Genomic DNA, 217,500 nt, shown 5'->3' with positions numbered 1-217,500 from the left:
CTAAGAGATTTCAGCCGGATTAAGGAAAATACCCAAGTAGAGTTGGTGGGTTGGCCGGAGTCATATCAGTGCTTCTACCCAGTGAATCTCAGAGGAACTCTGTTGAAAGATTTTTATTTATCAGAAGTGATGTGCAACCCAGTTCTCTTATTGCTGATTATACTGAGTAGCATTACTGTATTAGCAGTTGTAATGGGATTGACATGTCATTTTTTGGATTTGCCTTGGTATTTGAGGATGATTTATCAATGGACGCAGGTGAAACGAAGGGTGATGAAGACTGACCTCCAGCAATTACATGAAAATTGTGTCTATCATGCTTTTGTGTCCTATAGTGAGCAGGATTCTGGGTGGGTTAAAGAACACCTATTGCCAAACCTGGAAGAGAGAGAAAACCCATTTCGGATCTGTCTCCATGAAAGACATTTTATTCCCGGCAAAGGCATTATTCAAAATATAATCAGTTGTATAGAGAAGAGTTACAAGTCAATATTTATTTTATCACCCAACTTTGTTCAGAGCGAATGGTGTCATTATGAACTTTATTTTGCCCAGCACCGGGTACTAAGTGAACAGTCTAACAACTTGATATTGATTGTTTTAGAACCAATCCCTCAATACATGATTCCATCCAAATATTATAAACTAAAATCACTTATGGCAAAGATGACATACTTAGAATGGCCTGTGGACAAAAGCAAACAGAGACTATTCTGGGCCAATTTACAGGCAGCAATAGGAACAAAAATAACTGCTGAAACTGAGCAAACGTTACTGTAAATATATTGAGCAATTGTATTCCAAGCAACATCTTAAGAATTTTAATTGTCCTCTATTATTAGTTCACTTCATGAAATAATATATTATGTTGTAGAATTATATTGTTGGAGATAATCCAGAGATTATTGATATAAGTACTGCAGAAAAACACTTTCTGCATTACTTGGACTGCATCCATGAATGGACTTCAGACTGAGAGCAAATAAAAATAAAATAAGTGAGCAATGCAAGAATGTAGGATAAAGTGCATGGAAGGGATGTACAAAGGGGAGGGGCAGGGTGTGGGCCGTGAAGGTAGAGTTACCTAGTAGGTAAATTAGGCAACAAAGATTCCATTCACCATCAGCAAAGCAAAGGAATTGAAAAAAACGTTTTAAGGAAAGGAAAGACATGAAGCATACTGGTTAAGCAACATTAATTTATCCCTGAGATAACAAAAGTCGCAATCATTCAGGGCAGGAGATAAACTCCGGAAAACTTGTGGCGGCTATTTGCCAGTATTGGCATGTCCGAGACTTAGAGTGGAAGGACCAGTGTCCAGACCCAGGATGTCTTAGCATATATCAATAATCATGCTGTGGCAAGACATGGAACGGTAATTACTGGGAAATGATAGATAAACATCTGTCGTTCTGCATCATTGCTAGAACATCGTCTACGCACGCAGGTATGACTGTAGTTTAATAACCGATAAATTCTTCCGGACTACAGCTTTAGTTATCCTATATTTTTAGTTTTGAAACTATTGTAGTCTATTTATAAGCATTCACATTTTACATTTGCTAGTTGCTTCCCTGATATAAACCCACACAAGTATTATTTTTGAGATACTTAGAATCATATTTCTTGGCTCATGATCATTTACAATATGGTAGCGCGAGTTCATTAGGAATCACAACTGGATTATTATTTTGTTTTCTGAACCAAACTCTTTAGTTGTGTTAGGTAGCATGTGGAGCAGCATCTATTTCAGATTTATGATGTCATGCTCCAGTGAAGGTTGGGCAGTTTTCCTGGAACTTGGGTTCGACTTTACGATAACCACACAAATGCCACTGCAGCAAGCCCTGCTGATAGGAATTTACCTTGAATTTGAAAATGAAAGCCAAGCCATGCCTGAATCTACGGACGAGGTCAAATTACAATTAAAAAACGATGCAATAATCTTTCTTCCCTAGTTGCTGGGAAGAGCATGATCATTATTTGAATGGATTTGGTGAAAGATTAATTGCTGCAGAGAACCTAATATCCCATCCAATGCTTTTTTTAAATAGTGCACTGTCCGCAAAACATTTCACTGGAATCGCAATTTGACATTAAGAAGGGCCCAACAAAATGTTAATTCCTCAACAAAAAAATAGTTGATTATTTTCAGAAGGTAATTTAGAAGTGCAGCCGAAAGCAATGATGTCTGTCATCACTAACATAACTTGGACAACCAGTCTACGGTTCTATTCCAAAGCACTAATTAATTACTTACTACCTTGGGAACAATGAAGGTCTTATTAGTGCTTTGGTTGGGAAGAGCAGAAAACGGACTTGGTTGGGATTGTGGATGACTTTCCTCCACTCTGTTTTTGGGGGTCTGAAGTGACTGATGAAGTCAATGTGGGAACCGGAGACATTTCCATTGTTGGGGCTTCAGATGGAGGGGTCGTTTATGAGGTGGTGTACTCCAGGAAGGATGTGAAGGCTTTGGAGAGGGTGCCAAAAAGGTTTACCAGAATGCTGCTGGTATTATAGTATTAACTAAAAGGAGAAGTTGGTCAAACTTGGATTGTTTTCTCTGGAGCATTGAAGAGTGACAGAAGTATATAAAATTATGAGAGGCATAGATGGGATAGACAGTCAAAATCTTTATCTGAGGGTGGAGATGTCAAAGACTGGAGGGCATAGCTTTAAGGTCAGAAGAGGAAGGTTTAAATGGGATGTACTGGACAAGTTTTATATATATAGTACAACCCAGCTGTGGTGGGTACCTGGAATGCACAGCAGGGGCGGTGGTGGAAGCAGATACGATAATGATGTTTAAAAGGTTTTGAGATAGACACCTGGATATGTAAAGAATGGGGGATTTGGATCATGTGTAAGCAGATCATGTGTTAACAGCTGCAGTTCGCCTGCAGTCCGTTTGTCTTTACTTTTTTTGTTATTTTTTTTGTCTTGTTTTAGTTAAATTTTAGTTTATTAGGTTGTGTATATGTGTGTGGGGGGGAGGGGGTGAAACATGTTTTTTGTCTCTCCCTTCGGGGAAATGCAACTTTTTCTTGTCGTATCCCCCTTCTCTGCCTCCGTCTGCGCTGAGGCCTAATGGCGGAGCTGGCGGCCTCCAACCTGCGACCGACCTCGAGGCTCCGAAGGCAGAGCCAGCCAGGACTTACCAACGCGAGGCTGGCCATCTTCGGGGCCGAGGCAGCGGTGGCCCGACTCGCTGATGCGGCGTTCCAGCTTTGGACAGCGGCCCGGAGCTGAGACTGCGGGACTCTGAGCTGATGCAGCGGCCCGGAGCTGGGGCTGCGGGGCTCGGAGCTGGGGCAGCGGGACTCGGAGCTGTTGCAGCGGGACTCGGAGCTGATGCAACGGCCCGGAGCTGAGGCTTCGGGACTCGGAGCTGTTGCAGCAGGACTCGGAGCTGATGCAGCGGGGCTCGGAGCTGAGGCTGCGGGACTCGGAGCTGAGGCTGTGGCGGGCCGACTCGGAGCGGAGACAGCGTTCCGGCTTTCGGCAGCGGCAACATCACCACGGAGGTCCGCTGGACTGGAGAGCGGCATCTTCGGCCTGGATCGATCGCCTCAGCGCAGAGGGAGAACAAGGAGGGAAGAGACAGAGACTAAGACTTTTGCCTCCATCACAGTGAGGAGGTGCTTGGTGAACTCACTGTGGTGGATGTTAATTTGTGTTTATTGTATGTTTTGTTATTTATTGTTACTGTGTATGACTGCAGGCAACATAATTTCGTTCAGACCGAAAGGTCTGAATGACAATAAAGGAATCAAATTCAAAATAACTTAATTTGGCATAGTGTTGGACACAGCCATTGTGGGCCAAAGGTCTTGTTCCTGCGTTGTACTTTTATATGTTCTATGTTTTAAACATTGACGATGTTCATTTAAATTTATGTTTGGTTTCCTACCATTGGAAGTCACTTTTATGATTTGCTTTTTAAATTAGAGTCGCTGTTGTGGATTTATTTTGACTAAAGTTTACTCTAGCAACTGTGAAAAGCAAAGGTGCTTATTTCAAAATGAAAGAACAGATTTGTTTTGAAGATCAGCAAGTTACAGGATATGATGGGAATCACTTTGCACAGATGTAAGGCAACTTGTTTTTATTGTTATATATTGAAAGAGTAAATTAAAATTTTAAATAAAAGCAATGTTCCCTTGTCTAAATCAATTCATTCCTTTACAAAACTCTCATGTTGATGATGGTCAACTCGGATAATGTGTGCTGTGGGACCTCTTTCTGTCTTTTCAATGATTGTCAATGATTTTCTGTACAATTCTATGATTGTTCTTTGAACTTGATGACACCATGTTTGACGTGATGACACTTTTTGAAACTACCAGCCATAGTCATTGACTCTAATCAGATAACATGTGTAGGAAGGAACCGCAGATGCAGGTTTAAAGCTGGAGTAACACAGCGGGCCAGACAGCATCTTTGGATAAAAGGAATAGGTGACATTTCGGGTCGAGGCCCTTCTTCAGACTGATAACGGGAAAGGGAAACAAGAGATATAGACAGTGATATGGAGAGATAGAGAACAAAAGAATGAAAGATATGCAAAAAAGTAATGATAAAGAAGACAGGTCATTGTTAGCTGTGACCTAGGTGAAAACGTTACATACAATGAGACTCAACAAGATGACTTTTGTTGAAAAGGAGAAGACCAATGTAGTTCAGTTCAGTTTAGTTTATTGGGTACAGTGAAAAGCTTTTCTTGCATGCTATCCCGTCAGCAGAAAGACAAAACATGATTACAATCGAATCATTTACAATGTATAGATACATGATAAGGGAATAACGTTTGGTGCTGCTAAAGCCAGCAAAATCCGATCAAGGATAGTTCAAGGGTCACCAATAAGGTAGATAATAGTTCAGCACTGTTCTCTGTGGAAGGATGATTCAGTTGTCTGATAACAGCTGGGAAGAAATTGTCCCAGCATCTGGAGGTGTGCGTTTTCACATTTCTATACCCATTGCCTGAAGTGGAGAAGAGGAAGTGGCTGTGGTGCGACTCGTCCTTGATTATGCTGCTGACCTTGCCGAGGCAGCGTGAGGTATAAATGGAGTTAATAGAAGTTAATAGGCTGCATCCACAATTCGCAGCAATTTCTTGTGGTCTTGGATGGAACTGTTCCCAAACCAAGCTGTGATACATCCTGATTAAATGCTTTCTGTGGTGCATCTCATGTTGGTGAGAGTTGTAGGGGACACACTAAACTTCCTAAGCCTTCTAAGCCTTCTAAGAGCGTGCAAACTCAACACAGATATCATCTGACCTCAGGATTGAACCCGGGTCTCTGAAGCTACGAGGCAGTGGCTCTACCAGCTGTGAATTAATAAAGTTGAATAGACCATAGATAATAGGTGCAGGAGTAGGCCATTCGGCCCTTTGAGCCAGCACCGCCAATCAATGTGATCATGGCTGATCATCCCCAATCAGAACCCAATTCCTGCCTTCTCCCCATATCCCCCTGATCTTTGAGCCCTATCTGGATCCCTCTTGAAAGTATCCAGAGAACCGGTCTCCACCGCCCTCTGAGGCAGTGAATTCCACAGACTCCCAACTCTCTGTGTGAAAAAGTGTTTCCTCATCTCCGTTCTAAATGGCTTACCCCTTATTCTTAAACAGTGGCCCCTAGTTCTGGACTCCCCCAACATCGGGAACATGTTTCCTGCCTCTAGCGTGTCCAAACCCTTAATAATCTTATATGTTTCCATAAGATCCCCTCTCATCCCCTCTCAGTATACAAGCCCAGCCGCCCTCATATTCTCTCAGCATATGAAGTGTCAGTAAAATCAAGAAATAAGTATGCACCTTTCTATCAAATCATAGTCAAGTAGATTCATTCAGATGAATGTGATTGCTTTACATATGTTGGATATCACTGACATTAAGCTAAGTTTGCTCAGGATAATTGTGCAACATCCACAAACTCAATACTGAGTCCAGCAGTGGAGCAGACTGTCAGATTCACTGAGATCCAACCTCTAGGTTTGAAATGCACAGGGCAAAGTCAGCACCTACTTGCCCCATACATTAAGGTACAATACCTACTGGCCCAATATTTATGCAACGTTAATGAATTTTAATTGAATTTAGTTGAGTTTAGTTTAGATATAAAACATGGAAACAGGCCCATCCATTCACCAAGGCCACGCCGACCATTGATCACCCGTTCATACTAGTTCTATGTTATCCCATCATCCACTCCATACACATTAGGTAGGGAGTAAATTGGAGACCCCAGAGGAAGCCCACATGGTCACAGGGAGAACATGCTAACTCCACGCAGAGAGCACCAGAAGTCAGGATTGAGCGTAGATTTCTGGTGCTGTGAGTCAACAGCTCTACCTGCAGTGCCACTGTGCTGCCCTAAATTCCTAAAGGATGAAAGAAAGGCCTGGATGGATTTTCTACAAGTTTTAAAAACCACAAAACTTTTGGGAAAAAAAGTAAAAGGAAGTTTCATGTTCTTTCATTCTGCAAAAGTATTTCATAAATTGTAAGTGTATTGACAGAACTATTTCTGGTGGAAAATAAACCATGAAATCAGATCTTTTTTGCTGAAAGTCTTTTTCAATTTTCCAGCCCACAAATTTGGTGCTGCTGAATGTAAAATTGTTTTGATTTACACATATACCTTATAGGACATAATAACCTGATACATTTCTTTAGATTAGTAGATATGTTCCCAAGTGAAATAAATAAATCATGTACTGATAGAGTTAAACAAAATTATGAAGGGTTTAGGTAGGATAGGTGAAAGGAAATCTTTCCCCATGGCAGGTATATGCAGAACTGAAGCATAGGTTTAGGGTACAGGGCAATAAAATTAGAAATGATGTGAGGAAAATCTTTGTACTCAGTTGGTGGTTGGAATCTAGTAAGCACGATGTGAGTGAGACAGGGCCAGATTTAGATGAAGAGAGGCCCTAAGCTGTTCCACTTGTGAGGCCCCTCCCAATCCCCCACCCCCACGACTAGAGAAAGATGGTCCACCAGATTGCACCGATTTGCAGCCGAGTGTGGCGAATGAGATAAGGGGCTGGGAAGCTGTGCTTTATTTATTTATTTATTTATTGCCAGTGCTGGTGTCGAGTTATTGGCTTAAAACACTATTATTCTGAATTGGAGGGCAAGGAAAATTACTGAAGGGTTGATTAGAGACTACAGTGCGTTGTGACAGCATATGTAAGAAAGGCCTATTACAGTGTCAAAAATATTATACACTTTGCAGCGTATGATCAACCTCGGTGATACCAAGCTTCGCACAACACCTCCACTCAGTTCGCAATAACCAACCTGATCTCCCGGTGGCTCAACACTTCAACTCCCCTTCCCATTCCTAATCCGACCGTTCTGTCCTGGGGCTCCTCCATGGCCAGAGTGAGGCCCATCGCATATTGGAGGAGCAGCATCTCATAATTGCTTTGGTAGTTTACACCCCAGCGGTATGAACATTGGCTTCTCCAATTTCAGGTAGTCCTTGCTTTCTCCCTCCTTCCCCTCCCATTCCCAGCTCTCCCACAGCCTACTGTCTCCGCCTCTTCCTTACTTTTTCGTGTGTGTCCCCCCGCCCGACATCAATCTGAAACATCGTCTATTCCTTCGCTCCATAAATGCTGCCTTATCCGCTGATTTTCTCCAGATTTTTTGTCTACAAATGGGATCCCACCATTGGCCACAACTTCCCATCTCCTCTCCTGTTGGCTTTCCGCAGAGACCGCTCACTCCGTAACTCCCTGGTCAATTTGTCCCTTCCCACCCAAACCACCCCCTCTCCTGGCACTTTCCCTTGCAACCGCAGGAAATGCTACACTTGTCGCTTTACCTCTCCCCTTGACTCCATTCAAGGACCCAAGCAGTCTTTCCAGGTGCGGCAGAGGTTCACCTGCACCACCTCAACCTCATCTATTGCATCCACTGCTCTAGCTGTCAGCTGCTCTACATCAGTGAGACCAAGCGTAGGCTTGGCGATCGCTTCGCCCAACACCTCCACTTGGTCTGCAATAACCAACCAGATCTCCCAGTGGCTCAGCATTTCAATTCCCCCTCCCATTCCGAATCCGACCTTTCTGTCCTGGGCCTCTTCTGTGGCCCGAGTGAGGCTCACCGTAAATTGGAGGAGCAGCACCTCATATTTCACTTGGGCAGTTTCACACCTCAGCAGTATGAACATTCACTTCTTCAATTTCAGGTAATCCCTGCTTTCTTCTCCCCTTCCAGCTCTCCCTCAGCCCACTGTCTCCGCCTCTTCCTTTCTTCTTACCATCCCCCCCACCCTCACATCAGTCTGAAGAAGGGTCTCGACCCGAAACGTCGCCTATTTCCTTCGCTCCATAGATGCTGCCTCACCCGCTGAGTTTCTCCAGCATTTTGTCTACCCAGTCACACACGTTCTGTTATCCCACTTTCCTCACCCACTCCCTACACATTAGGGGCAATTTTACAGACAAGTTAACCTACAAAGCCAATGCATCTTTGGGATGTGGGAGGAAACCCACACGCTTGCAGGGAGAATGTGCAAATTCAACACAGACAGTGCCCGAGGACAGGATCGAACACAGATCTCTGGCGTGTGAGGCAGCAAGTCTACCAGCTGTGCCACTATATTTTGTTTTCCAACACACAAAAAATTATACGTTGATAACTTTGGTTACTAAAAAAATGAAAATATCAATTTTCAGTTTTAAATCTCCAAGTGACGCTATGTCCCCCTTTGCAGCTACTGTACATTTTAATTCATTTCAAGACTATGGGACAGTACATTGGCCATAAAGTTGCTGCCTAAAAGTGCCAGAGACCCGGAATTGATCCTGAATGTGGGTGCTGTCTGTAGGGACTTTGCTCCTTTTCCCTTTGATCGCATGGGTTTTCTCCGGGTGCTCTTGTTTCCTTCCACATTCCAAGGGTGTGCAGGAACCTATTTCAGACCCAACCCAAAACGTAATATTTTCCTTTTGTCCAGAGATACTGTCTGACCTGTTGAGTTACCCCAGTTTTTTTGTGTCTATCTTCAGTTTAAGCCAGCATCTGCAATTCCTTCCCACACACACGATACTATACGATAGAACTTTATTAATCCCAGGAGGGAAATTGTGTGTTGTGTGTTGGGAGTTGAACGGCAGGTGGTCCTGCCTTGGCCGGAGGCCGCCCAGATTTCGAGGCACTAGGCTTCGGCCTATGAAGCCTAGTGGTAAATCCGGCTCTGTGAGGCCCCCCTAGATCTCGAGGCCCTAAGCTTAAGCTTGTCAAGTTTATACGTAAATCCGGCCCTGGAGTGAGAGGTGCAAGCAAGTACTCCTAGAACATTTAAGAAATATCTGCACGAGTACTGGAATATCCAATGTATAGAAAGCAATAAAGCAAGTGCAGGATATTTGATGGGGACAAAGGGTCAAAGGGCCTGTTTTATGCTGCCTCACTCTATGATTTTACTTTTTTCTGTACTCTACAGTTTCCTGCCGTGGCAAAGGTCGCAGATAACTAAGAATAATTGGGTAGCATCAGAGGACATTTTAAGTTCCCTAATATTACTGGGTCACCCATAATATGAAACGATTGGACAGGATGGAATTTGAAAACTTCCTTAATCAATATATTGCTGCCCCTTTGAAAGAGGCCACAACACTGAAACTCCTCTTGGAGAATGAGGTAGGACAAGTGACTTAATTGTCAATCATGGAGCACTTTAACCCATAATTAGAGTCACAGTCATACAGCAAGGAAACATGCTCTTCGGCCCAACTTGCCCATGACAACCAAAGTGCCCCATCTATGCCAGTCTCACCTACCTGCATTTGGCTCATATCCCTTCAAACCTTTTCTATCCATGTTCCTGCCCAAATGCTTTTACAGTAACTACCTCCTCTGGGAGCCCCTGTCACCTTAAACCTATGTCCACTGGTTCTTGATGCCCCTACTCTGGGTAAAAGCATTCATCTTATCTATTCCCCTCATGATCTTATAACCCCCATAAGATCACCCTTCAGCCTCCTGCGCTGCCAGTTTTCAATTATAGTTCTACAGTATTAGTTTTTAAATAGCTGTGGAGAAAGATAGGACTGGTCCATAAGTGATGGTCCTGAACTGGAGCCAGGAAGGTTTGTGAGGCATTGTCTGGGAACTTGCAGAGGTTGACTGGATGAGTGTTGGTAGTGAGGGGATGTCTGGCAAGTGGGAGGCCTTTAAATTGAGATATGGAGAGTACAGGGGCAGCAAGTTCCTATTAGGGTGAAGGGCAATTTGCAAGATTAGGAAACTGGTTGATGAGAGATATTGAATTGAATTTCCTTTATTGTCATTCAAACAAGTTTGAATGGAATTTCATACCATGCAGTCATGACAGAAAAAAGCAATGAACACAATTTAACACAAACATCCATCACAGAGAATCTCCAGGCACCTCCTCACTGTGATGGAAGCCAAAATGTTTTATCTCTTCCTTGCTTGTTCTCCCGCTGCGTTGAGGCGATCGAGGCTCTTGATGTTGAGGCCCCCGCCGGGTGACTGTAAATCCCGCGGCCGATTTTAAGCTTCGCGCGCGGGCCGATTCAAACTCCGCGATTCGGGGCGACAAAACTGCTGTTGCGGGAGCTCCCGAAAATCGGTCACCAACCAGGGACCTGCGAGCTCCCGATGTTACCGCCCACAGGGCTCGAGACCGAAGCCTCCGAAGCTCCGAAGTCGGGTCACAGCCACAGCCTCCGAAGTCAGGCAGCCTCCGAAGTCAGATGGTGGGTCCACAGGCTCTGCGACCGGAGCCCCCAAGGTCGATTCATGTTGGAGGCCGCCAGCTCCACGATATTAGGTCTCAGACAGAGATGAAGATACGACAAGGAAAAGGTCACATCCCCATTGAAGGAAGAGATTTTTAAAAAGTTTCCCCCACCCCCCTCATACACACAACTAAAAATAGACTAAAACATACATCTAACAAGACAAAAAGAAAACAAAAAATGGAAAGACAGAAGGATTGCAGGCGAGCCACAGCTGCTTGAGCAGCGCCGCCACATCCGGATTGAGGCTCTGGTCAGGAGCCACATGTCAGGTGCAAGCAGGCAGGGGGGGGATGTTGTGGGGGCGGGAGGGGGGGTTGTTGGGGTGGGGGGGGGGTGGGTAATGGGGGGGATTGTTGTGCGGGTAGGGGGGAGTTATGGATGGGGGTTTGTGGGGGTGGGGGGGGGAGTTGTGGGGGTGGGGGTTAGTTGTGGGGGCGGGGGGAGTTGTGGGGGAGAGGATTGTGTGGGTGGGGGGGAGGGGGAAAGTGAGCTCGGATAAAAGACAGGAGAAGAGCCATGGGAGAGAGGGGGGCATCATGGGGGAGGGGGGAGAGGAGCCAGCGAGGGGGACCAGAGTGGCTGGAATTGGCAGTGCGATGGGGACTCACAGCGGGCGCTGGTCATTGGTCGTTCTCCTCCGCCGGGATCAGAGTCTCCGCTTTCCGTTTGGCGACATCGGCGACGTCTCCGACGCTGGGCTGGGCTGGGTCTCCGACGCTGGGCTTCTTGGGGCTGAGTCGCTTCGGATCCCTCTGAAAATTGTTGCCGATTGGAAACCTCCGCCAGCCATCCTCAGCTCCAATAAAGACGCGATGGCGCAGGAAGGGGCGGACTATCCCGGTGTAGATTGGTTATTTCCTACTGACCAATTGTAGTGCAGGTTAGTAGTTGCTCCGCCTAAAATGCGATTTATATTACCAAGACTAGACTAAGTGGGACCTGTTAGGCCCCATGTTCACACGGGAGGGCTGGTCCCCCAACGCAATATTCCACCGCCAGTGGTGGGGGGGGGGGGGGGGGGAGCTTTCTGGAGCGCTAGTATGGGTGTTGTGGGCTGAAGGGACTGGTCTCCAGGGTGCCAGGCCACTAAATTCAAATCCATTTTCCTACCATTTCAAGCAGGGTGCAAGGCCACCAAATTCAAGTGCAGTTTCATACCACTTCAGGCAGGGTGCAAGGCCAGCGAATTCAAGTGCAGTTTCCGACCACTTCATGCAGGGTGCAAGGCCACCGAATTTAAGTGCAGTTTCATACCACTTCAAGCAGGGTGCAAGGCCACCAAATTCAACTGCAGTTTCATACCACTTCAAGCAGGATCCAAGTCCACCAAACTCAAGTACAGTTTTAAACCACTTCAAGCAGGGTGCAAGGCCACCAAATTCAAGTGCAGTTTCATACCACTTCAAGCAGGGTGCAAGGCCACCAAATTCAAATGCAGTTCCATACCATTTCATGCAGGGTGCTAGGCCACCACATTCAAATGCAGTTTCATACCACTTCAAGCAGGGTGCAAGGCCACCAAATCCAAGTGCAGTTTCATACCACTTTCAGCAGGGTGCAAGGCCACCAAATTCAAGTGCAGTTTCATACGAGGACTTAAATCTTGACCGCCGGTCTGCGGCCTACAACAACTTAAAGCCGCGGTCTCCGGTGAGGAAGAGCCGATCCCGGACTGGCTCTGGACTCTGGTCCTGACCACGGGGGGGAAATGGAGGAGGACTGGCCAAATTTTGTGCCTTCTACCACAGTGATGAATGCTGTGGTGGATGTTACAGTTTTATTGTGGTTGTGTGTTCTTTATTATTGTATTGCTGCAGACAACCCAAATTTCCACCAGCCTGGCTGTGTGTCAATAAATTATATCTATCTATCTATCTATCTATACCACTTCAAGCAGGGTGCACGGCCACCAAATTCAAGTGCAGTTTCATATCATTTCAAGCAGGGTGAAATCACCATAAAACAACCATAAAACCATACAAAACACTACACTCACAGTTCAGCAGACATTCAGTGTGTTCAGTTGATTCACAGCTCAGACAGAGTTGTGACCTCTCCCTCCCCCATCATGCAGAGACTGAGCCACATCCACAATTCCGGGTTTTATAATCCCTCCCCCCTCCCACTGGAAAAGGTGTGGCCTTCATGGCATGATTGACAGGAGAGAGATTCTTAACATTTTTTAAACACTAATTCAACCCAAAACCCCACCCAACCATTTGCCGTGCTTTTACTTCAACCCAAAACCCCACCCAACCATTTGCAGTGCTTTTACTTCAATCCAAAACCCCACCCAACCATTTGCAGTGCTTTTACTTCAACCCAAAACCCCACCCAACCATTTGCAGTGCTTTTACTTCAACCCAAACCCCATTTTCATTTTCAAACAATATTAAGGGCACTCAAGGTCAGTAAAACCACATTCACAGTTTAGTAGACATGTGTTCAGTGTTATTCACTGCTCAGACTGAGAGACGTGGCCCTCTCACTTCCCCCATCTTGCAGAGACTGACTGAGGCATAATACTTCCGGGTTTTATAATCCCTCCCCCCTCCTACCAGCAGGGGCAGCAGAGAGAATGTCAACATTTTTAAAACATTAATAACATTCACATCGTTCATCGCAACTATCCTCCAGATGTACGTGCTTCTGTGATACTAAACCTGGCTGGTCTTGAGGCAATGAAACGTGCGGACTGTTTTACATTTGAGCCTGCCGTTTTAGACGTATACGGTCAGATCCAAGTGCCTGCAGAAATGATTGATGACCCTGCTGTACTACTTGCAAAGTTTAGACAGTTAGGTGACCTCCCCTCAAACTCTATTATTGATGGCAACAAGTTTTTTGCTCGTAAGCAACAAGTTGGCAAGTCAGTAGAGTGCTTTATCGGCGACTTAAAACACATGGCTGTGGACTGTCATTTTCGAGATTTATGCGATGAACTGATCCGCGACACACTCGTTGGAGGTATGCTCAGTGACAAGGTGAGAGACGAATTACTTCGTAAGACTGAACTAAATCAAGCTGAACACGCATGTCGGATTGCTGAGATAACGGCTTCTCACACTGTGATCTCTGGACAGCCATCCCAGTATAGTGTTAACCTTACAGGCACCTCCTGTCATAACAAGCATCTGCAGCATTCCCCTGCCTGGCAGCAGAGAAGGTCTGCTGCTCGAAGCCCCAATTGTAACTATTCTCATGCTCTGGCTCGGGAGTTCTGTATTCCTTATGGTAAAATTTGCAATTTCTGCAATGGGCACAGAGCATGTTTTACTGGCCTGGTATGACCAAGTACATACGTGACAAAACTGAAGTCTGCGCCATCTGCAAAAGCCTTACGCCACACCAGCAGAAGCAGCCCTTACTGCCGCACCCGGTTCCTCCTCTACCGTGGTCCACGGTAGCCACCGACATGTTCGAATGGCATGGGAAACACTATCAGGTACTTATTCGGCCTGGTTTGACATTGATCTACTCCAAACCATCACATCTGAAGCAGTTATCCAGAAGTTGCAACGCCATTTCTCCGTGCACGGTTCCCCTGCACGCCTTCTATCCGATAACGGCAGTCAGTTCACCAGCTAGCTTTTCAAAAACTTTGCACAACGATGGGACTTTCAACGTATCACCAGCAGCCCTGAGTTTCCGCAGTCTAACGGACTCGCCGAACGGGCCGTCCGAAGCGTAAAACAACTAATGGAGCGTTCTTACCTTGCTAAATCTGACGTCTACCTGGACCTGCTCAATTTAAGGAACATTGCCAGGGATCCCACACTGGGTTCCCCAGCCCAACGACTGATGTTTCGTCAAACCCGTGCTGCCCTGCCTGTACCCTATCAGCTTCTGCAGCCACGGGTCCGTTCTCCGCCCACAGTCCAGAAACAACTACAATTCAATGCACAAAAACGTTTTTTCGACAAGTCCAGTAATCCACTTAAACCTTTCTCCAGTGAACAGGTTGTTCGCCTCCAGACCAACAAGGGCTATGGTCATCTGGGTCACATCCACAGCCTTGCCAAAGAGCCACGCTCCTACCTGGTTAGCGCGGACGGGGCCATTTACAGACGCAACCGTCAACATCTCCTTCCTGTGAAGGAAGCGCGTCCTGCGACTCCGCATCCAGAGGTCTCGGGTTTTGTCTACCCTCCCACTACCGGGCCGGCTGCTCCACTACCAAAGACTGTGTCCCCCGTGGCCTCTCCACGGCGTTCAGCGCCCAGCTCGCCTACTTCACCACCTCCACCCGGCGGGTCTCCAGTGCTGTCCCCGGTCACATCCCCTGTCCCCCCCCCAGTCACTTCACCGGTGAAAGGAAGAGATGCAGATTCGTACCGCACACGTGCCGGACGGGTCAGCAGGCCACCCATTAGATACGGTGATTTTGTGTAACCATTCATACTTTCCCATATGCGTTATTAATGTTTCAGCTGTTGCATTGTTTAGCCACCATGTTTCCACGTATCTGCTTTATTTTGTTTCTACAAGGAAAGATGTAGATTGGTTATTTCCTACTAACCAATTGTAGTGCTTGTTAGTAGCTGCTCCGCCTAATATGCGATTTATATCACCAAGATCTTGCTTACGTAATTCAGTCTGAGTAGCTGCTAGTTACTGTAATGTCCTGCAGACCAATGCTGTAAGTGGACTTTAATAAATATGCGTTGTATCTTGACGTGCGTACGACTCGACTTATTACACCCCGGGAGTAACAGGGGAAGAGACTAATCCGTGCGGTGCTGACTGGCAGGAGAAGAGATCAATCTGCGCACGCGAGGTATTTAAGATTTTTAAACCTCGCTGACTTTTAGCACATTCAACCGATCGGAACGAAACTTGGTGCAATCACAGCACAGGAGGACGGTGAGTGAACTGGCGAAAAATCGTAGCGCTATCGCGAACCGTTTTTGTGCAAATAGAAAGACTGCGCAAACCGGAACAAGATCAGAGTTTTAGTTATGTATAGGTAGATAGATAGAAGATAGCTAGAGAGATAGAAGATAGATAGATGTATAGATAGAAGATAGATAGATAGATAGATAGATAGATAGATAGATAGATAGATAGATAGATAGATAGATAGATAGATAGATAGATAGATAGATAGATAGATAGATAGATAGATAGATAGATAGATAGATAGATAGATAGATAGCTATAGATATAGATAGATAGATTTCTCATTAGTTTTTACTGAGCAGAAGATCATGGAAGCTAAGGAATTGAGGTGAAAGAGTTATGTTGTCCTGGACCATATTCAAGTAAGCAAAGAGGAGGCATTGGCAGTCTTAAAACAAATTAAGGTGGATAAATCCCCAGGGCCTGACCAACTTCATTCATGGACTTTGCCGGAAGCTCGGGAAGAAATTGTGGAGGTCTTTGCAGAGTTATTTGCTTCATCTGTAGCCACAGCTGAAGTTTCGGAATACTGGAGGGTGGCTAATTCCGTACTGTTATTTACGAAGTTCAGCAAGGGAAGCCAGGGAACTATAGGCCACTGTGTTTGACATCAGTGGTGGGTAAGTGTGTTCCTATGCTGCATTGTTCTGTGTTCTATTTAAGAGGTTTTTGGATAAGCAAGTGGATGTGCAGGGAAGAGAGGGATATGGATGAAATAGAAATGTAGAAACATAGAAATTAGGTGCAGGAGTAGGCCATTCGGCCCTTCGAGCCTGCACCGCCATTCAATATGATCATGGCTGATCATCCAACTCAGTATCCCGTACCTGCCTTCTCTCCATACCCTCTGATCCCCTTAGCCACAAGGGCCACATCTAACTCCCTCTTAAATATAGCCAATGAACTGGCCTCGACTACCCTCTGTGGCAGGGAGTTCCAGAGATTCACCACTCTCTGTGTGAAAAAAGTTCTTCTCATCTCGGTTTTAAAGGATTTCCCCCTTATCCTTAAGCTGTGACCCCTTGTCCTGGACTTCCCCAACATCGGGAGCAATCTTCCTGCATCTAGCCTGTCCAACCCCTTAAGAATTTTGTAAGTTTCTATAAGATCCCCTCTCAATCTCCTAAATTCTAGAGAGTATAAACCAAGTCTATCCAGTCTTTCTTCATAAGTCAGTCCTGACATCCCAGGAATCAGTCTGGTGAACCTTCTCTGCACTCCCTCTATGGCAATAATGTCCTTCCTCAGATTTGGAGACCAAAACTGTACGCAATACTCCAGATGTGGTCTCACCAAGACCCTGTACAACTGCAGTAGAACCTCCCTGCTCCTGTACTCAAATCCTTTTGCTATGAAAGCTAACATACCATTCGCTTTCTTCACTGCCTGCTGCACCTGCATGCCCACTTTCAATGACTGGTGTACCATGACACCCAGGTCTCGCTGCATCTCCCCTTTTCCTAGTCGGCCACCATTTAGATAATAGTCTGCTTTCCTGTTTTTGCCACCAAAATGGAGAACCTCACATTTATCCACATTATACTGCATCTGCCAAACATTTGCCCACTCACCCAGCCTATCCAAGTCACCTTGCAGTCTCCTAGCATCCTCCTCACAGCTAACACTGCCCCCCAGCTTAGTGTCATCCGCAAACTTGGAGATATTGCCTTCAATTCCCTCATCCAGATCATTAATATATATTGTAAATAGCTGGGGTCCCAGCACTGAGCCTTGCGGTACCCCACTAGTCACTGCCTGCCATTGTGAAAAGGACCCGTTTACTCCTACTCTTTGCTTCCTGTTTGCCAGCCAGTTCTCTATCCACATCAATACTGAACCCCCAATGCCGTGTGCTTTAAGTTTGTAAACTAATCTCTTATGTGGGACCTTGTCGAAAGCCTTCTGGAAGTCCAGATACACCACATCCACTGGTTCTCCCCTATCCACGCTACTAGTTACATCCTCGAAAAATTCTATAAGATTCGTCAGACATGATTTACCTTTTGTAAATCCATGCTGACTTTGTCCAATGATTTCACCACTTTCCAAATGTGCTGCTATCCCATCTTTAATAACTGACTCTAGCAGTTTCCCCACTACCGATGTTAGACTAACTGGTCTGTAATTCCCCGTTTTCTCTCTCCCTCCCTTCTTTAAAAGTGGGGTTACGTTTGCTACCCGCCAATCCTCAGGAACTACTCCAGAATCGAAAGAGTTTTGAAAGATTATTACTAATGCATCCACTATTTCTGGAGCTACTTCCTTAAGTACTCTGGGATGCAGCCTACCTGGCCCTGGGGATTTATCGGCCTTTAATCCATTTAATTTACCCAACACCACTTCCCGGCTAACCTGGATTTCACTCAATTCCTCCAACTCCTTTGACCCGCGGTCCCCTGCTATTTCCGGCAGATTATTTATGTCTTCCTTAGTGAAGACGGAACCAAAGTAGTTATTCAATTGGTCCGCCATATCCTTGTTCCCCATGATCAACTCACCTGTTTCTGACTGCAAGGGACCTACATTTGTTTTAACTAATCTCTTTCTTTTCACATATCTATAAAAACTTTTGCAGTCAGTTTTTATGTTCCCTGCCAGTTTTCTTTCATAATCTATTTTTCCTTTCCTAATTAAGCCCTTTGTCCTCCTCTGCTGGTCTCTGAATTTCTCCCAGTCCTCCGGTATGCTGCTTTTTCTGGATAATTTGTACGCATCATCCTTCGCTTTGATACTATCCCTGATTTCCCTTGTTATACACGGATGCATTACCTTCCCTGATTTATTCTTTTTCCAAACTGGGATGAACAATTTTTGTAGTTCATCCATGCAGTCTTTAAATGTCTTCCATTGCATATCCACCGTCAACCCTTTTAGAATTAATTGCCAGTCAATCTTGGCCAATTCACGTCTCATACCCTCAAAGTTACCTTTCTTTAAGTTCAGAACCATTGTTTCTGAATTAACAATGTCACTCTCCATCCTAATGAAGAACTCAACCATATTATGGTCACTCTTGCCCAAGGGGGCACGTACAACAAGACTGCTAACTAACCCTTCCTCATTACTCAATACCCAGTCTAAAATAGCCTGCTCTCCCGTTGGTTCCTCTACATGTTGATTTAGATAACTATCCCGCATACATTCCAAAAAATCCTCTTCCTCAGCACCCCTGCCAATTTGATTCACCCAATCTATATGTAGATTGAAGTCACCCATTATAACGGTTTTGCCTTTGTCGCACGCATTTCTAATTTCCTGTTTGATACCATCTCCAACTTCACTACTACTGTTAGGTGGCCTGTACACAACACCCACCAGCGTTTTCTGCCCCTTAGTGTTTCGCAGCTCTACCCATACCGATTCCACATCCTGCAAACTAATGTCCTTCCTTTCCATTGCGTTAATCTCCTCTCTAATCAGCAACGCTACCCCACCTCCTTTTCCTTTCTCCTTTTCCTTAAATGACGTGGTTTAACTTGAGTTTACAGATTAAGATCTTCCAGTATTTGGACTGATAAGGACTGATTTGAGATGGTCGACACCGATTTGTGCTTGGGGATCATGTCTCATATCTGAGTTTGTTGAAGATTTATGCACAAGGATTGATGAGAGCAGGGCAGTAGATATTGTCTATATGGACTTTAGCAAGGCCTTTGATAAGGTCCCCCTTGGTAGGCTAGTCTGGAAGGTTAGATCACATGGGATCCAGGCAGAGCTCGTTAATTGGACACATAATTGACTTAATGTAGGAGATGGCGGTTTATGATGGCTGGTTGAATATTTGGACTGGATGCCCATGACTTGTGGTGCACCTCAGAGATCGGTGCTGGGCCCATTGTTAATTAGATTAGATTAGATTTTAGATTAGCTTTTATTTGTTGTCATTTGAACCCAGAAGTTCAAACGAAATTTAGTTTCTGCAGTCATACAAACAAGAAGAAGAACTAAGCCACAACACAATTTACACAAACATCCATCACAGCGAATCTCCTCCTCACTGTGATGGAAGGCAAAGTCTTATCTCTCCCCTGCACTCCCCATTCTCCTCCCGATGTCAAAGTGAAAGCCCCTGGCGGGCGATGGTAAATAAGTCCCGCGGTCATTAAAGCCACGCCGGGCGATGCAAGGCCGCGCTCCGGTTCTTGATGTTGGAGCCCCAGGCGGGTGCTAGCAAGTCCCGCGGCAATTTGAAGCCACGCCGGACGATGTAAGGCCCCGCTCCAGGTCATTCTCAACCCCGCAAATCGGGCGGGAGAAGTCGCCGTTGCGGAAGCTCCATAAAGCGGTCTTCCAGCTGGGACCCGCGGGCTCCCGGTGTCACCGTCCACCGGGCCGGCGGCTGGAGCCTCCAAATCTCCGGGGTCGGGCCGCAGCAGCACGCCACCACAGCTCCTCCCGCTCCGAACTCGGCCAGCTCCGCGATGGTGGGTAAGTCCGCAGGCTCCGCGACTGGAGCCCCAGGTTGTTCCGGTTGGAGGCCGCTCCACGGTGCTAGGCCCCAACGACAACGGAGAACCGACAGAGAAACGGTCGGGTTCTCCATACAGGGAAAATATTTTAAAAGTCCCCCACCCCCCCCCCCCCCCCCTCGCATACCCAGTTAAAAAAAAACACAAATAAAAAAAGACAGACGGACTGCAGAGGCCGCTGCGACGTGGCTCGCGCCGCCCGGACACCTAAACACCTCTATTAAGTTAAATGATTTGGATAAGAATGTACAAGGCCTGGTTAGTAAGTTTGCAGATGACACTAACATTGGAGGTACAGGTACCACAGACATTGTAAAAGGTTGTCAAAAATTACAGTGGGATGTTGATCGGCTAGGTAAGTGGACCAAAGAATGGAATATGACATCCAATTCAGGTATGTGCAAGGTGTAGCATTTTGGGACATCAAAGCAGAGTAGGATTTTCCAGGTGGATTTTGTAAAACACAGGGATCTAGATACGTGCATAGTTCCCAGAAAGTGGCATGATAGGCAGATAATAATAATAATAATAAATTTTATTTAATGGGCGCCTTTCAGACATCTCAAGGACACCTTACATAGTAATCGGAATAACATATAATCGGAATAATGTAATAAAGACATCACAGAGACACAAATTAAAAACAGAATTCAATCCAAAAACAGAAAATCAAAAACACAGTGTGAAGAGAGAGCAGCGGCAGCCAAAGCGCACCAGCGTCCACTCTCTCTTCACGGCAGCCATCTTGGACACAGACCTACAGGACTACAATTAGACAAAAAAATCATCCCCCCACAGTGGATAGCACTGTGGAGGAAGGCACAATGTCCAGTCCCCACCTCATGTTCACCCCAAAGTCAGGCCTATTGAGGCCACCGCAATTGCCTCTACGGAGGCCCGATGTCCCTGGCCGTTCTCACCGGGTGGTCTTGCCCCGGCGTCGGGAGAGTCCTTTCGGCGGCTGGGCCACCTGGAACGGCCGCTTCCTGGTTGGAGCCCGCGGCTGCCGAAGCCGACAAGGCCGCGCCGGTTTGGAGCTCCCAGGCTCCCGATGAAAAAGTCGGCGCCGTCTCTCCGCACCGCCGCCTCGCCGCACTGCCACCTCGCCGCACCGCCGCCTCTCCGCACCGCCGCCTCCGCCTCGCCGCCTCTCCGCACTCCGCTCCGCAGACCCGCAGCCCGGAGATGTTGCTCTCGGCGGTCCAGCGCGTCGCTCCAGCGCGGCGACCCAGGCAAGGCGTCGCCCGCTCCACTCCGCTCCACTCCAGCGCTCCAACACTGTGCCGCCACCGAGGCCGAGGTGCTGGGCTGTCCCCGCCAGGAGACGGCGCTCCAAGCCCGCTGGTAGGCCACGAGGACGGGTCGACGGGCAGCCCAGAGAAAAGGCTGCCACACCGACCAGGTAGGGACCTAGAAATAAAGTGTACACCTACCCCCCACATTAAAAATACCATATCCCCTACAAACAAAAAACAGGACTCACTAAAAACTATAAAAAAACGGATTTAAAACGGACGGCTGCTGGCTAGCAGCCGTTCACCAAGATGGCTCCTCCTCCTGATAGGTTGGTGAAGTCGGCATTTGGCATGCTGCATTCGTCAGTCAGGACATTGAACACAGGAATTGTATTCTATAACAGTTGTATTAGATGTTGGTGAGGCTGCACTTGGAGTAATGTATTCAGTTTTGGTTACTCTGTTATAGGAACGATGTCATTAAGAAAGAATGTCATGTCAAAAGAATGCAAAGAAGATTTACAGGATATTGCCAGGACTCGTGGACCTGAGCTATAAGGAGAGGTTGTCAGGTCTAGTCCTTGGGAGACAAGTGGACTGAGACACAACCTTATGGAGATGTACAAAATCATGATGGGCATAGATAAGGTGAATGCATTAGTATTTTTCTCAGCGAAGGGCCATCCACAGTGTACAAGATAAATTCCAGTAATTAAAGATAGTCTGAGGGTTTCCAATAAGTTAGATGGTAAGTCACGACCGTTCTCTAGTTGGTGATAGGATGGTTCAGTTGCCTAGGCTAAGTTGAATTTTATCATTGATTCGTGCCTTCTGAGAGGGGGTGGGGGTGAGAGCCTGACATATGGGAGGTGGCTGTCCACATTTTCCAGGGTGTTGCCATGAACCTTTATCATTGGGGGCTGATGGTGCAGAGGGAGCATGTTGGCATCTAGAGCAACAGTAGCCACTAGAGGGCAATAACACTACATCAGAACAACAGATCTTTGCAGTTTATTCTCCTATTTTTTCAAATTTTAGTGGCATTTTCACTTTACAACAACAAAATACCATGTAAGTAAATATATAATCCTGGATATCATCACATGAGAGAAGGCGTGTGTAGGCATGAAGGTAGAAGAAAAATTCAGAGGAAAGAGTCACGCAGCTTTTGTTCAATTTGTATGGACAACATCTAGGTCAGTCGAACATTAAAAATCATTGATATCAACAGGTTAGAAATATGAAATGACAGATAAAGGCTAAGGATCGTATGATGAGAACATGTAAATAAGGAAGTAATGAGAAAGAATATTCAGACGAGGAGTTGCTGTTGGTGATATCAGTAGACAGGAACCATACTTGTTTATTGGCATTCCTTGATCAAATCTACGAGACCTGGACCAACTAATACATTTGATACCGATACCTAATAAAATATTACAGAATGAAATGTTTATATAATTCAAAACCTATATATACACTTGCAATCATTAAAAACATTAAAATAATTCTAAAATATGGTTCTTACATTTTGCACCCTAATCTGTAGGCTGAGAAAACCCTTTGAAATCGAGAGGATCTCCAACCTACAAATCATGTTGTTGGATTATAGAACATGGAAAAGTACGGCAAAGGAACAGGCTCTACATGTACAGTATATGCCAAATATTGTACCAAGACCCTCAGCTGCCTGCACATAATCCATATCCCTCCATTCCCAGGTTGGAGTTATATTTTCTCACGCTGGGCTTTGCAGCTGAGCTCCATGCAGAGTCCAAGCACAGAACATTGCGACAGATGTGGGCCCATCTGTTATTTAGCAAGTCTCAGAGGAATATGAGTCCTGTGTTGGTTTGGGGTTTGTGTTTGGAACTGCTAGCTGTTGCCTGGAGGATTGGCTCCATTACACTGGGTGTGTCTGGGTGTGGTGATTTTTATTTACTACAGTACTGGAGTGTAGGTTGTTAAAATGTGGTTTATAAAAAAAAGAAAACTTTATGCTTGGAAGCAACGTTTCAGCAGTTAATAAATTCTATTAGGCTGTCTTTTTCATAAACATTAGGAAGGCCCTTTATTAAAAAATTCAAACATATTTTTGGACTGATTGCAACCTGTTTTATTGCTAGACAGATATAATGTGTCTGAAATACTCTCTACTTATACTGGCCTCGATATTGCCAGATGTACTCTGAGTTGTTAATGTCTGTTGAAGCATTCCCAGATATTTGGTGACATGACCTCCTTCCCGCTAACTCATTCTATTGACCAACCTGTTTATCCCCCATTTGGCTACAAAGACAAAATTATTCCTTGCAACTTGTAGTAAATACAGCACAAAAAACATGTTCTCCCATTTATATTTTCATATGTCCTTAAAATATGGGAGGCATTTTGGACCATCAGCATAATACCAGCTCACAGACCAATCTCATTCTCACTAATTTTCCTTGTGACCCATTCTCCCCACATTCCCATCAGCTGCTCCCAGCTTCTAACATTCACCTACACAATGGGATCAATGTACAGTGGCCAATTAGCCTATCAACCCAAGTGGTTTTGGGATGTGGGAGGAAACTGGAACACCCAGAGGAAACCCACACAGTCACACTTGAATGTGCAAACTCCACACAGACAGCTCCGGAGGTCAGCCCTGAACACAGATCGCAGGAGCTGTAAGACAGTAGCATTGTTAGCTCCAACGCTGTGCCACCTCTAAAAATCACATGCTGGCCTTTGAACTTATGTTTCTAGTTGTTCATCCAAACTTACTGGTCCAATAACCTAACTTCTCCACCATCACAATAATACCTCAGGTAGGCATTCCCAGTCCAATCCAGCCAGCTGTCATACTTCCTTATGCCCCTGTCCCACTTAGGAAACCTGAACGGAAACTTCTGGAGACTTTGCGCCCCACCGTGAGGTTCCCGGAGGTTTTTGTCAGTCTCCCTAATGGTCGAAAGTGGTTTCCGCTTCTTCTATGTTCCGGCGATTATTTCAAAAAATTCAAAACCGGCCCCAACTAAAAATAGGTTGCCGTTTTAAAAATCGGTAATTTTTTAGTCGAAGCCGGTTGCGATGCTAGTTGAAGGTGGTTGCCGGAGGTTGCAGGTAGTGGAAGGTCTTACCTTTAATAATCGCCGGAACATAGAAGAAGCGGAAACCACTTTCAACCATTAGGGAGACTGATAAAAACCTCCGGGAACCGCACGGAAACCTCCAGAGGTCTCCAGAGGTTTCCGTTCAGGTTTCCCAAGTCTGACAGGGGCATTAGCTGACTGAGTAGATAACTCCATGGATCAGGCAGCCTATGGAAAGCCTCTGGCGAATATAAATAGGTGACATTTTGGGTTTGGACCCATGGAGAACATCACCTATCCATATTTTCCAGAGATGCTGCCTGACCTTTTGAGCTATTCTAGCACTTGCTGTCTGTTTTTGAACACCGGTATTTGCAGTTCCTTGTGTCTCTAACTTTATAATCTTCTATTTCACCCACCCACTCCCTCAGATGTTTCCCCAACTTTCACACATCTATATTACGTCTCTCTGCGTTTGTGAGTTTCATATCCTGAAGAATCAAATACACAGGACAAGATGTTAAGAAGTCCCTTGTGCCAATAGGTGGGGAGCATTTCACGACATTCGTTGATTGTTGAGAGTGGTAGACGCTCAACATCGGTGGGGGGGCGGGGGGGGGGGGGGAGTGGATACGTATATCTTGGCCTGGGTAACCTTCAGGACAGTTGGGCACAGGACACATCATCAGTAGTGTACCCTTGCATCACTGGGTGTTTCGGCCTTTTAACACTATACACCCTCCACAAGGGCGGCCCGCTGCAGGATGATCAGCCCTCACCGTGTCCCGTGTCAAACCGTCCCAAAGATTCACCCTGAAATACTTGGGGCCCAGCATGGGTCTTTCAGCTTGAGCCAAATCCACCGGCTGCTTCTTTCAGCCGCCTCTGAGAGTGATCTTATGGTCTTCCGCAGAGCCTGACCGTGGATTCTAAGCTCCTTCAGCAGTCTGATGGTAGATGACGCAACAAATCCTCTGCATCCCACTTCAACTGGATAGACTTTGGTGTTCCAGCCACGCTGCGTTGCCTCTGCTGCAAGCTCTGCGTAACGCAGCTTCTTACGCTCATAGGCCTCCTCAACAGAGTTCTCCCATGGAACTGTGAGCTCTATGATGTAAGCAGTCTTCTGTGAAGGGGACCAGAACACCAAGTCTGGCCTCAGGTTGGTGGAAGCAATTTCAGGTGGAAAAACTAGTTGTCGGCCGATGTCCGCCAGCATCCTCCAGTCGTGGGCCCTGCATAGGTTTCCTTCTTCTGATCTGGTGGAAGGATGTTTAGATGTTTTCTGTCCTTCTCGGACAAAGGTTGTTCCCCTTAGGGGGGGGGGGGGGGGGGTTGCTTGCTCTCGGAGGCAAGGAGTTGGTCGCACACCGCCTGTTCTCAAGGGCTGATGCCAGGCTTTTTAGTACCTGATTATGCCGCCACGTGTATCTCCCTTGCGTGAGGCTGGTCTTGCAGCCTACCATGATGTGTTTGAGGGTCGCTGGAGTTGGGCAGAGGGCACAGGTTGGATCCTCGCCGTACCACTGATGGAGGTTCTTTGGTGATGGAAGCACGTCATAAGTCGCTCTGATGATGAAGCTGATCTTGCTTGCTTCCATTTCCCATAGTTCTTTCCAGCTGATCTTCCTCCGCTCCACACCTTCCCACTGCATCCATTGCCCCTGTTTGGCAAGAGAGACCGCCTTTGCACTTCTTGCGGCCTCCTCTTGTCGCCGCACCTCCTCGACCACCAATGTCCTCCGCTCTGATGTTGTGGCCTTTCGCCAAGTTGGTTTACTTGTCGTAAGGCCAAAGCCTCCTCTTCCCTGCTGGACTTGCCCCACGATGTATTTGTGTCTCAGGGCTGATGAAGCTTGCTGTACTGCATCAGATGGTGTCCACTTCCGGCCAGTTACTAGGGGCGGCGCAACAGCACTGATGGTCTTGTCTCTAGAGTCCCTCAGTGTCATCTGAAGTCTTACTTTAGAACACTTGTATTCCTCTGTTAGACTAGTGAGAGGTAGTTCCAGGACCCCTTTGCCATATAGGCCGATGTTAGTTAGACATCGTGGGACCCCGAGCCATTTCTTCGCGTGTGAAGTTATGGTTCGCTCCATCTTCTCCACAGTTGTTATTGGGGCTTCATAAATGGTCAGTGGCCACATTGTCCGAGGAAGGAGTCCAAACTGTAGGCACCAGAGCTTCAGTTTCCCAGGCAGTAGGGTCTGATTGATGTTCTCCAGGCCATTGACAATTTCTTGCCTTAGTTGTTGCACCTGCTCTTTGTCCTTGAGACTTGCGTTGTACCATCTGCCCAGGCTTTTAACTGGCTGGTCAGACACTGTTGGTATTGGGTCGTCACCGATACAGAACCTTGTGTCTCTAAGCACCCCCTTGACTATGGAGATGCTTCGAGATTTACTTGGTTTGATCTTCATTCGGGCCCACTTGATGTTCTCCTGCAGCTTTCCAAGTAGCCGCTTGGTGCATGCTGCAGTAGTGGTTAGTGTTGTCATGTCGTCCATGTATGCCCTGATGGGTGGCAGACGAAGCCCAGCCCTGGTTCGTTCACCGCCCACCACCCATTTTGAGGCCCTGATGATGACTTCCATGGCCATTGTAAAGGCCAAGGGTGAGACTGTGCAGCCTGCCATGATGCCTACTTCCAAGCGCTGCCATGTTGTACTGAAGTCAGCTGTTGTGAAGCACAGCTGCAGGTCTTGGAAATAGCTCTTGACCAGTGTGGTGATGAGCTCTGGTACATGGAAAAAGGCAAAAGATTCCCAAAGGAGTTCATGGGGAACTGAACCAAATGCATTGGCCAGATCGAGGAAGATCACATGTAGGTCTCTCTTCTCCTTCTTAGCTGCTTGGATCTGGTGCCAGATCATGCTTGTATGCTCCAAGCAGCCCGAAAATCCTGGAATTCCTGCTTTCTGTACAGATGTATCAATGTACTTGTTTGTTACCAGATAGGTGGACAGCCTTTGTGATACAATGCTGAAAAAGATTTTTCCCTCGACGTTGAGGAGACATATTGGCCGGAATTGGCTGATGTCTGACGCATCCTTTTCTTTAGGTATTAGCACGCCGCCGGCCCTTCGCCACGCCTTAGGTATTGTTTGCTTCTTCCACACCACCCTCATGAGCTTCCATAGAAAGCGTAACACATCCGGTGCGTTCTTGTAGAGCTTGTATGGTACTCCGTTTGGCCCCGGAGCTGATGCTGCTCTTGCTCGCCGGACAGTGTTCACTACCTCTTTCCATCTTGGAGGGCTGGTGTCCAGTTTGAATTCAGGTGGTTGAATAGGCGGGATGTCATGTGGGATGACTAACTGCTCATGCCTTTTCGTGTCTTGGTGGGCCTTTTCCAGGTGTTCCTCCAATTCCCGTTTTGATGTTTTCAAAGTTCCACTTTTTTCCTTTGCGAAGAGGTCTTTGATGAACTTGAAAGGGTCTTTGTAGAACCGTGTTCTTGTGTGTTCTTTCTTCTTGCGAAGTTTCCTCAAGTTCTCTGCTTTTCGCAAGGTTGCCAATCGGCTCTTGATGTCCTCTTGGAGTAGCATGAGACCTTCTCTCTCTGCCTCAGTTGCTTTTTTCCATTGCTTTTTCAACTGTCTCCTCTCTCTGATTAGCCTCTCGATCTCCTGCTGCCTCCTGGACTTGATTGGTGTTGGTAATTTCTTTCCACCTCTCCCTTTACTCACCCCAAACCGTTCTTCTCCATAGCTGTAGATTGTGTTGCCCATCCTTTCAAGCTTTTCCACTGCTGTGCCCGCTTGTTGCTCCAAGATATGTATAAGGTCACTGTTGACCGTCTCCCACTCTTTCTTTTCAACAGCTTTGGGCCATTTCACTCCAGGTTTGTGCCCTTTGATCTTTCCCTCCAATGGAGGTCTTTGTCGTTGTTGCGTGGGCTCCTCCACCGGCATTTCTGTGCTTGTATCACCCTCTTCAGTGACATGGGTGCTGATGCTCTGCGAACTTTGGTTTGAGTCCTGTCGCTGTGCTTCACTCGACTGATTTGACTGGTTGCTTCGTAAGAAGTACTGGTCAATGCGAGGCCCATGTCTCTGCTCTCTCGAGCACTTTTTCCTCCCTTGGTGGATCTTCAAGCCCTTCACTGATGTAATTTTCTCCCAACCACAAATGCACACCTGAAGTTTGTGTCCCGCAGCTGTTGTGGATGTCTCATGTGCCATGCTCTCCTTGTCCGTAGTCGTTTCCGTTCCTGGGTCTGTAACCGTGTTATCAATCGGTGTTATCCTCACCCTGTTGTGGGCAAAGAATTGCCAACTGCATTTCTAATTTGATTTCTGGCTGATATCCTATACCTTTTGCTCTTCTCCTAGTGGAAGCAAATGTCCCAAGAAAGCAAACATCCATGCCAAGGATTTTCAGTGCATCCAAACAGGCTGACAGAAGGGACACAGCAGCAGTGCACCTTGCCTGCAACTGATGTTGTGCTTTGGGGATCAGGTACAGAATCAACTGGACTTGCAGCAGTGGGGGAAGAGCATGATGAAGCTGGGTCTATGTATGAAAGGGAGGAAAGGTTAGAACTGATGCATGTGATGTTGTCATATGGGGGAGTGGGTAGGGAATCAGGACTGGTAGATTTAATAGTCAAGATTGATGGTCAGGAGCATGTGGCAGAGCTAGGCATTGGACTCAGGTAATGGCGGGGTTAGAGGTGTCAGGAATGAAAATGGAAAAGTGGATGCTGTGCAGCAAGGCCTGAAGGATGGAAAGAAGGAATTCACAACTGGCTGGCCTACCAGTCCAGCGCAATGCAGGCTTGGAAATATCCACTGACCAGTGTTGTTGGGCCAATGCCCCAAGGGCCATCACATGGAAAACACCATCACACTGTATGACCCCACATGGGAAATGCATTGAGGCACAAGGGTGACAAGACTGAAGATGCCTTGTCACATGACCAGATTGGGATGAACTTGCCCGGAAATGGTCATTATTGTCCGTCGCAAAGGGAGAAAAATTATTCTTCAGTTGGGTAGTATTGTAAGGAACTTCTAAAAACCTGCTTCAATAATGTCACTGCAATTTATTTTAAAAAATAATTTATTGCTTAATATGTGGGCGATGCAGGCAAGGGCATTATTTATTGACCACTTCTCATTTCTCTTGAAAAGATGGAAGTGGTCTGCCTTCTTGAACCACTGCAAACTCTGGTAAAGGGCCGTTCTACATTGTTTTCCCATGATTTCCAGTCAAGACAAGTTTATTGTCGTGTGCACAAGTATGCAAGTTACAGATGCCACAATAATCTTGCTTCCAACAGCATCAGAAGCACATAGCTTCTCAGATAGCAACAGAAATATACATAGGTAATACATAAATCACACATAAATATAACAAGTCAGTAAAAAGAAAAAATGTTGTGTAAATAACAAGGCATTAGTGTGAAATACAATAAGAAAACAAGTCCAAGAGGCAATCTGTAATGTTTTGTTGCTGAAGTCGAATAAGGTTGTGCAGGATCGTTCAAGAACCTGATGGTTGTAGGAAAGTACAGTAACTGTTTCTGAACCTGATAGTGTGGGACTTCAGGTTTCTGTAAGCTTCTGCCCCATAGTAACAGCAAAAAGAGGGCATGCCCAGTTGGATGCTCTTGATGGTGGGGGAGGACTGTGCTAGTGATTGACTGGGCTGAATCCACCATGCTCTGCAGCCTCTTGCATTACGGTGTGTTGAAATTGCCATATCAGTTTTGCCTGAATAGTCGGTGACATCTCCCATTCTTCAAGCGTCTAAGAAAGTAGAGGGGCCGGTGAGACTTCTTCTTATTGATTTTAACTCAGAGATGAAGAGGAGCAACAACATATTTGCACATCAGAATGTAGTGTGAATAGGGTGGGAAGGGTGTGATTGCACTGATGAGTGTGAAGAACAGATCTACCGGGAAATTGCCTAAATTGGAGCATTTCAGTTATAATGAGAGACTGGGTTTGTTTCTCTTGGAGCAGAAGTCGTTAAGGAATAACCTGATTAAGGTACATAAAATTACGTGGGGATTAGATCGGATATCCCCCTATATATCTTCTTTTCGCAAAGAGGGTGTTTGGAGCCTAGGACAAGTTTGAAGAGGTCGTGGAGTCATTCACTTTGACATCATTTAATTGGCATCTACACTAATACTTGAATCGCCAAGGCATAGAAGGCTACAGATTAAGTACCATAGGCACATGGGCATAGTGGGCCAAAGTTCCTGTTTCTGTGCTGCATGACTCTCCATTGAGGTGATGGTGTTTCTAGGCAACTGCTACCCTCCTATCAGTTGGTAAAGCATCTGGATTTGGGAAATGGTTACTTGAGTCATTAATTATATGTGAACTATTTATTAGATTAGATTAGATTAGATTAGATCCTTTATTTGTCATTCAGACCTTTCGGTCTGAACGAAATGTCGTTGCCTGCAGCCATACATATAATAATAAACAACAAAACACACAATAAACACAAATTAACATCCACCACAGTGAGTTCACCAGGCACCTCACTTGAGGCAAAAGTCTTAAAGTTTTCTGTCACTTCCCTCCTCATTCTCCCTCTGCGCTGAGGCGATATGTTGTTACCCCACCGGGCGATGGAAGTCAGTCCTGCGGCTCAACCGAGCTCCGCGAACAGGCCGATTCGAGCTCCGCGGCCCGGGGTGGTCGAAGCTGCCGCCCTCCAGTCCAGCGGACGCAGCTGTTGCCGTTTACATTTCTTTTGCTCAGCATTCTTGTTAAAAAAAATGTTTCTGTTATATTTCTCCCATTGCATTGTTTTTTTGCAGCCCTGGCACAGAGTTTTATCCAGTAAAAGAACAGGGAGGTGACGGATTAATTTATACCTGGAAATTGTGCAAGTTTGGTCAGTGGTAATGTACTTGCTAATCCTATACTCTGCTGAAAGACCTGACTGAGGTCACAAAATGAATAGAATGAGATCTTGTCATAATTTGAGCTTCATTATAGGAGGAAGTAGGTCTGTTTTTTGTTCTTGTCCTATAAACGCCATGAATCATAATGTAATTAATGATAGATCTTCTGTAGATTTACACCTTGGGGGGTAGGGCGTTCTGTACTAGTTAATCTTGTTGAATATTACTGACCATAAAATCCGTCTTTCATCAATGTTCATGCAATTATCTATCTCTTTCCCATTCTTTAAAGTGGTAATTTTCTCAATTTACAAACTACACAGAAATGATCAAACACATTTTCGGCCCGAAACGTCGCCTATTTCCTTCGCTCCATAGATGCTGCTGCACCCGCTGAGTTCCTCCAGCAATTTTGTGTACCATGAATACCTTATAGTTGCATCTAGGTCTCACAGTCAAGGAGCAATGTTAGGTTACAAAGAAACGGTGCTGGGTGAACTCAACGGGTCAGGCAACATCCGAGTAGGGAATGGACGGACGATGTTTCGAGTTGGGGCCCTTCTTCCCACTGATTGGAATAGGTGGGAGAAGGTGGAAAAGAGCGATGTGGCGGGGAGGGGCCTGGCAATTGATAGGTGGATACAGGTGAAGCGAGGTGGGGGGGGGGGGGGGTGCGGGGGGATGATTGGTAGATGTGTGGAATAAATGACAAAGGCAAGAGGTGAAAGGATGTCAGATTAGGAAAGAAGAGCAATAATGAAAGGTAAAGCTAGAGGAAGGGACACTGGTGGAAGGGTACAGGGAGAGGAGAAAGAGGAGGGTTAAAAGAGAAATAGAGTCATAGTCAAGCAGCACAAAACTGGCCCAACGTCCATGCCGACAAAGATGCCCCATCTAAACTAGCCCCATTTGCCCACGTTTGGCCCATATCCCTCTAAACCTTTTCTATCCATGTACCTGTCCAAGTCTCGTTTAAGTACCTGCCTCATCTGCCTCCTCTGGCAGCTTCTTCCATATACACCCCACCATGTGAGTGAAAAAGTTGTACCTCAGGTTTATATTAAATCTTGTCTCTTGCCTTAAACCTATGTCCACTGCCTTTGATTCCCCTACCACGGGTAAAAGACATTCATTCTATCTATTCCCCTCATGATTTTATGCATCTCTGTAAAATAACCCCTCAGCCTTATGCGCTCCAAGGAATAAAGCCCGAGCCTGCCCAACCTTTCCCTATTGCTCAGCTCAAGTCCTGGCAACGTCCTCGTAAATCTTCTCTGCACTCTGTCCAACTTAATGCCATCCTTCCTACAGCAGGAAGACCAAGACTGAACACAATACTCCAGATGCGGCTTCATCAATATCTTGTACATCTGTAACACAACATCCCAACTTCAATTCTTAACATCCTGATTAATACAGTATACCAAATGCCCTCTTTACCACCCTATCTATCCCTGACACCATTTTTAGGGAATGATGTACCTGCACTCCTGGGGCCCTCTGCACCACAACACATCTTGGGGCCCTACCATTCAATGTGAAGGTCATGCCCTGGTTTGTCCTCCCAAAATGCAATGCCTCGCACTTGTGGAACTCTGCTCCTAATTGTTAGGAGCAGATGCATTAAACTCCATTAGCCATTTCTTAGCCCAAAGGTAGATACAAAATGCTGGAGTAACTGACAGTCAGCATCTCTGGAGAGAAGGAATGGGTTATGTTTTGGGTCGAGACCCTTCTTCAGACCGTTCTTCTGAAGACGGGTCTCGACCCGAAACATCGCCCATTCCTCTCCAGAGTTACTCCAGCATTTTCTGTCTACTGTTTTTTTGTTTTTTTTGTGTTTTTTGTTTGTTTATTTTATTAGAAGTTAATACAGTACAAAACAGTACAGTGGAACCTAATTTTAGGTGCCAACTATGTCATACCGTAACCCATTCTATGTACAACCTCTAGTTTTATGTTTTGAGAAGGAAGTAAGCAAGACAAGAAAAAGAAAACAATAGAAAGGGGAAAAAGTGGAAAAATAGATGGTAGAGAATAGAAAAATGTGAAGTGTGTATATAAAAAATAGAAAAAGTGGAAAGTAGAAATAGGAGAGAAGGCCCCTTAAAAGAGAAATTTTCAAATCTTTATTCGGAGATGTAGATCTATCCACGTCATGAACTGAAATCAGCAATCCTTATGGTACCGCTGCATCACATGATTCCAAAAGGAGACCAACTCCTTAAGAATTGGCCATATTTATCTATTAGTCGGAGTCTCATTTCTTCAAGGCGTGCTATGTCCATCATATTCCTAATCCACATTTTAACAGTTGGTATGGTTGTATTTTTCCAAAATTTAAGTATCAATTTCTTTCCAATTATTAAGCCATAATTAAAAAAAACGTTTTGGTCTTTATTTAAATTGATATCTTCTACTATTATTCCAAATATAATCCATTCCGTTTTAGGTTCTATTGTGGACTTGAAAAGCTTTGTAAATATATCAAATATATCGCTCCAAAATTTATTCAACTTTGTACATCCTACAAATGAATGCGTTATATTAGCGTTTTGAAACAAACATTTATCGCATCTGGGAGAGACGTTTGGATAAAATTTATTCAACCTCGTTTTTGAATAATATAGTCTATGTAATAATTTGAATTGAATTAAATTATGTCTTGCATTAATAGAACGATTATGTGTGTTCATCAGATACTTTTCCCATCTATCCTTCGAGATCTTTATCATTAGCTCATGTTCCCAATCTTCTCTTAGTGCTTCTGTTGAGGGTAATTCTCTATTTAATATATTATTATAAAAGTATGATATTAGTTTTTGTGAATCAGCCTTAATATTCATTGCTTCTTCTAAAGGGTCTAAAAATATAGTTTGAAATCTATGTATATATTTCTTCATAAAGTCACATATCTGTATATATTTAAAATATTGATTACCCTTCAGTTTAAATTTTAATTTAAAATGTTGAAATGATAACAGTTTGCCCAATTCATACATATCCCCTACTTTCCTAATCCCCAGTCTATCCCATTGTTGATATGTTTTATCGATGAGAGATGGTTTGAATGCGGGGTTGTTCAATAGTGGGGTTAGTACTGATAGATTATTTAATTTCAAGGATACTTTTATTTGTTTCCAAATTCTTATTGTATTGTGAATAATTGGGTTCTTCTTATATATTATACTATTCAATTTTATCGGTGAGGGCAAGATCGTTCCTATATCGTGCGGATAGCACTCCTCTTTCTCCATTCTTATCCACTCCAACTGCTGAGTGGAACTATCCAACCAGTACATTATGTTCTTAATATGCACTGCCCAGTAGTAATACATAAAGTTAGGTAATGATAAACTCCCAACTTCTTTAGGTTTACACAAATGCTTTTGTTGAATTCTGTGTGCTCTGTAATTCCATATAAAATTAGTGATAGTAGAATCTAGTTTTTTGAAAAAGTATTTTGGAATATATATTGGGATCGCTTGAAACAAATATATTAATTGTGGTAAGAAAGTCATTTTTATAGCGTTAATTCTACCTATCAATGAGAGCGGGAGCGTTTTCCAAAATGTAATCATATCATTCAGTTTATTTAATAGTGGCATAAAATTGGCACTAAATAATGATTTGTGTCTTCTCGTAATTTGAATACCCAGATACTTGAATTTTTCTGTTGCAATTTTGAAGGGGAATTTTAGTAAGTGTCTCGAATCCTGTGGTTTTAAAGACATAATTTCGCTTTTATTCCAATTAATTCTATATCCTGAAAAAGAGCCGAATTCCTCAATTAGTGTTAATAAGGTGAGTATACTCGTTTGTGTATTAGTAATATATAAAAGGATATCATCAGCGTATAATGAAATTTTATTCTTTGAGTCCTTAGTGTTATATCCGTGAATATTCGGGTGATTTCTAATCCTTTCGGCCAGCGGTTGTATCATAAGGGCAAATAGCAATGGTGATAAGGCACAACCTTGCCTATTACCCCTTGATAAGTAAAATTTTGGAGATAGCATATTGTTAGTTAATATTCTTGCCGTAGGTCTATCGTAAAGTAGTTTAACCCATCTAATAAAATTCTCTCCCGTGTTACATTTTTGGAGTACCTTGTACCGTGTCTACTGTTAAACCAGCATCTGCAGTTCTTTCCTACACCTTTCTTAGCCCATTTGCCCAGCTCATCAAGATCTTGCTGAGGTTATTTTTGATAACAATCTTTAGTGTCTACGAAACCACCTACTTTACTGTCATCTGCAAACTTACAAATCATCCTTGTACAGTCTTGTCCAAATCATTGGATTTGAATGCATCAATGCGCCCAGCACTGATCCCTGAGATATACCTTCTATGAAGTCAATTCTGTATCCAATTAACTAGCTAGATCCCATGCGATCTAACTTTCCAGGCAGTGTACCATGCGGAACATTATCAAAGGTCTTGCTAAAGTCCATATACACAACGTCGATAGCCTTGCCCTCATCAATCATTTTGGTTACTTCTTCAAAAACTCAACCTAATCTGTAAGATACAACCTCCCATGTACAAAACCATGCGGACAGTCCCTAATCAGCCCCTCTCTATCCAAATGTCTATCTTTTCCTGCAGAATCCTGTACAGTAACGTACCTACCGCAGATGTGAGGCTCACTGATCTAGTTCCCAGGCCTTTCCTCGCAGCCCTTCTTAAATGGAGATTCAATATTGGCCATCCTCGAGTCATCTGGCACCTCACCCATGTCTAACGTGGGACTGGGGGATGGGGGATGTGAGTATGAAGAAGGGGAAAGGCGCAGGGTGATTGGCCTGACGGGAGGTGGCGGGAGAAATACTTGCACAGCTGGATGGATGGGGCAGGGGAAAGAGAAGGGGCATGGGTGCATATTACATGAAATTGGAGAATTCAATGTACATAGTATTGGGTTGTAAGCTATCCAAGTAGAACATATGCTGCTGTTTCTCCAGTTTGTTTGTGGCCTCACAATGGCAATGGAGGAGGCCAGGGTCACAAAGGTTGGTATGGAAATGAGAAGGGGAGTTAAAGTGCTTGGCAACCAGAAGCTCCAGCAGGCTTTGGTCGACAGAGATCAAGTTTGTCAAAACGGTCGCCAAGTCTAAACTTGGTCTTGCCAATGTTAAGGAGGCCACATTGGGAGCACTGAAAGCAATAAACAAGGTTGGATGAGGTGCACATGAACCCCTGCCTCATCTGGAAGTGCTGCTGTGTCCTTGGATGGAAGTGAGATAGGAGGTGTAAGGACAGGTGTTACATCTCCTGTGGCTGCAGAGGAAAGGGCCTGGAGAGGCGGCCGTTTGAGTGGGAAGGTTTGAGCAAACCAAGGGATTGTGGTCTTTCTGGAAAATAGAAAGGAGTGGGGATGGGAGATGTGACTGGTGGTGCCATCACTTTAAAGGTGGCGTAGAATAATCTGCTGGATGCGGAGGATGGTGGAGTGAAAGGTGAGAACCAGGGAAACTATCCTTGTTTCATCTGGGGAAAGGGGAGTGAGAGCAGAACTGTGGGACATGGAGGTACACAGATGAGGGCTTCATCCACAACATCCGCCCTACTGGGCAAGATTCCAGCATCTGCAGTTTCTTGATGTCTCAGTATTACTCATTTTCTGCCCACAGTTTACTGTTTACTCATTTTTAAGCAGAGGCTCTCCAGAAATTTACTTCACATAGGTGCTGCCCCTTATTGCTGCTTCGCCCAAATGTCTAGTTTCAATTTCCACCTCCATGCAGCTTTTCCATTTCTTCCCCTCATTATACTTGTCCAACATGAAGCAGGTAGGATTGCTGGCCACTCACAATGCTATCCCATGCACTTTAACTGCAGACATTAATACATCAGTTTTAGTAAAGCTGGTTTATTGACTAAATTGACTGAAAGATTGACTGGAAATAGACCCTTTGACCCACCGAGTGCACGGCAACAATCGATCACCCGTTCACACCAGTTCTATGTTAACCCGCTTTCTCATCCCCACCACACACACTCGGAGCAATTTTACTGGGGCCGATTAACCTACAAACATGCACGCCTTTGGGATGTGGGAGGAAATCGGAGCATGCGGAGGAAATCCACACCGTCACAGGGAGAACATGCAAACTCCACACGAACAGCATCCGAGGTCAGGATCGAACCCAGGTCTCTGGTACTATGAGGAAACAGCTCTACCAGCTGCACCACTGTGCTGGAAGTGTTAACCTCAATCACTTTCAGCCATGCCAAATATTTGTCACTGGTCAGGCTTTGAATTTGCATTGCAGGGCTCAGTGCCAAAGTGAATCATGTGCATCCAGTTACATATATTAAAATACCCAATAAAAAATTCTAGCCACTCAAAGGATATAATGGAAATTGAGGCAGCCTGTGACTCATTATTCTACGAACTGTTTACCTACGCAACCAAATTCAGTTTATCCCTTCCTGGCACGTCTGCCAAGTTAAAAGTTAATCCTCAATTTTCTTAACTGGTCTTTTTATTGTTTTACTCTCTGCGGCACGGTGATGAAAGTGGCAGAGTTGCTGCCTCCCAGCACTGGAGAGCCGGGTTTGACCCTGACTATGGGTGCTGTCTGTATGGAGTTTGTACCTTCCCCCCGTGATCTGCGTGGGTTTTCTCCGATGTTCTTATTCATGTTCAAATTCGTTCCGACTACTTATAGAGCAATCGGTGCAGTCTCACTCTCACTCTCTTTCTCTAGTGTTCAAATTAAAGTTCAAATTAATGTTGCTTATATTGTATACGGTACCTATCCAACTAACCTTTGATAGCAATGACTGACTCCCTTTCCATCTCCTTGCAGAGACAGCAAGCTTCCGATCATAACTGATCACTGCATTACAAGGTTATACCTCACCCTATCCTTTGTCCAGTGGTTTTGGGAACACATATTTATTTTTCTCACATTTGGTTTTTCTCCTCCTGTGTGTCTGGCAAATTTCCTTTTGCTGAAAGATATATTGGTGCAGTTTTGAAGACAATTAGGAGCAGAGTTCCACAATGCTTTGCCTAGACCCCACTTGCACATTTTAACTGTGAGAGAATATCTTCACAAGATCAGTGTCAGAGATCCAAACCACAGGGCTCATCCACATTGGATATTATTATGTGCAACTACTGAGGCTCTGCCTTGGGCCTTGACTGTTGCTTTCCCCTCACTTTTATTTGTCAGTAATCAATTTTTGATCTGTCTGAACAACAGTCTTGACCTGAAACATCACCTATCCATGTTCTCCAGGGATGACGCCTAACCCGCTGGGTTACTCCAGCACTTAGTGTCATTTTTTGGATACCAGCATCTGCAGTTCCTTGTTTCTTTATCAATCTTTTGCGTACTGCTTCCGATGGTTATTTGTATATTTTTAAAGGTTTTAAAGGTATATTTTTAAAGGTTTGTGATGCTCCACTGTAATTATCCCAACTCTATAATTTGTCACTCAAGCCAAGCTGACTACAGTTGCCTCTACTTCTGAGCATCTGCCTGTAATTTTATGTCTGTGTGGGACAGCAGGTGGACAGAGCCACAAAATGTGGATGAGTCACAATGTGTCTGGCTCAATATGTAAGACATGAGTCTGGATGTGGCCTAGGTACTGAAGTAACACAATTACATAGATTTCCTCAACATATATGCCACAAAAATACTTATGCTTCCTTATTTACAATTGCACAGTGTTTCCCATCCCAGTGGGAGTGAGATAGGAGATCCGCGCTGAACTAGCACTATCCGACACACTAGAGACAATTTACCATTTTTACCGAAGCCAATTAACCTACAAATTTGTACTACTTTGGAGTGTGGGAGGATACCCGTGTATCTGAAGAAAACCCACGTGGCCACAGGGGGAATGTGCCAACTCCATACAGACAGCATCTGTAATCAGGATTGAACCCGTGTCTCCGGCGCAATAAGGAGGCAACTCTCCTGCTGCACCACCGTGCCACCCACAAATGGAAGGCTGCACTGTGTATTATGCTGCTAGTGAGGGCTAGAATGCACTTGGACAAAGTTCAGTGGTGCCAAATTTCCCCCAAATCCCAGTGTGTTTTGGACTGGCTGCCTATGGAACTAGGTTAACTTGCCGCAAAGGTGTGTGTATTTAGTTTTTGGCCCACTGACCAGCGATCCCCGGACTTTAATACAACCCTACACAAAATAGGGACAATTTGACATTTACACCAAGCCACTTAACTTATAAACCTGTATGTCTTTGGAGTGTGGGAGGAAACCAAAGATCTTGGAGAAAACCCATGCAGGTCAAGGGGAGTATGTACAAACTCCGTACAGACAAGCATCCGTAGTCAGGATTGAACCTGGGTCTCTAGCGCTGTAAGGCAGTAGTTCTATCCCTACGCCACTGTGCAACCCATATTGATTGTTGTGGAATATTTATTGCTCTTTGCTAAGAATCTCGTCTTTTATTATATTATCTCTGCTCTGATTTGTTCTTACAAACTTTCATATGATGAGAGTCCAGGACTTGGTGCGTGATTCGGTGGAACATTACAAAACATGCTGATAGTATTAAACAAAAGTATGGGTTTCTTTGTGTATATAGAGTTTTATTGACAGATGTACAATACATATATATTGAATACAGAATAAGAAGACTGTACAGTACAAATTTGTGTTCACAGTTTGATATGACAAAATGTCATTACTAAACTCCCATGGGACAATCAGAAATGTTGAAGAAATAGTAAAAATATCTTTAAAATTTCACATCTTTAATTATACTGACTGCAGACACTATTAAATGATTTAAATAAAGTTAACAAGACTTAATATAAACCCCGAATTACTCTTGAAATATAATCCTGTGTTGTTCTATATTTTCCAGCACAAGTACTAGCAATAATCTGCTGGAGTATTCAAAAGCAGGCTTGCAGCGATGCTGAGCAGATGAAATAATCTCTGTCATGTAACAGTGGAATGCTATAAACCTACAGGCAAAAGTACACAATGGTGGGGACAGCAGAGAATTATTTTCACAAATGGGATAATATAACATAATTATTTTCAGTGAAATTTCTACAATTTTCTCAAGAATTAAAAATAAAATTTCGAGCAGATGCTGGAGATCTGAGATAAAAAATGAAAATACTGGAAGCACTCAGCAGGTCATGCGGCATCTCCAGAAAGAGGAACAGAATTAAAGGAACCACAAGAGACTGCGAATGCTGAAATCTGGAGCAGAAAAAAACAGAATCTGGTGCAAAAAACAGCTGCTGGAGGAACTCTGCAGATCAGACAGTAGCTGTGGAGCGCATGGGGTAGTTGATGTTTTGGGTCATGACCCTGCATGAAGAGTGGGTGAACAAAGTTAATGTTTCAGGTCAAAGGCCCTTTGCCAGATGCTAAGTGTTTCCAGCATTTTCAGTATTAATTCAACATACATTTTTGAAAATTAAAAGGCTTTTTAATCAGTTAGTTTTTGTTTCTCCCTGATGCAGTGGTCCCATCAGAACACATCTGGTACTGCTCAGAAAATCTGGAAAGGCTGGAGAGGTTTGGGGGGTTTGAGGGGAAGAGGGCAACTGGACCGGGTTGTATCATTGCTGCAATGCCAAATTGATTCTCTTTTTCCTACCATTCTAATGCCTCGTGAGATGGATGGTTTGTTAGTAGGTTTGGAATTGATCATTCAAACTTGTGAATGACTTTGGTAATAATTCATTTTCAACAGCATCCTTTTGAACAGTGTGAAAAAAGTCACTTTTACAGATGGGAGCATATGAATTTGTTTCAGCAAAAAATATTTTTTTCCCCCATGGCATTCCCCATATCCCCAAAAAACTTGTCAAATGTATAAATTAGTGGAGCCATTAATTAATTAATTAAGGCATTAATTTACTTTCTAGTCAACTAAACAGAATACTGCATTGATTTATGTGCATTAAAACCAATGTAGGTGTGCATATGTTAATAGCTTTACATATTAATATATTTCCAAAGAATGGATATTTTTAAGGGAGAGATAGATTCTTGATTAGGATGCATGTCAGGGGTTATGGGGAGAAGGCAGGAGAATGGGGTTGAGAGGGAAAGATTTATGAGCCATGATTGAATGGTGCAGTAGACTTGGTGGATTGAATGGCCTAATTCTTCTCCTATCACTTATGAATTTATAAACTTATAAATATATGTTTTTAAAGAATGGGATTGAGATCTGCATACACTTCCTAATAAATATCATTCCCATGAACAGCATGACTGATCACCTCAGGCATGTTTACCAGGATTGCTCGAAAGCACTTTTTATAATAGTTATTGTATGTGCTATTATGAAAATTTAAAGAAAATCCAATTTTATTAACAGCATGACCTTTTATTTCATCTATTCAGCATCTTTTATTTTATTAAGTGTCAAAATAAGCTTCTCTAGCTATTATCCCCAAACCAACATTCTAAACCAAAATGTATGTTACCCTAAAAAAATAATTCACATTTCAGGTATCTAAGCTGAGAAGAATAGATTCAAAATGTGCATGCCATCCAAATCCCCCTTCCCACCTCTGTATATGACACAGCACATAGAGGGGCGTTTCATGGTCTTTTTAAACTATTGCTGCTTTGTTTATCTTTTAAAGCAGAGAGGCATTACTCTTACAGCTGCCTCTTAAAAATAATTATCCCCGCATTTATTATTCATGATGTGAACATTACCTGATTGCACCCATTTTCAAGTGCATTTTAATTTAAATTCTGCGACAGATCACCCACTCTGCAAAGAGGAAATAAGTCGCTCTTTGATATGAAAGACAGAAGAGGCAGGCCAGCTGCCATGAATTGCTGTGTTTGCATATTTCTATGTGCAGCAACATTTTACCAGTTTGTACATGAAACTACTGGTATCTACCGCTCTTGCTCTATTGCACAGAATGTAACATCACGTGCCCCTGATGCCAAGCATCACCCCTAGTTCAAGTCTGGACAGGTATTCCTATTAGCAATGTTCTACACACAAACTGTTGCTTTGAAGAATTGGGTCGATTCACCTTTGCTCACTTGCACGGATCCAGATTCTAATCCTCTGGCGCCATTGAGTTTTGTTCCTCCTAGATCTAACTTGCTTGGCGGTGAAATTCTTATCTATGTAGAAAACTTACTTCAGAGGCTATCATGATAAATTATAAACCCAAGTTTTCAACCAAAGTGAATTGAAAGAGAATGCTAATCTACCTCCAATTGTGTCCCTGTAAAGCTTGGTCTACTGTTGGGCTGCAGTTTACAGATCTAGATAACTTGATCCCCACTCTCCCTGAGTTTGCTTAATAAGTAGGTACTCTTCACTTGCAGTTATTGGATAGTGGTGGCCCATGTAACCATTGATGACTTTAGAGCCATATCCTTCCCTGACAGCCGTGCATGCAAATGCTTTGCAGTAGCAAGACATTGGATCTTAGTTATAAATGGAAATTCCTATTGCTTTCATTCTTCCCCAGGCACTGATCGTAGAACTCCAGTGTTACCAGGGATGTCAGGGATGGAATTAACTAATTCACTACAAATTGGGGACTGACTTTATTACCATCTTACTTTTCGTGGCTCAAACTGGTCAGTGTTTTTAACAACATTGTTGATCAGTAAAAATAAATGCTGTATCTCAAATTGCTAGAATATAATTTATGGAATATAATAAAGTTAGTTGCATTAAAGTGATTATTGATTTAATTTAAAATTCAAATAGGTTCAGTGGTCACAATATTATGGCAAATATTTTCCCAAAACAAAAAGGTAGATTGAAAACTATTGTGATGGTGATTATTTATAGTCAGTCCGAAAATATGGAGAAATAATTGGAGGATGTATATTTTCAACACTGTGATTTATGTCTGAACATGTTGGTAGTACGTGATTTGCAAACATATTTTTCCATTTGATTGAATTTTAATTAATGATAGTCCAATTGCTTCTTAGTCCATCATGTTGCATTACTGTTCATTTAAAAGCATGAATGAAAACTGCCATAAAAAACTACTGGAAAAGTGTGTTGTGAATTAATTTGAAAAATAATTTCAAATCGGTTACATTTTATTTCTGTAAATATGGAACTAACAAGAAAACTTGGATTTTGATGTGCTACTTTTTCAAATCTTTTTCGTGGCAATAACAGTAATGTTACACAAACCAGCATTGACACCTACCCAGTGGTATACACAAACAAATGTTCTGCCATTTAAACTCAGAGTGTTCAACATGTTGAATGGCTACAATGAGTGCTTACACAATCTTAACAAATGCAAGCAATGAACCAACAGTGGAAATATTGAAGCAAGAGTCAACATGAAAGATGTTCTTTGAGCAGCTTAATATTATTATCCCCAGAATAATTTTAAAGTAAGATATTACGAATGTGGCCTGAAATGCCCTATTTGGCAGATTATATTTTCTTACACTAATTTCCCCAATTTTTAATTCCCACTGATTGCACCTAGTTCTTCCACAATGTTCTGGGATTGAACTTATTGGAACACAATTACTCCATTTGGTTCATGCATCATGAAACCAACACTGCATCCTCCTGGTCAAAGAAATATGTCAAGAATATCCATATAATTACAAATGTGTTGTTTGAATAATTGATGATAGGAACTGAAATATTTGAAACAAATTCCTTTTTCACTCAGTAGATCAAAACTACTTGTAGTTGAATTATGTTTATCTATTGTCCACAAAGGGAGATCAAGAATGTTAAATTTAATTCATGATTGCCAGGCTTATTAAATGTTGTGTAAGTCTTTTTTTTTAATTACCTGTGGTTATAAGGAAGAAAAAATTGGCAAATTAGTGCATAACTATCTGTTTGGCAAAAATGTTATATTCTAAATTTACTGACAATTTTGCGTGTTGCAAGTAAATATTGAACACTTAGATTTTTCTTTCTTATTAAAACCATTTGATCTCAACACCCCTGACATGTGTCCTTGCCCACTTTCTTATGTTGATTAACATGACCTAAAAGTAAGAATATCTCAACTGGTCAATGATGAAATGATAGGCAATGCAGTGCAGGACAAAGACTATGTCACCAAACCACATGCTCATAAACTCAGGGGTGCCATATTTTCATTTCTTCTTTTTCCTTTACCGGGCTTGAAAGTGTGAAACTTCAACTCAGGTGAATGGAAACACTGCTTTTTGATTGATGAAATTGCTGGAAGTTACAAGTCCTGTCGGCTTTTGAGTGTGAACCAATATGAAGAAAAGCCATTGTTGGTGAATCTTGGGTGCTTAACTTCATTAGTTCACATGCATTGACTTTGAAATACAAATGTAACTACTGAAGCTAGCAGTAGGGAGTTGATCTTCAATGGAAAATACTGAAGAACTGTCACAGGACAGTTGGAAAGTTGCCGATGAGAGTGATGGTGTGCAGGATTCCTCCAGTCTCGTCTTGAAGCCTTTCCTTCTTTCACAGTTGTTCGGAATGATTTTCCTGACATCCTCCACCCTTACAACAAAAATATTACAATCCTATGTATAAACCAGTCTGCACAATAAGACACAGTTTTGATATTGTTTTGACAAAAAAAAATCAATTTTAGATGAGGTGTAGTTTCAGTGAAGTAAGAGGCGAAGAACAGCAGTCTACAGCGAAGAGGGAATATCTCTGGCAAAAATTCTGGCAATTTCAATGAACAAATGAGACAACGAAGTGGGGAATGCTGTGCACTAATGTAAAGGCACCCTTGTTGTGAACCACGGCTCCTGCACTTAACAAACAAGTTTTGTTTGTGTTTCTGGTACTGAAAAGTGTTCATCTGTTGAACGATTCGGCCCAGCTGAATCTTGGTTAAGAAAACTACGTGAATAGTTTGCATCTGGTCTGGATTACATTGTGAGCAATGACACACTCAGACCAGCATGTGACGCTTTCTGTGCAGGGCAAGGTGGTCCGAGCGAGAGAAGCTACGGTCACAGTCCGGGCACTGGAAGGGTTTGATGCCGGTGTGTTTCCGGTAATGCCTGGTCAACTCATCCGAACGGGCAAACTTCCACGTGCAACCTTCCCAAGTACACTTGTATGGCTTCTCACCTTCGGGAACAAGGAAAAATGTAAGTTCAGACATAACACAGACTTTGTAGTCATTGCAGTACTTAAACAGTGCACATAGCCTTAAAGTGAGAGGGTTTAAAGGTGATGTGTGGGCCAAGTTTTATATATGTGAATGTGTATGTTATGTATGTGTAGTGAATGCCTGGAACTCGTTGTTGGGGGTGGTGGTGGAGGCAGATATGATAGTAGTATTTAAGTGACTTTTGGATATGCAGAGAATGGAAGGATACGGATTATGTGCAGGGAGATAAGAGTTGATCTTGGCATTATGTTTGGCACCTGACATTATGGGCCAAAGGCCCGTTCCTTTGATATTCTGTTCAATGTTCTATATTCAATAATGGAGGAAAACCCAGATTTACAAAAAAAGCAAATGTAACTCATGATAGATTTTAACCTTGGATTAATTTGGTTTAAAGATTATTTACTATGTCAACTGTTGATTCATTACGCAAAGCCCCGTGAAGTCAGTAAAGTTTTAACCATTAGAAATACCCCTTGAAATTCTGGGTTATATAAACAAGAATGAATGGTACATACTTATAGCCTGCCTGCAGGTGCTTCATGAATTAAGTGATAGTATATCGATTTGTTAAGATTTATTACATAATATATCCTTCCACTGGGGTGTATGAATGTAGCATTTGATATTCTGTTCATTGAAATGAAATTGATCTATACTATTGTCAGTATATTGCAGGAAAAACAAGAACGGCCATATTAAATATAGATATGAAAACATATTAGTGTTAAACAAAGGTTTGAAGAAAATTGCACGTGTTCACTGCTGTTGTACAGAGCCCTAGTGAGACCACACCTGGAGTATTGTGTGCAGTTTTGGTCTCCAAATTTGAGGAAGGACATTCTTGCTATTGAGGGATTGCAGCATAGGTTCACCAGGTTAATTCCCAGGATGGCGGGATTGTCATATGTTGATAGAATGAAGCGGCTGGGCTTGTATTCTATGGAATTTAGAAGGATGAGGGGGATCTTATTGAAACATATAAGATTATTAAGGGTTTAGACACGTTAGAGGCAGAAAACATGTTCCCGATGTTGGGGGAGTCCAGAAACAGGGGCCACAGTTTAAGAATAAGGGGTAAGCCATTTCGAACGGAGATGAGGAAAGACTATTTCACACAGAGAGTTGTGAGTCTGCGGAATTCTCTGCCTCAGAGGGCAGTGAAGGCCGATTTTCTGGATGCTTTCAAGAGAGAGTTAGATCGAGCTCTTAAAGATAGCAGAGTCAAAGGATATGGGGTGAAGGCAGGAACGGGGTACTGATTGTGGATGATCAGCCATGATCACATTGAATGACGGTGCTGGCTCGAAGGGGCCAAATTGCCCACTCCTGCACCTATTGTCTATTGTTCAACAGAATATGCATTACTTTAAATCTAATAAATACAGGAAGAGCAGCAAAATAGTAAAACTGCAGAATCTAATTGTTTGAACTGACGGGCAAAGTTGATGCACAAATCACAATCACAAACTAAACAGAGAAACAATTAAATCAAGTTCAAACAATGTTTAGCATTGCCTCTTCAGGACGTTCCGCAGAAACTAGTAAAACCCTGTCAGAAATTCAAGGTTGCATTCTTCAACTGTTTATCTATCAAGGGGACAACTTGATTAAAGTGATCAGGACCTGAAGGGTTTTTGTATATTTAAAATGTGGGCTTGTTTTTGAAACAACTTGACGCAATGCACACCAATATCTCAGTTACGATAGTCATCCTTCTTACCTGTGTGTGTGCGCCTATGTGCCTTGAGGTGTGAACTCTTTGTGTACACTTTGTTGCATCCTTCAAAGTCACATCTGTGTATGCGACGCTTCCTCTGGGTATCAGGCGATTCAATAGGATGTGGTCTTCCAGCTGTATGAACGATAACTGAAGGAGTATGACTCCTGAAAGAAGGGAGGTAATACATCAGAGCTCAACTAACCACCATCAATAGATGATACATATATTGACAAGACCAATAATCCATCTGCATTTTGAGCTCACAAAACAAAAAACAACACATTTTACACAGACTCAGCATTGAACATACACTTTGCATAAATGTACTCAACTGTAATTGTTCCTCGTAAAGATAGTTTAAAAGCCAGAGTGGTCAGTTATTTATTCAGTTAGGAATGTTTGGTTTAGAGATACAGCATGGAAACAGGCTCTTTGGACCACAAGTCCACGCTGACCATCGATCGCCCGATCATATTAGTTCTATGTTATTCCACTTTCTCGTCCGCTCCCTACACACGGGGGTCAATTTATAGAGGCCAACTAACTTACAAACAGGAAGCAAGGGCATCTGGAGGAAACCCACACGGTCACAGTGAGAACATGCAAATTCCACACAGGCAGCACCCGAGGTCAGGATTGAACCTGGGTCTCTGGGCAGATGGCTCTACCATCTGCCCAACTGTGCCACATTTTTTGTGAATGTGTCCTGTTCACAGAAAACAAGCCCATGAATCTCTGAATTCCCAGGTGTTTGACATTAATCCACTTCTTTATGGAGGATCACGAATGAACATCCTCAGCATTTTATGTTAATTCACAATTCATTCACAAGAGATTATGGAAATAAATTGTGTTCATACATTAATGGTACATATTGGCCAAGCAGGCAAAACCAACAGTATTGCTCAAAGAATCATTTTCCCTCCATGGATAGGAGCACCTTCTGCCAAAGTTTGTTCCTTTGTACATCACCTGATTAAAAGTTTATATTGGTGGACAAAAATCATGAAGAACAGATGTCACTGACGTACAAGCTGCTTCTGATACCAAAATGCAAAGAATATTAATTTTTGCCAAGGAATATTATGTTTATTTGAACCACCAGGGGCGCCGGGGAGATGGCAGCCCTGCCGGCAGTCTGTTTGTCTTTTCACTCTTTTTGTTAATTTTTAGTTTGTTAAATGTTTTTGTTTTAAAGTTCTTCGGTTGGTTTTATGTGGGGGAGGGGGGAGGGGATCGGGAGAAACTTTTTTTCAAGTTCCTACCTTGTCGAAGATGTGATTAATTTTCGGATCACATTCTCCGGGCTCTGCGGCCTACCATCACTGGAGCTGGAAGCCTCCTCAGACTGTCGTGAGCCCCACCGTGAGCAGATCCCGTAACATCGGAGCAGATCCCGTGCCTGGGATCGCTCCCCCATGGCCACCGCGGAACCAACACCAAGGGCTCGCAGTCTTGGGTGAGGCTCGTCGGGAGCTCCAGCGTCGCGGAAGGTTCGACCAGCCCCAACGCGAGGTTCGATCGCCCGGCGCAGGGGAGCTGACATCCCCCCCGATGCGGGAGCTTGATCGCCTCGACGCGGAGGGCCCGAAATGCCGCCGGTTATGGGAGTCAAGATCGTCCCGTCAATGGGTGCTCGAGGCCCACGACGGAGGAAGAACTAAGGAAAGGACTTGAACTTTATTTCGCCTTCCATCACAGTGAGGAATGTGTAGGAGTCACTGTGGTGGATGTTCATGTTAAAATGTGTTTTTGAGTGTTGTTACTTTTAATTGTATGACTGACCTGGCCAATGAAATTCCTCATATGTTGCAAAACATACTTGGCGAATAAAGTGTGATTCTGATTCTGATTTGAATCCATCGTTCAAAACTTTTTTGAATTATATTCAGATAACTTATTTTTATGATCTCTTGGCACCAAAGACTAGATGAACCAATGCCCAAGTGGAATGTAAACAAAAGCTTGTTTATTTAGAGCAATGAGCACCTGTAAAAGGTAATTAAATGAAACACAAAATGGAATCAGGCCCTTCCACCCATGCCGACCTTTGATAACCTGTTAACACAAGTTCTAGGTTATCTCAATTTTGCATCCATCCACTCTCTACACATATGGGGCGATTTACAGAGGCCTATTATCCTACAACTGCACATCCTTAGGATGTGGGAGGAAACCCATGCGGTCACAGGGAGAAAGTGCAAACTCCACGCGGACAGCACACAAGGTCAGGATCGAACCTGGGACACTGGCACTGTGGGGCATCAGCTCCACCGGTTGTACCACCATGCTACCAACATTAGATCAATTGAGCTGGGCATTCCACATTAGTTGGGAGCATCCAAATTGATATAATTTCTATCTCAAAATGAGTGGGAAGTCATGTGTAAAATGACTGTAAATGTTTTGAGCATGTGACTCAGAATCATGTTCATAAGTGATAGGAGCACATTTAGGCCCTTCGGCCCTTCAAGTCGACCGCCATTCAATCATTCTCATCTATCTTTCCCTCCTAACCCCATTCTCCTGCTTTCTCCCCACACCCCTGACACCCATACTAATTAAGAATCTATCTATCTCTGCCTTAAAAATATCCATTGACTTGGTCTCCACAGCCATCTGAGGCAATGAATTCCATGATGAATCCATCAAATATTATGGCCACTAATAGTAAGATTAAACGAGAACTTACCAGTTCGAAGTTTGATCGTTATTTTATGAGGAGTACATTGAGGGAATACGTGAAGAACCCCGCCAGGACGCATGCGTGTCATTCTTCAAAGCAGCGGTGTGAAATCACAGATAACTGTAATGACTGAACATAGTAAGATTAGAGAAGAAAATACCAGTTGAGTATATGATCAAGGGTGAGAGCGGAGGGCACGTATTCCCTCAACGTACTCCTCATAAAATAACGATCAAACTTCGAACTGGTAAGTTCTCGTTTAATCTTACTATTTTACTTCGGAGTCACGTGAGTGACTACGTGAAGATTTCAAAGCTCTGGGATTTCATGCCGTGGAAACGAGTCCATGCATCACATCTGCCTTAATTGACTGTGGGAGGAATTGTGTTAACATGTTTAGACATGAATCCAACATTGAAATCCATGATAAATTGTTAACAACAAATTATAGCCCCTATTTATGGGGTGAAATTATATTACAGAACTTAAAATTGGCTCTGCAAAGTTCCAGTTTAACTACTGGTTTGTGGTAGAATAGTTGGAACATTTTCCCCTGATCCATCCTGCTGTCTCGAGGATTTGGTTCATTGGTACATCCAACTCCATAGCTGCCGATGTAGCTGCAGCCCTGGTGGAATAAGATTTGAATATGTTAGTATCCACCCCAGCTGTTGTTAAAACCTGTTTCAGCCATCTGGAAATAGTTTGAACCGACACTTTTTTGTGGGTTGTTTGTGGCTGATTAGTAGTGCCATCTCATAGCCTCAGATGTTTTTGGTGTTCTCCATATATAACAATAATTTGTCTTATTATACAGAGACGATATCTGTAGGGTAATCCCTAAATTCTATTTTGAGGCCTGATGATCTGTTCTGTTTGAATAATTCGTAATATGAAACGTTATATTCCTGTTGAAGAAGTCATATAGTCCAGCCTTAACTTATGTACGACTGTACCCTTAGTGCCGTGACCAAAGCCATCAGCATGACTGTTTTGTGCGTCAGTCTTTGCAGGGACAGAGCTGTTGCTGGAGACCAATTCCTTAGCAACGTTAAGGCAATACTCATATCCCATTTTAGAGAGTACCTGGTTCTTGGGGGATTGATATTAAAAATTCCCCTCATAAGTTTGGTTACCAGGGGTGAGTCCCAACAGAATGGCGGTGCGACTCTCGTCAGCAGCGGCCTCTGCAGTCCGTCTGCGTTTTTATTATTTTATGTCTATGTTTTTATGTAGTTTTTGTTATTTTTGTTGGGGTATGTGTGTGGGGGGGTGGGGGTGGTGTGGGGGGGGTTGGGGGTAACTTTTAAATCTCTCCCTGCACGGGAGACCCGACCTTTTCTTTGTCGGGTCTCCGTTGTCGTTGGGGCTGCAACGAGGAGCGGCCTCCAACAGGAAGACCAGGGGCTGTGGTGCCGACTACTCACCTCACCGTCGCGGAGCTGGCCGAGTCCAGAGCGGGTGGAGCTGTGGTGGACGCTGCTGCGACCCGACCCCCGGAGATTCGGTGGCTGCAACTGCGGGTTTGGCGGGCGGCGGCACCGGGAGCCCGCAGGTCCCTGGAGGGAGTCCGCTTTTCGGGGCTTCCGCAGCGGCGACTTCTCCCGCCCGAGTTGCGGGGTTGAAGAGCTCCTGGATCGGGGCCTTACAGCACCGCCCCGCGCGGCTTGGAATGGCGGCGGGTCTCTGCGAGCGCACGCCGGGGGCTCTAACATCAAGACCCGGTGTGCGACCTTGCATCACCCAGCGTGGCTTTAATGGCCACGGGACAATCGCCATCGCCCGCCGGGGGCTTTGACTTTGACTTTGACTCTGACATCGGGGGGGAGAGTGCAGTGGAGAGAGAAGTTTTTTTGGCCTTCCATCACAGCAATGTGATGGATGTTTATGTAAATTATGTTGTGTCTTGGGTCTATTTGTTTGTAATGTATGGCTGCAGAAACGGCATTTCGTTTGGACCTCAAGGGGTCCAAATGACAATAAATTGAATTGTATTGTATTGTATTGTAATTGTATTGTATTGATCCTCGCCATAGATATGTTGAAAGGGCACTTCTGGCGCAGTTAATGGCACTGTAACTAAGCCCCTCATCATAATGGAGGCCTGCCAGGAATTCCAGAACAGACGTTATGTTCATCGAACTGTAGGTGATGTTGTTTCTGTGACAATATATCTCCCATTTCCTGATGTATACCAGATATAGTTTTTTGGTGGACTGTCTGTGGCCCGCTGAGATAATGTTCAATGTTCGGTCCGCCAGTCCCAGTTGCAGTAGAGGTTTCTTTAGACTCTACAAATTGATAGGTCTGTTGTTTTTGACATGGATGGGTTCCCCTGTTACGGGATGAACCAATAATCTGGTTGTTTCAGGATGGTGATACATGGTTAAAACCCATGTCGAGTATCACAGGGAACCATGGTTAAGTAGGCCAATCGGCACTACCAATTAACAGACGCTGAGTCTTGTTGTATTTTTCGTAATACCCGACTGATGATGCAGAAAAGGAGGGAATGCATAGATAAACAATTGCCCCCTCAATGCAGTGAAAAGCATCTGTCCCTGCTGTCCCAGGGTCTGGTTCCCAAGAAACACCGTTTGGTAACTGGTGATTAAGTCTTATTTTATTGAATTTGCGTGACCTGATGTCTGTCACTGAATTTTGGGTTTTGTCACTCTGTAGTCTAACATGCTGGTGATTTATCCCAGAGCAGTACGACTTTAGGCCATAGAACGCACCCCACATTTCCAGGTAGTTTATGCCCAGTGTCTGTGATAATGATGCCTCCTGTGCCTTTCATCTACCTCCACAGATGGAGATGGAAATTGGTAGTACCCCAACCAAGCGCACTGGCATAAGTTTGTAGCACCACTAAGGGTTTGCTGATAACGATAGGGTTGGAACAATGCCGAATGTTATCCCTCCACCATTTTAATTCCATAAGCTTTGATTGGTGGCTTATTGGTCTGTCGAAATGACCAGTATTAACTTTGAGTGTTTGTATTTTTGCCCTTTGTAGATTTTTGGTAATACAAAGGTCCAAATTGTGTGGCTGGAAAGGCAGACATTATATGCCAATTACCCTTGCTACCAATCTGATAGATGGTTCACTGATGTCAGTGGGGTTGTTGCAGGCCTCAGTTAAGACTGTAGCCTTGTCCTTTGGTAAAGTCACCGACATGTGAGCTGTCAATAGTGAATCCCAAATAATTCATTATGTTGGTAGGCGTTAGTTTAGATTTAACTGGATGGATGATAACCCCAGTTTTCACCCAATTGTATGGTGGCTGTTACAGCTAGTTTGGCCAACTCCAAAGTTATGCCCACAATTAGTATGATCATATGATTATGTATTTGGTAGAGCTCTATACTGCCAGAGCTGCCCCATCCAGTTGAATTTTTTAAAATAATGTTTGTAATCAGTCCGTGTAGGCACTGAATAGTAAGCATCTTTTAGGTTGATGCTAGCCATGGAGTAGCCTTTGGAAATCAGTTCTTTAGCAGTTACCAGTTCCCATTTTGTACTGAATATATAGTACAATGTATTCAATTTGGTCAATTCGATGATGATGCGACTGTCGCCATCTATTTTGTTTTTGATAAAGATATAAGACACAAATTCCAGCCAATCGTGTTGGGTTTACCCATTACCCCTTTTGCACAATTCAATGGTATATCCCTGGATACTGCTTAGGATATAAGTGTCTGTAGTTGATATACACCATGTATCCAAAAGAGTGTAATCTCCCACCAATGTGTGTATTATCCACTCTTCCTATAATTTGTAAGGGACCAGACCCACCTACCTCCATTGTTACCAGTGGAAGTTTGCTTCTTCTGTGTGGTCTTCGTGGAGGTTGAGGCGCCGGTGTCTGGGTTTGGGGTTTGCGCATCTTCCAGGAAGGCCGGTCTGGGCTATGGTCTAAAAGACCGCTGTCCTGTATGCCCGGCCTCTGAGCATTCACCAGCTTCTCTTGTTCTGCTGGTGGGTGCATAAGGGTGCTGTCTTTGGCTGTAGGAGATCCTTAATGTTGTCGCCTTTATGAGCCCCAGGGCTTTCCTAAGTCCTGCTCCGACATGTTTCCAGATGCTATTTCCACGACTGGAACATTCAGGGATACGTAGTTTCCTGGTCCCAAGTATTTTTGCAGTGGTGTCCATCGTGGTCTGGCTGTATGTATTTGGACACCATGACCAGTAGATTTTGCCTTCCTGCACCTTCTGCACACTTGTAGTTTTGTTCGTCATAACCCCTCTTCAGGGTCAGCCCAGAATTGACCCCTCAGTACTCCCCTCTGACGAGGGAGATGCACTGTGCAGCCCTACGTAAGGTGCTGCTGTGGGTGTTTTTTATATCCCCACGGTGACTAGACTCCATCTCCCGGAGTCTGTCATGTTGGAGCTCTGCTCCATAAGCCGCTCCAACCAGCTCCAGCGCTCAAAGTCGCTGGCCGCTCGCGGCTGCTCAAAGTCGGACTCATCAGTCAACGACTCTTTTGGTTTTCTTCTTGCCTTCCCGCCCAGACGCAGTGTTTAATCTGGCCGGTGCGGGGGCTAAGTCGAGCACAGCTGTTCCCTTACGGGTGATTCCTGTGCCGCCGGCCGCTGCTGGCGTCCGCAACTCCGCGGTCTTCCCCCCGCCAGCTTTGTCGCAGCTCTGGTCGACTTCTTTGCCTTGTGCATATTTCCCCCACCTGTAGAACAGTATGGGAACAATAAAGACCGCAGTATCACTTACCTGCAGGTCCAGGCTTAAAACTTGCCGTTATGGGGGAACGTCCTTCCACCCCTCCTCCTGCCGTTTTGACTTGTCAAAGCCAACGGCTCCGTTCTGTATAGTCTCCCGCCCAGCCATGGTGTTTAATCTGGCCGGTGCGGGAGCGAAGTCGGGCACAGCTGTTCCTTTATGGGTGATTCCTGTGCCGCCTGCGGTTGTTTGCACAGCTCTCCGTGTTTCCCCACCTGTGAAACAGTATGGGGAGAATAAAGACCGCAGTTTCACTTACCTGCAGGTCCAGGTTTAAACTGTCGCTACGGGGGAACGTCGTTCCACTCCGCCTCCTGCCGTTTCGACTTGTCAAAGTCGACGGCCCCATTCTGAATAGTCTCCTGCCCGGCCGTGGTGTTCTGGCCGGCGCGGGACCAAAAGTCGGCACAGCTGACCCCACTTACGGGGCTTGTGCCTTCAGCTGCTGCTGGCTCCCGCAACTTCGCGGTCCTCCCCAGCCAGCTTCACTCGCAGCACTTGTGGACACTATTTTGTCCAGCTTCCCCCCGTGTAAAAACAGCGCGGGGACAAAAAACTACCGCAGAGTAAGTCACTTACCTGCAGGTCGCGGTTTCAAACTTACCGCTGCGGGGGAGCGCTCCACCCCGCCTGCCGTTTCGCAAGCGTGAAAGCGATATGACACGCATGCGTCCTGGCGGGGTTCTTCACGTAGTCACTCACGTGACTCCGAAGTAAAATTGTGTCTCCTGGGGCATTTTGGTGAATTGTGCTTTTTTAAAACCAATGTCAGGTAGCACCAGTTCCCCTTTCACGAGAGACCCAGTTTCAGTCAGAAGGGAGCAAGAAGTGAGGAACATGTGCGTCCGAAGCTGGAAAAGATTACACACGTTTGTGTGAGTTCTGCTGGAAGTTCCCGATCCAATTTAACAAAAGTCCCAGTTTCACCTAGAAATGATTGCTAATGTAATTCATTCCTGGTAAAGTTGATTTTGAATGGCAATGCTGAATAAAAACTAGTATAATTTTTCAGAAATTGTACATTTCACATTAGACTGCTAATTATATATTGCACGTATAACTGCATTTCAGTTTATAATTGTATGACTGATTGTGTGAGGTTGAGAAAGCTATAATTATAATCATAGCTTATTTCTGTTGCTCTCAATCTTCTACAGGTTTCAATTATTTATTACCAAGTTCTTTTTCTTATTATATTGAATGTTGCAGTATCAACAGCAAAATGATTGTTTTTACTTTTAATTCTCGCGAATGAAATCAGCAAACAAGAGCATCATCATTGAGGACTCTTGTTTATTACCTTTGAGTTTTGTACATGTCTTAAAGTGATTGGAAATTAAATGACAGCAATTTCCTTTAACACATAACACAGCACAGTGGCCTGGATATCTGGGCAAATTAGCCTTCTACCAATAAGTTAAAAATATTCTGCCATTACACTGAAGTTTTCAAGGCAAGCAAGTTTAAACAAGATGTGGATTTTTACGAAGTCATCCATGGGCATCAGTTATTCTCTTAAATATTCTCAGGGGTCCTGACTGGGTAGATGTGGAGAGGGTTCTTCATCTCGTGGCAGAAATAGGCTCAATGTTTTAAACAACAGGTTGGATATAATTCGACCGCCATTCAATCATTCTATCATTTACAAGGTTAATTCCCGGGATGGCGGGACTGTCATATGCTGAGAGAATGGAGCAGCTGGGCTTGTACACTCTGGAGTTTAGAAGGATGAGAGGGCATCTCATTGAAACATATAAGATTGTTAAGGGCTTGGACACGCTAGAGGCAGGAAACATGTTCCCGATGTAGGGGGAGTCCAGAACCGGGGCCACAGTTTAAGAATAAGGAGTAAGCCATTTAGAATGGAGACGAGGAAACACTTTTTCTCACAGAGAGTGGTGAGTCTGTGGAATTCTTTGCCTCAGAGGGCGGTGGAGGCAGGTTCTCTGGATGCTTTCAATAGAGAGCTAGATAGGGTTCTTAAAAATAGGGGATATGGGGAGAAGACAGGAACGGGGTACTGATTGGGGATGATCAGCCATGATCACATTGAATGGCGGTGCTGGCTCGAAGGGCCAAATGCTGCACCTATTGTCTATTGTCTATTGAAGGTTACTCAGACAAGTAGAACCCATGCAATGAACTTATATCGTTCTGGATTATAATGTATAAAAATTGAATGCTGACAATTTCTCAGATAGAACACGAAATGCTAGAAATACTCAGTGAGCTGGGAAACATTTACGAAGTGAGAACTTGAATTAATATTTTGATGAAGAAACAAGTAACAGTGGGTCAGGCAGCATATCTGGAGGGAATGGACAGGCAAGATTTTGTATCGGGACCTTCAGACTGAACCTGCTAGACTGAACCTGCTTATTTACTTCTGCTCTTTGTGCTTTAATTAACAGTTTGATGATGGTTCTGCTGAAAAGTCATTGACCTGAAAGGTTAACTGTTGCTCTTTTCACAGATGCTGCCTGGTCTGCTGAATACTTCCAGCATGTCTGTTTTTATTTCAGACTTGCCACAATTGCAGATTTTTATTTGGTTTTGCATTGACATATTTTCATATAGTTTCATCAAAGATGCTGTGTAATGATCTAATTATTGTAAGTGTCAACTGGACAAGCGCTCCGAGCGCCGGCCTACAACATCCTGAAGCCGCGGTCTCCGGTAGGAAAGTGCCGATTCGGGCACTCCAAGCCGCGGAGTGGGTTTGACCTTCCTGACGTCGAAGTTTCGATCATCCTGACGAGGGGGCCTGTACATATGGCCGTCTGTAACGGCTTATGGCCCCGACCATGGATGAACAAAGGAGGAGGACTGGCTGAACTTTGTTGCCTTCCACCACAGTGAAGAATGCTGTGGTGGATGTTTATGTTGAATTCTATTGTGCTTTGGGTGTTGTTTTTTTAAGTGTATTGCTGCATGGCAAATTCATTTCACTGTACCTTTGTTGGTGCATGTGACGAATAAATTTGACTTTGATAGCGAAGTGAAAAGTTTATACCCACGACATCAGTCTCTTATCCCCAAAACTGTTTTCACAACTGTTGACAAATGAGGGGTTGCTGCAATTATGCTCAATGTTACACCCTAACGGTTATAGCAAGATTAAAGGACCAGCTTGAATCTAAAGATAATTTTAATAATTATTTTACTACATCAAAAACTTAAAATTAAACCTGATTCAAATTTTTTTTTTTGAATGAAATAAATATAGCAGGTCCATGTTAAATTTATTTTCAGCAGTATTTTACTAAAATAAATACCTCCAGGGACCAATGTTAACACTGCGGGACAATATTTCTGGCACATTCCTCTTTCAAGACTTCCACTCTGTAGAACTGATCTCCCTCCGTATAAATATATGTCCATCATGTTTGGATATTGGCAGGGCAATGGGCTTTTTTTTCTGATTCTACAAACTGCTCCTCCATTTCCTTTGCAGTCTGTAAAAAGTTCAGACCTCTGGATTTTTACTGTTGGAGCCACTTCTTCAATGTGCTATTAAATATTTCCTGTTGTTTTGATACAGCCCATAGGGTGTTGCTTCTCTCAAACATTGATGTCAACACCTAAAAGTAGATTTAACTGTGAGCCCCACCCACAGGATGTCCGTTGTGGAGTCACCGCCTCAGAAGTAGATTTCCAAAGGCTCTTTTGTTTGTCCAGCCTCTGAAGCATAAAGTGTTTCAATAGAAGTTGATTTGTAATTCGTTTACCTGCTGAAAAGGTTGGTGTGAGATTTGGGGGATGTGCTTTATATCAAAAATGACCATGCTGCTAAAATTGGCTTGGAAAGAAATCACATTTTTAAATATGACCTCTGGCAGAACTAATTATCAGCATCTTTTTACCATTGATCAACCCATTAAGCAGCTGATTATTCTGACCTTTGTTTAGACTAATCCTGTTTTAATATATTGATGTTCAAAGAAGATCATCATTGACTAGTTTGTTGATGGAGGGCTTGGATTTTAGTCTGCACTGTTCCCTTAAAAATAGCCAGATAAGTACCAAACTGCAGTTTGACATTTTTTATTCTTGCTTTGTCAAATCCCACTCTGGTCTTTCTCCCATGACTCTGTAAACTCTTTCTTTACAATAACTCTTTGAGATCTGTGTTCCTTCAAGTCAGCAGACTAAAGGGCCTGTCCCACGAGCATGCGACTGCATGCGGCAAGCGCGACCAAACCGGAAGCGGGGGCCACGCGGAGGTCGAGTGATCCCCGTACAGGGCCGATCCCACCAGCATGCGACGAACGCGACCAAATCAGAAGCGGGGACCGCGCGAGTGACGTGAAGTTCGAGCGAAGTCCGCGGGAAGTTTGTGCGTGGCGTACGGCGTCAAGACGCTGCGTACGGCGTCAAGAGGCTGCGTATGCCCGTCGATGCGGTGCGTACAGCGTCGAGGCGGCTGCGGGCCGGTAGGCCGTTGCCGCACGGAATTTTTGAACACTGTCAGTTTTCCGGAGCCCCTCGCGATGTCGGGACCAGCTCCGCACAACTCCATACGGCTCCGGTGATCGAAGTGGGACCGGCCTCGTGAGGCCGTACTGCTCAAGCGACCACGTTAGGTCGCGCTTGCCGCATGCATGCGCATGCTTGTGGGACAGGCCATTTACTTGTCTCCAATGTCTCAATGAATCATTCCTTCATTGCTGGCTGTGTCTTCAAAGAATGATGGTACACCTAAAATATCCAAGACGCCTTATATTCAAAAAAGTCCATAAAATATGAGCAACGTTGGTACGGTATTTTAATTGTCTATCACAAGTTTAAAAAAGTGCTGGAGTAACTCAGCAGGTCAGGCAGCATCTTGAGATGTCCCTGCACCTCCTTCCTCACCAGGGTTCAGGGTCCTCAGCTGCCCTTCCAGGTGAGAGAGAGAGAGAGAGGGAGAGAGAGAGGTTCATGTGTACCTCCTTTAACCTCATCTACTGCATCTGGTTTTCCCGATATGGACTCCTTTACATTGGAACAAGTGTAGACTCGGCAACCGTTTCGCCGTACATTTGCACTCAGTCAGCCAAGGCCTGCACACTCTTTGCTAACAGGTTGCTAACCATTTTAACTCCCCTTCCCATTCCCTGATATTTCTCTCCTGGGCCTCCTCCATTGCCAGAGTGAGGTCACTGCAACATGGAGAAACAGCACCTCATATTCCTCTTGGGTAGCTAACAACCTAATGGGATAACCAACCTACAAACCCCTATCTCCCCTCCCCTTCCCCACACTATTTTATCTGTGCCCCACACGGACTCGCACCTATTGTTTCTCTTCATCTTCCCCTTCTACCTATATTCTTTCTTCTGGCTTCACAAGCACTCCTCTATCCTTATCTCATATTTGTTATCTTTTCAGCTCTGGCCTTTGTCCAACCATCTGCCTACTAACCCCCCTCACCTATGTCCATCTATCACTCAGTCTGAAGAAGGGTTTCGGCCCGAAACGTTGCCTATTTCCTTCGCTCCATAGATGCTGCTGCACCCACTGAGTTTCTCCAGCATCTTTGTCTACCTTCCATCTATCACTCGTCAGACTTAGTCCTACTCCCCCTCTCTTCCAGCAGTCTGAAGAATGGTCCCGATCTAAAACGCCACCTATCCATGTTCTCCAGAGATGCTGCCTCACCTGCTGCGTTACTCCAGCACTTTGTGTCTTTATTTGTAAACCAGCATCTGCAATTCCCTGTTTCTCCATCTCAAGAACATAGATAGGAGATGTTTCGGGTCAGGACCCTTTTTCAACCTGATTGTACTAGACGTTAGAGATACATCATGGAAACAGGCCCCACAGAGTCCACGTCAACCTGTGATCACCCCGTAAACTAGCACTATCATGGGGGGAAATGTACAATTTTACCGAAGCCAATTAACTGTACTACTTTGGAGAGTGGGAGGAAACTGGAGCACCCGGAGAAAACCCACGTGGTCACAGGAATAATATACAAACTCCATACAGACAGCACCCGTAGTCAGGATCGAACCTGGGTCTCTGGCACTGCAAGGCAGCAACAATGTCACTCTGCTGTCCTCATAGAGGGACAGATAGCTGGAAAAGAAGTGGGGATGGGCCAAAGCCTGGCAAGTGATAGGTGGTTATTAGTGAGGGAGGTCTGATTGGCAGATGGGTGGACAAAGGCTGGAGATGAAAAGGAGACAAAAGGCTGTCAGTTATGGAGAGGAGTGAAATGTAAAACTGATTGTAGTGGGGGAGAAAGTCACAAGAGTCTACAGCATTGCGAGGGACTAAAGCTATAAGTTTAATAGAGTCTGAAAAAGGGTCTCAACACTGAAACATCACCCATTCCTTCTCTTCAGAGATGCTGCCTGTCCCGCTGAGTTACTCCATCTTTTTGCGTCAATCTTAAGTTTAATAGACAGGCAGCAGTCATAGTTCACTTCAGTTAAGGACATTATTGAACTATAGGGTTTTCAGAATTGCTGAGCACATTTCATCCAAATATAGATTACCAGTCTTATCAAATCAAAGTTAGTAACTTGCTAACCTAGGATTCATACCCAGGATTTTTGGCTTGTAAGTCCAGTATCAAGTTATCTCTTTGGACAACATTATGTGTGTGTTGGGAGATATCTTCCACCATAAACATTTCTGAATATGTTTTAAAGGTTATTTAACATCTGAACAAAGTGTAAACATTGGACAATGTTAGTGGATGTAATCATATTTAAAATTCCAATGCAGCTAATATTACCTTGTAACATACCTTTAAGAAACTTATGTGCATTGTTGGGATGAATACAGACATACTTTGTTAAATTCCCATGATACACAATGAGTTGGTGTCCAGTAATATTCATAATGTGCTCAGGGTGGAAGCTTGTTTGCACTGAATTTCCTAATCGAACTCAAGGCAGTGGCTGGGAAATACAATTAACTAATATCATGATTCTGGGCTGGATGGGTGGCCTTGCAATTGTTATTTAGTGAATGCCCACATGTTAATAATGCCCAAGTGTCAAGCTCAGTGAAAACACCCACAACTACATCCTTTATAACACATACCAGTCTCATGAATGAAAACTGACCACTCAGCAATAGAGGAGAACACATTAGTTAAAATGTAGATTAAAATGTCATTAATATCTTTGAAAAAAAGAGGATGGCAGATGCCAACAGAAAATAACATATTTTAGTATGTTTTTAATTTTCTACTGAATTGAAGGTTGTGAGCTACTATCTATTACTCCACAGAATAGAGTGGTGGAACAATTCTCAATATTTATCCACACGACAAAAGGCCAGTGGCAAATGCAAAGCACAAACATAGCAGTCACATAGTCTGTGATTTGTCATTAAATCCTGGCACACCACATTAAATAGTGAAACCATAATCCGATCTCCCATAGCCGTCAGAATTCACAAAGAAGTGTCTCATTCACGCGTTTACAGTTACAGGGTCGAGGTTTCAATGACTTGATATTCTCTCTCTGCAGCAGACCCCCTCAGGGTTAAGGATAGCTTCACTTCTATTGCCTACTGACGGGGCTGATGTGGGATCCACATCAGAATTGGACAGAGACAGGGCAGGAGGAACCTGGTGGGCTGACGGTGCGGTTAGTGCCAGGAAGATTTGTTCCTTCCACTTTTTTCTATTGTGTTTCTGTTTGCTTCTGACAAAACTGCACAGCATCCGTTGCCAGCAAACTCTTGGTAGAAAACATTCATAATCCGACAAATGCAGAAAATAGTACGTAATCAAAATAGGTGGATGTGCTTTTATAATTTGAGGTATAATTTGGAGTATCTTTTGATCTTTCAAAAGTCCCCTGAATGTCAAAGTGAGAAAAGACTGCAAACAGGTACATTATTGTGGTAAATAAAATCATTTCAACAGCTCCCTTAATTTGGACCCATCAAAAATAAACAATAAGAAAAGCAGTTCTGAAACTGCTGGTGGGAAGTAACATAGGAAATCTCATGGTGTCTGTCTGAAATTTCACTTCCTATAACTAGGGTATAGTTTTAGCCTTTTTCAAATTTTGACTGGCCTATGGATCTCAGCATAGTGTTTATAAAGCAGATCTAGTGCTCTAAATGCCTAATTCACAGTAGAGAAACTTGACCAGGCCAATTTTCTTTTAGAGATACAGCATAGAAACAGATCCTTTGGCTCACTGAGTGCATGTCGAATATTGGTCACCTGTTTACACCAGTTCTATGTTATCTAACTTTCATATCCACTCCCTACACATTAGGGACAATTTTGCAGCGTTCAATTAAACTACAAACCTGGTTTGTTCATTTGGAATGTGGGAGGAAACCGGAGCACCAGGCTGAAACCTATGTGGTCACAGTGAGAACATGCAAACCCCACACAGACTGCACCCAAGATCAGGATCAAACCCGGTTCTCTGGCACTGTGAGGCAGCAGCTCCAAAAGCTGCGATACTGTGCTGTCCTAATTTTAACATCTGAATATGCATTTAAAACAGATTAGAATCAGCATGGAAACAGGCCCTTCGACTCAACTTGCCCATGCTGATCTACAGCTTTACAGCGCCAGAGACCTGGGTTCGATCCTAACCATGGGTGCTTGTCTGTACGTAGTTTGTACATTCTCCACGTGACCTGTGTGGGTTTTCTCCAAGATCTTCGATTTCCTCTCACACTCCAAAAACGTACAGGTTTGTAGGTTAATTGGCTTGGTGTAAATGTAAATTGTCCCTAGTGTGTGTGGGGTAGTGTTAATGTGCAGGTATCGCTGGTCGGTGCGGACTCAGTGAGCCGAAGGGACTGTTTCCGCGCTGTATCTTTAAACTAAACTAAACGCCTGTGGCCTTTCATATCTCTGCAAACCGTTCCAGTTTATGTACCTGTGACATGTGTAAGTGCCCTATAAATGTCATAATTGTTCCCATCGCTACCACATGCCCTGGCAGCTTGTTCCTTGTTCGCAACACCCTCGGTATGAAAAGGTTGCCCCTCAGGACCCTTTTAAATTTTCACCCTCTTTAAATGATGCCCTCTAGTTTTAGTTCCCACTACACTGGGGAAAATACTGTGGTTGTTAACCTGTTTAAGAAGGAACTGCAGATGCTGGAAAATCGAAGGTAGACAAAAATGCTGGAGAAACTCAGCGGGTGAGGCAGCATCTATGGAGCGAAGGAACGTTTCGGGTTGAGACCCTTCTTCAGACAGGTTAGACCCTTCTTCAGGTTCTTATGGTTGTTAACCTTATCTATGCCCCTCATGATCTTATAAACCTCTGAGTCAACTCTCAGCCTCCTATGCACCAGGAGAAAAAAAAATATTCCTATCCATTCTCTCAAAGCTCAAACTCACCAAACCTTGGTAATATCCCTGTAAATCCTTTTTGCATCCTTTCCAATTTAATGATATCCTTCCTGTATCAGGACGACCAGTACTGTACATAACACTATATTAGGAGTATTGCGTGCAGTTCTGGTCATCCCATTACAGAAAGGATGTGGATGCTTTGGAAAGGATGCAGTAGAAGTTTACCAGAATGATGCCTGAATTAGGTGGTCGGACAGACTTGGATTGTTTTCTCCGGAATGCTCGAGGTTGCAGGGAGACTTGATTGAAGAATATTAAATTATGAGAGAGGTAAATTGGGTGGACCGTCAGAATCTTTTTCTCAGGATGGAAATATCAAATACTTAATACTCAAATACAAAAGGCATCAGAGGTTATGGGGAGAAGGAAGGAGAATAGGGTTAGGAGGGAGCGATAGATCAGCCATGATTGAATGGCAGAGTAGACTTGAAGGGCCGAATGGCCTAATTCTACTCCTGACTTCACGACTGAAGGGCATAGCTTTAAGGTGAGAATGACTAAGTTTAAAGAAGATGTGCGGGGCAACTTTATTTTTACATGGAGGGTGTTGAGTGCCTGGAACGTGTTGCCGACAGTGGTGGTTGAGGCAGATACCATAGTGGCATTTAAAGGTGCGTGCATGCAGATAAGAGTTGGTCTTGGCATCATGTCCAGCACACACATTGTGGGCCAAAGGGCCTATTCATAAGTTGTACTGTTCTATGCTCTATGTGGCCTTAACAATGTCTTGTACAGGTGTAACGTGCGATTCCAATGCTTGTACCCAAATGCCTTAAATAATGAGCCAAGCATGTCAAATGCCTTCTACACCACACTGTCAACCTGCATGGTCACCTTCCTGGAACTATGTGTCTGCACCCCTGAGTCATTCTCTTCCACAACCCTCCCCAGGGCCCAACCATTTACTGTGCAAGTCCAGCCATGGCTTGGCCCACCAAAATATATCATCACTTTTATCTGAATTAAACTTCATCTCGGCCCATTGGCCCAGTTGATCTTGATCCGTTTGAATATTTAGATAACTTTTTTCACTGTCCACTATACCATAGCTTTTAATGTCATCCTCAAATGTACTATCTTGCCACTATATTCAATTACAAATCTTTAAAGTAAATAACCAGCAGTGGACTCAACACCAATCCCTGTGATAAATCACTTGTAATACACCTCCAGTCTGAAAAATAATCTTTTACCACCACCCTCTAATTTCCATCTATTTTATATGCAGTTGGCTAGCCTGCCTTGAATCCCATATGATCGAACCGTCTAGATGAAATGATCCTTGTCAAAGGCCTTGCTACAATTCATATTGACAACATCTAGCACTGCCTGTAAATAATCTTCTTGGTCACCTCTTCAAAAAAATCAATCAAATAGGTGAGATACGATTTCTTACACACAAAACCATGCTGACAATTCCTAATCTGAACTTGCCTTTCCAATGCATGTTGATCCTATCTCAGAATCCTTTCAAATAGTTTCCCAACCTCTGACTTAAGGCTCACCAATCGATAAGTTTCCAGGCTTTCCCTGCAGTTTTTCTAATATATAGTCACAATGTTAGCCATCTCCAGTCTTCCAGCATCTTCCAGGACAATCGATGATACAGAAATATCTCTTCAAAATATCACTGTCCCTAACTTACTTAGCAAAGCATGTCTTTCCCCATGGTGAATACAGGCGTGAAATACTCATTTAACTCCTGATCCATCTCCTGTGACTCCATACATAGACAACCCGGTTGATGTTTAAGTGGCCCTCTTCTCTCTCAATTTATTCTTTTTCCGTTAATATACTTGTAGAATCTCGATGGATTCACTTGTAACGTATCTCCCAAAGTTAACACGCCACCTTTTTATTTCCTGAATTGGTGATACGGGTGAGTCATAGTGAATAGAGTGATAGTATGGAAACAGGCTCTTCGGCGCAACTCGCACCACACCGGCCAACCATGTCGCAGCTTGCACTTGGTCCATATCCCTCCAAACCTGTCCTATCCATGTACCTGTCTAACTGTTTCTTAAACAATGGGATAGTCCCAGCCTCAACTACCTCCTCTGGCAGCTTATTCCATACACCCACCACCCTTTGTGTGAAAAAGTTACCCCTCGGATTCCTATTAAATCTTTTCCACTTCACCTTAAACCTATGTCCTCTGTTCCCCTACTCCGGGTAAAAGACTCTGTGCATCAACCCAATCTATTCCTCTCATGATTTTGTACACCTCTATAAGATCTCCTTTCATACTCCTGTGCTCCATGGAATAGAGACCCATCCTACTCAATCTCTCCCTGTTGTACGGGGGACTGGTTTAGAGGTGACACCGGGGGCGCGGCCCAGTTCGGATGATGACTGCACAAAGACAATAAAGTTCAAGTAAGCAAGACTGCTTTAATCGTCCATTATGTATAGTCCAGATAGAGACAGAACATAATGAAACATGGTCACACTCTCTAGTCCTGGCAACATCCTCGTAAATCTTTTCTGAACCCTTTCAAGCTTGACAATATCTTTCCTATAACATGGTGCCCAGGACTGAACTCAATATTCTAAATGCGGTCTCATCAACGTCTTATACAACTGCAACATGACCTCCCAACTTCTATACTAAATTCTCTGACTGACGAAGGCCAAAGTACCAAAAGCCTTTTTGACCACCTTATCTACCTGTGATTCGACCTTCAAGGAACCATGCACCTGTACTGCTAGATCTTTCTGCTTTACAACACTACCCAGAGGCCTACCATTTACTGTGTAGGTCCTGCCCTTGTTCGACGTCCCAAAATGCAACACCTCACACTTCTCTGTATTAAATTCCATCAACCATTCCTCCGCCCACCTGGCCAATCGATCCAGATCACAACCATCTTCACTATCTGCAAAACCACTAACTTTTGTATCATCAGCAAACTTGCTAATCTTGCCCTGTATGTTCTCATCCAAATCATTGATGTAGATGACAAACAGTAATGGGCCCAGCACCAAAACTTGAGGCACACCACTAGTCACAGCATCCAGTCTAAGAAGCAACCTTCCACTATTATCCTCTGCTTCCTTCCATGGAGCCAATTTGCTATTCATTCAGCTATCTCTCCTTGGATCCCATGCGATCCAACCTTCCAGAGCAGCCTTCCATGCGGAACCTTGTTGAACATCCATGTACCCAACAGCACTGCCCTCATCAATCTTTTTGGTCTCGTCTTCAAAAAAATCAATCAGATTTGTGAGACACGAACTCCCACGTACAAAACCATGCTGACTATCCCTAATCAGCGCTTGTCCATCGAAATGCCTGTATATCCTATCCCTCAGCTTACTCTCCAGTAACTTACCAACTACAGATGTTAAGCTCACTGGCCTATAGTTCCCAGCATTTTCCCTGCAGCCCATCTTGAAAAGAGGCACAACATTTGCCACCCTCCAGTCTTCCGGCACCTCTCCTGTATTTAAGGACGACTCGTAAATTTCAACCAGGGTTCCTGCAATTTCCTCTCTAGTTTCCCGCAATGTCCTCGGATATATATCAGGCCCTGGAAATTTGTCTCCCTTCAAACACGACAGTACCTTCAGTACTTCATCGACGGTAACCCTGATTGCTCTCAAGACATTTCCAGTGACTGCTCCAATTTCCTCCGTCCTACTGTCTTTCTCCTTGGTAAATACAGAGGAGAAATACTCATTTAGTACCTTGTAGCTCCACACAGAGGTGACCGCTTTGATTCCTGAGAGGTCCCAATCTCTCTCTCTGATTACCCTTTTCCCTCTTATGTGTATACATAAAAGCTTTTGGGGTCCTTAATGCTACCCACCAGAGCTATCTCCTGGCCCCATTTTACCCTTCTGATTTCCTTTTTTAGTTTACTCCTTAGTTCCCGAAACTCCTCCAGGGATGTACTTGATCCCAGCTGCCCATACCTGTCCCATGCATCCTTCTTGTTTTTGACTAACGTCTCAATTTCCCTCATCAGCCAAGCTTCCTTACATTTGTCTGCTTTGCCCTTCACTCTACGGGGACGTACATATCCTGAGCTTTCTTCAGTACACTTTTAAAACCATCCCACTTGGCCGATGTTCCTTTCCCCTCTAATATCCTGCTCCAGTCAACTTGAGCGAGACCATCTCTCATACCCTCAACGTTGGCCTTACCCCAGTTGAGCATTTCAACATGTAGACCCTCTCCGTCCCTATCCATAACTATCTTAAACGTAATCGAAGTGTGGTCACTGGTCCCAAAAGGCTCCTCCACACACACTTCATTAACTTGCCCTTCCCAATTTACCAATACTAGATCCAGCATTGCCCTCTCACGTGTGGGGGCCTCCACATACTGCTTAAGAAAACTCTCCTGAACACTTTTGATGAATTTAGTTTGAATGCTGCATTGTGTAGTCACAAATGTAGCAGAAAAGATAAGGGAAGAATACCAGTGGTGCTTTGCAGACATCTTTAAGCCCCTCGCCACCCGACTCCAATTTGAGCTTCCAACTTGCATTAAGAAGACTACTCTCATACCAGTACAGAATAAAACATCATCGTATGGGTTAACAACAACCATCATCTGGCTCTGACATCCACCATCATGATATGCTTTGAGAGGTTGGACATGGCACACATCAACTCCAGTCTCCCAGCCAACCTTGGTCCACTGCAGTTTGCCTACCTCCGGAACAGCTCCATGTCAGACGTCATCTCCCTGGCCCCACATTCATCTCTGGAATATCTGGAAAACAAGAACACCTATGTCAGACTCCTATTTATTGAGTATTGCTCCTACTTTCCCACCATAATTCCAACCAAATGCATTTCTAAACACGTGGACCTAGGACTCGTCACCTCCTTCTGCAACTGGGTCCTTGATTTCTTGACACAGTTTCTGAAATCAGTAGGGTAGGTGACAAAACATCCTCCACGATATTTCTCAACAGTTTTAGCCCATAACGCTGTGTTCTCTGCCCATTACCGTACTCCCTGTACACTCACGACTGTTCGGCCAGATTTTGAAGATTTGAAGGTGACGTGAGAAATGCTCAACTGGGGTAAGGCCAACGTTGAGGGTAGTGGGCCAGATCTCAAATAATGATTAGATTGAGTACAGGAAAGAGGTAGAGAGCTGAGTAACTTGGTATCAAGACAGCAGCCTCTCCCCCATGATAATCTTTGATCCAAAATGCCTTGTGCATTTATGTAAAAGATGTCTGTCTGTTTCCCGGACTTTGGAACTTTTGAGAAATTTTGTTGCCCTTTGCCGGAAAGGGAAACCTAGCTGCAGACATACCTTCATGCATGAACGATGTACATTAGGTACATCCACGTCAGGTGGCTCAGTGAGGTGATACTTTCCCTGGGAATAACATAATCAGGAGTCGCGGGGAGGGGAGTTCCCCCTTGGACAGCTTCTGCTTCCCCTCCCAAAAATTGCCCATGCAGTTCAATTGCTGGTGTTTTTTTTGCATTTTAATGCAGCTTAAAAATTGGCAAAGCAGAAGTGCAGACTTACTCGTGCGATGCAACCGGCTGCATGGGACTGAGGACCGAAGAAGACACCTCGTTGATGCAGTTATCCAACAGGTCGTACTCCTGCTTGCACTTTATCACCTTCATCACCATGTGACTTTGATCATCGGAGGTACAAAGCGGAACTAAGCGACAGAAAAAACGAACCTCGTCAAAAACTTGATTACAGCCTACGAAAATCATATTAAATCATCATTTGGCATCAGGTAACATTTCACCTAATCCCACTTAGTCTACTGTTATTTTAGTTTCTACTTTTTTATAGTGCAATGTCCAAAAACCTTAAAGATCTTTAGATCATTAAGAAAAAAATGAAATCCAAATAACAACACATATTTTTCAATTTCACCGATTTTATATGTGTGGCTCATAAATTTTGATATATAAACTAGATGTAGTTCAGTGCTACACGGCCGAGGCAAACTCCATGCTGAGGTGAGGATACAACCCACGTCACTGGGGATGTGAGGTAGCAGCATGACTGAACCTCTGATCAGAGAGTGACAGTACAAGAACTACAACTGTTCCCAGAGTCTCTGAGAAAAGAGGTCTCATGCTCATACATTTAGGCATGTATACTCGCGAGCATTTCCACACATTGGATGAAGCTGGGCTTGAGATAGATCGCTGCCACTCACTGTCAAAGCCGACAGACAAAATGTTGACTGTCACAGGCAATGCATGGGATTGAATTCCAGCAAGGAGTTAACACTGTCAGTCCACCATCGACTCCATCTACACTTCGTGCTGCCTCGGTAAACCAGTCAACATAATCAAGAACTTGGTCCATCTTGGTAATTCCTTCTTCTCCCCGCTCCAATCAGGCAAAAGTACAGAAGCTTGAAAGCACGTACCAGATGACTCAGGGGCAGCCCCCCCCCCCCCCCCCTCTGCTATCAGGCTTCTGGAAGTCCTTCCATAAGCTAAGGTACTGTCTGATTTATCTCTATCCCGTTGTGGACATTGGATTTTGACTCTGGAACCGCCCGATGTATCTTCCCCCTTGCTCTATTTATTGTACTTCAGTTTGACTTGACTTATTTATGGTACTATCTGATCTGAATGGATAGAATGCAAATCAAAGCTTTTCACTGTACCCAGGTACATGTGACAATAATAAATCTAAACGTAAATCTAAAGAAGGAATGGGGACAAGAAAAGATCAAAGGGAAAATAAATCTGTGTACACAACGTACAGGAATGCCAAATGTACAAGAAAGATCTCCCTGGCTTTTAATACCAGGCAGCTGGAATAAGCAGTTTGAGATAAGATGATGCAAGGTAACTGTTGAAAATATTTAATCAGCCACACCCCCACCCTGGTGATATTTATCTTCAAAAACAACTTTAACAGAGGCATAACAAACATTGAAAGAAACGTGACAGTGCACCACATTTGTGGTCCAATGCCCTACGTAAATAAGCAACAGGATGTGGGCTTGCACATCAGGTTCCTGATAATTTGGATTTAGTTGGTGGAAAAAAAACATGGAAATTAAATGCTGCTTTTGTGAAAACTAACCATGAGGCTAGTTGACCAAAACAGTGGAGGAACTTAACGGGTCAGGCAGCATCTGAGGAGGGAAATGGACAGGAAATGTCTCGGCTCAAGACCCTTCTTCAGACTGACTCCAATCAGAAACATTGCCTATCCATTCCCTCTCCAGATGCTGCCTGACCTGCTGAGATCAACCAGCACATTGTGTTTTTCTCAAGATTCTTGCTCAAGATCCTTTGGAAGAATGAAGAGGGATCTTATAAAAACATATAACATTCTTAAGGGATTAGACAGGGTAGATGCAGGCAAAATGTTCCCGATGTTGGTGGAGTACAGGACCAGAGGCCACAGTTTAAGAATAAGGGGTAGGCCATATAGGACTGAGATGAGGAAAAACTTTTCTCCCAGAGAATCTGTGGAATTCTCTGCCACTGAAAGCAGTGGAGGCCAATTCACTGGATGTTTTCAAGAGAGTTAGATCTAGCTCTGAGGGCTAAGGGAATCAAGGGATATGGGGAGATGGATATGGATGATCAGCCATGATCATATTGAATGACAGTCCTGGCTCGAAGGGCTGAATGGCCTACTCCTGCACTTATTTTCTATGTTTCAACCCAGCATCTGTAGTCTCTTGTGTCTCCATGAAGCTGGCGGATGGTTTAAGACCTAGCAGGTTCACTAACGGAATGTTGCAACTTGTGCCCTTGCAAGCGATGCTTATTTACCTCCTCTGGACTGGTTACAAAACTGCGGATGCTGCTGCCGGGGGAGATTTCGGGGACCAGAGATTGCACATTGCAAAGGAAGACCTATTGAAGGAACATGAATTAGAAAATGAGAAACCACACAAACAAAGCGAAGCACATATCAGATTTTTTGTATCAATGTCGATGGGTTGAATTTTGTGCAAAATGCTGGCAGCTGCATTTGGAAGCATTTCCCTGCACATGTCAGAACGTTCAGGGCTCCAGTGCTGATGTGCGAGAATGTGGAGGCGTCAAACTTGCTGCCAAGGACTGGGCTCCAGTGCTGGTCTCAACATTGTTGCAATTCTTCACCACTTAGAATGCAATTTTGCTTTGAGAATGGTTGCAAGGCACTGGCAATGTTTAAAAAAAACATTTTTCGTGTTGTTTTGCACATTTAAATTTAAATGTTTCCATCTTTTCTAAATACCAATAACTTAAGACATTTTTTGATTATATTTTACATAGTTTAGGAATGTTTCCGGATGTCAGGGTTTCCCAGTAAATCAGGTCAGATCACATGATTTATCCGGTGGTCAAAGTTCATTCCGATTATGTGTGTGCTCGCCCTGCCACTCATCCTATCCTCCTCCGGGTGATGGGACTTACTGAATTCCTGCCTGATAGTTATTCTTCAACAAACCCCAACAAATCAAATTCACTGGCCAATTGGTGTATTGAAGGATTTTGGTGTATGCAAATGTCCTGCTCTTCTTGCTTACAGACAGTGATCTAACTGGTTACGAAGGGGGGCTCGGGGGCAGAAATGCTTTGGACTATCCTAACAAAAATGAAAGATTAATTCTAAATAAACATGTTGACATCAACTTTAAAGTTGCAATGTTATCAGCACCGCACATACCAACACTGGGACAGAACAATGGGCACTTGGCCAGTATAACATCAGTCGAATAACATACAGTGCCCTCCATAATGTTTGGGACAAAGGCCCATCATTTATTTATTTGCCTCTGTACTCCACAATTTGAGATTTGTAATATAAATAAATCACATGTGGTTAAAGTGCACATTGTCTGATTTTATTAAAGGCTATTCTTACATATTTTGGTTTCATCATGTAGAAACTACAGCTGTGTTCAAATACATAGTCCCCCTATTTCAGGGCACCATAACATTTGGGACACATGGCTTCACAGGTGTTTATAATTGCTCAGGTGTGTTTAAATGCTGCCTTAATGTAGGTATAAGAGGGCTCTCAGTACATAATCTTTCCTCCAGTCTTTCCATCACTTTGGAAACTTTTATTACTGTTTATTAACATGAGAACCAAAGTTGTGCCAATGAAAGTCAAAGAAGCCATTATGAGACTGAGAAACAAGAATAAAACTGTTAGAGACATCAGCCAAACCTTAGGCTTACCAAAATCAACTGTTTGGAACATCATTAAGAAGAAAGAGAGCACTGGTGAGCTTACTAATCGCAAAGGGACTGGCAGGCCAAGGAAGACCTCCACAGCTGATGACAGAAGAATTCTTGCTATAATAAAGAAAAATCCCCAAACACCTTCTCTGACAGATCAGAAACACTCTTCAGGAGTCAGGTGTGGATTTGTCAATGACCACTGTCCACAGAAGACTTCATGAACAGAAATACAGAGGCTACACTGCACGATGCAAACCACTGGTTAGCCACAAAAATAGGATGGCCAGGTTAGTTTGTCAAGAAGTACTTAAAAGAACAACCACAGTTCTGGAAAAAAGGTCTAGTGGTCAGAAGATTAACTTATATCAGAGTGATGGTAAGAGCAAAGTATGGAGGTGAGAAGGAACTGCCCAAGATCCAAAGCATGCCACCTCATCTGTGAAACACAGTGGTGGGGGTGTTATGGCCTGGACATGTATGGCTGCTGAAGGCACTGGCTCACTTATCTTCATTGATGATACAACTGCTGATGGTAGTAGCCTCGCGAATTCTGAAGTGTATAGACACATCCCATCTGCTCAAGTTCAAACAAATGACTCAAAACGCATTGGCCAGCGGTTCATTCTACAGCAAGATAATGATCCCAAACATACTGCTAAAGCAACAAAGGAGTTTTTCAAAGCTAAAAAATGGTCAATTCCTGAGTGGCCAAGTCAATCACCTGATCTGAACCCAATTGAGCATTCCTTTTATATGGTGAAGAGAAAACTGAAGGGGACTAGCCCCCAAAACAAGCATAAGCTAAAGAGCATCACCGGAGAAGACACCCAGCAACTGGTGATGTCCATGAATCGCAGACTTCAAGCAGTCATTGCATGCAAAGGATCTGCAACAAAATACTAAACATGACTACTTTCATTTACATGACATTGCTGTGTCCCAAACATTATGGTGCCCTGAAATGGGGGAACTATGTATAAACACTACTGTAATTTCTACATGGTGAAACAAAAATGTATAAAAGTGCCCTTTATTAGAATCTGACAATGTGCACTTTAACCACATGTGATTTTTTTTCTATTACAAATCTCAATTTGTGGAGTACAGAGGCAAATAAATAAATGATGTGTCTTTGTCCCAAACATTATGGATGACACTGTAGTTCTATGCATTGGCATTAAGTGCACTCACCTGGCTGATTATTCCTCATGTCATCTTTCAACATTGTAGAAACCATTATAGACTGAGTATAAGGCTGAGTATATACGACCGGCTGTACCACCACTGGGTGAATCACTGGGTACAATGCTGAGGCTGGGATGGTTGACCGCGATAAGAGGTGGCTTGTCAGCACTGTGGAGTTGCTTAATGACATGCTGATAGGAGGTTGAGGTGACCTCTTGTTAGGTGAGCTGGAGCGAGATGTACTCATTGTAGGAGATGTGGAAGACAGCACAGTCAATGAGTAAGGCGAGGAAGGGGAACTTGACGTTCGCGGAGAATGTCTCTTGTTCAGTGAAAGATCTACTGGCTCGATTTGACCTCCATTAGCCTCGAGTGATTGAAAAAGTCCCGCGTGGGAGATAGGGTGCGTGGAGTAAATGATGCTGTGATTGTTCTCGGGTTTAAAATCATGCTTTAATCTGGCCATATACCCGTGTTGGAATGGCTGCAAGAGAAGGAAGGAAAATAATTAGCTACAGTCAAAACAGTTTTGAAATGACTCAAATGGCAACCTGCATAAATATAATGTGGAGAATTCATATCTCCAACGTCATCCATTCCACACCACTGCTCTTGGAGAAGGCTACTTGACAACTCCCTCAGTGGGCTGGGAGCTGATTTTGTTCCCCAGTTTGTCCACTACATTTCCCATTGACTTACGATGGAAGTGCAATGGGCAGGCTGAGGGTCTTATTAAATTTACATATAAAGGAATGTATCATGGTTTGAGGCGTGAAGAGACAGGCAAAGTCTGTTGGACAGAAAAGTCCAAAGTAGATTAACATTCCACACTTCTGTCTTAATTAACTATATAATTACTTTAAGATCAAATATAGATATTGTGAAAACTGCATGTGACTATAAAAGATATTCATGTATAATTTCCAAAAAATATTTAAAGTTGCTGCAACCAACAAACTACACATACTCGGCCAGCTGTAAACAGATTCTGCCCATCCTCCTATTTATAACACTTGTCGCCTTTATGTAACTTTAAGGTGCAGCAGTAACACCTGATTATTAGTTTGGTGGTTCTCATCTACATAAAACATATAAATATGTGATTACTACATGCATCCTTGTCCATAGTAAACAAGACTGAAAACAGTGAAATTCAACATTTATATTTTTAATAATTAAGAAATAAAGTGCAACATTCTGGGATCTATCTGCCCAAACTTCAAATAGATGTTGGTTGGCCCCTCGGGCGCATTACAAAAAGTGCTCCTCCATTGTGTGCCTAGCAGTGTTCATTAGGTCAACTGTAGAGAACGTTGGCGAGGAGCCCACCTTTCATCCAATATTCATAAGGCCACAGCAATGCTAGGAGGCATGTCCTCTCTCGATCTAGACCGTAGTTAACTGATAACCAATGAAGCGGTTGTGGAAAGGTGGTGTGTCTGGATTTCACAATGATGAGTTATTGTCATGCACGATTGTGAAATACATTCCGGGATCAAATGTTTAACAACTTTGATGGCATTGTCATTAACTGCAGAGCATTGTTGAATGTATAGATACTTATTCCCGGGTTCATGTGATTTCAACGATCTCAGTTATGCCAACAACTTGGTTGCTATATTTGGCCTCAGCATCTCTTTAAACGGAAAATGATTTTTGAAACACAAAGTTACTTCTGCTTTAAGTTGTTAAGAACTGAATCTAACTTCCACAAATTGTAAAAGTTCAGATCTTGCAATTGACGCTGTTGCTATGCAAAGTTCAAAAGCTTAATCCATCAATCATAAAATGTATCTCCACTATAATTATTACAGGTTTAAACCTTTATTTTTAAACCTATTCATTATTTTATTATTGTAGGGAAAAGAATGAGATCATTAAGCATTGCCAGTAGCATTCCATGGTGTCAATAAAACCCCCCATATTTCAATGCTATTTATTTAAGTCTCCCATTCAAGGCCATTGAGATTGGTAACATTTGATGTTTTCCAGGGGAATTTGTACTTCACATAATTTCAGGGATAACAGGGACAATATTAAGTGTAGGAAGGAACTGCAGTTTTGCTGGTTTAAACTGAAGATAGACATAAAAAGCTGGAGTAACTTGGCAGGATAGGCAGAAGGGTCTCAAACCAAAACGTCATCCATTCCTTCTCTCCAGAGATGCTTCCTGTCCCACTGAGTTACTCCAGCTTTTTCTATCTATCTTAGAGACAATGTTAACCTTATCTGCCTGGTGGAAGCCAGAGGAGTGGGCAATTAAAAGCATCTAACCTTCGCAGGAGGCAACAGAGGTTGACAGATCCTGACAGGCACCTAAAAGTACAGACACCAAATATCAGAGGGAACCAAATGCAATGTTAAGTCTGAAAGGAAAAGGGTGGTGGGCTTCCTGTTTGACCGTCACCGAGCAAGAGAGGTTGGGCCTGAGGGAGGTCAGATGAGCTGATGAGGGGCAGGAATGTTCCACCAAGGGCCATAAAGAAAGATATTATTGGGACCTCTCCCAAGCAATTCACCCTTCCCTTCAGACTGCAGGATTTCTACAAGGAGATACACCACCATCCTGGCAGGAATAACTGGATTTGGCCAGCAGAATTATTATTATTTTTTTTTTTTTAATTGGCTCTGGTGTAATAGATGCTTTACCAGCTCATACCACCACGCCTGCTGAAAACCATCTCATAATTGAAAGGCTGATGTTATCAAATAAACTTGTTATAAAATTAATGTTATAAAATTAAAATACATTTATACACCTGTGCACAGCAACAAACTAAAAATGAAAAAAAATCTATAAACAATATATAAGGAAACAATATATTTCTTCATTTCAGCATGAAAGTTAAATCAGAAGTTGAGATGTTACATTTGCTTATTTCTTATGTTTAATTCTTCCTGAGGTAAAAACGCCCTTGAACCAACAGCTGCTTCATGTGTGGGAAGGAACTGTAGATGCTGGTTTAAACTGAAAATAGATGCAAAATGCTATTGGTAACTCAGCGGGACAGGCAGCATTTCTGGAGAGAAGGAATGGGTGATGTTTCGGGTCGAGACTGAAGAAGGGTCTCAACCCAAAACGTCACCGATTCCTTCTCTCCAGAGATGCTGCCTGCCCCACTGAGTTACTCCAGTATCTTGTGTCTATCAACAACTGCTTAATGTGTGTAAAAATGCAATTATGTTTATAATTGGGCTAACAATGATATGAACAATATTTCCTCTCATAAATCAATTAGCCTACATACTGTGCTGTTGATTATATTGTTTTGGGAATTCATAGGCCCTGAGGAAATGCCCTCAAATTCAAGTCAAGTCAAGTCAAGTCAAGTCAAGTTTATTTGTCACATACACATACGAGATGTGCAGTGAAATGAAAGTGGCAATGCTCGCGGACTTTTGTGCAAAAGACAAACAACCAAACAAACTATAAACACAATCATAACACACATATTCTTTTACATAATAAATAATGGAAGGAAAAACGTTCAGTAGAGTTAGTCCCTGGTGAGATAGGCGTTTACAGTCCGAATGGCCTCTGGGAAGAAACTCCTTCTCAACCTCTCCGTTTTCACCGCATGGCAACGGAGGCGTTTGCCTGACCGTAGCAGCTGGAACAGTCCGTTGCAGGGGTGGAAGGGGTCTCTCATGATATTGTTGGCTCTGGAGTTGCACCTCCTGATGTATAGTTCCTGCAGGGGGGCAAGTGACGTTCCCATAGTGCGTTCGGCCGAACGCACTACTCTCTGCAGAGCCTTCTTGTCCTTGGCAGAGCAATTCCCAAACCAGATGGTAATGTTCCCGGACAAGATGCTTTCCACCGCCGCTGCGTAGAAGCACTCGAGGATCCTCGGAGACACTCTGAATTTCCTCAATTGCCTGAGGTGGTAAAGGCGCTGCCTTGCCTTACTCATGAGTGCTAAGGCGTGTGATGCCCATGTCATATCCTCGGAGATGTGGACTCCCAGATATTTAAAACAGTTCACCCTATCCACAGGATCCCCATTTATCCTCAATGGAGTGTACGTCCTCGGATGATGTGCCCTCCTAAAGTCCATGATCAGCTCCTTCGTTTTTTTGATGTTCAAGAGGAGGCTGTTATCCTGGCACCAGAGTGCTAGACCAGCCACCTCCTCCCGGTAGGCCTTCTCGTCGTTGTCTGAGATCAGGCCCACTACCACAGTGTCATCAGCAAACTTAATTATTGAGTTGGAGCTGAACCTAGCCACACAATCATGTGTGTACAGGGAGTACAATAGGGGGCTGAGGACGCAACCCTGGGGCGATCCTGTGCTCAGGGTGAGGGACTTCGATGTATTCCCTCCCATCTTGACTACCTGGGGCCTGGCGGTGAGAAAGTCCAGGACCCAGGCACACAAGGAGGTGTTGAGCCCCAATTCCATTAGCTTCCCGGCCAGTCTGGTGGGGACTATCGTGTTGAAGGCTGAACTGTAGTCTATGAACAGCATCCTCACGTAGCCCCCCTTCTGGCCGTCCAGATGGGAGAGAGCGGTGTGCAAGACCTGGGAGACCGCATCGTCCGTGGATCTGTTCGGACGGTATGCGAACTGCAACGGGTCCATGTTCCGAGGGAGGAAGGCGCAGATGTGTTTCTTCACCAGCCTCTCAAAGCATTTCATGACTACCGAGGTAAGGGCCACCGGACGGTAGTCATTCAGACAGGCTGGGGAGGCATTTTTTGCTACCGGTACAATGATGGATTTTTTGAAGCAGGCAGGGACCACGGACTTGTCCAGGGAGAGGTTGAATAATGTAGTGAGCACTGGAGCTAGCTGCGTAGCATAGGACTTGTGTACTCGCCCCGAGATGCCATCGGGGCCTGCAGCTTTTCTCGTGTTCACCCGTGTCAGAGCCCTCCTCACGTCGTGCTCGGACAGCGAGAATGTGTGCATATTCCTCCCTTCAGCTTCGGTAGCCAGCCCGCTGGCGGTATTGTCGATAGTCGGCAGACCTGGAGTGATGTTGCCCCTCTCGAAACGAGCGTAAAAGGAGTTCAGGTCATCAGCTAGGGAGGTGCCGGCACTTGCAGATGAGGGAGAGGTGCTCCGGTAGTTGGCTACAATCCATAGCCCCTGACACAGGCTTCTGGTGTCCTGCTGCTCCATCTGTAACTCCATCTTGTCTCTGTACCTTCTCTTTGCGTCCTTCACCGCCCTTCGCAGTCGGTAGGACTCTGCCTTGTAGACGTCCATGTTTCCTGATGCCAGGCCCGAGTTGTAGGCAGCGGTGCGAGCATTCAGGGCCACACGAACAGACCTGTCTACCCAGGGTTTTTGGTTCGGAAAGGTGCTTACCCTTACCGTGGGGACCATGTTGTCGGTTACTGTTGCGCTGAAGTCCGTGACTGCTTCCACAAACTCACTGACGTCACTGGAACTTGCTTCGAACATATTCCAGTCGATATCACTCAGTGCATCTTGCAGCATGGCCTATGACTGGTCGGACCACCGCTTTACGTCCCTCGTCTCTACCGCTTCCCGAACTATCCTCTGTTTATATTTGGTTATTATTAAATTATTTGGTTTCTACACTAAAATGGAGAGAAATCCCGCTTGAGGTAGGTGGGCATGAGGTAGGTGGTAGGTAAACGCACTTTACCCGATGTGGGAAATGGCCAGGACAGTGCTTTTTGCACTTTTTGCAGTAGAATATCTAAAATGTTCCTTCACTTGCCACGCATCCAAATGAATGGAATCAGTGCGGTTCTAGTTAATCACAAAAGAAAATAAGTATTCTTGGAGCGAAGCAAAAGGCAGAATTACTGGATATGTTTGATGGTCAGCAAATATAGCTGAATATTATAAATCCCATTGAAATGTATCATTGGCCCGCTGCAATATAATGTAATTGATACCTGTGTCAACAGGTTGAGAATGACAAGTCTGTCGCACATATTCTCTCATCCCAATGAATGTGAAATTGATCCTCTGAGAATGTGAAAAAACTGACTGGTGGATTGCCAGATTTAATAGCTCATTTACTATTGATATATGCAATGATTCGTAAATGTGAAGAGATTGATAAGGCAATAACAGAAATATAGAATGTGATAAATGGATTTAATGGTTTTAAAGAATAATATCTTGAATAAGATGGGCCAGAAAACAAACTCGACGCCTGTCCTGGGGGTGTTGTCCCGTTTGTTTTATTCTTGCATATACTCCACCCAACTGATAAATCATGAGAAAAGGTCAAAAAGTTTCAATGACTTTTGCTTGCTTTATTCACCATGATAATGGCCACATTGTATTGGTTGTAGAGCATCTTTGGGTGTAATTATGAAAGGTGTGATACGAAAATAGGTCTTTCTTTTCTTTTCTTTGTGGAATAGAATCTGCCCGTCTCAAGTTGCTAAATTTGCAGTCAGAATTTGTCAGACTCTATCAGCAGCTGGTATCAATTAGCATAGTGTGCTGATCAATTCAATTTACATAGAAACATAGAAAATAGGTGCAGGAGTAGGCCATTCGGCCCTTCGAGCCTGCACCGCCATTCAACATGATCATGGCTGATCATCCAACTCAGTATCCTGTACCTGCCTTCTCTCCATACCCCCTGATCCCTTTAGCCACAAGGGCCACATCTAACTTAAATATAGCCAATGAACTGGCCTCAACTACATTCTGTGGCAGAGAATTCCAGAGATTCACCACTCTCTGTGTGAAAAATGTTTTTCTCATCTCAGTCCTAAAGGATTTCCCCTTTATCCTTAAACTGTGACCCCTTGTTCTGGACTTCCCCAACATCGGGAACAATCTTCCTGCATCTCGCCATTTGATTTATATTTGTCTTCTGTTTACTTATAATGCAAATTATTTTTATTTGATTTCTCCGAGTGGGAACTTACTCTATTGTTAAAATCGCAAAGCCTGTGCAGAGCACTACTGAGGTGAATAATGGAGCCCTGGCTAGTTACTTCCCAATCCTGGGAGAGACACAATCCTTATCGCCTGACATCTCTTACTATAAGGTATGCTCAAGATGTGCGACACAATTCTCTGTAGATGACTGCAAGAACCTCAACATCACCCACGATAAGCAGTCTACTTGAGCGGCACCCAAACCAGTAGCCTAAACATTCAATCCGTCCCCTACTATTCATTGTGTCTGCAGTGTTTGCCTTCAACTAAATGCATTGCAGTTACCTGCTCATGCTCTTCTGAAAGAACCTTTCAAATAACTCCAAAATGTTACCAATACTTAGTTACTGGGACACGAGTATAGCATCAGGCAGCATGGCAATGCAGCAGTAGAGTTGCGGCCTTGCAGCACCAGAGACCCGGGTTCAATGATGACGACGGGTGCTGTCTGTAGGGAGTGTGCACGTTCTCCCCGTGACCTGCGTGGGTTTTATGATCTCTGGTTTCCTCCCACACTCCAAGACGTACAGGTTTGTAGACTTCTAATTATAGAAAATTGTACATTTTCCCTCGTGTGTGTAGGATAGTGTTATCGTGTGGGGAATGATGGTCAACGCGGACTTGGTGGGCCAAAGGGCCAGTTTTGCGCTGTACCTCTAAACTAAGCCTGCAGATTCTCTTCCAAATCATATGCCATACAAACTTTGGGTTATAACACCTTTCCGTAATTGTCACAGCATCAAATTCCTGAAACTCTTTAAAAAAGAGCACTGTGAACTTCACTGGTAGGACTGTAGCAATTCAAGATGACAGCTGCTACCTTTGCAAAGGCTGTTATGGATTGCTATGAAGTGTTGCATAATACTAATAAGATTGAAAAGACTAGGCCTGTATTCACTAGAGTTTAGAAGGATGAGGGGGAGATCTTATAGAAACATCTAAAATTATAAAAGGACTGGACAAGCTAGATGCAGGAAAAATGTTCCCAATCTTGGGCGAATCCAGAACCAGGATGTTGCAGTCTTTGAATAAAGGGAAGGCCATTTAAGACTGAGGTGAGAAAAAACTTTTTCACCCAGAGAGTTGTGAATTTGTGGAATTCCCTGCCACAGAGGGCAGTGGAGGCCAAATCACTGGATGGATTTAAGAGAGAGTTAGATAGAGCTCTAGGGGTTAGTGGAATCAAGGGATATGGTTAGAAGGCAGGCACGGGTTATTGATTGGGTACGATCAGCCATGATCACAATGAATGGCGGTGCTGGCTCGAAGGACCGAATGGCCTCCCCCTGCACCTATTTTCTATGTTTCTAATACATGGCCTATCTTTACGGAACCTTCTTATAACCGTGTTAATCATGACATTGACAGAGACTTGGGAGTTGGCCATCAGTCGCTCCTTTAGGAAATGAATGGTGCTGGGGGGGGGTCCAAAAAATAGAAGAAAAACAAAATACTCCCTTTCTTTCTCAAAATATAGAAACACCATTAATACCAGTGTCAGCTCCATTTGCAAAGCACATATGCTGAGAGTGTTAAAGATAGAGTGTTTAGTCAGGCTATGTATAAATATCCATCACAGAATCTCAACAACAATTTCCTCTCTATCAAGATTGTAAAATTTGTGCCAAAGATTCATAGCGTTTTGGTGAAAGAGTCGAGTGAAGGATATTATATATTCTAACAGTGGCCTATTTCTTTCATTTGTTTGATTGAATTGGTATCTTTTCCATTATTCTTGTCTAAGATATGCTGAAAGTTACGACTGAAGAATGAATTAGTACTGCAAAACTGTTGCATTCTGCCTCCCATCAACAATTATAATATAATATTAATGTCAACAATTATAATATAACATCTAAATAAACAGTTGAAACAAGGATTTAATATTGTTTCAATGTTAAATGCAGCCTTCTTCTAAACTTTGTTGAATTGGCACAGAAGTGTGTTAATGAACCCATCAGCTGCCAGATTCCACCTGCTCAGTATTTTATCCTTATCCCTTCCCAATGTAGTCAAAGGTTGCTGTTGAATATGATGCCTCATTTGTACCCTTGAACCCTTAAGACTACAATGGCCTCATATCATAATAACCTGCTGAAACTGAGTTTCACAGAGTCTGCATTTACATGGTCTTAAATGTTCAAAAGCTGAGTAGCACATGCCGTGACAACTTTGCAATTCAACACTTGTTTATTATAAGGATTAATATTGGTGTGCAGTAAACCACCTTCTCTGTAGTATGTGCAAAACTGATGTCAAGAGGAGAGAGGTTTTTTTGGAATTAAATTGGTCAATGATAAGATTATTTAGAATTTTGCAGCTCCAAAAATTAGCTGAAACTTAAAAATACACTCAAAATCACTCTAAGAAGTCTGTTGCTTTGATCACTCAACAGGCATGGAGTACAGATCGCATTCCCATTGTTACCCATGCAAGCTAAACATATTGGAAATGATCAACCCTACATCTGTCGAACCTTGTTTTAGTTGGAGTCAACATGGCCTGGGTAAAATGAGGCTTTATTGTTGTCCCTGGTTTTGAAAAGCTGCGCTGCCAGCTAATCCCAATCAACAACTGAATTTAAGCACCGTCTTTAAAGGTAATGAGAAATTTGACCGTGGTCGTTTGTGCTCAATGAACAATGCAGTAACAATTGGGTGTGGTACTCTACTTTTGAAATTTGGTTCCACCGACTTAATGGAAGCAGGTTTTGGAAATCGAACACAATGTGCAGCTGCTCCTTTATAAAGTGCATTTGGTGCTTGCTGCTGGAGGCAGTCCCATACACTTTTATTGCACATATTGTATAATCGGAAAGATTATCACTCTATAACAGCTGTGAAACATTTTCAATAATCTATAATATTCTCTACAGGCGCCAGTGCACTCAATTGGAGACATTTTAACATTACTACAGGTGCCAGTGCACTCAATTAGAGACATTCTAACATTAACATCCATGAGACAGATGATCTCTGTCCTCTTTATGTTTTGCCATTTAATAAATTAGCTTCCTCGATGGTGAGTGAGCCAGTTCGATACAAACTTGGCTTGAAAGTAGGATACAGAAAGTGGTGGTGAAGGGTTGTTGTTCAGATTGGAGGTCAGTAACATGTTTTGTGCCCCAGAGATCAATGTTGGGTCCACTGTTGTTCATTATTTATATTAATGACATTAACAATTATAACAACGATTTGAACGTGAATGTAGGTGGGTGGCCAAGTTTGTGAGTGGCATAAAAATGGGTGATATGTTGAACAGTGAGGAAAGTTAACTACAATTTAAATTGGGATCTTGATCGACAGGGCCAATGGGCCGAGGAATGGCAGTCGGAGTTTAATTCAGATAAATGCAAGATATTGTCTTTTGGTTAGACAAAGCAGGGCATGACTTAAATGGTTGGACCCTGAGAAGTGTTGGAGAACAGAGAGATCGAGGGGTGCAGGTACATAGTTCCATGAAAGTGGATGACAAAAGATAGACTGGGTGAAGAAGTCGCTGGGCATCCTTACCATCATCAGTCAGTACATTGAGTACAGGATTTGGGGCATCTTATTATATTATTGAAGACATAAGGCCAGATTTTGAGTATGATGTCTGTATCAATGATGATGCCAAATTGAACAAATCCATTTTGCCCTGCACATGATTCCTATCTCTCCATTCCCTGCATATCCATGTGCCCATCTAAAAGTATTTTAAATGCCGCTATGCTATTTGATTTAAAAGGGACCCGAGGCACAACTTTTTCACATGGAAGGTGTTGCGTATATGGAAAAAGCTGCCAGGGGAAGTTGAAGCAGGCACAATTAAGACATTTGGACAGGAAAGCTTTGAAAGGATATGGTCTAGGCACTGGCACATAGAATTAGCTGGGTTAGGCAATCTGATCTTCATGGATGAGTTGAGCCAAAGGGACGAAAACTCTATAAATCTACTAATAGCTTAAGAATAAAAAAATCATGCTCACCATTGAAATTGGCTCCATTGGGTCTTGTTTTCCAGGCAAACAGTCAAACATGAGCATTTTGAGTGAGCTCCAGTCTGAGAAAAAGTTGTCTCTTCCACCTGTTAAGAAAGAGAAAGATCTTGAATATGATCAGTGGACTCACTCTGTGCCTCCACGAGAAAGCACAACCCAAGTGAATTAAGCACCTGTGGGAAGCATCCCAGTTGAAGCAAGATCTACATCCCCTCCACGCAATATTGGGGAAATACAACCCACAGAAGAGTATAAAATAGGAATGCCCTTTACTTTAGTGTAATGTCTCCAGCAAGGGAATCGTCCCAACCTGTGCAAGACCTCACAAAGTGAATGCCCTGATCATCAAAAGGTACTGACAATGTATATTATTTATAATAGTTTGTATAAACTCCATTTTGTTGCTGTGTCCAAAACTCTAAGGTCCTGTGCTGTGTTTTGTATTTGCAGCTTTTATGCAAGCATGCAATGTCCAATTAATTTATGCATAAGGTATAACATGGTATGTTAATCAATAAAGTGCATCATAAAATGTACTCTAAGCTTCCACAGAGACCTGTTCGGTTTTTACTTTGCATTTTCACAAAAATGCAAAATTATTAAAAGTATCAATGCAAATGTATTCATTATATTAGAATAATTACAAATGCTATTTTATGTATCTCGATTTAAAAACACAAACAGTGCAAAAAAGTTAAAACAAGGTAAATATGTGGCCTTTCATTATTTAAACTGATTTGAACTTTAAGATTCATAATTTATTAATATATAAAAGAAACCCGTTATTCAGTAGCTTTCAACACCAATACATTCTCAATACCTTTTGATGGTCAGGGCATTCACTTTGCGAGATCTTGCACAGGTTGGGAGGATTATGTAAAGGAAAATCATCTTCCTGCATAAATTGTATCTGAAATACTTCAACGTTTACAAATACATAAAATAAATATGCGACCGGGTAGCCACAATGATGCGGCTGGTAGAGCTGCTGTGTCACAGTGGTAGAAACACGGGTTTGATCCTGACCTCAGGTGCTGTCTGTGTGGAGATTGATTGTGTAAGTTTCCACCGGATGATTCGATCCCCCATCCCAACAACGTGTGCGTATGTGGCTTAATTTGCCTCTATAAATTGCCTCAAACATGTGGGAGTGGGTGAGAAAGTGGGATAACACAGTACAGAAAGAATGGTCGCAGTGGTCTCGGTCTCATAAAGTCATAGAGTGATAATACTGTGGAAACAGACCCTTCGGACCAACTTGCCCAAACTGGCCAACATGTCCCAGCTACATTAGTCCGACCTGACATCAGTCTGAAGTAGGGTTTCGGCCTGAAATGTTGCCTATTTCCTTCGCTCCATAGATGCTGCTGCACCCGCTGAGTTTCTCCAGCACTTTTGTCGACCATCATTTGGTCCATATCCCTCCAAACCTGTCCTATCCATGTCCCTGTCTAATTGTTTCTTAATAGCCCTGTCCCACGGTACGAGTTCCTTCCAAGATAATTCCCGATATTTTGGATCTTTAAATCTCCAAGAAAAAAGTCTGCTAGCACTTCCGCCTTTTTTACACCTTCAGCTCCCTCTTGTATTTACCTTAGTTTCTATCTTTTTTTTGGACTGTAAATTTAGGTAGCTGTTCCTCACGGTCACCCCGACTGGCTCACTTAATTGCAGCTCAAAACCTGGCCGTTTTCGATGTTTTTAACGGGTGTGAAAGTGCGTGTTTTCCCATCCACTAACATGTACCGGAAGTGACGCTTGTCCCCCAGTTAAAATTTTCGGTCACGTGAGTGGGGATTTACGCTCCAGTGACCTTTCATGAAATCACCCTATTCCCATGCAGTATCTTTTAAGCAATCAATCAAATATACACAGCGTGAAAGCTGCCATTGTAAATATATTTTGCTAACCCTTATGGACTTTCACGTTTAAATACGCTTGTTAATCGTAAAAATAGGACCCATTTAAAGAACCTTCTCCTTTTGTCTAAAACTGCTGACAATGCATTTCTTCTTTATTTCTAATGCAATTCTAAAAGACTTTCCCCCTTGCTGAAATTTCGGAAGTTACATTATGTTCACATTAATGCATTCACTAGGGATATTATAATGCAGGTGGTGAACTTGCAGCCAACAGAGAGTTGTGAATCTGTGGAATTCTCTGCCACAGAATGCACTGGAGGCCAATTCACTGGATGTTTTCAAGTCTTAAGATTTAGCTCTTAAAAACGACTCTCCTGTCACTTTGCAAAGGTAATCCTTCCTTAAATAAACGCGTCCAGTCACTAGCTCTTTAATACCATTGAATAAGGTGAATGTCTCAGTGAAATCTCATATGAGAATGGTTGGGGAGGTCCAGTCCCAGTCATTTCCTGGGTGCCCCAGTTAAAACCATGGGTCCAGTGATAACATTTTAACCATTCAATTAGTTATCTCACAAAGATTACATGATTTGTAGGGAGGAACTGCAGATGCTGGTTTAAACTAAAGACAGACACAAAAAGCTGGAGTAACTCAGCGGGTCAGGCAGCATCTCTGGCAAAAAGGAATGGGTCGAGAGGGTCTTGACCTTTCTCCAGAGATACTGCCTGACCCGCTGAGTTACTCCAACTTTTTATGTCTGTCTAAGATTACAAGATAATGATTTTCAGTTTGACAAAATCCAGGCCAAATAAAAATCAATCTTAAAATGTATTTTAATTTAAGAAGAATGTAGGAAGGAAATGTAGATGCTGGTTTAAACTGAACATAGATACAAAAAGCTGGAATAACTCAGCGGGACAGGCAGCATCTCTGGAGAGAAGGTATTGGTGGCATTTCAGGTTGAGATCCTTCTTCGGACTGGACTAATTTAAAGAAGTAGGTTCTATTGTGGCAGTGCCTTTTCTACTCCCTTCATTTAGCTAACCTGGTTTGCAAATGATTCCCCAGTCATAAGATGTGACAGGCAGGCCCTGCTGCCTTTGTCTGTAACAACAACAGTGGGTCCGGAGAAAGCTGCCAATACCTTATTTACCAGGAGGTGTTATTTTACACAAGTGAATCCACCAAAGGGTGGATCACATCACTCTTTCAGCGGATGAGGAGAGACAGTTCAAACAAGAGCTGAGAAGAACCTGTCACATCAAACACAGAAGGAAGGGTGTGCTGGCCTTTGTTGGAAGATGAGTGTCTCCTGGGACACATGGTATGCCAGAGCTCTCACCTACACAAGCTCCTGGGAAGGACTGCGTTCTTCAACCTAGATGCTCACAGTCCTTTCTAAGGGCCGCAACAAAGCAACTGTAATAATCGTGCATCCCAAAGAGAAAACCAGCATTAATAATCTTGTGGCAGAACTGGACTGACAGTGTTTCCTGAGAAGTACTCGTTACACACATTCCTTCTCTCCAGAGATGCTGATTTACTCCAGCATTTTGTGTCTAACTTCTTACACCCTCATTGTTCTGGTAATGTTTTATTTTAAATTATAGGATTTTCTAGAAAGATAAATCAGATCTGAAGGAATCAAACAAAAATCGCACGTACAATGTCAGTCATCCGCTCAGGATAACTCGTAGCACTTGTATCCAATGATTCACTTGTGGATTTAATCACAGATGCAACAAGACAGGTGGTGACAAATATGATGATTGTAGGATTCTCATGTAGGAAAATTGAAATATTATCGCGATCTGAGGGGTGACTTTTTCACACAAAGGGTGGTGGGTGTATAGAATGAGCTGGTGGAGGAGGTAGTTGAGGCAGGGACTATCGCCACATTTAAGAAGCAATTAGACAGGTACATGGATAGGTTTAGAGGGATATGGGCCAAACCCAGGCAGCTATGACTAGCGTAGATGGGACATGTTGGTCGGAGTGGGCATGTTGGGCTGAAGGGCCTGTTTCCACCGTGTATAAGACCACATCAAGTCCCCCAAACTAGCAATGTGACAATGGCCAGACCTACTGATATGTTGATTGTAGGATAGACATTATGCTGTGATATGGGGAGATGGCTGAAATGCACTTGGTGGGTCGACAGGCTTTTTTTGGTGCTTTATCTGTACTTTATGAATCTGTAATTACTCTGTACAACCCAAGAACAAATATAGTGACAACACTCTACTTATATGGGGATGGAATGGGAGCAGCAGTGAGGATGGAGGGCAGTTACGTTGAGGTCCAAGGTCTCCAAGCGCAGTGTATAATCTTCTCCAGGTGCAGTCATTGTGCATTTTAAGGCAGAATTCTCCACAGGTTCCTAAATGCCCCACCTGCTAATTTGGGGGAAGACCAACAGCAACCCTGAAGAAAGTTCATGGACAGGCATTTTCCACTGACCTCCTGACCCAGTGAGAGGTCGGTAGGAAACTAAGGCAGGAAGGCTGGGGTTAAATGGTGCCTGACCCGAAGCACAGATGAGGGTCAGTGTAGGGTGCGGGATTCCGTTAACTACTCACATCATTATAGCACCTCCTTAACCTGACTTCAGGAAATGCAGTAGAAGCAGAGATTCACCTCAGCTGGAGTAGTAGCTTCTCACAAGCTTATCTGTTCTCAACGATTAAGTTAAAAATTAATAGGTGGATATTAACTGGGCAGCCTTTGTATTGCAGCGGCACACAGCAGACTGCGCAGACATCTCGCACAATGCTGTGGTCATGACCAGGTCTGTGTGCGGAACTGAAAGTAGCGATTGTAGTGACTTGTGCCAGATGATGAAAACAGGGTCAGTTCCACAGCACCAGGAGGTCAAGAACCACTTCTGCTAAAGTAGCTCTGTAAACAAGTGGAGCAAAATGTACAGGCACAAGGCAATAACCAGAGGGACCTTGTACTGATCAAATATGGTGTTGAGAAGATTAGGGTGGAAAAACAAAGAGATGTTAGTAAAACAGGAGAGTAGGATACACCCACACACGCACACGCACACATTGACAGCCAAGCACAAATACATGCGCGCATAACGCTCACACACGCACAGCCAAGCAAAAATACATGCGCACACACACACACACACACACACACACACACACACACACACACACACACTCACACAGCCAACCAAATATATTTACAGACATGGATAAATGCAAACGCACATGCACACAAATGTATTTACAGACATACAAAAATACATGTACACGCACACAGACACATATATGCAAATGCGCACACATGCACACACACCATAGACCTTCTACGTATTATCATAATTTAGGTAAAACCATTCCTTTGATAAAACTAAAACAAAGGGATTAACGTTGAGGTGAACGTTTAACAAAAGATAAGAAATGTTTTTGCATGCTGAAAATTTCTCTATTCTGTTTTTCAACAAAATAATTAGCCAGCATAAAAGAGATGGCTAACACTATTTTACTAAATTAGCAGCAAACGGATATATTGATCTTTCTTACAAAACAATTTAAATCTCCAAAGGCTCCAATAACAGCTAAGATTTCTTATCTCAGACTGCCTAGCCAGATAGATCCACTGACTGCACACAATAGGGTAACTTTCCCACACATGGATCAAAGGAGAAAGCAATGGGCACTTCCACAATGCAAGATATAAAGTACCTTTCACAGATAATAACCCAGTACTCCTCCATTATAGACCATGACTAGAAGGTATGTGCAAATTCTCCAGTCGCAGCCTCCAAAGTAGACTTTTTTTCAGAGAGGATGTAAAAACTAAAAGAAAATGTTACTTTGAACACTAAAGTCCTGTTTTTGATGGGAATTTTTAGGCCACTTGGATTGAGATAAGATGCTGCTCCCTTTCCTTTACACCCATCAATTCCAGGAACTCGAATTACACAGCCCACTAATTAACAAAACTGCACCCTGTTTCTCCTTCCTGGCTCATAGAATGTCTGTAATAGAATGTCTTGAAATCTGTTGTCATCCAGGAGCGGTAGAATTATTGTTTTACTTCCACTTCACAGCCAGTTAACATTATGGTGCAAAGTGCCCTATTCATTTGTGACACTCTACCAAGTGTCCTTTATAGAAAGGGAGCCGTGTGATAAATCATGTATCCTTAAACTTTAGGCCCTTGTGTCACGGCTGCAAATTTTCTGTTTAAAGTTTTTTGCAAGGAAGAAAAGAGCAGTGACATTCTTGCTTTAAAGAGCAAGGACATACAGAACATATCTATTAACATGTGGGCGGTATAGATTGGATATGTTTGCAATGATTTTGATTGAGAAATCATACAATCATTAAAGAATCAATGTAAGCCAGTCTGAAGAAGGGTTTCGGCCCGAAACGTCGCCTATTTCCTTCGCTCCATAGATGCTGCTGCACCCGCTGAGTTTCCCCAGCAATTTTGTGTACCTTTAAGAAATATCTGTATTCTGATCTGACTGTTAGCGATATAATTACCAAACTATTGCCCTCCTATGCTTTATTGAAACACACCTCCTCAGGGCCACAGACAACTGCAGGCAGCCTAAACAATAGAAAGGATTAGCACAAATCTTGACCTTCAAAATCACAAAACATTCAATAACTCTTTACAATTTTAACTCAAATCACGGAAGACCCAGTAGGATCCACCCAATCCAATGCTATCAATTGACCAATGCTAGACAAGTGTTTGAACAAAGGATTGCTGGGACAAAAGTAATTCTGGCAACAAAGAGCTCATCACCAATCCCACAAAAGTGGCACTGGTATAAATCCTGCTACAGGGAATATGGATGGTTATCACTGATGCCCGACACCGTGTCTGAGAAGCAGTCACACCTCCGACACCATTAGGAAGTCAAATTCACCCCAACGCGCAACTCTTGGCACAAAACCGGCACTGTAAATCAACGGCCATAACAGAAATCTGTCAATATTTTCTAAAACATCCCATGGTTCCTTTAATGAATCCCCTTTTTTTGCACCTGGTGCGTCCCAGGGCGGACTTCATCTTGACATCGTCAGCAAGCTAAACGTTTGGTTCACTATTCACAAACAACCATAAATGTATAAGATGGCGCTAAGACCTGGGAACAAGTTAGGTTGGTCAACTACTTTAAGGGAATGAAGATCCGTGGGGAATGGTGCAGGGGTAATGAAGCTAATTAGATATATTTTACAATCAGGAATTGCAGGAATGACGGACTGATCCGCCGTGCAGCCACGTATAAAATTGCTTTGCTCAAATATTGTTCGCAAGATCCTTTTCTGGTGTTGCGTCCCATGTTCTGAGGTCCACATCACAGAATGAAATGTATGTAAACTATCTGAAGTTCGGATAGTATATGTGATAATCAGTAGGAAGCCTCAAGACCACTAAAAAAACTCAAAATCATAAAAAGCCGTGTAGATTAGTAGGTTAATTGGTAGGTTAAAGGGGAAGTTTTAGGAATGAGACGAGAATAAATTGAGATTAGTCTAAAGGGCCTGTCCCCTTGACGATTTTGCCGGCATCATATCAGTGTCGCCAAAAGATTTTGAACATTTCAAAATCCAGCAGAGACAAAAAAGTGGTTGCGACACTTGAAAAAACACCGCGCGTCACACGCCATCACGCCGCGTCATACATCATCAAGCCGCACGGTTTTCTGTGACATGATACGTCAGTCAATGATGCCGGCAGTCGCCGAAAAAAAATCGGCAAGTGGGACAGGTTCTTAAGACTAGTGTGAAATGGAAGGGCCTGTTTCTGTGCTCTGTGGCTATGACTCCTCTCTGCCATATAACCAAGTAGTTTTGAAATGCTCTTATTCAAAGTGTGGCACTAAAATAAATTGATAACTGCAAACATCAGGCTGAAGATAAAATCTCCCTATAATCCAAGTTAAATAGTTAGCAAATATTTGCATAGGTATCAAACTTCCATAACTGTTTTAAATATCAGGAATTGATATAGACATCACAATGGACAGGTTGCATGTCACTGCCTTTCACCTCAGCAATCAGCTCGCCAATGCAAAGTTCCGAGTGTCCTTTTGTGGTAAGCCGGTAAAGAATGAAGAATTCCCCAAGTACCTTGGAGTCACCCTGTATCGAACCCTCACCTTGGATCATACCCTCACCTATCGTGAACACCTGAAGAGAGTGGCTGATAAACTGAAAGCAAGGGTCAACATCATCAGGAAACTTGCAGGCAACAGCTGGGGATCCAATGCACACACCCTCCTTACTTCAAGTTTAGCCCTAGTCTAAGCCAAGTTTTGCTCAACGGCTTGGGCTAATAGCTGCCACACCAAACAAGTTGACACTGTCCTTAACCCTGCAATGCGGGTCATCACAGGGACGCTTAAGTCAACACCTTTGCAGTGGCTCTCTGTCCTCTCCCATATAGCTCCTCCCAGCATACGCAGATGGGAGAGGATGAAAGCTTGGTGCACCATCGAGGCTAACCGTGACCTTCCTTCCTATCCATGCTGACACGAACAATCCGCCCAACATGGGTCTGAAGCCCCGCAAACCCTTCTGGTCTTCAGCCAGATCCCTGGAAGACAGAGTGGCGCAGAGCCTGGAAAGATGCCAACACCAACAACGAAGATGTCATCACAGACTCCAGTGAAACCACCGGGTTTTGCCCTCCATCGCAAGCAATGGCTAACCCTGAACAGAATCCGCACCCTCCATGCAAGAACAGCCCATCACCTGCATAAGTGGGGGGATGTCAGATGGCCCTGCGTGTGACTGTGGACATCCAGACCAGACCATCCCACACATCGTGAATGACTGCCCACTGAAGCTTTGCCCTGGGGGCATCAAAGCCATCCACCCAGATGCTGTCCTGGCCTGAACGTCTACCCTCGATCTACAACTTTAGGGTGTGCACGCCATATGCAAGAAGAAGATTCAGTAATGGACACAAAGTGCTGGTGTAACTCAGCGGGTCTGGCAGCATCACTGGATAACATGGATAGGTGACATTTCAGGTCGGGACTCTTCTCAGACTGATTGTAGGAGGGGGGAGAAAGAAAGTTAGAAGAGGGGAGAGACAGAACAAAGCGTAGCAGGTGAACACAGGTGATGGGGCGTTTGATAGGCAGAAGGTTGAACAAAGTCCAGAGATTAAAACAGAAGGCTTGAGATAAAAGAATTGAAGAGTTGCAAAATGTGACACCAGAGGAATGAATGTAGGTGGAGGGGAGAAATAGGTTTGAGTCCAGGTGGGGCACAGGAGGGGAGAGGGGATGGTTGTTGAAAGTTACCTAAAATTAGGGAATTCAATGTTCATGTAGTTGGGTTGTAAGCTACCCACGCTGAATATGAAGTGCTGTTCCTCCAGTTTCCGTGTTGCCTCACTCTGGCAATGGAGGAGACCCAGGACAGAAAAGCCAGCATGGGAATGGGAAGGGGAGTTAAAATGGTTAGCAACCAGGAGGTCCAGTAGGTCATGGCAGACTGAGCACAAGTGTTTGGTGAAACGGTAGCAGAGTCTACGCTTGGTCTCGCCGATGCACAGGAGGCCACATCAGGAACACTAGATGCAGCAGACAAGTTTAGAGGAGGTGCATGTAAACCTCTGTCTCGACTGGAAGGACTTCATTCTGCCCCTTTATTCAAACTGCGTACATGTACATGTTCAAAAGGTAGGAGAGAAGGGAAAGACAACAAAACCATCATGAAGAGGTACCACAGGATATTGTAGATGTTGGAATCTTGATCAATCTGATTAGTTTGAAGACAAACCCTGACCCAGGACATCATCTATCAATTTTCCTTCACAGATGCTGCCTGACCCACTGAGTTACTCCAGCACTATTTTTTATAACTATCAGGAAAAGGGTGTATGAACTTTAGTGCAATTGAAATAATGTCAAATTACCTCTGCTGTTTTTTCTGTCTTTATTATTCATAAATCATAAAGGAAATGAAGTGGATATGTAATTAGTTGCAATTATATATGCATCCCCCAACCCCCACCAATGTAAGAAATCCTTCCTTAATTTATTAATAACGTTGGATTCTCATTTATTGTCAAAATAAATAAATTCAAATGATCTCAGGATGTGGTAAAGCACTATATTACCAAATGTGCTACTCTTGAAGTGCAGATAGACACAAAAAGCTGGAGTAAATCAGCGGGACAGGCAGCATCTCTGGAGAGAAGGAATGGGTGACGTTTCAGGTCGAGACGTCTGAAGAAGGGTCTCGACCCAAAACGTCACCCATTCCTTCTCTCCAGAGATGCTGCCTGCTGCACCAGAGGACCTAACACCCTCGACCACTGCTACACCACCATTAAGAATGCCTATCGTTCTATCCCTCGCCCTCACTTCGGTAAGTCCGACCATACCGCGGTGCTGCTTCTTCCTGCCTACAGGCAGCAATTAAAGATCGCACCCCCAGAAGTGAGGACAGCACAGAGCTGGTCGGGGGGGGGGGGGGCAGAAGAACAACTCCAGGACTGTTTGGAGTCTGTAGACTGGGCAATGTTCAAGGACTCGGCAACGGACTTGAACGAATATGCCACAGTCGTTACAGACTTCATAAAGAAATGTATGGAGGACTGCATCCCTACAAAAACCTTCCGAGTGTTTCCCAATCAGAAACCTTGGATGAACTTTGAGATTCGCACTCTCCTGAAGTCCAGACACAGGGCATTCACCTCCAATGATACAGTGGCCTACATGAAGGCCAGATACGACCTTGGTAAGGCCATCAAAAAGGCCAAAAGGGACTTCTGCTCCAAACTGGAGGACGAGACAGATGTTCGGCAGCTGTGGCAGGGCCTGAATGCAATCACCTCCTACAAGGCAAAACCAGGAGGCAGCTCTATTGTCGGTGTAACATCACTCCCTGACGAGCTCAATGCGTTTTATGCACGCTTTGACAGGGAGAATACTGATGTGCCTTCCCGATCCCCCATTCGCTGTGATGGCATTTCAGTCTCAGTCACAGAGGCCGATGTCAGGAAATCCTTCAGAGGGGTGAACCCCCGAAAAGCACCTGGTCCTGATGGTATACCCGGTCGTGTTCTAAAAACCTGTGCGGACCAACTGGCTGGAGTTTTTACGGACATTTTCAACCTCTCACTTCTGAGGTCTGAGGTCCCCACCTGCTTTAAAAGGGCATCAATTATACCAGTGCCCAAGAAGATTAAGGTGACGTGCCTCAATGACTATCGACCAGTGGCACTAACGCCGGTGGTGATGAAGTGCTTTGAGAGGTTGATCATGGAGCAAATCAACTCCTACCTCGACAAAAACCTGGACCCACTGCAGTTTGCGTACCGCCACAACAGATCAACGGTGGATGCGATCTCGCTGGCCCTCCACTCCGCACTGGACCACTTGGACAACAAAAACTCATATGTCAGGCTGTTATTCATTGATTACAGCTGGGCATTTAACACAATCATCCCCTCCAAACTGGTTACCAAACTCGCAGAACTGGGTCTCTGCGCATCCCTCTGCAACTGGATCCTCGACTTCCTCATCCACAGACCACAGTCTGTTCGTATTGGTGGAAATGTGTCAGCCTCGATAACAATCAGCACAGGAGCACCTCAAGGCTGCGTGCTCAGCCCCCTGCTGTACTCACTCTATACCCATGACTGCGTAGCGAACCACAGTGCGAACTCCATCATCAAGTTCGCTGACGACACCACTATTGTGGGGCGTATCACTGATGGGGATGAGTCAGAATATAGAAGAGTAATCGAGCAACTGTCCATATGGTGCCAGCGCAATAATCTGGCCCTTAACACCAGCAAAACCAAGGAACTGATTGTGGACTTTGGAAGGAGTAGGAGGGGGACCCACAGCCCCATTTATATCAACGGGTCGATGGTTGAAAGGGTCAAGAACTTCAAATTCCTGGGCGTGCACATCTCTGAAGATCTTTCCTGGTCCGAGAACACTAACGCAATTATCAAAAAAGCTCATCAGCGCCTCTACTTCCTGAGAAGATTACGGAGAGTCGGATTGTCTAGGAAGACTCTCTCTAACTTCTACAGGTGCACAGTCGAGAGCATACTGACCGGTTGCATCGTGGCTTGGTTCGGAAATTTGAGCGCCCTGGAGAGGAAAAGACTACAAAAAGTAGTAAACACTGCCCAGTCCATCATCGGCTCTGACCTTCCTCCCATCGAGGGGATTTATCGCAGTCGCTGCCTCAAAAAGGCTGGCAGTATCATCAAAGACCCAGACCATCCCGGCCACACACTCATCTCCCTGCTACCTTCAGGTAGAAGGTACAGGAGCCTGAAGACTGCAACAACCAGGTTCAGGAATAGCTACTTCCCCACAGCCATCAGGCTATTAAACCTGGCTCGGACAAAACTCTGATTATTAATAACCACTTTCTGTTATTTGCACTTTACCAGTTTATTTATTCATGTGTGTATATATTTATATCATGGTATATGGACACATTTATCTGTTTTGTAGTAAATGCCTACTATTTTCTGTGTGCTTTAGCAAAGCAAGAATTTCATTGTCCTATACAGGGACACATGACAATAAACTCACTTGAACTTGAACTTGAACTTGCCTGTCCCGCTGAGTTACTCCAGCTTTTTGTGTCTATCTTCGGTTTAAACCAGCATCTGCAGTTCTTCCTTACTCTTGGAGTGCAATTGTTGTTGCAATGTAGGAACTGAAGCTGTCAATAAGTGCACAGCAAGCACCCATAAAACAATGAAATAAGTTATCTGAAGTGTTTTAAAAGTCAGTTGAGGAATAAGTACTGACAAAAACAACTTCATTACTTCTCTTTTGGGTATCCTACTTTAACAAGACCTAGGTTTAACAAAAGCAGCAGCATTGACAGAGATGCATATCCTCAGAACTTGCATGCAGAGCCAGGCTAGATTTTATACTCTTGAATCCACACCTTCTGTCTGAGAACCACTAGGAAAAGCTAAGACTAATGACCGACATCAAAGCCATAGGTGTGAAAAAAAAGGACAGGGTGTGCTGGAGTAACTCAGTGGGTCAGGCAGCATCTCTGGAGAACACAGAGGATGGGTAATTTTTGGCTCAACCCGAAAGGTCACTAATCCATGTTTTCCAGAAATGCTGCCTGACCTGCTGAGTTACTCCAGCACTTTGGGTACTTTTATGTATTAACCACCATCTGCGGTTCCTTGTTTCTCTACACGTTTGGAATGCACAATGAGATTAAGTCCCAAAGGCAAATTTACCATTGAATTAAATATGGACGGATGCATGGATTGTGATGCATGTAATTTTCCATTAACGCCTACCTGCATCATTCATGCAGAGATGCCCAGACCTGCACAATGGATCCCCTGTCCTCCTGTGACTTCCATCTTGCTCTATGTGCCTTGCGGTTGGTACGGGTCACTTACAAAGAAGCGTTCTATAGCACGCATCTGATATAGCACGCATAGAATAGGCCTGCCCAAGCACGGCCTAGCCAGAAGGAGCGAACTTCTCGAAGGTCCACTCCAACTAAAGACTTACTCCTCACCTCACCAATCCTCAATGACCCCCTGCCACTAAGCACCCACTTCTTCACATTCATCTAATCTGATCATGGTGCCACCATTGTTATCCACTGCTGATTCTCCGACCACATCCTTGAGGGCTCGGTCACTAACTCCCTCCCTCAATGACCCAGCCTTCCCTCCCACCCCACCACTGCTCCTCAGATGACCCTTGACCTGCCAGTTTACCTTTAAATGCCATCACCTGCCCTTCTATGATTAAAGGAGCAATAAATATTAATCTTTCTAAACTATAAGTTTCAGTATTAGGCTCATGACACTAATCCCTGATAAACACTGCCTGACAGACTTACATAGAAATGACGCACTAATGTCCCTGAACATAAGGAGTTTTTAAAATGTGACCTGCCGTGTTATTTGCTTAAGGTGGAGAAGTTTTGCATTTGAAGAATTATCTGCATGGGTCAAAGGTGAATGCAGATAAAAGCAAGATAAAAGTGAGACAATATCCCCAGAATAAAAAAAGTACAATGTATTAAAGGCAAAAAGGTGGGTCACGTGCAAATAATCAAAATTATTCCGAGCAAAACCAAAGTGTTATGGTTCCAAAATCAATGCAAATCCACAGGATTATTTGGACACAAAAACAGAAGAAGCTGGAAATACAAGGTGGCAAATCCACAACAGAAAAGAAAGTTAGACACAAAGTTAGAAACTGAAGAAAGGCCTCGACCTGAAACGTCACCCATTCCTTCTCTCCAGAGATGCTGCCTGTCCCACTGAGTTACTCCAGCATTTTGTTTCTATCTTCGATTTGAACCAGGAACTGCAGTCCCTTCCTATATAAAAGGAATAATTCAGGTACAACTCCCCTCCAGAAGTGGTTAATGATGCTGAGGTCTCCCTGCTCAATCACTCATCTGTGCTTTCTCACACTGATGGAATTGTTCACTTTCAGCATTCTCTCTACTTCAAATTTCAGGTATTATCTGTTTCTTTTACCTGAGTCGATGAATGATGCACTGTATATACTCACTTTCACAAAGCGACGGAGGAGGATTCATTTTATGACGGTGAAATTGCCATTATTCATTATTCTGGTTCCTGCTGGAGAGACAAAGGCAGGATTGAGAGCTTGTTTGCCTGCACACTGCTCATATTTCTGATCTGTATTGTGCCAGTCTTTATTCCCATGCTTACAAAAATTGTTAGACCATACACGTAAAAACAAATATTGGTCTGATTATACCCCGATTTCTATTCTCATTATGAGGGACCTTTTCTTCATTCAGTTGGCACAGCAGTTGCCAGTAAACCTTGACAATTTTCCAATGGGTTTGTAAAACAGAATCTTTTGGTGGTGCTCTTGCCCACAAGTTGAAGTCTGCTGCATTTGCTGCTACGGTTTTGAACTCACAGCCGCCATGCTGTCATGGTATATTTACATCCGGAGACCATTCAGCCCACTATGTCTGTGCTAGTTGTGAACGAGTGCTCCAGAGGTTACAGATCACGACTCCTCAATGCACTGCTGAAAGGTGATGCAGGTTTCTGCCCCTGCCACCTTATCAGGCAGCAAGTTTCAATCCCTACCACTTTCTGGATGAAATTATTTTCCTTGTTTCCCATTACTTTAAAACATCTGCTCATTGTTTCTGCTGGGTGAAACAGATCCTTCCAATTCATGTGCAGGAAGGAACTGCAGGTGCTGGTTTACACCAAAGATAGACACAAAAAGTCAGCGGGACAGGCAGCTTCTCTGCATAGAAAGAATGGGCGATGTTTCGGGTCGAGACCCTTCTTCAGACTGGCTTCCAATTCATTCTATCTAGGCACTCCTTTATTTTACACTACTCAATTAAGTCTTCTCTCAGCCTCGTCTGTTTCAAAGGAAATAACCCCAGCTTATCCAATCTTTTCACATGACTTCAATTCTTTTCAGTCCTAACAAAATCTTTGCCAATCTCCATTGCACCATCACCAGTGCAACACGTCTTTCCTGTGACTTGGTACTCAGAAATATATAGAACACTCAAACTGTGGATTTAAATATAGCTGCAGCATTACCTTCCTGATCAGAAATACTAGGACTTAAGAATAGCATCTCAGATGTTTTTTAACCACCTTATTGACTTAGCACTACTATCTTTGGACATCCACTCCACAATCCCTCTGTTTCTTCACACCATTTAATGCACATTCCTTTTATTTCTGCATCTCCCCTGCATTGCTTCATATTTTTCTGGATTAAATTCTATTTGCTATTTTTATATCCATCTGATCAGACCATCTACAGTGTGTCCTCTCAGAATCTAGAACTGTCAACAGCATGGCCAATTATTTGCAGACCCCTTTGGCATTTGCTCAACTAGATGTTTGTTGCTGTCACTCCCTTGTAGTGTTGGCAGAGTTGCCCATGGGAACCTCTAGCAGGTCTATTAACCCACACATTATATGCTGCTTTAAGTGAAGAATTGGATTTTATTTACATTCACTTTGTATTGCTATTTTTAACTATACATTTAAGAATCAGACAGACAAAATGACACTATAAATATAAATGTGCACATGAAAATTCAATGAAATCTGCAGATGTTAAAAACCTGAAATAATAACAAAAAATGGTTGGAAACACTCCACAGGTCCCAAGTTGGAGACCCTTTGAAAGGACACCTTTCCAGTCTGAGGTGTTAACACTATTTTACCTTTCACTGATTAATATTTTGATAATGCGAGTTAAAATGTTGGTAAAGTGAAATGGTGAAAGACAGGAGGGCTATGGGAGAGCTGGGAAGGGGAGGGGAAGGAGGGAGAAAGCAAGGACTACTTGAAATGGGAGAGGTCAATGTCCATACTGCTGGGGTATAAACTACCCAAGCGAAATATGAGGTGCTGTTCCTCCAATTTGCAGTGGGACTCACTCTGGCCACGGAGGAGGCCCCGGACTGAGCGGTCGGATTCGGAATGGGAGGGGCAGCTGAGGTGCTGAGCCACCGGGAGATCAGGTTGGTTATTGCGAACTGAGCGGAGGTGTTGGGCGAAGCGATTGCCAAGCCTGCGCTTGGTCTCACCGATGTAGAGCAGTTGACACCTGGAACAGCGGATGCAATAGATGAGGTTGGAGGAGATGCAAGTGAACCTCTGTCTCACCTGGAAAAACTGCTTGGGTACTTGGATGGAGTCGAGGGGGGAGGTAAAGCGACAAGTGTAGCATTTCCTGCAGTTGCAAGGGAAAGTGCCAGGGTCGGGGCTGGTTAGGGTGGGAAGGGACGAATTGATCAGGGAGTTACGTAGGGTACGGTCTCTGCGGAAAGCAGAAACGGGAGGAGATGGGCCGATGTGGCCAGTGGTGGGATCCCGTTGGAGGTGACGAAAATGCTGGAGGATTATATGTTGTATGTGACACTGGTGGGGTGGACAAGGGGGACTGTCTTTCTACTTTCTGAAATGACTCGTTTCAAAGAGAACACTCGTGGCTGGCTAACCGGAGATCATTGTTTTCCAGAGTTGACACTGGGGTTGAAATGTCTCACAATCCTTGACAGTTCCATCAGGAGTGTGAAAAAACTGCACTGCCAATGGATGCACATTACTCAATGATTTCAACATGGCGCAGCGGTAGAGTTGCTGTCTTACATTGCCAGAGAACTGGGTTCAATCCTGACTACGGGTGCTGTCTGTATGAAGTTTGTACGTTCTCCTAGTGACCTGCATGGATTTTGTAAGCTAACTGGCTTTGTAAAATTGTAAATTGTCTCTAGTGTGTGTGGAATGGTGTTAGTGTGCAGGGATCACTGGTTGGCGCGGACAAGGTGGGACAGTTTCCCCGCTGTATCTCTACACTAAAAACTAAACTAAACAGTATAAATCTTACTATCATGAAAAGCCTTCAGTACTTAAGTGCACTGCTGAAATTGCTGGGCAAATCTTTCACTGCCCCTTGCAATCTCTGTAACATACACCTCATAAACACCAATCAAAAAGTCGTTCTCAACACTTAAAAAAAGAGTGGATGAGTGGTCCATGAGCTGAGCGACATACAGGATGGAAATGTCAAATACTAGAGGGCGTAGGTTTAAGGTGAGAGTGGCAAGGTTTATAGAGATGTGCAGGCAAGCTTGTTTTTTTACACAGAGGGTTGAGTGTGCTTGGAATACAATGCCAGCGGTGGTAATGAAGGCAGATACAATAGTGGCATTTAAGAGACTTTTGGATAAGCTCAGGGATGTGGACGGAATGGAAGCATATGGATGATGTGCAGGCAGATAAGAGTTGGCCTTGACATCAAGTTCAGCGTGAACATTGTTAGCCAAAGGTCCAGTTCCTCTGCTGTTCTGCTCTCTAATTCTTACTAATTAGAAGTTTAATTCTTAAAAACTAATTCTGATGAACTTTTGAATTGCCCACATCATATTTATTAATTATCGACTGCTGTGCTTCATTTTACAGTGGTGCTTTCCTCCCTTCCCAGAAATAAAACATGGGGACCTTTGAACCTATTCTGCAATCATCTTCTGACAAGGGGGAGCTTTCCCCATTGACACACCACTCTCCATTCAGCAATGGTTACCAAGCTTGCATTTGGTCCATCGAGTCTATCAACTCTCAGCGCAAACCCACTCCAGTCTAATTTTCCCAGTTACTTATCCTCCAGATCTTCATCAACTCCCCCCATTTTCTACTGCCCTCATACATTCCGGAAGTGGCGGCGCTGTGATACAGCTGCGGCTCGCCTGCAGTCTGTCTGTTTTTACTTTTTATGTTGTTTTTTTTTGTCTAGTTTAGTACATTTTTTGGTTATTAGGTGGTGTTATGTGTGTGGGGGGAGGGTGAAACAGAGCTTTCTGTCTCTCCCTTCGGGGGAATGTGACTTTTTGTCATATCCCCCTTCTCTTCCCCCGTCTGCGCTGAGGCCTAATGGCGGAGCTGGCGGCCTCCAACCTGCGACCGACCTCGAGGGTCCGGAGGTAGAGCCAGCCAGGACTCACCAACGTGAGTCTTCGAGCTGTGGCGACGTCCGGGTAACGGCACGACTCGGCGCTCCGGTGAGGGCGGACGGCGCGGGGCTGAGACACTCCTGTGCGGCCGGCACGGCTACTGGCTGGAAGGCGCTCCCGAGCGAGCGGCCTGGTGCGGAGCTGAGACACTCCTGTGCGGCCGGCACGGCTACCGGCTGGAAGGCGCTCCCGTGTGAGCAGCCCGGTGTGGGGCTGAGACGCTGTCTTGTGGGCGGCCCGGTGCGGAGCGGAGACGGTGCTACGGCGGCTGAGGCGGCGGCAACCTGGATCCGGGGCTCGGCCGCGGGCCAATGGAGGACAATATCGGGAGCTCGCAGGTCACAGGCTGGTGCCTGTTTTCCGGAGCACCCGTTGCAACAGCTGCGGGCAGCTTCGACAACCCCCCGGGCCGCGGAGTTTGAACCGCGGGACTGACTTACCATCGCCCGGTGGGGTATCGCCTCGGCGCAGAGGGAGAAGAGGAGGGAAGAGACAGTAACTCTAAGACTTTTGCCTCCATCACAGTGAGGAGGTGTTTGGTGAACTCACTGTGGTGGATGTTAATTTGTGTTTATTGTGTTTTGTTATTATTACATGTATGGCTGCAGGCAACAGCATTTCGTTCAGACCGAAAGGTCTGAATGACAAATAAAGGATTCAATTCAATTCAATTCAATTCAATACTAGGGATAACTTGTAATTATTGAATAACCTATCAATCCGCACGTCCTTATGAGGAAACGGGAGCAAAACAAAAAGACGCAACTTGTCTTGTTGAGGGGAATCAGGAGACTATATAAGTGGGAGCACCCATCCTCAATATGCTTGTTGGCATCCATACTTTTAGGAAGGCACTGCAGATGTCAGTTTAAACCGAAGATAGCCACAAAAAGCTGAAGTAACAGAGGGACAGGCAACATCTCTGGAGAGAAGGAATGGGTGACTTTTCGGGCCAAACCCCTTCTTCACTCTAGTCATTCCAGCTTTTTGTGTCCTACTTATATATATACCCTTACAATGAATCATGCAAGCAATGGCAGCCCCAATCCTAGCAAATTGTGAACATCTCTGCTACCTTCATCATGAGCTTTGTATCAAACAATCCACTTATGGTCTGTTTATGACAATTAGAATGACAGGAATTTTCACAGATCCTGCTACTTCCAGGGTACCTCGCACATATACTTTTTACTCACAAGAAGGCACAGGAGTTGCAGATGCTGGTTTACAAAAAAAATACACAAAGTGCTGAAGTAACTCAGCAGGTCAGGCAGCATCTCTGGAGGGCATGGATAGGTGACATTTCGGGTTGGGACCCTTCTTCAACGCTATCCCAATACTCAAGACTCTCTCTCTCTCGCTCTCTCTCTCTCTCATGAAGTAATAGGTGCCTCCATGTGGTCATTAGCCCAGCAGCCAAGGCATAGATTATAGGTCCTGAATAGATCTAATAAATTGGAAACTCACTTTTTTTTTAGACTTATAATGAGATTTGAAATAAATTAACCTTTTGATGGTGACGAGCCAAATCAGAAATCCTGAGCAAATCCATGTCTCATAAAATCCTTCACAAAATTAGAAGATTTATTGTAATAATAAATTACTTCTAATCTCTCATTTTATCTCTGTAAAACAACATTTACAGACTCTTCTTATCTACTACTGATCCAATAGTAACATCTAGCTAAATGACAAATTGCTGTTAATTATTTATGGCGTAGAATCTGTGCTTGATAAATCCAAACTAGCTTTCCAAATCGTGTTTCAAATCATTTGTATATAGACATGTACATTACTTAGAAGGTACATATCCTTCATGCATTTTCTAATATACCGCCTTTGCTTCTGGCGTTGTTTGGTTTGATATTTGCATTCTATTATCTCCAGCAAGTGCTGTTTTGGTATTCCTCAGCCTACAGGGCAGGGCAGAGTCCTGGCCTGAGGTGTCAAACATTCTAAATTTGTCTTTGCTGCCAAATGGTGCCGACAGCTCGTTCAGCCTCTCTGCAACAACATATTTTGCACCTTCCCCAGCTCCTTCCAAGAACTGACACAACAGGAATTGAGGCATAAATCATAACTTGCCACTGTGCATCGCAATACCTCAGCTCACCCCATGTGTCGATGTGTTGTGACTATATTTGCTCATGGCACATCTTACTCAACAGCAGAATGATACCTTTGTCTTCAGTGACAAATGTCAATATAGGTGTGGTGCACAGCTCAGTACACACTTACTCATTGTGTCAGATCCTGAACTTCAGAAGAATGGTGTCATTATTTAGCTAACATATCCAGCCCAACACTTTTTTTTAAAACCGCAAACTTACTTCATTCCGGCTGGCAAGAGGGAACAATCAATCAGTGGTGCGCACGACAGGTTTAATGTGAGGCAGCATCATTGCTTGGGACTGCAACCCCCTCTAATTCTAAACTTAAAAATAGTGCAGCCCATTAGCAACCGAAGCAGAGGTGTTTGAAGTGTCTGTGCATTCGTGTAATCTGGGATAGATTTGAGTGAAGATAGACACAAAATGCTGGAGTAACTCAGCGGGTCAGGCAGCATCCCTGGAGGAAAGGAATAAGCAACGTTTCAGGTTGAGACCCTTCTCCAAACTGAAAAAACTGCCTGCACATCTCTTTAAACTTTACCCCTCTCACCTTAAACCTACGCCCTTTAGTATTTGACATTTCCATCCTGTATGTCGCTCAGCTCATGGACCACTCATCCACTCTTTGTTTATGGTGTTTATGAGGTGTATGTTACAGAGATTGCAAGGGGCAGTGAAAGATTTGCCCATCAATTTCAGCAGTGCACTTAAGTACTGAAGGCTTTTCAAGATAGTAAGTTTTATACTGTTTAGTTTAGTTTTTACTTTAGAGACACAGTGCGGAAACAAACAGGCCCTTCGGCCCACTGACTCTGCGCCAACCAGTGATCCCTGCACACCAACACTATCCTACGCGCACCAGAGACAATTTACAATTTTACCAAGCCAATCAGCCTACAAACCTGTACATCTTTGAAGTGTGGGAGGAAACTGGAGATTCCGGATAAAATCCATGCAGGTCACGGGGAGAACGTACAAACTCCAAACCCTTCTTCAGACCGGTTGGGCAGCTTACAACCCAGTGGTATGACTGTTGGGTTTCACAAGGTTTTCACTTCAGGTACAAAGCTTTACACAAAGTTGTACTGTAGGCTGGCAATGTAATGTAGTTTGGAGGTGATGGAGATATCAGTTTTGGTCCCTTGGTGGATAGGTTCAGTTCTATGCTGGCATTGTACAAAACTGTTGAAAATGTATAAGTTGCCAACCTTATTTGAAGAGGATAAGTCTTTGTAAATGGACAGTATAAACCCAGATTACTTCTTGGTAAATACACGCCTGATATATCCTGGAACACCCTGGAAGGAGCAGGAGGTGGGATGTTTATGTAATTCCAATTGTCATAAATGGAGCAGTTCACTGGTGGTGGGGCAGGACTTGTTTAACACATTCTGACAGTGTCAACAGTACTTCTATTCAACATAAGTAACATTTGGGTTGATATTGTGCCCTTGAAGCAGAGCCTGTGCCAGAGACCCGGTTCAATTCCAGCCTCGGGTGCTGTCTGTGTGGAGTTTGCACGTTCTCTTCAGACTGAAGAAGGGTCCCGACCTGAAACAGCACCTATCCATGTTCTTTAGAGATGCTGCCTGACCTGCTGAGTTACTCCAGCACTTTGTGTCCTTTTGTGTAAACCAGCATCTGCAGTTCCTTGTTTGTACAACTACAAATTAGATTGGTTGAAGTTACCTTACCCCTTTGCCACTTAATCTCCAGCCCTGGTGAGTCATTTCAGTAAACTCCCCTTCTGGACTACATGTAGAATCCAGTGTTGATTGCATGTAGCCCAGAGGCAGAAGAAGGGTCCAAGATTTGAAATGTCATCTATCTAGATCTCCAGAGATGCTGCCTGACCTGCTGAGTTACTCCAGCACTTAGGGTGTTTTTTTTGTACGCCAGCATCTACAGTTCTTTGCGTCGGCAGACAAACCTAATAGATTTGGCATTTGGCATGGGACATGTTGTTGTTTACACAACTAGATCTTGATGATTCCATTGGGAACTTAGAGCCATAGAGTCATAGAGTGACACAGTGTGAAAATGGGCCCTTCAGCCCAACTTGCCCACACTGGCCAACATGTCCCAGCTACACTAGTCCCAACTGCCTGCGCTTGGTCCATATCCCCCCAAACCAGTCCTATCCATGTACCTGTCTAACTGTTTCTTAAATGTTGGGATAGTCCCTGCCTCAAATACCTCCTCTGGCAGCTTGTTTCTTACACCCACCACCCTCTGCATGAACCTGACAGCCATATCCAGCCTGTGTTTTTTTCACTAACTGAGCCAATGAATTAAGGATACTGCGAAGTATATGTGATGGAAACATATAATATAGTAAGTTATTTAATATTACACCTTTAACTTGTCACTATAGACAGTGCCATCAATAATATTTGGGACAAAGACCTATCATTTATTTATTTGCCTCTGTACTCCACAATTTGAGATTTGTAATAGAAAAAAATCACATGTGGTTAAAGTGCACATTGTCAGATTTTATTAAAGGGTATTTTTTTATACATTTCGAGTTCACCATGTAGAAATTACAGCTGTGTTTATACACAGTCCCCCCATTTCAGGGCACCATAATGTTTGGGACACAAGGCTTCACAGGCGTTTGTAATTGCACAGGTGTGTTTAAATGCCTCCTTAATGCAGGTATAAGAGAGCTCTCAGCACCTAATCTTTCCTCCAGTCTTTCCATCACCTTTGGAAACTTTTATTGCTGTTTATCAACACGAGGACCAAAGTTGTGGCAATGAATGTCAAAGAAGCCGTTATGAGACTGAGAAACAAGAATAAAACTGTTAGAGACATCAGCTAAACCTTAGGCTTACCAAAATCAACTGTTTGGAACATCATTAGGAAGAAAGAGAGCACTGGTGAGCTTACTAATCGCAAAGGGACTGGCAGGCCAAGGAAGACCTCCACAGCTGATGACAGAATAATTCTCTCTATAATCAATAAAAATCCCCAAACACCTGCCGACAGATCAGAAACACTCTTCAGGAGTCAGAGGTGGATTTGTCAATGACCACTGTCCGCAGAACACTTCATGAACAGTAATACAGAGGCTACACTGCAAGATGCAAACCACTGGTTACCCACAAAAATAGGATGGCCAGGTTACAGTTTGCCAAGAAGTACTTAAAAGACCAACCACAGTTCTAGAAAAAGGTCTTGTGGACAGATGAGACAAAGATCAACTTAGATCACAGTGATGGCAAGAGCAAAGTATGGAGGAGAGAAGTAACTGCCCAAGATCCAAAGCATACAGGGCCTGTCCCGCTTGGCCGTCATTCGCGCGCCATTTACACAACCTGCTAGCGTGTGGGTAGCGTGTCGGTAGCGCGTGATGGGCGCATGGAGTAGTGTGGAGGAATGTGGAGTGTGGACTTCGTCCTGTATGAAACCTTCGCGCGCCACCGGCCTGTCGCCTAACTGACGGCCAAAGTGGGACAGGCCCAAGACCCTGCCGCGGTGCAATGTCTCACCTCCAACAGCAGCAGAGGCAGGCAAACGATCGCCGAGCTCAGCCTGGGGCTCACAGCCATTGCTGATCCGGATCCGCCCCCACTTCTACCCCCAGAGCGGGGCCAAGACGATTGTAGATAGACACAAAATGCAGGAGTAACTCAGCGGGACCGGCAGCATCTCTGGAGAGAAGCAATGGTGACGTTTCGGGTCGAGACCCTTCTTCAGACTGAAGAAGAGTCTCGACCCGAAACATCATCTATTCCTTCTCTCCAGAGATGCTGCCGGTCCAGCTGAGTTACTCCTGCATTTTGTGTCTATCTTCAAATGACGTCACGCGCCCCAGACGGCTGTGCGGACGCATGATGACGAATGCTACTGTCCCGCTTCTGTCACTACCGGCCTGTCGCATAAATGACGGCCCAAGTGGGACAGGCCCTTACCACCTCATCTGTGAAACACGGTGGTGGGGGTGTTATGGCCTGGACATGTATAGCTGCTGAAGGTACTGGCTCACTTATCTTCATTGATGATACAACTGCTGATGGGAGTAGCATAATTAATTATGAAGTGTATAGACACATCCTATCTGCTCAAGTTCAAACAAATGCCTCAAAACTCATTGGCCAGCAGTGCATTCTACAGCGAGACAATGATCCCAAACATACTGCTAAAGCAACAAAGGAGTTTTTCAAAGCTAAAAAATGGTCAATTCTTGAGTGGCCAAGTCAATCACCCGATCTGAACCCAATTGAGCATGCCTTTTATATGCTGAGCCTGGCAGAGCATCACCAGAGAAGACACCCAACAACTGGTGATGCCCATGAATCGCAGACTTCAAACAGTCATTGCATGCAAAGGATATGCAACACAATACTAAATGTGACTACTTTCATTTACATGACATTGCTGTGTCCCAAATATTACGGTGCCCTGAAATGGGGGGACTATGTATAAACACTGCTGTAATTTCTACATGGTGAAACTAAAATGTATAAAAATGGCCATTATTAAAATCTGACAACGTGCACTTTAACCACGTGATTTTTTTCTAATACAAATCTCAAATTGTGGAATACAGAGTTAAATAAATAAATGATGGGTCTTTGTCCAAACATTATGGAGGGCACTGTATATAGTGCCAATAAAGTCATAAAAACTCTTCCAAAGAACCTCATGTGTACATATGTGGCACCAAGATGTTTGATGTGAAGGTAAACAGCCTGAACGGTTGATAAAAGAGTTATAATTTTAAAGGAGTGACTTACACAGGAAAGAGAGAAGAAGGTGAGACAGTGCAGTGAGCGGAGGGATTCCAGAGATGAGGGCAGCTGGTCTTGGCTGCTATTGGAAGTGTGATGGGGATCATGAAGCACTCGAGCCAAAGGAACTCTGTGACCTGCGGCGCTGGAGGAGATTGTTTTGATAGAGTGGTGTAAAGCCACGGAAGAATTTTAAAACACGGACGTTGAATAAAGCTGAGACATTGCTGGGCATGAGCCTGTGAAAGGCATTAAGCACTAAGAACGATTGGTGAATGGGGCTAAATGCTAGTGAAGTGTTTGGGAGCAGAGCTTTGCATGAACTATAGTTTACCAAAGGGGGGGGGGGGGACGACACAGGATAGGATAGCATCCCAAGGACAAAGACACATTTAAACAGGATCACACACACTTTTTTAAGATGTTTAAAGGACAATGATTCATTTCATTGTTTATTAATTGTTAGAATATTCAATTACGAACATAATTGGTTGGAAACATTTCTGTGCTGTTGAGTCACTAATTACAACGTGACTTGGTCAATTGTTCACTTAGTTATGATCATGATTACCAATTCGGTTACTAGACAGATTGAAACCTATATTCTCATAACCTCCAAACAAGCTCTGAACTACATAAGACTTGGGGCATTGGTTTTGTCTTTTTGCAGTGTGTGTGTGTGTGTGTGTGTATATGTATACTGTTCTTTTTTCATTTATTATATAGTTTACCATGTTTACATATTCTGTTTTGCTGTTGCAAGTAAGAACTTCATTATTTCATTGTTTTGTCTGGGAGATAAGACAACAAAACACTCTTGACTCTCTTTACCTTGACTCTTAAAAGTAGAGTACGGGCCACTGGGACGTTGTAGCCATGACTGAAACCTGGGTAAGGGAGGGGCAGGATCGGCAGCTCAATGTTCCGGGGTACAGGAGCTTCAGGAGAGACAGGGTTGAGGGAAAAAGAGGAGGGGGGTTGCATTGTTGGTTAAGGAGGATGACAGGGCTGTGATCAGAGGTGACATTACAGACAGTTCGACTAGTGAGGCTATATGGGTGGAGCTGAGGAACAAAAAAGGGATGATCACCTTGTTGGGGGTGTACTACAGACCCCTGAATAGTCAATGGGAATTAGAAGAACAAATGTGCCGGGAGATTGTAGACAGACGCAGGTCAAATAAGGTTGTTTTAGGGGATTTTAACTTTCCCAATATAGACTGGGAAAACCATAGTGTGAAGGGTTTAAATGGGGTGAAATTCCTCAAAAGTGTTCAGGAGAGTTTTCTTAAACAGTATGTGGAGGCCCCCACATGTGAGAGGGAAACACTGGATCTAGTATTGGGAAATTGGGGAGGGCAAGTTAATGAAGTGTTTGTGGAGGAGCCTTTTGGGACCAGTGACCACAGTTCAATTAGGTTTACGATAGTTATGGATAGGGACGGAGAGGGTCCATGTGTTAAAATGCTTAACTGGGGTAAGGCTAACTTCGAGGGTTTGAGAGAAGGTCTCGTTCAAGTTGACTGGAGCACGTTAGTGGGCGAGTTGGGTCGAAGGGCCTGTTTCCACATTGTATCATTCTATGACTATGACTCTAGAGTCTTGACTTGATTCTTGACCTGGTTCTTCACCTGTGGAGAATATTTTAAATTTAAAATAAAGAGCAACTGAGTTGTGTTTTCCTACACTGGAATACATGCAACTTGAGTGAAGAAACTCTGCTGTAATTGGGATTCCAATGGTGACAATCTGGATGTCAAGCTGAGAATTTGATGTCAAGTCTAGCAATGTCATGACCTGAACTCTACTCCTGGCTGACCATAGAAATGCAGCAACATGTTGTGCCAATTGAAACTGGAGCTATAGGTCAAGCGTACTTTCTATCCTGTTGGGAACAATATTTTCCGGTTTATTAATTAGTTTGAAAATAAGAGGTTGCAAAACAGAGAAAGTGGACACTTTCAAAGTTGAACACAACCTAATCTTCTCCAAAAGTATTTTAAAATGTCATGGAATGCAGGGGAGCAAGCTCACATAAGTGTAAAAGAGACAAAGTGCTGGAGTAACTCAGCGGCTCAGGCAGCATCTCTGGAGAACATGGTTAGATGACTTTTTGCGTCGGGCTCTTCACATCCAGAGGGTCACGACCCAGAACATGGGTTGGAAGAAGGGCCCCAAGTTCTCCAGAGATGCTGCCTGACCTGCTGAGTCACTTTATATATTTTGTGTAAACCAGCATATGCAGTTTCTTGTTTCTCACACAAGTGTAAATTAAGTTGATGTTATCCGAGGTGTGCGTTGGATACTCTACAAATGAAAATAGTATTTTTTTCAACTTTAGTCCTTTCTTGGGGTGGGAGATTGCAACCTTCACGTGGTCCACCCTGTTTTGACTAATGCAATCAACCTGACGTGCACAAACAAGATCAAATAGAACAAGTTGACCTACAACTTTAGGCTGTGCACACCATATAAAAGAAGACGACAAAGTCCTTTCCTGCATCTACAATCCCATTTAAAAGTCACACACCGAATATGACCATTCTATACTCCATCCTCTCATTTCAGATCTGCAATGCAGTTACATTGTTGTCACAGTAATATTTCAGCTCTTGGGAGAGTTGTGAGTCTGTGGAATTATCTGCCTCAGTGGTGGAGGCTGGTTCTCTGGACACTTTCAAGGGAGAGCTCTAAAAGATAGCGCAGGGGATATGGGGAGAAGGCAAGAGCGGGGTAATGATTGGGATGATCAGCCATGATCACATTGAATGGCGCTGCCGGCTCGAAGGGCCGAATGGCCTACTCCAGCACCTATTGTCAATCTATGAACATGCTTAGACACACAGAGCACAAAACTTAGCTATTATATTATAACCACAGTCAAACAGCCAAGGAATAGGCCCTTTGTGCCACCATGTCCATACTCTCTATCAAGTGCCACCTATACTATTCCTATTTACCATCATCACCTAGTCCAGATTCTTCTATAGTTTGGTGATTCATGTGTTTGTCTAGATACCTTATAAAGATTAGAGAGCATAGCTTTAAGATAAAAGAGTCAAAGTTTAAAGAAGATGTGCGGTGCAATTTAAAAAAGAAGTGGGTGGTGGGTGCCTGGAATATGCTGCAAGGAATGGTGGCAGAGGCAGACATGATAGTGTTGTTTATGATAGTCTTCTGGATAGGCACTTGGATATGCAGGGAATTAAATCACACGATGATGAGATTCATTTAACTTGACATGTTCAGCACAGACATTGTGGGCCGAAAGACCTGTTCCTGTGCTGTACTGTTCTATGTTCTGTGTTTATTCTAAATATTGTGATAGTACCTCTGCCTCTATTACCATCTTAGACAGTATGTTCTAGAACTTTAGGAATCAATGGACTTGTATACCAAAGTGTCTCGGTATCTCAATACTTACTGGGGTGCTATCATTCAAGGTTATTATACATCATGGACATACATCTGCCATTACTCTGGTCATTTTAACAATTGATTAATATTGTCATATAGCTAAGGCTATTCTCATTATCAACAACACCATACATTTTTGTGTCTTCTGTGAACTTACTGATCAGACCTCCTACATCCTTATCCGAAGCATTAATGCAAATGGCAAACTGGAAAGATGCCAGTACTCATCCCAGGGGTGCAGCAGTCACCACAGGCTTCCAATTCACCATCATCGTCTACTTCCCATTACTTGGCCAACTTGGACACAAGTTTCCAACTTGCTTTGAATCTCATGGACTCTAAAGCTTTGGCCCCATCTTCTACATGGATCCTTGTCAAAGGCCATACTGAATCCATCATTCACATTGCCCTCATCAATACATTTTGTTATCTATATTACTAAAAGTCCGTTCTTGACCGGTTTTGGCCATTGGTGCTGCGATTTCCGAGAGAACGCCGCCACCTACGGCCGTCATTTTTGGCCACCTTGCTCAGAGCCCCCCTCCGCCGCATGTGTGCCGAGGATTTTTCCCGTCGATTAAAAATGACAGAGATATTAATGTTTTTACAAAATTCCCCATTCTCTCTGCTGCCCCCGCTGGCGGCAGGGGGGAGGGACTATAAAACCAGGAAGTGGTGTGCCACACAGTCTCTTCAAGATGGAGGAAGGCAGAGGGTCACGTTTCTCTGAGCTGTGAATAACACTGAACACATGTCTACTCAAATGTAAGTGTCCTTAGTGGTTCTAAAATCCTTGCAAAAAGTGTCTCTTTTGGTTCTACAATGCTTGCAGAATGTGTCTATTGGTTCTAAAGCTTGCAAAAAAGTGTCTATTGGTTCTAAAGCTTTCATAAAATGTCTATTGGTTCTAAAGCTTGCAAAAAGTGTCTCTATTGGTTCTAAAGCTTGCAAAAAGTGTCTCTATTGGTTCTAAAGCTTGCAAAAAATGTCTCTTGGTTCTAAAGCTTGCAAAAAAATGTCTCTATTGGTTCTAAGCTTGCAAAAATATGTCAATTGATTCTAAAGCTTGCAAAAATATGTCTATTGGTTCTAAAGCTGGCAAAAATATGTCTCTATTGGTTCTAAGCTTGCAAAAATATGTCTATTGGTTCTAAAGCTTGCAAAAAAAATGTCTATTGGTTCTAAAGCTCGCAAAAAATATCTATTGGTTCTAAAGCTTGCAAAACAAGTGTCTATTGGTTCTAAAGCTTGCAAAACAAGTGTCTATTGGTTCTAAAGCTCGCAAAAAGTGTCTCTATTGGCTCTAAAGCTTGCAAAAAAATGTCTATTGGTTCTAAAGCTTGCAAAAAAAATGTCTATTGGTTCTAAAGCTTGCAAAAAAAAGTCTATTGGTTCTAAAGCTTCGAAGAAAAATGTCTATTGGTTCTAAAGCTTGCAAAAAAATGTCTATTGGTTCTAAAGCTTGCAAAAAAATGTCTATTGGTTCTAAAGCTTGCAAAAAAATGTCTATTGGTTCTAAAGCTTGCAAAAAAATGTCTATTGGTTCTAAAGCTTGCAAACAAATGTCTATTGGTTCTAAAGCTTGCAAAAAAATGTCTATTGGTTCTAAAGCTTGCAAAAAAATGTCTATTGGTTCTAAAGCTTGCAAAAAAATGTCTATTGGTTCTAAAGCTTGCAAAAAAAGTCTATTGGTTCTAAAGCTTGCAAAAAATGTCTATTGGTTCTAAATCTTGCAAAAAGTGTCCCTATTGGTTCTAAAGCTTGCAAAAAAATTACTATTGGTTCTAAAGCTTGGGTGTGGCTTGAAGTTGAAAGACACTACTTACTGCAGATGGTGGCTTGGGTGCAATGGCTTGAAGTTGAAAGGCACTACTTACTGCAAATTGTGGCTTCAAGTTGAAAGGCACTACTTACTGCAAATGGTGGCATGAAGTTGAAAGGCACTACTTACTGCAACTGGTGGCTTGGGAGCTTTGGCTTGAAGTTGAAAGGCACTATTACTGCAAATGGTGGCTTGGTTGCTTTGGCTTGACGTTGAAAGGCACTACTCACTGCAAATGGTGGCTTGGGTGAGGCTTGAAGTTGAAAGACACCACTTACTGCAAATGGTGGCATGAAGTTGAAGGCCACTACTTACTGCAAATGGTGGATTGGTTGCTTTGGCTTGAAGTTGAAATGCACTACTTACTGCAAATGGTGGATTGGTTGCTTTGGCTTGAAGTTGTAAGGCACTACTTACTGCAAATGATGGCTTGGGTGCTTTGGCTTGAAGTTGAAAGCACTACTTACTGCAAATGATGGCTTGGGAGCTTTAGTTTGAAGTTGAAAGGCACGACTTACTGCAAATGGTGACTTGGTTGCTTTGGCTTGAAGTTGAAAGGCACTACTTACTGCAAATGGTGGCTTGGGTGTGGCTTGTAGTTGAAAGACACCACTTACTGCAAATGATGGCTTGGGTGTGGCTTGAAGTTGAAAGACACCACTTACTGCAAATGGTGGCATGAAGTTGAAAGGCACTACTTACTGCAAATGGTGGCTTGGGAGCTTTGGTTTGAAGTTGAAAGGCACGACTTACTGCAAATGGTGACTTGGTTGCTTTGGCTTGAAGTTGAAAGGCACTACTTACTGCAAATGATGGCTTGGGTATGGCTTGAAGTTGAAAGACACCACTTACTGCAAATGGTGGCATGAAGTTGAAAGGCACTACTTACTGCAAATGGTGGCTTGGGTGCAATGGCTTGAAGTTAAAATGCATTACTTACTGCAAATGGGGGCGTGGGTGCATTGGCTTGAAGTTGAAAGGCACTACTTACTGCAAATGGTGGCTTGGTTGCTTTGGCTTTAAGTTGAAAGGCACTACTTACTGCAAATGGTGGCATGAGGTTGACAGGCACTACTTACTGCAAATGGTGGATTGGGTGCATTGGCTTGAAGTTGAAAGGCACTACTTACTGCAAATGGTGGCTTGGGTGCATTGGCTTGAAGTTGAAAGGCACTATTTACTGCTAATGGTGGCTTGGTTGCTTTGACTTGAAGTTGAAAGGCACCTCTTACTGCTAATGGTGGCTTGGGTGTGGCTTGGGTGTGGTTTGAAGTTGAAAGCCACTACTTACTGCAAATGGTGGCTTGGATGCAATGGCTTGAAGTTAAAAGGCACTACTTACTGCAAATGGTGGCTTGGGTGCATTGGCTTGAAGTTGAAAGGCACCACTTACTGCAAATGGTGGCATGAAGTTGCACTACTTACTGCAAATGGCGGCTTGGGTGCTTTGGCTTGAAGTTAAAAGGCACTACTGTAAATGCACTTACTTCCTGTTTGCACTGTATATTGATTTTAGATAAAACGCTACCACTTACGGCTGTGATTTTTGGCCATGTTACTCAGTCCCCCTCCGCTGAGCAGATGCAGAGAATTCTTCCCATCAATGAAAAATAAAAGTGGTATTAGTTTTTTTTTTAATGTTGAGAATCTCTCTCCTGTCAATCACTCCATGAAAGCCACACCTTTCCCGGTGGGGGGGAGGGGTTATAAAACCCGGAAATGTGGGTGTGGCTCAGTCTCTGCAAGATGGAGAAGGGAGAGGTCACGACTCGCTGTCTTTAGTGGCTTTGCACCCTACTTCAAATGGTATGAAACAGCACTTGAATTTGGTGGCCTTGCACCCTGCTAGAAGTGGTAAGAAACTGCACTTGAATTTGGTGGCATAATACCCTGCTTGAAATAGAATTTCAAGGATTAACCGTGGGTCAACTACCAGCCCACCAGCCGTGAGTGAGCGAGTTGCCAGCACAACAGGCTTGATTGACTGAGACGCCAGCCCAAGAATCCATTTGGCGCACAATTTGCATACTAGCCCTCTGGAAACCAGTCCCTTCAGCCCACAACACCCATACTAGCGCTCCAGAAAGCCTCCCCCCCCAACTGGCCACCAATATTAGAATTGGTGGAGAGGTGGAATATTGCGTTGGATGACCAGCCCTCCTGTGTGATGCTGGGACCCAACGGGTCCCACTTAGTCTAGTTTCTTCATAAAACACAATCAAATTAATCAATACAATACCTTTAGATAAGTACATGGATTTAGGATAAGTGCCAAATGCAGGCAGGTGGGAGCAATGTAGATTGGTCATCTTGGTCGAAATGGACAAGTTGGGCTGAAGGGCTTGTTTCTGTTCTGCATGACTCTAGTTAGCCCTATCTCCTAGAATAAACCCATGTTCACTATCTCTATCCAACCCCTTCCTGTTTAAGTATAGATCACTCCTGTCCTTCAGAGGTTTTTCCAATAACTTTTTCACTACTGACGTTAGTCTCACAAGCCTGTAATTATTTGGCTTATCCTTGCTGCTCGTCTTGAATAAACATGATCACAGCTGCTATCCAGCGGTCATCAGGCACCTCACTTGTGGCCAGCAATGATTTAGGAATCTCTGTCAGGGCCTCAACAATCCCATCCTTTAGGAGTCTGATAACCATGTTTCGAAAGTGTGACGGTAGACAAAAGCGCTGGAGAAACTCAGCGGGTGAGGCAGCATCGATGGAGAGAAGGAAATAGGTAACGTTTCGGGCCGAAACCCTTCTTCAGAAAGAGTGATGTCAGTACAGGACTGTTGGGGGGGAGGGGAGATGGATTAATGGGAACACAAATCATACAAACTAGAGGAGCAACACGCAATCTGCTGGTGGAACATGGTGGGTCGAACAGCAGCCGTGGGCGGAAAGGAATGATAGATGTTTTGGGTCCAAACCCGGCATTAGGACCCTTTCCCTCCACAGATGTTGCTTGAGCTGCTCTGCTCCTCCAGCAGATTGTTTGTTACTTCAGATTTTCTTTACTGCGGGATCATTTTGAGCCCTGTTGAAGTCTGTGACAGTGAAAAGCACCTAAAGCTTTGCAGACCTTTAATAGTATTGGCTGGAAATCAGAGAGCAATCTGCATATATTTTGTGGCATTTTAAACGTTGCAAATCTGGTTTGGCTTTTGTCATGTTATGTTTGGTGCTTTGGTTGTGTAGGATTGTGGAGGTGTGGTTGTTGGGTGGGGTGTGAGTAGATGGGTGTGGCAAGTGAGGATTAAGGTAACGTTAACTTTCCAAAGTAACCACTCCCTGTTGACATAATCCTTCGATTTGCAAATACAACTGCACAAGTGCATATGACTATATTTTAAATGACTCCGAAGGTACTTACATCCTTGTCTACCTCACCATTGGGAGAAAAAAAATAATGAATACTTGCATGTAGCTTCAAGACTGCTTCAAGATTTCCAAGAAGCAAAGCCAACGTCATTTAAAATGTTGAAACAAAGAACTGCAGATGCTGATTAATACCAAAGATAGACACAAAGTGCTGGAGTAACTCAGCAGGACTGGCAGCGTTTCTGGAGGAAAAGGATGGGTGATGCTTTGGTTCAGGACTCTTCTTCAGACTGAAAGTAAGGGGGGGGGGGGGGGGGGTGGCACCTAAAGACCAGGACCAATCAGGATCAGCCACAAATGACCGCAGGCAGGTCCATGTTTAAGAAGGAACTGCAGATGCTGGAAAATCGAAGGTAGACAAAAATGCTGGAGAAACTTAATGGGTGAGGCAGCATCTATGGAGCGAAGGAAATAGGCAACGTTTCGGGTCGAGACCCTTCTTCAGACTGATGTGAGGGTCCATTGTTGGCCCGGGAAGATGGGTGTACCAGGCTACACCCTGCTATTTGTGGCTGGCCCTGATTAGTTCTGGTCTTTTCTCACCTGCAGTTCTTCACCTCAACTCCCCCCACCCCCCTCCACGACCTACTTTCAGTCTGAAGAAGGGTCCCGAGCCGAAATGTCATACATCCTTTTTCTCCGGAGATGCTGCCTGACCTGCTGAGTTACATTTTAAATTATTGACACAAATTGCTGGTGTATTTCCTTCTTTCTCTTGTTTGCTTGCTGCAGGGGCGAAACCCCTGTCTACAATCATGGATCTGACTGCAGACTTACCAGTCTGTTTTAAATTGAGTGTTAACGATAAATGTACAACTGATATATTGCATTTTGTACTGCTGCACAGATCGATACCGGATCATAACGAAACAGGAACGGAAAATACACAGCCCTACATAAGCTGTTCAAATGCACAGGAATGGTGAGGTGTCAGGACTGCATTGAAGTGTGACCGTTTCAAGAGTCTGGACCATTTCAAATGTTTATACAAAGTTTACACTTCAAAAACACTGAATAAGAGATATTTCTATTGCTGTTAATACAGCATTTAAATCAAATCACATTTTTATAACGTGGAAGCACAATGAACTGCAGTCCCAAAACTTCACCTAACCATATACTCAAAGTCAAAGGACAAAAGGACAAAAGGACAAAGGACATTTATTGTCACATACACCAATTGGTGCAGTGAAATTTGAGTTACCATGCAGCACACATACTCCAGAGATGCTGCCTGCCCTGCTGAGTTACGTCAGCACTTTTTTTTACATTATTATAAAACTATGTTGAACAACCAGAAGTAGTTAAAGTGATTATTTGGAAGGATTCTTTCCCCATTTGCTGCTCATTAAAAGGTCACTATATATTTGAATTGGTTAGAATAAACTAATCGCATATTGCTGGATAGTTTCATATTTTCCTTTGTTCAGCTTATAACATGGATCTGATTCAATTTTTTAAAAATGCTATCAAAACCATCCTTTCCTGATTTAACTCATCACACTATTTCTTGACTATTTGATCTCTTTGTAAGTCTGTATTTAAAAAGTAAGTTTGGAAATATTTGTTGCTTGGGGAAGAGCAGGAGCCAGAGGACAAAAGCAAAAGTGTGGTTTGTATATACTTTGGGGCGCAGACAGCTCAGTCAATATACACTGCCCTGCCCATCTAATCCTAGCGATGAGCACTGAAGTCTCCTATACAATGTATGTTTCGTGTCCTTTCGGTGCTTCTTACCATTACTGCTATCGGCACGAGGTGCTCATGCTAGATCTGATGCTGTGAGACCTCAGCAGCCAGTTGCCAATGTTGAAAGCTCCCAGGGCTTAACTCCGTCTTAACTGTATACTGCAGTGCCACTTGCCACTGGTAGGAGTGGAAAGAGGCTGCAGAAAATGGTGGACAGTGTCTGGTCTATCACATGTATTGACTTCCTCACCATCAAAGGGATCTACAAAAAGGAATCTCAAATAGGCAGCTAATATCAAAGACCTGCTCCACCTTGGCCATGCTCTCATCTCGCTGCTACCGTTTGGAAGAAGGTACAGGAGCCTGAGAACTGTGATTTTCACATGTAAGAACAGCTTCTTTCTTGCAACCATTGGGCCCTTGAATCACACAACAAAACCCCGAACACACCCTTACCTCAGCAACGATCTACTATGGACTTTGTTTTGCACTGTGTCCTGCGGTTTGCACCATTATGATATGATTACCTAATTTTACCAATAATTTACATCAATTATTGTACATTTATTTGTTGTGTCACTGCATTAATGGATCTGTAAAGCTGCAACAAAATAAAAATGTCATTGTTTTATACCCAGGCCATATGACAATTGAACACTCTTCCCACACCTAGGGGACAGAGGAGCCTGTGATATTGCCAGAGAGACGTGTTTCTCAGAGTATGGCCATGTGAGCCTGGTGTTTACTAGTCTGTAGAACAGCTCACCCAACTTTACAGTAGACCCTTTGAGTAAGAGCTTCAGGTACCGTTGACATGTTTGGTGCCTTGATTGATGCCTCATAGCCCTTCCAGTGTTATTCTCATTATTGTTTCTGGAGCAATTTACTGCCACAGAACAGGTTGTTTTACCACTTCAGAGGGCAGTTTTGAATCAATCATCGTGTGAGTCTGCTGTCATTTATACACCAGACTGTATAAATCTAACAGATTTTCTTCCCTGAAGGACATAAATGAGCAAATATATATTTACAACAGAATGGAGTACTGTGGCCACTATTATTGATATTAACAATAAATCAAGATTAATTTACTCGATTGATTATATATTTTCCAGGTATCATTGTGGGATCAGAATTCATAACTCAGATTATTGATCTATGCCTCGACTGCTTCTTACTTGCCCTGCGATATAGCTAGTTCAGCAATATAACTACTCTCAATGCAAAGTGCTTGGTGCGATGAATGCAAGGAAACAATCCACCTTTTCTTCTGTTAATAAATGTTTCTGTGGCACTTTACATTCCAGAGTTTCCACGCCCAGCCCTATGGTTCTTTGTTTGGGCAGTTTAACTTGCCCAAACAAGACAGAAATTTGGGATGGTAACACACCCATTCCCACATAATGAAACCAAGCCAGTGTTTCAGTATGCAAGTGAAATAAATGAAGAGGTGAAGCCAATGAAATGTAAATGATTGTCACAAGACATTAACCATTTGAGTCACACATTTTTTTTACAGCTTACCCTGCCACAAGTAAATAAACAAGTAAGTAAATAAATGAGTTTGGCTTTACAAGTCATACTGCCTACATCTAAAATCCTATTTCCTTATCAAAACAAGATAAAAACTTCAATGAAGGTTTAATAGTATATTCTAGGCCAAGCGTGGACCCGTTGGGTCCCCCTCCCCCAATGCAATATTCTACCACTCACCTATACACGAGGCAATGCTCAGTCAAAATGGCGAACCTGGCCCGGCAACCCTCCCCAAACTGCGCACGGGCGGATAGCAGGCCTGGCAACCCTCCCCCAATTGCGCTGGCGCGCCTGACCGGGCCGGCAAGTGGGAGCGCAGTTAATGGTATCGAGGAAGTTTATTAAGGGAATTACTTTGTCAAATGGAACAAAACTTGCTGCTGCACACCCCAGGGGAATGGTGAGTAAGGCGCCCCTAAAATTGTAGCGATGTCGTGTACCGTTTTCACTATTTCAAGCATATGGGAACATACATACATACAAACAAATATATATACATACAAGATGAGAGTTTTAGTTATATAGATACGTGAATATTTTTTTTTAAAGGGGAAACATTTCTAATGAGTCCATTCACAACAGTTTACTAACAATTAGCACAACAAAAGCATATTTTGAGGAGAATCTCTCCAAAGTGATTTTAAGAAGCTTTTGAATAATTTAATTGAATGGATTATACACAGAGTTTAAGCCTACTTTTCTGAAACTAGATACACTCCAAAACCAGTAACCTACACAAAGAAAGTAATAATTTATTTTTAGTGTAAGAAAGAACTGCAGATGCTGGTTTAAATCGAAGGTAGATACGAAATGCTGGAGTAACTCAGCGGGACAGGCAGCATTTCTGGAGAGAAGGAATGGGTGACTTTTCAGGTCGAGACCCTTCTTCAGACACTCAGACTCAAAATATTTTTAGTATTTTCCCAACAAATTCATGAAAACGATAAGAAAAATAAGGCCTTTTGCTGCTGAAGATATCCATTACAAAATATACTTTGCCTCCAATTCTCCAAGATCAAATTACAACGAGCATAGCCTTTGTCCAAAGAACACATTGAACTAAGCTGGAATTTCCAATCCAGCTATCCCATTGCAACAATAATTTGTTCCTAGACTTTGTCCAATTGCAACATACAATTGCCATATTAGTAGCATAGATTCATACCAACTTGTTCCATCACGCAAAGCTCCTAGCCCAAGTAATTTTTCTCCCAAACATTTGGAATAATCATAGAAGTCATGAAAATGAAAATAACCACTTAACCAATTATTTTGAACAAATTGCTGGAGTAACTCAGTAGGACAGGCAACAACTGTGGAGGAATGTGTAGCGGGTGTTTTGGGCCAGGACCCTTTTAATTTGGAAAGAAGACCATTAACTAGTCATAAGAAAACGTCAATTCTAAAACTTGCTTAAAGAACACACACCTTCACTGTTCTTCTAGAGGTGAGGATACTCCAGTTATTCAATCTAGTTTTGCCTTGAACCCTTGAACCCCTCTCCCCACCCTTGAACCCCTCTCCCCACCCTCACCTCTTAGATCAGGGAGCTCATGCAGAGGTCACTGGCTTAGATGCTTCTGAGTGGGGTTCACTGCCTGGACTTGCCATCCATGTTCCCCGATGAGTCTGGAAGGACAATCCGATGGCCCAGATGCTCCCGAAGTTCCCAGTGAGGCACTGATTGGTGCTGGGGCCTGCAGTGGCATAACCTAGTCACAAGCCTTGCCCACAAAGTTTGTTTGAAACGCTTCAAGAAATGGCAGCACCTCACCTTTGATTTGACAGTTAATTCTATCAAAACGTTTAAATTTCTCCGAGCCGCTGACATTTCCAGTAGGTCCTGGCAACAAAACACTGGGAAATCACCATTGGAGCTCGGCCAGTAACTATGGGACTTCCACATTGGTGCTAGAATCCCACAATCTACCTGTATTCCTGCTGTGAAATAGAGGCAATCCTGTGTAGAAAGCCCACAAATACCAAACTAAAAACTCACCTACACTCACTGTGTCCTCTTTCCTGTGGTACATGTCAGGGATTATTCAGGATTTATAGAATTATGTCGATAGAATGCATTCATACCAACAAGAACCAGTCTTCAAAAGGCACATAACCTGTTCTAATTGTATACGTGAACATCACATGGTCAGGTCACGTTGGCAAACTAACCTGATACTAGGGGCAACTGGGTTGAAATTAAGAGGACAGCTTTTTATAAACAAACTCTACTGAACATAGAACACAGGCTATTGGCCCCAGCATCTGGCTAGTTTGCAAACACATGACCATGTGATAGTAAGTAAGTAAATTTTATTTATATAGCACGTTTAAATCAACTCGCGTTACATAGAAGAAATAATTAGGTTTCTGTACATCCATAGAAATGACACAACACATTATAGAATTTAACATGAACGTCCCCCCACAGCAGAATCAAAATGTTCCACTGTGGGGAAAGGTACCAGAAAGTTCAGTCCTTGAGATGTGATGTTCTCATATGCATCAGCCAAGTGTAAGACAATGGAGCTATATTAATTGGGTGGCACAGTAACACAGTGTTGCTGCCCCAGTGCAGAGATTGCAGTTCAATCTGTTTGTGTGGAGTCTCCACGTTCTCCCTGTGACCGCATGGGTTTTTTTCCGAGTGCTCCAGTTTCCTCCCACATCCCAAAGACGTGCAGCTTTGCAGGTTAATTAGCCTCTATAAATTGGCCCGAATGTGTAGGATAGAACTAGTGTGAACTGGTGATTGCTGATCAGCGCGGACTCGATGGCTGTTTCCACGTTATATCTCTAAACTAAACTAATTGGTTCACACATCAAACTAGGCATCTTTAGCAGAGTTATTTTGCACCTTCTGCCGGAGCTCAAGGAGAGTTCCCACACCAGAGTTATTTTATCACTTGACACATCAAACATGGTCATAGGCATATTTGCCTGTCTAGCAATAATTAGGATATTTGTGCAGTCACAGAGTCAGCCCTCAGAGCCCTACTTCTGGGTGTCTGGGTTCTCTGTTCTCAGAAGGTTTTAGACCATCCATGCGAATTACTTTGTATCAGCAAAGGTGTTGAAACATTCAGAAGTGTCTTGTCATTTACACTGTGCTCTCCCTTTGTAAGATGGTGGATCATCCATTTGATACAAGGTACACAAAAATGCTGGAGAAACTCAGCGGGTGCAGCAGCATCTATGGAGCGAAGGAAATGGGCAACGTTTCTGGCCGAAACCCTTCTTCAGATCCATACGGTACATCTCGCTGAAGGTAGTTACAAATAGTTCAGCATGGTCTTCTGCATTGGCATATTGTGCTGTACCATCAATGAGCACAGTGATCATCATGGAGAGTCGATCTCCTATTACTGAAAGATCATTTAGCTCTGTCTGTAGCATTTTGATTCTGCTGTTTATCAATGTGATTTCACCAGGCCTGTAAATTGTTTTCAGGGAATGCTTGGTTGTGATCCTGATATGGTTCTCACCTCTTGTCATCGAGCCAGACTTATTCTGATGGATTGATGATAATGGTAGAGCGATGGATATCCAAAACGTGTGGCAACAGACTGTGGAGTACATCACTAGTTCAGCCAGGAGACCAATTTTACAATTTACTAAAGCCAATTAACCTACAAACCTGTACGATCTTGCAGTGCGGGAGGAAACCCAAGTGCCCGGAGAAAACCCATGTGGTCACAGGGAGAATGTACAAACTCTGTACAGATAGCATCCGTAGTCAGGATAAATGTAAACTTGAACTTGAAATCTGGGTCTCTGGTGCTGTAAGGCAGCATCTTTACCACAGCGCCACCGTGTCACTCACATGTGCTACTGTGCCGCCATCTTCTGTTCCTGAAGCCGCAGTAATTTTCATAAGTTAGGAGAGTTTCTAGCTTGAACTCAGAAAGTTCCCAGGTGTAAATATATCAGCACTTGTCTGCACTGTCTGAGACAGTGCTCCCAATTTAAGCTCAGGGCATGAAATGATTCTGAGGAGGATTTTGCTTGACTGACTGGGCTAGTTGTGGACAGCCAACTCGGGATGGGCTGAATCCAATCTCATTCTTACTACTGATCATCATAACCATTTTGGCACAAACACCAGCTTTGTTAGACCACATCAGAGGGCAATTAAGAGTCAAGTGCAGACAGGAAGGACATCAGATTTCCTTCCAGTGCACCAGGTGGACTTTGATCATAAATCTATACATTCATTGTCACCATTCGTGAAGTGAACTTCATTTATTTAGATTCATCCAATAGTTGTGGTAGGATCTGATCTTGCAGTTCTGTATCATTAGCCCAGTTTCAGCACGATTTGTTCAATAATATAACCACTATGCTACTGGAACCACATCTATTTCATCAAATACCTTCAAATACTTTCATGTGCATCACAAATGTCCTCTTCACAATGCTTGTTCTCATGCAATCTGGATCATATTTCTTTTCTCTTCTAATGAATGCAACACATTATATAATTTGCTTCAAACTTTGCAGTGACAACATTATTTTAAAAAGATATAAAAACTGCAAGTGAAAATGAAAAAAAAACATTGCACGCCTTTTCCATTACTCACTAATGTAAAAGCAGCCAGCTCTGGAGAAAAATATTACGCAGCATTACATGTGGTATCCTGTCAGCCATCCCTTCCCAACCAAAAATCTCTGGGGAGTGCACATGAGCCAGCTCCCTCAGACAATACTCTCCCTTATCAGGACAGACTGCTGTCTGTTTCCTGTCTTAAACCTGCACTTCTGCTTGAAACAGGCACACATCTCACCAGAAAGCTTGCTAAACAGAGTCTCTATGCATATAGTTGCAAAACACGTTTCTGTTTGACTGTAACTACTCCTGGAGTTCATGGTCTGTAATATTTTCACGCATAGATCATTGAGCAGCATCGTAGAACATGGTCCATATATTACATAAGCCTCATACAATGTGAAAGTACATCTGCCAAAACAATTTACTGGCAATCCCAATAGGTTAAATTGTTTAGGAATGAGTGTGTTGACCTCTGTTGGAATAATCGATTTGCTTCCAGCCAAGTTGTTTGCACCAAAACTGTGATCCAAATTATTGTATGATTATTTGATTGGGGAATGAAATTAAACTAGACCTATTGAACTAACATTAATATGCAGCTTTATTATTAACTGATCATTAACAATTGCAGTATTATTGACATGGAAAAGAATATATACCCTCAATTCTCAGTTGTCCGATGAACCATCAACCACAGATGCACAAATATGATCCCCTATCTGTTAATTAATTGCGTGAAGTATGAAAATCATAGAGATTGCCAATACAGAATGTCTACATTAACATTTAGCTACAGCATAAAGGCTCACAAACCTTGGAAACACTGTACAGCCTCACATTCATTTTAAGAGAGAAAAATACAGGTAATATTTTTTGGGCAGGGAAACCTTGCCTAAGCTCAAGAACTAGTTCTGATAAAATGTTGGAACTTGGTTAAAAAAAGATTAATCTATTCCTATTTCCACCCTTCAATTTGTTTTCCATTTAACTTCAGTAACATACATGGAACATTGCAGCAATGTCATTCATCCCAGCCCATTGATATGGTTCAGAGTGCAAAGTACAGAAAAATTCAGAAGCCAAGGTTTTCGCAAATAGTAAGATCATATCACTATGTTATTTATAATGTAGGCTCACTGTAAGAAGTAAAACTTGATTTCAGAGTACATTTAAGTTCAACAAACATAAAGCAGGGCAAGTAGAATGCCATGATATATTAAGAGTACTGATATATTAATGCTTTTATACTGTTATAAAGATTACAGCTTTGCGCCAATGAAAGGTTAATTCCCATGTCAGGCCCCATCTGACGGCAACACAGCCATATTGAGGAGTCAAATCAGTGAAAGGCTGAGCCTGAAACTTTATAAATCTACACAAAATGCTGGAGTAATTCAGCGGGACAGGCAGCATCTCCAGAGAGAAGGAATGGGTGACGCTTCGGGTCAAGACCCTTCCTCAGAAGCGTCACCCATTCCTTCTCCCTGGAGATGCTGCCTGTCCCACTGAGTTACTCCAGCTATGTGTGTCTATCTTCAGTTTAAACCAGCATCTGCAGTTCCTTCCTACACTATAAATTGAAGCACTTTTCCTCCTTGGTTGAAGGCATTCTGCACTTATATGCTCAAAGCATAAAAGCAGGAGCTGCAACTTATCCTCACTTATTGCACAAGAGTAGCTTATCGGCCCTTGCACGTTACTTTCGAATCAACACAATCCTCACGGTGTAATTAAGAAGGATGAAATCACAACCAAGCACTTACTTTGTGTCCACACTCAAATAACGTTCTTCCCTTCTCAGTCAGAAGTTTCTACCTGTCAAAAGAAAGAAGCAAGAAATTGTTACAATTTTAATTGTAAAACAACAGAAATAGTTACTTAAAATGTAAAATATATCTATCCCACTCCACCAATTTTTCACAGGCACAAGACTAACTTACATTAATTTATTCGTTTCAACTCCCAGTCAGAAAGAAAGGAATTCCAAAGTGCTGCTCGATCAACTAGTTCAAATCAATTTTCAGACTGTTATCTGGCAAGTGGCTTCAAATTTTCCTGACCGGAGACAACCAGGGAGCAGTGGCCATCAGTACACGATGTGTCAACAGATAATGGTTCTGGGGGGAAGGGAGGAGCCTTGGGCTGGGTTAGGGCTGGGACAGGGCTGCAGCTCCTCTAGTAGAAAACAACCTAAACAGGAAAGAACATTGAAATAGCACTTGGAATGCATGACGCAAAGCTCAGCCTTGAAACAAAGAGCAGGAAACTGCTCTGGCTGGCTGAGGTGGAGTGAAACCAGGGAGAGGCTTTTATACATTCTAAACAGTCTTATTTACATGGGCAGCTGGGCCAGGCTGGGTCACGGAGTTTTGAGGAAATGATCGTTGGCTGTTTGCCATTTGCACACTGACTGACATCGACGAGTGCGCTTTAGAGAGGAGAACGATTCTTTAAAATTATAAATTCAGCTATAACCTGTTTCTTGAGTTTGCTGCTGTTTGCACACATGATACCTAATGGGAAAATACATCTATTCAGGAAAACAAATTTTCCTTAAGTTGATTCATTTCAGTCAAACCTTGTCTATGGTTCCAGGGAGTGAATGAATCCCTTTTTTCATGAGGTAAAAAATATTTTGCTTTCTGGTGCCAGTAAGCAGCTCTGGCATTAATTTAGAAATGCAGAAAACAATCAGGTATTTATTGAAATTATTTATAAGAGCTACGAAATTCCCAGTATTCAGCTTCTCTTTTCTACAGAGATGTCAGTTAAAGTCTTTGGGCTACGGATATTTAAAGTCAAAAGTTCTTCCGATGTGTTGGCAAATATCTGATTCCTCTGCTTCTACACTGTGAAGTAAATCAGACTTTTTTGAGGAGAACCTGCATTTGTATAACACTCTTTATCCCCTTTTCATGACATCCCCATGCAGTATATAGCCAATGAAATTTTGCTGAAATGCGTTGCCTTTAGCCACTTGAAAATAAAGTAGTGAGCACATCCTTCTCCATCACAGGCTTGTCACTTCCTTCCATCCATTCCATTTTCATGGTCATAGAATCATACCAGAGCACAGAAACAGGTCCTTCAGCCCAACTCATCCATGCAGACCAAGGTCTAAGCTAGTCTAATTTGCCCACATTTGGCCCATATCCCTCTAAATCTTTCCTAACCATGTACCTGTGCAAGTGTCTTTTAAATGCTGTTATTTACCTGCCCCATTTGGCGCAAAATAACTCAAGTCAAGTCAAGTTTATTCGTCACATACTTATACGAGATGTGCAATGAAATGAAAAGTGGCAATGCTCGCGGACTTTGTGCAAAAAGACAAAAACAAACAACCTAACAAACTACAAACAGAATGGAACAGAATCACATATTCTTTTACATATTAAATATTGTGGGCGGAAGGAAAAAGGGAAAAAAACAGCAATTTAAAAAAAGCAGTAGAGTGGTACAGTAAAAGTTAGTCCCTGGTGAGATAGGAGTTTATAGTCCTAATGGCCTCTGGGAAGAAACTCCTTCTCAACCTCTCCGTTCTCACAGCATGGCAACGGAGGCGTTTGCCTGACCGTAGCAGCTGGAACAGTCCGTTGCGGGGGTGGAAGGGGTCTCCCATGATTTTATTGGCTCTGGAGTTGCACCTCCTAATGTATAGTTCCTGCAGGGGGGCGAGTGAAATTCCCATAGTGCGTTCGGCCGAACGCACTACTCTCTGCAGAGCCTTCTTGTCCTGGGCAGAGCAATTCCCAAACCAGATTGTAATATTTCCGGACAAGATGCTTTCCACAGCCGCTGAGTAGAAGTGCTGGAGGATCCTCGGAGACACTCTGAATTTCCTCAATTGCCTGAGGTGGTAAAGGCGCTGCCTTGCCTTACTCACGAGTGCTGCGGCGTGTGATGTCCATGTCATATCCTCAGAGATGTGGACTCCCAGATATTTTAAACAGCTCACCCTATCCACAATATCCCCATTTATCCTCAATGGTGCGTACGTCCTCGGATGATGTGCCCTCCTAAAGTCCACGATCAACTCCTTAGTTTGTTTGATGTTCAAGAGGAGGCTTAGTTCAGCAGCTCAGGCAGCATCTCTGGAGAACATGGATAGTTGATATTTCGGGTTGAGGTCCTTTTTCAGACCAGAAGATCTCTATTTCAACATCCTCTGGCATATTCCCTATTAAATCTTGCCCCCCATCACCCTGGTGCATTGCATTGGGGAGGCTGAAAGTGTCGTCAAGGATGCCTGTCACCCTAACCATTCCCTTTTATCTCTTCAACCTCCTGAGAGAAGATGCAGGACTTAAGCCCGGACGAGCAGATTTTTTCTCACTGCTATCTCACACCCCCTTCCCAGATGTGCTGCCAATTACTCTTAGCGTCACCTCAGTTATTCCATCATTGTACTTAATTTTTTTCTTGCACTATTTTGGGTTACCTTACAATCTTGCACCATAATTCCATTCTGCTGGTTTGCATTCATTGTTGTATTTATTGTTATATTTATCATTACTGTATGTGTACTGTTTACTCCCTGTGTTTCATGTGAACATGGAATTGTATTACACCCAGGTGTACATGACAAAAATTAATCTGAATCTGTGTGGTTACTGATCTGTGCAGGAAATTCACCAAAACACAAATATGAGAGAATTAGTTAAACGCAGATAATCCATATGGACAGCACTCCATCACATTAGATCCTTTGACATTAACACTAACAATTGTGAACTGGCCCCCTCCTTTGCTGCAGGTTTTACTGCAGTAATTCATAACAGGTACAAAGTTAACACTTTCAACAGATCAATGGAAACTGCGAAGAGTTAACGTATGGTTTATGTAACTTTTAAATTAATTTTTGGGTTTGGACCACCTGAATTTGATATGATCCATTAACAATGCCAGAAATAGAAGTAGAACAAATAGCTTACCTGGACTGCCAGGGAATGCAGGCACAGCCTCCACCAGATCAACTTCATAGCGTCTAGCCACATCCCTCAGCCTACTGCCAGTCTGCCCAGTCACGCCCTTATTGCTGGTGACAGCAATAAAATATCTAACACACACTCCTAAACGATATGCTTGAAACTCAGCGCAGGCAAGCTAACACAACCAACATGTATCAACCTAGTGTTTTCTTTCTTTAAATCAATGCCATATCTTCAACATAAATCAGTTCAAATTAGACCAGTAAATGAAATGGATGAAATGTTCTTGGAGGGTGCAAATGCTCGTTCTGCTCAGGATTGATCTGAATGAAGTCGCAGCTTTAGTGTTTATCCGTGGTTACGCTTGTTTCGAATTTGACCTCTAGAGGGAACTAGTCGATGTAAATATGATGGTTTTTTTTGTCAATTTAGGAGTACCTTTTAAAATGTATGATGCCCACCGAGTTTGTAAACAAGGAGCAAATGGCAGGAATACAAGTCCTACAATACAGATTGCTCTACTGAAGCAGTATCCCTAGCTGATGCACATCAAAGTTTTCAGTGGGTCGCCTAGCATTACCTACCAACTTAATCAATACATTTATTTCCTTTCCCATTTGTTCTTTAAGCTATTACTTTTCAATGCATTCTCGTCACTGGGTTTAAGAAGCAATTAGACAGGATAGGACAGGTTGGGATATGGGCCAAACGCAGACAAGTGGGACTAGTGTAGATGGGACATGTTGGTTAGTGTGGGCAAGTTGGGCCAAAGGGCCTGTTTCCATACTGCATCACTCTATGACTATGGGTTTCTGAGTTATTTTCTGTTTACGATTTTATTTGGATTTCTTTTTGGAATGAGAGGCATTTAGTATCTATTTTTTCAAATATCTCCAAAACATTGGTATTTGAAATTCTTCCCATCCAGATATTTCTATGCAGAGGTTAAGAGTGTACATTAAAATGTCAGGGCTGGCAATGTATTACGATATTTTTATTTTTTGGGTGTGGTCATATACATTTGCAGGGCAGGTTTGTTTTTAGTGTTTAAGACAAGGTTGCTTTGTACAGGGTATGTTCCTTGCACAATTTTAGTAGCTAGTACAGTTGGGTGGACCTAGCTAGCTCTTAATGTTGTAACTGGCTGACATTTAACGCTGTGACCTGATCTTTAAAAATTACAGCGTGATAACAGTTGTACACTTAAAACTGCTTTCCCACTATATTTATTTAAATACATTAAGCATACTACTATCAAATGTCCTCCAAACTGGCTTTTATTAGAAAATGTAAAAATTTGTCAGATCACCTTGTGTAAAAGGTTGGCTCCTGTTGCATAACACATATCCTATGTGGTTTTACTCGTAACCAGCTGCAGGAGAAATTTATTAAGAGAACCAAGGACTTTTGGATTTGTAGCGCGGCAAGCAGTATATCTGGGTCACTGCTCAGCTGAGAGGAAAAGTGCCCATTGCTGCATTCAGGGGTGAAAGATCAAGGATGTGCTAACGTTCAAGCTGATCTCTCCCACCCCTTCTCCATTTGGCACACATCTCTGATATTTTCATGCAGGAAAGAATGAATTAGACTTTGGACTCTTCTTTCAAAGTTTAGGTCTGGCTGTAGAAAACACTGGATCAAACAAACACTTTCTCACCCCATCCCTTTCCCACTCACATGCATGAAGTTTTACACAGGGCTGAAACTAATTCTAAACTGGATCAATGTAACTGTACCTCTAGGCTTTTCTGGGCACCTTCAAGGTGGACTAAAAATCTGCTGTCTGCTGTCTATAATGCTAACATGAGAAAAATTAATGAGTGCCCAACCACACCTTCCCTCCCCAAAATGAATAATAATGTGAGAAATATTTCCAGTCTTTCACTTATATGAAGAGTAGCAACATTACATTCTTAACAGCCTCAGGCCCAAGCTGCTGTGGGATTTGGAGGTTCTGCACCCCACAGTGCACTTTCTGTGTGATTTTTAGTCCAATCTTTTAGTCTTGTGCTTTTCTCCAGCGTCATTTTGATTTATTGAAGGCAGACATGTTTGAAAATGCTTGTGCTCAAAATTTAAACTGTGCCACTCAGCATAAAAGTATCAAGCAGGCATTAATCTGTCCTTGTATTGATTGCACTTTCTTCTGGTGCCGTGCTGTGTTGAACAACATTTGCCAACAATCTAGTCCTACTGACTCCCATGTTATTAACCTTATAATTCCCAGAACACACATCAGAGCACGTGTTTGCACCTGTAAAATCTACAAATCAGGAATCACTCAACTTTCAAGCATGATTCCCAGTAAACATTGTGGATACAAGAGCAATATTATATTAGTAGGCAATGCAACTTTGAGTTTCACATATTGAAAATGCTGGATTTACTCCGATCTACAATGTAGTAACAAGAACATGCTTTGCATACATATAGCATCCATAACATAATAAATGGAGGAGCACAAATTTGCCATCATACCACACAGGGGATATTGCATGTAAGAAAGAACTGCAGATACTGGTTTAAATCGAAGGTAGACACAAAATGCTGGAGTAACTCAGTGGGACAGGCAGCATCTCTGGAGTGAAGGAATGGGTGATTTTATGTTCAGTTATTATGAGAATGGGATATTATGTCCAGTTTTTGGAAATTTCTTAAAGGACAAGAGATAGGTATGGAGTAAAGTAGGTTAGGGAGGGATCTTGAACTCTGAGCCATGGTGCCTAACACCCCGGAGTGGTGAAACAATTAAACTGATGTGCAAAATAAATTTATTTTCATTTGTAACGCAGAATTCTTTGTCAGTGAAGGATTCAGGCGCACCTTTCTGGCAACTGATCAAGTCCTGAAGTCACCTTTTTATTACTGCCTTCTAAAGAGCTAATTATCAATTAAAACATAAACCAAGATCAAAATAATACTAAGATTTACAATGTATCATCAGCATGTTAAAAAAAGAAATATTATGTGAGATTATATCTAATTTTGGAACAAACTGAAATAAAGTAAATTGCATAGTTTTCTTGAAACCACAAACCTACATAAAATTATATTCAATTATTTTTATTTTAGTGACAGCTCAGCATTATTCAACAGATTCCTTCAGAAAGACATGCCACACTCAGCTTTGACTATTCCCATCAGTCAAAAATGAATTGTTCCTCAGGTATGATTTACATTGAGCAACTCATTCTCAGTATCAGTGCATTTTTAATGAAAAATATGTTGTTTGCTATTGCTGAACTCCAGTAGAAATATTCCATCAATGTAGCGATATACCAAAGGGTCCTAAGATAGATGCAAGGACGTGGATACTGATGATGTAACACTTTTATCGAATGGTCAAGATCTGGTTTACTGAGCCAGTGTCTATTTTTTAATAAAAACATTGGGAACTGCAGATGCTGGAATCTTGCATAAAACACGAAGTGCTGGAGTAACTCAGCGGGTCAGGCAGCATCTGTGGAAGGGTCCTGACCTGAAACACGCCTATCCATTCCTCCCATAGATGCTGCCTGATGCACTGAGTTACTCCAGCACTTTATGTGTTACCCCTCATTTCATACTTTCAGCAGTCTCACCACTCTGGCGGTCAGACCATTCACTGACCTGGATATCAGCATTCAGACCTGTGCATTAACTGATGCTGCTCTTCACATGCATGTCAAGGCAAAGGGGAAAGCCTGGGGGTAGTAACGGGTGAGAGAAATGTGTGTTAAATGGGACCTCTTCTTACACCATTTGGGCTCATACCTAGATGCCCACCCTTGTTTGTTACACAAAACAAAACCACAAAGTGCTGGAGTAACTCAGCAGGTCAGGCAGACAAGGAAAGGCCACCTAATGTTTTGAGACACTTATTCAGTGATTATAGTTGGGGAAGGGGAGTGGAAAAGCGGTGGGGGTGGGTTTTGAACGGGAAGCATTTGGAGCAGACAGCTTTGGCGCCCCCACCTGGAAGCGGACGGGGGCGCCGCCAAATTCAGCCGGTCTGTCGGTGGCTGAGGACAGAGGAGTGAGGATCGGTGTAGTCGGTGGACCCGGCTCGTGGGCAGCTGGGGAGCAGGAAAGGATGGCCCATCATCCATTCATGCCCTCCGGAGATGCTGCCAGACCCCCCGAGTTACTCCAGCACTCTGTGTCTTCTTTTGTAAACCAACATCTGTGGTTCCGTGATTCATGAACTATGGTTTAACCTTCCGCTCATGCTTGCCTGCAGCCATGCAGTGATAGAGTCATACAGCACAGAAACAGGCCCTTCAGCCCAATTTATCCATGCCCACCAAGAAGTCCCATCTATGCTTGTCCCAGCTGCCACCATTTGGCATGTATATCTCTCTAAATCTGTCCTATCCATGTACCTATCCAAATTTAAATGTTATAGACCTGCCTCAACAACCTCCTCCCGTTCCATATACCTGTGTGAAAAAGTTGCCCCTCAGATTCCTGTTAAATCTTTATCCTACTCCTGGGAAAAGAGTGTATTCACCCAATCTATGCATCTCATGATCGTATTCACCTCCCCAAGATCATCACTCAGCCTTCTGCACTCCATGGCTTCCTAGCCTGCCCAACCTCTAGTTATAACTCGGGTCATGAAATCCTGACAAAATCCTCATAAAACTTCTCTGCTCTCTCTCCAGTTGAATCTTCTCTGCTCTCTCTCCAAAACTGAACATAATACTCCAAATGAGGTCTCACCAATGTAACAATACATCTCACTTCTCTATTCAATACCCTGACTGATGAAAGCCAATGTACCAAAAGCCTTCATAGTACCCTGAAAATGACACGATTTTCAGGGTACTATGTATCTGCACTCCTAGATCCCTCTGCTCCACCACACTGTCCAGGGTCCTGCCCTGGTTTGACTTCCCAAAATGCAACACCTTGCACTTATCTGCATTAAACCTCATTAACTATTTCTCAGACCACTTTCCCAACTGATTAAGATCCTGCTGTAATTTTCGATAGCCATCTTCGTTATCTACAATACCACCCACTTTAGTGTCATCTGCAAACTTACTAATCATTCTTTGCACATTCTCATCTAAATCGTTGATATAAACCTCAAACAGCAATGGGCCCAGCACCGAACCCTGAAGCACATCACTACTCAGGTCTCCAGTCTGAAAAACAACCTTTTCACCTCTGCATCCTTCCATGAAGCCTATTCTCTATCCAGTCGGCTAGCTCACCTTGGATACCATGCAATCTAACCTTCCAGAGCAGCTTACTATGCAGAACCTTATCAAATGCCTTGCTGAAGTCCATATAAACAATGCCTATGGCTTTGCCCTCGTCAACCTTTTTGTTTACCTCTTCAAAAACACAATCAGATTAATGAGACATTGCAATATATCTGATCAGGCCTGTGATTTATCCACCTTCTATGCCTCAGGATGTCCAGCACCTCCTTAACCACAATACAGAATGTCCTCAAATCATCCCCATTAACTATCCCAAGTTCCCCAGTCTTCTCGCCTTTCTTCACGATAAAAGCAGAGGACAAATACTCTTGCCCATCTCCTGCAGCTCCACACAGAGACAATCACTTTGGTTTCCAACAGGCACAATTCTCTATCTTTTTACTCTCCTTCCCATAATGTACATAAAATCTCTTTGGATTTTCCTTAATATTATCCACCAGAGCAATCTCCTGCCCTCTTCTTACCCTCTTGATTTCATTCTTAAGTATGCTCCTCAGTTCCTGAAACTCCTCCATTGATACTCGATCGCAGCTGCCGATACCTGTTCCATGCCTCCTCCTTTTTCCTGACCAGAGTCTTAATTTCTCTCATGATTCGAGCTTCCTTACTCCCACCTGCCTTGTCCTTCACTCTAACTGGAATATGCATGCCCAGTACTCTTGTCATCACACTTTTAATAGTATCCCACCTTCTGGATGTTCCTTTGCCCTCAAACAAACTACTCCTTGAGCAAGTTCCCATCTAATACCATAAAAGTTGTTCTTGCCCTATTTCAGAAATTTTAACCAGTGGACCTGCCCTTCTTCATCCATAGCTACTTTAATGCTAATTGAACAGTGGTTGCTGGTCGTTAAAGGCCCACCCAGGGACACTTCAGTTACTTGCCTTTGACGATTCCCTAAGAGTAGATCAAGCTATCCCCCCCCCCCTTCCTTGTAGGGCCCTCTACATATTGCCCAAGAAGACATTCCCCTGAGCCCTTGAAACTTTGATTGTTGCAGTTTATATTGGGAAAATTTAAATCCCCTACTAAGACGACCTTATTAGTCTTACAGCTGCCAGCAATCGCCTGGCAAATTTGTTGTTCTAATTCCTGTTGACTATTTGGGAGCCTGCAGTGCACTCCCAACAAGATGATCATCCTATTTTTATTCATCAACTCCACCTATATAGCCTCATTGGACAATGGTCAGTAATGTCACCTCGGACTACTGCCGTGACGTTCTCCTTAATCATTAAAGCAACAACCGTTCTTCTTTTACCCCCACCTTTAGCTCGTATGTAGCACCTTAAACATTAAGTTACCAGTCATGTCCCTCTCTTAGCCAGGTTTCTGTAACGGCTACAATGTACTAGTCACGTATCTATCTGTGTCCAGAGTTCACCCGCTTTACCTGTCAGGCCACTCACATTAAATTAATGTAATTCAATCAAACTGTCCTTCCTCACTCCTTGCTGTGCCCCTGCCTATCCAGTCCACTGAACTTTCATCACCTTCCATCCCAAATTCCTGCCTCTCACCTGCCTTGGATCACACCTCCCCTGCCAACCTCGCTTAAACTTACCCATGTTAGCACTTGCAAACCTTCCTACCAGGATATTGTTTTCCACTCCAGTTCAGGTGCAACCCAACCCTCTTGTACAGGCCATCTCTGCCCCAGAAGAGATCCCAATGATCCAAAAATCTGAATCCCTGCCCCCGGCAACAACTTCGCAGCAAATCGAGCAGAACGGCCGAGCGAAAACGGGAATGAAGTGGCAAAGTTGGGAGAAATTAATCAGCAAATATAATCACCGCAGTGAGGACTTAATACCTGCTCTTCCTTCACTTGTCAGATTTAAGTGGGCAAAATATGTTAAAATATGTGATGCATGGGAATCTTTTACCAGGCCATGCAATCCACAAACATAAAGAAAAGGGCCTAACATAAAAATGAGAAACGATCTTTAAATTTGTCAAGCAGGGTGGGATTATTCCTCATTCCAAAAAAACACGCCAGACTGTTGCTACACTGTCCATAATTAGTATCCTTACACTCTTTGCCCCACCCTGCCAACCACCACTCCTTTCCACAGCTCTGTTAAATATTTTTGTGGCCCAGAGCCATTTGGCGTATGTAACTCACTGATAAAATGATACCTCCCTACTTTTGCGAAGGCCTGCACCTCCTAACAGCATGGATTTAATAGCCTGAAGAAGGGTCTCAACCTGAAACATCACCCATTCCTTCTTTCCAGAGATGCTGCCTTCCCCCTGAGTTACTCCAGCATTTTGTGTCTGGATTTAATAGAATATGGGCGGTCAAAGCAGACAGAGTTAACACACAGTGCAGCCACAATGTCAATTGTTTTCTTTACAGCAAGGAGTTCAGATGCTATTCAGGAAGGGAGCTTTGGTTGATTCCCATTTCCTTCCCATGTCAGACACAGCGAGGCTGATCGATACCTCTCAACAACCACTTTGCCCAGGTATGACGCCAACACAACCCATAGCCGTGTCTTGTCATGGAGTCAATGAAAGTGATTTTCAATTTCAGCTTTTTAAACCCTCAGCCTGACCGTGGTTTATAAGCATATACTAAGGCAATGAAGTATTCCAAGAAAAATAATTTACTGCAGTCCGTTTATTTGACCAAACTAGGTGCCGATTTTAAATCTAGCACGCAATGACCATGGGAGGATTCCGAACTTGGGCCATCAATAAAATAAATTGCTGGCAAATTAGGTTAATACATTAAAAGAACAAAATAAATCCTTTAGCCAATAAACATTTGAAAATATGTCATATTTTAATAATCCTTTGTTAGCCTTTTTAAAGTAAATTCATAAAATCTGCATTAAACGGGCAGGACTGCATAAATTATGTCTGGCAAATTCCTGTTCAGAAAGGTTGAATGCCGAGATCAGAAAAGTGATCTTATATAATCTTGCACAATTGTAGCGTCCCTTTACGGAATGTTGTTAAGCCATAGACATATACCACTCATTGTAATAAAAATGTTGTACATGAGTTCACCAGACAGAATTCTGTGGATTGATAATGGTGGCACAGATATGTTGTTAGAAACAATGAAACGTAGCTCCCGTGATGTTTCTCCATAGAACAAAACTATACAACACTGACAACATCTCTGATCACATCTGAGCCATCTCAGCGTCATCCTGGGGTATTTCCATTTCCATGAGTCTAGTTTTGAAAAAAAAAAGGCTCTTTTGTGACGTGTTTAGGTGGGACCTTTGTACAAAAGACGCCTTTGCATCACAAAACCAGACTCGATCAAAAGCTGAAACAATTTCACCTTTGACCATGTTGGAAGGACCATCACTGAGAAAGACTGTGACCACTTCATTATTAGATTCAGATCAGCCACAGAGTTTTGACATGAGGAATCCGAACCACATATTTTACATTTCATATTTTATCCTATAACAAGTGCAGATCAAAGGCATGAATATATAAATGATCTCCTGGGCCCATTTCACATAGTACATTAGGCTTTATCCTGCTCATTTTTACCAGCCAAACTTTGTTTTTGGCTAAACATTAATAAATGATCAATGAGTGATGTTATTCCTCTTTGTTCAAGTGATCAGGCAAAAACTATTACTGGTTATAAGTTTATTTCTGTAAATCTTCCTGGATTTCACACATTTATAATAGCATGGATCAAAATAGTTGGTCTTTACAGTACAAGGGTTTAGTTAACATAGTTTTGAGTCAGTGAAGCTAATCGGTATTTCATCTTTGGTGATCCTCTTAGTTACTAGAAGCAAAAACATTCTGAGCCATTGCATGAAATCTGTCCAATTTACTTCTGTCTCCTTCTGGATGTATGCTGACAGGACTATTGCTGAGGAAAAGGAAGTGACTTACAGCAGCAACAGATGAGTAAACAACATAGAGTTTTGAACGTTATGCTGTAAGTCCAACAAAATACAGAGCACCAAACTAAGGACATCTTAAAAACTCAAAGGAAAGCAAAAAGTTGGAAGTTTGTGAGGGGGGGCAAGTGTAAAAGAGGCACAAGGAAGGAGGGGCAAAAGTACAAGCTGGGAGAAAACATGGTTACAGCTGAGCAAAACAGGAATAAGGAACAACTTCTGCAAAAGCTTTCTGAGTAGCCTCTCCACCATTAATTGAACTGTAACTTGGACACATCAAAACATTTCTAGCACACTGCACACAGTATTTATACACAACTGAAAACAATAAGATTAGCTATCAAACGATTGAAAGAGAACTTACTGGTTTCAGCTTAGTAAACTCCTTTCACTGTAGTCCTTGGGTTTAATTCACACACACAGCTCTCTCTTTCTTTCTCTCTCCTTTGAGAATGTGCATGTAATGTGAATCCTCCTGCCAATACCCCACTCCAGTCACATGATCACCCATATCTAGGGCGGGCCTAGGCTGGGAAGGGTGGAGTTAAGAAAAAAAACTCTGGACTTTACACTTTACCATGGCTCACAATCTCGTGTGACACATATCCCTAATAGTAAAACAACTGAAACTTCATAACAAGAACTGGATGGATTAACTTGGTGTCCCACACTGCCAATTCACGCCGAATAAAATTGAAAGCTGCAGTGCTCTGCAGCAGAGAATGCCTTCAGTGTATCTGTGGAAGCAGAAAGTGTTTTTCTTAGCACAAAACTGTGTCTTAAGGAAGTGGAGAGCAATGAAAGTGGTCAGTAGACTCCCCTTTGTGCTTTTAAATCTTGCAACCAGAAAGTGCAAAGAAGCATTAAGCCAGCAGGTTCAGTGAGAGGCTATTGAGGTTTCGCTGAAATGCTGTTTTAAAAGACTGGAGCTGTTGATGGAGATCTGCCAAGATTTTCTTTTTGTGCAAAGTCTGACTAGAAGATTGCCAACAAAGCAAACAGAGAAGAATGAACACTACAGGCTGAACACGGGTCAGCCCAGAGCATAGAATGTTTAGCAACTAAGATAGAAAGGGTGGGATCCTGCTTCTCACTGCCAACCATTCCAAGGGGATTTGCGTGGATCAGCCCATTGCTGAATTCTGTCGCAAAACAAAAACGAGTTGCTGGAAGAACTTTTTCGGTTCTGCTGAAGGGCCTTGACACAAAACATCACCCGTCCCTTTCTCTACCTCCACAGATGCTGCATGACTCGCTCAGTTCCTGCAGCAGCTCGTTTTTGGCCCCAGATTCCATCATCTGTGCACCCTTGTGTCTCCTGATTTCTGGACTTGTGCATTGCAGCAGGCAGGGCAAGCATGAGCTGGAGGTTAAACCATATGACATGAACCTTCTTGATCAGTGGTGGAAGGAACTGCAGGTGCTGGTATATATCGAACATAGACACAAAATGTTGGAGTAACTCAGCAGTACTGGCAGCATCTCTGGAGAGAATTAATAGGTGATGTTTTGGGTCAGAATCCTTCAGACTGATAGAGGCCAAGTGGGGGGGGGGGGGGGGGGGGGAGGAGGTCTATTTTCTTGATCAGTGGTAGATTCAGCATGGGATGCATTTCACATCAGGCTCCACTGTTATCCTCAATCATCACCATAATCAACGTTGAAAACATCAACGGGCGCGGTGCCTTACAATGTTATGTATGACAGTGATCTCAACTTCTACTGAAATGTGGATGGCCGTTGGCTCGCTAGGAGGTCATCCGCCCTTCGTCAGCTCTTGTTTTTGGTCCTGCTGGGGGTCCACAGCCCGCGCCTCACCTGGCAAACCAGGGGGTTTAGTCGCCGACTATCCGACCATGGAGCAGGTAGCATGGTACCTGTGGCGATGGGAACTTCCCCCCGACCTGGCCTTATCCTCAAGCCATGGGTAAAGTAGGTGAATGCAATTACAAACTGGATTAGAAAGATGTTCTTTTAACTTAATATTTTTAATTAATTTCTATCAATTAAACTGCAGATTTAAGGAAATGTATTTTTAACTTTTGATTGCCTTAGTAATTATTGATTTGCAATGCTATGCACATGCAGCTGATTGGAACAGTGTAGGAATGAACTGCAGATGCTGGTTTAAACTGAAGATGGACGTAAAAAGCTGTAGTAACTCAATGGGTCAGGCAACATCTCTGGAGAGAAGGAATGGGTGACGTTTCGGGTTGAGACCATTCTTCAGACTGAACAGGCCATCAGGGTGATTTGGGATGGTGCCTCAGGTTCCTTCACTTGGGGGCTACTCACAGCTCACAGTCCACTCTCCTCTGTGTGATGGTCTCTACAGCGGGACCTGGAGATCGCTCAGACATGGGGAGCCACAATAAACATCCGCAGCCTTGAGAATAGCAAGGGCGGTCCACGTGTGGAGCATCTTGATCTGGTCCCATCTCAAGGACAGGGATTTTATCCCATCATGTCTGAGTTGGCCCTCGTATACACACCTCTGCTAATCCCATTTCCTGGCACTCGGCCCATTGTTCTCCATGCCTTGGCAGTTCAGGATCTAAATGTGACTCAAATGTGAGAGGTTCTGCCTCCACAACCCTCTCCGACAATGCATTTGAGGTTTCATCTACCTTCCGAATGAAAAAACCCATCCACACATCACCATTAAATCTTTTCCCCACAGCCTTTGGTTGTGGAAAACTACCTAATGGAAAGGTTTCCTATTATATGGCGCTAGCTATGCCCTATAGAAACATAGAAACATAGAAAATAGGTGCAGGAGTAGGCCATTCGGCCCTTCGAGCCTGCACCACCATTCAATATGATCATGGCTGATCATCCAACTCAGTATCCTGTACCTGCCTTCTCTCCATACCCCCTGATCCCTTTAGCCACAAGGGCCACATCTAACTCCCTCTTAAATATAGCCAATGAACTGGCCTCAACTACCTTCTGCGGCAGAGAATTCCAGAGATTCACCACTCTCTGTGTGAAAAAAGTTTTCCTCATCTCGATCCTAAAAGATTTCCCCCTTATCCTTAAACTGTGACCCCTTGTTCTGGACTTCCCCAACATCGGGAACAATCTTCCTGCATCTAGCCTGTCCAACCCCTTAAGAATTTTGTAAGTTTCTATAAGATCCCCCCTCAATCTTCTAAATTCTAGCGAGTACAAACCGAGTCTATCCAGTCTTTCTTCATATGAAAGTCCTGACATCCCAGGAATCAGTCTGGTGAACCTTCTCTGTACTCCCTCTATGGCAAGAATGTCTTTCCTCAGATTAGGAGACCAAAACTGTACGCAATACTCCAGGTGTGGCACCTGACAACCTGGTGTGCGCACCTGACAACCTGGTGTGCCAATAATAACCTCGTCCTCAACTCCAAGAAGACGAAGGAACTTATTGTCGACTTCAGGAAGGTCAGAGGGGGCAGACATACCCCCGTACATATAAACGGGACTGAGGTGGAGCGCGTCTCCAGCTACAAATTCCTCGGGGTACACATCTCGGAGGATTTGTCCTGGTCCCTCAACACCTCCAAGCTGATCAAAAAGGCACAGCAGCGCCTTTACTTCCTGAGGAGGCTCAAGAAAGCCCACCTGTCCCCCCAGATCCTGACCAACTTCTACCGGTGTACCATCGAGAGCATCCTGACCGCCTGCTTCACGGTATGGTACAGCAGCTGCACTGTCGCGGACAGGAAGGCACTACAACGGGTGGTGAAAACCGCGCAGCACATCATCGGTGCCCCGCTCCCTGCCATGGATGCCCTCCACCGAAAACGGTGTCTGAAACGGGCTGGGAAGATCATTAAAGACCCCTCCCACCCCAACCATGGACTGTTTGCCCTCCTCCCATCAGGGAGGTTCTACTGCCTACAGGAGCCTCAGGTCTCGTACCAGTAGGATGAGGAACAGCTTCTACAATCATACCGTCGCATTGCTGAACTCGGAGTCCCGCCGATAGATTCCTCCGGTCCCTCCGTCCCCATTGTTTAATTATTCTGTATTTTTTTTATTATTCTGTATCCTCTTTTTTTTTAAATTTCTATATTGCACTACTACGGACTGACGCAAAACTGCATTTCGTTGTACCCATACTCAGTATTTGTGCAATGACATTAAAGTTGAATTGAATTGAATTGAATTGGTCTCACCAAGACCCTGTACAACTGCAGTAGAACCTCCCTGCTCCTATACTCAAATCCTTTTGCTATGAATGCTAACATACCATTCGCCTTCTTCACTGCCTGCTGCACCTGCATGCCTACTTTTAATGACTGGTGTACCATGACACCCAGGTCTCGTTGCATCTCCCCCTTTCCTAATCGGCCACCATTCAGATAATAGTCTACTTTCCTGTTTTTGCCACCAAAGTGGATAACCTCACAATTATCCACATTATACTGCATCTGCCATGCCCACTCACCCAGCCTATCCAAGTCACCTTGCAGCCTCCTAGCATCCTCCTCACAGCTAACACTGCCCCCCAGCTTTGTGTCATCCGCAAACTTGGAGATGTTGCATTCAATTCCCTCGTCCAAATCATTAATATATATTGTAAATAGCTGGGGTCCCAGAACTGAGCCTTGCGGTACCCCACAAGTCACTGCCAGCCTGTGAAAAGGACTCGTTTATTCCTACTCTTTGCTTCCTGTCTGCCTGCCAGTTCTCTATCCACATCAATACTGAACCCCCAATACCGTGTGCTTTAAGTTTGTATACTAATCTCTTATGTGGGACCTTACCGAAAGCCTTCTGAAAGTCCAGATATAACATATCCACTGGTTCTCCCTTATCCACTCTACTAGTTACATCCTCGAAAAATTCTATAAGATTCGTCAGACATGATTTACCCTTCATAAATCCATGCTAACTTTGTCCAATGATTTCACCACTTTCCAAATGTGCTGCTATCCCATCTTTAATAACTGATTCTAGCAGTTTCCCCACTACCGACGTTAGACTAACTGGTCTGTAATTCCCCGTTTTCTCTCTCCCTCCCTTTTTAAAACTATATTATATTCCTACTATATGGTCCTACCTTTTCCCCTCAGCATGTTGTATAACTCAATCAGATCACTCCTCAGCCTTTTGCAAACAAACCCAGGCTATTCAGTCTCTCCTCTTTGCTGAAATACTCCATCTCATGTAACATCCTAGTGAATTTCTTCTGCACTCTCTTCAAGGGCAATCAGATCTTTCCCATCATTAGGTGATCAGAACTGTGCATGGCCTTCCAGTTGTGGCCTAACCAAGGTGGCACATATCTGGTCACCGACTACTAATCACAAGGACGCAATCTTGACCAGCACCCTCTGGCTCCTGTCCCCTTTCAGATCCAAAGATAGGCACTAAATGCTGGAGTAACTCAGCGCGGCAGGTAGCATCTCTGGAGAAAAGGTATGGGTGAGACCCTTCTTCAGAATGAGATTCAGGGGAGGGGGAGTCGAGAGATATGGAAGGGCAAGGTGTGAAAATTACAGATCAAAGCAGACGATAAAAAGGAAATGTAGAATGGTTCATTGTTAGCTTTGCTCTGTCATTTTCACACCTTACCCCTCTATATTTCTAGCCTCCCTTAGGTTTCTGGTCGGAACCCTTCTTCAGACTGCCACAAGGTCTGGAGTAACTCAGCGGGTCAGGCAACACCTCTGGGGAAAAAGAATGGGTGACCTGGTCTGAAGAAGAGTTCCGACCCAAAATGTCCTTTTTCTCCAGAGTTGCTGCCTGACCCGCTGAGTTACTGCAGCACTTTGTGTCCTTCTTTAGTATAACCCCTGTAACTGCAGTTCCTTTCTACACTGGAATGAGAGTAACTGAACTGAATTTTCAAAGAGGTGTTGCACAAAAGTGAGTCAAGAGGCTCCTGTCCTGCAGATTCACTCTGAAAACAGTGAAGGAACATGTTTGAACCATGTCATTATCTTCAGGAACCAGTTTTCATGTCCGCGTTCATGTGCACACATTTAGATGCATCTATGATGAGTAAATTTGATCATTACACTTTCTATTTATGTTGTGTAAAAAGCCTTGTGTAAAAGCTATTCAATATGAGTAAGCCAGTGGTTCCTTCTAATCATTTGAAGGATTTGAACTCTCTTGCTCATTTCCATTTTCGGGTTATTTTGATACTGTGGCTTCTCTCTGGCAATGACTGTCTTCCACTTGCTCAACATACTCTGGAAAATATGCAATGCCAAAAATCTAACATAAAAGGGAATGAATTGCTGAAGGAGGGTCCTCACCCAAAACACCATCTACCCATTCCCTTCACGGATGCTGCCTGACCCACTGAATTACTCCAGCACATTGTGCTTTGCTCACGATTCCAGCAACTGCAGTTCTTTGTGTCTCCATGAATTGCTTTCTGTTAGGTTTGCAGCCTCCCCATGAATTTACAGCTTAATGGTGCTGTTAAGCCCTTTTTAGCTTTGAGTGTCTCTCACTGAGGCTTGCCAGAAAGACCATTGAAGACTGGCTAAGTGCTCTATGAAAAGAGTAAGGAGCATGCATGAGAGAATATTTTAAAAATGCATCATTGACAGCCAAGATGGCGCATCGATGCCTCCTTTGGAGGGCGAGGAAATTCAGCATGTCTCCAAAGACTCGTACAACATTCCACCGATACACCATAGAAAGCATACTGTTGGATTGCATCATAGCTTGGTTTGAAGCAGCTTTGCCGAGACTGCAAGAAATTGCAGAGAAATTGGTGGATGTAGCACAGTCCATCATACAGACCAGACATTCCACCAATTACTTCATGATGCCTCAGAAATGCACATCCCACCCCAATCATTCCTTCTTCTCCCTGCTCCCATCCGGCAGAAAGAACCAAAGCTTGAAAGCCAGCACCACCAGGCTCATGAACAGCTTCTTCCTCTCTGTTATCGGGCATCTGAATGATCTTTCCATAAGCTAGGATACAGTCTGATTCACCCCTACCCATTACGGACATTGGACTTAGTCCATGGAACTGATGCTCTACAAAGCTGAGAACTATATTCTGCCCTCAGTGCCTTCACCATTGCTCTACTGATTGTACGTGAGTTTGACTTGATTGTATTTATGTATAAGATTAAGCTTTTCACTGTACCTTGGCACACATGACAATAATAAACCTAAACCTGAGCTTAAACCTAAACCTAATAACCTTGTATTTGGATGGAAGGATTAGGTGTGGCATTTCAGGCAATGCCTTTATGGGCATGTGGGACATTTTGTGGAGTACACAAGCACAACAGGAGGGGCGCCCACATGTGGGTTGACACCATTTGTGTTGATCTGATGGCAAAACTGTCCATTCCCAGACACCATCCTTTGAGTGCGTACGTCTCGGGGCCACATGAGTTCTTCAATTTCTCTGGATCTCCACATTCCATACAACGAAGAACAGTACAGCCCAGGTCAGGCCATTCAGCCCACAATGTCCGTGCTGTACATGATGCCAAGGTAAACTCATCTCATGTGCCCGCACGTGATTCATATCCCTCCATTCTCTGCATATTTGTGTGAAATTCCACAATGATTTGTTTTGCTTGAGCGGAGTCTCAAGCAAGGAGCAACGGGAACAGATTCAACTGTGAAGGATGGATTGTAGAAACAAAGAACTGCAGATGATGGTTTACAAAAAAAGAACACAAAGTACTGAAGTAACTCAGCGGGTCGTGCAGAGTCTCTGGAGAACATGGATAGATGATGTATCAGATTGGGGCTGAAACAGTGGACTGAGGAAGGAATATTGGTGGGGGGAGAAATAAGGGCAAATCCAAACGAGTCACAGGGGAGGGGGGCGGGACGAAATGGGAGGGGGACAGAGGGTTGTTACATAAAATTGGAGAATTCAATGTTCAAAGGATGGATTGTTCTCTCTGGAGACCATGTCATAGATTAAAGCTGCCACCACAGTTGCTGCTGTGAACACCTATCAATAGGATGATGAGCTGTGCCGAGCAGGGAGCTCTCCTGACCTTGAAGACAATAATAGAAGCTGGTACACTCAAGCTTACGACAAGCAACTCCAATCCCAGTTCAGAGTAGTAAGGGTTCAGAGGCCTGGGCTACTCAGCATGTCCAAGAGCCTACAGCCCAGTGATCCCCCAGAAGTGAGAAGGCATGGCAAAGTTAGAACTGCCATCCTGAATCAAAGCAGGGAGGTTGGGGATAGCATCAAGCAGGAAGTTAGGGATGTGTGCAGAAAAGGTACAGTGGTTATCATGGGTGACTTTAATCTACATATAGACTGGGCCAACCAAATTGGTAACAGTGCTGAGGAGGAGGATTTCCTGGAATGTATACAGGATGGGTTTTTAAACCAAAATATAGAGGAACCGATATAACCATATAATAACCATATAACAATTACAGCACGGAAACAGGCCATCTCGACCCTTCTAGTCCGTGCCGAACACGTATTCTCCCCTAGTCCCATATACCTGCGCTCAGACCATAACCCTCCATTCCTTTCCCGTCCATATAACTATCCAATTTATTTTTAAATGATAAAAACGAACCTGCCTCCACCACCTTCACTGGAAGCTCATTCCACACAGCCACCACTCTCTGAGTAAAGAAGTTCCCCCTCATGTTACCCCTAAACTTCTGTCCCTTAATTCTCAAGTCATGTCCCCTTGTTTGAATCTTCCCTACTCTCAGTGGGAAAAGCTTATCCACGTCAACTCTGTCTATCCCTCTCATCATCTTAAAGACCTCTATCAAGTCCCGCCTTAACCTTCTGCGCTCCAAAGAATAAAGCCCTAACTTGTTCAACCTTTCTCTGTAACTTAGTTGCTGAAACCCAGGCAACATTCTAGTAAAACTCCTCTGTACTCTCTCTATTTTGTTGACATCCTTCCTATAATTAGGCGACCAAAATTGTACCCCATACTCCAGAATTGGCCTCACCAATGCCTTGTACAATTTTAACATTACATCCCAACTTCTATACTCAATGCTCTGATTTATAAAGGCCAGCACACCAAAAGCTTTCTTTACCACCCTATCTACATGAGATTCCACTTTCAGGGTACTGTGCACAGTTATTCCCAGATCCCTCTGTTCACCTGCATTCTTCAATTCCCTACCATTTACCATGTACGTCCTATTTTGATTTGTCCTGCCAAGATGTAGCACCTCACACTTATCAGCATTAAACTCCATCTGCCATCTTTCAGTCCACTCTTCCAACTGGCATAAATCTCTCTGTAGACTTTGAAAATCTACTTCATTATCCACAACCCCACCTATCTTAGTATCATCTGCATACTTACTAATCCAATTTACCACACCACCATCCAGATCATTGATGTACGTGACAAACAACAGTGGACCCAACACAGATCCCTGTGGCACCCCACTAGTCACTGGCCTCCAACCTGACAAACAACCATCCACCATTACTCTCTGGCATCTCCCATTCAGCCACTGTTGAATCCATCTTGCTACTCCACCATTAATACCCAACCATTGAACCTTCTTAACCAACCTTCCATGAGGAACCTTGTCAAAGGCCTTACTGAAGTCCATATATACAACATCCACTGCTTTACCCTCATCAATTTCCCGAGTAACCTCTTCAAAAAATTCAAGAAGATTAGTCAAACATGACCTTCCAGGCACAAATCCATGTTGACTGTTCCTAATCAGGCCCTGTTTATCCAGATGCTTATATATATTATCTCTAAGTATCCTTTCCATTAATTTGCCCACCACTGTCGTCAAACTAACAGGTCTATAGATAGATAGATAGATATAATTTAATTGCCACACAACCAAGGTCGGTGGAATTTGGGTTGCCAGCAGCGGTACAGTCATAAAGAACACGACCACAATAAAAAATTTACACAAACATCCACCACAGCATTCATCACTGTGGTGGAAGGCACAGAGCTTGGCCAGTCCTCCTCCATTTTCCCCCGTGGTCGGGACCACCACCCTCCACAGCCGTTGCTGCGGGCGTCCAGATGGTAAGGGACAAAGTCAAAGTCAAGGTGAGTCCAGGATCGGCTCTTCCCAACCAGAGACCACGGCTTCAGGCTGGTGTAGGCCGCAGGCCGGCGGTCAAAGTTTTAAAGTACCTGCCGTGCCGCAGCCGGAAGCACCGCAGTCTGCAGGGCCAGCGGTCGAAGCTCCCCTCCAGGGGAGATGGTAAGTCCATGCCGCACCCGCGGTAGAAGACGGCCGCGGGCCGGCGGTGGAAGCTTCTTCTTCCCCCCGGGTCCTCCACGAGGGACCCCGGGCTGTAGACGCCGCACCAGCTGGAGTTCTGCAGGCAGCGGCTTCAGGCTGCCGGCTGCCGCGGGCCAGCGTAACGGAGCGCTCCCGTCCAGCGAGGTCTCACCCGCTCCGCGCCGAGAGTCCACGCTGTGCCTGCCGCTGAAGCTCCGGGCGCGCGTCCGGGAAAGTCCGCGCCGATCCTTGCTGTTAGGCCACGGGGGAGGCGACCTGATAAAATCGCCTCTCCATGGAAGAGGCGGCCGAAACGGTTTTCCCCTCACCCCCCCACACCACCCCCCACACATAACACACAAAGAAACATTAAAAACAGACTTTTAAACATACTAAAAAAATTAAAAAAGTTGGAAAAAAACGGACACGCTGCCGACAGGCTGCTGCCAGTGCAGCGCCCCCTAACTATAATTGCTAGGTTTACTCTTAGACCCCTTTTTAAACAATGGAACAACATGCGCAGTACGCCAATCCTTCGGCACTATTCCCGTTTCTAATGACATTTGAAATATTTCTGTCATAGCCCCTGCTATTTCTACACTAACTTCCCTCAATGTCCTAGGGAATATCCTGTCCGGACCTGGAGACTTATCCAATTTTATATTTCTCAAAAGTGTCAGTACTTCCTCTTCTTTGAATCTCATAGTTTCCATGGCTACTCTACTTGTTTCCCTTACCTCACATAATTCAATATCCTTCTCCTTGGTGAATACCGAAGAAAATAAATTGTTCAATATCTCCCCCATCTCTTTTGGCTCTGCTGATAGCTGTCCACTCTGACTCTCTAATGGACCAATTTTATCCCTCGTTATCCTTTTGCTATTAATATAGCTGTAGAAACCCTTTGGGTTTACTTTCACCTTACTTGCCAAAGCAACCTCATATCTTCTTTTAGCTTTTCTAATTTCTTTCTTAAGATTCTTTTTACATTTTTTTGTAATAGAGGCATTTTTTGATATAGAGGCATCCTAGACTGGGTATTGTGTAATGAGGAAGGATTAGTTATCGATCTTGTTATGCAAGGCCCTTTGGGCAACAGTGACCATAATATGGTGAAATTCTGCATTAGGATGGAGAGTGACACGGTTAATTCACAGACTAGGGTCCTGAACTTGAATAAAGGAGACTTTGAAGGTATGAGACGGGAATTGGCGAGGATAGACTTTCAAATCTATCTATATTACAAAAACTCTGTTCTTGACCGGTTTTGGCGATCTGTGCTCCAATTTCCGAGAGAACGCTGCCACCTACGGCCGTCATCTTTGGCCACCTCGCTCAGAGCCCCCCTCCGCCGCATGTGTGCCGAGGATTTTTCCCGTCAATTAAATATGACAGAGATATTAATGTTTTTACAACATTCCCCATTCTCTCTGCTGCCCCCGCTGGCAGCAGGGGGAGGGAGGGACTATAAAACCCGGAAGTGTCCTGCTTCAATCACTTTCTTCCGGACCATGAAGTGAAAGGGTCACGGGTCTCTGAGCTGCAGCACTACTCCAAGGTGAGTCACCTCCATATGCTTTTTCAGCCAATTGATATGTATGTTGTTCACCATTCACCATGGTCTGAAGTTTCTTGGCATTTTGTTGGAAAGAGTTTGCAAATTTGTCTATCTATATTGTCTTTGAAATGTGTATTGAACATGAAATGCATTTGTATATTTGTCTATCTATATTGTCTTTGAAATGTGTATTGAAATTAAAAGCATTTGTAAATTTGTCTATCTTTATTGTCTTTGAAATGTGTATTGAACATGAAATGCATTTGTAAATCTGTCTATCTATATTGTCTTTGAAATGTGTATTGAACATCAAATGCCTTTGTAAATTTGTCTATCTATATTGTCTGAAATGTGTATTGAAAATAAAAAGCATTTGTTATTGTTATAAAGCGTTTGCAAATTTGTTTCTCTTGGGTTTTAAAATGGTTGCAACCATTTTGAGGTGACTAAAGCATGATGTCTGTATTGTCTTTGAAATGTTCATGTAAATTGAAATGGATTTGTTGCAACGTTTTCAGGCAGATAAAGCACGAATAAAGCTTTTTAATTGGACCAGAACTGTGTTTAAATTTAAAATTGGCGCTCATTTTGTGATTTTGGCGGTTGCAAGATGGCGGCGATTACGTCATTTCCGGTGATTGGTAAGCCGGCGGCGATGACGTCATTTCCGGTCGGAGGCAAGATGACGCTGCCCACAGAGTGCACGAGGTGTTGAAAAATTCTACAGAACTGGTAAGTGTTTGTTTGTTGCAGCCACAGCGGCATTGTGTTTCAGCAACAGCTGCAATTGTGTTTCAGCAACAGCTGCAATTGTGTTTCAGCAATAGCTGCAATGGTGTTTCAGCAACAGCTGCAATCGAGTTTCAGCAACAGCTGTAATTGTGTTTCAGCAACAGCTGCAATTGTGTTTCAGCAACAGCTGCATTGTGTTTCAGCAAAAGCTGCGTGTGTGTGTGTGTATTTGTTGCAGCATTATGTTTCAGCAAAAGCTGTGAGTGTGTGTGTGTTTGTTGCAGCATTGTGTTTCAGCAAAAGCTGTGTGTTTGTTGCAGCATTGTGTTTCAGCAAAAGCTGTGTGTGTGTGTGTGTGTGTGTTTGTTGCAGCATTGTTTTTCAGCAAAAGCTGTGTGTGTGTGTTTGTGTGTGTGTGTGTGTGTTTTTTAGCAGCATTGTGTTTCAGCAAAAGCTGTGTGTGTGTGTTTGTTGCAGCGTTTCAGCAAAAGCTGTGTGTGTGTGTTTGTTGCAGCATTGTGTTTCAGCAAAAGCTGTGTGTATGTGTGTGTTTGTGTGTGTGTGTGTGTGTGTGTGTGTTTTTTTGCAGCATTGTGTTTCAGCAAAAGCTGTGTGTGTGTGTTTGTTGCAGCATTGTGTTTCAGCAGGATTTGAAGATTCAAATATTCGGCTGCTTTCTCTACGGTAAGTGTGTGTTTGTTGGACGTTATTTAAAAGCAACATTTTGTTTCAGCAAAAGACTCTACAGCAAGATTTGAATATTCATTTTACACACTGTATTTTAGTGTTTGTGTGTGAATATGTGTATGTGTATGTGTGTGTGTATATATATATATATATGTGTGTGTGTGTATATATGTGTGTGTGTATATGTGTGTGTGTGTGAATATATATGCATGTGCGCGTGTGGATATATGTGTGCGTGGATATATGTGTGTGTGCGTGGATATATGTGAGCGTGAATATATGTATGTGTGTGAATATATATGAATGTGTGTGTGAATATATATGAATGTGTGTGTGAATATATATGTATGTGTGTGTGTGTCTATATGTGTGTGCATGGATATATGTGTGCGTGAATATATATATGTGTGGATATATGTATGTGTGTGAATATATATGAATGTGTGTGTGAATATATATGTATGTGTGCGTGTGTCTATGTGTGTGTGTGTGTGAATATATATATGTGTGTGTGTGAAAATATATATGTGTGTGAATATATATATATGTGTGTGTGTGATTGAGTCTGTGTGTGCGTGTGTGTGAGTGAGTGAGTCCGTGTGTGTGTGTATGAGTCTATGTGTGTGTGTGGGTCTTTGTGTGAATGTGTGTCATTGAGTTTGTGTGTGCGTTAATGAATCTGTGTGTGTGAATATGTGTATGAGAATGTGTGTGCGTGTGAATACGTGTGTATGTGTGTGTGTGTGTGTGTGAATGTGTGTATGTGTGTGTGTGAATATGTGCGTGTGTATATGTGTATGTATGTGTGTGAATATGTGTGTGTGTGTACGTGTGCATGATTATATATGTGTGTGTGTGTGTGTGAATATGAGTGTGTGTGCATATGTGTGTGAGTGCATGTGAATATATATGTGTGTGTGAAATAATATAGTATTTCATAGTTCAGAGCTTATTTGTTATGTTTAATAGCGTGATGGCTGTCAGGAAGAAGCTGTTCCTCAATGTAGATGTTACAGTTTTCAGTTTACAAAAGTCGGACGTGACTCCAGAAGTCGGGCATCAGTCAGTCCACAAGCTGTGAGTCAGTCCAAAGGCCATGAGTTAATCCCAAGGCAGTGAGTGAGTCCACAGGTCATGAGTAAATCGCTCACTGCCCCCCTCCTCCACTGACATCCCCCACCTCAAGACGCTGCCCTCTGCCATGCTATAGGACGCACCCCCTACTGAAGCCGTCCACATCCCCTGCATGAGGACACCCCACCCCCTTCTCATCAGTTCACGACAACCCCCGCCTGAAGCTGCCCTTGGCTGCACGACATTTACCACCCATAGGGCAGCGTCTTGAGGAGGGGGATGAGTCTGTGTATGTGTGTGTGATTGAGTCTGTGTGTGCGTGTGTGATTGAGTCTGTGTGTGCGTGTGTGTGAGTGTGTGATTGTGTGAGTGAGCCCGTGTGTGTGTGTGTGTGTGTGTGTGTATGAGTCTCTGTGTGTGTGGGTCTTTGTGTGAATGTGTGTGTCATTGAGTTTGTGTGTGTGTGAATGAGTCTGTGTGTGTGTGAATATATGTATGAGAATGTGTGTGCGTGTGAATATGTGTGTGTGTGTGTGTGTGTGAATATGTGTATGTGTGTGTGTCTGAATATGTGTGAGTGAATATGTGTGTGTGTGAGTGAATATGTGTGTGTGTGTGTATGAATATATGTGTGTGTGTGTGCATATGTGTGTGAGTGCGTGTGTATATATATGTGTGTGTGTGTGTGAAATAATATAGTATTTCGTAGTTCAGAGCTTATTTGTTATGTTTAATAGCGTGATGGCTGTCAGGAAGAAGCTGTTCCTCAATGTAGATGTTACCGTTTTCAGTTTACAAAAGTCGAACGTGACTCCAGAAGTCGGGCATCAGTCAGTCCACAAGCCGTGAGAGTCAGTCAGTCTAAAGGGCATGAGTTAATCCCAAGGCAGTGAGTGAGTCCACAGGTCATGAGTAAATCACTCACTGCCCCTTCTCCTCCACTGACATCCCGCACCTCAAGATGCTGTCCACCGCCTGGCTATAGGATGCACCCCCTACTGAAGCCGCCCTCATCCCCTGCATGAGCCACCCCCCCTCCATTTCTCATCAGCTCACGAGAACCCCCACCTGAAGCTGTGCCCCTCCCTTGGCTGCATGATGTTTACCACCCCCCACCCACCCCACCCTGACAGCCCCCACCTCAAAAAGATATTTTGCACAAAATCTTCGGTGTTCATTAACAACTGAAATTGTCTTTCGGCTGCTTTTTCAACATCATGTCAGGAAATGTTAGAGGTCAAGGTGATGTGGCTATTGCTGTAGTATCCTCTGGGATAGCAGCTACATTTCTGCCTGGTGGAAGAACTACACATTCTCGATTCAAGATACCCATCCAAGTGGCCGAGGATACATTGTGCAACATCGAGAAGAACTCTAAGACGGCACATTTCACGAGGCAAGTGAAAGTCATTGTTTGGGATGAATGTCCAATGATTAGGAGAGAATGCTTTGAAGTTGTGGACAGAATTCTTCCAGATGTCTTCAGCAACACCAAGCATTTTGGTGCCCCCCCCCCCCCCCCCCCTGCCAGTACAGGCCTCAGTGACTGAGCTGCCAGCCCTCAGTGACTGAGCTGCCAGCCCAAAAATCCATTCCGCCCACAAACTCCATACTAGCCCTCTGGAAACCAGTACCTTTGGCCCAACACACTAGCTCAACAGAAATATGAAGGGAAATGTCAAAGGTTTCCTGAAGGATGGAACATCGCCCAAGAATGTTGTCATTAATAGCGTGCTTCGTTGAATGATGACTTCTGAGATATTCTCAGATTTTCCTTCTTAAAATTTGACTGCTGACTTTCTCTATATTAAAATTGTCTCTTTTTATCAACAGGAAATAGTCATCAAGAGGCAGTGAGCAGCAGAACACAACAAGACGCAACAAGACACAACAAGTAAAAACTTAATAAATCTCATCTTTAAAATTTAAATTGTTCTTATATTTTAAGAGTCATTCACATTTTAAACTTTAATAAAACCTTTTTGCACTTTTAATGCTGTGTGTTCTTCATCACAATATAACCTAATAGGCAGGAATGGCTGCTCTGTGGGAGAGCCACTAAGAGTGCATGGGGGGGAGGTTGTGGGGAGATGCACTGAATGTGTGGGTGGGAGGGGAATGGCAAGGAGCAGAGTGGGGGGAGGGGGGGGGGTTGAAGGTAGGTGGGGTGACTGAGTGAACAGCCAGCGTACCAGGCGTGAGCGACTGCACTGCCAGCCCACGAGCCGTGAGTTAGTGAACTGCCAGCCCACCAGCTGTAAGTGACTGAACTGCCAGCCCAATAATCCATTCAGTCCACCCTCTTCCCCCTTCTCTCTTACAGTCTGTCACCTGTTTTGGGCAGAATTTCTGGCAGTTTCTCAGCCGCCAGCCTGCCAGGTCCGAGTGATTGTACTGCCAGGCCTCAGTGACTGAGCTGTCAGCCCTCAGTGACTGTGCTGCCAGCCCAAAAATCCATTTGGCCCACAAACTCCATACTAGCCCTCTGGAAACCAGTACCTTCGGCCCACAACACTCATACTAGCACAAAAGAAAGCCCCCCCCCCCCACTGGCCGGCAATATTGGAATTGGTGGAGAGGTGGAATATTGTGTAGGGTGTCCAGCCCTCCCGTGTGATGCTGGGACCCAACGGGTCCCACTTAGTCTAGTATATTACTAAAAGCCTGACCTTGACTGCTTTTGGCTCACTGTGCTGTGATTTTCGAGAGAACGCCACCACCTATGGCCGTCATTTTTAGCCACCTCGCTCAGAGCCCCCCTCCGCCTTCTGGGACCTGAGGATTTTTCCCATCGATAAAAAACCAGAGAGATATTAATGTTTTTTTTAAATGTGCCATTCTCTCTGCTGCCCCTGCTGGTGGGAGGGAGGAGGGACTATAAAACCCGGAAGGCACTACTGCAAATGGTGGTTTGGGTGCTTTGGCTTGAAGTTAAAAGGCACTACTGCTAATGGTGGTTTGGGTGCTTTGGCTTGAAGTTAAAAGGCACTACTGCAAATGGTGGTTTGGGTGCTTTGGCTTGAAGTTAAAAGGCACTACTGCAAATGGTGGTTTAGCTGGTTTGGCTTGAAGTTAAAAGGCACTACTGCAAATGGTGGTTTGGGTGCTTTGGGTAACTTTCTGTTTGCATTGTATATTGATTTTAGATAAAACGCTACCACTTACGGCTGTGATTTTTGGCCATCTTACTCAGCAGGTGCAGAGGATTCTTCCCATCAATGAAAAATAAAAGTGTTATTAGTGTTTAAAAAATGTTGAGAATCTCTCTCCTGTCAATCACGCCATGAAGGCCACACCTTTTCCGTTGGGAGGGGGAGGGGTTATAAAACCCGGAAGTGTGGGTGTGGCTCAGTCTCTGCATGATGGGGGAGGGAGAGGTCACGACTCTGTCTGAGCTGCGAGTCAACTGAACACACTGAATGTACTGAACTGTGAGTTTGGTGTTTTGTGTGGTTTTATGGTGGTTTTATAGTGGTTTCACCCTGCTTGAAATGGTATGAATGCATTTGAAAGTGGTGGCCTTGCACCCTGCATGAAATGGTATGAAACTGCATTTGTATGTGGTGGCGTTGCACCCTGCATGAAATGGTATGAAGCTGCATTTGAATTTGGTGGCCTTGCTCCCTGCTTGAAATTGTATGAAACTGCACTTGAATTTGGTGGCCTTGCACGCTGCTTGAAGTGGTATGAAACTGGACTTGAATTTGGTGGCCTTGCATCCTGCTTGAAGTGGTTGGAAACTGCACTTGAATTCGGTGGCCTTGCACCTTGCTCGAAGTGGTAGGAAAATGGATTTGAATTTGGTGGCCTTGCACCCTGTTTGAAATGGAATTTCAAGGAATAGCCATGAGTCAACTGCCAGCCGAACAGCCGCGAGTGAGCTGCCAGCACATCAGGCTTGAGGGACTGAGCTGCCACCCCAATAACCCATACCAGCGCTCCAGAAAGCCCCCCCACTGGCCACCAATATTGGAATTGACGGAGAGGTGGAATATTGCGTCGGGGGACCAGTCCTCCCGTGTAAACATGGGACCCAACGGGTCCCACTTAGTCTAGTTATACTTAAAGGGTTGACAGTATAGATGCAATGGCAAAGATTTTGAAGACCACATGGATGAACTCCAGAAATTGTTCATCCCTGTCTGGCAAAAAAATAAAACTGGGAAGGCGGCTCAACCGTGGTTGACAAGGGAAGTCAAGGATAGTGATTAGTGGGGTGCCGCAAGGCTCGGTATTGGGACCCCAGTTGTTTACAAGATATATTAACAATTTAGACGAGAGAATTAAATGTAACATCTCTAAATTTACAGATGACACAAAGTTGGGTGGCAGTGTGAGCTGCGAGGAGGATGCTATGAGGCTGCAGGGTGACTTGGATAGGTTGGGTGAGTGGGCAGAAGCATGACAGATGCAGTATAATGTGGATAAACGTGAGGGTATCCACTTTGCTGGCAAGAACAGGAAGGCAGATTATTATCTGAATGGTGTCAAATTAGGAGAAGGAGAGGTGCAACGAGACCTGTGTGTGGTTGTACATCAGTCACTGAAATTAAGCATGCAGGTACAGCAGGCAGTGAAGAAAGCTAATGGCGTGTTAGCCTTCATGCGAGAGGATTTCAGTTTAGGAGCAAGGAGGTCCTACTGCAGTTGTACAGGGCACTGGTGAGACCACATCTGGAGTATTGTGTGCAATTTTGGTCTACTAATTTGAGGAAGGACATTATTGCTATTGAGAGAGTGTAGCCTAGGTTCACCAGTTTAATTCCCAGGATGGTGGAACTGACATACAATGCCATCCATAATATTTGGGTCAAAGACCCATCATTTATTTATTTGCCTCTGTACTCCACAATTTGAGATTTGTAATAGAAAAAATCACATGTGGTTAAATTGTACTTTGTCAGATTTTAATAAAGGCGATTTTTATACATTTGGGTTTCACCATGTAGAAATTACCGCTGTGTTTATACATAATCCCTTCAAAATGCAAAGACTGGAAGCAGGTAGCGTTTCAAGGATTAAAATAGAGAAAAGGCAAACAATGAATTTAATAATTCAAGGAGGAATGTAATGGGTTCTAATATTTTCACATCTTTCAGGTCTTGTGGCTGTGATTTGACCCACATTTCCCTCTGTCACGTCAAGCCTGATGGATGATTTATGAGGGGATGCATTTGCTATTTGTCCCAACCTGAAGCTGTGATGACAAGGAAAGGCATGGGTTGATTTTAAAAGGGTCATCCTACTAGACATCACATGTCAGACACCCCAGACGGGGCAGGTGTGGGTACACCATCCAGAAATGTCAGACTTGTAATCTATTCTCGTGTTTTCGCATTTCTGAATGATCAGGGACTTGAGGAGCCCAGGGAACTGGCCCAGAGGAGGAGTTGGGGCCTGAGGCAGATCAGCCATGATTGTATTGAATGGCAGGGCCAGCTGGAGGGGCCGTGGGATCTACTCATGGTGATATTAATCTAGAAGCATTGGAAGGTTGGGAACCAATGGAAGCCAGGGGTAATGCGAAAGCAGAATTTAATTCCAGCCAGGTTCCAGCAGAAGAGCATTGCAGGTTAAGTTAAAGGAAGGAAATCACCCAGGAATTGATGGAATAATCTTGTCCATGGTGATAGAATCATAAATAAGAGTTGCATTAACAGATGGACCAAGGCAGAGGTGCAGGTGGGCCGAATCATCGTGGTAGGATTGGTTGTTGTGAAACATGGTGGCGTAGTGGTAGACCTGCTGCCTTACAGCACCAGACACCCGGATTCGATCCTGACTAGGGGTTCTGTCTGTAAGGAGTCTATATGTCCTCCCTATGACCATATGGGTTTTCTCCGGGTCCTCCCATTTCCTCCCACACTCCCAAGACGTACAGGTTTGTAGGTTAATGGTGGCAGTGCATTTCTGGCTGAATATTTGTCTGTGTGTAATTTGTTGGTTCTCCCTGCGACCATGTGGTTTACTCACACATCCCAAAGATGTGCGGGTTTGTAGGTTAATTGGCCTCTGCAAAACCTGCCCCCAGTGTGTAGGAAGCTCATGCAATAGTGGAATAACATGGAACGAGTGTGAAAGGGTGATCAGTAGTTGGCGTCGACTCATACTTGCCTGCCATTTCAAGAAGCCTGTGGGGCAGGGGGAGCGGGGTGGCGATGATGGAAATGGGGACTAAGGCTGGGAGGAGTGTCGCAGGAGAAGGGGAGATCTGAGTGTGGTTGAGGGCTGGACGATGCTTTCTCTGTAAGCATTCCAGTTCCTTGGCCCATAATGAGAGGAATAAAAGGCCCACTTGGTTTGAGAGGCAGGCTCTCGCTACCTCAATTTGGTTGACAAAAGTGCTGGAGAAACTCAGCGGGTGCAGCAGCATCTATGGAGCGAAGGAAACAGGCAACGTTTCGGACCGAAACCCTTCTCCAGCACGTTTGTTGCACCCGCAGAGTTTCTCCAGCACTTTTGTCTACCTTCGATTTTCCAGCATCTGCAGTTCCTTCTTAAACACCTTTAATTGGTTGTCAGGAATTTTGTAGTTGGGCGTCTTGGGGCAGCAATCTGGGTTGCTGCCAGCATGAAATCAGGCAGGACCTCCAAACTAAAGTGTCACTTTGCAATGCAATGCTTGGATGGTCAAGCAGAAGTAATGTAGGGCTGTGCTTCAGCAACACATTTTCCACTTGAATTTCAATTTAACATTCAGTCGCATTCCACCGATTTAAAAAAAATCCTTCTTGAAAACGAACGTCTGCCGCTGAGCCCCAAATACTGAGCTCACTTCACCCAATGTCTTTCTGGGTTCCTGGTTGCAAAAGAAGCAAACAACAGGGGATGACACGCACATTTGTGCAGTTGGTTTGATCAAAGCTCAGCTCTGGGAGATGTTATCAAAAATTACAGCTGGATATTGTTGAGCTGGGCAGGCGGGCTGAAGAAAGGCTATGACGCCAAGAAGCGAAAGGCTCTGACCTGAAATGTCACATTTTCGTTTTCTCCACAGGTGCCTGATCTGTTGAGTTACTCCAGCATTTGTGTTTATCTATGATGTTTATTGCAGATAAGGGAGAGGTGTTTATTGCCTTCCATCACAGTGAAGAATGCTATGGTGGATGTTTATGTTCAATTCTATTGTGTGTTGCGTTCTTTATAATTATATGGCTGCAAGGTAACTCATTTCACTATACCTTAATTAGTGCATGGGCAGGTGCTATAGACCTGCACGTGAAGGGAGACGCTCCCGCCCCCACGAGTCTCGGGCAGATGGGGCTCGTCAGCCTGGGAAGGCAGTCCATCCAGGAGAGGTAAACTCTGATTTAAAACCTCCACTGCCTTGTGGCCATATCCAGTCATGGAAAATGCTCCAGGAGTAAACCTCAAGAAAATCCGGAGTCGGAGCCCCTAAGGCAGTTTGTCGTTGGCTACAACCTCACTCTGGCAGCTCCTGCGACGGCGCTGGTGGCTAATTGTAATGGCCCTGTTGTTCCTTTGGATCGATCAGCGACGTGGAGAGGGGGGACGTGCTGCATGGGCAACAGCCTGTCCTCCATATGACATCGCCCAGGCTTGCATCCGACCAGGATGCATCACCCATGGTCAGTCATGACTGAGAGGGGACTACTAATTGGGGCATATAACCATATAGCGATATAACAATTACAGCACGGAAACAGGCCGAACACGTACTCTCACCTAGTCCCATCTACCTGCACTCAGATCATAACCCTCCATTCCTTTCCCGTCCCTTAATTAACTTTTGTCTCTTAATTCTCAAATCATGTCCTCTTGTTTGAATCTTCCCTACTCTCAATGGAAAAAGCTTATCCACGTCAACTCTGTCTATCCCTCTCCAAGACCTCTATCAAGTCCCCCCTTAACCTTCTGTGCTCCAAAGAATAAAGACCTATCTTGTTCAACCTTTCTCTGTAACTTAGGTGCTGAAACCCAGGCAACATTCTAGTAAATCTCCTCTGTACTCTCTCTATTTTGTTGACATCTTTCCTATAATTTGGCAACCAGAATTGTACACCATATTCCAGAATTGGCCTCACCAATGCCTAGTACAATTTTAACATTACATCCCAACTTCTATACTCAATGATCTGATTTATAAAGGCTAGCACACCAAAAGCTTTCTTTACCACCCTATCTACATGAGATTCCACCTTCAAGGAACTATGCAGTTATTCCTAGATCCCTCTGTTCAACTGCATTCCTCAATTCGCTACCATTTACCATGTACGTCCTATTTTGATTTGTCCTGCCAAGATGTAGCACCTCACACTTATCAGCATTAAACTCCATCTGCCATCTTTCAGCCCACTCTTCCAAATGGCCTAAATCTCTCTGTAGACTTTGAAAATCTACTTCATTATCCACAACACCACCTATCTTAGTATCATCTGCATACTTACTAATCCAATTTACCACACCATCATCCAGATCATTGATGTATATGACAAACAACAGTGGACTCAACACAGATCCCCGAGGCACCCCACTAGTCGCTGGCCTCCAACCTGACAAACAGTTATCCACCATTACTCTCTGGTATCTCCCATTCAGCCACTGCTGAATCCATCTTGCTACTCCACTATTAATACCCAACAATTGAACCTTCTTAACCAACCATCCATGTGGAACCTTGTCAAAGGCCTTACTGAAGTCCATGTAGACAACATCCACCGCTTTACCCTCATCAATTTCCCTAGTAACCTCTTCAAAAAATTCAAGAAGATTAGTCAAACATGACCTTCCAGGCACAAATCCATGTTGACTGTTCCTAATCAGACCCTGTTTATCCAGATGATTATATATATTATCTCCAAGTATCCTTTCCACTAATTTGCCCACCACTGACGTCAAACTAACAGGTCTATAATTGCTAGGTTTACCCTTAGAACCCCTTTTAAACAATGGAACAACATGCGCAGTACGCCAATCTTCCAGCACCATTCCCGTTTCTAATGACATTTGAAATATTTCTGTCATAGCCCCTGCTATTTCTATACTAACTTCCCTCAATGTCCTAGGGAATATCCTGTCAGGACCTGGAGACTTATCCACTTTTATATTTTTCAAAAGTGTCAGTACTTCCTCTTCTTTGATCCTCGTGGTTTCCATAGCTACTCTACTTGTTTCCCTTACCTCACATAATTCAATATCCTTCTCCTTGGTGAATACCGAAGAAAAGAAATTGTTCAATATCCCCCCCATCTCTTTTGGCACTGCAGATAACTGTCCACTCTGACTCTCGAATGGACCAATTTTATCCCTCGTTATCCTTTTGCTATTAATATAGCTGTAGAAACCCTTTGGATTTACTTTCACCTTACTTGCCAAAGCAACCTCATATCTTCTTTTAGCTTTTCTCATTTCTTTCTTAAGATTCTTTTTACATTCTTTATACTCCTCAAGCACCTCATTTATTCCATGCTGTAGATTTCTCTCTCTTTCCGAACCAAGTGTCCAATTTCCCTTGAAAACCATGGCCCTTTCCAATTATTACTCTTTCCTTTCAACCGAACAGGGACATAAAGATTCTGTACTCTTAAAATTTCATCTTTAAATGTCCTCCATTTCTCCTCCACATCCTTCCCGTCAAACAAAATGTCCCAATTCACTCCTTTTAAATCCTTTCGCATTTCCTCAAAGTTAGCCTTTCTCCAATCATAAATCTCAACCCTTGGTCCAGTTCTGACCTTCTCCATAATTATATCGAAACTAATGGTATTGTGATCACTGGACCCGAAGCGCTCCCCGACACATACCTCCGTCAACTGACCTGTTTCATTTCCTAACAGGAGGTCCAGCACTGCCCCTTCTCTAGTGGGTACCTCTATGTATTGCTGCAAAAAACTATCCTGCACACATTTTACAAACTCCAAACCCTTCAGCCCTTTTGCAGAATGTGTTTCCCAGTCTATGTGTTGAAAATTGAAATCTCCCACAATCACTACCTTGTGCTAACCATATAACCATATAACCATATAACAATTACAGCACGGAAACAGGCCATCTCGGCCCTAAAGTCCGTGCCAAACAACTTTTTTCCCTTAGTCCCACCTGCCTGCACTCATACCATAACCCTCCATTCCCTTCTCATCCATATGCCTATCCAATTTATTTTTAAATGATACCAACGAACCTGCCGCCACCACTTCCACTGGAAGCTCATTCCACACCGCTACCACTCTCTGAGTAAAGAAGTTCCCCCTCATGTTACCCCTAAACTTCTGTCCCTTAATTCTGAAGTCATGTCCTCTTGTTTGAATCTTCCCTATTCTCAAAGGGAAAAGCTTGATCACATCAACTCTGTCTATCCCTCTCATCATTTTAAAGACCTCTATCAAGTCCCCCCTTAACCTTCTGCGCTCCAGAGAATAAAGACCTAACTTATTCAACCTATCTCTGTAACTTAGTTGTTGAAACCCAGGCAACATTCTAGTAAATCTCCTCTGTACTCTCTCTATTTTTTTTATTTTTTTTTAGTGCTTACTACTAATATCTGCTATCTCCTTACATATTTGCTCTTCCAATTCTCGCTCCCCATTAGGCAGTCTATAATACACCCCTATAAGTGTTGCTACATCTTTCCCATCTCTCAGTTCCACCCAAATAGCCTCCCTAAACGAGCCCTCTCCAGTGATTCCCAACCTTTTTTAGTTCATGGCCCCCTGGGGCTCTTTAATTTTTCTGTGGCTCCCCCGACATTATTAGCGGAAAAAAAGTGGCCCCCTTCATTGAACCTGTGGCCCCCTAAATCCCCAAATTTTTCTGTGGCCCCACTGAAATTTGCCATATAGCCCCAGGTTGGGAATCTAGATTAGAGTCTAATCTATCCTTCCAAAGCACTGCTGTAATATCTTCCCTGACTAGCAATGCAACACCTCCACCACTTGCCCCTCCAATTCTATCACACCCGAAGCAACAAAATCCTGGAATATTTAGTTTCCAATCACAGCCCTCCTGCAACCATGTTCCACAACATCTTACTTCCAGGTGTCAATCCAGGCTCTAAACTCATCCACCCTTCTTACAATGCTCCTAGCGTTAAAATATACACATTTAAGTAACCCTCCACCTCTTATTCTCTGTTTATTATCTTTTTCTTCTTTCTCCCTTACATGTTGGGTCTGAGTGCTACCCTTCTCTGCCTCCTGCCTCACACACTGTCTACTAGCTTTCTCTATTTGAGTCCCTCCCCCCAACCGTTCTAGTTTAAAGTCTCCCCAGTAGCCTTTGCAAATCTCCCCCAGCCAGGATATTGGTTCCCCTCGGGCATGTGACAAATAAATATGAACCTTGAACCTTGAAATGTGAACCTTGAACCTTGTTGCATTTTGGGATTTCTATCCTGGGCAGGAACTTCAAAGTGAAATGTGGGAAACTGCAGAGTGTTGCAGAGCAGAGGGATCTAGGGGTAGAGGTACATAGTTCCCTGAAAGTGGCGTCACAGGTACGTAGATAGGGTGGTGAAGAAGGATTTTGGTATATTGACCTTTGTCAGTCAGGGTATTGATTAGAGGTTGGGTCATTACGTTACAGTTGCACAACATGTTGGTGAGACCACATAGAAACATAGAAACATAGAAATTAGGTGCAGGAGTAGGCCATTCGGCCCTTCGAGCCTGCACCGCCATTTAATATGATCATGGCTGATCATCCAACTCAGTATCCTGTACCTGCCTTCTCTCCATACCCTCTGATCCCCTTAGCCACAAGGGCCACATCTAACTCCCTCTTAAATATAGCCAATGAACTGGCCTCAACTACCCTCTGTGGCAGAGAGTTCCAGAGATTCACCAGAAAAAAAAGTTTTTCTCATCTCGGTTTTAAAGGATTTCACCTTTATCCTTAAGCTGTGACCCCTTGTCCTGGACTTCCCCAACATCGGGAACAATCTTCCTGCATCTAGCCTGCCCAACCCCTTAAGAATTTTGTAAGTTTCTATAAGATCCCCTCTCAATCTCCTAAATTCTAGCGAGTGTAAACCAAGTCTATCCAGTCTTTCTTCATAAGACAGTCCTGACATCCCAGGAATCAGTCTGGTGAACCTTCTCTGCACTCCCTCTATGGCAATAATGTCCTTCCTCAGATTTGGAGACCAAAACTGTACGCAATACTCCAGGTGTGGTCTCACCAAGACCCTGTACAACTGCAGTAGAACCTCCCTGCTCCTATAAGCAAATCCTTTTGCTATGATCCTTTATAGTATTGTGTTCAGTTTTGGGCACCCGGCTATAGGACGGATGTCATTAAGCTGCAAATTGTGCTGATAAGATTTACGAGGATGTTGTCAGGACTTGAGTGCCTAAGGAGGAGAGATTGAGCAAGCTAGGACCAGAAGAACAGGAAACTAAAAGGTGATCTTATCATGAGAGGAATTGATCGGATGAATGCGCAGAGTCTTTAACCCGAGCTCGCAAAATCAGGAATTAGAGGACATACTGTAGGTTTAAGGTGAGAGGGGAAAGATTTCATAGGAAGCTCAGGGGCAACATTTTTCTCAGGCGATGATGGGTATATGGAATGAGCTGTCACTGAAGGTCATTGAGACAGGTGTAATATTAACATAAAAAAACACTTGGACAGATACACGAATAAGGAAGGTGTCGCGGGAAATGGCCAAATGTGAGCAAATGTGACTGGATTATTTGGGGCATTTTGTTGGGCATGGATGAGTGGGGCTGAAGGACCAGTTTCTGTGCCGTATGACTAGGTGGGTGTAGAGATACTGGATTCATCAATAGTTAACTTACCAGAAGTCACAATATTCTGGAATAATAAGTGAATTGGAAGGTACAAGACATTACACTGCTGTTCGAGAAAATAGGTGAGAGAGGAAACAGGGAACTTTCAATCCGATGCAAAGAAAAATCATTAGATTGATGAAACGTATGATCGTGCAAATGTATGGATACGATACGACGAGAATGAGCGTAGGACAAGAGGAGTACAATAAAGGCGACACAGTGGTGCAGCTGGTGGAGCTGCTGCTTCACTGCGCCAGGGACCCGGCATCGATCCTGACCTTGAGTACTGTCTGTGCGGAGTCTGTACCTTTTCCCTATAATTGCATAGGTTTCCTCTGGGAACGTCGGTTTCCTCCCACATCTCAAAGATGTGTGGAGGAAGGAACTGCAGATGCTGGTTTATACCGAAGATAGAAGTCTGATAGAACCCCAGTCTCAAGAACGGTTCCGACCTGAAACAGGACCTGTTCTTTTCTCCAGAGATGCTGCCTGACCCGTTGAGTTGCTCCTGCACTTGTGTCTATTAAAGATGTGCGGGCTTTTAGGTTATTTAACCTCTGTAAAATTGCCCTAAAATTGAATGGATGAGAACGTGGGATAATATCGGTCGGTCGGGGCACTGCGAGCCGGCTGCCCTGCCAGCAGCATGTTAGTTTTTTCTAGTTTTTTTGTTTTTTTAGTATGTCCCAATGTGTGTTTTTAATGTTTCAATAGTGAATAGTAACCTTGTGATCGATTGTTGATTAGTAGTAACTGAGAGACGGGAACCTGGTTTACTTGGTGAAAAGTACCCGGATGTGAGAGGGACCCCTAATTGTCTAGAACTTAGAGAGGAGGGATAGAGGTCCCCCTATAGAAGTCCACTTAGCAGGGCAAAGTAACATTTAGGAGGAAAAGTAGTCAATTTAAGAAATAGTACCCCTCAGCAAAGAATACCCTAGGAAGGGGAAAATCTTCTGTATCAGAGGAAGTGGTTCACTGATTGATAACAGCGCAACGTGGCATTGAGATTGAGTGTTTGTAAACTGTGCGCTAGCATGTTCAATTATTATTGTAGATTGTAAAAATCCAGCATCGTCCTTTTTAGCGTCTTTATCGGATCCGAATTGTAAAATACTTTGTGTATAGAGTAAAAGGTTTGGAGTGTGTTAAGAGTGTGTTAAGATTTAGAGTGTGTTAAGAGTGTGTTAAGATTTAGAGTGTGTTAAGATCGCGGACCGCTACTTGCATTGTCTGTGTGAGTGCTTAAAGATTTTTGGGTGTTAGATAATTGAAGTAAAAGTGCATTTGATTTGAATATTTGTATTTGTTTAAATCGGGATTGTAGCATTGTTCGAATCAGATTTTGGGGTGGTTCGATCAGGGTTCGTATTCTTTCAATCGCTGTGTCGGGGTAGGAGTCGTTTCGTTGACCGAGTACGCCACGAGGAGGATTTATTAAAATATGATTCATAATAAATGAATGAATGTGATTTATGTAGGAGTGTGGTTGTGCCTGATAATAATAAGCGGTGTGGTTTATTGTCTGTGTACAATGTTACTCGCGTGTTTGGAGTTAATTTTCATGTGTTTAGATTGAGGGTTAAACGAGCTACGAGAAGGTGTTTGATTGTGCTCGAATGTGTTTGATTGTTCCCTGGAGTATTCTGATCTCTGAATGACTGAGGATTGTGGAAATTGTAAGGTTGAAAGAATGTGTGGACTTGTGGGAAATAGGAGAAGAATTTGAATAAGAGATTAGAATTGGCGGAGCTCAGGAGTAAAGAAGTGCGAGGCTGCGGACGCTTGGGGGCCATTAGTCATTGTTCAAGAGCGAGCCTAATAAATTTAGGGATAAAAAGGAAAGAGTGAAGGATTAGGAATTCTGTTTTGGTTGTTCGGAGGCATGGGGAACAGCATAGATCGAGATATGACAGAAGAAGAAAGGAGCCCATTGCAAATAATGTGTAATGAGTTCCCTCACAAGACAGAGAAATTAAGAGATTTGTCAGGAGCGTTAAATAAGAAATTAGGAAACAAGCTATGGTTGCCGTGGGGCATTAGAACAGTAAAAGAGATAAAATACATAGAACAAATTATTTGGCAGCATAATAATAATGAGAGTGCAAAAGAATTAATAGGGTAATAGGGTAATGAGAGTGTAATAGGAATTAATATGGAGAAAATATTATGAGGAACGGAAGGCGAATAAAGAGGTTAAAGGGATGGGTAGTTGGGAAAAAGCAATCGCTAAAATAGAACTGAGAGAAGGTGAAGTAGATCGACCTCCAGGCAGTAGGAAGGACAGGAAGGGAGATGAAGAAAAACACATGGAACAGGGAAAAGGCAGATGTCCTGGAAGGAAACTAGTCCCTGTATATTTAAAGTTTAGGGATCCGATGGTTAGTGCTGACTTCGAGGGGGAAGGAGATGAATATTTGGAAAAATGGACAAATGTTAATGCTAGTAGAAGTTGGCAGCTCCCACCATGTTCCTCTTGCGTTTCCCAGGCTTCACTCGCACCTTGTATGACGTGTCCGTAATAAATATTTTAGGTCTTCAGAATCTATAACAACTCCTGCAGATTCTACATCTGAACAGATTCTACCAATAGCAGATACTGGGGTGCCCGATTCTTCTATCCTATCCACTCCACCATTAATAGATCTTCCAGTAGCTTATCGCACCCGGAGTAGAACGAAAAGGTTAGCTCCGGTGCTTAAAGAAAAGGAAGGTATGATAGATATGGTGCAACAGCCAGAGTATTTCTGTGAACCGTGTTTAAGAAGGAACTACAGATGCCGGAAAATCGAAGGTACACAATGTGAGCCACAACCTAAACGGATTATACGAGTAGTGAGAAAGAGGAACGATTTATTTGGACAGTATCGGGAACCCCCTAGCAAACGGGAAGATTAATCTGAGGATGAGACAGTGATTGAAGATACCGAGATAAATTTTGATGTAACCGAAAGTTTACAAATTGAACAGATTTCCCACATGCAATTCCCAGTGAGGGAAGGACTGGGGGCAGCTGATTCGACCAGCGCAGTAAGTATGAATAATCCCCGTGCCACAGACGTCCATACTCTATGGAAGCCCCATGAAATAATGGCTGTACTAAACAAAATCCCTGATAGAAAGAAGTCACCTGCTGCTTTTATAGATTATTTGAGAACCACAATGCATGTATATCATGCAGATTCCCGGGATTTATGGGATACCATACAACAGATCATTACTCCAGCTGAAAATACCAAATAGTAGCCCTAGGAAACCCAACATATGAAGCCTTGGCAAACATATTAGTGGGTGACAGTGCAAGAGAGGAGGCTGTTTTAATGGCCCTAGCAAACATGTTTCAAAAGCCAAGTGATTTAACACGAATTCTGGAAATAAAACCAGAAAAGGGTGAAGGAGCAGATGAATTTTTAGATCGATTTTCAAAATTATATACGGACCAATCAGGTGACTTAGACTATAAGAATGGAGCAAGTTCCCCACAGTATTGTGTTATCTTATTGAATTGTCTCCCCACTAACGTAGTGGACTCAATTAAGACTGGTCTGAGAACCGCGCCAGTCAAATAGCCAGAGCTGTGAGGCACTATTGGAAGGATGGTAGGAAACAGGAAAATTATCCTGTAACTGGAAGAGAAGCTGAACGTATAGTCAAGAAGGAAGAACCAAGCTCAGGACCATGCAGTCCCCAAATGTTAGCGAGGAACGGAATGGGAAAAATTAGAGTTCCGGACTACTCAGATTATTATTACAATTATATTCCCAATCTAGAACCCATTCCAATGGAACCAAGGGGTAAAACAAAGCCAACTATACTACCTAATCAATGTTACACTTGTGGGGTAATGGGACACTGGAGTCGAGCCTGTCCAACAAGGGAGCGAGTGAGAGAGAGGGGTCAAAGAAAGGATTTCCAGGATTATGAAGAAATTAGAGATCCTAGAGGATATAGAAATATCCGAGATCCCAGGAATTATAGGAGGTCCTTCAATTCAAGAGACTACTGGGACCCGAGAGAACAGAGAGAGAGCTGGCCCGAATGTCAGGAACCAAGAAGTCACACACCGTTCACTCAAACCAACCCATTCTCTCAGTCCTGATTTACCAAGGAATTGTGGACGTGGACATGACCCCTACTCTAGAACCCCCTCAAGTAATTTACCAGAATAAACAAATTGGATGTACTATCATAGTAAAAACTGAAGATGAATGAATGAATGAAAACTTTATTGTCATTCAGATATACACCTAGACACAGTGCACCTTGAACGAAATTTCACATAAAAGAAAATTGTAAACAATCTTATACCTACCCAAAAAAACCCTTAGAGCAAAGAACATTGTAAAAAGGAGCTTGTTACAACTGTACACAATTAAGTAATTGGAGTAAGGAGTGCCCAATGAGAAGACAGAATATAGCAGAACAGAAGAGAAATCAAGGGGCAATAAAGAAAGTAAGAAAAGGAACCCGGTAGCTGGTGTCAGAAAGAATAAGAACTAAAGAAAACTAAACTGACACTAGGGAGAGAAGAAACAAACTTATTGTGCAGGAGGTACGGGAGTAGGGAAAGGAGCTATTGTACTAACTTGTTACTAAGTTGTTGTGCCTGCAGGACAGTATCATCTACAACGCACTACTACTGGGGAGTGAGGTAAAGAGTGTGGACCCTTGAGAATGGGCAGAAGACACAGCTCAGGTAATGTAGCTCCCCTGAAACAAAGACCAACAACAAGGAAGAAATGATACTGTCCTGGCCCTTTAAGACATCTGGGAAGGCTAGCAAATAGAGAAGGCCTCGCCTCAGTATCCCTACTCCTTTGAAATTAACATCAAGGAAGAAGAAGATACCTACCCCAGTGCCCAACTTTAACATCATCTAGCTTTTGACACCAGTGGAGGGAAAAGGAAAATAACAACATCTAACATTTTCTAAAGAAAGTTCTAATTTGAAGAATTGAATTTGAATTTGAAAATAGACACTCCTCTGTGGTTTGGGGCAAAATACTCACTTTGCGCTTAAATTTAGTTATAAAAATAAATTGATTTGAAAAAGGGCTTATGGGATATAGTCTTAAAAAATTATTTGAGAATTGATTGCTGACTTGGCATTCTTCTCTTGTCTCACCTATAGGAGGATAATCGAAGATGAGACGGGACTATTTAGTTGCTATCAAGAAAGGGACAGACCCTAGCGGATATCAGGAATTAAGACATACCCTGGAAACATAAGGTGGTAGTATAAAATGATGAGGTAGACTGAAAATTTAGATAATGAGATCCCCTCGGAAGGTCAATACTAACCATCAAGAAAGAGTTACTTAGAGGTAAAAGGAAATTAGTTATGAGGAAGAACCCCTATGGACTGAGAGCCGAGCCAACATACTAAGGAAGAAGCACTGGAGGAGAGGTTTATAGAATTAGGAATAAGGAAATGAGTGATGAGTTCAAGTTCAAGTGAGTTTATTGTCATGTGTCCCAGACAGGACAATGAAATTCTTGCTTTGCTTCAGCACAACAGAACATAGTAGGCATTGACTACAAAACACATGAATAAATAAACTGATAAAGTGCAAATAACAGATAATGGGTTATTAATGTTCAGAGTTTTGTCCGAGCCAGGTTTAATAGCCTGATGGATGTGGGGAAGTAGCTATTCCTGAACTGGTCGTTGCAGTCTTCAGGCTCCTGTACCTTCTACCTGAAGGTAGCAGGGAGATGAGTGTGTGGCCAGGATGGTGTGGGTCTTTGATGATGCTGTCACCCTTTTGGAGGCAGCGACTTCGATAAATCCCCTCGATGGAAGGAAGGTCAGAGCCGATGATGGACTGGTCAGTGTTTACTACTTTTTGTAGTCTCTTCCTCACCAGGGCGCTCAAATTGCCGAACCAAGCCACGATGCAACCGGTCAGCATGGTCTCTACTGTGCACCTGTAGAAGTTAGAGAGAGTCCTCCTTGACAAACCGACTCTCCGTAATCTTCTCAGGAAGTAGAGGCGCTGATGTGCTTTCTTGATAATTGCATCAGTGTTCTCGGACCAGGAAAGGTCTTCAGAGATGTGCACGCCCAGGAATTTGAAGCTCTTGACCCTTTCAACCATCGACCCGATGAGATATCAGAGTCGATGTATTTGACCGGTGGATCTAAATTATTTAAACCTTGATAGTAAAGCGGCTTCTATTATCAAGATGGAAAGAAATTGTCCTTAGATTTGGAATTCTTGATTGGCTTTATGATAAAATTGGCAGCATATAGACTTGAATGATTAAATTTGAACAGATGGGAATTGCACAGGAATTGGATGGAATTGTGTTATCGACCACAAGCTGTGGAATGAGAAGAGTGAAACCGACCCTGAAACTTAAAATATTAAAGTGAAGGCTGAGACTGAATTTGGTTGAATTGAAACATTCTTCATGGTTTGCTTTAAATAAGAGTCACGCCTGTAGGGAATTCTGGACTGAACCCAACTGAATATACATTAAGGAACATTGTGTGAATACAGAGAGGGATGATTAGTGTTGATCCTAGGATAGTAAAGAGTAATACAGTGATAGAGTAGAATAGTTATAGTGAAATGGAAAAGGGATAATATTGACAGAACAGAATTACAATGAATGTATGGGAAAGCATTATTACATGAATGGCAACTTGCTTTGTCCCAAGTTTTTCAGTAATTATAGGTTATAGGCTCGACTATGGAAAGGGATGGAAGAATGGGCAACAACATGGACGGAGGGAATTCGCGCCCACGAAAACTCGGGAAGCTTGATAAGATTCTGGGAAGAAACATCATTGTCCCGTTGTTGTTAATAGATGGAGAATGTAATAAACACACATATGTATATCTGGTTATCTGATTGTCTGATTATTTGGTTATCATAAATGATGGTTTATCATATATGATAAAAGGAAGGAATGTTAATTCTGGTCAAATTGTAGATGCCAGGACACTAACATTGAGTAAAGGCTTCTGGGCTACTAGGCCATTTGATCAATTTAAATGTGCCTTCTGCAGAAATGGGACAAGCTGCAGAATGGTGCCAGCTTGTCTGGAACCCAGATAAGAGTTGCAGGGAAAGGATGGGATATCTGCAGTTTCTTACAATTAGGTGTAAATTGCATGAAATGGATTAGGTGGATGCAAACCAGACATACACATTGTATATAACGTTGCAAAGCTTTACTTTGCTAGATGTTGATTGGGTTAAGTGTTGAGCTTTGTCTGGGTTTTTTGAATATCTGGGAAAATGTTGCTATGTTTGCTTCCTTCCAGAACCTCCTTTTGAATAGAATGTATTAGTTACTGTATTATTGGGTTAAGGAAATGTCTATCATGTATTGTGTTAATCGATATTTGTTATTGGACTGTATAGAGACCATCCCCATATGGTTCGACCCCTCAAGGTTCGGGGACCTATAAAATGTAGCTCCCACGAATGTAGCTCTGGAAGAACGCTTGGGACTGCGTGACCGTTTGGAGTGTCTCTGCTTGCACGAGGCTAGAAGGGCTTGGCCAGGCAGATGCAAGGATCGAACCCGCGGTGGTTAGGTATAGTTAGAGGAACTGTTATTGTGTTTGTCCAAAATAAAGTTTAGATGTGCTAGTGCTTGACTCAGTATTTTATTGACTGAAACTAGATTGGGGGAAGCTTAGAACAAGGGAATTTACAATGGCGCCCAAGCTGTCCTTCCCTCGGCTCTGTACACAGTGAATTGCTTCATCCTGGCCCAGTCTCATATTTACAGTATGGGCTGTATCACTGTGTGGCACAATGGCGCAGCAGTAGAGTTGCTGCCTTACAGCACCAGAGACCCGGTGTTTGATCCTGACTATAACATATAAAATTATATAACATATAAACATATAAAATTCTTAGGATTGGATGGGGTAGATGCAGGAAAAATGTTCCCAATGTTGGGGGAGTCCAGAACCAGGGGTCACAGTTTTAGAATAAGGGGTAGGCCATTTAGGACTGAGTTGAGGATAAACCTTTTCACCCAGAGAGTTGCGAATCAGTGGAATTCTCTGCCACAAAATAGCTAAGGGAATCAAGGGATATGGGGGGAAAAGCCAGAACGGGGTACTGATTTAGGATGATCAGTCATGATCATATTGAATGGCGTACTCCTGCACCTATTTTCTATGTTCCTATATTTTTCTATGTGCTGTCTGTACAGAGTTTGTACATTCTCCTCGTGACTGCATGGGTTTTCTCTGGGTACTCCGGTTTACTCCCACATTCCAAAGACATGCAGATTTGTAGGTTTATTGGCTTCTGTAAATTGTCACGTGTGGATATCTAGGATAGAACTAGTGTATGGGGTGATCATTGGTCGGCGCAGACTCGGTGGGCCGAAGGGTCTGTTTCCACACTCTGCCCCCCTCGGACTATTCTTGATTGGACTTTGCTGGCTTTACCTTGCACTAAATGTTATTCCCTTATCATGTATCTATAAGCTGTAAATGGCTCGATTGTAATCATGTGTTGTATCTGCTGACTAGATAGACGCAACAAAAGCTTTTCACCGTACATCGATACGTGTGACAATGAACTAAACTGTTTAACTGTGTCTCTAAACTAAACTAAACTAAACTAAACTAAACTAAACTAAACTAAACTAAACTAAACTAAACTAAACTAAACTAAACTGATGTCACCGGTGAATACTAAATTGAGTGACAATGCTACTACATATTGCAACATGTATGTGCTGTTTGGTTACATTTTATTCAATGGCTGAATGTAATTGGGTACTCACTGTATTTTAAAGCCTGTTAAATTACTCGCGAGCCCCCTGTGCTCATCTGGTGCAAACAAGGGGAGGCGTTAGGGGTGAGGTTAGTGTTGACTGCGTTGCCCTCGGTGCTAAAGCAATGTGATGTGCTTGCTTCTGCTTGAAGGGGACTTGCCTGAGCAAGCCTCAGCTTGAGGAGTCTGGTGCTGGGAGTGGAACCATCTGCAGGTAAATGCCATCTGATTGCAAATCTGTTAAGTTGCTGTGATTCCCACTGAGGTACGTTGCCACATTAGCAAGGTGCAGTGTAACTCTGACCCAGAGCACAAGCCCCTCTGACACACCTTGACCTCACCGCCACACATCAATGCAAACCTGAATTTTGGCCTTTAGCCTGATGCCAATCAAAATCCCATTGTTCCCTCTATGATATTCTTCCCTAGTTCAGCTTTGCACTGTTCCTCTGTCTGTTGCCTCATCCATGGTCACCCCATCTCCCCACCCTCGCCCACAATCTCTCTCCATCAGAATAGGAAAGGATGGAATGTTGCGTGACTGAGATATGGAATTAGGATAGAGTTGCATTCAATTGTCTCTGCTGCAATGAGCAATACGTAATCGTGTATAGTCTTTTCGCTGACTGGTTAACACACAACAAAAGCTTTTCACTGTACCTTGGTACATGTGACAGTAAACTCAACTAAACTAAATGTGTAGGAAGGAACTGCAGATGCTGGTTTAAACTGAAGATAGACACAAAAAGCTGAAGTAACTCGTATCTAAACTAAACTAAACCTTGATTCCTGCAATTTACTTTCACTATGTGTGTGTGTGCTTGTGCGCGCGTGTGTATGCATGCACATGTCGCATCTGTGCGTGTGTCCATGAATGCATATGTGTGTGTGTGTATGCATGTATGCAAGCATGTGTGTATGTGGATGTGTGTATATGTGAGTTTGTGTTGAGTTCTCATCTCCACCTTCTGCAACTGATCAGTTGCAATGATTGTAGATTCTGCTGTTTCCTATTCCAACCCATTATTAATTGTCTACCAGTTCACCTTTAGTTGCAATTACTGCTCATCTTCTGTCTAAGGGGCAACAGGGTGTCTTTAAGTGTAAGGGGTGACCGCTGGTCGGCGGGGGCTTAGTGGGCCGAAGGGCCTGTTTCTGTGCTGTATCTCTAAAGTAAAAATAAACTCATAAAATTGAGTCTCTGCTGATCTGTAAGACTTCAATATCACAGTGTATATAGTGAGAGACACCTCAGATTTACTGTGCCACGATCATTGAATTGAATGGGCATTGCAAAATTTTATACATTATGGGGAATTAATCAAATTAATTCCAAAGTCCTGTGGATATTATTAAAACCTTGGTGTAGTGCAAACAAAGCAATGTACAAGATTGTTATGTGACAATCTATAATCTAAGTATTATAAAGAATAAATGTCACCTTCATTGGCAGCTTTTGCAGAAAATCAAAATATTGTTGATGACATATGAAAAGGTTTCTATTTCATAATTGAACGATTGCTCCATTTATATTTTCCCTAGTTCCTGCATGAGTCCTATGTGAGTCATTATTTTACTTACCCAATTTCCATTCATGCTTTGGCCCTGCCCTGTTCTTAATCTCATACTGTAGACAGTAATTTACTGAACTAAATCTAAATTTACTGAACTACTATTGGATTTGGAAATTTCTACATTTCCAGTCTCTTTCCATTTTCCCCGAAGGTGGTTCTGGGTGAGACAGATTTTCCCAGCCACACCTTGCTGAGAATGGGCTTGATCAGCTCACACAAGTCATTGGCAAGTTTGATAACTTTTTTTGTCATGTTGGTCCTAATTCTTCCAAAGAATGTTGCCTCTGGTATATAAACATGGAATATAAATACATTAACCATTTCAAGCATCCAACTTAAGAATTTCCAGAAGATAGACACAAAGTGCTGGAGTAACTCAGCTGGTCAGACAGCATCTCTGGAGAAAAGGGATGGGTGAAGCTTTGGGTCGGGAACTTTCTTCAGACCCAGAATTTCCAGATCAGGTACCAGCCCTGCAATCATCCTCAAAACCGAATGCCCCCACCACCATGGGCCAGGCTTCAAAAACTTGCAGCAATGCAGAGGTAAGAACTGTTAGCTCAGGAAGGCTAATGCCCTTTGCAACACTCCTGTTAGCAAAAAAAGAGCAGCAGTGATCTCCCTTGGCCCAGGCCTTGAGGAAGCCTCTTATCCACTGGCAATCACATATGCTGTCCACCACCTCATACCCCATCTAAACTCTGAACTCTTGCTCTCTCCTTCCTCTCACCTCTTATTGATCTGAGTCCCCAACTATGCATACAATAGGGCTCTGTGAGATAGCTTGCCAGCAACCAGAAAAAAGCAGAAGAATATCATAAGGCTTTATTGTTAATGTGCAGAGGGTCTCCACTTCCCAGCTCCTGCTGACAAATCTCCATGCCACGGGATTTTCCCTGCCATTTTCTAATGCTGTAAGCATGACTAAACATGTATACTGTGTAGGAAGGAACTGCAGATGCTGGTTAATAACGAGGATAGACACAAATGCTGAAGTATCTCAGCGGGTCAGGTAGGATCACTGGGGAAAAAGAATGAGTGACGTTTCTGATGTGAACCCTTCTTCAGACTCAAACTTATATACTATTGTTTTAATTTCTCAATCAATTCCAACTGAACAACTTGAGACTGCACCTGGAAATTGCTATGAATACATTCCCACGTGGAAACTGAATTCAGGTTGTCCCAACTCTAATCGGTTTGGACTTTTACAGCAGTTGAAAGATCAGAGCTTGGTTCTACTCCACGCCTTGCATGAAAAAACCCCAACGTTTAACGTACAAATTCACCTGTTCACCTTTAACTACATTTCTAATTGTATGCAACAAACCAAGCTGAAGCCTGAACTTCCTTTCACGGGCTTGAGATGCTCGTTGTTATTGCTTGCAAAATTGATTTACGGCCAATTAAACCTAACATCAGTTCCCCTCTCCACAGGAGCAGTCTGACCTGCTGAGTATTTTGGCGCCTTCTATTGTTATTTCAGATATCCAGCATTTAAGAGTGTTTTGTTTTTGAGCAATCATTTAGGACATTTCAAAGTTAATTTGTTTTTGTACAGAAGGCAATTTTGAAGCCAATATCTATGCAGCAAGCTCACTTATCCAGCAATGTGAAATTGGTCTGCTTTTATGATAGTGATTACGAACAGAAATTGGCTAGGACACCAGGAGTAGGTCTTCCCTGACTGATGCCATGCGAGCATTTTAATGAAATAATTGGGGCCTCCACGCAATGTCTCATGCAAAGTCAGCATGTCAACTGGTACCTCTGAAACAGCACCTCTTAAACGGCAATCTCCATCCATAAAGCACTAAAACTTTAGCTTAGACTTTTGTGCTTAAGAATCCTGGCACAGGACTTGATCCCACAACCTTTTGTCACAGATGAGATATTGATGCGCATACAATTGAAATGTATTGCCAGGGGTGGTGGTGGAAGCCGATACAATAGTGCCATTTAAGAAACTTTTTGAAAAGCACATGCTGGGAATGGAGAGATACGAATCACTTGCAGTTTAACGATGTTTGCCATGGACATTGAGGGTCGTATAGAAACTTGAGGGGGGATCTTATAGAAACTTACAAAATTCTTAAGGGGTTGGACAGGCTAGATGCAGGAAGATTGTTCCTGATGTTGGGGAAGTCCAGAACAAGGGGTCACAGTTTAAGGATAAAGGGGAAATCTTTTAGGACTGAGATGAGAAAAACATTTTTTACACAGAGAGTGGTGAATCTCTGGAATTCTCTGCCACAGAATGTAGTTGAGGCCAGTTCATTGGCTATATTTAAGAGGGAGTTAGATGTGGCCCTTGTGGCTAAAGGGATCAGGGGGTATGGAGAGAAAGCAGGTACAGGATACTGAGTTGGATGATCAGCCATGATCATATTGAATGGCGGTGCAGGCTCGAAGGGCCGAATGGCCTCCTCCTGCACCTAGTTTCTATGTTTCTAAGTTTATTATACAAGCCATAAAGGTCCCATATTCTGTGTTCAGTTAGCTGGCATAGGGTTACAGTTGTGTTCTCAGTAGCCGAGATTATGGATATGGAAGTGGTCTAAGGATGTTTTTTTTTGTAGATACATCATGGAAACAGGCCCTTTGCCCCACCGAGTTGACACCACTGATTACCCCTTCACATTAGTTATAAGTGCTATCCCACTTTCTCATCCACTCCCGACACACTTGGGGTAATTTATAGAGATCAATTAACTTACAAATCCAAAAGTCTTTGGGATGTGGGAGGAAAATGGAGCACCATGAGGAAACGCACATTGTTATAGGGAAAAGATGCAAACACCACACAGATGAGGTCAGGATCGACCAGGTCTCTGGCATTGTGAGACAGCAACTATACCAGCTCCACTTCATTCTTGTCAAAGTATCGCAACCATGTGACAACTGGCGGAATATCGAAAATTGGAATCGCTAGCTCCTGGAGTTGAATCTATCCACCAATATTCATCACACACACCTGAACTTGTGAAGAGATGGATGCATGTGCAAGATACCGATTATTAAATTCAACTTTCCTCAGGAAAGTTACATTTAACAAAGATCAATTGTTTGGGCCACACGTAACAAAATATTCCAGGCTGTTTCAGCAAAGCAGAATTGCCCATGGTGACATGTGCTACATGGTTAGTGAATAATAATTGCAATGCAAAATAAATATCAGACACTGGAAATCCAAAAATGAATGCAGAAAACACTCAGCAGGTCAAGCAGCATTTGTGGAGTGGGGAAAAGAGTTAGTGTTTCATGTTGATCGTATCCCTCAATCTCAAACGGTCCGTGTCAAGGGTGAAGAAAATCATTTCTGATCCCTCCCACCCAGTTCACCACATCTTCTACCTGCTGCCATCAGGAAGGCGCTACAGCTCACTGCCCGCCAAAGCATCACGATTTAAAAACAGTTTCTACCCACATGCAATTCGAACTCAGAACACTCTATGAGAACATCACATAGCCACCTCGTGCATGTACTGTATACTGTATGTTGTTGTGTTTTATGTTATGTTTGATGGGAATCAGCCTATTGTGTAACATCCTGTACTGAACATGAATTCCACCAGCTTGACTGTGTGCTCATTAAATAATCTGAATCTGAATCTGAATCCGGGAACCGTATTCAACATTCAGAAGATAAACCAGAAGTGAAGCTGAGGTCCTTGATTAATTTTTGCCTCACCGACTGGCAAATGGGATTCTGGGACAGGTGTGCACTCCTCCACCTGAAACAGGTGATGTCTGTGACACAGATCTTGTGCCACAGTGGATGTTGCATAAAGTGCAAACTTCAAACAGTATCTCGGGGACAAAAATCCTCCTTGTCCAGAGCACTGATGTGGTGCCTCTAATACAAAAGCGATGTTATGATACCTCAAGTCAAGTCAAGTCAAGTCAAGTCAAGTCAAGTCAAGTCAAGTCAAGTCAAGTCAAGTCAAGTCAAGTCAAGTTTATTCGTCACATACATATACGAGATGTGCAGTGAAATGAAAAGTGGCAAACCTCACAATTGAATGTAGAGAATCAGATGTATTGGTGGTTCTTTACTATTGTCACATGCAATGCGATGCAGGGATGGTTTGCTGGTCGATCCGCATGTCCAAGGAAGGCGATGGCTGGTGGGCCGCAGCAGCATGGAGCTTGCCTGGACCGGTCAACGCTGATCAGACCTAGAGCACGGTCTGGACTTTGCAAACGGAGCCAAAACCTAGCGCCTCTTGCCTGCGGCTCAGAAGACTATTTCTGTGCACTTCGCTAATTGGTGATGTGCTTAGGTATTGCAATACGTTATGGACTGTATGTAAGAAAATAATTTCACTTTGCGTTTGCACATGCGACAATAAAAGCACCTTTGAACCTTTGAAAAACTATGTTCTGCATGCTGTCCAGTCAAATCATGCCAGATATGAGTACAACCAAGCCATGCACACATGAAACACATAATGCAAAGGGAAAAAATAACATGAGTGCAGAATATTTGGACAGGTATATGGATAGGAAAGGTTTAGAGAGATATGGACCAAATGAGGGCAGGTGGGACTAGTGTAGGTGGGCATCTTGGTTGGCATTGGGCCAATTGAGCCGTAGACCCTGTTTCCATGCTCTAGGACCCTATGACAGCTTTTATTTCTTGGAGTGTATGAGGGAGGTTGGGGAGATGGCAGCCACAGCATAGTGGCAGAGGTAAGTGATGCCACTGCTTCACCGCTCCAGAAACCTGGATTCTACCTGACCTCCAACGCTGACAATGTGGAGTTTTCACGTTTTTCTTTTTGTTATGTAGGTTTCCTCCAAGTGCTTACATTTCTTCCCATATTCCAAAGACATATGAATCTATAGGTTAATTGGCAACTGTAAATTCCCCCGATCTTCTCAATCATAGTCATGCTGAAAGTGATGATCCATTCACATTTGGTGGGATGTGGAAGGAGGCAGCGACAAGGAGGCAGGTTACTATAGAGAGACGAGCCTGGTGTAGCTTTTGGTTTCCAAGGAGCGAAGTGCAGTTGTGGGTGAGTCCTTTCTGGCAATGAATAACTGGAACAGAACTTGAGTTTGGAGAGGTGATAGGTTACCTCCATCGGGGTAAACAAGCAAGGGCTTTAGAAAGCCCTGATGATGAGATGGTGAGGTGAAATCATTTAAGAAGAGAATCCAGAGCATAGTGGATAGTATATCCTTTGAAAACTTTTAATCTCATCTTCTTCTGTAAATCCTCTTTCTTTAGCTTGCTAATTTGCATGATAGCTAAATAAAAGCAAACACTTCACCAACATGAAACTTACCTCAAAGCCCAACCCAGGTTCTAGTGTTCAATCTGACTTAAATTATTATCTAGTAATGCAAATTGAAGTTCAATGTATTATTTTGACAATAATTTCAGCCAATTCTCCATTCTAATAATGCCCTGTTTGTTTTGGATAATATCTGGAGTGCAGATGCATTTCAGAAATAATTGTGCATATCAGTAATTATAGTATTTGGCAGTATAATACCAATGGCAACACGGGGCACTCACTACTAAATATAACCAACCCTGGTTTTAACCTCTTTTATAAATCTACATGTTTGCACGTAAATTGATGTTTTAGATTGATTTTGTCTGTATTAAATCAGTTGTAAACTCACCTAGTGACTATTACAGAATGAATTGAAATGGTAAATGCGCTTATGTTTTGCTGTTCAATGGTGTAAGACAGATTCTGCTTAATTTAATTTAGTTTAAAGATACAGAACGGAAACAGGCTTTTCAGCCCACCGAGTCTGCGCCAACCAGCGATCCCCGTACATTAACACTATCCTTCACACATTGGGGAACATTTCCATTTATATCAAGCCAATTAACCTACAAACCTCTACGTCTGGAGTGTGGGAGGAAACCGGAGCTTCCCGGAGAACACCCATGCAGGTCATGGGAAGAGCGTACAAACTCCACACAGACAGCACCTCATACAGTAGTCAGGATCAGACCCAGCACTTTGGCAGCAACTCTACCACTGCGCTGTTTATTGGCATTTATTTCAGAAAACCAGTCATAATTTGATCTATGATTTTTCCCTGTTCTAGTTTTGATTAGCAGCGTCTGTTACTTTCTGTTGGATTCTTATTTTCTGCTTTACACTCCCCCATGCCCTGCCCTCCACCCTCTGCACTGCACCTGCTCTTAACAATGTTTAACTACGATAACACCCTCTAGCTAAACTGTCCCAGCTGAGTTGAAACTTGCTATGGCATTTCAAAGTGCAAAGTTTACAGTTCAGAAAAGCTGTTACTTTCTTTTACAAAGTGTTAAAACTTTGCAAGGTTTACCTTGTAGGAATTAGATATGTTGTCTTTTGTCTACCTGAGTGAATTTAGTATCCTGTTCGTTGGAGAATGAGCTGCATTGTGGAACTAAAGATATGATGATAAGAAAAATACAACTTGGAAGGAAACTTCATTTGCCTTATCTATGTTTCCATTCAGTTGGCACCATGCCACGCAGCCTGTTTTCTTGGAATATACAAAGGAATTTAAATTAATTCCATTGTGCATCTATCACCTTCAGATCAGCAACCTTTTTTTGCTTCCTGGTCTAGGTGCAATAGTTGAAAAGTGTGCGTGTACTTGCAAATTTCGTTCAGACTTCGGTCTGAATGACAATAAAGGAAACCCTGTAAACCCCTGTAAAAAAAGTCTGGACAGAAGGTTAAATCAGTGTTCATTAAATATGTGGAGATCAGGAGATCAGATGCATTTCTCTCAGTTCTGTTCAAAATCTAATGTGTGACCAACAGAAAACTAGCAGGGATTTCACATCCATGTGCAAAATGAGATTGTTAAAAAATATGATTCAGAAACTTATCATTTCTGGCAATGTCAAGATCCCAGTTCTAACAGTCATACAGTTGGGACAGTAATTTTGTGGACTCTTCAGTTTAAAGAGAGATGCCCTTAAAGTGACTGAAGGGTTCTCAGTGGACAGCAGATGGCTAATAAGCATCTACTCCTGACAAACCTGTATCGCACCCTGATTAGTTTAGTTTAGTTTAGAGATACAGTACGGAAACAGACCCTTCAGCCCACTGAGTCCATGCTGACCACTGATCAACCATTCATATTAGTTCTATGTTATCTCACTTCCTCATCCACTACTTACACACTAGGGGGCAATTCATAAAGGCCAATTAACCTGTAAACCTGCACGTCTTTGGGAGGTGGGAGAAAACTGGAACGCCTGTAGGAAACCCACTTGATGATAGGGAGAACGTACAAACTCGAGGAGTGGGGAAAGTACCTTATTTCTCTTTGGCAATCCCTTGGGATTGGAGATAACTTACTTTCTTTCTGATTTTGGGTTCTGAGGCTAAATCTTCTGCAGATTCTTCCACAGTTTTTCTGGTGCTGGGTGGTGAGTGGGCAGTTAGTTTGTGAGGCGGTGCTCTCCTTCTGCTGTTTACGGAGGTCTCCTGACTGCTTGGAAGCTTGGCTTCCAGGTTCTTAATGCTGCCCGGAATGCTTTTTCTCCATTTAAAACCATCTCAGGCCCGAGAATCCTAGGAAGCAGTGTTGCTACATTGCTCAAGAAGGCTTTGAATGCATCCTCTGCCTGCCTGGTCATCTCTTCCTTTGGCACAGCTTGGAACAGGGAACCTGCTTTGCTAGTCTGTTGTTGAGCTTAGATACTATGTGGCAACACAAATGTTGAGGCATCTATGACAAGATTCACCACCACCTTCAATGTGCCATCACATTAAGACCTCAACCTTGCACCAAATTCATTGTGTGAGGAACTAACTTGTATATATCACATATACATATACATGAAATAAACAGGTAATATTGGAGGCAGGCAAGCCTCTGGTAAGAAGAATCCTGACTTGCATTCATAATAATTTTACATTTTATTGCATTAGATGCTTTAACCGCCACTGGAACACAGGGACATTAGAATGGCTGTTTTAGACTCATAGAGTAATGGAAACAGCATGGAAACAGGCCCTTCAGCCCAACTCGTCCCAACCAAGATGCCCCCATCTAAGTTAGTACCATTTGCTTGCATTTGGCCTGTATCCCTATAAATCTTTCCTATCCATGTACTTGTCCAAGTGCCTTTCAAATGTTGTTATAGTACTTGCCGCAACCATCTCCTCTGGCAGCTTGTTCCATATACCCATCACCCTCTGAGTGAAAAACATTTTTGCACACAGTCCAAGCAAAGACTTATTTTATAGGCAAGTGTAATACGTTGCCTTATTGGAGACTACATCGTCATCACTACTGTGACAATGTTTGTTCTTCACCTGGTGCTGGCTACCCATTCCCAATTCCTTTTGTAGTCTTCCTTTTCAAATATTAATTCAGTTAAGTAATAAATATTGTTACAGGATGTGTTTCAACAGCTGCCCGTGGTTTCTTCCACTAATAGCCCCATGGGTGGAAACAAATCCCTTTTTATTTTAGATTATTCCTGTTTATAATTGGTTCTCAATGAACCAAACCGATGGTTATATCATTTGCTGTTTATCCTGTCACGTTCTGTCAGATCTTTGATTCCCCTTTAACCTCTGCTATTCCATTGAAAATTACCCCAATTTGTAAATGCAAAAAACCCCCATCAATATCTGTGACATTTATGTGATCAGGACTAGTACAGTCACACTTAGGTCTTAGTAAATTAAATTTGGAGGAATTCAGAGTTTTATTTTGACTCCAGGGTCTTACACAGTTCATATAGTCAAGTTGTGTTCATTGTCGTATGCACTGGTATGATGAGGTGCAGGTACAATCCATGTCCTGATAAAGGTCTAAAAGGTGTGATGGGCAAGGAGCCATAAGAGAGTAACAGATAAATCCAATAGAAGAACTGGGGTAAAATTTTACTCAGAGAGTTTTTGTGGCAAACGGAGAAAATGCATTGAAGGACAGGGGACATAAAAGAGCTTAATAGAAAGTTATGTTTATAGGATGCAATGAAGTAACTGGAAGCAGTTTCATTTAGCACAAACCTGTTGGGTTGGATTCCCTATTGTTGTGTGGTACAATTCCATGTAATTCGATTTAATTCGACTTAATGCAAATTTTTTGAAAGATTGTTACAGGATAATTGGCTTTGTTTGTTGGAATGAATGGGAGTTCAGGTTTCACTCGGGTAATATTTTTCTCCTCCCTTGCACAAAAGGAGCTTGGAATCATTGGACTTGGCCGGTCTTTCTAAATTGTCTAGCTTTCCTGGAAATCCAGGGAATATTTCAAAGTGCAGTTGGAATATTTTGGGAGGGTATTAACTTCAAGTGGTGCACTAGGAGCACAAAGAAAGCCAGAAAGAAATTGCACCATCTCACTCAGCACTCACCTCTCCCCCATCAGATACACACTGCCCCATCTGTGGACGAATCCACGGCTCCCACATTGGCCTCATCAGCCTCTGCAGACAGACACCATGAAACGAGGGTGGAAATAAGCTATTCTAGCTTAGTGCAGCAGAGTGGTGCAGTAGTAGAACTGCTACCTCACAGCATCAGAGGCCTGGGTTCAATCCTGACTACGGCCGCTGTCTATGTGGATTTTGTACGTTCTCCCAGTGACCACTTGGGTTTCCTCCGGTTGCTCCAGTTTCCTCCCACACACCAAAGACATGGAGGTTTGTAGGTTAATTAGCTTTGGTAAATTTCCCCTAGTGTGTGGATTGCAAAAGTGGGATAACATACATCTAGTGTAAAGGTGATGGTCAGCGTGGACTCGGTGATCCAAAGTGCTTGTTTTCATGCTGCATCTCTAAACTAAACTAAACTAAACTAAACTAAACTAAACTAAACTAAACTAAATTAAACTAAATTAAACCAAACTAAACTAAACTAGACTCAGCTAAACTAAAATAAACTTGAGGGACTTTCTATGAAGAAAAAGAATAACTAAATGATGCTCCTGCATCAACATTGCAAAGCATGTTGGAAACTTTATGTTGTTACCAACTATAGCTAGTATAACATAATCAAATGAACAATGATAAATAATGGTAAATCTTTATGTTAAATAAACACTAAAATATGTTGCATATTTAGAATGTCATCGTACCTATATCTATTTGCAAGTTTGCCAACCCTTGCTCTCAATTTCTTTATCTCCTCAGTATCAGGTCCCAAGATAAGACTTTGCACTCCAGGGTATCGGCGATGTCCTTTTCCTTCAGTAAACGTGACTTGCACCCTACGATGGATCGTTCACCTGCACCTGCTTTGTGTCCTCAGTTTTACTTTTGTACCCACTCCCTCCAATAGAACAGTGATAGAGACCCCCCCCCCCCTTGTCCCCACCTTTCACCCCACCTGTCTCCGCATCCAACACATCTTTCCCCGACATTTCCACCACCTTCACCATGATGCAAACACCAGTCACCATCCCATTCACACCCCTTTCCATTTTCCACTGAGGCCACTGCCGTTGAAACTGCTTGGTTCACATCCCTTTCCAGCCAAACATCCCATTCTCCAGATACCTTCCTCTGCAACTGCAGGAGAAATAACACCTATCCCTACATCTCCTCCCTCGCCTCCATCCAAGGATCTTAATTTACCTATTACTCTCCCTCAGGCTATACATTATCACTCATTTTCTCTTCTTATCTGACACAAAGGGTCAGACACATTTTCACCTCAAGCCTTTGTCGCTTACTCCACCCACCTGGCAATCAAGCTCCCACAATTGTATCACTTGTAACATCCATCACTTGCATGCTTTGTCCTGCTCCAACATCTCTGTTCTAGTTCTCCCCCCCTAGTCTAATCAGACTGAAGAAGGTTCCCAATGTGAAACGTTGTCTGTCCATTCCTTTAACAAACGTCGCCAAACCTCCTGAGTTCTTCCAGCATTTTGTGTTCTCCTCAAGATCTGCAGTTCCCTGTGTCTACAGAAAGACTTCAAATGAGTTTAGCAATGACTGTATAAACCAGGTGCAAACATTTTTCATAGATAACCAAATTTAATGAACAAGTTGCCAAGCATTATCCACAGTAGTTCCATTCTACATAATGGATCAAATGTTTATATAAGTGAAGTATAAACAGTAATAAAGGTGTGCAAGGTTACACCTGGCTGATTTTACCCAGAGCAGAGATGCCAAAGAAAATAAAACATAGAACAGTACAGCTCAGGAGAAAAAATAATTTGCTAGCACAGCAGGTCAGACGTTCACCACTCACCAACATCACCTGTGTCATACAATCCTTCTTCGTCATTACCCCACCACTTTCCTTTTATGCTCCCCAACCCTTTGGCTACAGACTAAAACATATTCAATATCTACCATTTTCCAGTTCTGATGAAACATCATTGATCTGAAACAGTTTTTCACTTCAAGAATGCTGCTTGACCTGTTGAGTATTTCTAGCATTTTTTGGTTTTCCTGTAAATGATAAGAAATTGTTTGCTTCTTTGATGGAAGCGGAGCTCCCACTTAGTTTATTATTTGTCAAATGCAGCAAAACAGCGCACTTAAAACAAATGTTTATATTTTCCTTTATTTGTGTGCCATGCTCTTTAAAATCTTAATGATTCATTATAAATAGCCACCAGATTTAGAATTTCCTGATAAATATGATGACGCCTGGTGCATGTTATTTAGGGCTTAATATTGGCAAATTTGAGAGGAGAATCTTTGCACCCTGTCAGCAAAGTTTAGAAATTAATGTGGATTTAAGGGCATATACATATTTTAGAAATTAGAAAAATATCAAGAGTTGAACACAGTAATTTAACATTACTGGCACAGTGGCACTGTGCTGCTATGGTAGAGCTGCTGCCTTACAGTGCCGGAGACCAGGGTCGAATCCTGACTGCGAGTGCTTTCTGTACAGAGTTTGTACGTTCTACTTGTGACCGTGTGGGTTTTCTATGGGTGCCCCAGTTTCCTCCCACATTTCAAAGATGTGCAGGTTTGTAGGTTAATTGGCTTCCGTAAAGTGCTCTAGTGTGTAGGATACGAAACTGGGATAACATAGGAACTAGTGTACGGGTAACTGATGGTCAGCATGGACTCGGGCTGAAGGACTGGTTTCCATGCTGTATATCTAAACTAAACTAAGTAAATCGAGTAAATCACTATGAAATGAGCCTGTATAAGTACCTCTCAGAATAAGTACCTATTGGTTACATCATGCAGTTTAATCACTAACAGAGTCCACAACATTTGGCTGAAATTTAGAAATTTACAAAAGGTAGAAAAAGGAAGTTGCATATTAAGAGAATCAAGTTAGAATTAGAGTAAGAAAATAGAGCTGAGGTGATCAAACATGATAGGGCAAATTGCAGAGCACCACAAAAGACTAAATAGTCTGCTGCTGAGATACCTGCTTCGAGATAGCAGCAGACCAGGCAACATCTGACATGAGGGAAACTGTTAATATTTCACAGCAATCACCAGAAAAATGAATCATTCCATTTTAGCAGATAGTTTCATGGCAATCCAATACTCTTAAACACTTGTAGGGAAATATGTAATTGGCACAATAACTTGATTATCAATTCTATGTAAGTGGTAAAGATAAAGGTTCTGCCATTAGTATTTAAAGAGTTCAAATTCCATTTCTCAGATATCATCTGCTGTTATCTGTTATAAATTTTATTCATTATGTCAAAGCATGTAATAAACCTTGATAAGTTTACGATTGGTATTGTAAACAATGAATGTTGATTAATTTAATTACCCAATTCAAAGGTAATATTTTGGTTGAGGATACATAGTTTTGAGACGTAGAATAAAATTAAGGCAATAAATGAAAGTTTACTGTCAGATTAATTTAATTATTTCAGGTCCATGTTTGTAATTATTCCAAAAGTGATGAACACTAATTTGATTTATTGAGTCTTCTCTATCCAGAAAAGTGCCACCTTTTGAAAGGTAAGGTTCAAATCAGCAGTTACTCATTCCCTTTCACCAGCTCAGAGTCAGAGTCATATAGCATGGAAACAGGCCCGTCGACCCACTTGTCCATGCCATCCAAGATGCCCCATCAAAGCTGGTACCAATTGCTCAAGCCTGGCCCATATCCCGGTAAATCTTTCATATCCATGTACTTGACCAAATATCTTTTAAATGTTGTTATTCTTCCTACCTCATCTATTTTATCTGGCAGCTCGTTTCATTTGTCCACCACCCACTATATGAGGAATTTGTCCCATCAGGTTTCGATTAAATGTTTCCCATCTCATCTTAAACTTATGCTCTCTAGTTCTTGATTCCCCTGTTAATATTGACCAAATTAAAGACACCATAAAATGGAGGATCCCTGCATTTGTCAGAATTGCTTAACCTTTGTCAGTGGGAATTTACAGGATGTGGATGGTGCCGACCAGACTGAGCCGCAGATATGCAGGATGGTGAAAGATCCAGATGTTCTCCTCATTTCCCCTTAATTGATAATATGTATTAAAACTCTGTAAATAAACTTAAATGCATTGATATGATTGGATTGCTGCAAAGGAATTGCAAAGAATGTAAATAATGTTGCAAGACAGTTACCCTGCTGTTTGTTGATTGGCCAAAGTGTTAAGCCCTGGCAGGGTTGTTTTGAGTTCCAAGGTAAATGTTGCATTATTCAGTTAGTTATCTTCCTTCCAGAAGCTTCTGCCAGAAACATTGTATCGAAGACTCTGTAATTGGTTTGGGGAACTGTCAATAATGTATTGATGTAATTAATTTGTTTAATTGGACTGTAAAGAGACCACCCCTATGTAGTTCGGCCCCTCAAGGTTCGTGGACTTATAAAAGGTCATCCCATCTTAGATCGATGTCGATCTTCTGGAGGAGTACTTGGGACTGCGTAACCTTTTGGAGTGTGTCTGCTTGCACAAGGCTGAAGGGCTTGGCCAGGCAGAGACAAGGATCGAACCCGCGGTGGTTTAGGTATCGTATAGGGGAATTTGCTGTTTATTCTAAAAATAAAGTTGGTCCAGTGCTTGAGTCAGTGTTTTTTATTGAACTAGACTAGGGGGATACGCTTTAGAAGAGCGTATTTACACCCCCACCCAGGGAAAAAGACCAAATACTTTCTATCTATTCTCCACATACTTGAATACACTTCTATAAGATCACCCCTCAGCCTCCTGCGCTTCAAGGAATACTGTCCAATCCTGCCAAACCTTTCCCTGCAACACTGGCAACATCCTCATAAATCTTCTCTGCACCCTTTGTAGTTTAATTACATATTTTCTTTGAACATGGAGTCCAAAACTGAACACAATACTCTGTGTACCGTCACTAACCTTTTTGAACAACAGTAACATAACATCCCACTTCTATACTCAATATAGACACAACAAGCTGCTGATGCCGTTTAATACCTAAACGGACACAAAGTGCTGGAGTAACTCAGCAGATCAGGCAGCATCTCTGGAGAACATTATGTTCTGGTGACGTTTCGGGTCGGAACCTTCTTCATAAGTTCATGTCATTGGAGCAGAATTAGGCCGTTTGGTCCATCACGTCTACTCTGCCATTCAATCATGGCCAATCTATCTTTCCCTTTCAACCCCAATCTCCAGCCTTTTCCTCATAACTCTTGACACCGCTACTAATTAAGAATCTGTCAGGAATTCTCCACTCTGCAGAGGTGTGGATGCAGAGTTGCCGAATATATTTAAGGCGCAGATGGACAGACATTTAAACTAAAATTGTAGAAAGGAACTGCAGATGCTAGTTTATACCGAAGATAGATACAACATGCTGGAGTAACTCAGCGGGTCAGGCAGCATTTCTGGAGAAAAAGAATAGATGACGTTTCACCTATTCTTTTTCTCCAGAAATGCTACCTGACCTGCTGAGTTACTCCAACATTTTGCGTTTAAACTAAAAGTGATTTAAAGAGCGTTGGAAGGGGGAAAAGGAAGTGGCCTGAAGCCAGGTCTGGATCAGCCACGATCTTATTGAATGGTGGAGCAGGCTGGATGGGCTGACTGACCTACTGTTCGTTAGAATGTCCTTGATCATCTGCTCTTCTTGATAGAGTGTTACACAAAGTTACCGTAAGGCATTAGAACTTTGGAGAAGATAAAAGGAACAATCAGCTTCTGATCTACACATGAATGACGTTAGGCAATAGCAACAGCTGCTGAGTAAGCAGGTTTGGACTTTAAATTTGCTGCTGGTGTAGCAAGTGAAGCTGCTGCCGTGAGGGGGGGGGGGGGGGGTGGAATATACCCCCTTCCGCTCTAGTTGCCGCCAACGTACAAAAAAATTTGCAAATTGGTGGGTTAATTGGTCACTGTAAATTATCCTATTGTGTATGGAGCATGGTAGAATACAGGGGGAATACAGGAATTTCCCCCAGAGACCAGGTGAAAATATATCCCACAATCAACATCCCTAAACCTGATGTAGAAGCAACGAGCCACTGATGCTGGTTTACAAAAAAAAGATACAAAGTGATGGAGTAACTCAGTGATTCAGGCAGCACCTCTGGAGAACACGGATAGGTGACGTTTGGGGTCAGAACCCTTCTTAACACAGGTGGGGGGGGGGGGGGGGGGGAGCTGGAGGAAAGGAGTGGCAGTACAAAACCTGGCAGGCAATAAGTGGATAAAGGTAGGTAGGGGGAGGGGCGTTGATAGGCAGATGGCCTGACTTTTTCCTCCACCCCATCTTTTCAAGCTCCCTCCCCTGTGCCCCAATTGAACTCATACCTATTTCTCCCCTCCCACATTCCTCAAGCTTCACAATTTGCAAACCACCAATCCTGTTGTCTCACACCTATATTTTCATCTCTGGCCTTTGTCCAATCACCTGCCTATCAAAAAGCTATCCCATTCACCAATTACCAGCCAGGCATCGTCCTGCCCCATCTCTCTTCTAGTCCGCCTCCCCCCCCACTGAGTTCTTCACTAGACCTACTTATCTGCTCAATATCATATAACAAACCATATAACCATATAACAATTTACAGCACGGAAACAGGCCATCTCGACCCTTCTAGTCCGTGCCGAACACATAATCTCCCCTAGTCCCATATACCTGCGCTCAGACCATAAATATAACCAAAACATTGTTTGCCAGAGCTTGCTATATGCAAATCTCCTGCTGCTCCTCTTACATTGCATCGAAGACTACGTGCCAAAACAATTGTTTTTGTTATGAAGCATTCAGGATCGCCAGACAGGTATTTGAAAGTGACAGATAAATATTGTCCCGCAGTTCTGATCTTGCTTCCTCTCCCTGGAGGTTTTAGGCTTTTAGGCTTTAGAAATACAGCCTATAAAAGGCCCTTCGGCGCACCGAGTCCACGCCGACCAGCGATCACGATGTACACTAACACTTTCCTACACACGAGGGAGATTTTACAATTTTACCGAAACCAATTGACCTATAAATCTGTACGTCTTTGGAGTGTGGGAGGAAATCGGAGCACTCAACGAAAACCCAAGCGGTCACGGGGAGAATGTACATTCTCTGTCTGTACAGACAGCACCCAAAGTCAGGATCAAACCCGGGTCTCTGTCGCTGTAGGACAGCAACTCTACCACTGTGCTGCCCCAGACAAACCAAGAATATAGTTGCCCTGGTCCTCATCTTTAACCCCACCAGCCTCCACATCCAACAAATCTTTCTCCGACATTTCCATCGCCTTCAATGTGAACTCACCGCCAGTTACATCTTCCCATCGCCAGCTCTTTCCACTTTCCGCAGAGATCACTTCCTCCGCAATTCCTTGGTTCGCTCAGCCCTCACCTCCCAACCCACCCCCTCCCAGGTATTTTCCATTGCAACTGCAGGAGATGCAACATCAGTCCTTACATACCTCCTCCCTCACATCCATCCAGGGGTCCCAGCAGCCCTTCCACTTGTGACAGAGGTTCACAAGCACCACTTCACACCTCATCCATTGCATCCGGTGCAGTGGACCAGGCAACCATGTTGCCAAAGTTTTGCGCTTAGTCTTCCAAAGTCTTCTGGATCTCCACATTGCTAACCATTTTAAGCCTCCGTCCCATTTCCATACCCAACCTTTCTGTCCTTGGCTTCTCCATTGCCAGAGTGAGGCTACATGCAAACTGGAAAACAACACATGACAGGGCAAAGCCTAGCAAGTGATAGGTTGAGAAACAAAGAATCACAGATGGTGGTTTACAAAAAAAGACGCAAAGGGCTGGGGTAATTCAGCAGGTCACGCAGCATGTAATGATGGGTGGCTACTGGTGAGGGGAGAAGGGAAAGGCGGGGGGTAAATGACAGACAAGAGGTGACAAGGAGACAAAAGCGTGTCAGATAGGGAGAGAAGAAGAGGAGTAAATTGTCAGAACATGGTCGAAGAGGAAGAGAGCAGTAGGAATCACCGAGGAGGAGCAATGAGAGAGGATTGAAATGGTACAAAATTCCCTATGACTAAATTATAAGGTCAGAAATTAAACCTGAGATATTGATGACACAGATTAAATGTAGAAAATTGACACCCCCTTACCTAAACCAACCTGGTTTGAATGTGAAGGGTCTATTTTGCTGGCTTGAAGGGTCGTGTGACATGGGCTGAGCAGTAACAGATCCTCAGACTCTGGGGACGAGCTGCCCTGCTCTTCAAAACTCCCTTAACATCTTTGGACTGACGGCCATCAAAGCTGCAAGGGTCCTCAACGTGTCGCTTGCATTTCTGAATATGTAAAAGCTATAAAAAATGAATCTGGTAATTAAAAAATTAAATAATATGTCACGAAAAATTACGATCATTAAGAGCATTTAAAACATAAATAATTAATTAAAACTGAAATAATTAAGAAAATAATATTAAGAAAAGCATAATAAGCGTTTAAGTAATAGGCGTACTTGATGGTGGTGTAGCAGCTGTCTAGAGGATTAACTGCATGGGACGGGAGACATGTTATGTCATGTGTGGAGTATGTTCTTGAAGTTAGCTTGACTCAAGTCACTGGTGGTGATGAACAGGGCACCAGGGTTCTGCTGTCTCAGGAGGGTTGACAACTGGATATCATTTGCCCAGTTGTACCTTGATATTGGCTAGTTGGTGGTAATGTAGATGGTAGAGGTGAATTTCCTTGGTAGGTAAAAAGGACGGCATTTTATAAACAGGTATTAGACTAAGTGGGACCCGTTGGGTCCCATGTTCACATGGGAGGGCTGGTCCCCAATGCAATATTCCACCTCTCCACCAATTCCAATATGGTGGCCAGTGGGGGGGGGGGGGCTTTCTGAAGTGCTGGTATGGGTTCTTGGGGTGGCAGCTCAGTCCCTCAAACCTGATGTGCTGGCAGCTCACTCACGGGTGGCTGGTGGGCTGGCAGTTGACTCATGGCTATTCCTTGAAATTCCATTCCAAGCAGGGTACAAGGCCACCAAATTCAAGTGCATTTTCCTACCATTTCAAGCAGGGTACAAGGCCACCAAATTCAAGTGCAGTTTCCAACCACTTCAAGCAGGGTGCAAGGCCACCGAATTCAAGTGCAGTTTCCAACCACTTCAAGCAGGGTGCAAGGCCACCGAATTCAAGTGCAGTTTCATACCACTTTCAGCAGGGTGCAAGGCCACCAAATTCATGTGCAGTTTTATACCATTTCAAGCAGGGTGCAAGGCCACCAAATTAAAATGCAGCTTCATACCATTTCATGCAGGGTGCAACGCTACCACATTCAAATGCAGTTTCATACCATTTCATGCATGGTGCAAGGCCACCACATTCAAATGCAGTTTCATACAATTTCAAGCAGGGTGAAACCACCATAAAACTACCATAAAACCACACAAAACACCAAATTCACAGTTCAGTAGACATTCAGTGTGTTCAGTTGATTCACAGCCCAGACAGTGTCGTGACCTCTCCCTCTCACATCATGCAGAGACTGAGCCACACCCACACTTCTGGGTTTTATAACGCCTCCCCCTCCCACCGGAAAAGGTGTGGCCTTCATGGCGTGATTGACAGGAGAGATATTCTCAACATTTTTTAAACACTAATAACACTTTTATTTTTCAATGTTGGGACGAATCATCTGCACCTGCTGAGCGGAGGGGGACTGAGTAAGATGGCCAAAAATCACAGCCATAAGTGGTAGCGTTTTATCTAAAATCAATATACAGTGCAAACAGCAAGTTACTCAAAGCACCCAAACCACCATTTGCAGGAGTGCCTTTTAACTTCAAGCCAAACCCCCAAATAACCATTGCAGGCAGTGCCTTTTTACTTCAAACCAACCATATTTTCATTTTCAAACCACATTAAGGGGACTCATGGTTGAGTAGACATGTGTCCAGTCTTATTCCGAACTCAGAGAGACGTGACCCTCTGGCTTCCTCCATCTTGCAGAGACTCTGTTTCAATGAAACAAAGAACACAGCAGTCCCTGACCTCCCATTGTACCCTTGCTCTAACCTCTTCAAACTTGTTCTCAAGTGATTGAACGCTGGCTGGAAGTTTGGAACGCTGTTGGGAGTGTGGGGATGAATCCCTGTTGATGCAACTGCAACACGAGCACGTCCTTACCCTCCACTGCCATGCTTCTGTGAATTGTTCAGACTCACAGCTGTGCATGGATCCTAAAACACTGGCAGTTCTGGGGAAACTGAGGAATGGACACAAAGTGCTGGAGTAACTCAGCTGCCCAGGCAGCTGCCCTGGAGAACATGGATAGGTGACATTCTGGGGGTTGTGTTGATTTAACGATGGTTGATAGAGGACTTTCAATGCGGGATCGAATGACTTTCACAGCATTGGAATGGATAGATGATGAGGATAAAAGATTATAGAAGGCTGTTTTAAGAGGAGCAATATGCGCTGTCTGGTGCAATTTTTTATTTTCTATTCTGCATCTAGTTTTTATTGGCCAGCTTTTATGGAACCTGATACTACCACCCTTGAGGGCAACACGATCTGAATTCGAACGCTCAGTGTGAAGAAATGTCTCCTCACTCTCCTCTCAATCTTTTGCCTGTTATTTTAAACTTACCAGTTCGGCTTACTCGCTCACTTGCCAGAGAAAATAAATTCTCTCCACATGATCTTTCAAAGCCTGCATCAATTTGAAAACTCCATTGGGTCTCCCCTTAACTTCATCTGCACTGAGAAGCAGAATTCCAACTTCTTCGATATCTGCATGCCTGAACTCCCTCAGGCCTGGTTTCACCCTCTGGCATCTCTTCTGTGTTCTCTCCATGGCTCCAGAGTATTGTATCCCAACTGTTACTGATCAATAAGCGAGTTTGGTATTCCGACTGCGCATGCCCAGGTCATGGGTTGCTCGAGATTAACATTCTCGGCAGCTGTGCTGCTGCATTGGTGCGGACTTGCGTTTCGGTCGGGGTCGAGGTTGGACCCGGGTCTCCGGCGCTACAGGCGCTGTTGAGTTGCTGCTTGCCCCCGGACGGGGGTGGGGCACTCGGGAGAGGACGGGGATGGTTCAGTGACGGTTTGACAGCGCTTGCGGCGCTGGGGACCCAAGTTCGATCCTGGCTGCGGAAGAGGCGCAGGTCTGTGTGCACACGGCGGCACAGTTGCTGAGAGTGTTTAATGCAAGTGACCTTTGACAAATCCCATGATTCCTTGCGTTTTTCGGAATACCAAACTTGCTTATTATTTTACATTTTTTATAGCCTCAGGGATTGTAGTTTGTAGTTTATCTCAATGATTAGGACGAGAATGTACAAGGCGTGATTAGTAAGTTTGCGGAGGTCATTTATGTGGGTGTTATCGTAAATAGTTTGTTCACTCGTGTGTCAGATGACGCATAGCTCACTGTTGGTTTCCGTCGTCGTCCAACATGTTGACAGAAATGGTCGCCCGACTCATCACAGAGTGCATCGTGTCGTTGTTTCTGGGGATCGCCATGACGAGGCTTCTGTCCCCATCGTAATGATCCCCATCGTAAATAGTGAAGATGGTTAACAAAAATGTCAGCAGGTTCTTAATCAGTTGGACAAGTAGGCAGAGGAATGGCTAATGGAGTTAATACACATAAGTATAAAGTGTTATATTTTAGGAAGTCATACCAGGGCAGGACCTTCTTAGTGAACTGTAGGGCCCTGGATAGTATTGTAGGGCAGAGGGATCTATGTGTACAGGTACATAATTCCCTGAAGGAAGCAACACAGATAGAAAGGATAATAAAAAAGGCGTTGGTACATTGGCCTTCATCAGTCTGAAGAAGTGCCTCGACCCGAAACGTCCCCCATTCCTTCTCTCCAGAGATGCTGCCTGTCCCGCTGACTTACTCCAGCATTTTGTGTCTATATAAGTTTGGATGTTGTGTTGCAGTTGCACAAGACTTTGGTGAAGCCATGCTTGGAGTACTCCGTTCAATTTTGGTCAACATGCTATAGGAAGGATATCATGAAGCTGGAAAGAATGTAGAGAAGATTGACAAGGATGTTCCCAGGATTTCAGGGGCTAAGGAATGGGCAGATTTTGGGCAGGCTAGAGCTATATTCCTTGGGGCGCAGGAGGCTGAGAGGTAATAGAGGTGTATAAAGTCATGAGGGTAACAGAATGAATGCACAGAGTATTTTACCCAGGGTAGGGAATTAAAAATAAAAGGACATATGTTTATGGTGAGAGGGGCAAGGTTTACTAAGAGCTGAGGAGCAGGGTGGTGGATATATGGAACAAACTGCCAAAGGAGGTCGTTGAGGCAGCCATAAGAGCAGCATTTAAATAACACTTGAACAGGTACGTAGATGGGAAAGAATTGGAAGGATATGAGCCAAACGTGGACAAATGGGATTAGGTTAGATGAAGCATCTTGGACAGCTTGGACGAGTTGGGCCGAAGTTCCTGTTGCCGTGCTGAATGACTCAATGACTGTTTCCTGAGGTTTTCGTGGAAGTTTGCTCCTCCATTTCCTATGCGATATTTAGGGTTTATACAGCTACGTTGCAACTATATTCTTCCACTATATTCAAACATTTGCAGTCCTTGAAGACACTGGAATATTGTCCTGCTGAATGCAATATTAACTCATAAGAACAAAAGAAAATCGGAGCACAAATAGTCTCCTTGCATCTCCCCCACATTCACTCTGATCATAAATGGTTTGACCTAGTTCTCATCTCCATTTCTGATAGTTCCTCCTTGCCTGCCATTCCCTGATCTTTCAAAGTTTTATCTATTTTTTCTTTAATACCTCCAATGATCCATAACCATCAGGGTTAGAGAATGCAAGGGATTCACCATCCTCTGCAAGAAGTGACATAATTGTTCAAACCTTATGCCAATGCTTTTATCTTGGCATACTTCTCGTGAATACTTTGTAGCCAGTTATGAATACATTCCAGACCTCCGTGTTTGAACCAGGTCTCCTTTGTAGTCTCCATCGTTGCCCAGGAGGCATCGTCGGGTCTGTAGCTCGTGAACCTTACTGATAATATTACTTGCAATAATACACATGTATTCTTAAACCACACTGACCAGCTATGCTTTGCTTCATCTGCCTCCTGTTCATTCTACTTGCTCTTCTCCTGTCACGCTCCGTCAGAAGGCGGCACGGTGGCGCAGCGGTAGAGTTGCCGCTTTACAATGCCAGGGACCTGGGTTCGATCCTGATTACGGGTGCTTGTCTGTACGGAGTTTGTACGTTTTCCCTGTCACCTGCGTGGGATTTCACCGAGAAGTTCCGGTTTCCTTCCACAACTCCAAAGACATACAGGTTTTTAGGCTAACTGGCTTAGTATAAATTGTCCCTAGTGTGTGTAGGGTAGTGGAGTTAATTGTCGGTAGTGTGTGTAGGATAGTGTTAGTGTGTGGGGATCGCTGGTCGGCACAGACTGGGTGAGCTGAAGGGCCTGTTTCCGCTCTGTATCCATATATCCTATGTCTCCTCTCCACTGCTGTATCCTGGTGCATGGAGTTATGGAGTCAGGCAGAATTTAATCACCCAATGGCTTCTTAGACTTAACTGCCAGGGGAAGTTATTAACGCAAACATTGTTAAAATGTTCAAAACACAATTAAGATGTAAAAAGAGAAAACGTCAAAGAGTATGGTGAGAAGGTAGCTCGGTGAGGTTGTGATCAAACAAAATAAATAGTTCATTGAATCTCATGTCCTTTTATATATTTATAAATGGTTGTAATGTTGTTTCCCAGAATAATGATTGCTGTTGATGCCAAATACAATGGTTGCCTGTTCACATTCCTGAGCCTTGAATGCATCTCTCACTACCTACTCTCTGCTCCACCATATGTGGAGTGGTTGATGGTTCATGTAATTAATATACATTACTTCACGTCCCAATACTAGCAAACCAAACATTATTTTCAATTGTTCAAAGTATCGCACATGCACAGAATGCTTTTGCACCAGAATTCATTTTAATTTAAAAAAAGAAAAAGCAGTCAATTTTTAACTTAAAAACCTGAAATATCACAGCCTGGGACCAAACCAAAAAGGTAAAAATGTGTCAAAAGTGAAGTTACCTGATTAGTGGTCCAACCTAATGTCAAGATCACACGCTGCCATTGCAGCCTGCATCAATCGTCGCAACCAGGAGTGCCAGGAATGTGGAACAGCCACAAAGAAGCAAATGCAGAGAGAAAGCAAAACAGTCAACACAAAAATAAGGCGATCATATTTATCCTGATGACTGAAACTGAATTAAAACAGAACAAATAGACAGGTGGCACGGTGGCGTCGTGGTCGATCTACTGCCTTACAGCTCCAGACACCCAGGTTCGATCCTGACTACGGGTGCTTCTCTGTACGGAATTTGTACGTTCTCCCCTAACCTGCGTGGGTTCTCTCCGAGATCTTCAGTTTCCTCCCACACTCCAAAGACGTACAGGTTTGTAGATTGATTGGCTTGGTACAAATGTAAAATTGTCCCTGGTGTTAGTGTGCAGGTGGGGCCAAGGAAAGAGCGTTCACGTCGCGGCCCTGTTTCAACCAATCTTTCCACCACCATGCACAAGAAGCACAAGAAGCGCAAGACAGACACCATTGTGCAGATGCCGAGAAGTGTGTTCAGCTCTGGCTGAACAACTTCTAATCTTGTGTGTGGACTCGATAAGAAGAAGAAGTGTGCAGGTATCGCTGGTCATTGTGGACTCGTTGGGCCGAAGGGCCTGTTTCCGCTCTGTGTCTCTAAACTAAACTAAACTAGATCTAGGGGCTGGTGGAATCAAGGGATATGGGGAGAAGGCAGGCACGGGTTATTGATTGGGGACGATCAGCCATGATCACAATGAATGGCGGTGCTGGCTCGAAGGGCCGAATGGCCTCCTCCTGCACCTATTTTCTATGTTTCTATGTAAACTAAATCAAAGTGACAAAGTATTTTGCCTTTTTATCGATTTGAAAGAAAGATTAAAAGATAGAGCGCGGAAAGAGGCCCTTCGGGCATCGAGTCCAACTGTTGATCACCCATTCACACTAGTTCTATGTTATCCCAATTTCGCCGTCACTCCCTATACACAGGGAGCAATTTACAGAGGTTGATCATCCTACTAACCCGCATGTATTTGGTATGTGGGAGGAAAGCAGAGCTTCTGGAGGAAACCCCCGGGGAAACTCCTTAAGGGCCTGTCCCACGAGCATACGACTGCATGCGGCAAGCGCAACCAAATCGGAAGCGGGGGCCGCGCGGAGGTCGAGTGATCCCCGTACAGGGCCTGTCCCACGAGCATACGACTGCATGCGGCAAGCGCAACCAAATCGGAAGCGGGGGCCGCGCGGAGGTCGAGTGATCCCCGTACAGGGCCTGTCCCACGAGCATACGACTGCATGCGGCAAGCGCAACCAAATCGGAAGCGGGGGCCGCGCGGAGGTCGAGTGAGTGACGTGAAGTTCGAGCGAAGTCCGCGGGTGACGTAGGAATTTTTGAACACGGTCAGTTTTTCGGAGCCCCGCGCGATGTCAGGACCAGCTCCGCACAACTCCATACGCTCCGGAGATCGAAGTGGGACCGGCCCCGCGAGGCCGTACGGCTCAAGCGACCTTGTTAGGTCACGCTTGCCGCATGGAGTCGCATGCTGGTGGGACAGGCCCTTTACAAGTAGCACCCAAGATCATGATCAAACCTGGGTCTCTGGCACTGTGAGGCAACAGCTCTACCAGCTGCACTATTGTGTCTTTACGGAGGTAATGAATGAATGTCCATGGGAATGTTATAGGTGACAGGATTTCCAGAATTTTTTATACATCAGTAAATTACTTTGGCAAAGACTAAAATGATATCTTTGAACAATAATGGAGAAAAGTGAAAATAAACTAACTCAAACTCAAACTCAACTCATCTACTCGTGCAAAGGGATTCTCAGTAATCTTTCTGAGAGGCTATTAAAAACTGCCTTGAGGTTTACTCAAACACAAATTAAATGATCTCTTGGGTCTACCATCTTAGGTTGACCTCTGAAATGAGGATCAAAGTGAGCTGCAGCTGCCTCTTGCTCAGAGTCCTGGAGCTTGGTAGCAGATGTGTGCCATTCAGACCAAATATCTGCAACAGTACTGGCCATGAGTACTCCCTTGAGTTTTGGCAAGTTGTTGGTCATTGGGGCATCACAATGAAAAGCAAGTATTTTCTTGTACAAGGGATGCAGAGTTTTGACAAAGGTCATGAAATAGCAATGACAACCCTGAGTATTACAATACAGGACAGTATTCTAGTCACAGTCAAGTCACATTTATTTATAAAGCACATTAAAAAAACTACTCTTGTTGGCCAAAGTGCTTTACATTTGTTATAAGAATAGTATAAACACACAAACTACATACATATATACATATAGCCCTCGCTCAGTGTACGTCAGGAAAGGCTTGGGAGTATAGATAAGTTTTTAGTCTTGACTTAAAGGAGTCGATGGAGGGGGCAGTTCTGATGGGAAGGGAGATGCTGTTCCACAGTCTTGGAGCTACAACCGCAAAGGTGCTGTTGCACTGACTGCTTTGCTGTGTTCCCAATCAACTGACACTCACTACTTTAGTTTAGTTTATTATTGTCACGTGTACGGAGGTACAGTGAACAGCTTTCTTGTTGCGTGCCAACCAGTCAGTGAAAAGATTATACATGATTACAATCAAGCCGTCCACAGTGTACAGATACAAGATAAAGGGAATAACGTTTAGTGCAAGATAAAGTCCACTGAAGTCTAATTAAAGGAAGGCTAGTTCAGTCACATTCATAAGAACTAATAGTGTTTGATCTGGCACAAAGTGTCATTATTCCAAGGGGATAATGACCCCGATAATTGGATCCAGAGAGAACGACAAGCAGAAAAAAGACTAAATTGAATACCATACTGTACACCTGAGCTTGATTTTTGGTTGTTTTGGGAAAGCTGTTAGGCGAGCAAAGAAAATGTAGATGGATTGACCCAACCACCAAAATCTAGGGTACATCCCGGGAAGGTGCTTTGACTCAGTTCCTTTCTCCAGTAAATGTTGATGCCACACCACCCCCATCCATCCCATAGGTTCCTCAAATGGTCGTTACAAGCTCAAGCAATATGGGCAGCGTTCAGTTCCCTAGGCTCTGGTACAAGAACATAGAAACATAGAAACATAGAAATTAGGTGCAGGAGTAGGCCATTCGGCCCTTCGAGCCTGCACCGCCATTCAATATGATCATGGCTGATCATCCAACTCAGTATCCCGTACCTGCCTTCTCTCCATACCCTCTGATCCCCTTAGCCACAAGGGCCACATCTAACTCCCTCTTAAATATAGCCAATGAACTGGCCTCGACTACCCTCTGTGGCAGGGAGTTCCAGAGATTCACCACTCTCTGTGTGAAAAAAGATCTTCTCATCTCGGTTTTAAAGGATTTCCCCCTTATCCTTAAGCTGTGACCCCTTGTCCTGGAACATTCCTCTGCCTCAGCCTCACTAATTCTATTAGTGGAATATAATATTATTTGTCCATAAGTCGGGCATTTGTAACCTGGTGAGGACCTGTATACACAGAGGATTTCGACACGACACCTAAAACCTTCTCATTTCCACGAATGTGAGATGATCCTACAAGGATGTCTGAGTTTTATGTTACTTACAATGAATAAAGCGCAAGAGACTTTACTGAGCAAACATACAGTACCTGTACCTTAATATTTCCTGAAGCCTTCCAGCACTCGGACAATTAAAGTCTTACGATACTGCAAGAGTTAAAATCAGCAAACAGTTCAACTCAGCAACTCAGCTCAGCCCCGCCCTGCAGAAGTTAATTTGGAAATCACAAGATGCTGTGTCCACACTTGTGAGAATCCAAACAGTTTTCCAACTAAAAGGTTCCTACGTAAACATTACGTGTTTCTTTGAGACTGATACGTCACGAGCTACAGAGTGTTTCCAGCATTTTCTCTTTTTGTTTCAGACATGGACTGTTTCATAGAAACATTGAAAAATAGGTGCAGGAGTCAGCACCGCCATTCAATATGATCATGGCTGACCATCTGAAATCAGTACCCCATTCCTGCTTTTTCCCTAAATCCCTTGATTCCTTTAGCCCTAAGAGCTAAATCTAATGGGCCTGTCCCACAGGCGATTTTTCAGGTGACTGCCGGCGACTGTCAAAATGGAACACACACACACAAACACACATTGCTTCCTTCACCAGCCCGTTATGCAGGCGGGGGACATTGCAAGTGGGGGGAGCGCTGTCTGAGCCAAATTCACACGGTGCAAAGCCAATGTGATACAGACACACACCGCGATGAACAGGAAGGTTGGCGCTGTAACTAAGACGGCTAAAGCACAGTGTACGGTAAGTCCTTTAAAAGAGGGGAGGAGAGGAGGGGGAGAGGGGGGAAAAGGAGTGGAGACGACTTTTAAGAAGCCAGAGATACACGGCTGTGAAGCTCGGCGGACATTAACATTATCGGTCGGTTATCCTTGGTTCTGAAAACTACTGCTTACATTTTTTTTCCAAATGAGGCAATGAAATTCACCGGTCAGCACCGGCAACAACCTATGAGAACCTTCGACCTCCTGGCAACCCACTAGAACTCCTGGCGACCAATCTACGGCACAAGATTTCTCGCTACTTTCCATGGCGGCCTCATTCTAGTCGTCGCTAATTTTTCAACACGCTGAAAAATTTGCGGTGACCATAATGAGGCCGCGACTAGTTCCCAGAATGCGGGAACTCCTCACGACCATGAAGGCGACTCCCCGGCAACCACCCGCGAACATGTGGCGACCAAAAAAGTCGCCAAAGTGAGATAGGCCCATAACTCTCTCTTGAAAACATCCAGTGAATTGGCCTCCACTGCCTTCTGTGCCAGAAAATTCCACGGATTCACAACTCTCTGGGTGAAAAGGTTTTTCCTCATCTCAGTCCTAAATGGCCTACCCATATTCTTAAACTGTGACCCCGGGTTCTGGACTCGGGGAACATTTTTCCTGCATTTAGCCTGTCCAATCCCTTAAGAATTTTATCCGTGTCTGTAAGATCTCCTCTCACCCTTCTAAATTCCAGTGAATACAAGCCCAGTCGATCCATTATTTCAGCATGTGTCAGTCCTGCCATTCCGGGAATTAACCTGGTGAACCTATGCTGCACTCCCTCAATAGCAATAATGTCTTTCCTCAAGTTAGGAAACCAAAACTGTACACAATACTCAGGTGCGGTCTCACCAGGGCCCTGTACAACTGCAGTAGGACCTGCTTGCTCCTACACTCAAATCCTCTTTCAATGAAGGCCAAAATGCCATTAGCTTTTTTCACTGCCTGCTGCACCTGCATGCTTACTTTCAGTGACTGATGAACAAGCACACCCAGGTCTCGTTGCACTTGCCCTTTTTCTAATCTGACACCATTCACATAAAATATGCCTTCCTGTCCTTGCCACCAAAGTGGATAACCTCACATTTATCCACATTATACTGCATCTGCATGCATATGCCTTCTCACCCAACCTATCCGTGTCACCCTGCAGCCTAATAGCATCCTCCTCACAGCTCACACTGCCACCCAGCTTTGTGTCATCCGCAAACTTGGAGATGTCACATTTTATTCCCTCACCTAATATATTTTGTAAATAACTAGGGTCCCAGCAACGAGTCTTGAGGCACCCCACTAGTCACTGCATCTTATATTCCTGAAGTGGGAAAGTTTATGCGCCAGCACGATTTTTATTGCTTCTCAGCGTACTTGTGCACTTGACAAAAAACTTGACTTGACTTTGCAGGGGAATCTCCTAACATTACAATTATGGTCATCATCAGTTGCCTGCAATGCAGGAACAGGAGGAGGCTTTTCAGCCCCTCAAGCTTATGCTATCATTACATTCATTAATGGCTGATCTGATTATTCACTGGGAAATATTCCGTGATTTCATTAAGAGGGGTGCATGAGTCTAGTCTTTCTCATAACAATGCCACTGCCAGGTGGGTGAACCTTCAAGATCGGAGGTTGAGCACTTGCAGATCTTTTGGGTTTGGCCAACAGCACATTCTGACACAAAGATGAAAAGAATGAGAGAGACAGAAGGTGGTCTTATAATAAATGGCCATTTTCCCACTTACGGAATATAAGATAGCCTTGTGAGGCTGGGGTGGAATATGCGCTTGTACAACTTGTAGCCTTGTATGTTGTGTGTTCTTGTCGTCTAGGCAACTGTACTCTCATCCATATTGTTTGATCTTGACATTTGGAAAAGTTAAGCCCCTGTCCCACTTGGGCGACCTCCACCGCGACCTCTGGCGAGATTGCCCGCGACCCATAGTCGCGGCAAGGTCGTCACGAGGTCGTGGGAGGTCTTCGTCACTCTCCTTCATGGTCGAGAGTGGTCTCCGCATAGTCGAGGCTTCAGCTAGGTCGCGGCGTATTTTTCAAAATGTTAAAAATTGACTGCGACTAAAAATAGGTCTCCATGGGAAAAAATCTGTATTTTTTTAGTCGTAGTTCTAGTCGAAGCCGGTCGCAGTAGGTCATGATGCTAGTCGTAGGTAGTCAAAGGTGGTCGAAGGTAGTCGAAGGTAATAGCTCCGGGGTGAAAAAAAGGTCAGTAGGAAAAAAAGGTGATTTAAACAGCAGAATGTCACCTCTGTCACTCCAAGGCATCTTCATTCATAGCTGGTGAGTTTTTTGGAGAGCAGACTTGTGTTTTAGCGATGGCACCAAAAAAGCAGCAGCGCAGGGGGAGGGCACAACCCTAAATTATAAACCTGCCATGCAGGTGTTGCCCACCCAGGAGGAGGAGTGGCAGAAGATGATGCCACAGGAGGTGATAGTGCAGGAGGAGGTAGCCCTGCATGAGAGATTCCTGGAGGAGGAGACCAGGGTGGTAGTGTATGTCCTCACCACCACCCCATCCTTCACTGCCTCATTTGAAGGCAGCAAAGCAGCCCTTTCTCTTGTGTCTGACACAGCATCAGAGGCAGATGCCCCATTGGTGGTGAGGGAGAGCTGGAGGAAGGTTATGCCCTACACCTTCACCAGGCAGCAGGAGGGGACCTTGAGAAATGGTTCCAGCAGAATGCCATTCTGGATGAAAAGGAAAATGAGGGGTACAGGGACAGGGACAAGAATGGCATTCTTGCCATCCACTGCCCCACATGTGTGCTTAAAGTTCCATCTTTTGTCAAAGTCCAGTACCACTCTCTTCTGGTCATCTGGTGTACTGGGACAGTCCATCACATCATCTCCATTCACCCATTGAGACCTCTTCTTGTGCTTCCTCTTCACCCTTGCTCTTCCCCTTCTGCCTTTCTTAAAAGGCTGCTGAAGCAAAAGGGCTAGTTTGGAGGATGTTAGTAAAAATACAACTACAGCAGTAGTAGTATTTTAACTAACATCCTCCAAACTAGTTCCTTCCTTGCTTGCATGGTTCAGAATTATTTAAATCTCTGGGAGGCATTTTTTAGTGAGAAAAAAATGCAGACATGACATCATTTTATCAGGCGATCATTTGAGCTGTAGACACTGGTCACTGGTCGTTGTTGGTTTTCGGTGTGGTCCTCTGAGGTGGAAGGGGGTCGTGCTCATTCACGGACCAATTTGCCAGAGACCATTCTCGAGTAAAACGTACATGGTTGAAACCAGTCTTCAACATAGTCGAAGGAGGTCTTCTTCATAGTCGAGGGAGGTCTTCAAAATAGTCGTGGAAGGTCACCGCAACCTTGATTTAAAAGATAAGTCGCTTAAGGTCGCCAGAGGTCGTGGTGGAGGTCGTCCAAGTGGGACAGGGGCTTTAATAGCCTTGCCTGAAATTCCTCTCTCACCTATTCTGGTGGAAGTATTAACTGATTTCAAACAACTCAGTTCTATTTTGGACAGAGCCAAACAAGACGGAATGAAACATAGAAACATAGAACATAGAAATTAGGTGCAGGAGTAGGCCATTCGGCCCTTCGAGCCTGCACCGCCATTCAATATGATCATGGCTGATCATCCAACTCAGTATCCCGTACCTGCCTTCTCTCCATACCCTCTGATCCCCTTAGCCACAAGGGCCACATCTAACTCCCTCTTAAATATAGCCAATGAACTGGCCTCGACTACCCTCTGTGGCAGAGAGTTCCAGAGATTCACCACTCTCTGTGTGAAAAAAGTTCTTCTCATCTCGGTTTTAAAGGATTTCCCCCTTATCCTTAAGCTGTGACCCCTTGTCCTGGACTTCCCCAACATCGGGAGCAATCTTCCTGCATCTAGCCTGTCCAACCCCTTAAGAATTTTATAAGTTTCTATAAGATCCCCTCTCAATCTCCTAAATTCTAGAGAGTATAAACCAAGTCTATCCAGTCTTTCTTCATAAGACAGTCCTGACATCCCAGGAATCAGTCGGGTGAACCTTCTCTGCACTCCCTCTATGGCAATAATGTCCTTCCTCAGATTTGGAGACCAAAACTGTACGCAATACTCCAGGTGTGGTCTCACCAAGACCCTGTACAACTGCAGTAGAACCTCCCTGCTCCTATACTCAAATCCTTTTGCTATGAAAGCTAACATACCATTCGCTTTCTTCACTGCCTGCTGCACCTGCATGCCTACTTTCAATGAATGGTGTACCATGACACCCAGGTCTCGCTGCATCTCCCCTTTTCCTAGTCGGCCACCATTTAGATAATAGTCTGCTTTCCTGTTTTTGCCACCAAAATGGATAACCTCACATTTATCCACATTATACTGCATCTGCCAAACATTTGCCCACTCACCCAGCCTATCCAAGTCACCTTGCAGTCTCCTAGCATCCTCCTCACAGCTAACACTGCCCCCCAGCTTCGTGTCATCTGCAAACTTGGAGATATTGCCTTCAATTCCCTCATCTAGATCATTAATATATATTGTATATGAGAAGCAGCTTGCATCCTAATTTGCTGCCGAGACATAAGACACTCTCAGTTTTTACACTGAATTATGCTGGTCAGTGTGCAATTTCAGATCTGTGGTCTGATTATCAGTCATTGAGAGTGTAAATAATAAACTCAGAACTGAAATTACTCTGTCACAGTAGCGGTGTAGATTTGTAATACTGCAAAAAATATTAGCTTGTAATTAAAACTTTAAGAGTTACCAGCTCGTTTCAGTTTTCTTCGATTTTCTCCCACCCCTTGGGCCGACCTGTATCAGTCACAGCCTGTACACAAGTTCAACAACACAAGGGGAATCGGGATCTTTAAGACCTGGTTGCCAACACTCCAGCACATCATACATGCTACGGAACTAAGGACACCTCTTCCTTGAAATGAACAAATGCTTTCTGTTCATATTGTGGTATACGGAACTGGCACTGTGGACACAGACTAGTTGCTGCTCATTATCAGGTGAGTCAGGTTCCCAACAACCAAGGAATATGTTGGTTTGTAGAACAAATGGGAATCACAGAGAAAAAGAAACCCAAAATAGGCTCGAATGACAGTGATTCACCTTAGTTTTAATCAGGCGGCTTAGTCTCTATGTGTAGGAAGGAACTGCAGATGCTGGTTTAAACTGAAGATAGACGCAAAAATCTGGAGTAACTCAGCGGGACAGGCAGCATCTCTGGAGAGAAAGAAATGGGTGACGTTTCGGGTCGCCTAATTCCTCCTCATCTGCTTCCTAAAAGAACGTGCTTTAATTCTGAGGCTATGACCTCTAATCCTAGACTCTCCCACTAGTGGACACATCCCCTCCACATCTACGGGTGGGTTTAAACTACATAGTGGGGTGGAGGAGACCAACTGGAGATATGGAGTTAAAGGGAAAGAGAGTATGCTGTAAGAAAAATTAAGAAAGACACCAGATTTAACGGCGCAGAAAGCTCAGGAAGGGGTAGGAGAGCATGGCCAAGTGAAATAGGAATCGATGTGAAAGGTGATGGGAGTAATGGATTAAAGCTATTATATATGAATGCACAAAGTATAAGAAATAAAGTGGATGAGCTTGAGGCTCAGTTAGAAATTGGCAAGTATGATGTTGTGGGAATTACAGAGACATGGCTGCAAGAGGGCCAGGGCTGGGAACGGAATATTCAAGGGTATACAGTATGTCCTATCGAAATGTCAGACAGGTGGGCAGAGGGGGTGGGGTGCAACAGAAGAAGGACCTCTTTGCTCCTATACTCAATTGCTCTTATTATGAAGGCCAACATGCCATTCGCTTTCTTCACTGCCTGCTGTACCTGCGTGCTTACTTTCAGTGACTGATGAACAAAGACCCCCAGTTGTACTTCTACTTTTCTCAACTTGACACCATTCAAATAATAATCCGCCTTCCTGTTTTTGCCACCAAAATGGATAACCTCATATTTATCCACATGAAACTGCATCTGCCATGCATCTGCCATGCATCTGCCCACTCACCCAATCTGTCCAAGTCATGCTGTATCCTCATAGCATCCACCTCACAGTTCACACTGCCACCCAGCTTTGTGTAATCTGCAAATTTGCTCATGTTACATTTAATCCCTCCACCTGATCTATTCCTCTCATGATTTTGTACACCTCTATAAGATCACCCCTCATCCTCCTACACTCCAAGGAATAGAGACCTAGCCTGCTCAACCTCTCCCTATAGCTCACACCCTCTAGTCCTGGCAACATTTTCGTAAATCTTCGCTGAACCCTTTCAAGCTTGACACTATATTTCCTATAACATGGTGCCCAGAACTAAACACAATATTCTAAATGTGGTCTCACCAATGTCTTATACAATTGCAACATGACCTCCCAACTTCTATACTCAATACTCTGACTGATGAAGGCCAATGAGCTAAAAGCCTTTTTGACCACCTTTTCTACCTGTGACTCGACCTTCAAGGAACCATGCACCTGCACTCCTAGATCCCTCTCAAATTACAGATTAAAACTTATCATGTTGTGGTCGTTACCTCCTAGTAGTTCCTTTACCTTGAGTTCCCTAAACAAATCCGGTTCATTACAAAATACTAAATCTAAAATTGTCTTTTCCCTCATAGGCTCCACTACAAGCTGCTCTAAGAATCTTTTTAGGAGGCACTACAAATTCCCTCTCTTGGGGTCCAGTACCAACCTGATTTCTACCTGCATATTGAAATTTCCCATGACCACCGTAGCATTGCCTTTCTTACATGCCAATTATATGGACACATTTATCTGTTTTGTAGTAAATGCCTACTATTTTCTGTGTGCTTAAGCAAAGCAAGAATTTCATTGTCCTATACAGGGACACATGACAATAAACTCACTTGACTTGACTTGAACTTGAAGTCTCCTGATGTAACCGATCCTTTTTCCTGGCTACTGTTTGGGGGCCTGTAGATAATGATCAACGTCAACTTTGGAGATCAACATCCGTCATCCAAATAATGCCTGGAGGAAGTCTAATTTTACACACCCATCGTGTATGCAATTAAGGATCCTCGTGCCTGATTTACAGCAGACCACAAACAGAACTGTTGGGAATCTTGCCCTGGCATGGCTCATTTGGAATCCTTAAGAAGTCATTGTAACATGGGCAGCAAATGCAAAGCACGTTACTTCTAGAAAAAAAGGCACACTTTTAAGAGGAACCAAGAAGTAAAGGGCCATTTCCCCATCTCTATAGATCCCATGGTTGCTCCCACTTTTGTTCTTTCAGTATCCTCCCTGATCCCACCTCCCTTCCTTCCAATATGACTTACTTGAAGCTCATTGACTTTATTCAATGCTTTAAAGAAATCTGCTGCACAAGGAAGTATAGCTGTTGGACCCCAGTCCGAATCTACACATGTGCCACTTGTCCTTCTTCAGTGGCCACCTGGGTAGGACATGCGTAAGCTGAACACTGCTGAAAATGGAGCAAATCAATTTCTGGATTGCAATGTTTTGTATGCAAGGAAAACCGGTTGCATCAGATATAGCTTTTGATCTTGAATCTGCCTGTTTCCAAATTACTCTAGTTGTGTACAACCCATACAGTGGTTGGGTAATATGTGCACCCGGCTCTGGTCCAGATGTTTGGAGACTCATTCACCAGCTCCGTGATGGAAAGGTGAAAATATTATATCTTTTGCAGAGGTAGAATTAAATTGAAATGCGTCAGGTTTTTCCACCAAAGTTCAGTAAAGCTTTTAAAATGTTTTACAAAGGACAGGACAGGTTTGGAGGGATATGGGCCAAATGCAGGCAGGTGGGACTAGTGCATGTTGGGCGGTGCAGACAAGTTGGGCCAAAGGGCCTGTTTCCACGCTGTATGACTCTATGACACTCTTTTTCCCTGACTGCAATGGTCTAAAATGGCAAAAGTGGGCTTTTTAACTGAAATGGCAGATGAGTTGAACAGGTACTTTGGATCCATCTTCACTAAGGAGGACACAAACAATCTTCCTGATGTACTCGTGGCCAGAGGATCTGGGGTGACGGAGGAACTGAAGGAAATTCACATGGCAGGAAATGGTATTGTGTAGACTGATGGGACTGAAGGCTGATAAATCCCCAGGGCCTGGTGGTCTGCATCCCAGGGTACTTAAGGAAGTGGCTCTAGAAATCGTGGACGCATTGGTGATCATTTTCCAATGTTCTATAGATTCAGGAACAATTCCTGTGGATTGGAGGGTAGTTAATGTTATCCCACTTTTTAAGAGAAGGCGGGAGAGAGAAAACAGGGAATTATAGGCCAGTTAGCCTGACATCAGTGGTGGGGAAGATGCTGGAGTCAATCATAAAAGATGAAATAGCGGCACATTTGGATAGCAGTAACAGGATCGGTCCGAGTCAGCATGGATTTACAAAGGGGAAATCTGGAATTTTTTGAGGATGTAACTAGGAAAATGAACAAGGGAGAGCCAGTGGATGTAGTGTACCTGGATTTTCAGAATGCATTTGATAAGGTACCACATAGGAGATTAGTGGGCAAAATTAGGGCACATGGTATTGGGGGTAGAGTGCTGACATGGATAGAGAAGTGGTTGGCAATCAGGAAACAAAGAGTAGGGATTAACGGGTCCTTTTCGGAATGGCAGGCAGTGACTAGTGGGGTACTGCAAGGCTCGGTGCTGGGACTGCAGCTAATTACAATATACATAAATGATTTAGATGAAGGGATTCAAAGTAACATTAGCAAATTTGCAGGTGACACAAAGCTGGGTGGCAGTGTGAACTGTGAGGAGGATGATATGAGAATGCAGGGTGACTTGGACAGGTTGGGTGAGTGGGCAGACACATGGCAGATGCAGTTTAATGTGAATAAATGTGAGGTTATCCACTTTGGTAGCGAAAACAGGAAGGAAGATAATTATCAAAATGGTGTCAAGTTGGGAAAAGGGGAAGTACAATGGGATCTGGCAGTCCTTGTTCATCAGTCAATGAAAGAAAGCATGCAGGTACAGCAGGCAGTGAAGAAACCTAATGCCGTGTTGGCCTTCATAACAAGAGGAGTTGAGTATTGGAGCAAAGAGGTCCTTCTGCAGTTGTACAGGGTGCTAGTGAGACCACACCTGGAGTATTGTGTGCAGTTCTGGTCCCCTAATTTGAGGAAGAACATTCTCGCTATTGAGGGAGTTCAGCATAGGTTTACAAGGTTAATTCCCGGGATGGCGGGATTGTCATATGCTGAGAGAATGGAGTGGCTGGGCTTGTATACTTTGGAATTTTGAAGGATGAGAGGGGATCTTATTGAAACATATAAGATTATGAAGGGATTGGACACGCTAGAGGCAGGAAACATGTTCCCGATGTTCGAGTAGTCCAGAACCGGGGGATAGAGTTTAAGAATGAGGGGTAAGCCATTTAGAACAGAAATGTGGGAACACTTTTTCACACAGAGAGTTGTGAGTCTGTGGAATTCTCTGCCTCGGAGGGCGGTGGAGGCAGGTTCTCTGGATACTTTGAAGAGAGAGAGCTAGGTAGGGCTCTTAAAGATAGTGGAGTCAGGGGATATGGGGAGAATGCAGAAACGGGGTGCTGGTTGGGGATGATCAGCCATGATCACATTGAATGGTGGTGCTGGCTCGAAGGGCCGAAGGGCCTCCTCCTGCACCTATTGTCTATTGTCTATTCCATAAAGATACAATAATACACTTATTTTTATCAGAGAAAACTTTGTAAAGGTTAGCTTTTTACATTGCTTTTAAATTTTATAAATAATCCCACTGGTCAATGTAGTGGAGTATATTCTATAATTGTCAAAAATGTACTAATGGTACCTTAGAAATGTTCAGGTTCAGAGATTTGACAAGGCTTATAAGTGTTGGCGAGACTGATAGGCTGCATTATATTTTCTCCCCCATCGTATTCTCAATGATGTTAATGCAATAAAGCCAATTTTTATGCTTCCTGACAGTCCTGGCAATTTCTGCCCTGCCATCCACTCTTCAAGCTGGTTACACATTTCTGGATTTTCTGAAGGGCTTTTATGTTTTGAATTCTTATTTTGCTGCTTTATATAGAACTAACTTTGATTTCCTATATGTGAGTGCATCTATGATAGTGCATAGAACACAAAGTGCTGGAGTAACTTAGTGGGCACTTCTTCAGCCTACAAATGACCGAGAAGTCGGAAAAGGATCCCGATCCAAAACGTTGCCTATCCATGTCCTCCAGAGAATCTGCCTGACCCATTGAGTTGCACCAGCACTTTGTGTTCTATGCAAGATTCCTGCTTCAGGACTTTCTAGTGTCTGCTATGATAATGTATGTGTATGTGTGTAGGAGTGGCTTCATTGGTTGATTTTTCTATTTGTACATTGGTGGCTTCATGTTTGTAGATGTTGGTATATTCATGTGTGCATGATTGGAAATGTTGTTTCCCTCCCTCCATCATCATGCTTTGTTCACTTTTGCATGTTGCTTATCTACAATGTGTCAGCTTTGCTTATCAGGCAACACCCTATTTTCCAATTGAGTAGGCATTGATTTATGACCTGGTCAGGCTGTTCAAAGCAGTACCGAAGAAGGGTTGCCGAGCCAGTAGTGGCCTGCCTGTTGGATGAAGTAACGATCTGAGGCCTAGGTCGTCAGCTCAGGAGGATGTAAAAAATTCAAGGTCACTGTTTTGAAGAGCAGACAATTTTTATCCTTGTACCAAGAATTTTCCTCAAAGGTATTCTCTAAGTGATGAGTCATAGACAGTGGAAGTGGTTCCTCAGCCCACAAGAGTCCATGCCATGAATTCAAGGATGCAATCGCACAAATCCAATCATGTTTTCTATTCCCACATTTCTATCAATTCTCTCCAGTTTCCACTGTACACCTGCTCATGAGAGTAGCACTGTAATACAACAGGCACTTTGGCCCAAGTGTCAGGTATATGGGACTAACATGGCCATGCCAACCATCAACTACCCATCTATACTAATCTTATTTACAATTAGGAATAACTTGCTGTGTCCAATTTATATAATAAGGTATAATAGAAATAGAAAATGCTGGAAACACTCAGCGAGTCAGATAACATCTGCCGAAAGAGGAACAGAGTTAACATTTCAGGTCGGAGTCGTTTTGTCAGAATAGGGAAAGAGAGGAACAAAATTGTTTTTCAGTAACAGAGCAGCAGAGGGGATGTCTGGGTAAAGCAAGGGGAATATCACTGATAGGGCGAGACCAAATGAGTTAACATGGCAGTGAGAAGCACACTGTGCTTCCTTGTCTATGCTGTGTGCTGCCAATGGCAGGGCTGTGGGACATGCCCAGCAGGCCAGGCCATATTAAACGCTAGAGAAAATCTTTTGAGCCAAAATCACAGGTCAGTTCTGATACAAGCTGAAAGAAAGAGCGAGTTAAGTTGGAAAATTAAATGTTGAGTCCTGCAGGCTGCGCTGTGCCCAGACAGAAGGGAAGGTGCTGTTCCTCAAGCTTGCATTGGGTCTCGTAACAACACACAAGGCCACAGATACTGCACCAGAACTCCCTCCCCCAACTGATCTGCAATTCCGTGTCCCTCACCATCTTCCAGTCCCGCCTCAAGACCCATCTCTTCACCTCTGCCTATCCTTAGCCCCACGTCCCCGTCCCATTTCATCTGTGCATTAATTGCCTTATTATTGTGTTTTGTATTGAATTCTGTCTTTACTTTGTGTACTAGTCATGTCTCTACTATTTATTTCATTCCCCTTACATGTTTTTCCTCTACCTGCAAAATTTTTGTAAGGTGTCCTTGAGACTCTTGAAAGGCGCCCATAAATAAAATTTATTATTATTATTATTATTAC

At 43.5% G+C, this 217,500-nt stretch overlaps 2 protein-coding genes across 10 annotated transcripts in view; one reads left to right on the top strand and one right to left on the bottom strand.

Annotated features, from left to right (window-relative positions):
* The window catches only part of LOC116980807 (toll-like receptor 6), a 2,458-nt gene extending 1,678 nt beyond the window's left edge, over positions 1–780 (top strand). Inside the window, exon 1 of the mRNA XM_033033440.1 lies at positions 1–780. This exon is cut by the window's left edge and continues 1,678 nt beyond it. Within this exon, the coding sequence (XP_032889331.1) occupies positions 1–780 (780 nt within the window).
* A 39,117-nt stretch (positions 781–39,897) lies between these two features.
* klf3 (Kruppel like factor 3) lies at positions 39,898–141,227 on the bottom strand. 9 transcript variants are annotated; one of them, XM_033026913.1, is made up of 10 exons: positions 141,080–141,227; positions 128,459–128,510; positions 99,498–99,568; positions 85,098–85,195; positions 74,253–74,730; positions 71,658–71,741; positions 69,418–69,559; positions 68,581–68,640; positions 47,158–47,321; positions 39,898–45,391 (listed from the first exon to the last, which is right to left on the bottom strand). In XM_033026913.1, exons 3-10 carry the CDS (start codon positions 99,523–99,525, stop codon positions 45,210–45,212), a joined length of 1,236 nt encoding a protein of 411 aa, XP_032882804.1. In that variant the 5' UTR covers positions 99,526–99,568; positions 128,459–128,510; positions 141,080–141,227; the 3' UTR covers positions 39,898–45,209. The 9 variants fall into 9 exon arrangements, with proteins under 9 accessions (XP_032882804.1, XP_032882812.1, XP_032882818.1 ...); XM_033026921.1 differs by having other exon boundaries at positions 99,498–99,565; XM_033026927.1 differs by lacking the exon at positions 141,080–141,227 and adding an exon at positions 128,636–128,892.
* Between the last annotated feature and the right edge of the window lie 76,273 nt (positions 141,228–217,500).

Source organism: Amblyraja radiata, chromosome 1 (assembly GCF_010909765.2).
Source record: "Amblyraja radiata isolate CabotCenter1 chromosome 1, sAmbRad1.1.pri, whole genome shotgun sequence".
Taxonomy (NCBI): Eukaryota; Metazoa; Chordata; class Chondrichthyes; order Rajiformes; family Rajidae; genus Amblyraja; species Amblyraja radiata.
Note: the sequence above shows the minus strand (reverse complement) of the source record. Positions and strands in the feature narration are given on the sequence as shown.

Coding starts and splice junctions, on each gene's coding strand:
- klf3 (XM_033026913.1), bottom strand. CDS start 99,525: ATGAATCCTCCTCCGTCGCTTTGTGAAA. Junction 69,560..71,657: donor TTGTAACCAGTCCAGAGGAG/GTAAATAAGCAT, acceptor TCTGTCGCTTAG/TTCCGCTTTGTACCTCCGAT. Junction 45,392..47,157: donor ACATAGGCGCACACACACAG/GTAAGAAGGATG, acceptor TTGTTCCCGAAG/GTGAGAAGCCATACAAGTGT.